The sequence below is a fragment of the Vulpes lagopus genome, chromosome 5, assembly GCF_018345385.1.
Source record: "Vulpes lagopus strain Blue_001 chromosome 5, ASM1834538v1, whole genome shotgun sequence".
Lineage (NCBI taxonomy): Eukaryota > Metazoa > Chordata > Mammalia > Carnivora > Canidae > Vulpes > Vulpes lagopus.
The window spans coordinates 70407107-70694482 of NC_054828.1; the positions used below are offsets into that span (position 1 = coordinate 70407107).

General features: G+C 51.0%; 1 protein-coding gene across 6 annotated transcripts; it reads right to left on the minus strand.

The window, feature by feature from the left end:
* Window positions 1-8341: 8341 nt before the first annotated feature.
* On the minus strand, window positions 8342-204954 carry KCND3 (potassium voltage-gated channel subfamily D member 3). Of its 6 annotated transcripts, none has more exons than XM_041755067.1 (9): window positions 204690-204954; window positions 196064-197241; window positions 19200-19362; window positions 13108-13209; window positions 12665-12754; window positions 11564-11668; window positions 11086-11142; window positions 9702-9949; window positions 8342-8997 (listed from the first exon to the last, which is right to left on the minus strand). In XM_041755067.1, the coding sequence occupies exons 2-9, from the start codon at window positions 197167-197169 to the stop codon at window positions 8796-8798; spliced, it is 2073 nt and encodes a 690-aa protein (XP_041611001.1). In that variant the 5' UTR covers window positions 197170-197241; window positions 204690-204954; the 3' UTR covers window positions 8342-8795. The 6 variants fall into 6 exon arrangements, with proteins under 6 accessions (XP_041611001.1, XP_041610999.1, XP_041611000.1 ...); XM_041755065.1 differs by lacking the exon at window positions 204690-204954 and adding an exon at window positions 203833-204058; XM_041755066.1 differs by lacking the exon at window positions 204690-204954 and adding an exon at window positions 203351-203620.
* Between the last annotated feature and the right edge of the window lie 82422 nt (window positions 204955-287376).

The window sequence follows — 287376 nt, forward strand, 5'->3', positions numbered from 1 at the left end:
TGGAACTCATTCTGTTCAAGCTGTTCCCACACGGTGTCCTAATCTTAGGTCTTCCGGAAATTTCCCCCTAGTTCTTATAATGCTTTCATTTTAAAATTTCCCCTAGTTTTTGCTTTTAATGACCCCTAGTGGGGAGCATCCCATTTTTCTTAGATGGGGCATCTATAAATTACAATTTAGAAAAAAAAAATGTAATTGAAATTACAGCAGTTCCCCCTTTATCTGAGATTTTACTTTCTATGATTTCAACTACCCCCCCCCCCCCGCCCTGCATCATCTGTGGTCCAGAAGCAGACCATCCATTTGATGTACCATCAGACCAGCAGTAGCTCACATCATCACAAGAAGAAAGGTGAGTGCAGTACAATAACATTTTGAAAGACCACATTTAGATAACTTATAACTTCTAGTATATTGTATTATTGCTACTCTCTTACTGTGCATGTATAGGAGAGAAACAGTACATACAGAGTTTGGTACCATCCGCAGCTTCCAGCATCCACGGGGCATCTTAGAACATACTCTCTGTGGGTAAGGGGGGACAACTATACACATTATTCGTTGCTTTTTTGTGGCAATCCTTTCAGGAGTATGCATTGGGTTCCCAAACCTTTTTGTGAACTGGATTTGTAGTGAGAGATTCCCCTCATAGAAATGTATTTACTTTTTAAAAGAAAAGCTCTTGGCAGCCTGGGTGGCTTAGTGGTTTAGTGTCGCCTTCAGCCCAAGGCCTGATCCTGGAGACCCGGGATCTCATCCCACGGTGGGCTTCCTCTGCCTCTCTCTCTCTCTCTCTGTGTCTCATGAAAGAAGTAAAATCTTAAGTAAAAAGGAAAGCTCTTCTTTCCTGTGTGCGTACTTATCTAGGTAGAGAAGTACAAACACTTATCCCAGGGCTGTCAGCAAACATGCACAGCCATTGTCATTTACTATCCAACACATGCCACCACCCTAAACTCCTGTTTAATTTGGATTGGTCATCTGAGTTGGGCATTGGTAGGCTTTGCTTACATGTGTCTATACTGTGCATGTATTGCCAAGTTAGAATAAATTAACACTGTAAATTTCTGTAAATAGAAAATCCATAATTAGGTCCAGCATGTCATTAAGAGGTAGAGACTTTAATTACACATTTCGATAAGATCCTGTCATTGCTAACTAATTGAACTTACCTCTTTTCTTCTACCCTTTCCCCCACAATACAGCCAAGTTCAGTCTGTCATTGCTAGGGGATTTTAATTAGGATACTGTTGCATCTTAATTAGAGATGAGGTTGCCCATTAGTCTTGAAATTAATCGGATTCTCTGAGGTTTGTCTTGTTTTGCTTTTTTTTTTTTTAATAGAAAAATAAGCTGGAGGTGAGAATACTCCTAACAGGAAAATAATGATTGCTTCATTTTCCATAAGCATTCACTTGGAAAATTTCAGCCATTCCCTTCCCAAAGGATGCTGTGTTAGTGGTGGCTGTGGAAGGAACCTACTGCTGTTTGTGCATGATTACATGGAAGACTTTAGAATTGGCAGTCAAGGTGCCTGCATGTCTCCACAGTCTGTTAGAAACCACAGGTTTTACATAAATTCACTTGTTTTGAATGCTTTGTGGTGTAGTGCAAAAGAGCATTCGTCCTAGTGGAGACTGTTGCCTCCTTCATCTTGCGCCTGTCATATGACCTTTTAGGGTCCAGTTTTCTCAGTTAAATGAGGGAGTTAAGACTAGAAGATTTTTAGGCTTCCTTTCAGTTTCTAAGATTTAATTAATACATGACTAATAAGAGAAAATACTAGTTAGGGAGAAGAATAATCATTTCATGAATACATAGAGCCTTTATAAATTCAGGTGATTTGGATAAAGGCTAGTGTGAATTGGTTTAATGTCTGAATTCCAGAGTACTAACTAATATGCTGACTACAACTATTCAAGTTAAGCTGTAACTTAAATCAGGCTAGCAGTATTAACATGTAGAGAAATCTTTAGGAAACCTCTGCTCAATGTCCACAATAGCCAAACTGTGGAAGGAGCCTCGGTGTCCATCGAAAGATGAATGGATAAAGAAGATGTGGTCTATGTATACAATGGAATATTCCTCAGCCATTAGAACACATACCCACCATTTGCTTCAACGTGGATCGAACTGGAGGGTATTATGCTGAGTGAAATGAGTCAATCGGAGAAGGACAAACATTATATGGTCTCATTCATTTGGGGAATATAAAATATAGTGAAAGGGAATAAAAGAGAAAGGAGAAAAAATGAGTGGGAAATATCAGTGAGGGTGACAGATCATGAGAGACTCCTAACTGGGAAAGGAACAAGGGGTAGTGGAAAGGGAGGTGGGCGGGGGGGTTGGTGTGACTGGGTGACGGGCACTGAGGGGGGCACTTGTCAGGATGAGCACTGGATGATATGCTATATTTTTGGAAATTGAACTCCAAAAAAAATACGGAAAAAATAAATGGGTTATTATATCCACGCACAAAAAAGAAAGAAAGAAAGAAAAAAAAAAGAAACCTGCTGCTGGTGGATAATTCTGACTTAGGAAAATTATTTGGGGGTAATAAAGTAACATTTTCTAAAGTAGTTCAAGTATTGGAGCCATACCTTTTAAAAACGAGGGTTTATACTAAACCCTCAAATACTAAAAATAATTGAGCAGGAATTACACTATTTGATATGCATTGCTCAGTGCACACCTGGTTTCCAGTTCCTGGGCTCTTGATTCTGTGAGCTATGGATCCCTAGTGACACCTAGTGGGTGATAAAGATTTGAGCATCTGAATTTCATAGGCCTCTGAGCTAGCCTTGGTGTTCCCCTTCTATTATGGTCTCCATTGATTAGATTGTGGTTTGAGGAGATTAAAAGGCTTTCCGTTGTTGTTGGGGTTATGTGTTGTTCACATTATGGTGGAATATGAAAATGCCTGTTACGCTACCTAAATCAGCATTACTAAGGTTAGAGCCAATCATCAAGATACCTACCTAATCCAGTACCCCCATTCTTGAGGGGAAATACACCAAAGGTGAGAGAAAAATACCTGATGAGAAGTCATGCAAATAAGCAACGGAACCTAAATGTGAGCCTCCATCATCTAATTCCAGAGCTCCCTGCTGTACTCCACACAGCCTTTTTTTCTTTTTAAGACCCCGGTTGAGATGAATTCTCAGCAGAACCTGGACTGATAACGTAACTGTAGCTTTCCTTTCAGCAACACAGGGCTGAGGTTCAAAACAGGGCTGTTGACAAAAGCAAGCCAGTACTTGCCAACTGAGATCCCTGACTAAAGCATACAAGCTGGTGAGAACAGTGCTCCAGGCTGGGGAAGAGCCATGAGGCCAGCCCAAGGCACCCTGCAGAAACACTGTGGGTTTTCTTCCATAAGACAGCCTGTCTGTGGACATCTCCCTTATTTTCTAGTGGATAGCAGGAGAAGTGGTAGGAAAATAAACATTCGTAATCACTTGTGGGTTTGTGGCACGTAGTCTGTTTAATCCAGATCGGATACATCAGGTACAGCAGTGGCACACGACTCGGTACTGTAAATGATAATACGTTTTAACATATGCACTACAGTTTTCAAAAGAAGACGACAGGAAACTCGAGTTTTTTTTTTTCCATAGAAAGTTTTCACATGTTTATATTCCTGCAGTATTTTTTTTTTTTACAGTATTTCTTCTTTGCCATTGAGATGTTGGTAAGCAAAGCCCACTTATATGAAAATAGAAAAGAACACACTTGATGTTTTTCACAATAACATTAACGGAGGGGGGTGACCTCTAAGGAAAACATTACATTGGAATGTCTGGTTATCAAAAATATACCATCCCTCCCACCTCCCAGGTTTGTAAAATAGTCTATTGGTCCAAGGAGCCCCCCAGGACTTGGGTCAGTGTCATACACTGGTTCAGAGTGACATCATCCAGTGTAGTTAAATAACCTGCTAAGATAAATGTCATTCCCACACTTGATGAGAAAAACATAGAACATTCTGAATAGAAAACAAGACTCAAAAAGAACCCCTTTAAAACTCTTCTTCTGATAGCCACTTTCTTTTCATGATGCTATTTGGGCTCCAAGGGTCATGGGTCATAAAAATGCTTTTCCTTCATCCAGTCATTTTAAAGGTTTGCAAATGATGAGATTTCATAAGGAAATCAGGGAAAATGAAAGTCTTTCAGGTTCCCATTTGTCATGGTTACCATGCCAACTAGTTTAGAAGGGAAACTAACATTGTCTTAGATTAACAGCATTGGGATCTTTCTGCCTTGTAGTTACCTGATGATTGTAGTGAGGGAGCCTGGACCTCCAGACTTCATCAATAACCTCAGAATCTAAGTTTAGCTCAATTTCAACCACTACCTCTGCAAAGTTAAGAAAATGACGAAAAACTCTAGGCACGTGTTTCAGTGTACACCTTTCCTACCTATATTCTGATAAGTGACATGATCCTGAACTGCAGAAATTGTAACTTGAAAGCTCCTCAGCACATCCACAGGGTGACTTGTTAATCGGAGATCGGCATTAACCGTCCACTTTAATTTCCATTCAAATTCTTTGTTTCTCTTAGTTTCACTTTTCTACTTGCTGACCTGAAACTCCTGTGTGATTGTGGGTTAATGTGTTCAAGTGTCATTGAGAATATCCAGTCTTTCAAACTGGATTCTGTGCAGGTTGTCCTGAACTCGACACATGAAGAGAATAGGGGATGAAGGCAAAATAGTACAGAGGCTGCTTCTGGAGGTCCTGGTTCATGGTGGTTCTGAATGGAATGCTTCCTCCCCCTAATCACCACCCTGGAAATCCAAGTATTAAAAATAGAGGCCAGCCCCAGAGTAGTGCAACGTGACTCGGAGGAGAAACATCTCAGGACAAGGTGTGTAAACCCTGGATTGCAATAATGCTTCTGCTGCTAACTTGCCATGTGAGTTTGGATAAGTCACTGAGCTTCTTGCCACCTGTTTTCCCTGTGAATTAAGGACTTAATCACTTGACCTCCTACCATCCTAGGTTGTAGCAAGGATCAAAGGAATCCTAGAAGTATGCTTGGAAGTGTTTTAGCTCTCTCTTCATGGGGAAGAGGTACCATTTGGCTGAATGAAAACTGTTCACTTGTTCACCCTTTTTTGGACAGACTTGATAGTCCATAGCTAGTTCTACCCAGGGAATGATGGTTTCAAAAGGATGGTTTGTGTTACCACAGTCAAATGGTTCCCCAGGGCTGTGTCCAAGTCATATTGACATTTACCTAAGACTATGTCTCCAGTTACAGCCCGTATTCTTTGATGGGTCTTCTCTGAGGCATCATTGCACTGAGAGGCAGCCAGTGCAGTGGAAAAAGCATTAGACTAACAGTCCCTAGCTGGTCCCAGCTAGGACATTAATGACTGCATGACCTTGAGCAACTCACTTGATTTCCCTGGGCCTCAACTTTCTACACTGTAAAGTCAATTAGATATTCCCTGATCCCTTCTAGTTCTGATATGCTCTTCATAGAATATTTTCTAAGTTTCCATTCATTTGAATGTAGCCTATAATGATTATTTTTTAAATGCTCTCTAGTGCTGAGTGGTATCAAATGGGATAAATGTTTTTGGGAATCTTCTGTTATGCTCGAGTGGTTCAGAAACTATGAAAGCTCAAGAGTCATTGCCCCAGAAAGCCATTACCTCTAGAAGACTCTGACATCCTGGTTCTTCCTGGTCACTGGCCAACAGGTTAGATTTATTAAGCTGATTCAGCACACTTAGGCCTTTTTGTTGACTTACAAAAGTTCTAGCAGTGTAGTCTTGCCGTATTCTGTTGCGTAGATGAACCATTTTCCGGGGCTGACATCTCTTGGACCAGAGGTGGGCTGGGCCTCTTATCCTTGGCTAAGGCTACATTGGGGGGATGGAGGTGAAGGGGATAGCCTAAGGTCTTAGGAACTGGCTTAATGTGGGATTTAGAAATGAAATTCAAGGAATACAAAGCGGGTCATTAGAGCCAAAAAATGAGAAATTTGGGACATGATTTTAAAAATCCGTTCATTAATTTTTGTGGAAAGCATAAATACGTTCCCTTGGTGCACAATTGGACGGATCCTGGGTTGGATGCTGTCATTATTCTAACCCTGTGATGGTCTGTCTTCAAACACCCACAGTTTGTATGTATACGTGACCACGTTCCTATTTCCCTCTTTACCCCTCACCTTCCTCAGTTTTTATGATGTAAACTTAGGTACTTCGAGACTCCTAACTTCATTCCATTACCATTCTTTCAAAGGAAATTCTGTTTCTAGTCCTTTGCCTCATCTCTGCAGGGGCCCCACCCGGTCTTTTGCCTTCCCTAAGGGGGCATGTGTACGAAGTGAAGGATTTAAGTACTTGTTCTCGGGTATGTTTTTAGATTGTTGTCTGGTGTGTGTGTGTGTGAGGGTGTGTGGGTATGAGTGTATGTGTGTGTGGTGTCTGTGTAGGGTGTGAGTGGGTGTGAGGGTGTGTGTGTGGTGTATGAGGGTGTGGGTATGTGGGGTGTGAGTGGGTATGAGGGTGTAGTGTGTGGGTAGGTGTGAGTGGGTGTGGATGTGTGAGGGTATGTGTGGTGTGTGTGTGGTGAGTGTGTAGGGTGTGAGTGTGTGTGAATGTGTGTGTGTGGTGTGAGGGTGGGTGTGTGGGTGTGTGAGTGGGTATGAGGGTGTGATGTGTGGGTGGGTGTAGGTGTGAGGGTGTGTGTGGTGTGTGAGTGGGTATGAGGCTGTGGTGGGTGTGAGTGGGTGTGAGGGTGTGAGTGTGTGTGAAGGTGTGGTGAGTGTGTGTGTGTGTGAGGGTGTGTATGGTGTGTGAGTGGGTGTGAGGGTGTGTGTGGTTGTGTACACATATATTCCTCTTCTCACGAACCCAGACCACCCAGTCCTCATGTTGGGGGAGTCCTTGAGGCCAGACCCAGAGGAAGGAGGCAGTGAGTGCTCAGCGAGGACAGCGTGAGATAGAGGTAAAGGCTCCGAGTCGTCTGCCCACCTGCCCACCTGCACGCCTTCTGGTTAGATGCCCGCAGGACCACTGACCTTCCCTGTCCACAGGTCAACACGGCCGGGCTCACAGGGAAGCCCACCGAAGGTATCTGCAGGCTCCTGACTAGGGAGACACATCTAGGCAGTTGTGTGGATGGAGGTTCGCAGCCTGCAGTGAGACTGCTAAGCCTCCAAACCACAGAATGGGTAAGGGGCTTGTGTACCTCAGAGCCCAAGCTGGGCGGACAGCCACGGGGAGCGTGGGAAGGGGCTCCTCACTAACCTCAGGCCTCCATAGCTTCTCCAGAAGGAACATTCCACTCCCTCCCTTGCATGGAGGTGATCAGGCTTCATTCTCCACTCCAGGAACCTTCAGGGCACTGGGCCTGAAGACTCTTCAGACCTCAAACACTTTTCAGATCAGGTAAAAATCATCTAGAATCGCTTACTTGCTTTCACGCTGTGGAGCGTCCTTCATGAAGCACACAAGCTGAATCTTCTGCAGCCTCTGGATGGGCATTACCTCTGTCATAAGGTGAGCCAGAAGCTTATCCTTTCTGCAGGAAGCTGCTTATGGGGCCTCTTGGCAGAGTTCTGGGTGGGTTTTGTGGTGGGTCCCGAAAGAAGGGTACATAGCAAGGTGCTCCAGGGCCAACTGCAGCCATGAGCCCGGTCCTTCTGCTCTCTCCTCACTGGCACACACAGACCCAACTGTGCCTCCTAGGGACTGGCCCCTCTCCCGTGTCAAGATCCCAGTGTGAAAAATCTAGTCCTTCCCTTTCCCCCCCAGAAACGGAAACTGCAAACACCACTGGTTCCAACCACAAGGGAAGCGCTCTGCTCGGTATAGTGGACTTCCCTCATCCCTAAACTTTATTCTTTCCTCTCCACAGCTGTGTTCACACAGATATAACTCCCAGGCACAAGCCTGCAGGTGCCTGGTACTGGAGGAGGCTCTACTAACTTGTCTCAGGATCACTGGGGTCCATGTGAAGACGGATGGCAGGACACAGAGAAAAACAGCCAGGGGGTGAAGCAGAGAGGTACAGAGACAAAGGACAGATGGAGGAAGTGTTGCCATGTGGTCAGATGGCAGCCCTGTGCAGGTCAGCTGGGCAGTGGGGGCCCAGGCTCACGTGACCTCACCCACCTGGGGGATGGAGAGAGAACTCAGCAATAACTGACTTCTTAGCTTAAAAGCTTCTTCTATAAAAGGAGGAAAAAAAACCTTCACAAAATGCATTGTTTTGGTTCAAAGGTATTGGGTCCATGGAGAAAAATATTTCACAAAAATCCGTTGGTGTTTTGTTTTCCACCTTTTCCCATGAATAAATATTATCCATTAAGAGCCTTGAAAAAGGTGCTTAAATACACAGTGTTATATTTTCTTCCTGTTTTGCATGTGACAACTTGGCCCCTGTGCTGCCCTTGATCTTGTATTTTCCTCACCAGGGTCTCCAAAAACAGCTGTTCTTGGGTCTGAGGCAACCCCCCTTCCAGGCCCTGCCCTGGCACGCTGCCTCCATATCGCCCACTGCCACCCCATCCCTTACTACCCTCCCTTCCTCTGGCCCCAGCGAGGTGGAGGATCACAGGGCCCGGCCGTTGTCCATGTCCCTGCCAGCAGCGGTGAACCTCAGGTGCCCCTTTGCCACCTCCTTTTTCCTTCCAGGCACAAGTTGTCAGTGCTAGGGGTGTGACAGGGCAGGCAGAAAGAGTGGGGAAGGTGGGGGAGTGGTGCCGGTGGCTGCCCACCTGCAGGCCAGCCCCCTTCACCCTCACTCCCTGCACTGGCCCTCTGTCCAATGGTTTACAAGGCAGAGACCTTGACAACATTGCTGGCTATGGAAGGAATGTTCGTGTTGGGGCCGGGGCTGGCGGGGGCTGGCCGACTTTCCCCCTCTGGGGTTAGAGCTGGGGGCGTGGGGATGCTGATGATGGCTGTAGTGATCTGGGATGTTTTGCAGTTTGGTCTCAGTCCGTCGTCTGCTTTCAAATTAAGGCTGGAGCGACTGGGATAAAAAAAGAGTGAGTTGGTGACGGTTCTTCCTGCCATTGTCTCAGCGCACCCTCGACCTCTGCAGGTCTAGCTCATGGCAACCAGGGCGAGCTCCTGCGGCCCTCTGTCTCTGCTTCTGCTAATCATCCTGGAGCTCTCCCTTCTAATTAGTAATTCTAACAATTGCAAAGGCAAGTTACACGGAGCTTTGGAATTCAGAGTATCCGTTTTTACCTTACTCATAGACTGTTTACCTATCATTTGTGGCATTTGACTTTTGTTTTCCCCTGAATTCCTTGCGACTCATTGGAGGTCGTGGGAAGTGGCCTAAGTATAAGTGGAGAAAGGAGGAAAAAGGTCAGTCTGTGGTCCAAAATCAGCCTGGGATAAGTCATGTCTAACACAACTGTGAAAACTGTTTCCTTGAGAAAACATCCATTCTATGCACCGGGACAGGTTTTCTTTGTTTCATTTTTTTTTTTCAGTTACTGTTTCTGGTCTCTAACCCTACCTTGGGCCTAAACCCGCTACAGCATCATCCCAAGCATAAGAAGGGCCTCTGGGTTAACTTGCAAGGATGGGAAGGAAGGTGGAGGAGGCTCATGCCTCAAATGAGTGGGGAGGGAGGGCTAGCAGTTCTCCCAAGGCTGAGGCTGTTCCCTTCTGGGACTGGCACGACTCAAGCCTTGGGGAACGATGGGGATAGAAGCCACCCACCTGGTCGTGAGGGAGGGCTGCTCACTGCCCTGGATGTGGATGGTGCTGAGCTCTTGCATGCTGCGCAGGCGAGTGGCTGGCAGGTTGGAGTTGGGCAGGTGTGTGGTCTTCTTGCTACGACGGGAGCAGCAGGTGGTCGTGAGGCCCGGGTGACTGGACAGCGAAGGACTTCTTGTGGATGGGTAGTTCTGCATCGAGCTCTCCATGCAGTTCTGCTCAAACATCTGCTCATCTATGAACTCGTGGTTCTGTGGGAAGCAGAAGGAGAAGGGGTAGGAAAAGGGTATGGCAAGGAGGGGGATGAGCCCCCGTGCTCTGTGTGGCTGCCTGTCTGTCTGGGCCTTGGGAGGAGGACACCCAGCTGCCTGGAGCACAGATAAGCATACAGGAGGGGCGATGTCCCACGGGCATCAAATGCAGAAAGAAAAAGATTCCTATCGGCAGCCCTGGCCATCCGGTTGAATGGTGGGGACTGTAGCCATTAAATCCTGATGGGATATACGCTCCAGCTGTGGCTTTGAGCTGATACAGAGGGCCTGGAGGCATTTAAGGGCTGCTTCCTCAGAACTAGAAGCCCACTCGACTGACTTTGCACAGGATCTCCTGGAGGTGGCAGCGTAAGGAGTGGCTGACTTGGGGGCGAGGGTACTCTATGTCTTCAGTGCTACGTTGGATTTAAGGGGTGAGATCCTTATGAATCTTGGGGAAGTGTGAAATCTAAGCTTTGAAAGGCACTGGATTAGTCACAGAAGTGAAAGAGCCCTGCTCTTGAAGGCTGGGGTCAGACTGATCATTGTGGTTTGTTTTCTCCCACCTGACCACAGGATATGGATCCTTAATATATCCAGAGGCACAGGAGTCCCCGAGTCAGATGTACACATAGGAAGGAATGCGGATGTCTCCTGGTACTTACTGAACCCAGAATAATGGAAAGATGGCTGTTTGGTCAAGGTGACTAAAAACCTATGGCATTAATGGTCTGGCTGAGGCCACCAGTGTGAAAAGAAAGTCCAGAGAGAAGTAGCATGAAAATAGAGGGGGGAGGGAGAGAGAGAGAGAGAGAGAGAGAGACCGACCAGCCCTGGCAGCCAGTACCAGGCGTCCCCGCAGGGCTGAGGAAGTGGCACATGGACACTCACGGGGCACCAAGGTGGGCACCTTGTTCCGCCGCCCTCTCCAAGCCCTTGGGGAGAAGCAGTTGGGTAGTTTAGCACAGAGCCCCCAAAGCCTGAGCTGCTACTGGGTGCAGCAGGAGAGGTAGGAAAAGCCCCAGAAGAACTGACAGCACATGCAGAGAACCAGACCCGGGGGTGAAAAGAGGAGAATCCACAGACTCAGGAGAATCAGAGAGGAAAACATCAATTGAATTTTTAAAAAGTTATACCTTGATGGTGGAGGTTCGTACAGATAACAGGGGATCATCCACAAGATAGGACAACCCCTACAGGACAACATGCCAACAGAAGATAAAAACACCATTGATTGTACATTCCAGCATTCCCAAGCTCCATTCTGACATTCAGTCCCCCCAGCCCAGCATTCCACCTAGAGTCCCACATTCTACCCCTTGCTTTCTGCATTCTCCCTCCTTTGTCCCGACATTCCACCCCTTGCTCCAACAGGACCCTGTTGAGACCCCACATTCACTCCTTCCATCCCAACATTCTCCTTCTCTGCCAACAACCCTTCCCTGAAACCCGGCATTCCATCTCTTGAATCCCAGCTCCCTGGCCCCACGGTCCAACATTCACTCCCTCAGTTCAGCATTCCTCCCTGTCAGTGCCAGCATTCCATCCCTCCATCCCCAACATCTCAGCTCTTCAAGGCCAATGTTCCAGACCTTCAAATCCACACATTTTTACCCGGATCCTTTCAGTTGACACATTGCACCCAGCACATGCAAGTTGGGAAGGGCAGTTGGGTCCAGGCCTATCCCGTTGGCAAGCTCTGGGTCTTGGAGAGAAGTTCTAGATGCACATGTACAGTTTTTGACAGTGAGACAGATTTGACAAATCTTGGCAACTAGGGTTTTGAGTACCTTCCCATTTTGGAAGCCCTCTTTGGGTCCAACCACCATATAGTGTCCACATTTGGCTCATATAAAGAATCATCTGCCATCTATCCCCCCTGCATTTAGAAGCCAAAATATGGGACATTCAGTAGAATGGGTGCTGAGCCTTGACCGTGGACTCTTTGGGGAGGGCAGGCCTAGAAAGGAACAAGGAACTGCACTTTGTCTCTCTTGGGTTGTCCACCTGATGTCTCCTCTTCCCTACTATCTCTCAAGATTTTTTTGCCAAGGGTCCAGAGTTGGCCCCACTGCCCTTCCTTTCTGTCTCTTTGTGGGGGCACAGGCAACATGCCACATTCCAGCTACAGCATCCTAAACCATGGCTCGATCTTAATAATATATCTTGCAGAATCTGGGCTCCCTTGGGCCCTAGGGTGAGTGAGAGAGACTGGAGTTGATCAGATCCCTGGTTATAGAAATACAGGCACCCCCTCCTTCACTCACTGTCTTCTGTCTAAGGAGTGATGATGTAGGAAGCAAAAGTGACCCACAAGTTGCCTTGGCCTAGCCCCAGGGAGAGGACCAGAAGCTCTGCGGCAATCTAGGATAAGTCCAGCCCAAGTTTTGAGGAGTAAGGCTCAACTGGACTGAAGAACTGAGAGGCAGAGCCCTCAGCTTGCAGTAGTGACTACGAAATGGGCTCGAGGGCCTGTGGAGGGGGCACCTGTGTTGGCCTCCTCCCCTGGTGACTGTGACCTCATCTGTGGGGCCTTCCTCCTGAGGCCTGATTGAGACCTCCTTCCTACTTTTTGTATTGGAGATGGAGACACTGACTTCTGCAGCCTGGGCCCAGGGTGAGGATGTGAGTGCAGAGTCCTCACTCTGTGGGCTCTGGCCCTCAGAGAGGAGGCGGGGGTCAGGGGTGAGAAGGGGCGCAGTGGTTGGGACTCACAGTGGTTTTCTCCAGGCAGTGTAGCAGATGGTGGTGCTGGCTCTCAATGAGCGAAGTGGTCTTGCCCATGTGCTCCTCCTCTGGGGTGCCCTAGTAGGAAAGGAAGAGGCTGGGGATAGTGCTGGTGGCTCTTCCTGTCTTCCCCCATGTCCTTCATTTCTCCACAGGAGGCAGGAGAGCACCAGAGGACTCATGGTGAGCCCAGTTTTAGGGTCACCGGAGAACACACCAGCTTTTGGGCTGGGAGCCCTGGGTCTTCAGTGGGGTCAGGTGTGATGGTGACAATCCAATGGGAGGGTCAGTGGAGGGCTGCCCCCCAGAGAAGGTCTGGACACGTGTCTTTCTTTGGGTTCACACTGGGCCTCTGAGGTGGTGGTGCCCCCAGGAAGAGGAGAGCAGCCTATCCCCCTCCATTCCCACTGCCAGGCCCTCCAGGTGCCTACCATCAGCTCCAGTGCCTCCGTGAGGAGTCCGTTGCGCTTGCTGTGCAGATAGGCATTGGAGCTGCCTGTCTTGGCCACGCGGATCCTGGCAAGGCGGGCCTTCTGTGATCGGCAGAGAAAAGAGCATGAGCGAGGCTGAGGGACCAGATGCATGTCTGGCAAAGCCAGCGGTGACAGCAGGCAGTCCCAGAGCAGCAGCATTCCCAGGTGATGCCTGTGAAGGGGACAAGGAGGCTTCTTCCCAGCCCCACGGACCTCTGTTTACGGACCCTGGGACTGGGTCTGAGCCTCTGTGGACCCACCTGGTGCAGCCTGGCCCTGCTCAGAGTTCCCGGGGGTTTCCACTCATGTCTCCAGCCTCGGTGCCATCCCAGCAGCAGAAATACCACCCATTAAAGCCCTCTTTCCTCCCAAAGCTTCATGACCTTTACCTATTCACTATTGCACTAGGGAATTTCTCGTCTCTAACCAAACCACCAGCTCTAGAAAGGAAAATGTGTTAACTGCTCTCCCGACACTCCCCAGGGCCCAGTGTAGTCCTGTATCCAGCAGGCGCCCAAACATCAGTTAATTAGAAAAGCAAGGAATGTGCATCTGTGCCCTTCAATATTCTTAAATTCTTTTTTTAAAAAGAAGATTTATTTGACAGAGAGAGAGAGTGAGAGAGAGTGCGCAAAACAGCAAGCACAAGCAGGGGGAGCTGCGGAGGGAGATGCAGACTCCCCACTGAGCAGGGAGCCCGATGTGGAACTTGAACCCAGGACCCGGGATCACGACATGAGTCGAAGGCAGATGCTCAACCCCTGAGCCCCCCAAGCATCCCACACTTCTTAACTTCTTCCCTTCTTTCCATTTTTCCCTTGATACTTACTTATCACTAAGGGAGTAAATGGTTTCAGGGTTCACCTTGCCACTGTGCCCTAGCACATAAACTCCTTGATGGGGGGAGTTTCAGCTTTGTTCATGGAAGTATCCCCAATGCCTTGTAATTTTTAAATCAATAAATGTATTTACAACTGCATGTCTGCTTTGGGGAGTGGATTCCAGCACGGATGGACCAATGCACGTATGTGCTCATCATGCGTGTCTATGGAATGAGAGCAGGTGCATGCATGTGTGACACGGTGGTGGTGGGGAGGTGTGTGTGGTGGGGGGAGTGTGGGACGCATTCTCATATACCCCTCCAGCTTTCACAAGGACGACTGAAAGCCCTCCCGGCTCCAGCCTGGGAAGCCTTGAGCTGACGCCCCGCGGAGGCCACACGGTAGCTCAGGGCCGGGGCAGTGTCTTGCTTGCAGAGGCAGGGGAGGCCGCACACAGTGTGCTGGCCGCTCTCCTCCACCTAACAGCCAGGGTCGGTGTCATGGTGACGGCAGCACAACCACAGAGGGAGGTCCAGGAGGAAAGAGTCTTTGCAGGAGACGGAGATGGATGGGCAGAGGGTTTCTGCTGGTTAAAAGAAAAATGCTGCCAGAATCTGGAGTCCTGCAGACCCAGAGGCAGCCTGAGGTCCTCGCCGCTGGGAGCAGAAGAGCCCACCCATCCTGGGGCACAGAGTCCTTCCTGCTGTGTCCGTGAAGGTCCCCGTAACTTCGGCACGGACCATGAGCAGGACGAGAGTCCTTGGCAAAGTGTGACGGTTCCCATCTCTTGCCTGCTTGTCCCCGGCATGGAAAGGGCCCTTCCAAGCAGCCTGCTGGGCTGGTTTGGGTGCTGAAAAGAGGCCAGGGAGTCAGATCCAGGCACGAAGGGTCCCCGCCGGGACAGCACCACTGCCTTTCCTGGCCTCCAAATACCGGCAGGAGGCCGGGGCGTGGGGTCGGCAGCTCCGTCTGCCTGTAGATCCGAGGAAGAGCCTTCTCTGGATGGTGAGAACGGAAGCGAGCATCGAGCAGGGAAAGACTGTGGACCAGCCCTGTCGGTCCTCCCCTCCCTCTGCCTGGACCCTCCATCTGAGCCTGGGACAGCGACCCCCTCCGCCCGCCACATGTCTACCTTCAAGCACATGGCTCCTCATTCAAGGACAGGACTGTTACTGCCTTGGGTGAGGACCGGGCGTTGAGAGCCACGGATGGAAATCCAATTGTGTCAAGCTCATTACAGCCTTATATAATTTGATTGCGCCACTTAGAGCCAGACCTCTCTCATATCTGGGGTCTGTCTTCATTGCTTTCTGGAGATGAAAGATTCTTCTGTTCTCCTTTGTGGCACTTATTTTAATCTTATCTCACCCTGGGCTCTATTACAGCAACAGAGTGTCATATCAAATGCACAACGCTGTTTAATCATTCCCCACACAGGATAAAGAGGTTTGCTATTGTTTTTACAGGACCATACTCAGTACATGAAGCTTGGTGAGGATTTCTTGTTTGGCTTTGAGCTCCTGAGAGCCAGAGTCTGGCTGACATGTCTTTTTATCTTCGGAGTCTGACACACAGCTGTGCACGGAGCAGGTGCTATGACAGGCTGGTGAGGAGCCAGGAAGGAGGATGAGCCTTCACTGCTGGTCAGAAATCCATTAATAAGGCCCTGGTCATGGGCTCATCGCCGTGTGGGCTGCTCGGCTTCTCCCTCTCCCACTGGCCATAAGCATGATGTGAGAGGTTAAGAGAGAATGTGGCCACCACCTAGGTTCTTCTCAAGACAAGAAAATGGAAGATACGAGGGGAAGTAGCTTCTCCAGGGCAAGGCAGTGGCCTGGACGGGCTTATGCTCAGCTCTCCCTATCTTCAGGCCAAATGCTGCCTCCTTAAGGCCCTCTCCCCCTTCCCTTAATTTCAGCGCCTGTCAGGCAAGTTTCTAAACTGGATGAGCGAGGCCCAGGCAGTTGCAACTTTAGCCAGGATGGCGATTCCAGGGTTGGAGGAGAAGTCTGGAAGGAGGATGCTGCTGCTCTGGCTACAGTTCCCGGCAGTCTGGGCTGTGAGCATTGGCCTCCCCTGTCCTGGGAGACGCAGAAGAAGGAAAAAGAGGGAGATGTGGAAAAGCCACAGGAGAACATGGACAATTGCACTCTTGGGCGTTTGTTCCAGAGAAATTAAGAGTCATGTTCACACAAGAGCCTATTTATGAATATTCACAGCAGCTTTACTTATAATAACCAAAAAAAGTAATTCTTATAGCCCCGTGGCGTGTGATACATCCATGTCCAGCAAGGAAAAGGAATGGACTATTGGCACACACAACCTGGTTGCATCTCCAAGAATTACATGAAATAAAAAAAAAAAAAAAAAAGCAAAAAACCAACCAGTCTCCAAAGGTTACCTAACATATGAAACCATTTATGTTACATTTTTGAAATGAAAACATTATGTAAACAGAGGATAGAAAAGTGGTTGCCAGGGGTTTGGGATGGGGTAGAGGTAGGGGGAGGGATCTTCATGGTGCTGCACAGTTCAGCCCTTTGGCCAAGGTGATGGATGCGTGAACCGGCATGGGTGATAAAGCTGTATCAGACTCACACACACTCACACATGCAAGTACAAGGAAACTGGGAAAGTCTGAACAGATTCATGGATCGTATCAACATCCACATACTGCTGGTGATGATCTTATAACTTCCATGTGAATTGATGCTTAGGTCAATAAAAATTACTAAAAAAGCCACCCACTCAAATGTTCCCCTTTGTGTCCACTGCCAGGCCTCCTAACTTTTTTTTTTTAAGATTTTATTTATTTATTTGACAGCACAAGCAGGGGAGCAGCAGGCTCCTCCATGAGCAGGGAGCCCAGTGTGGGGCTCGACCCCAGGGCCCCAGGAACATGACCTGAGTGAAGGCAGACACTTAATGGACTGGGCCACCAGGCTCCCTAGACCTCCTTACTTGATCTTCAGTTCACTTGGCTTTGAGAACCAAGTTTCCCAAGCAAGTGGCCATGGAGTTTTAGTAACACCCTCAAGGAAGCGAGTCATGACGGGAAAGGATGACAACTTTCATTTAGTTGAAGCATTTGCTTCACAGTTGAGGCAGGGAGCTTATCTGAGCATGTGGTCTGGGCTGAGAGCTCTCAGCTTCACTGACCTCCTGCCTGTCCTGTCTCGTCTCCACCACTGAGTCCCCTATACCTGCCTTCCTTGATTCTCAGTGACAGACTCAGTGTGGGAAGCAAGGCAGGATTCTTTTCTTTTTTTTGCCCCTTGTAAGAAGCCCAAGGTGAAAGAGACAGAGCCAGCAACCTTGAGGAGAAATGTATCCAGGGAGGTGCAAACACTGAACATTTACTCTGATTTCAAAGGGAGAGGGAAGGCGGTCGGGAGGGAGCCAGGAGGGAGCTGCATCCTTGACAGCCACAGGAGGGGTACAGCGGGGCTGATCCTTCCGCATGTAGTCACACAGGGTGAGCTTTGTAATGTCCTGTTGGAGATGACCACTCTCCCCACCTCTCTAGGGGATGAACAGCAGGGGCTGGGATGCTCTAGGAGGCAGGTAAGGGTGTGGGCACTGAGGGGAAAGTGGCTTGCAGGAGCTATTTAGCACCTGGCCGGCCTAGGCACAGCAGTGGGCTAGCCTGTGAGCTGGGATCCCGCTGGCCCTCACCCACTGGACCCAGACACCTGCACCAGGCCCACCCCTGGGAGGTGGGGGTGGGGTTGCTCTAGGACCCCTGGCCTTCACGATCCTTGATTGGGGATGCAGATCCCAGGCTCCCCCTGGCCCTTCCTTGAGGTGGTATAGTGAGGTTAGATAGTGTTTGTACCTGCCTGCTGGCCTGAACAGGGAGCAAGGTAAGACTCCTATTTCTGGGATGGCTAGCAGGGGGTGCGGGGCCGGGGGAGGCCTGCAGTTTGGGTGAAGAGGTAGGAAACAGATGTGGAAGGGGATGGAGAGGACAGAACATAGCCAGCAGATCAGCCCAAGGCAGGCTGGCAACATCCCAGGTCAAGGTGAGTCAAAGGGTGCATGGGTCCAGGCCAAGGGGGGGTGGGCCCCTGTGGATGGGGAACCACCTGAGCTCACTCTATGATTGCACACTATGTATTATCAAGTGTTATATATAATCGCCCATGTTTCAGAGCTGACCTTCATGAACTCTGTGACTTGGTTCCAGACAGCATATGCAGATATATTCTGAGATTCTGGATCCCTCTGATGCATCAAGGAAGCCCTGTTACTTGGTGTTTCCCCTGCAACTGGGGGACAGGGAGCAGGGCTCATGGGGCGGGGGGAACAAGCAGCTGCACGCACAGGGCCTGATGCGCTGTAGGTACAGGAAATATTTGTGGACTGAATGAACGAAAGAACAAAATAAGGACATGAATCTCAGGCCCCCATAAATGACTCTTTCAAGGAGGCTTCCACCACCATCCACTGTGCCCAGAAAGGCTCTACTGCACCCCCTGGAGGCTGAGCTGGTGCTGAAGGGGCACCGGTTTCAGCCCAGATCAAAAGAGAAATGGAAAACCTGATGGGTCCTCCCCTTGCCTGATGGGAATCCGGTAAAAGTCTCGACCCAAGAAGCTTCATGAGCCAGAGGCCCTAAAAAAAGCACCTGGGCCAACATTAGTCCTCACTCCATGGGCGAACGGGCGCATTCACCTGCCCTGCCTCCTTAAGTAGTGTTGGCCACCCTGAGGTGGCTGAAGCCCGTCCTGCCATTTGTCCTAGAACTCAGCGACCTCAGAATATCCTCCTTTCAGAGCACTCGCTTTTCTTCTCAGCCAATTCCTGTTTTGTCCATAGGTTCTGTGTAGGCTGGCATCGGGTACTGGAGAGCTATTCTGTGCCCCAGGAAGTTCCTGGCAGGGAGACCAAGGGTCCAGGACACCAAGTGTTGGTGGCTGAGATCTTGAAAGGGGAAGCTGGGGCTCAAGGAAATCGCATAGAACATCCAGGAGGGGGGCAGTCAGCTTATGGATGATTGAGGATTTGTTGCACATGGTGGCTGCCCAGGGCTCGGGGCTGGAGTGCAGGACATGGTGGGTAGGAAGGGACATGAAGCTGCCTTACCTTCCAAAGGAAGAGGTCATCTGTGTCGGGATCAGCCCGGGGAAGCCCAGGCCCAGCGACCTGACTGTCTCAGCAGCACAAGGCATAAAGCAGTGGGCCGGGCCCCTGTCTGTGCTGCCACCCAGACTCCCAGCTGAGGCTTACCTTCTGTGCCCTGCGTTTATCGGCTCTCTGATTCTGGTGGTAAATCCGGCTGAAGTTGGACACGATCACAGGGACTGGCAGGGCAATGACCAAGACGCCACTCAGGGAGCAGATGGAGCCAAAAATCTTCCCTGCAATTGTCTTGGGCACCATATCTCCATATCTGAGAGAGAGAGGGTGGGGAGAGAGAGAGAGAGAGAGAGAGGGAGAAGGGGGAGGTCACTTGGGAAACAAGCCAGGCTTCCCTGCCCATCACTCATTCATCCATCCATCCATCCATCCACCTACTCATCTATCCACCCATCCATCCACCCTTCCACTCAATCACCCATCCACCCACCCATTTACCCATCCATTCATCCATCCATCCAACAGTTGTTTCAAGTGCCTATTATGTGCCTACTGTGACCTGAGAGTGAACAAAACAGACAAGATCCCCATGTTCTCAGAGGCAACAACCTCCAAGGGGATGACCATAAATAAGAAGGGGAACACATCAAAACGTTCACTTGTCATTATGTCTAAAAAAGAAGAGATACAGGGGTTGTGCCAGGAGGAGGCAGTGTCGCTAGGGAGCTCTGAGGAGCCGACAGGTCAGCTGAGATCTAAAAGTCGTGCCACAGCTTGGGGAAGAGTGTGCTAGGCAGAGGGAACACAGACACAGAGGCCCTGAGGCTGGAGGGAGCATGGTCTGCTCTCGGAATGCCTACAGACCTGCTGGTGGGGGTGGAGGGTCATCATATAAGAGGAGGCCGAGGCCACCACACGGAGTGTGGATTGTGTGCTGCAATGAGCAGCCACGGATGAGTATTAGGAAGAAGAGCAGCATGATCGCATTTGTGTCCACAAACACAACCAAAAGGCCATGCTCTGTTCGCATGGGGATTTACTATGCATGAAGCACTTGTGCATGCTTACCTCCCACGAGCTCCACGAACCGTGTGGGCTGTGTCCTCCCCACCGTGCAGACGCAGAAAGAGAGGCACACAGCAGGTGGACTGCCCGTATTGGGGGACAGGCTGCGATTAAAACCCATTCCTCTTGCTTTTGTCAGTTTTATACCAACCTTACCATCTCAGAGGGCAACCAAGCACCCCCTGACTCAGCCCCTTAAGCCACAAAAGTGCTGGCACAGCTCTGGCTCTTCAGAGCTCCCAAGTACTTCACGCCCCGGTAGGTGCCCCCGGCTGGTGCTCAGTCCCGGGCAGGCAGGCCAGAGCCTTTCCTCCAGTCCATAGGGACTCTCCACAGCGGTTACATATTAGCCTCTTCATTATTAATAAATTAATAAATTAAAGCTCTAGGGCAAAGAACTGTGATGACTCCTTTGGCTGAAGCCAAAAACACCATGTGTGGAGCAGAAGCAGGTGGAGGAGGACCAGAAAGTGCTGCCACTGAGACAGCGAGACTCATCGTCACTTGTCCTGAGGGGACCCAGGTGTCCTGAGGATGCAGAGAAGAGTTGGAGGGGATAGGGCAAATCTTTTCCGGGGGCGGGGGGAGGGTGCCATCCTCATCTCCTAAGCACCTACAGGCCCTGTGGACGATATGCCAGCTGTTGACATGTGTCTGGTGAATGGATGAGTGACCTCCCTCACTGAGGCCTCCGAACACCCTGTGAATAGGCTCCTCTTTTGCAAATGCTCTTCCTTCTCCCTCAGTCTTGGCCCTCTGGCCCGGCTCACACCATCTCTACTGCACCACTGACACTAAACCTGAGTGAGGCAGCTCTTTGTGGGATTACTGGTGTTAGGTTCTCCTCTCTGCTGTGCTGCTCAGGAGGGGCCTCCAGTGGTGCTCTGGAGAGCCTGGCTTCTGCACTCCAGCAAATTGGCGTCAAGCCCCAACCAGCTCACCATCAAATCACTGCATGATCTTGGGGCAATGTGACTTTGGGCCTCAGCCTCCTTGTCTGTTAAATGGAGACAGAACGAGTAACCCAGACCATTATCCTACTGTGACGTGTGCAGGTCCATAAATAATACGCACAATTGCTTTGGCCCAGGGCATCCTGGACACCGTGGTCTCTGTTCCTGGGAAACTTTACAAACATAGCTGATGGTCCCACATTCAACTAATCCCAATGATGAAGAAAAGGAGGTTGTCCCTAGAGGAGAATCATAGTAGCTGGGACTTTCAAGGATATGACTGAAAGGTGGGCGTCGAGCTCATGGCCACGGTGGAAATGAAGTATGGCAGGCGTATGTAAGCACGGTGTCCAAAAGGCTACATGTTGAGGCGGTGGAGGCTGGTGAAAAATGCTAAGGACATGGCAAGGTGGCTTTACCCCTGGGAAAAAAGAGTGAGGAGTGGAGCTATGTGTGCTCCTGGTGCAAATGGTCTGCTGGTGACATATGACAGAGAGCAAGCAGGACAACTCAGCTCCTGAGCACTGCCTGGTTGAGAAGTCAGGACATGGCACAGAAATACTGAGACACTGGAGGCCGAAATGCTGTATTGATATTTTTGAAGACGAGGGAGAAGAAATCTAAGAAGCCACAGACCATCAGCTCTACCATCAAACTGCTGGCAGAATTTGAGAGCAGACATTAAGTGGACAGCTTGCGAACACTTGGAAAATAAGCCATCTTGCTCACCAGCCAGCCACCTTATTTTTTGTTTTAGAGGGTTCACTGGCTGGTGGTTTGGGAGACGGCTGCATGGTGATGTTAGCAAGCTGTGTTCCTGCCCCAGTTCCTCAAAGCCCCGACGGGGAGGAGGGATGGGTATGGATGACAGTGCAGTCAGTAGGGGAAGAACGAGACACCGGTCTCTCATCATCTCCTAAAGATGACCTGGGCAGTCCTGTGCCCGCGAAGGAAGCTCCTGGCTTCTGTGTGGGAAGGGTCTCCTTTTGGTGAGAGGGGAAATAAGTAATGAAATAAGGAATGGATTGCAAGCTCGGTCTCCAGGGTGTGTTCCAGAATTTGTCAAGAACTTACATGAAGCCAGAGGGAGGCAGCATGGCCTAATGATTGACAGGAGACTGAGACCGGGCCCAGTTTGATCCCTGGCCCCACATTACTTACTGGTTAAACGACCTTGGGAAAGTTATTTAAGGGGAGCCTCTACCAACATAAAATGGGTTTTATATACCTAACTCACAGGGTTGTTGTAATCATTCATGAGAGGATTCAGAAGAGGCACCAAATGTTGTCTCTGGGTAAATGTAAATTCTCTATAAATAGCCAGCATGGTGGGCACCTCTTGTTTTGTCCACTCCAGGCTCCTGTCCAGGAACTGTGCCCTCCCCACCACTAGGACATAACCTCCGTCCAGAGTAGCTGGTTCCCAGAGGAGCTGCTGTTTTCCTGCAAACGCTCTCCTATACCCCTGCTCCCACCGGGCACAGTTCCCAGGTTTCAGAACGAGGCATCTGACTCACACGAGGTCAGTGATCTCCTCTCTTGGGTTCATCTGTTAACAGCTTTACTGACATATAACTTATATATCATATAATTCATCCATTTAAATCCTACAATTCAGTATTTTGTTAAAAGATTTTACTTATTTATTTGAGAGAGAGAGGACACGAGTGAGGAGGTTGGGGCAGAGGGAGAGGGAGAATCAGGCTCCATGCTGAGCAGGGGGCCTGACACGGGCCTTGAACGCAGGGCTCCGGGATCATGACCTGAGCCAAAGGCAGACATGTAACTGACTGAGCCACCCAGGTGCCTTCCACTCAGTATTTTTTTAGTGTATTTACGGAGTTGTGCTGCTATCATGACAGTCTAATTTTAGACCATTTTTATCACCTCTTCCCTCCAAAAACCCCGTCATATCCAGTAGCAGTGGGGGATCATCCCACCCCCGCCCCTCAGCCCCAAGCCACTACCCAACTGCTCTCTGGGTAGATTTCCTTCTCTTGGACGTTCCACATGGATGGAATTGTAGAATACGTGGCCTTCTGTGTCTGCCTTCCTTCACTTAGCCTGATGTGCTGTGGCTTCAAGGTTCATCCCCGCCTTGGCAGGGTCACTAGTTCAGCCATTCTCATCACTGGACGATATCCCATTGTATGGACGTCCCACATTTTGCTTCTGCCCTCATCAGTTGATGAACATTTGGGTTGTTCCTGCTCTGGAGCTGTTATGAATCAGTTCTGCCCTGAAGATTTGTGTACAGGTTTTGGTGCGGAAGTGTGTTTTCACTTCTCTAGGAGTCATGTGGTAGCTGCATGTCTAACAGTGTGGGGGACTGTCAAACCGTTTTCTAAAGTGGCTGCACCACTTTACATTCCCACTAGCACTAAATTAAGGGCTCCACTTTCTCCATATGTTCACCAACACTTGCTACTATTTGTCTTTTCATTCTAGCCATCCTAGTGGGTGTGAAGTGGCATCTCACCGTGGCTTTGATTTGCATTTCTCCCTCTGGCTACTGATACCGGGCAACTTCTTCCTTTCCCTGGAGTCTCACCTTTGAGAGGAGACCAGTCTCTTCTAAGAGGGTTGACACTGTGACGAGTAAATCTCTGGAGTTGTTGGCAGCCAAGTGTCCTGCCGCAGGAATAAGCCAGGCTGTAGTCAGAGAAGGAGCAGGCTGACATAATGAAAGAGGTGAGAGGTGCCCGGGGGCTCAGGGGTGAGCGTCTGCCTTTGGCCCAGGGTCCGGGGATCGAGCCCCACATTGGGCTCCCCACAGGGAGCCTGCTTCTCCCTCTGCCTGTGTCTCTGCCTCTCTCTCTGGGTCTCTCATGAATAAATAAATAAGATCTTTTTTTTAAAAAAAAGGTGACAAAAGGGGAAGGGAGTCTGAGGGAGTCCAAATTCCTGCACTAATTCTGAGGACTGGCTTCACCTTCACCTTAGCCAATAAGTCCTTCTTTTTGACTCAGCACACCAACAAATTATTGCTTTTGTTTAGACCTTCTTCTACTCGGATCCCATGGTAATAATGACGACCATGATGGTGTTGATCAGGGGACTGCTGATTATTTTTATTTTAAAATTAAGTTCCTTCACTGAAGTACAGCTGACACACAATATCCTATAGTTTCAGGCATGTATCATAGAGATTCAGTATTTCTGTACATTACACAATGATCCCCATGATAAGTGTGGTTACCATCTGACACCGGACAAAGTTCTTATGATACTGACCATTCTCTATGCTGAACGTTACATCCCTGTGACTTATTTATTTCATAACTGGAAGTTTATGCATCTTAATCCCCTTTATCTATCCCACCTACTTCATCTGTTGGATATTCTGGTAATCAACAGTTAGTTTCCTTTATTTACGAGTCTGTTTCTGTTGTGTTTTGTTTGCTCATTTATTTTGTTTTTTAGATTCCACATTTCAGTGAAATCACGCAGTGTCTGCCTTTCTCTGTCTGCGGCTGATTATTTTTAAGCAAGCTCTTCAAATTTCCAAATGACAGCATGACTATGAATTGAGGTCTTTTGGAGTCAAAGGATTTTAACATGTTGTAATCACAGGTGAAACCAGCCAGATTAATTTTAACAAAGATGAATGACAACACCAGCACTTTGATTCAAATAACCAACGACTTGTATAGTTGATCAGAAAAAAACAGCTTAAAAGCCATCTGTGTTAAAAATCACCAGGGAAATTTACCTTCAACGCGGCCACCAGCGTAATGCAGCTGCTAAAAAGCTAACACCACCATAGGCCGGATTGATGGGAGAACAGTGTCCAGAAAGAGGGAGTAGGTGTTTGTACTTGCCCCTTGGGACACATCGCTTCTAGGTTGCTGTGTGCAGTTCTGGGCACTATACATTCAGGAGGACATTGATGAACTGGATCATGTCCAGAGAAGGGAAGTTGGGATGGTGAATTGCCTGGAAATCCTCTCATAGAAGAAACAGTCAAAGGATGGGGAACATTGGCCTGATGCAGAGGGATGGGGAATGGAAGGATGGGTGGGATAATGCACTGGAGCCTGTGCTGGGAACTTTCTCTGTACCTGTGGGTCTCACAGCAACCCCATTAGTCAATGCTCCTGAGGGATGTGGAGCCCATGTCCAGAGGAGACAGTGAAGTGTTCAAGGTCCTCAAGGACTAAGGGGCAGAACTTGTTGGACTCAAGCCCAGGGCAGTCTTTCCCCATTGTCCTGTTCTCTCCTTCACATCAGGCAATTCTCGGGGGGTGGGGGGAGCGGGTGGATGGGGCGAGGATATCATGGGGAAGGGCTCTGGGAGCCAGCCGGAGCCTATCCATTTCTCCAGCTCTGCTGCTGCAGCGGCAGTGGTTCCGAGTGGCCGTACCCACAGTAAATCCTGGTTCTGTCACCTGTTAGCTGGGTGACTTTGAGCACATCACTGAACTTCTTTACCACGGTTCCTGGGACTGATAAAATATCAGTACCTACACTTCACTGGGTTGTTGTGAAGGATTAGTGAGGTCCTATTTGGAACATGCTCAATTCTGGCACATAAGGAAGAATCTTATTGATGTTTATTAAACAAATCCAGGGCCTAGACCACGGGGGCTTCTAGAGCAGACATCAATAAAAACCTCCCAACTGGACTTCTCACTTCCACTCCTGTTCCCTTTTAATTTACAAAGAACCACATTCTTTTTTTTTTTTTTTTAAAGAACCACATTCTTAAAATGCACATCCAAGCACGTCCTTCCCCAGCTCAAACTTTAATAAATGTTGGTGGAATGTGTGAGTCAATGAATAAAACATACCTTGCGATGTTGCAAAGACTACCTGCTTGTTACACACTAAACACTCATTAAATGGCAGCTAATTATGATCACAGGGACAGTGATGGCCAGTGGCCTTGGCCCAGGGCCTCCTGGGTCCCACCTGGGTAGGGGCCCCGAGGTGCAGGAGCTGACAGGGATTCTCTAAGTTCTAATGGCATGTATGGCCTATTTTCCTTGTGGAATTTCAAGCCAAGAAAGGGGTGAGAAAACAACAAAAAAAAGAAAATGTCATGGCCTAGAAAAAAAAAATTTCAAGCCTTAGCCTTATTTCCTTTTTGTCTTCCTTGTCTCTTGCAAATAAGGACTCCCTTCCCCCAGCCCTCATCCTGGCTCTGAAAGTGGAGGAAGGGAAGGGACTAGGAAGCCCCTCCTGGAGGTGACCCCCGGGGACAGAGGAGCTAGGGCACTCACCCCAGACTTAGGACTGATACCCAGACCTCACCTGGGGCCACAGTGAGGCAGCTGCCTGCCTCTGACCCCATGGAGGGCGGGGTGGGGGCTCAGGGACCCGGTACCTCTCAGTAGTCTGCAGTGATGTCTGGGCTGCAGCAAGAGCAGGGGAGCTTACCCTCCTAATATGGGAGACTAATTAATTTGTATTAGGGTTTAGGGATAATTAAACTTTTTATCTGAACTTAAGCTGCACAAACCACCCACCTTGTACAATTAATTGCTGCCTCCACTTCCTCCTCCAGGTGCTGAGAGATAAGTGCGAGCCCAGCTCCTGCTCTGATTCTGCCTGCCTCTCAGGCAGGGGCGAGGCCATGTATCTGGTGGGGAGTCCCTTCGTTCCTGGAGGCCAGACACTGTCTACTCAGGGCCCAGCTTCTGGAGCTCCGTCAAGGAGACACGTCCTTGATGAGTTTCCACCAGGGGGACATCAGCACCTCAGCGCCACACCCACTCCTGCACCCACCTTATTCCTCTTCTGCTCTGGACCCCTGGGATTGGGGATGCCGATGGGGGATGAAAGCAGCCCTGGTGGGTGGGTTCAGGCTGGGGAAGGCCTCCTTGAGCAGGCTGGGCACCATGGCAAGTTCCAGAGACTTTCCTTGTTCAGAGCAAAGGACAATGGCAGACCACCCCGGAGCACACACACTAAAACCCCAGCTTGCCTGATGTGTTCATCCCTTGACAGACATCTGGTCAGCCTCTTTGCATGTCCAGGTCCCCTCCCATGGAGCAGAATTGCTGTCGGGTTTGTTTTTTTTTTTTTTTTTTTTGTCTTATATCATGTCAGGTACTGTGAAGACTTGACCTCATTTGCTCCCTCCAGCAACCCTAAGAAATAGATACGATTATTATCCTTATGTTCCTGGTGAGGAAACTGAAGCACAGAGTGACTAAGTAATACGCCTAAGGTCACTTGGCTTGTCAGTGGAGGAACCAGGTCTCTGACATTCCCAATCTCTGCACACAATGACTAGTCCTTATGGCCCAAAGCCATGGTCCCTGAGAAGCCATCATGGCAGGCGGAAGTCTGGTTAGAGAGCAAGGGCCTCCAGTGCTGACGGCATCCAGGGCAGCAGCCTAGCTGTAACCTACCAATGACTTTAGCTCTGTGCTGTCGATTCTTGAGGAGAGGGACTTGGAAAATACAATGAGAACCTCATAGCACTTTTCCTTTCTACTGCATGCCTCTCCATCCATCCCCAACCCCCCAAATCAACCCACGTCTCTGGTCGTGTCCCCGCAGCCAGGCACTCTCCTGAGTTCACCCGCAAGGTGGCCGCTGTGGTGAGCCAATAGCCAAAGGATGGGTTCGCATTTGGAACCTTAAGTTTCCTCTGAAAACTCCACGTGGGGTGGACCCACAGGGAGAACTGAGGCTCAGAGCAGGATGGCCTAACAACCACAGTAACAATTCACCAATAGTCTATTTTTATACATCCATGTGCACCATTCTATCTTCCTGACAACCTTACGAGGCATCGTTAGCCTCATTTTTGAGGAAAGTACAGCTGGGAGAGGCTGAGTAGCATGCACGGGGTCACTTGCTTGGCCAAGCCTGTGCTCCAAGTGAGTCTCATGTGGCTTCAGAGTATCCCTCTTTCTCTGTGTCCCACTACAGGAAGGGACAGAGGTGTGAAGAGACATGTTTCTGGCTTCCACCAGTGCAGAATCTGGGGAAAAGGGGATGCATGAGCCTTCCAGGCCAGTGGTGTGGTTGGCCTGTAGTGCAGGGTCACAGCTGGTCATGGCTGCAGGGTCTTGGCCCCTGGGAGTCTGTGGCAATGCTTTCCACGTCCTGTCCCTCCATAGCAGTTGTGCTGGGTAACAAAGCTATTCTCAACCACAGTTCCCCAAACTTGAACGTGCATCAGAATGACCTGGAAGGCTGGTTAGAACAGACTACTGGGCTCTCCCCTTAGCTTTCTGATTCTGTAGGTCTGGAGTGTGACCCCCGAACAGGTATTCTAACCATGTATCAGTGACACCCATGGTGGCCATCTGGGGAACACACTTAGAGAATCACTGCTCTAAACCATCCTCTCTGCACAGGTCACAGATCTGCAGATTCACAGAACATCAGAGCCACAGCAAGCAGCCTCAGAGCAGCCCTTGTACCTAGGAGGAAACTGAGACACCAAGATCGGATATCAGGTGGCAGAGCCTGTCTGAATGGCTCAGAGAAATACCTGGGCATTGTTTACACTGCACACAGCACCCTAACCTGGACGGGCCCACACATTTCCACCTCTGTCCCTCTGGATTGGTTGGATTAATCAAACACCCGCTGGGTGTTTCCCCTGTGTCCCTCACTTTGCTGGATGCCTGGGGATACAGAGTTAAACCGACAGGCATGTCCTGCCCACACGTGCCCTGAGCTTATAGTCTCAGAGAGGACAGACAAGTAAATCATGATGGAGCTTCCATGTCCTAATGCTACGAGAAGCATACACACAGGCTCCAGTGTGAGCAAGAAAGAAGTGGCTCTCAATCAGGCTGGGGAGGGGGCTGGAGGGTGGGTTGGCCAGAGGACCTCCTGGAGGTGGTGGCCCCAGCTGACTTCTTGAGCTGGGAAGCATAGGGCTTATGCAAGGAACCTGAGGCATTACTGGCTGCAGGAAGGGGCAGATGGGGGATGAGGCTAGAGGAGCAGTCGCAGAAGGTCCTTCTGCGTTGATCCAAGGACTCTGAGCTTTCTCCCGAAGGCCTTGGGAACCGGTGAGGGACGGTAAGTGGGGGACATGATGTGATCAAACGTTCATCTTTGGAAGATCACCCTGAAGGCAGATGGAGGAGGGGCTGGATGGAGATGACAGCAGAGGTGAGGGTGACCAGTTAAGAGGCTATGGAGCTGGTCCAGGCAGGGAGGGAGGGGACAGAGATGTAGCATTGAGGAATCATGACTTGCTGGACTTGGTCACTGGCCTCGGGGTGAGGGTGAATAGAGGGAAGAACCTGGGGGGCCTTGGGCCTGGGAGACAGGGCAAGCTGTGTGGGTCTCCAGCCAAGCTCTCACCATCCCTTCCTCCTGCCTTCTACCCTAGCCAGCGCCTCGGGCCCCTCTGTGACCACACGTCGTTCACCAAGCTCTTCCTGTTGCTGGAAAGGATCCTCTCTCTCCTTCCCCAGACAACAACTACTCATCTTCCTAGATGCCGTTCACATGTCACCTCCCTTAACAGCCCCCTCCCCAAAACAGAGCATCACTCACTCCTCTTTCCACCTCCACTTACTCTTCTCTGCAGAAACACCCCCCCCCGAAATGGCTGTGCCCCATTTCGACGAGTGCAGCCTGAGCATGGGGCTGTCCGTCTTTGCGTCCCTGGTGCCTGGCATGGTACATGATGCACAGTAGGGACGTGATAATTCAGAGTGAGTAGGAGAGAGAGTGGCTACTCTGGTGTGTGTCCCACAGACTGAAGATGGCCCTGGGGCTGGCTTCTTCTGGGATCAGACTAAAAGCTCCAGGAGGGGAGAGGCTGGATCCTCAGCACCTGGAACCAAGCCTGGCACAGGATGTGCACTCAGGATCTGTTGAACGAGTGAGCGAACCATAAACAGACTTAGCAATGGAACTGCTGACTCCAGCAGATGAGATGATCAGGGAACCCTTCTGCTGCAAAACATCCAAATTCTGAATAAAATACACCCTTTGATGAGCTACTGGGTTCACATGTGGCAGCGGAAATACATCTTACCCCCAATAAAAAGAGACAAACCACAGGGGATATCACAGTGGGGAGGAGGGAGCTGTCAGCAGAGGGAGGAACACTGCTGCTCTGAGGCCACTTGCCTACCGCAACTGCTCACCGGTGACCCGTCACTGCAAACTGACCCTTTGCACCAACAGCAGAAAGGGACTCTCAGAGTCTTCAAGAGAAGCCAGGCCCACACGTGGACTCAGATGCTCTCAACATGTTCGAGTCACCCGGCTTCTGGGAAAGCCAGATTTAAGACCTGACAGGGGGAAAACCCCCTTAACCCTGGCCTTCAGGGTTCTGACAGGTTAAGATCCTGTAGATATGAGTTTGCTTAAAACAACAACAACAACAACCACACGTGAAGAAACAAGCAACCATGAATGGAGAGTCAACAGGAAAAACCGACGATAGATTTGGAGACCATCCACCCACACGCCAAGAACTTGAGACACTGAAACCGATGGACATAGAAGAGTCATGTATGATATGGTTTTACCAAATAAAGGAGGGAATTGCAAAGACGAGCCTGCAAGAGGACACTACAGGAAATAAGTCATCAGGTACACGTGAAAAAGAACCACATGAGGTTTCTAGAAGTGAAAAGATTAAATGCTGAGTTTAATTATGACGGCAATGAACAGGCTGTCCTTTCTGGCTGAGGCCCTGGAGCAGACCTCCTCCTTGGAGATCGCCATGTGCTCATCTGGTCCCAAAGCCTCAGACCCATGTCCATCCATACTGGGCCAGGTAGCAGGTCCAGGAAGGCCATGAGCTGTCTGCAAGGGCCATGTCGTCAGAGGAGGCCACCACTGCAGTAACATGCCCAAGCTGAAAGCAGCCTGCTTCCCCCCACCCCCACAGAGCCTTTTGCTTTCATGGCCCCGGGAAGGACACTGGGTATGGGTGAGTACAGAGGGGAGAAGCAGGTGGCAAAATAAGGGGTGAACCAGAGCTATGATGGGACAGGGACCAGGCAGCCAGCCAGCCAGCCAGCCAGCTAGACCTCCTATACACCCCCCGGCTGGACCCTGGGCCCTAAACGGCATGCTCCAAGTGTGATCTCTGAGGCCATTCAGCCTTCAGAAGAAAGAAGGGGGAGGCCTGGGGCCCTGAGACCCCAAAGCCCTTCAGCCCTGAGTGGCCCGGCCCTGGGCCTGGGGTGCCTGTGGACCATGCGTCTCCCTGCAGCCAGTCTTGACTGGCGTGCTCTTCTGGGAAAGGAGTCTTGCTGAGCTGCTCTCTCCAGTGACAGCCCCTGGGACACTTGTCCCTGTTTACCCCCTCCACACTCTCAGAGCTACAGGTTGATGAGAGAGCCCCAAGGAGCAGCATACTTGTCTGCTCCTCGGAGGCCTTGTTCTGCGGGCCCGCACCATCTGTATCTCCTTGTCCATATGTCCCTTCCTGCAGCCCTGCTCCCCAGGGCAGCCCCTCGGCCTTCTGCTGCCTGGGCCTGCAAGCACTTCTGGGGCAGGAGGAGCCGTCTCCATCATGAGGCGGGCAGGGGCAGCCAGGCCAGGCCCTTGGTGAGGGCCAGGGAGGCCATAAACTGCAGGGGTCACGGCTGGGGGCTGGGGACACACGGAAGGGCCCGGAAGGTCTGGGAGGCGGAGGCAGGGGTGTGGCCAGGTGTCACAGCCAAAGCGAATGGAGCCTTGAGGCCGAAGCCCATGGAGGCCGGAGTCGGAGGCAGAAGCAAGGCCGGTGGGCAGTCAAGCAGATCCACCTGGCAGCCCAAGTCCTGAGTGTCTGCCCATGCACGTCCTTTGAAGGGCCCCCTGCCTCTTCTGGTATCCCTCTTCCTTGCGAGGCTTGGGCTGGGGTAGCGGAGGTCATGGCGGGCAGGAGGGGAAGTGGGCAAGGGACCAGAGCTGCAGGGCCAAGGGCAGTCTGGGTAGCAGGCCCCATGGGTTGAGGAGCTCTGAACTGCGGTCCGTGGGCCCCGTACATGGCCCCCAGGCATCCCCACTCAGCCTTGCGGGTCACTGCCTGGAGGGTAAACAAAGTCAGCTCCAGCGGCCCGTCCCTGCTACTGCACGCTCTCCGGTGCTGGCTGCTGGCCCACTGCCCGCACCCTCTCAGGACCGGGAGATGTTCTCCTTGTGACCTCTCGCTGTATCACAACTGCATTTGGTTCCCACGGCCACCGAGGCTCAAGGTGGTACCGGAGTCGTCCCCACGGCGGCCCCCCCACCCTCTGGGGACCTCCCTTGTCCAGGCTCTGGGTCAGACAGACATTTGCCTCAGTCCTTGCTCTTCCTACTGAGCTAAGACCTCAGGCAACCTCAAGCGGCCTCAGTTTACTCATCGAGAACCTGGCACAGCAAATGAGCTGCCTCACAGGGCTGTTAACAAGTCCCCCCTATTAAAGGTCTTTATAAACTGTGAGTGAGCTTTGTTATAACTAGGTTTTTTTAAAAAAATATTTTCTTTATTTATTCACGAGAGACACACAGAGAGAGAGAGGCAGAGGGAGAAGCAGGCTCTGTGTGGGGAGCCCGATGTGGGACTCAATCCCAGGATCCTGGGGTCACACCCTGAGCCAAAGGCAGATGCTCGAGCACTGAGCCACCCAGAGGCCCATTATAACTAGTTTCATACATGGTTTCTTGGCATCATGTATATGGAGACTCTACTAGACACCCACATAGAACTAGTTAGGATTATGTAACTCTAACAAGTCATGACCAGCTAGACCCAGGAGCTCAGTCGCCTTCTGCATCACACACCACAGGTCGTGGTTGGGCTCTTTGCATTGTCAGTTTACCCAAAACTTGTACCTGTAAGTCCCGGCTCGGCAGTGGGAGCCACAGATTGTGTTTCCCTCTGCTGGCAGACAGCCCTCCTTGAGCTCCCGGGTCATGCCGCGGCTCCCCAATTTATGCGGCCTGTGCTGGGGGTCACTGTCGCACACCTGCCTCGTGCTCCCTCCCTGGCAGGCCCAGGCATAGGAGAAGGTGCCGTCACACCGAGAACTTGGACTTGGCATTAGGAACCTGCTTCTCTCTGTGGCTGTGCAACCTGGGGCCAGTGACTGAGCCCCAGAGCTTCCCCCGCCCCCCCCCCCCCCCCCCCCCGCACCAGTTGTAAAAGCAAGAGAACATCTTCCTGCAGGAAATGGTCCCTTCAGCAGCATCATGGCCTTTGTCCTTGAGAGCAGGCCCGGTGCAGGGCCAGGCACAAGGAGGCGCCTTGTGACCCTGCTGTCACCACCTACCTTGCAGGGAGCTTCTTCAGAAGGATGCTGGGCCCAGAACACACAGCCCAGGCCACCCGGCCCCACCTGCCCTGCACGTCCACCATGGCCCCTCGAGGGCCACGCACACGGCTGCTGGGACAGATGACCTGATGCAGGCTGATGGTGCATCAGTGAAAGGGCAGAAGGCTTCTTGGCTACAAAGCAGAACTGAGTGGCACACGGAAAAGGACAGCCTAAATGACAGGCAGGGTTTATTTATGTGCTTTCTCTTTCATCAAAGGGCCCCTTTAAAAATGACTCCATTGACTATTAATCTTGATGAAACATCAGCCTCCACGGGGGAGGGGGGAAATCTTCCAGAGCCGGGCTTGGTCCCCGGGGCTCCTACATCTGCCCTGACTGGCTTCTGACTCCACCCTTCCTGTCCCCGGCTGCGGGGTCCCCACCGCACCCAGCCACACACCCTCTGTGTGTTAATGAGCCTCCTGGGTGGAGGGTGCAAAAATCCATCTTAGAAACATTACCAAGTGCAAAAGGAAAGGCCTCAAGGAGCATAAATTCACTGCCTTTGAAGAGCCTGGCTCAGCAGAGGTCCTTACACTTTAGGGAGAAAGCAAACTTACTTGAGAGCCAGCCTATAGCTGGGAGGGCAGGGATGCAGAGGGTCCACTGCTTGCTCGGCTTGGGGGTGCTGTTCTGAATTCCCCCTGCTGCAGACAGAAACACAGCAACTGGCTGGGTGGAAAGGGGGTCGGGGAGAGGGGGGACAGGGGGAGAAGCAATCATAGAATGTGTCTGTTGTTTCACAGGCCTGGGACTGAAGTGTTCTGGAAAGGCTGCTGGGTGACTTCCTGGCAGCAGGAGGAGTAGAAGGAGGCAAGGGAGGTGAGGGGGCAAGCACTGTGGAGTTCCCATCAGGCCTGATCTGAAATCCTCCCGCTGGCTTTCCTTCCAGGTCCTTCCACTGGGCAAGCCGCCCACCCCCCCCCCCCCACCCCGATTTGGCATTCTTTCTGGGAACACATCTGCTTCAACCTGGATGCTCACCTGCATGCTGTGCACTCTAGCTCTGTGGGGAGCAGCTGTCTCCCCAGGAACCGGATCACCGGAGGGGGCACAGGGAGCTCCACTCCAGTGAGGAGCACCTGCCATTTCCACTTGGGGATTTTTCTTCTGACAGAAGCTCTGCTCTGTGGATGCAGCTGCTCATGGAGCTCACTGCTGGCTCCCTGTTCCCTCTGAACCTCTCATGGACATTTTAAATAGTTTTCCTTTTCTTCTTTTCCATTCTCAAGTGTGAAGGAGTGGGGAAACTATGAGCCTAGGATGCACAACAACCTTTTATTTATTTATTTTAAAGATTTTATTTTTTCATTCATGAGAGACACAGAGAGAGAGGCAGAGACATAGGCAAGGGAGAAGCAGGTTCCCTGCAGTGAGTCTGATGCGGGACTTGATCCCAGACCCCGGGGTCATGTCCTGAGCCAAAGGCAGACGCTCCACCGTTGAGTCATCCAGGTGCCCCCAGAACAGTCTTGATTCAACTCTTGTGTCCTCCACTTGGGGACCACTTGACTTGGGCCATTTCCAATCCTCACTCTCTTATCTGTAAAGTGGGAATGTTCATACCTGCTCACCTCATCTGATCACCATAAAAAAGAATGAGAGAAGGGACATCTGTTTCCAGGAACAGAAATTTAAACAATTTGAACAAACTGTTCTGCTGGGGACAAATAAAAAAGCTGGATGAGATACAACAAACATCCCAGATCATCAATGAGGAAGCCCAGGGCCATAATCTCTAAGGCAGTGAGCATTTAGAGACATGAGCCCAGTACTTGACGCCACCCTTGTCTTTGAAAGACAAATGAATCCAGAAGTCACAGTGACAAAAATGAACTGCGGATTGTGCAGAGCCCCCTCTCCCTTCTCAGGTGGGAAGTCTGAATAAATACTCCCCCTCTCTTTCAAAGTTGGAGTCCTGCAGGGCTTCACCTTCAGGGTAAGGATAAACTGAAAATAGATATTCCCTCCCATGGACACGTGGCCTTGAATTTGGGTCCAGGAATTCAGATTAAGGTGGTCCTGGGCTAGCAGCACTCCCGAGTGTCTAGAAGAAGCAAACTAGAATCCTCTTTTCAGGACGAACACTCTCATCCTGAGCTACAGGTTATTCCTTCAAACGATGTTGAAACACACCATCTGCACAGAGTCAAAGAACGCAGAGGAAGGAGACACCATGAGGGAGAACCAGAAGAATAACAGATAGCAAAGAGATGCTCTTACCCTCGACATACTGGGATCATCACCCATAGACAGCTACATTTACACTTCAAAGAAATAAAAGCAAGCTGGAGAATTTCGCCAGGGCATGGAAGCTAAAAAGCAGATATAGCAATTTTGAAGGAATTGAAATAGAAATTGTAGAACTGAAAACCCCACAACAACCAAAACTAAGGACTTGATGGAGTTCAGTGTAGATATATGAAGCAGAGCTGAAGAGAAAATCATTGCTCTGCAAGCTGGAAGGAATCATCCAGAACACAGCATGCAGAACAAATGAGGAAGTACCTATTCTTTGTTCTGAGCCTGACATACAGATGTCGGAGCTTGATGATGTTCAGTTCTTTCCTTTTCTTCTTTCAAGTACTAAAAATGTTTCTTATTTCAGGAAATCTTTTTTTGATTCATCTGGCCTGACATCCATCACTCCATTATACTGAACTTCCTCAGCATCTTTGTACTTGCTCATTCATGTTGACAGGAATCATTTATTTCTTGGGATCAATGGATGCAAGAATCAGAGTCACACCCAAAGCTATGTCCGTTGGTCAACAGTTTCCTGGTCCACAAACCCCATCCTCCCCTTTGCCATGATGACATATGGATGCAAGGACTTCCTTCCTGCAGGTACTGTTCCAAGGAGGAGGAGTCTCATGGATTCCAGAACACAGTCTGCTCCCTGAATCCATTCCCCTATCAGCAACAGATTGAAGCAACATCCCCCAAGAAATGCTATGAATGCTTCCAGGTTCAGGGTCAACGAGGGACACGCACAGGCTCTCCTAAGTCCTGCTTTCCTCTTCCAGGATGTCTTCTGGTCTAAGGCCATTCCAGAGATTCTGATGAGCCACCCTGGTGAACGGGAGGGGCTATGGATCGTCATTAATGAGACCAATGAAATCGCCAACCTCGATGAGGACAATGTCAGCTCTGTGAGCAGTCCTTCTGTCCTGCAGCCCCCAGCTGTCCAGGGCCTTTTTTTTTTTTTTTTTAAGATTTTATTTATTCATGAGAGACACTCAGAGAGAGGCAGGGACACAGGCAGAGGGAGAAGTAGGCTCCCTGTGGGGACCCCGATGTGGACTCAATCCTGGGATCACGACCTGAGCCACCCAGGTGTCTCTGTCCAGGGCCTTTGAAATTTATAAGCTGGTCTTGCCAGAGATTCTTATTGGCCTTAGTGTCTGCTGTTCATTTCCAAATGCTGGAGCTAGAGAGATACGGGTGCCTGAACAGTCCTATCCTCCATCCCTGATCTGGGTCATGTCAGATCCCTGACCTCAAGGACAGAAGCAGACAGAACCAGGGCCAGTGGCTGTCTCCCCTTGCATGGGCTTGAAGTGCGAGGAGGAAGGGCTGGGACTGGCTCTGGAGGAGTAGGAGAAAGATGCTGGGCTGGGTTGCGTTTGGGGAAGGCTAGTGGGGAACCACGCAGGAGCTTGGGTGTGGGTGCCAGGCTGCCACAGCAGGTGGGGTGACGGCCAGGGAGGTGCTCTGTGGAGGCCACAAGGAGAGACATTGTGTTTGGATTAGTGAGAGCCCGAGGGGACCACAGAATCCAATGCCCTGGCCTCACCTATTGTGTTTCAATAGCTGAAAAATTTTTTTCCGGGCTTGGAATATATGGCATCACATTTCCTTTGTGGGCTGAGTGTGTGTATGTGTTCACACACCCACACGCACCCATCTAATCGTGGGGCCAAAGGTTTTCCAAGAACAGGGGCAGGCATCTCAGTTTAAACAATACAGGTTGATGGCCTTTGTGAATCGGGCACTGGGGAGAGCAGGGGACTCGCAATTGATCAAGACAGGGTCCCCAGCTGCCCCCCGGAAGTCCACAGCTCAGGGAAGACATGGGTCCTGGGAGGAGACCTTGCTGTGCCCTGCCGGCTCCCGGGCTCCCTGCATTCACTCACTGATATCTGGTTGGCCAGAATGGTTTCCCATAGCCCCTCCTGGGCTCCCACGGCAGCACCGGAAATTTCAAGTAAAAGCTGCTTCCATTGCCAGCGTGGACAGGAAATTACTGAGCCAGGGAGGGATGAGCGGCTGTCTGCCCCTCTGCCCCGATCGGCAGATAACCACGGGGTCTTTGTGGGAAGGGCTTTCTAAATCGATCTGTGGCTCTGTCTTTAATAAACAGGGGGTTGCTGTGTCTCTGGCTAAACCTCTCCTTCTCCCCTTCTTCTGGTTTGAGGCTGGGATCCTGGGCCAGGTCACTAGTTCATCTCTGTCTGAGAAAATGGCCCTTTATGTCGCTGGGGGAGGGTAGGTCCCTCATGCTGACTCCAAGTACCTTGAAGAGAGTAGCCCCCGGGTGCCTGGGACCCATGGGGGCAGAGGAAGGACCCACGCTCAACAGCCAATGATCCACGCCAGACACAGACTGACAGGTGCTGAACTTCTCCCCAGGCGTCCGTCTGGGCAGGAGAGAAGGCAGGAGCCTGAGGACCATCCCCTTCTCTTCCCAGTGATGAGGTACAGCCAATTAGCCGAGCCCAGGAAGGGAGAAAACGCTTCAATGGGGCCCCAGAGCGAACAGCAGAAGCAGTGTTTCTTGCAGACGTCTCTGTGAAGGGGGAGGGTGGGGTGACCTCCCAGTACCTCAGCAACTGGTGTGCGGCTGTCAGCCCAAGGCTTCAGTGACGGAAAAGGCAAAGCAACACTCCCCTAATCGGCTGAACGTGAGAGTAACACTGGGCTCGAGTCTGGGGCTCTTCTGGTGCGTGTGTGTGGACACTCCCTGGGGTTTAACAAATTGGGGCCTTCGCTCTGAAGGGTGGTGGCAGCAGTGAAAAGAGGCGAGCTGGGAGTTAACATAACTGGTCTCCCATGTACACGCCCTCTGGCCTCTGCCTGTCACCTTCTGGCTGCCTGGGCCCTCGGGGGCAGGCTCACCCTCCCCACGCCACGATCAAACTGACTAGTGTAAGCAGATTTTAACTGCGTAAGAGCTGGGCGAGGGAGCAGGGAGCTGGTGGTGCTACTCAGGAGGGCAGCTTGAGTCTGCAACTCTCCTGCAAGGGGAGTGTCTGCTTTACCCCCTCTTGGCTCCATCGTTGAGGTGACCCCTGTGTCACTAGCACACAGGAAGAAAGGAGGAGCCGAGCTCTCCGAGTGGGGCCACAGCACACCCAGTTGAGGCCGGGCGTTTACCACACACCCCGTTCTACTGACGGTGGCCTGGGGAGGCTCTCAAGGGGACAGAGGATGTCCAGGAATTCGGGCAAAGCCAGAAAAGGCTGTTTAATACAGGAGCTGGTATGTTTCCTGTTTGCTGCTCAAACCCGGGCTGCCCCGACAGTGCCTGGCATACAGCAGGTGCTCAAGTAATACCCTGAATGTGTGAACCTTAGGTGATCTGTCCGGTGTCACCCTTGCCCTACCTGGGCATGGGGCCCAGTGGAGGGTGGGAGATGAAAGTGGGAGGGCAAGCCAGTCTGTGGGGCTCCAACCTGTGTCTCTGGTCTTGTGTGGACGCTGCCTTGTGTGCCCTCCGGGCTGTCCCACCTCTGCAGAGATACTGATCACTGGGAATTGGTGAAGGCACTGGAATTCTCCTCTGAGACTCCGGGGCCTAGAGACTGGGGACTCCGATGTCCCTTCCCCTTTTTCCCCACTTGCCTGTGCCTCGGCCCAGCACAGTGTGATCCCAGCACAGGGGAGGTGGCACTGTGCGACGTGGGCATTGCCACCTGCAGGGTTACGTGAGGCAGTGTCTCTGACTTTCTTTCCTGAGACTGATGTTGATCCTGGGTGGGGAGATGCTCCTGCTGGGCTGGTGCCTGGTAAATTCTGGACAAGCGGCTGCTGTGCTGGGCGGGGAAGGCCCCACACCAATGACAGCAGGTTGGGGGTGGTGGAGGGAGAGCAGGACCAGCCTCCTGGCTCCCTGGGTGCTGGAGGGGCCGAGCTGGCTTTCCACCCTTAGGGGTGTGTCTTGCCCCTATGCAAGCTGCTCAGTGGGTTTTGGCCCCATGCCTAGTGGCCCCATGTACCCCCCTGCACTAGAGAGGACAGCACGGTCCCTGGGCACCCACCTCTGCCCAGGATGGAGCAGCCCAAGGGCTTCGGTGCTGAGGGTCAGTGTGAAGAGGCTATCAGACTGCATTGTGGCCTTCTCCCAGGGCCAGCCAGGGCAGGGGCCCTGCACCAAGCAGGCAACCAATAATAATAAGGGAACTGCACATGTATTAAGTGCTTACTGTATGCCATGTACTATGGAGCTCTTCCTTCACTTGGACCTTTTGAATTTTAATCTGCACAAGGGCTTGACCAAGCAGGTTCTCTGCTCACCCCCATTTCACAGATGGGGACACTAGGACTCATTTGTTTAATGACTTCATTGAAGTCACCAGCTTAAGAGCAGTAGAACCAGGCCTCAGACCCAGTCCTGCATCACCCAGTGTCTGCACCGAAGCACCATCGCACTGGCTGATGGTCACAGGCTGGCACACAGGCCTTCACCCTCCTGCCTTGGGTTTCTCTTGCTTGGCCACTGGGGGCTTCCAGAGAGGTGTTCCCCCAGCAGCCTCGCGAGGCTCATCCCCACCCGGACATGGTCAGCCCTAAGGCCTGGTGCCTGGGGCAGCTGGGTCAGCCTCCTTGGTGAAGGAAGCAGCACCTGCCATGTGGCTGAAGTAACCCTGGGCCCTGGGGAGCCTTCTGGGGAAGAGCGGTGTGCGGGGGAACTCAGCTGAAGGCCCCTGGGCAAGAGGCTTTTTGTGTGGGGTGGGGAAGAGCTCATGCAGGAGTCACAGGGTCCCAGATCACCCTCCAAACCCCACTGATGACTAGAGGCCAGCAGTTTTCACCCCAGCCCTAACAGACTACAGTCCCTCCAATGAATCCAATCCAATCCAATTTAATTTACCTTTAGAAAATTATGTATTTCACCCCAGCCCTAACAGACTACAGTCCCTCCAATGAATCCAATCCAATCCAATTTAATTTACCTTTAGAAAATTATGTATTTCTAAAAATTACATGAAGAGCCATGATAACGAGGAGGCTGAGCATCAGAGCCAAGGCCGAGCTTCCCTTTCTCCCTGGACTGGGGCATCGGGTCTCCCAGGTCGGACCTCCTGAGCGTATTCACATCATTGCTCCTGTGCAAGGTGCCATCTGTGTCCGGGACGCCAGGGTGAGAGGGGTGGCCGTCTGCGGCCAGTGGTGGGCAGCCTGAGGCTTTCACAATCCTAGGCCTTCCCGGCCATGGAGGCCTGGTACCTGCACCAGGGGTCAGAGGGGGTTTACGGTTTAGCTGACGCTAACTGAGATGCAGTAGGAGCCAGGCAGGCTTCGCCTACAAGAATCCTGTGCCTGCTGGGATTTCTCTCCCATTTTATGGGAGGCTCTGAAGCCTTCGGTGACCTGCTCCACAGAAACACTGAGTGCTCACCCCTTGCCAGGCAGCGCGCAGAATGCCTCCCACATGCCCTCTACCTCTGTTGTGGGGGTTCCACCCTGTCCGCTCACTGCCCCCCACCCCGTGAGCCTCTGATCTTTCACAGCTTTGCCGCAAGCACCTGTCACTCACCAAATGAAGAGCACTTACGAGGTGCTGGGCCCCAGAGTTGGTCTGACGCCGTGCAGAGATGAACAAAGGAGACAGGCCTGTCTTCCCGGGGCCCCGCGTTAGAGACACACGGGCAGGCACTTGCACAGATGTGCCACATGCCAGGTGCTGAATGGACCTCGGGGAGGTGCCAGCTGCAGAGGAGCCCGGTGTCTGGATCCGGGCAGCACGGCAAGGTTCATGGCAGAGGAGCCTGGCATACATCCCAAGCATCACAGCACGGCTCACGGCAGAGGAGCCTGACATACACCCAGAACAGCACAGCATGGCTCTAGAAGCACCACTGCCCAGGCAGCAATAAACTCCAACGGGACCTGGAGGGGTGCCCCGAGTCTCCTGGGAGGGCCCGGGAAGGTGCTACAGGCCCCTGCTGGGACAAGGGGACTCAGGCCCTGGGTGGCTGTCTCTCTGCCTGGGACACGGCGTGTCTCCAGGGCTGGAACCCTGTCTGACTTCAACCAGCATGAGTCCCACGCACGGCGGCTGCTGCACAAGGGGTTGGGTGAGCCATGAGGAAATGAGAGGGCTCTGTCACCTTCAGATTCTCTTATCACGCAGATTAATCTGGTTCAAGGAGCGCTTGCAGAGGACTGGTTACCGGAGAAGCCCCTGCTGCTGGGATACGCACCTGCTTTGGGGACTTGGAGGTTGGGGCAGGAGCCAGACGCTGACACAGCCCCAGTTTCTCTCCGGGGTCCTGCTGGTGGAGGGGACACGGCCTGGGGGGCCCAGATGGCGGCTGCCTCTCCCCTCAAGGTTATCTGCCTATCCTTGCTGTCTTAGGCACGTGCTTATTTATCTTATCTTACTCACGATGGGAGCTGAACATGCCAGGTAGAGAAGGGTCAACCCCAGACCTGGCGTGCCCTCAAGTACCCGAGGAAGAGGAGGTGGCTGCAGTGGAATCAGCTCAGACTTCTTATTTCAAGGAGAGAAGCCCACATGCCTCACACAGAGGTCCACTTAGTCCACATCTGCAGAACCTGAAGGGTGGGCCGGGCTCTTTGCTAGTGACAGGAGGGCACAGAAGGGGCTGGCATGGCTCCCGGGAGGCCACCCCCAAGCGGGTCTCCCTCAGTGAACACGCACCCTCTGTACACCCTGAACTGGAGGGAGACCAGGGGAGTCCATGGAGGGGCCTCTATTGCATCCTTGTTGCTTCATGTAAACCTCTCCATGACTCTGTCATCTGTTTTACAGATGATGAAACAAGGACCACAAAAGAGGAGAAGTAACTGACCCAAGTCACACAGCTACTCACTGGGTAACAGGGAAGCTGAGCCCGAAAGCTTCCAGAGCTCACTGTTTTCCTTCTTCACCTCCCTGTCTTCCACAGGAAAGTGAAAATAACCTCACATCACCACTACACACACCCACACCTACAAACGTACAAACAGGAACATCTGATCTCTGAGACGGTTGTGCAGGCTGCAAAACCTCTCTCTCTCTCTCTCACAGTACATTCCCATACCCTATGCAAACATTCATGTACAGATCAATGTTTTGTTCTGACTTCTGATGTCGTGAACATTGCTACTAGTCAGTACGCACGTGGAAAAACACCCAAACTCCATATAAATGAAAAAAACGTGAATTAGGCAGCAAGGATGTATCATCATTTTTAGCCCATCAAATTAGCAAAAATCGGAGGAAAAATGGGAGAAGAGTCCTGAAGAGGACGTGTTGTGATGGTGACCCTCACATACTGCCAGGGAAATGGACTTGGCAATATCCATCAGGAAGTTCAAGAGTGTCTGAGACCAGGCGCTCAGCCATTCCCCCTGAAGGCCACTCCATGACTTTCTTCAAGTACACATGTGAAAATGTCCCCACCACGCTGTTTATTACGGTGCATTCACGATACCGACTCCAATGACTTGCACTTGGGTGTCAGCCAATTAGATTAGACACAGAGGACATCCGGGGGTCAACATGAAAATGCAAACATGTGAATATGATTGGGTTTGAGTGGTCCAAAATCCCAGCTACTTTCTTTCTTCTCCCCTGTGCATTTTTTTTCTTCTGGTTATCTTTATTTTTCAATGAAAAAAGAGCATGCTTCCCGTTTCCCATAAAAGCGAACTTGATGAGACAAGCAGGGTGCAGATCACAACGCTACACGAATGACAGGAAGCAGAGTGTATGGATGCAAGGTTTTGGGTTATAATCAAATGACACCTACAATAAAAACCATGTCCCACATCAACGGTGAGCAAAAGAGCCGCCGCACACGCGTGTGATAGGAGGTGAGTAGTAAAGAGTGCTCGTAAAGGGCTGTGATGAAGTTGGCTCTTACACTGCAATCCGGTTTTTGTTTTTTCTCTTTGTAGTTCTTGAGCATCTGGTAACTGCATGGGGGCTGACAGATTAGCTTGATACCAGGTGTGAGCTGGTCCTCAGGGCATGTGCATGGGTGTGCATTTGTACATACGCACATGTAGTTATCAGCAATTGTCTTGCCAGCTGGTGTCCAGGGATGGGCCTCCTGAGCCTTTCTCTTGGGCTGGGGGCTTCCAGGCAGTGGAAGGTGCTACAGAAGAAGCAGTTGGGGTGGGGAGCTTTGGGGAGAGGTAGCCTCTGGGTGGAGGTGGGACAGGACCAGGGCTGGGAGGACCGAGGGGGACCGGAGACCTTGCCCTTCTTCCCTGCCAGGAGGGGAACAAATGCCCATTGGCTTGGGCCAAATGTGGCCTGAGGGGCCACATGACTAACGTCAGATGGGAGGCTGGAAGCAGGTGAGGGTCAGGCAGGAAGAGCTGCAGAGTGCCTGGTGGCAGGGAGGCCGAGGGGAGGCCAGGGAAGGGCAACCTGACATTTTACCAGGGAGGGATCTCCACCTTTCCCATGGCCTCTCCTCTTTCCTCTTATTGATCTATCAGTTATGCAATCACTGGGCCTTTTCATGTCCCTCAGAGACTGGGCTGAGCCCCCAGGGGGACAGGAGTAAGCGAGGGACCATGACTTTCTCCAAGCTTCCTGGGTGCAGGTTGTCACCTGTACCATCCCCTACATTTGCCTTCTTGCCCCCTACCCCGGGCGGGTAGTTCCAAGAAGCCTCCTCACGTTTTCTTCCAGGGCAACGGGGCAGGTCTGGGCTTTGCCGTCTGCAGGGCCCTCCTAGGCACATGTGGGCAGGAGTGTAAGCCTCAGGCCCGGTCCCACAGTGAGGCCACCCTGGAGAGGCCCCCAGGACACAAGGCCCAGAGGGGGCCCAGCGTCACACTGCTATTCGGTCTTATTTTTTGTCTCATCTCCGAGAGGCTCAGTGCAAGAGGAGAAGCAACTTCCAGCTCATGTTTGGACCCAGACAGGTCTTCTTTGCTTTCTGGAGGGCTCACACACATGCACACACAGCCTCTCACCTGCAGGTGCTCACATGTGCACACACAAGCACACACATGCCCCTCTCTACTTTCGTGTGCTTCGATTCCGCCCAGCTGCGAGTGCACCCAGTGCACCGCAGGCCTTCTCGCCCCAAGGAAGCAGGAGGGAGACAGTGCGGCACGGCTGGAATTGAGAGCAGAGATATGAAACAAAACAAAACAAAAAATCCCCGAGCTCAACTGGGAGAGAAAAAGCTCATTAATGTCTCTGTTCCCCTCTTCATTAAGCAAGAGCTCACTCATAAATATTCACAGAATTCTAAAGTAAGGTCAGGTGACAGTTCAGCTAATGCACAATAGTTAAGACTGCTCTGCACTCTTGAGCAGCCTCGGCTCTGCCTCCCAGGGCGGCGGGTGGGACACAGCTCTGGGCAAAGCCTCACTTGTCCACACCACCAGGTGCCCTCAGCTTAGGGGCCCTGATGCTGTCTTCAGACACTGAGCACACCCTCCTCGTGAAGGGCCTTGAAGCTCCCCTACTGCCCATCACTGGCCAGCCCTGTATTTTTTTTTTTTAATAATCTCACTTTATTGAGGTCCATTGACAAAATCGTTCATGTATTTAAAGTGTATACTGTGATGATTTGATATACCTGTGCACTAGTTAATTAACACATTTATCATCTCACTCACCTATTCATTCATTCATTCATCCATTCATTCGTTAGTGAGAACACTTAAGTCTGACCCTCTTAGCAAATTTCAACTGTACAATGCAGTGCAATTAACTATTGCCAGTCTCTGGCTCCAGTTGATTTGACTTAATGATTTTTTTGACTTTATGATAGTGGGAAAGCAACAGCATTCAGTAGAAACTGTACTCCCAGTGTTGAATTGGGATCCCTCCCCAGTGATACAGGATACGACCCTCTCGAGATGCCAGGTGTGGGCAGCTCCCAGGTAGCCTTGTGATCACCAGGGTAAACCATCGATAGACAACCATTCTGTACCCACACAGCCCTTGTGTTTCTCACTTCCGGTCCAGCAGCCAACAAACTGCATGAGATACGTGCCCCTTACTGTACAGTAGGCTGTGTTAGAGGATTCTGCCCCAGTGGATGCTCAAGTATGTGTTCCGAGCACATGAAGGTGCACTGGGCTAGGGTGTGATGTTCTGTGGGTTGCGGGTATTACATACCTTCTTGACTTACGATATTTTCAACTTGACGATGGCTTATTGGGATGTCAGCCCATCATGAGTTGAAGAAGGCCTGTAGAGTCACCGTGTGTTACATTAGATCCGCACATCTTATTCACCTTATAACAGCAAGTCTGTACCCCTTTACCAGCCTCTCCCTATTACCTTCATCCATCTCAGCCCCTGGCAACCACTTTCCTACTCTGTTTCCATAGTGTGACTTAAAGAAAATAGATTCCACGTAGAAGTGATACCATGCAGTATTCACTTTTCTTCGTCTGCCTTATTTCACCATGGGTCACCGTGACCAGAAAGGGTACCTGACTTGTCCAGTGTGGCCACACTAAGCCATGACTGGGGCCAGGGCACTTTGCACAAGCCGCCTTCAGCTGTTAGCCAGGATCAGGGAAGCTCTCACTTCCCACAGGGTCTCCCCTGGCTCCTCCCTGCTCCAGAGTGCTCTGATCCTGCACACTGCAGCCAGATTCATTTTCTTAAATGCCGGTTTAATCGTGTCACTCTTTCCAAAAAAACATTCATTGGCTCCCCATTGACTATGAATTAAGTGCAAACTCCTCATGTTCTGTGGTCCAAATGCTACTTTACAACCTTAATTACCATTACTCTTTATTCATTTCCCAATATTCCAGCCAAATGGAACTTGGAGCTCTTCTTCAAAATGCTTTATACTTTTCTGCTTCCAAGGCTTGTTTATGTAACTCACACTTTCTGAAATTCCCTCCCCTGCAGGTTCCACCTGTCAGAACCCTATCCATCTTTCCCAGGCCTGCTTCAAACATCCTCTCTTTCATTAAACTAGCACTGTTTCCCACAACCTGATGTCATCCCCTCCAGGGTTGCATACGTCTATGCAATTCAAATAATAACAGCAGAAGGATGACAATAGTTTTAAAAATGCTAGTTACCACTTCTGAGTGCCTACTACATGCCAGTTCTTTGCATATATCATACCTTACAAACTGGGTAGTTATCTTATTTTATAGTTGAGGACACTGGGTATGAAGAGGGTAAGACCAACCCAAACTGGCTCTAAAATTTTTGCTCATTCTCCTTTGCTACATTGATTCACTTTTACGTTTCAAAGCTTCTTGGGTTGAGTTGTGTCCCCTGGAAAGATCTATCAAACTCTGAACCCCCTGAAACTGTGAATGTGACATTATTGGGAATAGTCTTTATGTACTTCATTAAGATGGTGATACACTGCATTAGTGTGGCTCCTAACCCAATGACTGGAATCTTTTAAAAAGGAGAATTTTTTTTTTTTTAAAGTAGGCTCCATGCCCAGTGTGGAGCCCAATTCGGGGCCTGAATTCATTACCATGAGATCAAGAGTCAGACCCTTAACTGACTGAGCTACCCAGGTGCCCCAAAAAGGGGGGCGTGGAATTTGGACACAGACACACAGAGGGAAGGTGATGGAGATCGAAGTAACTGGCCTACAAGTGAAGGACTGATGGCAACCATCAGAAGCGGGACAGAGCCAGGGAGAGGGTTCTCCCTGAGAGTCTCTGAAGAGGAGTCCATCCTATAACCTTGATGGCTAACTTTGAGCCTCCAGAACCATAAGACAATGGATTCCTGTGGTTCTAAGCCACCCAGTTGGTGGTACTTTATTACCACAGGCCTAGGAAACTGTTTTTACACCTGTTTTTATCCTTCTCATTACCCCCCTCAGGCTGGAGCATGGTCTTCATGGGGCAGGTACCTAGGAAAGGCCTGAGCCATGGAATGGAGCTCTCCATTCTCTGCCTGCAGAGGTCCCAGGAGCTGGGAACAGACTTAACATTCTGTTGATGGGAGTTGTAGGCCCAGAGAGGGCAGTTAGCTTACAGCTGACTGGCAGTGTGAGGTTGGCCCGGCCCAGGCCCTTGAAAGCATGCGTGGGTTTCTCGGGGCACTCTCCTAAAGCCATTTACAACGTCTTGGGGCTGTGGTGGTGCGGCGCAGGGGGAGGACTCAGGTGATCTACCTGGCTACCTCCCTACTCAAGAAGCCCAGGGTGGCCAGCTCCAGTTGGTCCTGGGCCTTAGGGTTGCTCTGGGTTTCGGGTTTCCCAGAAGGCAGCTGGAAGTATGTGGGGCTCGGGACACTTTCTGAAAGCACCCAGAGGTGTGCCTTCCCTCCCCCTCTGGTGGCTGGAGGTCTGGCTGGCCTGTCCCACTGTAGTGCCAGCAGCCGGGTGCCTGCTCACCTTGTGCTCCGGTTCTCTCTGTCAGTGGGCAGTGGGCTCCTGCCACTCTTGGAAGGGGGGCTGGGGAGCTCTCCTTGGGAGCTGGGGCATCCTGCAGCCCCACTGCTGTTCGGAAGGACTATGGTGAGCACAGTTAGCTCTGAGGGCTGGGTGGGCGTGTGGACGCTGTACAGATTGAGAAGTGGGTTTCATTTCCTGTGCTGCTTATCCTGCCTCCCACAATGGAGTGGCAAGACTTCTTTTCAGGGATTATAAGCAATGCTTTGTCTGAGGTTTCCCTTAATGCCTGCTGGGTCTCTCTATGCCCTTGACAATGAGCCGTGATGGATTATATATATTTTTTGTTACATAAACGATTTTTTTTTTATTGTGGTAAAACATACACTACATAAAAATCTTCCGGTTTAGCCATTTTTAGGTGCACTGCTCAATGGGATAAGTACCTGAACAATGCTGTGCAACCATCATCACCATCCATCTCCAGGGCTGGTTTATCTTCCCAGATTGAAACTCTACCCATTGAACAACAGCCCCCCAGTCCCTGCTCGCCTCAGCCTTTAGCAACTGCGCTTCCACTTTCTGCCTCTGACATGACGATGTTGGTACCTCCCATAAGTGGGACCATATAATATTTGTCCTTTGTGTCTGTGAATGTCCCTTTGCACCAAGTCTTCACCATCCACCCGTGTCAGGCCACATACGAGGATTTCCTCCTCACGTGCAGCTGAATATGATTCCATTGCACAGATACACCATATTTTGTCTACACATTCATCTGTTGGTGGACATTTGTGTTGCTTTCACCTTTTGGCTGCTGTGAATATAGAGCTGCTCCAAATATGGGTGCTTAAACATCTGTTTGCATCCCTGCTTTCCATTCTTTTGAATATATACCCAGAAATGGAATTGCTGGATCACATGGGAGCCTCTGTCTCATTTTTGTGGAAGCAATCTTTTCATAATCAGACATGGAAATAGGAGAAGTGAAGAAAGGAAAAGAACTCACATCACTTGAACACACACTTTGTGCTAAGAATTTTATGTCATCCCATCTAAAAGGCACAGCAAGCCTGTGGGGGAGGCATTACTTCCATTGTAGAGCCAGGAAAGCCAAGACCTAGCCTCTCATGCAAGGCACATGGTTTGTAAATTGCAGCTGCCAATCGGCCCCAGAGGGAAGGTGGTGGGACCCAGCTAGGTGGCTGAGCTATGGATGACACCACAGAAGTGGTGGGAGGGGGGCGGGGGAGATGGAGAGCTCTCCTCAAAGATCCTGAGGAGTGTCTCAGGGGCTTGGCAGGGTGTGGAGTGGGGTGGAGAGATGTGTGGGACAAGTTGTGAGGTTTGCTTAATTCTGCTTAATGCTGCTTAATACACAGCAGGCAAGGCTGTGTATCCTGCCATCCTAAGGTGTTTTTTTTTTTGCTATTTTTTTAAAAAAGATTTTATTTATTTATTTGAGACAGAGACAGTGCAAGCATGAGCAAGGGGGGTGGGGGAAGGAAGGGCAGAGGCAGAGGGAGAAGCAGGCTCCCCACTGAGCAGGGAGCCAAACCGGGGACCCATCTCAGGACCCTGGGATCCTGTCCTGAGCTGAAGGCAGGAGCTTTAGTGGTAAAGAGGCAAAGCCTGGTGCCAGAGAGTGGCGTGGCCCCTGGGGAAGGCGGTAGAAGATGCTGGCTTTTCAGGAAAAGTGCAGAGACAAACTAAAGACATTTTTAGGTATGCTGAGCACGTGATCCCATGTCTTCCTCCAGGCACAAAAAAAAAAAAAAAAAAAAAAAAGCCTGACAACGAACAACAAAACCAGGTAAGAAAACAGCACTCACAGCAAAGAACAGAGCAGGGTAAACCCGCTGCTTAGAGGAAGGTGGAGGGATGCCCGTGTTGAGGAGGCGGCTCCAGGCAGGGTCCCCAGCCGAGGGAGACACGGGGCTTGCACAGCTGGGACACCGCCACTCCCGCCCCATCATGTTCTGGGGCCCGAGGTCCCGGAATCGGTGTTTGCCATGCTGCCCTCATGCCTCCTGCTCCAGCGATTCCGAGATGTCCACGTGCCCCCTGCACTATGAAATCACATCCAGATGCTGCTGCCCATGCGAGGCACCCAACCCGGAGCTTGCTCCCGCCCATCAGAAGGGAAAGCAGTCCAGCTTATCAGGGTGTCAGAGACCCTGGAGCGCCACACTAAGACTTCCTCCTTGGTACAGCTGGAAAGATCGAAGGAACCGAAAAACAAAGAACTTAAAAAACTTCCACGTGCGTGCACCACTCACATCGCATCAAGCTTCACTCAGCCTGGTTCTGAGGGTCACCGGAGGCCCAGGCCCCAAAGCTTGGGGAGCAGCGGGCAACACTGGGATCACCGGTGTCCCAGCCCCAGGGGCTCCGGTTGGTCCTCACTTGGATGCACCCCGGCTGCTGCACACAGGCGTTCCCGCCAACTCTGCATGGGCTTCCCGGGAGTGCACCTGCCCCATGAACACGACCATGAGGCCTGCTCCTCCTGAGGATGCAGCGTAGCCCACAGCCTGCCCCACACCCTGCTCTAAGGTCCCCAATCTCGGGCCACATGATCACCCTGGACTATCAGAGTTGGCTTCAACTATGTGAGGTCTCCAGCACTTTCACATAAAGTTTATTTTTTTCCATAATAAAAGTAATGGACACTCACTGCAGAAAACCTGACCGCTGAGCAGAAATACAGAAGGAGCTACATCTCCGTTGTTCCATCACCTGGAGATACCGCCGTTCGTACTCTGTATTCTTATTGGTCATTATTTTTTTAAATCATAGTTACTAACATATTAACCAGGTGATTTCGTCTCCTGCTTCTTCCCAGACTATCATGTACTCATCGTAAACACATAATGCTGTAGGTTGATTATATCTGACTCATCCTTGTACAAATAACATTATTAATAACAGTATTTCTGAACTAGTGCTAGTTCCTTAGGCTAGATCTAGTAAGAAGTGACTCTCTGCAGGTGAGTGCTATACCTCACCTGCAATGGGACCATATGCTGCACCTTTACCAGATTTATTCAGATTCATTAAAAATCAAAACAAAAACCAATTTTTGTAAATCGGCTTATTTACAAGGCAAGAGTAGTGATCTAGCCATTTGATTTTTTTGTTTCACTTACTAGTAATATTGAAGAATTTCCATCTTTTTGGAAAACTGGCTTTATTTTTCTTCAGGGAATTGTCGATCATATCCTTGGCTCATTTTCCCATTGTGCCTCAGGGGTTTTATTATTGATTTATACTAGCTCTTGATATGTTAAAGATATTAACAATTTATCCAATAGTTGCTGCAAATATATTTTTCCCAGTCTGTCTTTTAAAATCAGAGTTCATTAGATGTTTCCCAGGTAGCCACATTGATTTCTTTAGATGCCCCATTTTCTTCCTAGTTGAGATTATATGTGATTTTTTTATCGCTATAATTTCATTTTTAGAGTCACTTGTACCTTGTGAACTATGTCTTCTTCTGGAGTTTGCAACCATGGGACCATAAAAACTTTCTAACTTTAAAATCTAGGATATGCGTCTGCTGGCATGCAGCAAGCTCCAGTTTTGAGTGCAGCGTCCCCCCTGCGCTGCCTCTTATCCCCTTATCCTGGCCACATGGAGACATTCAGGCTTCAAGCCCTCAGGTGTGGTTCAGAGGCTTTTTACCTCTATCTTGTTAATGTTCGTTTGAGTCAGAAGGTCAGTCACAGGTGGTTTGTTATGCTAACGTGTTCATAAAGTCTGAAGAACTCACTCAGGGTTTCCCAGGACAGCGGCAACTCAGAACAGATCCCTCCTCGCAGGAGATGGGGACTCCCTAACACTGAACAATCACTCAGGATACACCCGTCAGCCACTGTTCTGACCGCCTCGCGGGCATCACCTGGTTTAATCTCCAACAACCCTGTGAAGCTGGCACTGTTATTACTGCCAGTGTTCAGATGAAAACACGAAGGCCCGGGCCGGGTAATCTGCCCCCTTGTGTTGAGAGCTGGGGGACATGCGCTCCATAGGGCATGCTGTTAAGAGAACAGACATGCGGGATCCCTGGGTGGCGCAGCGGTTTGGCGCCTGTCTTTGGCCCAGGGCGCGATCCTGGAGACCCGGGATCGAATCCCACATCGGGTTCCCGGTGCATGGAGCCTGCTTCTCCCTCTGCCTGTGTCTCTGCCCCTCTCTCTCTCTCTCTCTCTCTCTCTCTCTCTCTCTCTGTGACTATCATAAATAAAATAAAAAAATTAAAAAAAAAAAAAAAAAGAGAGAACAGACATGCAGGCAGGTGAGCAGGGGTTTCCGGGAGGGAGGGGGCAGGAAGTGGGGAGGTGCCCCAGGGGGAGAGGGGAGACCGAGTGGTGCCTCTGTGCCCCGTGACCCTCAGTGGGGTCACACAGCAGGAACCTACGTTGCACAGGAAGCAGGGCGCTACCCAGGGGCCCCTGGGACTCCCATGACACAGACTTCCAATACCTGCCTAAGCCGCGTGGTAGGCAGTAGGACGCGTGGGCCTATGGAGGGTGGGGACAGGACATCACAGGGACCTCAGCTACCCTGCAGTGAGCACACGGTCTGGCCAGGCACTGCCATTATTGTGCCCATTTTACCTGCGAGGAAACAGGCTCAGAGAGTTACTACCTTAGCTAGCAGAGCCTGCCGACCCCAGAGTCTCTCTCTGTTGTCCCTGCTGCCCCCTCCCCCAGGCGGGTGGTGTTGGCGTCATCTCTTTCCTCTCTTTCTTCTGCTCCAGGACACCCTCATGATTGGCCAGGGCTGCGCAGGGGAAGGGGACACGGGGCTCCAGAGGCTCCAGGGGCTCCAGGGGCCCAGCTGCCATCCTTTCTCCAGGGCCCTGGGACAGAGAGACAGAAGGAGAAACACCTGCAGTTTCCAGGTTGCTCTGTTCCATCTCCTTTTCATTAATGAGAACTGGGGCCTGCTGAGGGCTCCTGGAGGGGGCCTGCATCCTGCGCGGGGGCTGCCAGGGGCACGCGGGCCGGGTCCCCCTCAGCAGGGGCAGCTGGGCCGAGCCCATGGCAGGGACGGGACGTAGCGCTCTCTCCATCTCGGTGCAGCCACGTTCTCCGGCTCTGGGCTGCATTCTGTGCTGGTGGCAAGAGCTGGCCGAGCCCTCTTCCATCCCTCACAGGGCCTGGCACTCGTGTCGTGTCCCTGGGGCTTGTGAACAGAAATGGGGCCCAGCCTTTGCTTGCGTCTACCTGTAGCGGTCGTGCATCACAAGGGTCTCACTTGATGGCTTTTTGTCTCGGCTTTTAGCTCGGTACTGCTCTCGTCTGCATAGAAAAAGACCACCTTTCTAGTCTTCGGCTTCCTCTCCCTTTAGCAATGACGCTGACCCTGTCCTGGCTGCGAGGCTCCCTCACTGTCTGCCCAGAGTGAACCACCAGTGCTGTCTGTGCGCTGCTGCTGTGACAAGCCCTCGGCTTGGAAGGTCGCGAAGACATGGCCCTCGGTTCTCCCCAGAGAACGTCTGTTCCCTGTTGCCTGAGGGCAGCTCTGAGACCTGTCACCAGCTGCGGGCCATGTGCTGGGGCCTGGGGGGACCCCACCCACCAACCCTGCTCAGCTTTCTGTCCTCTGTCTGGGTGCTCGGCTTTGCTCATTGCTGCTGACACTGCCCTGGCCACCCAACCTCAGCTGGGGACTCTGTTGAACAAAGGAGGCATCTGAAAGTGAGGCCCTGCCTTCCGTCTGCCTTTGAACTTTGGGACCCTTGCAACCTAACTCACAGTGCAGCCCGGAGCGCCTCTAGCTCTGGTGTCGGGCAGACTGGTGTCCTCTGCTGTTGCTGGACAAGGCCACAGGAGTGAGCCATCGTCCTGCAGCATCACGTGTCAGGAGGCTGTCCGGGGGCAGAGCGGAGACGACCACCGCCTCTGATGGCACGTGGCTGCACGTGGCTGAAGGGGAGCCGCGAAGCCTGCAAGTGCACAGTTCTCTGGGTAGATGGGTTTTGGCGAGAATGGCAGGGGTGCCGCTAGGGGGCTTCCTTGCAAAACAGAGTGCAGCAGTGCAGATGGTCTGGGGCTGCGGAAGGCAAGGCAAGGAGAGCCGGACGGGCCCTGATCGCGGTAGTCAGCGAGTGCGGGGTGACATAGCACCTCCGGGTTGGCTGCGCTACAGTTCCTGCTTCAGGAGCTAAGGTGAAGGACGGTCCTTGGGGGAGAGACGACATAGCTGACATCTGGCATGGTGCATTCAGGGTAGATACAAATGGATGGGTGTGCGTGTCCCTGCGTGGACCTCCCTCTGCACTGTGCATGCTCCCTAGGGACGTCGTCCACTCAGCACCCCAAGAAGTGATGACTCCGATGTCTCCACCCCCGGTCCAGTCCTCCGTCCTGGAAACTGGACCCATCCAGTGCAGCCACTTGCTGGACACCCCCGCCCGAATGGCCCAGGCACCCCAAACCCAACATGTTGCTAACCGAGCTGACTGTTCTTCTGTGCCAAAGGCTTCTCCCTGTGGGTGTGCTGTGTCATGGGACACTGCCCCTGCCACCTGTCCGAGGTGGCAACCGGGCACCACCCCAGGCACCCCCCCACCCCCAGGAACTGGCCCACTGCATCCTTAATGTTGCTTTGGCCCTTCCCAAGCTTCCTCCTGGCTACCCCCCGGCCACCGGGTCACCATCAGACCCTAGACCGTCATTACCAGAGTGTGTACCCTCCTCCCTCAGCCTAAATCTCTGCCAGCCCAGTCTCTACTGCCAGCATGGTAGGTCCGTATGTTCTTTTTTCCTTATTTATTTAAGATTCTATTTATTTGAGAGAGAGCGAGCACAAGGTGGGGAGCAGAGGCAGAGGGAGAGGGAGAAGCAGGCGCCCTGCTGAGCAGAGTCTGAGATGGGGCTCAACCCCAGGATCCCAGGACCATGACCTAAACTGAAAGCAGATGCTTAACCAACTGAGCCACCCAGGTGCCCCTATTTATCTATTTTCTGCTTTTTACCAGAATTTATACTCCATGGAGGTTCCATGTAATCTCCACAAAGGCAGAAAATCTCTGTTCACTGTCATCCCCAGGGCTTGGGATGACAGGAGCCCCATAAATATCAGTTGGACAAAGGAATGAACTAATCTAAGGATCTAAATCTGGTCCCATCATTCCCTTGCTTAAGACGCTCCTTAAGCGAGGCTCCTCACAGCTTTCCAGATTAGGCCAGCTTCTTAGTGGAACAGGTCAGGTCTGGCCCCTGATATGTTGGCTTATTACCCTGTACCTCTGCCTCTGTTCCAGGGACGACAACCTCCTTTCAGTTTAGGCAGTTTCATAGGCCAGCAATTATCCAAGTATGGTCTGTGCAGCCCTCTGAGTCCTAAGACCCTTTCCAAGGGTCAGTGAATGTGGGTAAAAGATCCCTTCAAATTGCAAGAATGACCAATGGATTTTAATGCAAATATGACATAAAAAGTACATTGCTGTGGTTCCACAGTGAGACCAGCCCCCTGCTTGTCATATTTGGGGGCGATATCAAGAAACCTTATCCCTCCTTGCTTGATGAGGCCATTGAAGTGCTGATATCTGTGTTGCCCAGATAGTAGGACAAGCCAGGCTCCAGAACTCGGAAGCTGTGGAGGCCTCACTCTCAGGGCTGACTCTGTGCTGCCATGACCCTCTGAGAGGAGGCCACCCTAAGTTCTGTTTCGTGGATGCCCTGTTTGTCCCACCTGGGGCCTGGCCTTCTGTGTGGGTCTGGGTTTTCTTCATCTGCCTCCACTAAGGCTGCACATAACCACAGATTGAATGCAGATGCAGATATGAGAACCTGGCTGCCTTCTATTAAGCCAGAGCTGGAGAGATTTGCAAAAATGCAAAACCGTGCCACTCTTCTCATTAGTTTTATTTTGGAAAACATGGCCATTTTCCATGAAATTTATGTCAACATGCAATGGGTTTATTATCTTAACAGGAATGAATGGATACATGTTTTTAAATCCTCTAAAGACACCAACTTTAATTTCTAATGCTGTATGTACCCCATGTAATGTAAAGCTCTTTGGGGTCCTTGATGATTTTTCCGAGACCAGAAAGGTTGAAAAACTACTCTGTTAAACAAGAAGATGGGTGAAAACATGTTTTTTTGAAAAATATTTAAGCATGGTTTGCATGAATTTTATAATTAAGTAGGACTTCAGAGAAATTTGCAGTGGATGGACTCAGGCAGCACTCCTGCTGGCCTCGGAGGCTGGCTGTACTCACTCTGCTTTCATGTTTCTGTGCTAACCCCCTCTTTCATCCTCAGAGAAGATGGAAAGTAAAAGATGGAGGGAGGGACATGAGTTTCTCTCTTCAGGCAGTCTCAAGTCTCCTGCCCCAAAGGCCCCAAATCACTTCAACTTCTTCGTTTGCCTCTCCTAACCTTTCCCTGCCTGCCCCTTCTAATGTCCCCCTTGCTGTCCAACTGTCTCCCCAACTCCAGAAAGTCCCTGACCGCCCCAGACCTAGTTCTCCCAAGTGTAGGTCCACAGATGCTGCTGGGCTGGCTCCACGAGCATAGCCTTCAGGGCAGTGAAAATGCACCTGCTCTCCGAGTCCTGCCCATCTCCAGGGATTCTGAATCACAGGCTCTAGGAATATGTATTTTTAAAACTCTGTCTCTCTCTCTAGGAGACCCCTTGCAGTCAGGGGTGGGAAGTGCTGGGTGTGTGAGTGGCACTACCTTGGAGTTTTTTCTTCGACAAGGCTGTAACCTCCTGGAGCACAGGGTTTAGGATGTGTCCTTGCTTTATATTCCAGAACAAAGAATATAGATAGCACTGTGCACAGAATCCCACCGACCTGGGACTTTCGACACTGTGAAGACTCTCCTGTAACCTCACCTCCCATCCTGACACCCACAACACAGGTCTCCCCCTACTCAGAGGGTATCAGGGAGCCAAAGGCACAGATTCGGCAAGCTCTGCCTTCCATCACACAGGCTCTGTACCTCTCTGGCTAATGGTCAGTAAGCCAATGACAAGTTGGTCTTTCTTCCCTTCTTTCTTCTTCTTTTTAAGATTTTATTTATTTATTCATGAGAGGCATGGAGAGAGAGAGGCAGAGACACAGGCAGAGGGAGGAGCAGACTTCCTGTGGAGAGCCCAACACGGACGTGATCCTAGGAACCCCAGGGTCACGCCCGGAGCTGAAGGCAGACGCTCAACCAGGAGTCACCCAGGGGCCCCAAAAGGCGTCTTTAAAGGTGACCACACACATGCCTCGCCTGTTTGCACAGTCCCAAACATGCGTGTGCAAAGCACATGGACATAAAGAGGCTTTTAACTCTGCCACAAGTCCGGGATGGTGAGTGACACTTTGGACCAGATCTGGTGATTTTGTTGTTGTTGTTGTTCTCTTTCTGGAGACCTACTGAGTTCCACAGGAGCTTCCAAGGGAGGGTTTTGTCAATCAATAGCATCTTTAATAAACACGCAATTCTCCAATCATCTCTTCTATAATTTTGTATTTCTTCATTCTTGGAATCCCTGAACTCTTTTCTGAAAAATGCCTCCAACTTCACCCCCTTCCTCAAAGTGTAGGGTGGCTAAGGCTATTTCCAGGCCCAGCACAGGGAAGGCATCCCAGGCTCTGCTTTTTATTTAGACCTGTAACTTCTCCATCTCATATCTCAAGCTTCAATCCAGATAGAGGCCCCCCACCCACCTCTGCCGCCCAAACCCCCCGGAACCCAGTGGCAGAATGACAAATGTGGCACTGGAGATAACTAGGCCGCAGGGAGGTGTAGCTCTAATGGTATAAATACATCTTTGGTAAATCTTCCCACCAAGATGTCTTTTTAACTAAAAACAGCCAGTCTGTTCCCCATGGCTGCTGCGAAGGTTGATGGGCTTTTGTATTTCTAATGGATGCCACCTCTCCTCCCTCTTCCCGCTTGCCACCAGCAAACAGACATCATACTGGGTCCAGGACGTAATTACAGTTTCAGGGGCAGGTGGGAGGCAAGGGGGTAGGAGAGAGCCAGGAAAACAGGAGGACCACACGCAGGCAGTTTTGCCAACCTGGCCCTGGTCCCTGGTTCTTGGTGACAGCCAAGCATCTACATTCATTCGTTTTTAAGGAGATTGAGAAGAAATGGAGGCTTTGCTTTTTGCCAGTTTTGACACCTCTGTGCTTTGCACATTAACAGGCCCGCCGTTTGACACCACGTCTAATCCATCCACTACTCTGCAGAGGTGTCAAACAGACTTGCTAGAGGTATGAGGACCCAAGTTATGGTGCCTAGTTTACACTTGGATCTTGACAGATGCTGGAAACCTGGGATGATGAGTGCAGACCTTTCCCTTTCCTGCAAGCAGCTGGGAACTCTTGCACCTGTCTTGGCAGCACCTGATGTATCCTAAGGGAATGGCCTTTCCTAATGTGTCCCATAGGAGCATTGGTGGTTCCTGAGGCCCAGGAGAAAAGGCGACCTGCCTGAAATTATACTTCAAGCCTGTAACAAGTCCTCTGTTCCTTTGAATCATGCTCAAAATAAGAAATTCAGACAGGTCAAGGTAAGAGCAGCAAGCCAGGCAAAAGTTTTGGATGAAAGATGAAGAACAAATTAAGGGGAACACTGTCCAAATGACAGCAGGACTGATGCCTGGCACGGTCACACTGCCTTCTGCTGCCCATACACAGAGGCTAGGGAGTCTCTAGATACTGGTTTCTCTATCAATTTCTGAATTCGGGGCGGGGTGGGGGCAGCTCCCTAGATGTACAGCTGAGAATGGGGCACAGGTAGATGTGCAGGGAAGAGCATGCTGGGCAGCGATGGGTGAAACCTTTACAAGGACAGACTTATCAGGTGAAAGAAGCTGAAAAAGAAAGAGCAAAGACAGACCAACAAGAGGTGGCACTGACCAGGGCTTCTTTCAGGAGAGAAACAGACTGTCTAGGGTACAGGTGCAGGACCCAGGGTTCACAGGCTATGAGGATGAGGAGGATTGGTTACCCACAGGTATGGAGGCCTCTTTGATAAAGTGGAAGTAGGGCCCTGAGTCACTTGAGATGCCCCTTAGGTGGCCTGGTTCCATTTATCCATTCTGTCATTTCATATGGGACCAGATCAAGGCTTTGGATGTGGAGGGGGCTGAGCATATCCATCTGGCTCTTGCCTTGTTCCTGGGACCACCTTGAAGTTGGAAGAGAGGATAAGGCTCAAGGGATGGAAGTAGCCACTGATGCCTACCGGAGTTTGGAGAGAGTTTTCCATGGAGAGCAGGTGTCTTTAAACATTCAAACAGAAGCCAAATCTGGTCCTGTAGCTCAGACTCAGACTTTCTGCTCCTTCTGTTAAGAAGAGCTTGAAAAACAAACCATAAGAGCTTAAAACCAGAGCTCAAGACTTACTAAACTTGAGGATTTCCTCTCAGCCCTCCATATGAGTCTCAGCTCTTTCCAGCAAAGCCATGGTCCTCACTTTCTGCTCTGTCTGCTTACCGAGAACACGTGAACACATCCTCAGAGGTGTGGAAAGGGATTTAGAGATCTTCTCAGCCAATCCCCCATCCGAAGTGGAGCCCCTCAAGGGCAACCTTGACAAGTGGTATCCCAGTATTTGAACCCTTGCCATCATGAAGAAGGATTTCCTTTTCCTCACAATCAGATCGTCAGAGGCACCAATAAGGAGACAGTCTTCCTTGGGATCCAGCCAAAGTCTGCTTGTCCCCAGCCTGGATTTTAACTCTGCCTTCTGAGGATCCTTAGAGCAAGTTTATCCCATCTTTTTTTTTTTTTTTTTAAGATTTTTATTTATTTATTCATGAGAGACACAGAGAGAGGCAGAGACACAGGTAGAGGGAGAAGCAGGCTCCCTGTAGGAAGCCCGATGCGGGACTTGATCCCAGGACCCCGGAGTCACACCTTGAGCCAAAGGCAGACACTCAACCTCTGAGCCCCCAGGTGCCCCGTCCTATCTTTTCTATGACAACTCTGTAGGTATTTGAGACAAGCAGCAGGCTGCTGCTCTAGCAGGACATGGTCCAGGCCTCCAACACCCCAGGCCGCCCAACTGCAGACCTGCTTGGTTTGTCATTAGTTTTCCTTAAATGCGCGGCCCTGTTCTGAGCACAGATAAGCCCAGTCGTCTGCATCCAGTGGGGTTTTACCAACCTAGATGGACAGATAGCAGCTTGCATCCTGGTGGCTGAGAGGGTGCTGGGGCCACCTCAGGCGTAAGCTGGGAGCTGTTTCTCCAAGAAACTACAGACTCATCACCTACCAAAGCAGCCTGCTGAGGTGAAGGTTGTGCTAGCTGGGGGGCTGTGAAGGGGTCAGCCAAACCCTATAAGACTTTAACTCCTGACCTTCCCACACTCAGCACCCACGGAGCACTGGCTCTGTGGTTTGGTGGTGGTTAGGTGGTAGGAGGGGTGGTCCACTTCAGCTGTTGTTGATTTTATCAAAAGTATTCAGAGAATCAGCGTCTGTGTCATTTTGTGTAAATGCAAATCCATCTGTTACCATCTGTGGTACCTCCAGGCTCTGTAAAAATTGTTAATACAATTGTTGTTGTTTTTCTCCAAAGGCGTGTGGTAACCTCTTTGGAAATCTTTGGTGTAAGGAGATGTGGGCAGAACATGTGGCTTCATGCCCTGAGAGACGCTGACATTCACACGTGTGGATGCTGGTTGGAGACTTCTGGGCTTCTGAGATATGAGCCAGGTCCCCATGGGTCCTGAAGGACGAAATGGCTGTGTCCCATCATGGCACTGCCTCTGGGACCGGGCACTGCCAGTATGGGCCACCTGCCTTCTCCCCATGTTGCCTTCCGTGCCATAGTCACTGCCGCTGGGGAGTTTTGCAATGACCCCTCACCTTTCTCACGAACCCAGTTCCCCTCCTTCCCAGTTGTCTGATTTCCTCTGGACTCCAAGTTTTACCCAGAACTTCCTTGAGTGTTAGATCACCCTAAAAGGGGGTTTTATTTATTTATTCACGAGAGACACAGGGAGAGGCAGAGTCAGAGGCAGAGGGAGAAGCAGGCTCCCCACAAGGAGCCCGTTGTGGGACTTGATCCCAGGACCCTGGGGTCACGCCCTGGGCCGAAGACTCAACCGCTGAGCCCCGCAGGTGCCCCCAAAAGGTGGTTTTGAAGCATCTGGGATGACTTATTCTTCTCATTCTGCACCCCTCTGACACAGACCCTGTTCCTCATTCTCTATGCTGTCTCCCTGTGCTACGTGGTTCATCTCCATGGGGGCGGACTCTTCCCCACTGGCCCCAGAGCCCCAAGGGTAGTGACCACTCCACATGACAGGTCAGAGCAATGGGGTTCTCAGAACAGCACCACTTCCTCAGAGCAGAGGGGGCTGTAGATTACAGCCGCAGCCACCACCCACTGCAGCCCGACTGTGGGCCCACCCTGCATGCATGTAACCATGGCAGCCTTGTGGGGGTGACATGATCACCTCCATCTTACAGGGGAGGACAGCAGGTCCGCAGAAGTTGGGTCAGTGTCCAAGGCCTGTGCATTCACGGTCTCCAGCCCAGCCTCTACATCTTGGTGAGGTCACCAAACAAGATTCCAACCCCTAAGTGTTCTTGATGTGCCCCCCATGGCTTTGCAGTTAGAAAATTAAGCATTTCAAACAGCAGTGCCTTGGCCTCTTGACCCACCTCTGTCAATGGCACAATAAGAACTACACATTTAAGGTAGTTTTAACAAAATGTGTACTTACTAACAAGCAACAAGAGTTGCTTTACAATCAGGGCACTTCCTTGTTTACTAACTCATTTTATCCTCTCAGTCATCCTGCAAAATTGACCAAAAGACATCCTTCTCTGTACCTGGAAGATCCAGAAGCACAGACCCAGGCAGACTGAAAGACACGCTTCGGGTTTCAGTACATTAATCACCAAAACTGTGACTTCAATCTGCGGCTTCTACTCTGCATGGAAGCAATAGTTCCCCTGGTCTGGTGTTTCCTCCAAGGTAGATCCATGAGCTTCCCATAACTCCTTCATCTCGTGCTGTTCCCCGAGATACTGAATGCCCTTCTGAAATAAAGCATCCCCTAAAAAAATAAGGGGCAGGGCCTGCTCTGCCCTGGTTGGACCTCTGTTAACCGCAGAGATCCACTTACCGAGTAGCCATCACGGGCCAGGGGCTTTGCTCTGTCAATGGCTCTACGAGGTAGTTGCCATTATTTGCCCATTTGGCAGATGGGGAAACTGAGGGTCAGGAGGTGAAGTCAATCGATGAGGTAGGTTCCTGTAGCTAGAATGGAGTAGGGCCTGGGCTTGAACCCAGAAGTCTGGGCTCCGTGCCCAGAAGACTCCGTGGAGTCTTCTCCCTGGGTCTGGGGAGCAGGGCTCTGCCAGGCTGCCCAGTGTGTGTGTGTGTGTGTGGGGGGGGGGTTCTGAGGGCAGCAGCAGGTCCCGCTGCCTCTCACTGCCATGCTGCCCCACACCAGAGATGGAGATGTGGTTGCTTGAAAGTCTTAGATGCCTTTCTCATAAGCTACATTGAATTTGGACATCCCCCAAGAAACACTTAAAGTGTAAGTCATTTTTTTAATGTTAAAAGCAGGAGTTTACACTTACATCCATTATGTTTTTAAAATAAATGTTTTTTTAAAATTTCAGAATAGTTGGAGGTTTACAGAAAAACTGTGAAGATAGTACAGCAAGTTCCACACCAGGGTTCCCCTCTTACTAATGTCTTACATGCAAGTGTGCTACATTTTCCCATAATTAATGAACCACTCCTAATATGTTATTGTGCAAAGACCATACTGTATTCAGATTTCCTTCGTTTTTACCTAAGATCTCATCCAGGACCTCACCTTACACTGAGTTGTCATATCTCCTTAGGCTCCTCTAGTATCTTGGAACTTTTTTTGATGACCTAGACAATTCTGAAAAGCTCTCGCCAGGTATTTTATAGGATGTCCTCAATTGGAAATGGTCTAACATTTTTCTCATAATAAGATAGGGGTTATAGGTTTCAGGGAGGAGGACCAGTGAGACAAAGTGCCACGGTCAGCACGTCGTGTCAAGGTCTGATATCATGCCCTCAACATGACTCGTCCCTATTGGAGACAACCTCAATCACTGGGCTCAGGTGGGCTTGTCAGGTTCCTCGGCCGTGAGGTCATGGTGACCGACCCCACTCCTTGCCACATGGTACTACTTGGGAGGAAGTCACGAGGTACATTCTGCACTTAAGGGGTGAGGAGCTATCCCTGATGGCGGGATATCTTCAAAACCAGTTGCAATTCTTCCACACGTCTCCCTGACAGTGTTCAGAGTAAGCCCATTTTAAGCCAATTTTGGGGGCTGGGGACCCGTTTGTGTCCTGATACTGTGACCCTCTGGTACTTTAACTTTCCTGGGTGGGTGGTGTCTGTGTGCCTATGAGCACGACTTCTGTGTCACCTACACAAACACTGGACAGACCACTTTACAGAGATTCTCTTGACACTGGTGGGAACAACGGGTGTTCTGAGGGACATTGCTGAAGTCACATCACTGTACTCGTGTCCAGATCTCACTTCTCCATTCTACCCACAATATGATAAGGAGGCACTTCATTAAATGTTTTCCCCAAATCAAATCATGTTCTAATATCCTTGAAAAAAAATACCTAGTAAAAAAATCATTTTAATTTTGCAGGATTTATTTTCAGCCATCCTCTGCCAGCTTCTGGGTAGCCATCTATTTTCTCAGTGCACACCAACAATCTATTTACCACTGCATCTGTTTAGAACTTCATCAGTGTGATACCAGGCGGCTCAATCCAGAGCTTCCGGAATCTTGCTTTTTGAAAAGTGAGCTGGTTCCCGTCTTTGAGCATCTCCTCTGTTCCATGTTGTCTCTCAACATTTTTTTTTTTTTTAGCATTTTATTTTTTTTTAATTTTTATTTATTTATTTATTTATTTATTTATTTATTTATTTATGATAGTCACACACACACAGAGAGAGAGAGAGAGGCAGAGACACAGGCAGAGGGAGAAGCAGGCTCCATGCACCGGGAGCCTGACGTGGGATTCGATCCCGGGTCTCCAGGATCGCGCCCTGGGCCAAAGGCAGGCGCCCAACCGCTGCGCCACCCAGGGATCCCTGTCTCTCAACAATTACAAGCAATGTTTGTGCCACTGTATCTGCAAATTCTTTCAATCTTGGGCTGTCAGACATCTGGCTGTAGAGTCTTGACCTCATTTAAGATGATAGATATACTCTTCTTGACACGTCAGATCAAAAACGATTCCCTCTGTGACAAAATGGAAGCAAAACCAGGGGCAGGTGTTCTCCTTTCTCTGTCTTGTCCAGAGGCACAGTTCTCCACGTAGGCTCATGAGCTGTATTCCCTGCCTGCCCTTCAGCCACACCCTGAATCCCTTTGGTTAGCTGTGCCCTTTGAACAAAGTTAATATTACATCATCTTCCCCAAGGAGCAATCCTTTTTCTTGTTCATTTTCCTACTTCAGGCATTACTTAAAAATAACAAAACCACTAAAAGCTAACCTTTATGGAAGGGTTTGACAGAACAGGAGACAAGGGCATTACAGACAGAGAATAATGATAATAATACAGATGGTGAATATGTATTACATTAAATGTGCCAAGCACTAGGCCAAGCACTTGATGGGTATTATCAAGCGTATTATTCACAATAACACTTTGAGAATAGGCATCACTCCCATTTTACAGGTAATGAATCTGAGGCTCATTGTGGATGAAGAGCTGGCGTGCTGTCACGAAGCTGAGATTCGAACCAGGGTGGCAGGGGGTGGTGATGGTGATGGTGGTGTTTGATTCCCAAATCCTTGCTCTCAGCAACAGTAACTACAGAAATACCCCAAATGCCTTTTTGCTGTCTGGATTTTTTGAGAACATGTTTATTCTGGCCTTAGACTTTCAGACATAGTTCTTGCGGGCTGTGGTACCCTTGGGTACCCTCCTTGTTACAACACCATGGGCACCTTCCATTCTCTGATGTGCCCCATCCTTTCCAAGTGGGAACCCCTCAGAAGTATTCTCTGCACCCTTGCTCGTCCCTTTATGTCAGATCTCCTTAACATGACATCTCCAATCCCACCCAAATTATACACAAAATGTTGTAGAGATGTGTTTCCCACCCCCTTGCCTGAGAGAAAGGGTCTATAGTTTCATTAGATCCTCAGTGATTTATTACCCACCCCCTCACTCACACACCTCTGAGTCATTGTTTTGGATGCCTCCCTTTTTCTCTTGGAGATGCCTTCTGACTGTAACACAGATATTTCATTTGTATAATCCCCTGGCCCTCTGAGCAGTGTTCCCTTTTGGCCCTGGAACTAAACTAACTCACTGTTCCATTGAGCTTTTTTGAGTCTCCATTTATAAAACCTCACACACATGCCTGAAAATGCCAGGCTTGTCTTCCCTGGCTACCCATCGAGCTAAGCTGATGTGGCTCCTTCCGGGGTCTCATCCCTGTTCCCCCCCCCCTTTTTTTAAGATTTTATTTATTTATTCATGAGAGAGACAGAGAGAGAGATGGTGAGACACAGGCAGAGGGAGAAGCAGGCTCCATGCAGAGAGCCCAATGTGGGACTCGATCCTGGGTCTCCAGGATCATGTCCTGCGCTGACGGTGGTGCTAAACCACTGAGCAACCGGGCTGCCCTCATCCCTGTTCTTTTTACTCCCCAGGCGAGTGCTTATGCAACTATAGTGTGCTAGGTGCTGCCCTAGGCAGAGTGGTCGGCAGTGAACAAATCAGAGTCCCTGCCGCGGGCAGAACCAGCAGTTTAGCCTAGACTCAGGTCCCCTGTTTGCCTGTTCTACCTTTGAAGGAATGAAATTATTAGCGGGTCAAGTAAAAAATGTATCTGCTCTCCTGCTTTTAGCAGAATGATACTGCAGTTGTTTAATTAGCTAGTGGCCCTGTCACCGTTCCTTTCCTTCCTGTGCTTGCTGGGGCATCGTTCCCGGGCCTGTCTGAAAGGCAGCTCGTGACACATCCCCACTCAAATCCCTCACCTGGGCCGTCCCCTTGGGGTCACGGGCTTTGGACCTGTAGGCGCCTCCCCGGCATGGGGTGCTCCCTTGTCCCTATGCAGTCAGAGCCGTCCTGACTGCTGCACACGTGGGGCCGAGCTCTATTTGACAGGAGGAGGGCCCACGAGATGCCCGGTGGGCCTGTCCCCCACTCTGCTAGTGGGCAGGAAGCAGAGAGCCCACTGCTCTGGACTCGAGTGCCACTCCTCAGGCTTCCTGGCATCCTTTCCAGAAAAGTCCTTCTTTTCCTAGGGTTGGGGCGTTCAATGGACTCCCCACATGACTCTGGGCAAGTTCAGTTCTCTGGGGGTCTCTGCCTTTCTCTAACGGTGATGACAATACTCAGCTCGTGTGGCTGATGTGAAGCTTAAATGAGACAACGGTGTGTGGCTGCAGCGTCACTGGCAAGACTACACCCCTGGGCTGGCTCACCAACCCTCCTGATGTGTGGTACCTGTCCTCCCCCGGGTACCCACTCTTCTCACTTTACAGTCTTACATCAGTCTCTGCTTGTTTGGGGCCTTTTAGGAGAGAAGAAAAAGCAGAGAAGTTTGCTCTCAAATGGTGAGGGTGGCAGGGGGCTGTGCCCAGCGTGCCCTGGGGCTGGGTGATGGGTGCAGATGGCTCTCCCCAAGATGTGCCATTTCCAACAAGTCCTCTCAGCCCCTGCATCTAGGCTGGAGCACACCAGGCATGGCCACGTGGAAACACTCTGGAAGGAAGAAGGGCAGCTGGGAAGCAAAGCTCCTGGGAGCCATACAGGCAACGGCCTGGCTTCCAAGTGCCAGCCAGAGAGGGGCCTGGGTGTCCTGGAGTCAGGGTTGCTCTTGCTGAGCTGGTCATCCATGGGGGATGTGGGCTCCAGCAGAAGGAAGGCCAGGGTAATGGCGAGTCAGTGTGGAGCTCTGAATGTGCCTCAGCTATGTAGACGCTCCACCTGCCCTGAGGGGCTCCCCGGACCACACAACTGTCCCTTGGTCCAGTCACCTAGTCTGAGTGTTCCTCTCAGAGTAGCCTTGGGGGCAGCGAGGGCCTCCTCCAGATGCCCAAGCCCAAGAGTGGGGAGGCAGGTGCCACTGTCCATGGGGAGATCTAGCAAGGCTCCTACCAGGGAGGAAATGCCATTGAGAGGGATCCAGGCAGCCAAGGGCCCAGCTGAGTCTGTAAGGACTGGGGCCTGGGTAACTGGAGAGGAGGACAGGGAATGATTCCAGGGAGGATCCTCACTCAGCCCCTGATGGGCAGTGGCCACAGCAGGCTCCACGGAGCAGCCGGGTGATGCCAAGACTCTCTGCAGGGTAACACCCACTGTCAGCCATCTGGATGACTGTTGGTCTGACAGGTGCCCTCTCAGGTCAGTGGTGGGTACAGGCTGAGGGCGTGTGGTGGGTAGGATGAACCAGGGGGCCCTGCCAAGCACAGAAGAAGCCGGGAGGAACTGTAGCCCTGAGGATTCAGCTCAGGAAGAGGAGGCACCTCTGCCCGCCACACTGCTCTGCTCCTCCACTTCCAGCCCTGGGGTCCCGCAGTCCCGCTGACCAGCTGTGGGTGCATCTGGGGGGCCAAGACTGTGTTCTGTTCACTCCTAGCATCCTGAGCATGCGTACAGGCCTGAGCTCCCCCTTCACTGAGTGAATGAATACATGATGCTCTTCGTTACCTCGTCTGGGATGAGCTCAATGGGGAGCTTCTCCCATAACTCCCACTGCCCTTTGCCCTCTGAGTCATAGAGGAGCTCCTATGGGAGCTCAGGCTGAGCTCAGAAAAATGGTAGCTGGGGCCTGGGAAGGAGAACAGGCCCTGGAGGTTGGGGTTCCCGCAGCCGGACCCTCTGCAGGCCCTGCCTGAGCCAGAGGCCTGGGTGTGGGACTGACCACTGTAGTTCTAGAAGACTCTGGTCCCATTGGAGGCCCTAGTACACAGATTTCCTGGCCTGGAAAATTTGGATGTGCCGAGGGCTGTTCCCCTGGCTTTTCATCATGAGTGCAAGAGATAAGGCTTCCCAGCCTCTCCACTATGGCCAGATGGCATAGGCCCCAAGCTGTCCACTTTCAGAAATTGGGGCAGGGCTCAGGGGCCCACAGGGGAACTAAAAATAAAGCCCGTCTGTTCCCAATCCGTCGGTGGGAGCTGAAGTGGCCGCTGAGGACAGGGGGGGCCTTGCCTGGGTAGGCGTCTTGCTTCATTCTGCCTTTGGGAGCCAGCAGAGCACCTTCTGCCCTGCAGCCCAGGGTTGTCTCCTCAGGCCATGGGGGCCTGGCAAGGAGGTCAGGGAGCAAACAGTGACAGATGCAAAGTACGTCCAACAGAGAAACTATACCTGTGGTTGGAAAAAGCCTGTGCCCCTCAGTTTGGCCTGTTCCCCCATGGGATGGTGACCACTGCTCCTTTGGCTGCACATGGTGATGGCACCCAGAGCTACCACAACCCTGGTGCTTGTGCACTGTGCTGTGGTCACCCTACCTGGACATCAGCATAGGCTGTGCGTGTGGTGCTGGGAGGGTGGGCAGCTCTCCCATTCCCTGGGGCCTTGGGCTCTCTGGGGGAATGAGCACAGAAAACACCCTGTCTTGCCCCTTCTCTGCCTTCTGGGCCACCACACGGCTCCTGAGAAGAGAAGCAGCCCAACGCAGAGGCTGAGCCAGCCCTGCTGGGGGCGGGGGGGCACAGCAAGAAATGGGTATGGGTGCCAATGCCCCCAGAATGCGAGCAAGGCTCATTCTTCCGCTCCCTCTCAAGCAGCCAAAGTTGCTAAACGATTCATTAAATGTGCAGGTGGTGGGGGCCACAAGGCAAGGCCCTGACCGGATGGCGTCTGGGGCTCAGCACATCCTCACCGACCTCTCTGGGAGAAGATGCTCACTTTTTTAGGAGGCAGGGAGGCCTGTCCTTGACAGCTAAGGCCGCTTCAGAGTTACTTCTGTTGTCAAATTTTTAAAATGCCTCCTGCTTCTCTGAGGCTTAGCTAGACGCTGCTTCATCCTTCCGTCCGGTCCAGCGTTCATCAACTCCCTGCTAGCTGGAAACCACATCACTTCATCTCCCTCGGGCCCTGCCCCCTGCCCCCCCCGCCCCCATCACCCCAAGGGCCGCCCTGATGACAGCCCTTACCCCAGCCCCTCACTGCCTCATCCAGCCCTCCCCTGTCCCACTCTGCATTCCTTCCCTGCGTGGATCTTTAACACGTGCTCCCTTCCTCCAGCCGCCTCACCCCCGTGGCTCCCTGTGTTGCAAGTCTGGCCTCTGAGGTCCGAGACAGTGGTGCCAGCTGTGTGTTCTGCTCGGCACACCCCCCAGAGTTCCCTGTGTCCCCACTCATCCTTGTCTCCCCTCCCCGTCCCCACAGGAGCCAGCCTTCCTCGTGGCACCTAATGTGCCAACACCGCACCTCCCTGCGCCTCTGCCAGGACCACGTTCCATCAGCCCTGCCTTACCAGGCATCTTCAGCCTCTGGCTCTGCTGCTTCCCCAGGTCCGGGCTTCATTTCTTGAAGAGCACCACCCTGGCCGCACCCCTGCGGCCCATGCCGCCCCTCCCCTCCCCCTGCACCACCCACAGCACCCTGACCGAGGGTCTTTCTCTTTGCAGCTGATCTTCTTAAAAGGGGCTCGTAGGGCTCAGAGGTTGAGCATTTGCCTTGGCTCAGGGCGTGATCCTGGATCTAGGGATTGAGTCCCACATCGGGCTCCCTGCATGGAGCCTGACTTCTCCCTCTGCCTGTGTCTCTGCCTCTCTGTGTGTGTCTCTCATGAAAAAATAAATTAAAAAGTGGGGGGGGGGGATTCACAATCACTGCCTCTCCTCCTTGTCTTCCATCCCTACCATGGCCCCTGCCATCTACAGCAAGATGTGCCCACCAAGGCCACCGATGGCCTCCAGGCATTAATCAGAAAGCCACCGTTTGTCCCTGATTTGGCAGCCTTGCTGTGGGACGTGCCACTGCTGAAAACTGCCCCCGGGCTGAAATTCAGCTCTCCCCTGGCTTCTGGGAGACGATTCTTTCCTGGTTTTTCTTCTGCTTTTCTGATCATGCCTCCAATGCTTTCGTGGACTCCTCTGTGACCTGAAGCTCTTGCTCCCACAGGTTCCCAGTGTTTCTTCCCTGATCCATCCAGTAGGGGATGATGCCAGAGATGGAGCCTTCGGCCCTGGACCTGCCTTGGCACCCCTGACAGCCCACCAGGTATGTCCTGTCACCTCTGACACCTCAAATCCAGCATGTCCTGAATGGACCTTCCCTTCCTGGGTCTTCCCCCCTCACACCTCCTCTTGTTTCCAAGGACGGCTTCCATCTCAGGGACCTAAGCCAGGGACCGCGTCATCCCTGACCTGTCACTGCTCACAAATGCCTCATATGTAAAGTCTGTGTGATGCTCATAGCCACCCTGCCAGGGGGGTGCTGTCATTAGACCCTATTCAGAAGCAAAGAAACAGATGCAGAGAGAGGAAATGATGCACCCAAGGCCATCTAGTTAATAATCGGACCCTAGAGCCTGGCACCGGAGCCCATGCCCCGTGGATTCTTCTTCCTTAACAGTCCAGCATCATTGCCCCTGGACCACTGATCCTAAAGGTCCGCTGGCTTTAGCCTCGCTCCCTGTAATTCACCCCTCAGTGGGTCTCCATGACCTTCAGTGTAAAATCCGCGGCGTTGGTTGGGTGAGCAAAGCCCTGTTTTCACTCCCCCGGCACTAATATGCTACAGTAATGGTGACCACAGAATTTGTCGTCCTGACTGGGGTCGTCTGAGAGTGAACATGATGCTGTTTACAGCTTAGCCGGCCGACAGTGTGAACCAGGCCAGTCCCACGCAGACGGGGATATATGGCCACCCCAACCACCATCCGCTCAGACTGAGATTTTTGCTGTTCCTTGGATACACTGTGTTCCCTTCCCTCTGGGCCTCTGGACATGCAGTTGGCCCTCCCGCAAGAAGCCACTTGTCCTCTTTCAGGAGCTCTTCCCGGATTCATCCCTGGGTTACATAAGGTGCCTTCCCTCTGAGCGCCTGTGACACTCTGTGCTGCTGCTGAAAGGACGGGGGCCAGTGTCCGGGGCCAGCAGCACAGCAGGAAGCACCCAGATAAGGGAGCCAGGCACCTGGGGTCGAAGCTTTGCTTATAGGTGGCCTGTGGCCCGGGTGGCAAGTGGGCCTCCTCACACCTCCTGTCCCCCAAGGTCCCTCAAGAGGAACATGTAGGGCAGGACCTGGCACATAGCAGACATGCGTCCCGCACAGGCCAGGTGGCCGAGCACACACCCAGGGCCTTGTGTGCTGTCTGCCTGTGGCCACAGCTCTGCCACGCGGCTGCTACTTTCATCTTAGATTTTATGACTGGGGACACGGAATCACAGCAATGGTCTTCACCCTGGAGAACAAGGCAGCAGCATGGCCGGGCCTGTGCTTTCCCTTCTCCCTTGCCAGACTGCAGGGCACCTGCGGGCACATGTGGCCTCTCTGCACGGAGCTTTGGCCCCAGCCGGGAATGTGCATGCGTGTGCGTGCATGTGTGCATGTGTGTGCCTGTGCATGTACACATGTGTAGGGAGATCTAGGTGAGTGCTGGCCTATACGTCTCTATTCCTGAGAATGAGCAACAGCAAATTAACAAAAAATATTCCTACCAGGCCTCGCACTGCTGAAGAGTAAATATAATTATCCTTAATCAATACAGGCCCTTCAGTGCCAGCTAATGGCTGTCTTGGGCTTAATTGTTCGCAGTGGTTGGGGACGGAGGACAGAAGGAAGAGTCCTCTAGCTTCTGTCCAACAAGGCAGGGTCCCCGGGACGAGCAGAGGGGAAAGTTGGAGGTAAAGTTAGTCAAGGAGAAGCTCACACGATGCACCTAGACTGAGCCCCAAGGCCCCACTGTGCCTTTGAGAAAGTCCTTGCAGGGGCTTCCTCCCCCACGAACCTCCAGGCCCTGTGGGTGGGAGCACAGGGGCCAAGCTCCCTATACCATCCTATGCCTTTCAAGTGCCACATGTGTCCTGGGAGCACTGATGGGTTCTAGGCACCGAGGGCTACAGAGTCCAGAGCCAGGCACCCCTGGTTTCTGGTGGCCTGTGCAGAGCCCCTGCTTGGTGAGTCCATGTCCTGGCCTGGGGTGCTGTCAGCTGCAGGACAGGGGGCTGAGGGCACAGGTCCCGGGCACACAGACACTATCTGAGTCTCGGCCGGAGCTCTGTAGATTCCTCGGGTTCCTGCCCCAGGGTCCCCGGGTATCCCAGGAAGGGTGTAGTTACAGGTGGACAGGGTGAGGTGGGGTCTGTGACACTTTGTGTGCTCCAAGAAGCCCAGTCTGCCTGTGGCCACAGCTCTGTGCTGCCCCCTGCCCTCCTGCCCTCCTGCCCTCTTCTCCCTGGATGTGGCTCTGCCCAGGGGGACTCTCAGGGGCCTGTAGGTACAGCTGCAAAAGAGGGTCACAGGCACCCACACAGAGCCCGGAAGCCTCAGGAACGCTGGCTTCCGTTCCCTGAACACTTACAGGGCGGGGAGCCTCATGCAGACTGTTGTAGGGGCTGGGCTAGCAGGTGTGGCTCTGTCCCTGGCTGTGAGATGCGGGAGCCCCTCCCTGGGGAGCCCAGTGTGACAGTGAGTGACGGGAGCCAGGTAAGTGCACAAGGATGCTGGGTGTGCCGCAGGTGCTCCTACAGAAAGCACTGGCTGCACCCCCCTCAGAGGCTGCCAGGGTGTCCTTTAGCCTCCCGGCTCCTTTCCCCTGCGTCCCAGTTTCCAGTTCTGGTGTCCACTGCGTCCTCCGCCCCACTTCTCCTTTCCCTAAGCCTCTCCTGAAGGCAGTGGCCACCGCAGGCCACCAGGCACACCTGTGCTCCACCTTGTGTCCAGGTGCAGGTGGTGCTTGGAGCCCAGGGTCCAGGTGGTCTGGCCTGAACACCGTCTATGGGGGGGCAGACCTCCCGAAGGGGGCGCTTGCTGGGATATCACTGAAACACCTTCAAGGGCTCTCGGCATGGTTGCATGGCACGTACCTCCTCTCCCCTCCCCTCGGTGGGTTGAGCCTCCCGCCTTGTATTTGAAGCTGTGATCGGCCAGGCACTGGCCCTGCTGCTAGACCTGGAGGTGGCACCCAGCACCTGGCACCCCGGGCAGTGGAGGAGAAGGGCCGGCCCAGGACCTGGCTCAAGGTCTCCGCCCAGCTCTCTGCCTCCCTCCCTTCCAACGTGAGGGCCCCTGGAGTTCCTTGGCAGGAGCACCTGTAGATTCAGGTTTGGCCAGCCCTGGAATCTCTCCCCTGTGGGAGGTGTCATCTGTGTGGGCAGTCCAGGCCAAGCTTGGAAGCAATTTCTAGGCAGGAGGAAGTGGAGGAGTGCAAGGTCATCCACCTAGGAGCTCAGGCCCAAGGTCCTGGCTGTGGGGCTGTAGTCTGGGAGCTGTGTCAGGGGGAGAGCACCCTCTTTAATTCCCAGAAAGATGCCCTATAGCCCAGCTGGGACCGGCTCACCTAGCTCTCCTGGTTTGTGGGTTCTCTTGAGAACGTGGTGGCCCAGTCTCCTGCTTGAACCCCTTTCTTCTGTGATTTGGCTCCTCCCTGGTCCCTTTGGGTCGTTCCATCAGGAAGCAGGGTCCTATCCAGTGCTCTAGCCCCTTGTTATAGGATCCCTGGTCCCAGCCCCAGTCCCCTACTCCTGGGCTCTTGTGCTTCCAACACACCTGCCTCACAGCAGCCACTGAACCTTCAGCCTGACTCAGTTTGAGCCTTTCTGAAGGCAAAGGAGAGCCCGTGTTCTCTCCAGGGAACCATCCCAAGGACCTCAGAGCTATCTCATCACCCACATCACCGGGTTCCCTCCTGCTCTATCTTAGCAATTTCTCTTGCCCTCTCCTCTGCAGGGCTGGCAGATACCTGCTTCTCCTCCAACTCACTCTGACGGACAATATCATCTTTCCTGGTCCAGTCCTAACAGGTCTGCATAGAATTTCCAATCCCCTGGCACCCTCGGTTGGCCTATTCCTTACTCCCTGATTAGAGGAGCCCAAATTATGTCCACTCTCACCACTGCTATTCAACATAGTACTGGAAGTCCTAGCCTCAGCAATCAGACAACAGAAAGACATTAAAGGCATTCAAATTGGCAAAGAAGTCAAACTCTCCCTCTTTGCCGATGACATGATACTCTACATAGAAAACCCAAAAGCCTCCACCCCAAGGTTGCTAGAACTCATACAGCAATTTGGTAGCGTGGCAGGATACAAAATCAATGCCCAGAAATCAATGGCATTTCTATACACTAACAATGAGACTGAAGAAAGAGAAATTAAGGAGTCAATCCCCTTTACAATTGCACCCAAAAGCATAAGACACCTAGGAATAAACCTAACCAAAGAGGTAAAGGATCTATACCCTAAAAACTATACAACACTTCTGAAAGAAATTGAGGAAGACACAAAGAGATGGAAAAATATTCCATGCTCATGGATTGGCAGAATTAATATTGTGAAAATGTCAATGTTACCCAGGGCAATTTACACGTTTAATGCAATCCCTATCAAAATACCCTGGACTTTCTTCAGAGAGTTAGAACAAATTATTTTAAGATTTGTGTGGAATCAGAAAAGACCCCGAATGGCCAGGGGAATTTTAAAAAAGAAAACCATAGCTGGGGGCATCACAATGCCAGATTTCAGGTTGTACTACAAAGCTGTGGTCATCAAGACAGTGTGGTACTGGCACAAAAACAGACACATAGATCAATGGAACAGAATAGAGAACCCAGAAGTGGACCCTGAAATGTACGGTCATCTAATATTCGATAAAGGAGGAAAGACTATCCACTGGAAGAAAGACAGTCTCTTCAATAAATGGTGCTGGGGAAATTGGACATCCACATGCAGAAGAATGAAACTAGACCACTCTCTTTCACCATACACAAAGATAAACTCAAATGGATGAAAGATCTAAATGTGAGACAAGATTCCATCAAAATCCTAGAGGAGAACACAGGCAACACCTTTTTTGAACTTGGCCACAGTAACTTCTTCCAAGATACATCCACAAAGGCAAAAGAAACAAAAGCAAAAATGAACTATTGGGACTTCATCAAGATAAGAAGCTTTTGCACAGCAAAGGATACAGTCAACAAAACTCAAAGACAACCTACAGAATGGGAGAAGAGATTTGCAAATGACATATCAGATAAAGGGCTAGTTTCCAAGATCTATAAAGAACTTATTAAACTCAACAACAAAGAAACAAACAATCCAATCATGAAATGGGCAAAAGACATGAACAGAAATCTCACAGAGCGGGATCCCTGGGTGGCGCAGCGGTTTGGCGCCTGCCTTTGGCCCAGGGCGCGATCCTGGAGACCCGGGATCGAATCCCACATCAGGCTCCCGGTGCATGGAGCCTGCTTCTCCCTCTGCCTGTGTCTCTGCCTCTCTCTTTCTCTCTGTATGACTATCATAAAAAAAAAAATGCCATTGTCTCCACTCTATCTCAAAGATAAACTAGAAGAATTAAAAGAACTTTAAAAAAAAAAAAAAAGAAATCTCACAGAGGAAGACATGGACAGGGCCAACATGCACATGAGAAAATGCTCTGCATCACTTGCCATCAGGGAAATACAAATCAAAACCACAATGAGATCCCACCTCACACCAGTGAGAATGGGGAAAATTAACAAGGCAAGAAATAAAAAATGTTGGAGAGGATGCGGAGAAAGGGGAACCCTCTTACACTGTTGGTGGGAATGTGAACTGGTACAGCCACTCTGGAAAACTGTGTGGAGGTTCCTCAAAGAGTTAAAAATAGACCTGCCCTAGATCTATTTACCCCAATTAAGCAACTGCACTGTTGGGGATTTACCCCAAAGATACAGATGCAATGAAACGCTGGGACACCTGCGCCCCGATGTCTCTAGCAGCAATGTCCACAGTAGCCAAACTGTGGAAGGAGCCTCGGTGTCCATGGAAAGACGAATGGATAAAGAAGATGTGGTTTATGTATACAATGGAATATTCCTCAGCCATTAGAAATGACAAATACCCACCATTTGCTTCGACGTGGAACTGGAGGGTATTATGCTGAGTGAAATAAGTCCATCGGAGAAAGACAAACATTATATGTTCTCATTCATTTGGGGAATATAAATAATAGTGAAAGGGAATAGAAGGGAAGGGAGAAGAAATGTGTGGGAAATATCAGAAAGGGAGACAGAACATAAAGACTCCTAACTCTGGGAAACGAACTAGGGGTGGTGGAAGGGGAGGAGGGCGGGGCGTGGGAGTGACTGGGTGGGGGGCACTGAGGGGGGCACTTGACGGGAATAGCACTGGGTGTTATTCTGTATGTTGGCAAATTGAACACCAATAAAAAATAAATTTATTATAAAAAATAGAGGAGCCCAAATTGCCTGAGTACTAAGAATAACATCCTCATCAATGCCTAAGCACCTGACAGACAGCACCCTCACTTCCCCTGCCTAGTGTGTCTGGGGACACGGCTTCTGGGCCTCTGCCCCAGCGCAGGTGGGCTTCATGCCCCAGTCCCCTTTCTGCCTTTGTCCTGAGGACATTTGTGCCAATTCCTTGTCCTTCTTCCCCAGGACCTGGCCCGCCCTCTGCTTAACCCCAGCTCTCCAGGGGGATGCAGTGAGCACGACAGTATTCTTAGAATAATAGTAACAGCACCATGTGCTGAGCCTGGCACTTTGCACGTAGGATGGGCTCACCCTGCAGCGCTGGGAGGTGGGTGATGCTGTTAGCTCCACTTTCCAGGTGGGGACATTGAGGCCCAGGGAGGGAGATGACATGTGCAGGGCCCACCAGCCAGTGTGAGCTGAGAGCTTCTCAGGACGCAGATGGACCGGGATGCTGAAGCCCAGCATTGGCATCTCAGGCACGACATCCCACCTTTTTGAGTCATTTTATTTTTCCTCTCTGGAAAAGGTTGATAATAGGACCTACCTTCTGGGCTGTTCCGATGTGGGGATGAAAAGAAATCATGTGTGTGAAAGGAACAGGCAGGGAGCAGAGCCTCAGCCGAGGGTCTGCTGGGCAGAAGCGCAGAGTGGCTAGGGACCCTCTGTTGGAGTCAGAGCCTCTTTGGCCTCTCCCGCCCCACATTCTGTGCATCTGTGCTCCAGCGTCCTCGCGTCAGGGGCCTCCCCTGACTACCCTCAACTGTTTTTTTTTTTTTTTTTTTTTTTTTTTTTCCTCAACTGGTTTTTTAAAGTGATTTTTAAAAATTTCATTTAGATTCAATCTGCTAACATACAGTGTAACACCAGTGCTTGTCCCATCAACGTGCCCCCTTGGTGCCCATCACCCTGTCCCCCACCCGCTTCCCCTCTGCGGCCCTTTGTCTCCCAGAGTCAGGATCTCTCAGGGTTTGTCTCCTTCTCTGATTTCCCCACTGAGTTTCCCTCCTTTCCTTATGGTCCCCTCCCCTGCATCTTCCCCGTATTCGCATCTGGCTCACAAATGCCACCGGCACTCGGGAACCTGAGGCTCCATTTCCTTTTCCTTGGACTATGCTCTGTCTAGGCCTGTCTCCCTTCCCCCTGTCCCCGTTCCAGTGCAAACTCCACGAGGCAGGGATGCTTATCCATTTTGTTCACCGTTGTGCCCAGAACAGCACCCAGTGCCTACTAGGTACCCAATAAGTACTTGGTGACTGAATAAACAAGTGACTCAGTAAACCTCAGGGTCCCTCATCTGTAAACTTCCACCCTCTTTTGCGAGGATCATATGACACAGCTTCCAGAGTGCTTGACACAGGGACTAACGTGTGGTATTTGCTTCAAATGTGATGGTTATGGGAGAGGAGCCTGGGCTTGTTTGCTGCTCACCACTTAACTCCATGGCTCAGGAGAGTGACTAGTGGGTCCCTGGGGGGTGCTCAGCAGTGGAGCGCCTGCCTCAGGGCATGACCCCAGGGTCCCGGGATCCAGTCCCACATTGGGCTCCTCATAGGGAGCCTGCTTCTCCCTCTGCCTGTGTCTCTGCCTCTCTCTGTGTGTCTCTCAGGAGAAAATTAATACAATCTTTAAAAAAAGGTAAGATGTTGCTCAGTGTTCGCTGGGTGGATTAGTGTTTGAAGGCTCTTTGAGTGTGAAAGGTACAGGAGGGGTCTGTAGGAACAAGAGGCCCTCGGATGTTCCCTATATCAGAGGGCAGCTCACGGCTCTCAGAAGGTCACAGCTGACCATTGGTACCACTCAGAGCACAGCACTTGTCAGAGCAGACGTCAGGCAGCTGACTCTCTCTATGAGCCTCCTCAGCTTGGACTAGTGTTGCCAGATGAAATCCAGGACGCCCGATTAAGTTTGGATTTCAGATAAACATGATTGATTTTTTAGTATAAGTACGTCCATGCACTTGGGGGCACACTTATACTGAAAAACCATTATTCATTTCCCTCTGTTTTTATTCACTGAGTCTGGCATCCACAGCCAGATGTATTTTCAGGACACTCGAAGATGATGGAGACACTAAGAAGATGGCCTGGCCATATGCACCTCTCCTCCTTGGCCCTGGTGCTTAGGTAGGGCCTCTGTGAGCTCAGAGGCAGGAGAAGAGGGCACAAGGGCATGGAAAGGGTGAGGCCCTGACTGTTGCTACTGGGCAGAGGCTGGCTCTCTGGGCAGTGGTGTGAAGACTAAGAAGACAGACCTCCCCTTGTGACACAGGCATCTCTGCTTGTGGTTGCCATGGGCTATTACTATGCCTTCCCCCTTGGCACATGCCTTCATCCGTGTCAGGGTCAGGGCCACCTCTGCTGCAGAGATTCAGGAATTAGGGCCTGGAGGCACCCAAAGCACTGCCTGTATGACCTGGCTGGTCAGCAGCTCAGCTGGGGCTTGGGCCCTGGCTTCCTTCCCGTGGCTCCCAGGTACGCACCCTACACCTCCTCCTGTGGGCTCCTCACCGAACCGTAAATGAGCATCTGTGTGATGTCCTACAGTCCACAAAGCACCATGCGCACCCACCCCTCTGTGAACGTCTCCCAGCCGCTCCGCACTGTCCCCGTCACCAACGTCATCGCATTTTACAGATGCCATGCCCGGTAGTGGCGGTTGGGGGCTGTTGCACGCCCCGTGCCACCCCTGGGGGAGAGGCCAGGATGACCACAGGCTCAGGCCTGCACTGTCCTTCATCTGCTCACTGGGGGCATGAGGCCAGTTCTGCTGACCCCGGAGGTGGGGACACAGAAGAGTTCCTGCGCACACATCTTGTGGAGCTGTTCCTCCTCTCCTGGCTCAGCTCCTTGTGCCAGCAGTAGAACACAGAGTGGTAAATACTCATTACTTCTGGCGAGGGGGCCTTGCTGGCAGCCCTCGGTGGGAGGAACAGTGCAAACCGAGGCCTCTGACAGGTGCCACACTGGGCCCGGGGCTCCAGGGCGCCAGCTGCCTCTTCTCTGCTCCACGGTGGTGCCCGGAGCAGCCCCAAGCCCACCCCCATCTCAGTGCAAGGCCCCCAACTCTAGGGGGCTTACTGGTGCATACAGGCCTTCTCTGGGGGGCTCTCTCTGGCCACCTGCCTCAAGGGGTCTTTGTGACTCCCCACCTTCTTGCACGATTTTTCCTAATAGCATGTGTACATCCCCATGATCCATGATTCTCATTTCTCTACTGTCCGTCTCCCCCATTGGAATACAAGTTCCATGAAGGAAGTGTAAGAAACTATCCACTGAGTGTATAATGAATGAATGAATGATGCCGGGCCTTTGAGAAGGTTCTGCTCATATTTATGAGCACCTACTATGCACCACATACTCTTGTTTGGGTCACTTAAAAAAAAATCTTTTGATTCTTACAACGACGCCTTGTGGTAACTTTTGGGGATAAGAAACTGATGCTCAGAAGAGGTACATTCCTGCTCAAGATCACACATGGGCTGCCAGGTGCTCATCATATAGAAAGGTCCCATCAAACACATGCCTGCTGAGTTGGTGAACTGAGAGTCACACCTCCCTCATCTTCTCACCCCTCTCCATCCCACAGTGCACATGGACATGACCATCAATTCTTGTCAACTCCAGTGCTAGAATATTCTTGACTCCATCCAATCCCTTCTCCCTTGCCATTTTTAGGCCAACCCACTACCCTGCTTTACATTGACCCTTCATGGTCTCAGTTTTCTTTTCTGCAAATGGGGGTAAGTTCAACCAACCTGGAGCCAAGGGGCCTCCAAAGGCCTATCCAATAGGGTGACTATCGTGGTTTGCAGGGCTACATTGTGATTTCTGTGGGCCCTCTCTGCCTTCATAGTCTTCTTCCTCCATAAAAAAACTAAAAAGCAGGGACGCCCAGGGGGTCAATGGTTGAGCATCTGTTTTCAGCTCAGGGCGTGACCCAGGTCTGGGGATCTAGTCCTACATCAGGCTCCCTGCATGGAGCCTGCTTCTCCCTCTCCCAGTGTCTTTGTCTCTCTCTGTGTCTCTCATGAATAAATAAATAAATAATCTTTTTAAAAAAATTAAAGAGTCTACTTAACCATTGCATTAGTATAAAGATGAATAGAATCCAGGCTGGATTTATTATTCATTATTATCATATTCATTTTTTCTTCTGATTAAGAAAAAAATTAAAATGAAAACACACTCGTAGGCTCCTAAAAGTATTACGGGTCCCAAGCACGGGGTTGTTGTGATGGCTTGGTTGGTTCTGTTGATTTTAGCGCCGAGGGTCCCGCATCCTAGAACACCCCGTGGTCCTGTGCAGATTGGGGATGGTTGGTCAGTCCACTACCAGGACTTCCTTGGCCCCATCCCCCACTGCCTCTCTGATCTCAGTGTTGGCTCCCTTCCCCTGGCTGGTCCTGCTCCAGACACATTGGCTCCCTGGCCAGTCCTTCATCAAGCTAGGCATCTTCCTATTTTGGGGCCAGTGCTCCCACTCCTCCCTCTTGCCTGGCACAGACGCTCGGCTGACTTCATTCAGGTCTCTGCCCACATGTCACCTGGCCAGTGCTGCCTTCTGTGACAGCAGCCCAACACTGGTCTCCCTTCCTCCCTCCAGCAGCCAGAGTGACTCTCAAAGAAACCCAAATGGCTCCAGTCCATCTCCTGTTCACAAACGCTTCCTGGCTCTCTCAGCTTCTGGAAGATCCCATGTTCCTGGCACACCCCACGAGGTCCTGCTGAGCTGATGCCGCGCTGGAAATCTCTGAGGAGACACATTCTGGCAGCAGCTGTAGTGCTGATCTTTGGAGCCCCTCTTCTCCCCAGACTCTCCCCCACACAGCCTGCCCAGATCACCTTGTGAGCAGCTCAGTATTACCTTATCTAAGGAAAGCAGAGGCCTCAGGGCACCAGGGGATGGTTTGGGGTGCATGCTGACAGGAAGGAAGTGGATGGAGAGGATGACCCATGAGACCCTGCAGATGTGCGCTTCATCCTGTCCCTGAGCCCAGCTGGAACCTCTGGGGAGACCCTGAATGGCATTGGGCCCCCACTTGGCAAGGGAAAAAATGCCAGGAATTTGCTTGGAAATATTTGCCTCTTACCTCTGGGTATTGTATGAGGCCAGACAGTGATTTCCAGAAGCCGCAGAATAGAGCATTCACGTGAGCCAGTTAGGAAGGACTGCTCCGTGTCTACCCCACATTTGGCATGCTCCAATGTCACTCCTCAGTGGAAATGGAGAGCCAGGCAATCACCCCATCTCAGAGCCCTTTGCTTCCAAGGCGGGGCCCAGCTGACACAGTAGAGACTCATAGGTATCAAGGCTTCACCATGTGCCCACTCCCGTCCTTGGCGCTTCACAGGCATGAAGGCATTTAGGCCTCACAATGGTCCTGGGAGGCAGGTACTGCTTAATAAAACGAGAATTTGGAGTTTCCAACTCCCGGGCCCTCAGATCCCAGCCTTTCCCCACCCCAGTGCCTCTGGGGACGAAGCCTCTGCAGTTTCCAAGGGAGCCCCCCCGCCACTGCCACCCCTAAGGACAATCCGGGATGGTCCGGAGGAGACTCCTTGGTGCTGTCCTGCTAGCGCTACAGCAGGAGTTACCCTAAGTGCCGTGTCCTATGTCCTGCCGACAGCGGTTCCCTGGACAACGCCCAGAACACAGAGAGCCCCTAAGATGTATTTTGTGAATAAATAAACGCATCCATTTCGTTCCGAAGCTCTAAAAGATACTCTGCATACACTGTCTCACGTAAGCCACGCAGAAGCCTTCAGAAGTAGCTACTGTGAATTCTATTCAACAGAGGAAGAGACAGCAGCTCAGAGGAAATAAGCAGCTTAAGCAAGACCACACGACTAATAAATGTTGAAGCTGGCATTTGTCTCGCGTCTGACTCGCGTCTAATGGCTTAGGTGCTTGATTAATACTTGTTAGGTGGCTAATGAAAGCCGCGGACAGCTGCACCATGGATAAAAACAGCAATACGGCGCACCCAGCCCCTGGGGTGGAGAGGTGTTTGGGGTGGGGGAAGATTCTGGAGTGCAGCCTCAGCTTCTCAGTTTCCCACCCCACCTCCCTGGGGTGGGATCTAGCCCTATCCGCACTGCTAATGGGCACTCCTCGCTGCGACCCCCCTCCAGCCCTACCCACCTTTGAGTGCAGCTGTGAAATCATAGTGACAGATCCAGTTTACTTCCCAGGATGAGCCTGCGATTATGTCTGTCTCAGCAGGGAGATGACCCCTTCTCTGTCCTTGCCCTGTGACAGATGAACTAGCCTTCCTCATCCAGCTAGCTGTAAAATACCACCTCCTCCATCAAGCCTTCCTGGATTGATTGGGTGTCGGCTGTCAGCCCACCCAGAGAAAACTTTGGGCCAAGATCTCAGCCAGCGTCTGTCTCCATCTTCCTGGATTATTGACAGGACATGTCTGAGAAGATTCAGGCCCCAGTCATGGAGTTTCCCTTTTGCTCCCAAAGGGAGTCCTCTCTCATGCAGGAGCTGTCTGGCAGGGCCTGTGTCATCATGTTCCACTTCCAAAGGGGCCCACACGATGAACCCGGCAGCTCCTAGATGGTGGCGAGTAGAGGCTGCCTCTTGAAAGCCCAGAGGCAGAAGCAGGGGAGGAAGGGGAGAGTGAGAATGAGAGAGAATGAGAGGGGGTGGGGGAGAGAAGTAGGTAGCACAGAGGCACAGATAATAATTTGCGGGGGGGATGTCTTTTTTTAAAGATTTTATGTATTTATTCATGAGAGACACGGAGAGAGAGGCAGAGACACAGGCAGAGGGAGAAGCAGGTTCCCTGTGGGGACCCCAATGTGAGACTCGATCCCAGAACCCCGGGGTCATGCCCTGAGCCAAAGGCAGATGCGCAACCACTGAACCCCCCAGGTGCCCCAGGAAAAATGTCCTTTAAAAAGAGAAAGGGAGCATTTCTGAGGGGAGACTCTGCTGAGGGTCCTGGGACAAATGCCAAATAACTCGAGTCTACCCCCAGGATCTAACTTCAGGCTCAGATGTTTAGGCACATGGGGGCCCTCGATGTTCAGATTTGGGGATCCTTCAGACTTCAGCTGTGCAAACCCCTTCCTTCCCCTCCCTCGGGCAGTCTCATGAAAATGAACTAGTAAGATTCCTGATACCACTCTAGGAGCCTTCTCATTTTACAGGTAAGAAAACGGAGGCCCCAAGGCTTGTCGCAGGTCCATGGCAGAACTGCCCTTGCAGGCTTCAGGCAGCTCACATGACATTCCTCCTGTTCCTCCCCTGGCTTCTCCTTCCCCACTTCCCGAGGCAGCATTTCCAGGCTGGTGGAGCAGGGTGGGGTGCAGGGAGGGCTCTGCAGGGAAGAGGGACTTGCAGGGCTGGGGCAGACACCAGTGACAAGAGCAATTTATTTCCCAGGCACAGATTAGACGGCAACGGAGAAACTCTCCCTCTGCCATCCATCAGCTGCCCGCCTCCGGCAGCTTCCATGGGGGCAGAAGATTTGTCTTGACTGCACTGTTCTGCCACTTTTTTTGGGCTCTTGTGGCTCAGGTCCTGCCAGTGACCCCCTAACCAGCAGAAGGAATTAAATCTAAAGATGGTTTACAGACCAGCACCTTAGGAACAGGCCCCCCTGCTCTCCCCCTGAGCTGCAGACCCCCGGAGGAGATGATGCATTTCCCTGTGGCCCTGGCTGGGAAGGGAGTGGCTCCCGGAGACCCTGCAGGTGGCTGGGACCCTCAGGACTTTCCCAGCCTGCTTCAACCAGTGAGTGCTGGCTGAAAGTACTACTCATTGAAGGGGTTGGCAAACCTTTCTTATAAAAGGCCAGATAGTAAGTATTTTAGTCTTGCGAGCAACAAGGTCTCTGTCACAACCCCTCAGCTCTGTCACTGTGCTATGGAAGCAGCCATGGACAAAACATACATGAATGAGCGTAGCCACATTCCCATAGAACTTTATTTAGGGAAAAAAAAAACAAAACAGGTGACTGGCCCCTGGGCTGAATGCTAGTGCCCCAAACCCTTGAGAATTTGGAGAGCCTCCCCCTGCTTAACAAGATTTATCAGTTAAGGGTGCCTGGGTGGCCCAGTTGGTTAAGCATCTGACTCTTGGTTTCAGCTCCGGTCATGATCTTGGGGGCATGGTATTGAGTAGGGCTCTGTGCTCAGTATGGAGACTATTGAGATCCTTTCACCCTCCCTCTCCCCCCCGCCCTTTGCTTTTTGTGGACATGTGTGTGTGAACTTTCTCTCTCTCTCTCAAAAAAAAAAAAAACTTTAAAAAAAGAAAGAAACAATGTATCAATGAATGATCATGACAATTCTTCAATAGAAACTACAAACCAAAAAAAAAAATAAAAAAAAAAAAAAAAAGAAACTACAAACCTAGCAGTGGGGCCATTGGTGCTTGCCCTCAGTTCTCTTCCGGTGAGCCTGCAAGTTGTATCACCAAGTCTCAGAAGCCAAGGGATCTGCTCTTTCCTGGATCTGGGGCTGTTACCTCTCACAACGTCCTCAATCAGTGTTGGACAGAACTGTGTAGGAATTCAGAAAAGACTCTCTGAAGTCATAATACTTGAGTTCAGTCCTTACTCTACTACAGTTTACTTGCTAGATGACCCCAACCTCACTTGTCTCGGCTTCCTCATCTGTAGAACGGGTACAGTAACAGATCACCCTCAACAGGAGCACCGTGAAGTTGAATTATTACAGGTGAGGTCATGGAAGAGCACCTGGCTTAGGGTTGGTTCTCATGTGTAACTGTTAGTTAACCCTAACTAAACACTGACCAGGGGCTGCCTGGTCTTGGGTGACATGAGAGGTTGAGGTGTGAGACCACTGTTCCTACCAGATGAGCAGTAGGTAACTGACCCCTTCCAGGCACATTGGCATGAGGCCTTTGGGATTTCTCTTTTGCCTTACCTATTTTTATTGGAATTATGGCAAAGAGAAGAATGAAGAAGAAGTATATAGAAATTACATTTACTGAGTTGCTATACTGGGCTGGGAAGGGCTAGGTGCCTTGTATATTTTATTTCATAAAATTCATACAACTTTGCAAGGTAGGCATCACTATCTTCATTTTATAGACAAAGAAAATTAAGTCTCAGAAAGGTGATGTGATATGTTCAAGGTTACTCAGACGGCCTAATTATAAGCTCATTCTTTCATCAGATATCTCTTTTTCACCAATTATGGGTCAGACGCTGACTATCTTGTATTTGGAAAGCAGAAATAGATAAAACCAGCTCATGGTCTAGATGGAAGAAATGAGTTTAAATCAGTCATTAAGGTGGGGATACAAAGGCAAATTTGGGGAAGCAGGAGGTCTTCACCAAGGAATTGATGCTCAAACTGTGTCTTGAAGGATGAATGGAAGTCTACTGGGAGGATGAGGGGGAAGGACAGTCTAAGGAGAAGTAACATCAGATGCAAACAGATGGAGGTATTAAATACCATTGTGCTTCTAGAATGGTCATTTATTTGGAGGAGGGTTGCGAGGGCAAGTAGTGGGCAATGAAGTTAGAGAGGCAGGTCGCAGGGAGTTCAGGGAGGCCCCAGCATGTCATGATGAAGACCTTGAACTTGATTCTGCATGCAGTGAGGAGACATCTAACGGATTTTAAGTAGGGCAGCAACAGAATCAAATTGTGTGTTTGAAAAAAAAAGCAGGTTGGACTGGAAGGTGAATGAGGCAGGAAGCAGGGAGACCATCTGAAAGGCAACTGAAATAATCCAGGGGAGAAATGGTGAGCAGTTTCACTAAAAAGTGGTAGTGGTGATGGGCAGTGGAGATGGATCTGAGAGCTGTTAAGGAGGTAGGCATGAATGGACTTGATGATTGGAATTAGGGGTGGGTCAGGGAAAAAGAAAGGATTCTGGGGTGACGTGGAGCCTTGGTTGATGAGGTAAAACCTTGACTGACACAGGGATGGAAGAGGAGGAACAGGATTCTACAGAACAAGTACCATTTCGGAACTTGCTGAGAACATGCTGAGAATGGCTAGTGTGGGGGTCTGGTGTGGTAGAGTGTGTGGGTGTCTATATGGCCAGGACTGGGGAGAAGGAGAAGGACACACATCCTTATCTCAATCCCATGTGTCACTCAATGATAAGTGCTGAGAAATAGTACACTCATCAGGCTTAAATACCCAACTCTGGGGGAAGAGTGAGTACACCCCTAATATTTCTGTCTTGGGGTGGCTTCTGCCTTCTGCTCGGGGAAAGGATCTTGGAGTGAGGGAAACCACAAGTAGGAATCTTCCTTCCTTCCTTTTTCTTTCTTTCTTTTTTCTTTCTTTCTTTCTTTCTTTCTTTCTTTCTTTCTTTCTTTCTTTCTTTCTTTCTTTCTTTCTTCTTTCTTTCGATTTATTGATTGGTTGATTTTAGAGTAGGGGGAGAGACAAAAGGAGAAGGAGAGAGAATCCCATGCAGACTCCCTGTTTAGCATGGAGCCCAACAAGGGGTTTGATCTCAAGACCCTGAGATCATGACCTGAGCTGAAATAAAGAGTCTGACGGTTAACTGACTGAGCCACCCAGGTGCCCCAGAATCCTCCTTTCTTAAGAACAAAATTTAGGGGTGGGACACCTTCATTTATTTTTCATTTATTTTGTGTTTTGGTGAAGTGTAAATTCTGATGGTCATGTTAGGACACAGGATTCTTTAAGAGCTAAATAAAAATGAACAAATAAAGAGCTTCCTTGTACCCACCCAGTTGTCCTTCCCAGTAGCCTGAAAATATTTGTCTAATGTCCCCGTTCTCTCCAGACTACAACCATCCCATGACTGCTGCTGCATTTGCCTCCATGCCCTGGGAACAGTTCCTGGTACCTCGGAGGGTGTCTCAGGTGGACCTCCTGCCTCAGCAAGGTCAAGCAGCTCTCCAGACCGTGCCCTCCAAATGACTCACTGCAGTCCTCAGCCCTGACCTCAGAGAAGGAAGGAAGGGATTTTTCCAAGGAGTAATAGGATAGCGTGCATGTTTGTCTGTTTATGGGAGTGGAGGGGAGGAAGGGGAAGGGAAAGGGAGGGAAGCAAAAGCAGGGAGAGACATAGAAGATAAATACGATCAGAGGGAATGCTCACATACAAGAGAAGCGCAATGTGAAACTGCAGACAGATAAGGGGCAGTGGAAGTAGGAGGAAACAGGAGACAAGAACTGGGAGAAACAGGAGATAGACAGAGGGTGGTGATTGTGGTCTCTCGGGGCAGCCTGAACCCCACAGTTCATCCTGGTCTCTAAGTGTCCTTGGCTGTGGTGCTGAACTGCAAGGCACTGCAAGGTGGAGGTGGTGAGCCACTATGACCTCAACCTGTTACGTTTACCAAGACCCTTCCTTACTACAGTCGCCGAGTTCCTACTGTGATCCGGCATGGATCCTCTGCTACCTGCTTTCACACATATCATCTCATTTAATCATATAATAACTTCTAACGCAGTAACTAAAAAAACTGCCAATGTCTTACCTTCGGTTACTCAAACCAAACCAGGAACGGGTCTTGACTGAGCCTATCTTACTTTGTACTTAGAATCTTTTAACAAGTGCAAGAAAGGAGGGAGAGAACTGGTCTCTGGCTCCATTTAAATGACAGCCAAAGGAGAAGAGAAGAGAAGAGAAAAGAGAGGAGAAGAGAAAAGAAGAGAAAAGAAGAGAAAAGGAGCCAGTGTAGAATTTATTAGGGATGTGTCCTCCTAGGACAATGCATGTCTGGGCAAACAGGGTCAGGGTCCTGAAGAATTTGAGTGTTCCTATAAATTGGTGCCTTTAAAATATCACAGAAATGATGTGTCTAAAAGAGAATCCTTCATAATAGAGATTCTAGCCATTCTAACCCGAACCAGTTAAGTTGCTATTATTTAAAACACTCTTTTTTTTCAATTTCTTCAAAAAACACTTATATATATATGTTTTCAATTATAAAAATTCTTCATTTTGAGGGTATAAGTTATTTTTGAAATACAATATTTTTAACCATTTTATTTTAAAAATTCTTTTAATAGACATTTTTAGACCAGTTTTTGGTTCACAGCAAAATTGAGAGAATATCATTTTGTTTTTCTGTACTGTTTCTCGGATTTTGTTTTTTCTTAAAACACACACACACACACACACACACACACTGTAGCTGAGAAGCTGAGCAGCGCTATTTTGGGGCAAAATCAAGGTGTGACTCTAATATACTAAGGTTGACTTTACTATTTAATTCCTCAATGGGCTCTAATGGCTGTTTCCAGAGAGGCATTCTACAACCTATCAGCAACACCAGCACCATTGAATTAAGTATGCAGCCTCCTATGGAAGCCCTTTGAAGGACACTGCAATCTTTTAAATGCACATCATGGAAAGATTCCTATGTGCATTTATTTTTAAAAAAATAAAATTTTACTGCTTTAAAGTCTACTCAACTGTATGACTTTGGATAAGCTACTTAACTTCTCTGTGCTCTGTGCCCCTGTTCCTTCATCTGGAGCAAGGGGAGAGTAACAGTTGCTAATGGGTTGATACAAGTTAAAGATGCGAGAACAACGCTGGGCCCAGAGGAAGCATGCAGCTGATGGCTACTTCCAACCATCCTATCAAGCACCCTCTTGCTCTTCAACTTCTAGGCACACCTCTAGCCAGAAAATCTACTGAGTTAAGGCATGTTAGATAGCTTGGTCTAGAGTCTGGCATCAGGCAGGTGTTCAATACCTCTGTTGATTTGGATAGAACTAAATATAGCCCTTTTAGGAGCTGGAGGGCTTACATTAGGATTTACTAAAAACAGAAAACTGTCTTGGAGGGATTTCTAAGATCAACATGTTTTGGATATTATCTGAATATGCAAAGCATCCCCATCCTGCGTCATAACTGGGTGAGACCAAAACTGGAAGGGAAGTCTGCCTCAGGATCCTTTCTGAGCACCCCTTCCCCCATGGGAATATCTCTCACCACCATTCCCAAGCAGTGGGCTACAGGGAGGGATGGGGTCTGTGCGCTCAAAAGTATTAGATTAGAAAGTGGATCTTGCTGGGGCATCTGGGTGGCTCAGTGGTTGACTGTCTACCTTTGGCTTAGCTTATGATCCCAGGTTCCACATCGAGCTCCCCGCAGGGAGCCTGCTTCTCCCTCTGCCTGTTTGTCTGTAGGCTCTTTCTGTGTCTCTCATGAATAAATGGATAAAATCTTAAAAAAAAAAAAAAAAGTGGATTTTGCTAATGTGTTAGTTTTTGAGACTAAATCCCCCTGTCCTGGGGGTAATATGTGCTTCTGAGAGTGAGAATCTTTAAAAACTCTGATTCTCTGGTGAAAACATTGCAGGCACCTTGATAAAGGTATACAAGAGAACTGTGGACATTTTGTATGGAACTTTGAAGAAAACTCACCTGAAAATCCTAGCATTATGTAAGACACTGTTTTAGTGGGTGAGAGCATAGGCTATGGTATCAGATCTTGATTCCAATTCCAGCTCCAACATATACACAAACTGTGACCTTGAGGAAGCTGCTCACTGCCCCAAACCAGGCTCATCAGTCAAACAGGGAGAACCTTAGCTTCTAATTCAGTGGGCTGTTACATGGTATCAACGAAAGAAGGCCTGCAAAGCACTTGGCAGAGTGCCTGGCCCACGAAACTCTAAGTGGCCACTGTTACTATTTTTAAGTGGCCGATTATAACAATAGCTACCATTTATTGAGTGCTCACTGTATGCCAAATATTCTGCTCAAGTACAGCATACATGTTATTTCATTTAAACTCTGTAATATCCTTTGCTGTATCATTCTTATAGTATAGTTGAGGGGCCTGAGGCCAGGGAATTCAGACGGTTTTATCCTAGGGCCATACAAATGTTAAGTAGGGAGTCAGGATTTGAAGCCAAGACCAAAGCCACATGCTGGCCCCCTTCCATAAGCCACCCATTCTACCCATGGGCCCTCTCACCCCAGATACCAGCAGTACTGGACTAAAATCACAACACTTCTTTCCCTCTCCTTGTTATAGTATTTTCTCTCGAAAGTCTGCTTAACATTCATAGACTTCTGAGTCTTTAAAAGTGAGACTCAGGAATTTATAAGCTGCTAGAATTATCCAACAGAAACTGAATTCTATGAGCTTCCAGTCCTGGCCTCCAGGCCCCCAGGGGTGCTAGGTGAGGGCTTCCTCTCAACCTTTGTTCCCAGTGTGGCTACCAGCCTGAGCTCTCTCCTCCTCACTGCATGACCCTGTCCCTTGCTCCTCCCAGTGAGCTGGGGCTGTGGCCGCTTTACACACACCAGCCCACATATTCCTCCAGGGATCTTGTGGTCCCTGCTTACAGATTGAAAACAGAAATAGAAGCTAATACAGAAAGCGAACAAAGATCACTGGGTGGTCAAGAGGCAGAGATGGGACCAGAGCTTAAATGTGGCTAGGCCAAATTGTGTCCTGGGCTGCTCCTAGATCTCTCCTTATCCCTGCCCATAATGTATGCGACAGTCCTGGTGAGTGCCTATTTGCACATGGCATTGGGTGGCCTGGACAGCAAAAAGAGAGCTTGATGCTCAAAGCTCCAAGCAAAGCATGGCCCACTGTGCTCAGTCAGGAAGGGAGGAATGGAACCAACCTAGGCACTGTGTCCCAGACCCCAGGGCAGGCAGTTCCATGAGAATCATCTCCTTGAACAACACTGAAAGGAGGCAGTGTTAGCGTGTTTTTACAGATGAGGACATTGGGATTCATAGAGACTAACACATAGCCAGGAAGCAGTGGATCTAAGTTTGGAATTCACATCTGATAAACTTTATGTATGTGGGTGAACTGCCTCCCAAAAAAATGAACACACACACACACACACACACACACACACACACACACACAGTCAGGTGCTGAAATAAAGTGTGTATATAAAATCAGTATCAGGACACCTGAGTAGCTCAGCAGTTAAGCATCTGCCTCTGGCTTGGGTCTGACCCCAGTGTCCAGGATCAAGTCCTGCATCGGGCCCCCTGCATGGAGCCTGCTTCTCCCTCTGCCTGTGTCTCTGCCTCTCTCTGTGTGTCTCTCATGAATAAATAAATAAAATAAAATAAATCAATATTGAGGATAACTGTATTATACATAGTATTAGATGGGAGGCAAAGTGATTAACTGAGATACATGTAGGCAGAATAATAATGGGTAAGATTCCTGGAGCATTCACTATGTACCAAGCACTGCTCTACGAGCTCTCTAAGTGTTAGCTCATTTAAATGCCACATAAACCATATGAAGCAGGCATGATGGTTACTACCATTTTCCAGATGTGAAAACCGAGGCACAGAGAAGATAAGCCACTCGCCCAATGATGTGAAGCTTGCAAATAGTTGTGCAGGTGACTTATCTGTTGCTACAGCTCCATCCATTTTCTGTCCTTTCTCTAAGCTGAATCCATGGCTTCCTTGGTAATTGGCTGTCTTCAGGTTTTGCTGACAGCAGGCATCACAAGGAGATTGGAAAACAGGAGGAAGGAAGGAGGGGACTGCTTTTCTTTTCTTTTCTTTTTTTCCTGTTTCTGTCAATGTAGCTCTAACAGTGGCTCTCGGCTCCAGCTGCCAACTCTTCTGGGCATCCCAGAACCAGCCTCCCTGCACCCTTGAGGACCAGAGGCAGACAGGTGTCAGCATCTCCTCGGAGGCCTGAGTGCCAGCTCCTTGGAACTCCAGGTTCTCCTGTTCTCCAAGTGCCAGGGACGGTGGCTGTTTCTGCATTTAGGATCACTGGGTTACTCCAATGTTTCCCCTGCTTTTCCAGCTCTCCAACAGGTGTATAACTATCCCCTGTACTGAATCTCCACTGTTTGAAATACCTAGGGAGGCTTCTTCCTTCCTGATGGGACCCTGAACACTCAAATACCTGGATCTTGCCCCCTGAGCATCTTCTCTCAATTACTAGTGTCTTATAACTCTTCAGTATCTGTGGGAATTTCAAACTCTAACAGGCAAGTTCACAGAAGTCCCTTTTATTATTTCATCCCCACCCCCCAGACACTAAATTCACCCATCTCACAAATAACCATTTACAGTTTCCTAGCTGGCCATGGGCACAGGCTTCACTATGAGGATTCTCAGCTATGGGAATCCTGGTGGAGGCGCCCTGGGCATGGTGGACACTGAAAGGCACCAGTATGACTTTGAGTCCCTTTGTCCTGATGCTGGGCCCTAGAGTCATTCTGCCACAGAGTCAGACTGAAGCCAAATTAAGAGGATAGATGGTCACTTTGACACTAAAGGAAATTACTAGAGATAATAAAGGCTCATGGCCTTAATTAAAGGGCTGGCTGGTGTCAGGACCATTTTGAAGACATGAGCATCAGGCATTCAAGAGCTAGGGAGGGGAAAAGTGAGGGCAGACACAGCTCAGAGAGCTTTCAGCTGGGTTGCCTCTTTGAGAGGGCTTTGATCAGGGGAGGAGGAGCACTGACTCCAAGATCAGGGATGAGGGCCAGAGAGTACAGTGCTACAGAGTCATTGGTCTAAGATGCTCCATGAAATTGCACTTAGTGAAAGACAGAAAGAAAAAAAAAAAACACAAAAAGAGGAAAGAGGTGGCCTCCATCCAACCACCTATCCACCCATCCAATCAATCATCCATCCGTCAATTTATTCATTCATTTAACAAATATCTGTGGAGCTACTAAGCTGTGCAAAGTATGTGGGATGGGAAATACATGAGTCAGGCATGGATCTTGTCCTGAAGAAATGTGACCCCCAGTAGAGGAGAGTGGAAGAGAAACATGTAACCTGTAACGGGAGCAACTGTGGCTGAAAAAGTAGCAGTTGAGATGCCTGGGGGGGGGGGGGGGGGTTGGAGAACAGGACGTGAAGGGCATATGTGAGAGGCCTGGTGGGTTGCCGAGATGGCTTTGTGAGGGGCACTTATGAGGGTAAGATCAGAAAGATGGCTGATACTCTACTGTAAAGGAACCTGAGTCTCAACTTTGTTCTGTAGGTGGTAGGGAGCAATGGAGTGTTTCCAGCAGGATGGGGGATGCTGAGAATGGACTTTTAGAAGAGGATTCCAGAAGCACAGTGTCAAATGGCCTGTGTTTGAGGCATCGGTTAAGAAGTTGCTGTGATGGCCAAGGCAGTGAAAGAATGCCAAGGAGTGAATTACGGAAAAGGCAGAGAAAATGCAGACAAGAGTCTGCAGCCAGACAGTTAACATGAGTGGTAGGACCTGGCAAGAGGTAGGGGTGGGGTGGGGTGGGTGGTGTGGGGTGGGGGTGTCAAACTTGGTTGGCAGAGAGGACAAGTGTGTCACCAGGAGAAATGGGGAGCATGAAAGAAAGAGCAAAGTCCAAGGGGTCCAGCTGTGAGTGCAACTCTGGACAAAATGAGCTGGAAGGGCCATCAGAATGAAGGCTTGACAGGAGGACAGCACAGAGTTCAGGTCAGGAGAGAAGCTGGGGATGGGAGATGAGCACCACCTGCCTTCACCAAGGTTAGCAGAGGACACCTGGACATTGGATAGGGTTTCCTAAGCCAAGAATGTGGAAGAAGAGCCAGGAGAAGCCAAAGAACGGTTCTTGGGGAAGACCTCCATTCATTAAGTAGAGAAAATGAGGAAGCAGAAGACCAAAAAGCCTTTGGGGAGCAACAAGGGCAGGAGGAGAGAGGAGGCGAAGAGAAGACCAAGGAGTAAGGGTGAAGCATGAGGGAGTGGGAGACTGCACAGCAGATGTTGCCCAGAGGCCAATGGGAGAAAAACAAGAGATGCTGCTGGGTCTGGGGGCTGAGGAGTGACCAGTGACTGTCAGGGGGCGAGCTTGGGGCAGTGGTGAAGGCGGAACCAGAATTTAAAAAAGCCAGAAATAGGGAAGCCTGAGTGGCTTAGTGGTTGAGCATATGCCTTCAGCTCATAGTGTAATCTCAGGGTCCTGGGATCCAGTCCCACATTGGGCTCCCCATGGGGAGCCTGCTTCTCCCTCTGCCTGTGTCTCTGCCTCTCTCCGTGTCTCTCATGAATAAATAAATTTTAAAAAGCCAAAAATAATCATCACAAAGATAATAATTAAGAACAATAGAGCCATGTGTTTGATACTTACTGCCAGGCACTTTCTAAACACATTACCTGCACTAATTCATTTGATCTCTGTGATGACTCTCCAAGGTAAGTCCTATTCATGACCCTATTTTACAGATCAGGGACCCAGGGCAACGAGGAGAGTAAGAAGAAAGGGAAAGGCTAGATTTCCAGAGCAGGTTCAGCCGAACCCTAGTCCTTCAAGAAGGGCACAGGGAAGGACTCTGAGGTCAAGTAAACTTGGCATTTCCCCCTTTAGGAATGCAGATGAGACCCAGGAGGCCGGCACTGAAGAGACTTGTTTAATTTTGTTTAATTAAAGTTTTCAGAATTTATTGGCCCTGCAAGGCTGCCTACCATTATCATTCTATGGAATGATGTCCTACAAGGCACACGTCGGGAAATGCTGGTGTGCAGACTCTTCCAGAAAGACACGCACAGAAACACGAGGGCTGTGAGGAGTGCTGCTGCTTTTTTTTTTTTTTTTGAAGGGGGAAGGGTATTTTTTTATGATTAGGGAGCAAAATTTTAGGGTGAGCTAAAGGATATGAAGGTGGGAGACAATGGACATAAGGAATCCTCGTGTTGGGCGATCCACCATCGACTCATGTAGAGAGTGAACTCCGAGCTAGGATCCTTGTGACAGAGACAGCAAATCATTACCAGGTGCAGGTCAGGCTCTTAACATGGGACTCTGCAGCCCCATGTACCCACTGAACACACTCACCAAAGGCAGATGCCTCCATGCCACTATGAATCCTCTTCCCCTACCATTCACTTGTTTATTCCTTTGACAAACACAGCTGGGCCTTTCTCTGGGCCAGGTACAGTGTCAGCTCCTGGTTCTACAGCCCTGATTTTTTCCTGCCTCTGATCCTTTGGACCTGAAGGTGTGCCAGGTTTCCTCAGTGGGCTCTGGGTTTCCTCAGTGGGCTCTGGCTCATGCCTCCTTGGCTCCCAGGGCCTCAAGATGCTTCAGGTGAGAACGCTGGTCCAGTCCTGAACATCCACCACTGACACCATCGCCTCGCGCAGTGTCCCAGCCTGTCCTGCCTTGAAAGAACAGTGTCGTCTGCCGGGAGTTGTGTGTGTGCTGGGGCTGGAGTCGGGGTGCAAGGGGTGAGGGCCCCCAGGCAAGAACAGACATTGCCTCAAGGAGACACATCCGGCCAGGGCAGGTGGCACATGCTCTCCTCAGGCCTACAAGCCTGGCCACTGCTCGACTAGGTACCAGCGTGGCCTTGGGACATGACACATGTGGTGTGGCAGGTGGCGGTAATCACTGTGTGAAGACTTCACGAGGAAAGAGTCTTAACCCAGTAGCCCTGCATGGGGTCAGGGGCCTGTGGGCAGAATGGAATCTGGCTTGGAAATTCAACTTTATGAAGAAGAGACTGCCTGCTTGGGTCAGATCCATTCTACAGGGAACGAAATGCTGCTCCCTCCACCTGGAAAGACAGACTAAGTGTATGTTAATGTGCAGCTGCAGCCTCAGCCCAGGGCCCCAATCAGGCCCCGGGCATCTGGCTGGAGAGGGTCTCTTTTAAGCAGATGCTTATTATAGCCTTGTTTTGAGCACTTACCCATGCCTTCCCCTTCCCAGCTGCTAAATGCCTATTTCCAAGTTATTGAAATGCACCGGGAAGTATGGTTAATATGCGAATATAGATTAGTCCCCTTGCCACCAAGGCAAAGCTGCCTGCTTGGCAGCCTCTGGTACTCAAGATTCATGAAATATCTGGCATAAGCAGGGGAGAACGAAGAATGACTGGCCGGGGGCGGGGATGAGGGGGCAGGTTTAATTTTTGGGCTGCTAATGAATCCGATTGCAGCCAACACTCGATTATACCCAGGTGGATTACGCACTGGGTGAGCAGCCTGTAGAAAATATGAAATCCTATGAGATTTTCCCCATTGCTCCACATACCTACAGAGCTTCCAAGCAGTCTGACCCAGCCATTAATTGGTGTGCACTCGTAGCCAGCCAGCTCATTTCCATGCCGGTGGAAGCAAAACATAATTAGGTCGGCAAACATGCTGCAAGATACGTACAATATCTACATATCCTATCCCACATTTGAAGTCAAAAAACAGTGAGCTTTTTGGTTACCCACTGTTTTTGAATTAATCACCCCACTGCTCACCCCGTCAGAGTGAACCAATGAGAAGGCGATGCCAGCCATGAGGGTAAACACCCGAGAACACACACATATTCAGGTGTGTTGTTCTTTCAAAACAATCACCTCGGGACTGAGCTGCTGCTTTGCTGAAGACTCCTCTGGAAGTTCTTTTTTTGGGGGGAGAATTGCCTTTGGAGCTTCTTGCCCATTCTTTAAAGTGCCTGTCTTCTACCAAGGGGACAGAACTCCATCTGGGGAAAGGAGGATTGATTTTAAGGGAGAGCAGAAAACATTTCAGAATCAAGTGCTTTGAGTCAAGTGAGATCTTGTAGCTCTTACTCATAAAGAATTGTTGTCCCATTTCCTCCTCCTTTTCTTTTCTTTTTTTTTTCCAAGAAAGGATGAACTTTGCATTTATGAGCATTGCCCAAGCAAGGGTGAGCTCATCTGTGCTCCCCTGAACAAAATGAGCAAGAGAAAACTGATACCCCCAACAATGACACATGTACCTTTCCTTCTTCTGAGCGCACAGCTCTCTGCTTGGCAGACACTAAGAGTCACATGGGCACAATGACATCTAACTAGTCCCCAGGGCCTCTCCATTGTGAGCTGCTGAGACATTGCTTCAAACACCTTGCTCTGGGCCAGCTTCCCTTGCCACCCAAACAACTGCTCACACTCACCTCCAGGGCCCTTCATCAGCCTGTGCCAGGAAAGGCAACTTCATGTGGATGTCCATGTCCAAGAGAATCAGGAGGATGATATCATGACAACAGCCTCCAGAGCAGGAACCAAGTGTCCTGAGAGGACAGTCCAGTTCCAGAGGGGTAATGAGGGCTGTCGTGGCCTGGGATATGCTTCCAAAGGAAGGGCTTGGAAGCGGTGCTTAGGAGCTGGTGACAGCTACAATGTGTGGATCCCCAAGACAGCCTCTCAGGGGAGCTCAATCCAAATCCTAAATCCTCCTTGCAGTTAGGAGTTCTAATGTATTGGTTAAAAAAGAAACCAATGTTTTGTCTGTAGTCCAAGGGAGTATTGTGCCAGGTGAGAGGAGGCAGCAGCGTCGAGTGGCTGCATGCTGGGTGAGTCTGGTGCTAATTTATCAAGCAAGAAATAGACTAGACCCATTTCCAGGTCTCCAGGAAGACAGGTCAGCTATTGGGAAGATCCTGCAGGATTTCCCTAAATCAATCTCTTCCCTTTTGAAGTATCTACACTGTCGGTGCTCCTGTGGGGACTAGCTCTTGGGCGCAAGTAAGAGTGACACTGCCAAGAATGGAAATTCAGAAAGCCAGAGTCTAGAGGGAGGTGCTCTGCACACCACGGAGAAGTCCCCATGGAAGCCACAGTCGCTTCTGTATTCCCCCCAGGGACCCACAACCTCTGTGGGTCCAGTCCCTGGAGACATTCCCTGAGCTCAGGGGAGTGAGCTCTCAGCCTGCCCCTCGATCCTCCTCCCCCAGGGGTGCTCCAGGGTCAGCTCCAGCAATTTCCACATCTGCATTTCCCTGGACATGGAGACTTTGGATTCAGGGGAACTAGAATCCCATTCTTTCCTCTAAGGAGAACCATTAGACCTGCACTTAGCAACCAACAGGAGGGTATTTTTAGCTCTGGCAGGAGCATAATGTACAAAATGTAATAATCTCAGTCTTGAAGTTCCTCGCAGCCCTGTTCCACGTGAAACTGTGGCTGATAGATGTGCACGGAGAGAGCAGGAAAACAGGGCTGGTGAGCTTCCCTGCCTCCTCGGCTCAGATGTAGGCACTGGCCATGGCAGCAAAGATCGAAAACACACATACCAAGGAAGTGCACTGCTCGACCAGCTCCTGGTTTGCCTGCCTGCTGCTTTATCCTTTGGCCAGGTTGTCGGCCCACAGGTGAGATCCACCGAGCTGATGTTCTCGAGTGACCCATTGCCTGGATTCCTGCTCCTGACTTGTTTTGTGCCCAAGGGAAACAAAACCGGGCAGGTTCACTCTGCTCTAAAACTGGACTTCTTCTGAGGCCGGGGAAAAGTGGTTTGGGATTAGAGACTATTTTCAGACACCTGGAGGGTGGGGAAGAGAGAGATTTTGCTCTGCCTCTTTTGACCATGCAGTTCCCGAAGCAGACAAGATAAGGAAAGGGGAGGAAGAAGAGCAAAGGGAATTGTAGAGAAAGAGGAAGTAAGATGTGACTCTGTGTCTCATGCCCAGAAGTGAGGGAGGAGATAAAGTTGAGGAAACTCACTCCGTGGCTCAGCTCGTATGTAGAGCCAGGCCTCCCTGGAGGATCCTCACCATCCTTCTATCTCCGGGGAGGAAAGCTCCACATCCACCTGATCTGTAGGATCCTATTGTTCATTTGTCCCCTCAGTCATTCAGATGCACTGAGAAAAGTTCCGACTCTGTGCTGGACTCACCAGTTGTCTTCGTTTAATAAAGTTTAATTTATAAACTGGGCATGGTGAGAGATGAACAATAACAGGATGGAACAGGACAATTATAACAATGGACAATAAATTACATGAATGCAGTCTCTCTCTCAAAATATCTTATTGTCCTATAGTCACCCTTCACCTTGTGACAATGGGAGATGATAAAATACCTACGTGAGGAGAGGTGAGGTGAATGACAGGGGCATGGTGATGTAGGATGAGGCTAGTACTGACTTCTGAGGATGACGCATCAGAAGGATGCTCACTTGCCTCTGGACCATATCCCACCACAGGAAACTGAAACCCTGGAGAGCAAAACCACTGGAAAGGATCAGGGACTCCTGAACCCGTGATCTCCAGAGGGCAGGAGGTGAGGATCCTCTGGGTCTTAAATCTGCCTGCCTCCAAAACGTTTGAAACTCCATCAAACCAGGGCCCCCATACACTCAGTTCTTGGGTACCCATCTGGGTGCACACACTTTAAAGGTGGGGTGGGGCCTGGTGATGGGGGTGCAGAGACAAGACTCTGAGCTGCCTTAGGGAAGGAGAGGAGCCTTTGCTTTTGATGTGCTCCAAGGGGGTGAGGAAGACCCAAGGAAGACCGTGCCAAGGAGGGAGCACGGGATCAGGGGTTAGCGGATATGGTTCTACCTTGTGTACCAGGGATCCATAGCCATTTGCCAGTTATCTATGCTGGAGCTGTGTGATAACGGAGCGTGTCGTGCAGTACTCAGCAAACCACCAGGCTCATGGCCGTGGACCCTCCCAGTCTCACGACACGTCTTCAGGGCAGAGGGAAAGAATCATCCTTTTGATGATTCAAAGGGCCGTCCTCTTGAGTAAGCTCATTTCCCCAGAGCACACCTCATTTGGTGGTGGGGTGGGCGGGGGGTGGGGGGCAGCTGAGGATTGAAATTGGCTGTGTGTATTCCATGAGCAGAAAACTGCATCCCCAAATCTCAGGAAGCAAAAGGAGGCTGCTGGATATTAATAATTGCTAACATCCTGGGGAGGCCTTACCGTGTGCCAGGCATTTTGAAAAGCCATTTAAATACACACAAATACATCTAGTCTTCACAAGAACAATGCTATGGAGTAAGAATATGGAGTATTCTTCTCATTTTTTCAAACGAGGAAGCGAAGACATGGCCGGTTGAAAGGACTTGCCCTAGGTCACGCAGCTGGGAGAGGCACGATGAGGTGTGCCTGTGCCAGGAGCCCCCAGATGAACCTCATTGCCATCACGGGTTACTGGAAAGAGAAGTCAGTCTTATCTCCTCTGGCTTGCTGCCACCGCCAACCTTCAGCCTAGCAGGTGGAGATGCGTGTACAGGAAACCTCTTCCTGTCTCTTTCCTGAACCCAGAGTGTGAGTGCGCTTCCCTCCTGCCAGCCACAATATGGCCTTACGATGTCTAGTAAGACCCAGGCCTTCTAGTCAGCACAAGCTCAATCATGGAGCCAAGGGGAGGCATGGGGACTCTGCTTCAACTTTAGCTCCCTCTTGTCCAGGGTGTGCAGGGCTGACACCCCAGGCAGAACCCACATGTGGATGCTTCCCCCATCCCTGGCAACTCTGCTCCATTGATCCTGGTAGTGTGGTGTCTGGGAAGGAAGGGAAGGGGGTAAGAGGTGGAGAGAGGCACTCCCACAGTTACGGGCTGGAGCTTGAACCTGCACAGCTGGCTGCCAAACACAACAGAGGCAGGAAGCCAACTGAAAGAACAGTGTCATTAGGGGAGCCAATGGGATGCTCCAAGTGCTCCCCCCACATTCCTGCTTCCTAGAACATCAGTTGGACGGCAAGGGGTAGAGAATGAGGGACTGACTACACCCAGGCTGATTTTATGTGTCAACTTGACTGGGGCAGGAGGTGCCCAGACCCTTGGTCAAATGTTATTCTGGGTGGGTCTATGAAGGTATTTTTGGATGAGAGTCACCTCTGAATGGCAGACTGAGAAAGCAGATTGCACCACACACCCCCCACCCTCTGCCCAAGGTGATTGCCCTTACCCAATCAGTTAAGACTTGAATAGAATAAAAGGGCTACCCTCCTGGAAATTATAGGAAAACTCTTCCTGCCTATTTGAATTGGGCCTTCAGACTTGAACCAAAACATCGGCTCTTCTTGAGCTTACGGTTAACTCTCCTGAGCCTCAGGCCTTCAGACTCAGACTTCAGCTCTTCTGGGCCTTCAGCTTGAAGACTGCAGGTTTTGGGACTTGCAGCCTCCATAACTGTATGAGCCGACTCCTTATAAGATATCTATATATATATCCTATTGGTTTTGTGTCTCTGGAAAATCCTGAGTAAATATTCATTGGTGGGGACCTGGCTTGGAGCTTGGTGGGTCAGATTTCGGATTTTGGAGTGCAAAGGATGGTTTTGACTCAATGCATTTACATTCTTGCCTCTCAGCTTCTAGGGATTACCCTAATGGCCCCAGAAATGCAGCCTGGAGCAGAAAACTCAGCATGAAGGCACTTTTCCAGCCAAATATTCCTAGATATGGCCTGGTTTTCAAAGCTTGAAATTAAAGCCCGTGCTCAGAGCTCTTCATTCTTTCCCAGCTCTGTGTGTGCTGCAAGGGCTGAAAGGAACCATATGGTGTGAAAGTTTGGACATGCTTTATCTCAGCCTTGCAGAGAGAAGCCTGCTTTGGTGTCCAGTTGTAAGTAGAAGTCTGGAGAAGACAATGATTGCCTTCAACAGGGGCTGTCTTTGCTAGTTTTGTGCCACCAGGAGGAGGGGCTCTTATCCAGACACGTAGTCTCTGTAGCCCCTCAAAGTGTCAGAGGAAAGTATCACCACAGGCTTGACCACTCATTTATTCCAGTGTTGGCTCATCCAGAAGATCTCAAATACTTTCATTCTAAGGCAAGTCAATGTTTCTGCAATGAAGACTTGAGTAGGCGACTCCAGGGGTAGGCTGGAGAGGCAGCATGGTAGAGAGGCTCAGCACTGGGCTTGGGCTCGACCGTCTGGGGCTATCTGAGACTGACCACTTAGGAGATCTTGGGCAAGTTACTTAAGATCCTTATACCTCAGCTTTCCTCATCTAAGAAATAGGCTGATGATAGTGGTAACCACTCTTAGGGTTGTTGTGAGGATCAAATGAACTAATGTGTTTGTATGTGTGTGCATGTGGACAATGTTGCACAGTGGCTGTCCTGTAGTTGCGCTGTACACATTTTAGCCATTATGGCATATGTAGAGGTTGGTTGAATAGTTCACTCTTCTTCATATCCCCCTTTAAGCCTAGAACTTGCCTGGTATTCAAGGAATTTACACATATGCCAAAAATAGAGAGATGAGAAACATTCCGATTTCAGGCATTACCCACTGCTAGGATGGCAACCCAACCTGGACTCGGCAGGGACATACTAGACACGGTCTTGATCATCGAGGACTTATAAAGTGAGTTACAGAGGCTTATTTACTCTCACTGGATTATGAATTGGCAGCTTCTACACCAGGAGGTGTGACTGATGGGGTTCTGAGCAGAGTTCAGCCAGCCTGGGCGGCTGGCACCTCTAGGGCTCTAAGGTAATACCCCGTGGAATTGGGCTCACCAAGCTGGTGTCCTGGGTGGAGGGAAGGTGCCCATCGCCTCTGGATTAGGAGCATGGATTAGGAGAGGGGCACTCCGAATGGTAACCTAACATTTTGAAGTTTCCTGCTAGGATGTCTTTGCTAGTGCCACATAAGTACCGTGCAGGAGCACAACGCCTTAAGTAATAAGGAGGAGAAGGGAAAAAAATAATCCGGAGAGAAATCAACTTATGGCTCATTTAAACCTTATTGAAATTTCTACTGTGGAAACATTTAAATATCATAGTTACTGCCGTGTGTCTTCGCTCCTGCTATTCCCGGGTGGATGTTTCGCTGCACATTTGGTTGGGGAGCAGAACAATAAAGCTGCTTGGAAATTGCCTTCCCACTGCTAGGTAATTACAACAGGTTTTTACATTCCAAATGTAAAGAATGAACTGTTATTTTTTTAATAAAGGGAGCTCTCGGTTGGCCTCGGGCCTCGTCACCCCCAGCCTCTGGCTGCACTGGCCCTGTGCTCCCGGATCTTCTGCTCCATCTCCTAATGGGGCCCCTTTCCTTGCTTTTCCTCTAAGAGGCAGCTGCAAGCAGCTCTGTCTTCCAGCCCCAGAGCCCCATGTGTCACTGTTTAGACAGAGGAACGGCCCCTCCAGTTCTCTGTCAAGAACATTAAATAAATTAAATTTAGCCGGACTCCATCCAGGCCACCAAACACACTCCTGTCTCCCTTTCCTACCCAAAGTGACACATTTCCCCACCTCCATCTTTTTTTTTTTAATCCCAAGAGAGCAATCTGGGATTAACTTGGCATTTGTCAACTCTGTCTGGGCACGGGCGTGAGCTCATGGGCTCTCTCCCAGCATACTGAGCGGAGAAAGTGCCTCTAGTGTTCTTGGGTGCACAGTCCAGCCCAGCAACCAAGCGAGCTCCTGCCCAACGTGGCATTGCTCATGCTCCACCAGCCGCCTCCCTGTGGCTTTGCTCCTCCCACTTCTTAGGTGTGACTCTGGGGCGGTGTCTCCTATCACCTGACATGTGACCTTCTTTCCTAACCACACCCCTCCTCTCCCCCGACTCTGGCTACTGTGCGCAGGGGGCTGGGTGCGGGGAAACAAATTCTCTTTATGCCTTGTCACCTCCAAGGACACCAGGACGGAAAGGCTCTGGCAGCAGCACCTACACCTCATGCAACAGAGGGGCAGACCAGGGCAGCCTCTGGGGTGGGCAGGGCAGTGAGCCCAGTGATCGAGGCTGTGCGGTTCTGGGTGCCGCCTCCCCCTCTCTGGGCCTCCCCTTCCTTCTCTGTAAAAGAATGGGAGGTGCGCTCCCTATCTTTGCATTCCTTTAAACTACCTTACCCTGTAACTCCACATCTTAGTGATTCCCATCTGACCCATTGTCCTGTTTACCTTATCCATATCCACAAGTCCTTCCCTGAATCTTCACACACAGGGCTTGGGCCAGACAGCAGCACAATGCTGGCAGTACCATGCTGGCCTCGGCGTCACATAGCTCAGAAGGGGCTCCCGTCTGCTAAGTTTCAGACCATGTGGGCTTTATTCCAGGCAGAGGAGGAGAGCAAGGAGCGTAACTAGTGCCCCATGTCCTGAGGAGATATGAATGGAGACCCAGCAGCTCTGAATGGAGGAAGGCAGGTGGCCTCTCCAGGGTAGACAGCTGCTGCGTTTGGAACCGTCCCCTGCCCTCTGCTTCCATCTCTAACCTTAGGGGAAGCTACCTGTCTTCTTTGAGCTTTGCTTCTCTTCATCGGTTTAATGAGATGACATTACCTGTGCCCTCCACTGACAAGTATCCATGAATAAATGAAAAAAAGATTCTTTGGGAAGGAAAAGAAAAGCTGGAGGACGAATGGGGAAACTGAGGCAGGAGATGCCCTGCCTAAGCTTAGAAGCACTGACTAGCACTCCACACTGGAGTGATGCTGAGCCTTCTGCAACCAGTTTGTGCGTCTGCCAGGCAGGGTTGCTGGGCTCCTGGAGGTCAGTGTCAGCAAGGACAGATCGTGTCTTGCCAGTGTCTCCCCGTCCCGGCTCAGTACCCCTGCAAAGCACATCGCTTAGGGGTCCCGAGCCAACAAAGGGTCTGCAGGTGAAGCTCTGGTATCTGCTCTGGGTCTGGAGTACAGGGGGTGGCAGGCAGGACCCTTCCAAGCTGCCCAGAGGCTGGTGTCTGGGGTGCAGCCAGTGGAGTGGGGGATGGGAGGCGAGTGGCGGCTGTGCTGGGGGCGGACAAAGGGAGAAGACAAAGATTATTTTAAACCTGTATTAATCACTGCTCCAAACAGGGACGGGGGTGGGAGCCGCAGCTGTCATGGGGAGCTGGTGAGGGGGGTGGAAGAGTCCAGGGGGCGGACAGAGCTGCAAACTCCCCTCTGGGTCTGGGCCCAGGCCGGCAGTGGCCTGGGCCCCCTGAGTCTCTGTTGGCTGCCACAACGTCCGCAGCAAAGGAAGGATAAGACCTGAGCAGTAGCCCAGGTCTCTGGGCCAACAGGTCTCCTCGCTTCTAGGTGCCCTCCTCACCGTCCTCCCTCCACGCTTGCCAAGTGTTAGCCTGGAATAGTTTAGATCATGTCACTTCTCTCAAAAGCTGGTAATGGCTTCCTGTGCCCAGACAACTGGTCTGACGGCAGCGAGCCCACCTGACCTTCCAGCGCCAGGAAAGAGCCCAGCCGTGGGCCACCAGTGACTGCTCAGCCAGGTGCTCTCATGCACTATGTCCCCAAAGACTCGCCTCTGTTGGCAGACGAAGACCTGGAGGCTCAGAGACGCCACCCCTGCACCGATGTCCGTCTGATACCCAGAACTCCTGCTCTGAGTTCCTGGACACTTCCACCAACATTCGGGATTCCCTGCTTTCTTAGCTCTTGGTCCGTTTTTGCCCTTATGAACGCCTTCCTCACCCCTCAGGGCTGGGCTCAAATGCCACCTATTTCGAGAAGTCTCCCTGATTGAAGCTCCACCGCGGACTCTCAATAACCACGGACTTAATATCCTGCTCTCTGGGCAGGTCCTGTCATCTCTGTTTTAAAGGCAGGAACACAGAGGTCGACGGCGAGGCATGAAGCATCCGCAGCAATGCAGCTACTGAGTGACCAGGCAGGGACTGATTCCAAGCCCAGCCTGGCAACAACTCCAAGTTCACCGTTGTCCAAAAGTGCTTTGACTGTTTCAGTGACATTTCCTTTGTGTGTCCGCCGTCCTTCGTTTGTGCCTTTATTTGGTGCTTATCAGATTCCGTGTTGAAAATCTGCACAAGGATATCAGAGCACTGAGCGATAGCTACTGCATGGACCTCTCACCATGCTCAAGGGGTGTCTCATGAGCTCACTCTCACTTCGTGTGTCCACCCAGGAGCGTGCTTCGGCCATTCCCATTCTTACAGAGAAGTGGGTACTTCGGGCATTAATGATGTTGGGTTAGCACAACCTCACCATCTCCCTGGGATTCGGATGCTGATCTGTCCCAAGCTCACGCCTTCCCACCACATAGACTGCATCTTGCAAGCTCTTCCAGAGCTGGGTCCGCATTTCATTTATCCCTGAATGAAGAGGACCCTAATAGCATTTGGGATACACTGGGGGCTCAGTGAAGAGGGAGATGGACCATGCCTAGCTGGGAGCCCTGGTCACCACGGTCTTCTAGGGGAAGCCAGGGCTCTGGGCTCCACTGACACCAGCAGCTCCTTCTTTAAGGCTCCAGCTTAATTCTCTTTAGACAGATGTCTAACGTGATGTGGGATGTGCTTTTCTTCTCCTCCCATTTGTCCAGGACTTTGTGATGTCTATCTGAGGACACTGACACATCTCTCTGTGGGAAATGGGCACATATGAAGAGGGGAACTACTCTCCTGCATCTGTCCCTTGTAGGTGACATTTCTGTAAGACTCCCTCACTTTCTGGAGATTCTGAGCCATCCCTGGCCAGGGCGGGGTGGGGGGAGAGAGGGAGAGAGGCCAGAACTGAAGTCCTCTCCAGGAATGGGAGCAGACCCGGAAAAAGGAGAGAAAACCTTAGAAAGGTGTCTCCCACGCTGAGCTACCTCCATGGAGCAGGGCACCCCGGAGGAGCTTGTTTCCCCACAAGAGGAACATTTCCCAAATCCAGGGACCGGAGAGTCTAGATGATTTTTCATTCAGTCAGAGGATTCTCTCCTGCCAAAGAAAAGTTGTACGTTCATGTAACTTTTGAAAAATGGTGATTATTAGGAACCAACAAGATTAATTCAGCCCAGGTAGCACCAAGTTAATCTGTAAGAGTGTTTTCATTTTGGCAAGGTCCCACGTCAGGCTTTCTCCACCTTGGTATCGTTGACATGTACACCCGATGATTCTTTGTTGCCTGTGTGGGTGGAGACAGAGGGGCTTGCTGGTGGGGCAGGCTGTTTAGCTGCATCTCGTACCTTCGATCCTCTAGATGCCGGTGGTGGCACCCCCACTCTCAATACACTCAGGTATGACAATCGAGAATGTCTCTAGACGTGGCCAAATGTCCCCTCAGGGAAAATCTCTGGTTGAGAACCACTGCTGTAGACGGATAAATCAAGAAGCTCCTGCGTACCTGTCTCTTTAGTGAGGTATTTGACACACTGCACATTATCTCTAAGAAGGAGAAAAATGGGCTGAGAACCAGCCCATTTAGTGGCACAGAAACTGGTGGAATACTGTGCACGGCAGGGTTGGTTTAGGGATGGGCATGTCCACAGTGACAGGCCTCCGGGTGCCCCACGGTTCTATCAGCAACACAGATGAAGACCCTGACGACATGCTTACTTTGTGCATAAATATCATAAATCGGGTGGACATCAAGCTGTGTTGGATAAACAACAGGAGATTTGAAAGGGTCTCTCACATTCTTAGGTGAGAAAGGCAAAGCTTTTGGGCAACTGCCATTTGTGTAGGAAGCAGGTGATACACAAGACCCCACATAGGTGTTGGCTTGAACCTGTGTGGAGAAGCCCCAGAAGGGGACGTGAGACACTGGACCTTTGGTCACTACCCTGTGGGGAGAGTGGGGTCTTGGGGGGGGAGGTGGCCTGGGATCCCTTCACGGTTTACCTTGTTACATTATTTGACTTCTAAATATGGAAGCACATCAGCTCTTCAATTAGTGAAACCAAAGAGAGATTTTTGACCTACATTTGGGGCCAAAATAAATACAGTGCAACTAAACAGGCACATCCTTCCTGCCTTAGTTCAAAAGATTAGCTTGGCATGTATGACGGACTTGAGAGGTCTGTGTGAAAATCAGGAGTCTCTACTTGGTCACTGGCCACCAAATCAACCAATTAACAAACACCCGACAGACACAGATGAAGGCTTTGACCGTTGGCAGCATCCAGATGGAGGGCAAAAAGGTCCCATTTGTACCCTGGGCAACTCAGACCAGATTCGGAGCCAAGCCTTCGCTCCTCTAGGCTGTATTTTTGGAAATGCATTGCTAAGTGTGAACAAAGGACAGTGACCCAGATGGTGAGGGGCCTGCCGATCATGAAAAGTATAAGGAATAGGTGACGAAACCAGGGATACTTAAATTAGTTGAGAGATAATTTACAAGGGACAGGAAAGCTGCCCTCACACATCTGAAGAGTTGTCCTGTGCAGGAGGGATTAGGTACCCTTTGAATATATAGCTCCGGGCTGTGGAGGTAAGCCCTCTTCAACTTATTGGGAGGCCAATTTCCTTTCAGAACCATGCAAAGGCCGCCTTGTAGGAGAATAACAAAATAGCTAACACTCTCTGAGCACTTACAAAGCATCAGGCACTATGATAAGCACTTTCCCCGCATAATCTCCCTTACTTTTCACAACATTCTGAAAAGCTGTTTTTTTTTTTTTTTCATTTTCCTTTTAAGAAAAGGAAACATGGAAATTTCTCAAGGTTAAGGAAATGTGCCCGAAGTGACACAATCCGTACTTGGTGTCCCTGTGGAACTCCGATGTATATTCTCGACCAGCGAGCCTACCACCAAAAGGCAGCCATGGAAGTACTGCTTGCCCACAGCATGATGAGGGAACTCCCACAACATGCATGAGAGGCTTCTCACACCTAACAGTCCTCTAGGAAGATAAGCTCCGGGCGTGTGAGAAGGCCAGGGAGTGAGTAAGGCATACGGAAAGAGAGGCAAACAGGTTCCTGCTCATGTTTATCTGGGAGCAAAACCGGAGGTTTTGGTGAGGGTGGCGTCAGTCAGAAGCCAGAGGAGAGGGAGCATATGGGGAAGACTGCCAGGCCCTGGGGGAGCTGCCCGCCTGTCCGCGGAGGCCGTGACAGTGAGTGAGTCTGTCTCACAATTCAGGAAGCCCCTCCATGGACATGACCCCATGTGAGTGTGAACAAGCTTCCAGCAGATGCCCTCTGGCCAGTGGGACAATGGAAAGGATGTCTTTCCAAGGAGAAGGACAAGAATAGACAATCAAGCAGTGGTTGTACTAGAGAGAGAGGGTGGGGGAGAGGAGAGACGAAACCACCTAACCCTTTCTCGGCCTCACTTGGGGCCCCAGAAGGGCCTGCTCTCTGCCTTCGAGTCCTTAACAATATTTCCAAGCAAAACAAGCCCTGCAAAAGAAAGGACCCCTCGTTGTGTCCCACAGTTCATCTACTGTGGAGGAGCAGAGGTGAACACTGACTGGGTGGAAAAAGGAAGAGCTAACAAGTGCACCAGGTTTAAAACTGGCTGAACCAAGGCAAAGAAAGCACAGGCTGGTGCTCAGTTTTAAAAAGTTGTTGGAAAATGTTGGCTGGAAAAGAGAGAGGCAGGCAGGGCTTTCCATGAGAAGCAATCACTTCGGAGTATCCCGGAATAGAAAGTTCGGGCCCGAGGGAAGGAGCTACAGGGAGAATTTATAGTCCAGGGAAGACTTGCCCAGGGAACCTGTTCACACAGGGGCCTCAGAAAAGTAGCACAGGGTCACCCTGGTGAGAGCAGAAGAGTCCCAGGTCCTGTCAGAGACCGTGGGGCACCAGGCAAGCTGAGGCCGTGGGGCTGGGACAGGGTCCCCCCATGTGGCTGGACCAGAGAGCCAGCTCTAGGCTAACTGCTGGCTTTTACCAACCAGAATCGTCTCAGGTGGAAACCCGTGCCGGGGGCTGAGAGGGGAGAGATGGGGGACGCCCACTGGCCAGGCTGTGGCCTCTAAAGGCCAGAGGCCAAGAGAAGCAGCCAGACTGGGAGGACAGTGGTGGTTCCAGGCAAGGAAGGGGCAGATTCGGAGAGAGCAAAACGGACATGGGGAAAGGCGGAATGCAGGAGAAAACACAGAAGGTGACACAGAGACCCAGATACAGAGAAACCCAAAGACAGAAAGACGGAAAGCTCGGGGGTGGGGGGGCTCTGGGGAGAAAAGGGATGCAGCCTCGGGAAGAGGCAAGTGCACCTTGGAGAGAAGGGGGGTGACACCAGCCAGCAGGCAAGCAGGGAGCCCTGGGGTCAGGGTGATGGGCTGCAGGTGACAGGGATGCCCTCCAGCTGTCTCAAGTCCCGAAGCAATACCTACCCCCACCCCAGTTCCTCCCTGACAGCAGCCTTGCTGACTTGCTGACTCACGATTATTTCCTGCCATGGCTCCCCCAGCAGCAGGAGGCACGCAGAGCCGGGCTGCAAGTCCACCTCAACATCAGGGGCCCCTCTGGGTGGATGGAGGCAGTGTGGTGTGGCTGCTGGGCTCTGCTTGGAACCCTGCTGCTCAACCTGGCCAGGTCACCCAGGTCACCCCATGCATCACAGGAGGCTACCTGAAGTACGGAGGGGGAGATGCTGTAGCTCCATCAGTGGGGCCGTCCCATGGGCGGTATGAACAACCCAGGCCTCAACCTTCCCCCCCCCCCCCCACCTGCATTGCCCTCACTCACGTAAGCACTCAGTAGGCACCTACAAAGCACTGGTCTGTCAGGGTCTCTCTCAGTGTTTAGGATAACACTGCACACGGCATGGTAGAAGGTGAAAAGACCATGGAGGACAACACAGAGCATGGGGGAGTGGGAAGCCTGGCAGGTCAGGTTAGCCACCACCCGGAGCGTGACATCTGGAGGAGTCGGCCATGAGGCATCTGTGGGTGATGGTTCCAGGCAATGGGAAGAGCCAAGGGCAAAGTCCTAGGATGGGAGTATTCCTGGGGTATTGAGGCATGGACAGGAAGAGGCCAGGACTTCAGAGAGGCCCTAGGAGCCCGAACAGAGGACACCATGAAGACCTAGGCTTTGCCTCTGGACGAAAGAGACAGCCATCAGAGGGCCCTGATGGGAGAAAACCATGCAATAACCAAAGTTGTAACCGGGTCACGTTGGCTGCCGTTATGAGAGTAGATTAGAGATCAAGGAGGCAAGTGGGAGCCCCTCAGGAGGATGTTCCAGGAAGGCAGAGGGGATGATGGCTCACATCAGTGGTGGGAGTGGAGGTGTGAGGAATAGTCAGGTGCCACACGCGCTCCGAAGGGAGAGTTAGCAGGAGCCCTTGACCGATGGAAGGTGGGCTGGGAGGCAAGCAGAAGGGTTCAGGGCACCTCCAAGGCTTTGGGCTTGAGCACCCAAGAGGCACAAGGAATAGGGGTTAAGCAGGCTGGGGCCACACACAGTGGGGACAGGAACCAGTTCAGTTTGGACATGTTGGCTCTGGGATGCCTGTGGGGTTTGAAGCGGATGTGGGAAGAACTCAGATAGACACAGGTTGGAAGGAGGCCTGTGAGGGAAGGACAGATGTGGGAATGGGCATGCAGAGCATCAGAAGCCAGGAGAGCTGGCAAAAGGGCCAGGAAGCAGGTGCGGATGGAAGAAAGGCTGAAGGACCCAGCTCTGGGCTGTCCCCATCCCGGGGTGGGGAGGGAGAGGCCGGCAGAGAAGCCAGCAAAGGGGCTGGATGGAGAGGGAAAGGGAGGGTGGCAGAACCAGGTGGGTGCAGTGTCCCCCAGAGCCAGGGGACGAAGGCATGTGGAGGACGAGGGAGTGGCCGGCTATGCTAAGTGCTGCCCAGCTGGAGGGAAGGGGATGGGCAGGGGCTGGCATGGGGTCTGGCCATAGGGGAGCCATGGGTGAGCTCCTCTGGATTTTCCAGAGAAGCGGCCTTGGGCGTCAGGGAGTGTAGCCCGGAGAGGCTGAGCTGTGCAGTGATGGGAGTGAAGGTCTGGGTCCCCACCGGCCAGGGTTTACATCCTGCTTTGCTTTCCTAGCTGTGTGACTGTGGGCAAATTCTTTTACCTCTCTTTGCTTCCATTTTTTTAAAGGTTTTAAAAATTTATTTGTCAGAAAGAAAGAGAAAGAGAGAGAGAGAGAGAGAGAGAGAGAGAATGAGCACAGAAATAGGGGGAGCAGTAGAGGGAGAGGGGGAAGCAGGCTCCCTGCTGGGCAGGGGGCTGTTGTGGGTGGGGCTCCATCCAGGGACCGCGGGATCGACCTAAGCCCAAGGCAGATGCCCAGCCAGTGAGCCCCCCAGCACCCCCACTTTGCTTCCATCTTCAACTCTGAGGCCACCTCCATCATGGGGCCGTGAGGAGGGTTAGTCCATGAGTGCCTGGAAGGTGCCGGGCACGTGGGCAATATGGGCAGTGCCTGTCAGGTTAGAAAGGGCAGAGAAGAAAGGGGATGGGGACAGGTGCACCAGAACATTTCTTCAAGGAATTTTACGGCAAAGAAAAGCCAAGAAGGTCTGTTGGGCATCAGGCGGTGGTGGGGGAAGGAAGGACATCGGTCAGGGAAGAGGAAACAACGGAGTGTGTGAAGCTGATGGGAAGGGCCTCGGCTAGGAAGAGAGTCAGTGCTTGGAAGAGATGGGCAGACCTGCTGGAGTCCTGTACCCGGGCCCTCAGCCCCCATGGACACCACCATCCCGACTGCCCTGCTGATGTGGTGCCCCCAACACTCCCTCCCCTCTCAGCTTTGCCATCCCCATTACGCTGATCACCATCAGACACACCACTCTGCTCACATACCCTGTCTTGCCTGTCCCCCAACCAGGATGTGAGCTCCCGACATGCAGAGAGTTGTGTCTGTGCTGTTGATGGTTGTACCCAGAGCCCAGAACACTGCCTGCACAGGGCGAGACCTGCAAACAGGTGCCAAATAAATGAGTGACTTGGTCCCTGTACTTAAGGACCTCCCTGCCCATCAGGGAAAGTAACAAGCCCCCATCTTCATCTATTCTATACAAACTTTCTGAGCATCTACTGTGTTCCAGGAACTGTATTAGGTTCCAGGGAACTGAGGGTGAATCACACACCACCCTTCCCTTTATGTAGCCAACTTTGTGTGTGTATGTGCATGTGTGCGTGCATGTGTGTGTGTGCGTACATGCGCGGCAGGGTGGGAGAGGTCCTAAAAGACTACCCCAAAGCTGTGTGATGAATCTCATAAGAGATGGAAGTTCAGTCAGGGTCCCGCAGCCCAGAGCACGCGGGCTGGGAACAACCCTCCTGAAGGAGCGCCTGGAATTGAGAGAGCAAACAGTTGGTGACATGTCATGAAGAGGTGAGTATGGGCTTGTGGACAGCAAAGGCCTGGCTGGGGAGTGTCCGGAGCTTGCCCCTGTCCCCATGCCCTTCAGGAAGCCTGCCCTGCTGCTCAGCCCCCCCAACTCTCCTCTGATGCCGACAGCACCTATCCATCACCTACTGGCCACAGCCCTGGCCTGTGGGGCAGCTACCCAAGGCTCCGTGAGGTCTGCAGGCCTCAGGCAGACATCATGCTCTCTGAAGGGAAAGGCCACTGCTGATAGCAGTGATTCATATGCAGGAAAAGCTCAAGAGTCATTTGCTTGCAGCATGATCCCTAGGGCCCAGCACATGCCAGGCACTACCCCAGATACTCAGGAGGCAGTTGTGTGTGAGACAGGCCAGGCCAGGCCCTGCTTCCTGGAACCTGCACCGTACTGGGGAAGATTGTAAAATAAATAAATCCACACCCATATGAGTGAAAGTTGCTATAATGCAACTCAGACACCAACAGCAGGGGGGTTAGTGGGGGCCCTCGGCATGGCATTCAGGGACAGCATCTCTGACATTTCAGCCAAAACTCAACAGTAACTATCTACTGAGCCAATTAATGGACAAAAGAGAAGTAGGTCGGGAGATCTGCTGGAAACCACATTCTGGGGGGCATGGAACTGAAACAGGGAGACCACATGTGGAGGGGACGCAGCCAAGTATCCTTCCAAATTAGAGACATCCTGGAGGAGGTATGTTTTGCTCGAGGTTGATCCTGAACGGCGAGCAGCCTTAGGTTTGCAAATGTGGTTAGACCGCTCGGCCTTTATTTTATTTTATTTTATTTTTAATTAATTTATTAATTTTTTTTTATTGGAGTTCAATTTGCCAACATATAGCATAACACCAGTGCTCATCCCATCAAGTGCCCTGCTTGGCTTTTAGCTGAAGTGATGACTGAGAGGGAAGGTCCTCTGTCCATAGAAGTTGGCTGAGTAGCTGCTCTGGGCAGAGCACACACAGGATGATGGTGCAGGAGGACAGTCCCTGCCCTCTGGGGGCTCACAGTCCCACAGGGGAGACAGGCAGGCGAGTGGGTCATGACCACACAGCGAGGAGACCATGAGGCAGCTCTGGGCAGGGAGCCTGGATCCCCCGAGGCAGGAGGCTGAGGAGGGGGAGGTGGGGTCTGGGGATCCTTGGCAGAGACAGTAACATGTTGGTGCTTGAAGGAGGATGAGGCGTTTGCCAGGGACTGTGAGGAAAAGACCCCCAGGAGGTGTTCAGAGAGATGGGGGCAGGCAGCAGGGCTCAGAGGTGTGGCGAGGCCCCCACCAGAAGCTTGGGCCTTTAAGGTGGTGAGGCTGGAAAATAAGGCCTGTGTGTATGGGGTGGATGCATGGGTGATAGTGTTAACATTCCTAAGCTCTTAAGGAGGCTCCATGCATACAAAGTCCCTCCTAAAAGACAGGCACCTGGAACATTCGACAAGTGCTCCTCTTGCCCCAGCGTGCACCCCACCTGTGTTAGCCTCTCCATGGGTTCTGTCCCTTGTCTTGGGAACCCGTCCCTCATGCGTGAGCCATAGTTAGCAGTGTAGACCCTAAGCCAGATGAAAAAATTACCTGAAGAGACTCTGCCTCAGCAGCAGGGCCTGCACGGGCCGTGGTGGGCCTTGGACACCCCAGTTCAGGGACTGTGTGGAGCAGCAGGAGGAGGACAGGCAGGGTTGGGGTGGGAGATGGAGAGAAGGAGGAGGAAGGCAGAAGGGAGGAGGGGAGGAAGGGGGAGGAATCCGCGTCAGCCTGCCAGGGGTGGGGGTGGGGGTTGTCCCCTTGGCCTTTACGCTCAGGGCCAGGACAGGGAGGACAGGCAAGAGCCTTCCCTTGGCCTCTCACAACAAAGTGCCTACCGACAGGGAGGTGGAGGACGGGGTAATAAAAATTAAATTAAGAAAAAAATGTTAAGTTGGAAGAACAAATTATTTGGAGACGAAGCAAAAATATCTGTGACATACCAAGCACCGTTTTAATGACAGCCCGCGTGGGAGGACAGTTTAGTCATATTTCTCATTTTCCCTTCCCCGGGGAGCTGCGTTCCAGTGATCAGGCCCTGATAGCAAACTGGCACGTTCCCTAAAGCACTCACCTTCCCAGCTTACTGGTGGGTGGCGCGGTGAGTCAGGAGCTGCCAGTGACCTGGCTGCAGGGCCCCGGGGCGGCTGCGCCTCAACCCCGAGGGCCAAGGAGACAGCCAGTGCCCGCCTGTGCCACGGCAAGATGCAGATGCATTTCTTCCAAGAAGGCCTGGCTGGATGCCAGGAGGAAGTTGGGGAGCAGTGGTGCCACCGTGTAGGTGCAGGGGCTTCCGGGGCTGAGGGCACAAATATGGAGCCGGGGGCTCAGGGGGTCAGGGGTCGGCTGCGGGGCTCAGCTCGGGTCTCGGTCTCAGGGTGGGGACTGCAAGCCCCACACTGGGTGCCAAGCTGAATGTGGAGCCTACTTAAAATATGGATACAGGGCAGCTCCGGTGGCTCAGTGGTTTAGCGCGGCCTTCAGCCCAGGGTGTGATCCTAGAGACCCGGGATGGAGTCCCCCGACGGGCTCCCTGCATGAAGCCTGCTTCTCCCTCTGCTTCTCCCTCTGCTGGTGTCTCTGCCTCTGTGTGTGTGTGTGTGTCTCTCATGAATAAATAAATAAAATCTTTAAAAAAGAAAATAAGGAAAAAAATGGAGCCCCTGGGTGGCTCAGTGGTCAAGCGTCTGCCTTTGGCTCAGGTCATGACCACTCGGGGTCCCGGGATCTAGTCCTGCATTGGGCTCCCTGCATGGAGCCTGCTTCTCCCTCTCCCTGTGTCTCTGCCTCTCTCTGTGTTTCTCATGAATAAATAAATATAATCTTTAAAAATTTTTGAAAAAAAATATACAGTGCGGGTAATTTTCAGGGACCACCAGGAAGGTGCCCTTCCATTCCCTCCCCCACGGCCTGGTGAGCAGTCCCCGGGCAGCGGGCGGAGCAGAGGCTCAGAGAGGTGAAGTGACCGCCCTGGGAGTGCAGCTGCCGCTGGGCAGAGCTGAGGCTGACCTGACCAGCAGGCTCCAGGGTCCCCTGCCTCCCAGACTTCTGAGGTGAATGTGCTGAAACCATGACGGAGGCACCGGAGGGGCCTGCTCCTCGCTCTTCACCCAGCAGATCTCAACTGGCTTTACTTCCTGATTTACACACGACACCACGCTCCATACTCTGGGAGACCAGGAGGACAGGATAGGAGGGAGGTCTGGAGGGAGGACAGGAGGGAGACCAGGAGGGAGGACAGGCAGGGTTGTTTCTTGTTTTACAGATATGGAAACTGAGGCCCAGAAGGAGCCAGTGACTGGGCCTGGTATGGACAGAGGATGTGCAGTGCCATCCGACCTCACAGAGCTGGGCTAGAGTTGCAGTCTCTGGTCAGCTGTCAGTAAAGGATACACCAATGCATCTCCATTTCCCTCTGTGTAAAATGGGAGGAACTAGGACCAGGTCCGAGGCCATCTGGTGGGTTCAGGTGGGCTAAAGTGAGCATGCTTAAAGCATTCTGCAGACTCTCAGGACGGGAGGTAGCTTACCCTTCAGGAGCATGGGATCCCGGGCTGCCCAGTTTCACATCCTGGCTCCACCGTTTATCAGCTGTTAAGTGCTGGGCAAGTCACATAGTCTCCGTGTGCCTCGGTTTGACCTTCTGGAAAGTGGGGGAACTAGCAGTGCCTTCCTCATGGGGTCGCTACTGGGATTAGATGCATTAAGGTGTGTGTATGGTGCAGGAGGTTCCTGGCACACTGCAAAGCTCAGGAACTACTATTTTTAAAGCCTTTTTCTGTTTTGTTTTGTTTCAGAGAGAGGGTGTGTGTGGGTGCAGAGGGGCAGAGGGAGATGGAGAGAATCTTAAGCAGGCCACATACCCAGCTTGGAGCCCGATGTGGGGTTGATCTCATGGCCCTGAGATCATGACCTGAGCCAAAATCAAGAGTTGGATGCTTAACCGACTGAGCCACCTGGGTGCCCTTGTTAGTGACCGTTATTAAGACATCACTCCTATGAGCTGATGGTGGAACTCCTGAGGGTGTTGGGGTCTTTCTCAGGTGCTGTTGCTTCCCCAGCACTGAGCAAGCTGGCCGGCCAGAGCATACATGCCATGAAGCAAAGGTGTGCACGCTGGTGAGGGCCCCTGCTTAGCACTTACCTGGCCCAGGGTCTCCTCAGGTGTCTTAAATTCCTGCTAGCATTTGAGGTTTGTGGGGTTTCCTGGGGTTGCCAGCTCCTCAGCTGTGACAACAGGACAACTGCATGGCACTGAACTCCAAGCCTTGGGGCCTGGCTGCCCACTTCTTGGTGGTCCCCACAGCCTGGGGACATTGGGTGGCGGGGTCCTCCCTGCCTTCCATGGTTTGTTCCCTCATCTCCTGACTCCAGAAAACTGACCAAACTTCAGTCCAAGTGACCTCTCAGACTTTGCCTCTAGTTGTGTGTGTGGGACACAGTGGTGTCATGTGTGTGTCCACATGAAGGTAGGGGGAACCTGGGAGTACAGGGCGGGAGTGTGTGGAGCTGGGTACATGTATGCCAGTACATGCGGGACCATGGAGGCTGGGGCGGTGCGTTAGGGGAGGCGAGGGCACATCGGCCCACGTGTGGGTGTTTGGGTGCAGCAGGGGCTAGACCGTCCCAATGCAGGCGAGGGAGGTTGGGTGTAGGTGTGGCTGTGGGCTTAGGGGTGTAGACAGATGGGGAGGGAACAGCAATGTAAAGAACGTTTGGTCCCAGCCGCCAGAACCGGGTTGGAACAGAGGAATGCACTGAGCACCTTGTTTCCACAAGGAATCTGAAGGTGGATAAACACAGATCACTTGTAAAAGACAAAACACATTTCCAAACTTGCCTTTGATCCCCAAAGGCCCTGGGACCTCAGGGGTCACCCTGTCTCCAAATGTAGCCCTCCTTCCATAAAACATAACCTCTGTCCCTACCCAGCCTGGGCATCCTTCACTGGCCCTGGGTATCCTTAGGAGGTGAGCCGAGGAAGTGGCTCCTGACTGCGGGCTCCTGAGGAACAGGACTCCCTTCCTCCCTGGATCCCTGGGGTCTGGTACCAGGTAGGTGACTTGAGGTGAGTGCTCACTGTGGACAGCTTGAGTTGGAGGCACCGTTTTCACTCAGTTATTATTACTGAGTGTGGAGCTTTAACTGGAAACAGAGTCTGGGTCTTGCCCTCCAGGAGCTTGGAGTCCTGGGGGAGGGGATGGGGGACAGAAGAGCAGAAACCACAGTGTGGGGGTGGGGATGGCTTCCCTGGGGAGATGAGGTCTAAGCTGAGGTGACAGCCAGGAGCAGAGGTCAGAGCAGGGGCACAGGAGCCTCCCAGGAGCCACACGCCCCACATGGGGCTGCGGGACCACCAGAACTGACGTCGTGATCCCTCGACTCCTCTGCTTAAGGCCTGGTATGTGCCAGGGGCCCTGCCAGATCAGCTATTCCTTCCTCTGTGACCTGGGACACTGGCTGTGTCACTAGACCCAGAGGGGCAGCGGCACGATCCTGTCCCTCCCCCAGGGGTGGGGGTAAAGGGTCTCCCCCTCTTCCGAGCCTCCAACAGTAGGGTGCTCACAGCATCAGGGGCTCTGAGCCAGTGATGTGCGTGTGCCAGGGTCACTGTCCACCCTTTGCTCGGGTCCTCCCTGCGTTTGGCCCAACCCCTAGCTTATCACTGTTCCAACGAAACTGCCGTGACACTGCCGTCTCAGCTTGTGTCACCTGCAGAACAAGGATACCCACTGACCCTGTAGCTGGCTTCCTGAGGACTGGGCAAAGCCTGGGCTGAGGCCACAGGAGGCCCCTGCAAACGTTACCCTGCTCCCCTGCCATCCTCTGTCTCCCTCCCTTTTTACTGGTGAACTTCTGTCTAAAAAAGCTTTTATGTTCAGCTTCTGGGTCCAGGCTGGGCCTGCAGTGAGGGAGATTGGTGGCCCTGGGCCTGTGCCCCGGCTCCTGGTGACGGGAGCGATGTGTCTGCACAAAGGTCTACGAAGTTCCCCACAACTCTGCACCCTGACCCACTCCTGCAGCCTGCCTCTCCCTTGCCAACCACAGTGGGTCCATCCCAGTGGGAGTGTGAATCCCGTTCACCCTGTAGAGCTGATTTCCCCTCAGGATGTGTGTGAGCACACGTGTGTGCATGTGAGTGTGTGCACGTGTGTGTGTGAATGCAGGGTGTTGGCAAAGGGGGAGAGAGGACTGGAGTTGCGGGACACAACAGCCACCTGACTACATAGGGGTACATGTGGGCACAACCTGGGGGCAGAGAGGGAAGAGCGGATTGGGACTCATCGCTGGCCCCCAGGAGCCCCGGGGACCACCACACCCACACACGGTCTCCCAGAGACTCTGTCCGATGGGCCCAGAGCAGAGGACAATCAGGGCCGTTGGCGGGTCTGCTGGTTACCTCACTTGTAGGCCCCTGGGCCTCTCTCTGGAGACCCTCCCTCCCTCCTTTGCTCCCCTGGATCCCCTCTGGCAAGAAAGAAATCTTTACTTCCCCTGAAAGCCTAGGTGACTCACAGTCTGAGCAGTGCAGGCCCATGGCCCCAGTGCCTTCCCCCACTGTGCAGAGAGGACGTCCAGGACTGCTGGTGACTGTTTACCTGCAAACGCCCCAGTGCACGAGGTACTCCCAGTGTCCACAGGAGCCTAACACAACCTGCACCCTGAAGCCAGCTATGACCCTGAGCAGGCAGGGAGGGCACCATTTCCCTGATATAGTGAAGACAAGGAGATTTAGATGGAGCCTTGCCGCTTAGGGGCTTTGTGACCACTGGAAGTGACCCAGAGATGAGTCCATTTCCTCACCTGTAATGGCGGGAATAGAAGTGTCTACCTTGTATGCTACTGACAGCCCTGCCTCCCAAACAGGGAGTGCCCAACACCTGCCAGCTGCCCGGGTGGACGTGATTGTTCCCGTGTTAGAGGAGGTGACAGTCGCAAAGCAGTTTACTGCCACGGTGTCACATAGTCAGCATTCGACAGGAAGCATTATTGCTGTAGCTGTTTCACAGAAGCAGGACCTTAGCATTTAGTCTGACCAGTTCTCAGAACCGATACCAAGTCAGGTAATTACAACTGAATAGTGACGCGCCCGAAGGATCTGAGCACTTGCCCCTGGAGGCCAAACGGTGCTGTGTTGTGTTCCATTCCGAGTATTTTCACAAGTTCACACTGAGGACATCTTTATGGCTCGAATGGGTGAGCTCCTCCGCTAGATCCAGGAGAAGGGAGTCGAGCTGCCCACCTTCCTAACGGAGTTGCTGTCTCCTCAGAAAGGCTAGGCCAACGGTCGTTAGCAGAAATGCCATCTGGCTCAAGCCAGAGACTCACATGGGATTCCGGAGCCCAGTGCAAAACTGTCATCTAGGTCCTGAGCAAATCATCACAGCTCACCTGCTGTGCAGCGGCAGACCCCCAGCGAGGCACAGATAAACACCGTGAATTAGAGGAGTGGCTCTCAGGCCTGAGAGTGAGAACTCCTAAAAATGGGTCAGGACCATAAATGCTGAAACAGAGCACGGAATGCAGAGCCTACCTCTGTGTGGGGCGGGGAAGCTTGTCACCAATACTTCCTGGGGGAGCGGCTACAAAGAAGGCCTCCTCTTCCCTGGGGAGGTGCTTCTGAAGGCCCAGCAAAACCTCTCGCCCGGCCCCCAAGCCTGACCTCGCCCTGCTGCGTGACACTGGACAATCAGACTGTCCTGAGAGCAGCCTGTTCCCCCTGGCCTTACGTCCAGGTCCCCAGGAGCCCTGTGTCCCACAAGAATCCTACAGCACCGGTGCTGGAAGGGAACTGAAAGACCATCAAGTGAGGACAGAGCCCACAGCAGTGGACAGGGACCCCAGGCTGCTCCATCTCGCACTGGCAAGGCTGAGCAGGGTCTTGTGTATCCTGACGCTCAGGCCAGTGCTTGAGTTTCTAAAGCATGGAGCTGCTTGAGCCTGTTGGACACGGCAGGTGAATGAGGGGTGGTGCATCCCTGCTCCCAGTGCATGGCCCACAGGCCCCAGACAGCACAGGACACAGATCAGCGGTGTTGGGGAGGCTGGTCCCAGAGTGAGCCCAGGCTTCAGACCATCTACTAAGTGGGCACTTCGTCTACACGTCAAGGAATCTAAGGTTTAAGGATTAAAGGAATGGAGAAACAGCAGGTGGGAGCATGTGACCTCATGAAACACCTGCTCCCAGTAGCACCTGCCTTGCATGTCCACCAGACCCTGTAGCAACACACAGCGATTAGGTGGAAGAGAGGCACTGTGGGACACAGGCGAGGGTGGATGGGAGGCAGGAAGTGCAGCTGACACAGGCCCCTCCCGCATGCACCCCATGCCGAGGTGAGCCAGTTCTACTCCTACCTCTGTCTCCTCACCATTCCGTAAGCCTGAGGCATGTGGCACCAATGCCCCCAAGGAAAAGGCTACATGTGATTCATGGCTACGGCTTCCTCACTCTGAGGCCAAAAGGTCCTTTGCCTTCAAGTCTGAGCTATGCCAGCCCTGTCCCAGCAGTATGTCCCTGGACAAGTTTAACCTCTCTGATCCTTAGTTTTCCCATCTGCAAAATGGGCGTTAACGCTTCAAGGTTGTCATGGGACATAAATTCCATACACTGGTGTCAAGCACCTAACATGTCCCTGGGATCTACTAGTGCTCGGCAAATAAGATGATCATCTTCCTTTCTTTCTCTGTCCATTTCTAAAGTCAACACACTTTAGAGAGCAGCATAGTGCTTTGCTATTAATATATATTTTTAAAGAGATTATTTACACGTACAGACATACAAATACACAGTAAATATATTCACATGCCTGTATAAGTGCTAATGTATAGACATGAGCATAGGCTGAAAAATCTGAGAAACAGACCCTAATGGCCAGGAGAAATCTTTTACCCAGTATGTTCTGGAACAGGACCAGGCCGCCCAGACCGGGGGTGGGGGGAACTCGTGCTCATTGGCAGGGTCTGTGACACACACCCCGCCTGGCTCGCCGTCTCTGAGAGCCTGGTGACCATCAGGCCAGGGGGAACACAGGGCATGTGCCAGTTTCCTTGCCTGGCTATTTCCTTGGTGCCTACTTACTACTGCCAGGTAAGCAGGCAGAAAAGGCCATGCAGGGGGTGGGGGGAGGAGGAGGGTCCGACAACATGAATGCTGTGCGGGAGGGAGGAGGTTCCAGATGTCCCAGCCGCCATAAAGCCCAGCACCCTGGATGTACTGCCTGTTCGGTGGTTCCTGAGCCGGCCCCAGTGCAGGGAGGACCACTATTTTCCAAGGCCCAGAGTAACACTACAGAGCAGAGGCATCCATTCCTGGTCTTTTAACTTGCTCCTTGAGCATCAGGGTCATTTGCATCTATTGCCACAGTTGAGCAAAATTTGAACAATGACAATGAACTTGGTGCCTGGCTCTTCCCCTGGCACCACTGACATCCCCGAAGAGGGCCGGGCCTGCTGGATGGTGCCCCACACAGACTAGCTGGGGAGGGGGACAAAGCCTGAGCCGGGGGACCCCACCTTCACTTGGTGCCGCAAGTCCCCCTTGGCCCCCTCGCCCCCCACCCCGGCCAAGTTCATAGTAGGATCATTTGCAGAAGCCTCCCTGTGTCTGTCCCTGTGTCTTCTGTCCATGCCTGCATTCCTCGTGTCTCGGGCACCTCAATCTGTCCTGTGCTGGCCTATCCACAAGTCCAGGGCTGCGGGAGCTCAGTCTAGACCATGGGAGAGGCAAGGGGCTGGACAGTAGAGGCAAAGCGAAGGACATGCAATTACCTGGTGAATTCAAGCACGGAAACCATCTGTCAGTCCCCGGCTCCCCAGCTCCCTGGCATGCTGCTTCTCTCACATTTCTTTGAGGGCTTTGTGGGAAGGAGGCTGGAGGTGTGGAGCACATCCCAGGTCATCAGACCATTGACCTGGATTCCCAGTGACCCAAGTCCCTCCTGTGCCCACTTCCACATGTGGAGCCCAAGAGCATGGTCACAGTCTAGGACCCTGGGGCCAACACTCAGTGCCCCTGGAGACACTCCTGCTCTGGATGTGTCTCAGGGACCAAACTGCTCAATCCAGGGAGGCCAGGTCTCCGATGCTTCTGTTGCGCCTCCTGACGCCTGCCTGGGCAGCCCCCTCTGCTATCCTGGAGGCCCAGGGATGGGGGTATGGGTGGGTGAAAGTGCTGTGCAGGGGCACGTTCTCCTTATAGCCACAGATCAGCTTGGCTTCGTTGTTCTCCCTCACTTCCCTTTTTACCTATTTTTTTAACCTTCTCAATGGGTGAAACACTGCCTCTGGTGAGTGTGCCTAATTGAGGGATGTTAAGCCTTCCTGTGCTGGGCTGCAAGGTAGCCTCGTTCGAAGCTGTCCACTGGGATGTACCAGTGCAGGAGCTAAATATAGAAAGGGCTCCCTCCTCCCCCAGCCTGCCTCTCCTCTGGGCACGGGCAGAGGCGAGATCAATGCCATGCTTGGCGGCAGCGGTGGCCTGTGTGACAGCCGCCCCTGCTTAGAGACTCTCGTCTGCACCTGCCACAGATCAGCTCTGACAGAGCCCTGACATGGGGGGTGGGGGAGGGACAGGAAGTCACCATGGCGACCTCACATCATCCAGCGCGGGGAGGACAGGGGCTCTGCTGTGCGGACATACGCTCAGCCTGCCCTTATGGACCTGTGCCCGGCCCTGGCCGCCCCGGGCTTTGTGTCCAGGCCACCTGCGGAGGGCATGGCCCCGTGGGCAAAGAAGGGGGAGGCAGGCGGTGTTATTCATGCCGGAAGTCCATGGCGTTCTCGGGAACCTCTTCCACGTGCCTCCCTGAACGCCGAGAATGGATGAATCAGTCCCAGCTCATCAGAGCCTTTCATGCTCACCCAGCCCAAATGACTGATTTAGAAACTGCGTGGTCTTGTTCTTTCAGTGGATTTCTGAGGCACGCACCAGAACAGGCCCCGGTCCTCATTATCGCCATCCACACCCCTTGATCAGGCAATCTGTGAGCATGTAGCATGGGGTGCTGGGTGCTGCACCCCAAGAGGCACAGAGCAGGATGCCCTAATGTGGAAGTGTAGAGCCAGAACCCTCAGGCAGCAGGAAAATAACAGAAGCAGCAATACCATCTGTACCAGCCTTTCAGCTGATGGTCACAACCCTGGGGGCAGAGGCCAGAACTCTGCATCACAGGGAAGGGGGGAGAGGTTCCTGCCTTTCCCGAAGACCCCCAGTCAAGTGACAGATGGACACACCCAATATTCCTACTGTGATGGTGAGTGAGGGCACCCGATGGTACCCCCAGCTCTGGACTCTGAACCTGTGGCATCAGAGACCCCTGGGGGATTCTTCAGCGAAGGCTCCTGGGTCTCACTCTGACCTGGAGCCAGAAGCTGACTCTTCCAGGCCTCTTCATTGTACGAATGAGGACCCCCATGGCTCTGAGACGGGCATGAGTTGTTGGCAGGCATGTACCCAGCAGACTAGAGAACCGGAGGGAATCTAAGAGTCCTGCCTCTTTCAGAGCTCCCTCACTTCCAAGCTGGGTGTTTGTTATGGGGGCTGTGGGCCCAGAAGTACCCACGGGAGCGCTGTACTTGAATGGATGGTGCACGGAGAGGAGGCTGACTTTCCTTTCTTGGACTCCTAAATTTGAAGAGAGAGCTATCAGGCTAGGAAAGTGGGCAGAGAGAGACATAGGGAACTCCCTGCTCTGAGGGCATGTGGGGGTACGGAGCGCCCACCCTCTCAGTTCCTCTGACCCCTAGCCTCAGGGATGATGGCAGATACACCTGCCTGTGACACAGCACATTCCACCCAGGTGTAAGGTCTGTTTAGGACACCACCTTGTCTAGACTGCTCTGGAAACAAGCCTCATCCTCTCTGATCTTATGTGACCTTGTGTCAGGACCAGTTATTTGGCAGTTGGTCATCTATTCATGGCTTGTGATACCTGGTGTTATCACTATACTATTTAAAACTAAACAATCATAAATCTTTCTTGTCTCATTGAACCAAACTAGTGATTTGAATTTTGAATGTTGCCCTAGCCTTGGCCTGGTTCTCTCTTGGGACGCTGCTTCCTGCACCTTGCTTCTCTGCCCAACCCTGGCTCGGAAACAATCCCTCAGTCCTCGCTGTTGGAATTGGGGGATGAGGTTATGATTGTTCACGCCTTCCTTATTCTAGATCAACCTGTGAACAGAGAATCTATTTCTGAGTCCAGTCTGACCAGGCCATGGAGGTGGACCCAAAAGGAACTAGAGAAGCTGCTTCTGTCTTAACTGAGGTGCTGCCATGTCCAGGGCTTTTCACGCTCCTGACTCTCCCACACTCCTACAACCTTTCTCCCCCTGAACTACTTTCACTGTCCCGGCCAATTGTAACACCCACTCCCCACTGCCGGCTAACATCATGTCCTTCAGCAGGGGTTCAGAGTTCCCTCTATGAGATGACATCTCTGCCCTCATTCCCTCTCTGGTCTATACCTGCCCACACTGGGCTCCTGTCCCTGTGTTCAGCCACCCATCATGGTCTGCCACACTTTGAGTGCTCCATAAAGATGGATGAACTGAACTGATCACCACAAGGGAACAGTGGCTTGTGCATAGGAAATCCCAGGTGTTGTTCTCAGGCCCCGAAGACATAGAAGGCCACATTTGCTTTGTGCATGTGCAAAATAACCCAGCGGAAAGGACTCTGCATCCAATGCACTGTGGTTTTCCTTTTTGATTGGTGGTCTTGGGTGTGGGCTTCACTTAAAGACTTGCTTCTAACTATTAAAAAGAGGCAAAAGTGACAGGAATCTCACTTCCAAGACTATCAGAAGACTGGAGTGCCCATCCTGGGCTCTCTCTCTCTTATCTCTCTCTCTCTCTCTCTCTCTCTCTCTCTCTCAGGTCAGTTTCCTGGGGGAAGCCAGCTGCCATGTCAAGAGATAGGCCACACGGTGATGGACAGAGATGGGCCAATGACCTCAGGAGTCAAGTCTTCAGATGACTGAGCTCTGGGTGACATCTTAACTGCAATCACATGATAGTCCTTGAGCCAGAGGCATCCAACTGGGGAAGCCATCCTGGATTCTTGACCCACAGAATCTGTGAGATAGTAAATGTTTCTGGTTTTAAGTATGGGGGTACTTTGTTACACAGCAATAGCTAACTACCACATGCCCTTTGAAGTCCTCCTATGTGCATATCACTGTGGATAAGTGGCACCTAACAGGGCTGAAGGCAGGCCAGTGGACTGGGAGGGAGAGCTTTGGGTCCCTGCCGTCTGAGGACCAGGCACTGAGAAGCAGAGCCCCGATGAAGACAAGCAGGTGCAAGTGTTATATCAATACTCCAAAGGCCTGCTCACACGCCAACCCCTCTGCCCATCTGCATAACTATTCTAGCACCCAATGGACTCAGGCCCTCTATAAATAATGTTCCCAGCCCCAGTTGTAGCAACTCCTGGTCTTTCTACTTGACATTCATTCATTCATTCATTTATTCAACAAATATTCATAGAATACCTGTTATGGGCCCAACACAGTTAGGGTGCAAGAGATTCTGCAGTTCATTGTGTAGACATCATTGTTTTACCTGCTTTGTTTTCCCCTTGTCCTCCTGCAAAGCACTTTGGGACTTTGGGACTCTCCACAGCACCTAGCCAAGTTCAGCCCTCTGCAAATATTTGATGGTTAAGGAGGAGAAAATGAAGACTTGTCTGACAGGGCACTTTGAAGGTATGTTCTGTGTGGGTGGCACAGAAGAATGGATGGCTGAGAATCTTGGGATCCTCTCTACTTCCTTCTGCCTTTAGAGTAATAGGTTGAGATTTGAATGACATTTATTTAGCACTCACTGTATGTCTGGAAGGTGGCAGCTGGGCCCTCTCCTACACAGTAGCTTCTTTAATCCTCACAAATGTTTGCTTGTGAGGCCAACAGAATCCTCATTTCACTAGAGCGTAAATTGAGGCTCAGAGGGGTAAAGGAGCTTGTTCAAGGGGCACAGTAAAAATAACAGCTAATGCTTAGAGAACGTTCTGAGTTAGCTCATGTAATCCTCTGCCAGCCAGCCAGCGGCAAAGAAATGCTAGGTCGCTTGCCCACGCTTACACCTGTAAGTGTCAGGGCCAGGAACAGGAACAGACCCTGCTGTGAGTCTGACTAGAAGGCTTTCCCTCACTCATGTTGGGGTCACAGCACAACTGAGACTCAGGCCCTCTGGCTCTGAGGCTGGTGCTCCCTCCCTGCCGAGAGAGTCTCCATTCTGCCTCCTAAGCAGCTTTCCCAACATCCATCTGGTTTCACCCTGCTCCCATTTTCAGTGCTTTCCAATCTGACAATCGATTTGTTTGAATCTTTCTTTGGCTTAATTGAATGCCTTTTTATTTTTTATTTTTTATTTTTTTTTGCCTCAAAAATAAATCAGAGCTCCTCTCCTGGGTTATCCTGGAAATGCCACACATTGCTTTCCTCAACTTTTTAGAGGTTGTGCTGTTGTGTGTTGAAGGAAAGGAGAGGAAGGAAGGAAGACAGGAAAGAAAAAAAAATACTAGATTAACAAGGCCTCTCTCATCTCTGAGGTGAAGTTTTGGTTCAAACTGAGTCAAAAGCCTTGGTCCTGTGCCCTCTTATGTATTTATGTATTTATTTATTTAGGTAAGACTGTGTCAGGAGAAAATAATGTGACCTGGTGAGTATAAATAAAGTTTCCGTAGTCACTGGGTTGGGACTTCAAATTCGGAAGGCAGGCTCCTCAATTCTGAATTAATTTCCTTTCCTCTGGGCACAAGGAGGTCGATGTTTCTCTCATCCTCTCCCCAGCCCCACACAGCTCTCTCTGGCAAGTCAACATTCCTGCCCCACAATAGGTGCGATTGCTTCCAGTTACATTGTCATGGCAACGTCCACTGCCATCTGGGGGGAGGGGAGGTGGCCCGGGAAACCAACGGAGTGGCCAATCAGGCTTTCCAGGAAAGTCTCCTAATGACACACTGCTCAGTGCAAAGTGCCAGAGCCCGCAAAATGAAGGTCAGTGTGGGAGGACCCGATTCATGGGCAGGGTGGGGGTTCCCTGCCCCATCCAACTGAAGCACAGAGTCCACCTGCGTGTCTTTCTGCTGATTGACGGACTATTGATCAGCAGGAGGGGGCAGCTACGGCTAGCCAATGGAAACAGGGAAAGCAAAAGGCCTTTGAGTGTTGCAACCGCCACGTGGTTCCTCTGAAAGATCCACGGAGGCTAAAACTTTCAAACTCTGCCGAGATGTGGGGAAGAGGAGGAAACCTCAGTGTCGTTGTGGTCGCTGCCAACCCCTTGCCCAAACCCAGAAAGAAAAGGAAAAGTTCTACCGCCAAGACCTCAGAGGATAGGAGCAAGGGAAGGTCTGGCCCGGCAGCAGACTCATTGTGCTTTGAAGGGTCTTCCAGGTAGCAGTGCTCTGCCCCTCCCTGTTAACATCTCTCCACCCATTTTATCCTTTATGAGGTGGGGATCATGACACCTCACCCTTCTTCAGGCTGGTGTGTGGATTAAATGAAGTAATGCATCTGCCAGGTGCCTACATCATGCAAAGGACACAATGGATATTAGCCATCGGGAATGGGAGTAGTCATGCAGCTCTGCACTGTTGGAGATGGCACCATGGCAGTGTCTTCCCGTCTCTCTACCTTAGATGCTATGTTCTGGTGAACAACACAGTAAGGATGACTTTTCAGTGGCCCATGAGCCACAGCCATAGCCTTTCACCATAAGATACTCCCAAACCCTCTTTACCCCACTGTGGGAGACAGCCACTGCCACTCTCTTGGCAAGAGAGGAGGTTGACAGCTTGGCATTCCTCTTTCTAATGGCTTTTCACTTCAGATCACTATCAACTAGAGTTCCTTTAGCCTCACCTATGGAAGGTCTATGGCATAAAATGGATCTTGTCTTAAAAGTGAAGCCCAGCATCATCCAGGGGTGCCTCTGCAGGTGTTTGTGGGAAATCTCTCAAGGCTCAGATCAAAAAGTCCCCACTTCACACTCTTGTCCCGACACCCAGTGTCCGACATTGAGCCCCTGGGGCTTTCTGATCAAGCCTGGGGAAGACAGCCAGCCAGAGGAGGCAGCTGAGGTCGGCGAGAGCAATTAATCCTAAAGGTTACCAGAACCTGTCCTGCTGGGGAGCAGGAATTCAATTACCCACATTGACAGCAGCTTAGTCCCCAGAGAGACACTTGTCTGCAGGGCGGCCCAACAGCCTGTCTGCTTGAAACCTTCCTGACAAGCAGTCTCTGACTCCTCCACTTCCTCCACAGACCTCAGCTGGGCATGGACCTCAGCAGATGAAGATATCATCCAGGCCACAGTGCAGTGGGGTGTGGAGCAAAGGACTGAATTCTGGGAAGCTGGACCAGGATGAGCCCAGAAGTCTCCTCAAAAGAGCTCAATCTGTCCCATAGAAACAAGACCAGAAGAAATGGCCCATTTTTTCCAGGCTGAGCCAGACCTTTATGATCCATCCAAAGCAGGAGGGAAGAGACAGAGCAAGAGAATCCAAATGAGTTGATTTGGCCATTAAGTAAAAATGCAAAATTATGCAGATGTGAAAATAGGCATATAATTTTCAATCAATTGCTCTGCCATCATCTGAAACAGATCCATGGTTCTGGATAAGGGGACCACTGAGAGAATTTTGGCTTCCTTTCCTCCACCATCCCCCCAAAATGCAGGGTAGGAAACAGGGAGGTTTGGAGGGAGGTGTGCTGTGCCAGATGACTTGTTGTCTCCCCTGCCTTCTTTCTGTGTGGCACTGACTCAGATCAAGATGAGCTCCTACTTGTCCAGAACTTCCACGCTAGAAAAAAGTAAAAAAGAAGCCAAGTTTTTTGCATGGCTGCCACTGGGGAAAATTTTTTGACTTTTGTAATGCAAATTGGCTTCCTGGCTTGAAAGTGCATGATTAAAATGATATGTTTCAATGTGGGAGCCAGACAGCTGATTTGGTACTAGAAAGTGGCAGCTGCTGCTTGTACATAGGAATATCTTTGAGGTGTGTGCAGGGGTAGGTAAAGAAATATGTTGGGGCCTGGAGATCCCAGGACTTGCTAATCAGCATGGACCATTAAGGTGGATTGTATAAAACATGGGGGTGCATTATAAGAAAGGCTGAGTACCCTCTCTCTCCTTCCCAGAAGAGCTCTGTTTAATCCCAGATTGGTTAATCAATTATTTATTCAACAGTGTTTACTGAATACCAGTGCCAGGTAACAGATGCTGCCCTAGGTGCCGAGGATATAGCAGGGAACACGACAGGCAAACCTCAAGGAGCTGATAGTTAAGTGGAGACTGCTGACCAGAAGTCAAACCTGGACTCTGCCACCTAAGAATAATGTTTTCTGGGGCAAGCTGCTTAATCTCTGTGCCTCAGTTTCCTCATCTTTAAAATAAGCATAATGAAAGTATATATACTGCTGCTTCTGCTTTCAGCTATGACAGCTTCCAGCCATGACAGAGTGACTACATTTCTCCTCTTGTCTGAAACAACTGCAAAATCATATAAAATATATGAAACAAATAACTCCAGGGTTTGGACAACAGGAGGACAAGATTGTGTTCCTGAGAGAAAGGAATCAAATAAGGTATAGGGGGGCCCACGATTTGTCCACCTTACTGCCTAGACTCGTTTTCCAGGCTGCAGCACAGGGAAGGAGAACCCAGAGGCCACCCTTTTGGAGTTTAGGGAGACAGAATCAGCTAGGATGTTCTAGACAGAATATCAGAAAGAGCTCTGGGTATCTAAAAAGGATATCCTTTTTTTTTTTTTTTTAAAGATTTTTATTTATTTGAGAGAGAGACAGCACAAGATGGGGGAAAAGAGAGAGGGAGAAGCAGACACCCCGCTGAGTAGGGAGCCCGACATGGTGCTCAATCCCAGGACCCCGGGTCACGACCTGAGCCAAAGGCAGACATTCAGCCACTGAGCCACCCAGGTGCCCCTGAAAGGGATATCCTTAAGTCTTTGGCCGAATATGGATACAGACATACAAGGAATTAAACTCCATGAGGCTGGGGAAAGAACCACCACAAAGCAGCAGGCCAGACAATTTTCAGAGTTTTAATGGGGCTGGGAAGAGTTCATGTTCCCATAAGCCAGGGTGAATATATCCTATAATAAATGCATCAGGAAGTGTCCTCAGAAAGGGAGTATCTTAGTGGTGGTGCTGAAAGGCAGCTTCCAATTCACCCTAAGAAAGCAAAAAAGTAGGCACTGAAAGGATTAAACTGATCCCCAGTAACTATATGCCAAGACAAAGTCTAACACTTTTTAAGAAAAAAAAAAGTCACGCAACAAAGTAACAAAAACAAAACAAAACAAAACAAAAACAAAGACAAAAAACAACCACAGAAAAAAGTGACCAATGATGGAGAGAAAAATTAATCCTCAGAAAATGACTCAGATTGATAGAGATGACACAATTAGCATTCAAGAATATTGAAACTACTATAACAAATATACTGGATATGCTCAGGAATGTGAAAGAAAATATGAGTATAATGAGGCTGGAAATAGAAGATGTAAACATGACCCAAATGAAACTTCTAAGAATGAAAAAGAAATATAGTAACTAAAATGGAAAATATAATGAATGAGATTAGCAGGGGACCAGACATGACAGATGAAAGGTCAGTGAGTTTGGAGATATAGCAATAGAAAATATCCAAAATACAGAGAAGAGAGCAAAAGGACTGAAAAAACAAACATGTTAGTGAGCTGTAGGATGACATCAAGTAATCTAACATATGTATAATTGGAGGACACCCCCCCCCAAAGGGAGGACAGAAAACCATATCTGAAGAAATCATAATTTTTTCTTAAAAAACTGGCAAAACCTATAAACCTACTGATGCAAGAGGCTCACTGACACAAAGGCACATCTTAACCAAGTTTCTGAAAACCAGAAACCTTATGGGGCACCTGGATGGTTCAGTCAGTTAGGTGTCTGACTCTTGATTTTGGCTCAGGTTACAATGGCAGGGTCGTGAGAGTGAGCCCTGCATCAGGCTCTGCACTGGGTGTGGAGCCTGCTTGAGATTTTTTTCTCACCCTTTCCTCTGCCCCCCTTCAAAAGAGAGAGAGAGAGAGAAAGAGAGAGAGAGAGAAAAGAAGAGACATCTTAAAAACCTTAAAAACAGCCAGTGGAAAAAGGACATTGCTAAAGGACAAAGGCAAAGTGGCAGTCCTCTTATCATAAAATATGCAAACCAGAACACAGTGACAACCTTAACCACTGAGAGGAAAAACTGTCAACCTAGAATTCTATATCCAGCAAAAGTATCTTTCAAAATGAAAGCAGAATATTCCTTTTTCAAATTAAAGCTGAGCTAATTCATCACTGGCAGTCTTGCCTAAGAAAATGTTACAGGAAGTTCTCTAGATAAAAGAAAATGATGAAAATCTGGAACTGCACAAAGGAATGAAAAGCACTAGGAATAATAGCTATGTGGGTAAATTGAGACACATTTTTACTACTTTTGAAATCTCTTTAAAAATGTTTACTCTTTAGAGCAAAGTTTTTACTGTATTGTGGAGTTTAGAAAATGTGGAAATAAAATGCATGACAACTATATATAACAACGGAAAGGAGTCAGAAAATAGAATACACAGCCTAAGACTCTTTACACCACATATGAAGTAGTATAGTATTTTAAGATAAACTATGATGTATTAAAATCAGTAAAACATGTTTATGTTTACAATAAAATAGGTTAATCACTAAAAATATGAGAAGTATAGTTAATAAGCCAGCAATAGCAAGGAAATGGAATCACAAAAATAATTAATACATGATAAGGCAGAGGAAGAAAAAACAGGAATAAAGGACAAATGGAAGAATTATAAAAGCAACAGCAAGACAGTAGACTTAAACTCAACCATATCAATGATTACATTAAATATAAATGGTCCAAAAACTTTGACTAAAAGCTTTGACTAAAAAACTAAAAAACTTTGACTAAAAAGCACTGTCATATTTGATTTTAAAAAAATCAAGATCTAGCTATACACTGCCTCTAAAGACACATTATATATATATATATATATATATATATATATATATATATATATATATATATATATAAAGATTTATCCATTTATTTGGAAGAGAGAGAGAGAGATCACAAGCAAGGGGACAGACAAAGGGAGAGGGAGAGAAGCAGACTCCCCACTGAGTGTGGAGCAAACATAGGGCCTAATCCCATGACTCGGGATCATGACCCAAGCCAAAACCAAGAGTCGGGTGCTCAACTGACTGAGCCATACAGGTGCCTCATAACACACTTTAAATATGAAGACACAGATAGTTTTTTTTTTAAGATTTTATTTATTTATTTATTTATTTATTTATGAAAGACACAGAGAGAAAGAGAGGCAGAGAGACAGGCAGAGGGAGAAGCAGTCTCCACGCAGGGAGCCTGATGTGGGACTCGATCCTGGGTCTCCAGGATCACACCCTGGGCCGAAGGCAGGCACCAAACCGCTGAGCCACCCAGGGATCCCCAGACACAGAGAGATTAAAAGTAAAGGACTGGAAAAAAAGATAGACCAAGCAAACACTGATCAAAACAAAACTGGAGTTACTACATCAAAGTAGACTTCAAAATGAGGACTAATTACTAGGTTTAAGAGAGACATTTTATAATACAGGAATAAATTCAGCAAAAGGACATTTCAACCCTAAATGTATGTGAACCCATGAATAGAGCTTTAAAATACATGACATGATATAAGCAAAAACTAATGTAAGTGAAAGGACAAATAAATCCACAACTATAGTTGGAAATTTGAACATTCTTTTCTCAGTAATTGATAGAAAAGGCAGACTAAAAATCAGCAGGAATGTAAAAAACCCAAACAAACCCATCAACTTTTTTGATCAATTGACATAATTACAAAACTCCACCCAAAAAATTGTCTTCTGGTACATATAAGTCACTTACCAAGATAGATCATACTCTTGTCTTAATATATTGTAGTGGATTGAAATAATACAAAGTCTTCTGTTTGACCACAATAGTAATTAAACCAGAAAAGAAATTTAAAGATTTTATTTATTTATTCATGAGAGACACACAGAGAAAGGCAAAGACATGGGCAGAGGGAGAAGCAGGTTCCTTGTGGGGAACCTGATGTGAGACTCAATCCCAGGACCCCGGGATCACACCCTGAACCAAAGGCAGACACTCAACTGCTGAGCCACCCAGGTGCCCCTAAACTAAAATGTTTTTAAAAAGATATTGGAAATATCCTTAAATATTAGGAAATTAAACAGTGCAATTCTAAATAACCCATGGGTCAAAGAAAAAGTCACAAAGAAAATAAAAAGATATTCTGAACTGAAAACGAATAAACATGACATACCAAACTTAGCAGTATGTAATAGCTAAAACAATCCTTCAAGAGAAATTTATGGCATTAAATGTTTATACTAAAAAGTAGTATTAAGTCAATGATCTAAAGCTTCAACTGTAAGAGACTAGGGGAAAAGAATTAAAAGCAAAGTAAGCAAAAGGAAAGAAACAATAAAGAAAAGAACATAAATCAATGAAATAGAAAACAAAAGCAAAGAGACTCAATGAAACCAAAAGCTTGTTCTTTAAAAAAAAATGAGTATAATTGGAAAAGTCTCAGACAATCAGGAAAGAAAAAAAGACAAAATCACAAATAGGAGGCACGAAAGACTACACTTCACTGCAGACAACACCACAACTCAAAAAGAGAACGTTATAAACAAGGTACAAGTTTCACTGATAAATTCTACTAAACATTTAGGGAAGAAATAATTCTATATAAAATCTTCAGTGTAATTCATCACATTAACAGACCACAAAAGGGAAGTCCATATGATTATGTCAACAGATGTATAAAGAACTTTTAACAAGTATGATGCCCATTTATGATCAAGAAAAAACTCTCAGCAGACCTCCTCAACTGGATAGGGGCATCTATAAAAACCCTACAGGTAGCCTTGTGCTTAACTGAAGAAGACTCGCTGCTCCTGGACTGGTGACAAGACAAGGATGCCTGCTTTTCCTATTTCCATTCACCATGGCACTGGAGGCCCTGGCTCATGTAGTCAGGTAGGAAAGGAAGGCCATGCGTGAGTCCTCAGACCAGGAATGAAGACATAGCACTGTTATTCTCAGACCCCATGTTCATCTATGTAGAAGTCACAATGATTGAGTTAATTCCTGCAGACAGAATAGTTCTTGGCACATAATAAATGCTCACTAAGTGTTGACTATCGTTCTGAGCTCAGATGACTACAGAACAAGACTGAGGCTGTATAACAGAGGCCTGGCCTGGCTGGAGGAGGGGCTGTGGAAAACTGCAGGCTGGCCTTGGAGAAAGGCAGCAGCACAGAGCTAGTCTTGAGGTCTCCCGCCTGGACCACTGTGCTTACCACTGCCCCATCCCTCCTGTCCACCCACACATGGGGTGCCACCTCCCACCACCTATGCCCGGCCGTAGAGGGGAATCTGAACTTTGACGAATCTGGGTGAGGACGTTCTTGAGAAGGCTGGTCCAGAACACAAGTGAGCCATACCTCAGCATGGTGGGCCTTGGGGATTTCCGCCCTTGCTTTCAAGGGGTGGTTCCACCCCCATATTTGGTAGGTTCCCAGAAGACTGAGACATAAAATACCCAAATCCCATCACGGCATAGGCAGCCTGACAGGAGATGGGTTTGGGGAGGACATAGGGTCTCATCAGATAAGGTCTCGAAAGTCAGAGTGAAGGGTCTGGGTTTTGTTCTAAGTGCCTCATTTTGTCCTGTAACAAAGTGGTCATAATCCTGATACGACGCCGTCCCTGCAGCAGGCTGGACAAATCCACACAGTAACAAAAACAGAATCCTGTGGTTAAAGTTCTCCTGGGAAATCTGCGGTGGAGGCCCCTCAGCCTAAGGATTAATCAGCTGGTGCCCCCCGCCCCCCCGAGATGGCCTGTCTGGGCCTTGAGGACTTGACTGGGGACACGTGCCGCTAGTCTCCGGATGCCAGGTGGTGTCGGGATGAATGACACTGCTCTGGGGGGAGCCAGGCAGGATGAAGGGAAGGGGGGAATGTTCCAGCATTCTGACTGCTACTGCAGCCCCTCTTCTCCTCTTGACCTCTTGTTCCTCCTTGGGACCAGGGGCGAAGGAATCTCTGCCCCCGGGGGCCCTGGGGCAATGCTCACCTGATGCCTTGGGGACTGGGGGGGTGGGGTGGGTGGGTACGGCAGACGACACCATGGCCCTCCAGCTGGAGCTGCATGACACTTCCACCCAACCAAGGCTTCATCTGGGGAGGTCTCCCAGACACTGGCCTCACAGCTGACCAGGCCAGATGGCCCCAGTGGGGGAGGGGGGTGTAGCCGTGTGGCACACAGCACGTGAGCCCTGACCCTGGGGAACCCTGACCCAGGACAGCCCTGATCTGGGAGAGCCTTGACCCGGAGGAACCCTGACCTAGGGGCAGCCCTGACCCAGGGGGAGCCCTGACGTGGGGGAACCCTGACCCAGGACAGCCCTGACCCGGAGGAACCCTGGACCCAGGGGAGCCCTGACCCCGAGGGAGCCCTGACCCGGAAGGAGGCCTGACCCTGGGGAGCCCTGACCCGGGGGCAGCCCTGACCCAGGGGAACCCTGACCTGGAAGGAGACCTGACCCAGGTGAGCCCTGACCCGGGGGCAGCCCTGACCCGGGGGGAGCCCTGACCCAGGGGAACCCTGACCTGGAAGGAGACCTGACCCTGGGGAGCCCTGACCTGGGGGAGAGCCTTGACCTGGGGGAATCCTGACCCGGGGGCAGCCCTGAACTGGGGGAGCCTTGACCTGGGGGAACCCTAACCCGGGGGAGCCCTGACCCAGGGGAACCCTAACCCAGGGGAGCCCTGACCTGGGAGGAGAGGCCGCGCTCCCACAGCTGACCTCACAAAGTCCTCCCACATCTCTGTAAACAGCCGCACTCCCCCACACCGAGGAGACACAGTCAACAGATTCTGGTTTCCTAGATACGCCAGTGGCTTCTAAAAATAGCAGGGCAGTGACAAAGCAAAATGGCATGTGGACTGCATGTAAGGCTGGGACCTGAGCCTCCCGAGCTGGGCGCTTCCTCCTCGTCTCCCCTGTTTCTAAAGCAGTCTCTATTGCTGAACACCGCAGGCTGCTTGTGAGCTGCAGGGGCGGCCCCCATGGGCCCCCTCGGGCCTGATACATCCTGCAGGAGCGTCCCCTCTGCTTGGTCGGCCCCACACTCATGTTGAAGGTCCATCTCTCACACCACAGCGGCTGGGTGCGTGTGCGTGCGTCCTGGGGCCAGGTGGGGCCACCCTGGCATGTCTCACCCTGGACCCCCGTCCGTCGGGGGTAGCCACTGCCTGTGACCTAGGCCTTCTCCTGGCCCCAAGAGGGACGCTCTGCAAAGCATCCTCCTGTCTCAGCTCCCTCATCCCCAACCTTGTACGTCTGTGCTGGCTCCCATCAGGCCCTCTGTTGGCACACACAGCAGGGGGGAGTGTGGGAGACAGACAGACCCGGCCCCAGAGGAACAAGGCAAGCCACCACAATTAGGTTCCTACTAATGCCCTGCTGTTGTCTCATTTGTTTCTGGTTCAGCCTCCAGAATGACCCCATGGTGCGGGGATTCTTGTCTCTTACCATCTTCCTCTCTCTCTTCTTATTCTGAACTCTGTAAACCAATTGAGGAAAGAAACCCGGATGGGCTGAGTAACTTCCCGGAGGCTACAGCTGGAAAAGTTCCACCGGACTTGGCATAAAGGTCCTCCTACCTGCCACTGGACAACAACACCTCCTCCCAGAGCTTATTCTTTACAGGGCTGGGGTCAGGGTCGGGCAGCTAACAGGGCCTACCTCAGAAGGTCCAGAGGCTCCGATGGAAGGACCATTGGCCGAGGTGGGGCAGGACCCAGCGGGCCACTAAGGGATGCTCAGACACCTGGGGTCATGTGGTGGCCAGAGGCCGTCAGCAGCCCGTTGCTGAGGGGGCAGGAGAGGGACCCCCAAGAGCCTTAGTGAGGGGGCCAGTGCTGCCTGGCAGGAGTGCTCATCACAGAGCAGGGTCCGGGGCAGTGAGGAAGACGGGGAGGAAATACCCAGTCTCTCTCCTTCTCAGCCTCAGTTCTCCTGCTGGAGCCTCAACTGGGTGCCCAATGGCTGGAAAGCAACAGGGTGCAGCTCAGAGCCCGGAGCAGCTCCAGAAGGCCAAAGGCAGAAAGCAGGTCTCCAGGGAGACACAGAATGGCCTGCACAAGAGGGAAGGGAGGCACTGAGACAACTCAGGCCCAAAGCACCCTCCTTGCTCAGAGCTCACGAAGCCGGAGTCAAGATAAGGCAGAGAAGTTAGGGGCTGTGTGGATTGAAGGAGAGGATTGAAGAGAAAGAGAGGATTGAAGAGAAGGAGAAGTAGGAGCAGGGTGGCGGGGGGGTGGGGGGTGTGTGCATGTGAACTCCAGACTATGTCTCTTTAAGCGAAACCTTTAATCTTGCAACTAGTTTTAAAAACTATTTGACTCAAAAACTATGATCTAATCTGCAGTTTATGCCTGGGCCACATCATCTGCACAGGTTCACCCTGCAGAACTAGTGCCTTATCTGCTAGTTAGTTGTCTCTGTGGTTTGTGGAACGAGTGACAGGTCCCTTCTCACTTGGTCCTGAGAACACACTGTCTACCTGTGAGAAGCATGACACTCAACACACTCAGGCACTTTGAGCCAGTTACCCAGGAAAGGCTCAGAGGATACTCATAATGAAGAGTTCTTACGGTTCGGTGATGCTCACGCACATCAGGCCAGGAACCCGTGCCTCTTACCCCATATAATCCCCTCAATGACAAGAGGGTATAGGCAAGGTTACCACCCCATCTTACAGATGAAGAAGTTCAGACAAGAGAGACTGCTGGTCTCACACCTCTTGACACTGCACCCGAGCCTTCCACGTGCTACATTTCCTGGGTTCACACATCCACTAGCTTCCAGCAGGGTTCAGCCAATTGGAGGCATGGGTGGGGGCCTGGTGGGGGAGGCTCAGTGGCGCTTCCCTCCACACAAGCCATCAGGAGGCCCCTTCTGCTAACTGACACCAACAGACGGGCTCCTCTGATACGGCCTTCCCCCAGCAGCAGGAGCTTCCTGCTGACCCCCTGACTTCCCCACCCCCAGTCCAGCTTTTTCACTCTTTATCGCCTGGTCACTACATTCCTTCTCTGTTTCACCGCTTTGAACCCGGACTTTGGTGAGGGAAGCACAGAACACTGTCCACGGCCACACAGGTGGGAGATGGCACACTTAGAATGCAAGCCCTGGTTTCTGAGTAAAGTGCTCTTGAGTCCTCTCAGCTGCCACATCCTGATTCAGAAATCATCTTGGTCCTGACACCTCACTTGACCGAGGCCCAGAGAAGGCGAGTGGCCTGCCCCAGGTAAGGCAGCTTGGGAATAAAGGCAGAGTACAGGTGCAGAGTACAAATTCCCTGACTATTCCCGGTGACATTCCCGCCCCCACCCCGCCCGGCACAATCCACCCTGATTTGCCCCAGGCCTCGGAACAGAACAGTCACTACTTATTTTCAGACCTGACTTTCCTTCTCACATTTGAGCAGAAAAGGCATCCTGGCCTCCCCTCACCCAGAGCTGTTAGGAGGATCAACAGGCTAAGCCAGGGTGCTGCGATCCTGGGGGGATAACATGGGCGCCTAAATATAAGGCGCTATGGTGGAGATGATAGTGAGAGGGCCCGTGTGAGTAAAGCAATCATTGTTTAAAATACTTGAAGTCGCTGCAACAACCATGGGTGTTCTTTTCTCCAGGCGGCTGAAAATTTCACTCTGTGCACATTTCTGTCTTCACCTGTTTATTGCTGTGAAGCCCAAGAGCGCTTCCAGCAGGCCTGGCTTGTCCAAGATGAGCACAAAGGAGGTGATGCCATGACGAACCCGTGGCCACAGGCAGCACGCCTAGTTCATGACGGGCGGCAGTGGCAGCAGGAAGGGAAGGCAGATGGTCAGAGGAACTGCCCGAAGCTCTGCCTGGAATGTGAGGTAAAACTGAGACTCTAGCCAGTTCCAACACCGCTAAGTGGTTCCCAGTTTGTGTTTTGAGGAGAAGGTGACGTGGTCACGGTCGGCAGAGGAGGGACTCTTAGCACGCCACATACTAGGAATGTGCGTGAAGGCCCACCAGGAGCAGGTTCTGTTCATTCACTCAGCAACATCTACCACATGCATGTGGAATCGTATTAAGGGTGTGTTCTTCTGAGTCAGAAGGCTGAGGTGCCAATCCAGGCACAGCTCTCCACTGGTTGTGTGATTTTGGGAAACATACTTATGCCCTCTGTGCCTTTATTTATTTTTGTTTTAAGTTTTATTTATTTATTATGAGAGACACACACACAGAGAAAGAGAGAGAGACAGAGAGAGAGAGAGAGAGAGGCAGAGACATAGGCAGAGGGAGAAGCAGGTTCCATGCAGGGAGCCCGATGTGGGACTTGATCCCAGGACTCCAGGATCACGTGCTGGGCCAGAAGGCAGACACTTAACCGCTGAGCCACCCAGGCGTCCCTCTCCGTGCCTTTAAAAGGCATAATAATGGATTCATCTCCTAGGTTGTGAGAGGAGTTAACTTAGGAAGGGCCTGGATCACTGCCCCACACGCGGGGCATGGGCTGGAACCCTGCTGGGTGCCCTGGCTGTGAGGTCAGACCTGTTCCTAGCAGTTGGCAGCTATGCACCTTGAGGAGAGGTGCTTGACCTCTCTGGGTCATGGTGTCCACACTTGCAGAAGAATGGTTTGCTTCATAGGAGGATTCGATAAGGTAGCAAAGTAGAGTGTCCGATTGAGGTTTCCTAGGAGTCTCCTCTGTCAGTGAAGCAGATAAGATTCTGCTCTGGAGGCTCATGCTTGGGGTGACAAAGCTGCACGCATTAGGTGTGACCTTCCCCGACGGCCCTGAACACACACTGGACATGAGCTACAGGGCCTGCTTCTGCGCCAACTCTGCCCTCATTGCTGAGTAGCGATGCTCAAGCAGCTTGACCTCTAATACCCCCAAAATGAAGGGGTTGGACTACATGGCCACAAAGAGCCCTGTATGGCCCCGCCACCCCGAGGCATACCCTGCAGGACTCCTGGGCCCCCGGCCCAGTTGCAGCCCTGAGAACCAATCTGGTGGATGGAAGGGTGGGCTCACTGGGCTGGCTGGGGGTGCATGAGGCTCCACAGAGCCCAACACCTTGTAAACCCTCCATAGCGGCTTACAGGGGCTTCCCTAGTTTGGCAGGTCACTGCTGTCTGATTTTACCACATAGGGCTGGGTCTGAAACGCCGACAAGTGCCCCCAAAGCATCCCATACTCTTCCAGAATTCTTCCTGGGCCCCACATTCCCCCAAATCTCTTCCTCTGGTTCTCCAATGAGCGTCAGAGGCCTCTTCACTGAGGCTTCCAGGCCGAGACCGGAACAAGTGCATGTGTGTGCCCCCGGGCGCGTAACCTTTGCACTCTCGTCTCTGGGATCCTAATCTCCAGCGTCATAACACCAGGTCAACATCTTGGAAGTGAATTTCTGTGCCTCCAGCTCAGGAAGCAGCACATGTTTCTATGTCAGTGAAAAACCAGGAGGGGTCTTGCTACGTCCACAGAAGCTGTAAGCTCCTCAGCAGAGGGGCTGCAGCTCGTGGCCCAGGAGGTGAGGACCATGAGCAGAGCCCTAAGCAGGCCTCTCTCCTTGGCTCAGCAGTCATAGGAGACGCCCCACAGGCACCACCACCATGTTTCCCTCCCTCCCTTTGGTCACATCCCATCTACAACATGCAGCAGGCACCTGTGTCAGTCACTGAGTGAGGGTTTGCAGCCTAGAAAAGAAGGTTCTGGACTCATAAATAATGACAACAGCGTGTGCTATGTGCTATGATAAAGCAACAGACGTGATGTTCAGGAATCACGGAAGGTTCCAGGGAACCTCGGACCCTGCTGGACACTCAGTAAAGAGAGGGGGAGCCCAGGGTTCAAGCAGCCTGCCCTGATCATCCAAAGCGTTTCCAGGCGCACTCCAGGCACGGGAGTTCCTCTCTTCTGGCTGCTGACATGCGTAGGAGACAAGCCACCATGGGGAGCCCAGTCCTGGGGCCGCCTAGCAGAATGGCCCACCCAGTGGAGAGGTTAAGGGCCCCGTGAGCTGGGAAGACGCCTCCCTGCGAGGACTTTGCCAGTGTGGACAACCAGGATGAGGGTGCCCTCAGGCCACCTCAGTTTTAGGAAGAGCAAAGGCTGCTGCAGCTCCGGGCTATTTCAGGACAGGATGCACTTGCGAAGTAACAGCCTGACCTGTCTTCCCTCCAGACACGGGCTCCCTTGCACCTGACTCTTAAACTTCCCTGGAGGGGAAAACATACTGCTTCCCGCTGTGTCCCTGAGAGGGACAGGAGCATCCTCCTTCCTGACCGCTGTCTTGAGGGACATGAGCCAGACCCTGTGTGTCCGTGCGCTCAGCAAGTAGCACTTCTGAGGCAGGATCCCTGCAGCCAGGTCGGATTTCTTGGAACCAAGGCCTCCACTGCTTGTCTCCACATTTGGGCCACCCTATGAGTCCAGGGCCCAGTGTGCTGCTGCTCAGGCGTCACGTGATGCGTCAGACCTCACATCAGATGTCTCCTTGACCTCAATGGTCAACTGATTGGTGGGGAACTGGGTAGAGCAGGAAAGGGCCAGCCGGCCGGGCCCCCGCTCCCAGGGCTGCCCACACCCCTTGCCACTGGCAGAGGCTGTGTGAGCCATGTCCCCAGCACTGGCGTTCGGCAGCCCCAGCATGCGTGCCCAAGTCACGTCAGACACTGAGCTGGGTTAACCCAACTGCACACAGGCCTTGGCTCTGGCCGTGTTTATAGGTTTCCTTGGAGGTTGAGGTCATGTCTGCCTTCATAGTGAGTGGCCCACTTCAAGTCAGGGGTCTGAGTCAAACGCTCATGTGAGGAGGGACAGGCAAGAGGCTCCGGGCTCTATAGTGGGTGCTGCCGATCATAGTCCAGGGCCCACCCAGCTCTAGGTCCTGCCAGGCCACACTGGCCTTGCCCTGGCTCTGCACTGGCTCTAGCAGGTCAGGTAGATGAGCCACTGGCAGGGGGTCTGGGTGCAAGTCATGCCTACGTTCCGTGATAAGAGTAGCTTACACATAGGGTGCTTGTCTGTGCCAGGCAATGTGCTAATTGCTCATAAGGGTCAACTCAGTCACTCCATAAGGTCAGTACAGCAGATCACTGGTACTGTCCCCACTGCATGGATGAAGCACCAGAGGTTGTGAGGCCTGCTCACTCTCCCTTGGCTAGGAGTGCTGAGGCCAGGATCTAAACCCCAGGAATATGAATTCAGGGCCTGTACCCTCATCCATCCACTGCATTGCTCACTCAAATTCCTCATTTAACTTTGGAGACACCACGGTGGCTTCTTCTGACCAGCAATTTTATTGGTTAACAGGGCAGGCTCTGGAGTCAGACACAAAGCACACCTGAGTTCTAGCTGCGTGACTCTGGGAAGGTCATTTAATCTCTCTGGGCCTCAGTTTCTTCATCTACAAAATGGGATAGGAACACGTGCCTCAAAAGGAGTAAAAAACATATGATGGTGTCCTTAGGATGGCGTCTTTCACCAGGCAGCAACTCCCAAATGTTAGCTGTTGTCATTTAGAAATGTATCTGCCCAACACTTAGCAGATTATCAGTTATGTGACCTTGGGCAGGTCATTTCATTGTTTTCTTTCTGTCAAACACTGGACGGCATAGCACATTCCCAAATGCAACTCCCTGGGTGGGCAGTGGGAGCTGGCCTGGGATCTAGAACTTCATCCCAGAGGACACCTGGGTGTCTCAGCAGTTGAGCATCTGCCTTTAGTTTGGGGCATGGCCCCAGGGTCCTGGGATCGAGTCCCACATGGGGCTCCTTGCAGAGAGCCTGCTTCTCCCTCTGCCTGTGTCTCTGCCTCTCTCTTTCTCTCTCTCTCTCTCTGTCTCATGAATAAATAAGTAAAATGTTTAAAAAATAAAAATAAATAAATAAAAGTTCATTCCAGAAAAACCACAGGGTAAGCATCTACACACACACACTGAGATGCAAGAAGTCTGTGACCTTCCGACGGTCCCTGGGCCCCTGTGGGTCCCAAGCCCCTGTGGGTCCCCTGCCCCCGCCCTGGCTTTCTCCTCTGCCCTCTCTCCACATCACTGTTACCGCTGAGCACTAACATCACCAAATGCTTTATTCATGGTTACTAACCGCCCTCCCCCCCCCCCCCACATCACTGTACTGTAAGCTCCCTCGCAGGGGCCTTAACTATCCTACTCCTTGCCATGCCGCTGGCTCTCGGAACATAGCCCAGCACACTCAGAGCCTGGCAGGCATAAACGTGTGCCTGGTGAGTGGAGGGAGGACGGAGCAGCCCCTGAGCCCTGTCCTGGCTCCCCACTGGGGCTCTCTGGCCAGACCTGCCTCCTCCAGCTCCTGTTCTCTGCCCCCCACCCCCCGTGTGCTGCTAAGCTGCAGAGGAGCAAGTATGTAGGCTCCATGAGGCCCAGACACTCAACAGAAAGGGCCATGAAAATGCCTAATGAACAGCTTTACTGAGCGTGACCATGTGCTGCGCACTGAGCTAAGTGCCCTCCATGTACTCACCGTATGAACGCACTAATCCTTATTACAGTCTGTCTCTAACTCACAGGGTGGGAAACTGAGGCACAGAACAGCTCACTGCCTGGGAAGTCAAGCTCAGCCAGTCTGGTTTCAAAACAGTCCCAGCTGCTTGGTTCAAGGACCTCCAAAGGCCTGCTGAGTCCCCGGCCAGCACCCTTTCCTCTGCCCCTCAGATCTCCCTACCCTCCCACTGCTCCTCCGTGGCTAGCATCTCCTGCAGAGGCATGTGCCCCACGCAGGTGCTCACTCAGCAGGTGGAGGTCGAGGAAGCCCATGTGCCAGTGTCACTGTTTCAGGGGCTGACCATCCTGATAGCAACGAGGGTCCCTTCCCATCCTGAGCACGCGGAGATGCCCGGGACACGGTGGCAGGGGTGGGGGGCACATTCTTTCTTCTCTGGGACCTACAGCTGGAGACATGCCCTGCGGACCCGGGGCAGGGTGGCCCATGGGGTCTGGCCCTGACGTGACCTGGGAAAGGGCCAGGCCTCTCTTGTGGGGTGAGGAGGATGGGCCCCAGCATCCTTCCCCCTGCAGATCCTCTTCCCCCTGAGTCCCGGGTCCTCCCTCTTCCCTCCTCTCAGCTGACACAAAAATGCCTTCTTTGCCTAATTATTACATATACTAATTATTTTCATTTACATGCCTAGCTTACCATTTATGTCTAATTATTGTGCAGCTCAGAGACAATTATGCATACCATTACGAATGCACCAGGGTAAGTAACTCTGCCGTGAATTTTACTTAACTTCAATACCAAATGTTTTGGGTGTTATTAATCTGCATGGTGTGTGGCTCCCTAAACTGAGTTGGGGGCAGGAGCCACCAGGGTAGGTCACACTGCTCTGTGATGGCAGAGTAGCAGTAGGAGGACACACAGAGGCTACAGTTTATTGGGCAATGGTGTATGGACACCAGGCAGCAGTAAGCACTGCAAACACAGTGTACCCTTTAAACCTCAGGGCTGCCCTGCTATTAAAGTGGAGGCAGGTGACACTTCCAGGCTCACATAGCCAGGAAGGGCAGTTCTGGGGACCTGGTACAGATGTGTGCAGCCAGAGCCTGACCTCTCTGTTGCCTTAGAGGTCCTGCCCACAGAGAGACACAAGGGGAGCCCCAGGGGCACCTGGGAGGCCATGCAGTCCACCTGTCTCATTCTCCCAAAACAAGGAAACTGAGGCAGGAAGGGGAAGTGGCTTTCCTGGCCATACCAGGCCAGGCTGAGACAAGAGCCCACCATGTGGACCTCCCTCTGCTACTCTGGGAGGAAGCGGCCCTGGGAATAGAAGCAGCATCTTGGGACTCCAGCCTATTGCTTGAGACCGACACAGGCTACAAGGGACACCTCTCTGCCAGGTCATCGCTTTGGTCAGACACTCCATTTGTTCCCATCATTGGAAGCTGGCCTGCTCTAAGAAGTGCTCCCTCTGGGAGATGCCTGGTCTCTTTCTTCCACTTTGGTCCTTTCTTTCCCAACCCTGCAATTCCCCACCCCTTTCACTCCTTCACCTGTCTCCACCCACACAGTGTTAAACAGCATCTAGTGAGTGCTTATTACAGGCTGTTTCTTCTGCTAAGTGGTTACCATCCACTTCTCTTTGTGGTCCTCGTAGTCCTCGTGGGGTGGAGACAATCTGATATCATCATCTCCCCAGTTTCCAGCCAAGGGCTCTGAAGCCCAGAAAGGGAAAGTGATGTGTCTACAGCCATGCAGCTGGTGACATCAGTGCACAGATCCAGGGCCAGGCTGACTCTTTACTTGATGTAAAGCTCTTCTTCTTCTTCTTTTTTTTTAATTTTTATCCATTTACTCATGAGAGACCGAGAGAGAGAGAGGCAGAGACATAGGCAGAGGGAGAAGCAGGCTCCCTGCAGGGAACCCGATGTGGAACTCCATCCCAGGACCCCGGGAACATGACCTGAGGCAGACACTCCACCATTGGGCCATCTAGGCATCCTGTCTCTCTTTTTTCTTCTCGCTCAGTCTCCTTTCTTCCATTTATCCATCCCCCCATCCATCCATTCATCTGCCTGTCCACCTAACATTCCCCGCGCTCTTACTATATGCCAGGCACTGTGCTAGGCCCCAGAGCTGCAGCTGTCAGTGATACCCCTTGCCCTAGGGGAGCCAAAGTTCACCAGAAAAGCAAACAATGAACAAGAAATTACCGCACTGTGACTGTTAAGTGCTACAGGAGAAAGGCTGGGGCAAGAACACAGGGCCTGGCCCCTGGCAGTCTCCGAGGCTCTATGAGACCTAGTCCCTCGAACCCTCCTGACCTCATCCCTTCCCCCTGACCAGCCACACTGGCCTCCCTGGCATCCCTTGCGCGTCCTTGGCCTGCTCCCGCTTGTACCTCAGCTCCCACTGTCTGGAATGCTCCTCCTTCCAGACAACTGCTCGGCTCCCCTTGCTTCCTATGGTTGCTGTGTAACTGCCCAAGGGGCCTGCCCCGCCCACCCTGGAGAAAGCACCAGGCCACTGCCACTCCCCAGCCCCTTGATCTACTTCAGTGTGCCCACACGGCACTGGCAGGCTGTGCATGTGCATCTGCATTACCAAGCCCGGCTAGAACACACGCCGCCTGAAAGTAGGAGTCTCAGTCTACTTTTCACTGCCAAATCCCCGGGTGACCAGAATAGCAGCAGTCACATGGAGCCTGACAACTACTCGATTAAAGAGAGGGCCCAGAGCAGGTCAGGGTCGTGATGCATAGGAAAGGGCCCTGGGATGGGGCTCCCCTGCTCCCTGGAGCCCCAGCTGGCCGAGATGTCTGCTCTTTAAGATCTCCAAGAGAGCCCCCTCCAGGTGCCCCCTCTCCTCTGCACAGGAAACATGGCTGGTCAACACCCGATGACGCTCCATGGGGAGCAGGGAGGGAGAACCCAGACTATGGGGTTCACCCCTTTATGGCTTCAGAAGGCCCGGTACAAGTGGTCTGGGGACAGATCCACCACATAAGGAGGCAAGATGAGCTGTCACCCTCTGTATGTGGGGGGGGTGGGGGGCAAGGCAGGGTGGACAGTGGGTGGGGGTCAGCCAGGAGCGATGGTGCCGTCAGAACAGGGCCGAGTCTAGCTGGCAGGCGTCCCAGGTGCCCTGGCCTCAGAGCCTCAGACAGCTCCACATAGAGTGCGTAACGTTCCTTCTAATGTGCTTGCTGGGAGCTATGTCACTGTGGCAGGTGGGCCATGGGATGTGTGAGCCCCTCCTACCTCCAGCTCCCTGCCCTCCCGTGTGCGGGTGGATGACGGCAGCCTGGACTGGGACCTGGGGAGGAAATCCCTGCTCAGCAGTCAGGGACCTTTCCAAAGGAGCTACAACAAGCCTGCGAAGGCATCAGGATTAACAGAGGCCCCAGTCCATGTGGAATCTCAATGGTTCGAACAGCTGCACTAAAACCCAGTCTTTCCTGTGGATTTTTCTGATTAATGCAAATTTGTTTTGCTTTGCAAATTGGAAATCAGTTGCTAGCACCTGGTGTAAAAATTCCAGCAGGGAGTAGAGAGCCCCCAGGGCACCCTCATGCCAGCCAGCCCTCCTGGACCTTGCCCACCTCTGGTCCCTGCAGTCAGGCTTCCTCCTGGTTTGAGGCGGGCAGCACCCCCTCCCCTCAGCCCACATCTAGTAACCAGGTTCCCACTGAGCAAAACTGAATGTACCCAGCGGTTTCCAGGTGCTGGGATGCCCAGGCCTCCTTCTTTCCTGGTATAAAGGGTGACAGGCGCCATCAGGGAAGTCATTTTAGCCCTTTGGAAGAAGCCCACCTCGGTACCTCCAGATGGTTGGGGCTGGAGGTGGACATGATCATGGTTACGAGGGCGGCACCACTTCATCTTTCAGCATGGGGACACACAGGGTGCTGTGGAGATGCCCCCAGTTGAAATAATTCCTTTTCAACTGTCCTAGGCCTGTCCTGAACCCGGAGCTACTTCTCAGCTATAGTGAGCACCGCTGCCCACAAGCTCCAGAGGGCAGAGGGGTGGGCGGGGTCCCCGGGAGGCAAGATGAGGAGGAAGGCACTGCTGTAGCCCTCTGCTGCCCCTCCCCGCAGAGCTAGGCCCACCCTGCTGCTGCCTGCCCCCCATCCAGGCCCCAGAGCCAGGCTCTGTGTGCTCCAGGGCTCAGCGGAGCCTGAGCTGATGAACGAAGAACGGAGGACGGGGACACCCTTTCCTGCCTGCACCCTCCTCCAATGGCCTCGCACTGTTCATTCAGCTCTGAGATAAATTGGGAGGGAGGGCAGTTATGAACGGGCCCCAGTATGCTCCCCCCATCCTCTGCTACGCAATTTAAAATGTATTCCTGCAGCAATCTCACACCCAATTAAAGTAACCCAGGGCCTATTGTCCTTTGCTAAATTTAGAAAATGCTCAGGTGTGTCTGATCCGACTCTGCATAGATATTTTTAATACAGATTTAATCATATTTTGGGTTAGGAGAAGAAGCTAATTAGGTAGGCAGATTTAGAAAGGCTGCCGGAATGCGGGACAAAGCGACGTGATTTGATGCAATTCACTATTTTTTGGATTTTTTTTTTTTTAAACAGTAAGTTGTGTTGGGCCTGGTTTTTGGATTCACAGCGAATCAGCTTGAAACAGAGGTGGTGACACACAGGAAAGCTCCTCGTGTTAGCATCTAAAGAGCCCTGGGGCGGCAGGGGCCCCCAAAGATGGTCACGTTGTTCTCTGCCTCGTTCAACTGCTGAACTCAAACACTCCCAGGGGAAGGGGACTTCAGTGTCAAGAAGACCTATAAGCTGGCGTTCTTCATCCGGGGGATGGGAAAGCTATCTGCTGCAGGAAGGCAGGGTGCTGCTGTGTGGATCTTGGGACCACGGGTAACTGCAACGGCGGCGGAGCAAATAAGCCAAGGAGCCAGCCAGCCCGTCCACGGGTGAGGTGCTCTTGGGTCCCGTCCACCTGTGGGCTCTCCATTCTCCACAGAGCACCTGACTGCACCAGAGTGTAACAAAGAAAACTGGGCTCTTGGCTTGACTGCGCTGAATCATCACGTGACTGGGTAAAAACAACTTAAAAACCTTGTGTAGGGGGATCCCTGGGTGGCTCAGTGGTTTAGCGTTTAGCGTCTGCCTTTGTCCCAGGGCACGATCCTGGAGTCCTGGGATGGAGTCCCTTGTTGGGCTCCCGGCATAGAGCCTGCTTATTCCTCTGCCTGTGTCTCTGCCTCTCTCTCTCTCTCTCTCATAAATAAATAAATAAATAAATAAATAAATAAATAAATAAATAAATAAATCTTAAAAACAAAACAAAACAAAAAAAACCTTGTCTACCCTCCATTTCTCCTCCCAGCAACATGGGGATTCTGGTCTCTCTGCCCTATAAGGATGGCAAAGGTAGAGTGGGACCCAGTTGAGGCCATCTGGACATGTCGGAAAGGAGGCCCCTGAGGGCACAGACCCAGGCGGCACAGCTCCGTGGGCAGGACAGGTTGGGAGACCCCCCAGCTCATTTCACTTGCTTTTTTTTTCTCCGTTTAAAAAAAATATTTTTTTTACATTTGTTTTTATTTAAATTTGGTTTGCCAACAGAGTATAACACCCCATATTCTTCTCATCACATGCCCTCTTCAGTGTGCATCTCACTTTCAACTACAGGACGAGTGTATTACAGAGAGGGGGCTCTTGATCAGGGACACACCCCAGCTCCTGCCTCTGTGATGAAGGATGCTGAGCGCTTTCCAAGTTCCCCCTGAACAGACTGTAAGTTGTTGGGACCCTGTGTCCTAAAAGGCAGAGAGCCGAGTATGCACCGTACACCACTCGTCACCCAAGGAGGAAAGGAACAGAAGAAAGCACACAGGTGTCTTGCACCTTGTGAAAAAGGAATTGCAGGAGGGATAAGCTAGACCCTTAAGACACTAGGGTACGTGGAGAGGGGTGGAGGGAGCGGGGAGTGCAGGTGAGTGGGGAGGCACATGGCCCTGGGAATACCTAGAATACCTTTTTTTCCCCCAAAGATTGTATTTACTTATTCATGAGAGACACAGAGAGAGGCAGAGACATAGGCAGAGGGAGAAGCAGGCTCTTTGCGAGGAGCCCGATACGGAAATCGATCCCCGGATTCGGGGATCACAACCTGAACCGAAGGCAGACGCTCAACGGCTGAGTCACCCAGGTGCCCCTGGCCTGGAGATTTAACGAGAATGTGGTGCTGCATTGTGGCAGGACGGCGAGGACTGTGGGGTACGGGGCCGCCCTGGGGTCACAGGCACTGGGGTCCCATTCCACAGTGGCATACTCTGCACCGAGTTGGTCAAGGAGCCAAGGGAGGGTGGAGCCCAGAAGACGACTTGTTCCTAGGCTTCCTTGCAAGCTGCCCATTTAGAGCCACTGCAGGGCGCTGTGGACAGGAGCTCGGGATGCTGGCAGAGGGGGGGCTGCTGTGAGGACTTCTGGGGGGGAGTTGGAGAAGCCCCCCCAAGTCAAGAGTGGCAAGGGGGTCAAGGTTCACCTTTCAAAGCTGATGGGTGTTCCTGACCCTGCTTGTTCATCTCCTACATTTGAAGGCAGCTACAAAGATGAGTTTTTATTCAGAGCCACGTGCCCCTGGGTGTGTGGGGTCTGCCCAGGACCAGATCGGCTGCGGATCACCCTCCCGCGGCCATGGAGACCTGGCACTGTGTCTACTCGAGGGCCAAGGAGGGCCAAGGAGGAGAACCGAGGAGGGTGGAAGAGGGAAGAGGAGGGAAGAGGAGGGAGGAGCAGGTTCCAGACCCAGACTGCCCTGGCTGGTCCTGGGAGCCAGCTGGTAAGTCCTTAAGCTTGGGTGTGTGGAGAGACGGCTGGGGGCTCCTCAGGCTCCCCGCACACTGTGCCCCTGCCCACACACCGTGCCCATCTTCGCACACCTGCGGCCCTCCCTGTACACCCGCGCCCCTCCCCTGTGCACAGCGCCCCTCTCCGCACACCTGGAGACCAGCGGGTGGTGCCCTGGGTCTCGATGGTGCCGCCTTCTCCAGGTGGATGTCGTCTTTCCTACTGGCGAGAGCTTACCACAGTCACAGCTGCCTTCACGTAACCAGTGCTTTCCAGCCATGTAATCTGGCCACTGCTAGATGGCCAGGATGTGAAGGGCAGGGGAAGGAGGGCTATTTTCTGATGCCGCCCAAGTTCACCTGCTGCTGCCCAGCTCCCATACCCATTTCACCTCAGGCCTGGTGAGGGAAAGCTCGGTCGAAGGCACAGCCTGGTTGGGGGGGTGTGGCTCAGCCCAAGGACATGTTCCTTAGAACCCAGTGCCTGCCAAGGGATCAGGGTGACTTATGAGCATCAGGATCAGGGAAACCAGGGTGAGGAGCTGGGCCCTAGGCCTCGGAGGCCTAGACAGACCAGGTGAACACAGTCGTCCAACCCACCGGGAATCTGTGCGTTAATCCCAGGTCACCACCCTGCTGGCCTTGTGTGTGTTCTAGAAACGCCGGTATCAGTTTTAGAAAGAGAGCGGAACGTATATCTGCCCAGATGTGTGCACATCAACATGTGTGTGTAAACGCATTGGCACACGCATTATCATGTGTGTGTATGTGTGTGTTATGTGTCTGCCTGCGTGCACGCACCTGCCTCTTTGCCTGTGTGGACACCGCAGGCAGAGACAGAGTTGCATGCACAGCCTCTGAACTCTGGGTCTGTGTCCTAGGTTTGGTCACTTGCAGCTGTTGAACTTGGGCAGTTGCTTCAGCTCTCACATCCTCATCCACAGCATACAGACACCTAATCCATTGGGCAGTTGTGATTACTCAATGAGTTGACGCCCATGGGGCATCCAATGCTTGGTAGGCAATACGCACTCAGTAACTGCCAACAATTCTTATTTTTGTTTGTTTATCCAGGTCAATTGGCTGGTATGTGTCACCTCTTTTTTTTTTTTTTTTAATTTTTATTTATTTATGATAGTCACAGAGAGAGAGAGAGAGAGAGGCAGAGAGACATAGGCAGAGGGAGAAGCAGGCTCCATGCACTGGGAGCCTGATGTGGGATTCGATCCCGGGTCTCCAGGATCGCGCCCTGGGCCAAAGGCAAGCGCCAACCACTGCGCCACCCAGGGATCCCCGTGTCACCTCTTGACTTCACGAGGGAACCCCGTGGAGGGTCAGCGGACTCACTCAAAGCCAGATCCACCCACTCTCCACGTGTACGTAATACCGAGCATGTACCTCAACACAAGACTTGGACTTTTGAGTAGATTCTCAAATTCGCAAGAAGACCCTTCAGGGAAACGCCGTTCCTAGGGTCCACGCCAATGGGAGTCCTTTATACACTGAGTTGCCTCATAGCAACGTCCTTTAGATACTTCATCAGCCTGGTCCAAGCTGACCTACCTTGTGTTCTCTGGCGTGACTGCAGAGAGATTTCCAAGCTGACTGTAGAGCCCCTACCCTGGGCTTTCATGTTCCTGGTGCAACCACGTGCTCTCATTACTCCCAGATGATTGAACTGCCTGCTTTTACTCATTTATGTAGAGAGGTCTCTACACAAATGAGATCATTTTAATATCTTGTCTTTATTTGGTTGTAATTGCTCAGAGAGAAGACAAACACATCCTTGCCCCGTGGGAGATGCAGATCTTCAGCATAATGGATACGAGCAGAGAATTCTAAGTGATACAACTGGTGATAGTAGTAATGGAATACTAAGTCATGATTAAAACAGCGACAATACTAATGGGGACAACGAGGAGGATGGCAGTCACCTCCATCTCCTGCTGGCATTTACATGGCCAGGCACTGTGCGGTCCCTCACAGGGTTAGCAATCGGTTTTGGCAGAGGAACAGGACGGCCTCTTTGCTGCAAACTCAGCCCATGTAGGTGTGTGGAGGAGGGGCTGAGGGTCCAGCCACCCTGGCTGCGGATCCAGAGTGTGAGCATGTCCTCCTGGAATCCTGAACTCATTCTAGTCCCCAGGGAGGAACAGTACTCCCACCCTTGGCACAGGACACCCCCAAACCACTTTTCAGTTACACATACACACACGTGCCCCCAGTGTAATTATCCCAACAAATGTGCTAAAGGAAAATAAACTCTGCAAAACTGCCTTATAAAAATAGCAAAATGCGCAGCACAGGCCTGCTCTATATAATTCATGCAGAAAGCATGGAAACATCTCGCCCTGATAAATTGTGCTTTCCGTGCATTTGCTGATTGTACACACACACAGGCATGTACACTCACACGCATGCACAGACTGCCTCTGCACAGCTGGTGTTTTGATAAGGAGATGAGGGTACCCCAGGTCTGCAGAACGGCTGTGCCACGGGGGAGCTGCCAGTATGGGGACGGGAACCTGAGTGGCTGGGCTAGTGAGTACTTTCCAGAAGCCTGGGCATATCCTTTCAGTTCAGGCTGCTTGGGTTAATCATGGTGGGCAAGTCCCTGTTACACGCTAGTCCTTGGTAGGCAAGGGGGTCACTGGGAAGAGTGAGGGAGGAAGCAGATCCCTGAATGGATCAAAAGATGACTGGGTAGGTATGACTGTGATGCTGAACAGGAAGATCCAGTGGGCTTCCTGGAGGAGGGGTCTGAGTGTTGAAGAATGACTATGGTGGCTGGGGGAAGATGGCAGAGAAGCCACTGCAGGGAGGGAACAGCAAGAGCAAAGGCACAGGTGCCAGTTAGGTTAGCATCACCAGGCCAAGGCTGCGGCTGGTGAGCCTGGGGCAGCCAGATGGGAGGCATGGCCCCGGCTGCTTGGCCGCGGCTTGAGGCCCATGTGCCCTTCAGGGCCACCTTCAGTGTCACTCCAGGAGCACCCCTGCCCCTGCCTGCATAGACTGGAGTCCTTGCAAGGCCCTCTCGGACCTGCTGCTCCACACGGGGCTTCAATCACAGGATCGTCCGCATGGTTCAGGTCACTGTGTCCTCACTAGACTCCATGGGCCTTCTCACCCACCCAGTTCTGGGCAAGCTCCTGCTACGTGGGATCCCTCTGTGCGTGCTTGCGTCTCATCACTGATGGTTGCGCAGGGGCAGGGGCAGGGGCAGGGGCAGGGGCAGGGGTGGGGTGGGGTCTGCACACAGGAGGCTGCGGAAGGGAGGGAGCATGTTGGCCCCATGAGAAAGTGCAATGGCCAGTGGACGCTGAGGGGTCCAGGTGCAGGGGAGGCAGAGGGAGCTGCCTGGACGTCCCAGGAGGGCCCACTCCAGGGGCTGGGGGGCCATCGGCCCGGGTAAGGAGCCAGGGGATCAGGCACAGGTTTAGGGTGAGGAAATGAGCTGAGGGCGTGGCACATTTGAGTTCCCAGATACTTGGGACACTCCCGACCCAGGCACCGATGCTGTGACCCCCATGGCCACCCCCAACAGGCCCTCCAGGAACCGTTGACATTACCCCGGCACCAGCAGGCCGGTTACCCCCGTTACCAGACTCAGGACACCTGCAGGCCTGGCCCCTGAAGACTTACTGAGGAGGAGCGGGTCTTACTGAGAGGAGGAGCAGGATGCCTACTGCACAAACGGGATCCCCACAGCTCTCCACATAGGCTGCTGGCTGCCCACACCAGTGTCCGTTCCTCTCCGCACCTTTCTTTCTCAGGAGAGCATGTCTGTGCCCAGAGGCGGAAGGCAGGATGGGCAACGGAACATCTGAGGGCACAACAGGGTGAGGCAACCCCTGCAGCTCAGCTCCCAGGAACATTCAAGAAGAAGCAAGGGCTCCTGCCTCGGGGTCAGCCTCCAGCTGGAAATGGACCGGCCTGGTTGCCCCGCCCTGGGCAGGGCAGAGCTGTGATGAGGGGCTGCAGAGAGGACTGGGGCAACCCCCCGGCCCCACCCAGCCTGTGCCCCCTGGCCCGTGCCCCCCCATCCCCGCCAGCCTGTGCCCCCCCGGCCTGTGCCCCCCTGGCCTGTGCCCCCCCTGTACCCACCCAGGCTGTCCCCCCTCCCAGCCCCTGCCAGGCCTGTGCCCCCCTGGCCCCCACCCAGCCCAGCCTGTACCCCCTGGCCCCTGCCCTCCCTGTGCCCACCCAGCCTGTGCCCACCCCCCCCCCTGGCCCCTGCCTGGCCTGGCCCCCCACCCACTCTGTCTTTCCCAATCGATCCTGCAGAATCACTGTGTTGTACGCCTGACACAAACTACCACGCTGAGCCAACCATCACTGAACTAAAACACCAGGAACCATAGAAGTTGGGGCTGAAAGAAAGTGACCTGCTTCAGGCAGGTCGTAGCTGAGTCAGGGAGGGTGTTAGCTCTTTCATTTTTACTCAACACGGGTTCATTGGCTGTTTCCTGTCACATGTGATCCTAGTTGAAGTAAGAACAAGAAAGCTCCCCTTAATCCTTGACTTAACACATTCTTTTTAAAAATATTTTATTTATTTATTCATGAAAGATACACACACACACACACACACACACACACATACACATACACAGAGAGAGAGAGAGAGAGAGAGAGAGAGAAGCAGAGACACAGGCAAAGGAAGAAGCAGGCTCCCCACAGGGAGCCTGATGTGGGACTGGATCCTGGACCCTGGAGTTCATGCCTTGAACCAAAGGCAGATGCTCAACGCTCAACTGCTGAGCCCCTCAGGTGTCCCAACTTAACAAATTCTTTACTAAGCACATTCTTCGTGCCAGGCTGGGAGCCAAGATGCAACAGTAAACAAAACAGAGCAGTGCCCGCCCTCTTGGAGACTCAGAGAACCACCAAATCAATAAGACACACGTTGGACTGTGGCAAGGGCTGTGAAAACCAGTGCCGGGGAAGGGGAGAGGGGGTGGCTTTCACACTAAGGGAGGATCTCCCTGACAGGTGGGCATGTGGGCAGGACTGGGAAGAAGGCTGGGCCATGGAGAAGGCGCAGCCATCATGAAAGCCCTGAGGCAGGTGCACCTTCACGAGGTAGGAGGCTGAGGGGCAGGGAACACCAAGGACACCCAGAAGTGGGGACGGTGCAGCCAGTGGAGGGCTTTGGCATTACTCTGTGTGGGATGAGGACCTGGGTGATAGAGGGATATTGGTGCAGGGAGCCCCAGCAGCACTGGATGGGGCCGGTGGGTTCCCTGCTAGCTTCCCAAAGCAGGATGGGTAGGCGGTTAGGCAAGTGCGTATGTGCGTGTTTGTCCACATGTGCACACAGCATTTGTCAAGGGCTCACTATATGCCCAGAACCTTGCCGAGTATTAACTCATTTGATGCTTCATTTCCTCCCATTTTACAAACGAAGGAAATGAGGCTCTAAGAGATTCACTTGTTCCGGACTGTGCTGCCTGTAACGATAGAGGAGCAGCTGGGCCTGGACCCTGCCTTTCTAGCCATCACATGGAGCCACACGGGAAAGTGCCCCAGGCGGAAATGGGAGAGGCAAGGTGATGAAGCTGGCCAGGCAGCCCAGTCAGGAGGGCTCTGGCACTTCCCTGTGCTGCCAACAGTGTCCCGGAGTTAAGGAACAGGAGACGGGGCAGAGATGCTGCCTGTGGGAAGAGTGGGGGCCCCCTGTCCCAGTCCCAGGGGCCCAGAGCCTAAGGGTAGGGCCCAAAACCTGAGGGTGGGGCCCGTCCCAGCCCCAGGGGGGGCGGCCCAGAGCCTGAGGGTGGGGGCCTGCCCCCAGAGATCCCAGTGCCATTTCTATACCTCTTCTGTCCAGGTGATGCCATTCTTTACATTCTGGCTACTCAGAGTGTGGTCTGTAGAATAGTACAACTAACATCACAAGGGGGCTTATTAGAAAGCAGAAGTCAGGGGTCCCGAGCCTCAGTGGTGGAGTTTCTGTCTTCAGCTCAGGTCATGATCCTGGCGTCCATCAGACTCCCCTCAAGGAGATTGCTTCTCCCTCTGTCCTCCTCCACTTCCCCTCCCCATCCCACTCATGTTCTCTCCCTCCCTCTCTCTCTCAAATAAATAAATAACATATTGAAACAATAAAAAGGCAGAACCCCTGTCCTCTGACCTCCAGAATCATAATTTGCATCTAAGCAAGACCCTTGCATTAAATATGTCAGGCCAAGTAGGCCCTCCTCCAGGAATCCTTTCCTGACCGCCTGCCCCCACAAGGCCTCAACCATGACCTCCTTCTCTAAAGGCAGCTTCGAAAGCTTTGAATCCTCCTGCACAGCATTGCCCATGGGTCCTTCAATTTTTCGTACTCACCTGAGGAAGAGTAAGAAATCAGCGGGGGTGGGGGTGGGGGTGGTGGGTGTTGGTGATAGCCAGCTGCACGCCTCACCTAGGAGGTCAGTACCCAGATATTAGTTTCTGTTTTTACTTCCATCTCGGCCCCATCCACATGAACCCTGGGGTTAGCAATGTACAGTCCAGTTTCTAAGCCCTTGTGACCAAATGCTTTATATCCCCTTCTTCCAGTAAGTCCCATCATAGTAGGAACTGCGTTTGCCTATTTACTGTTGCTCTCTGCTTCTTGGAAGAGCGCCTGGCATGGAGTAGGTGCTCAATGAAAAATTTTCGCAGGAAAGCAGGAAGGTTGAAGGGGAGGGAGGAGGGAAGGTACCCTGTTCTGACCAGTGTAACTCAGAAGAGCTACATCTACAGCTATTTTATGGATGAAAGGAAGAGCAGGGTTGCTACTGACCTGCTAACCAACCTTGCTCATCACACCTGACACTTGTGCACCTCCTCTTGCTGACTCCAGGCACCCAGGAAGGCAAGCACCTGCTGCTGTGGGATCTGCCCTTCACCGGAGGGAGTAGTTAAGAATCAAAAATCTCAGTGTAGGGAAGAGAAGGGGCCTGGCACCTGCTGTCCGTGGGGACCCGTCTAGGCTCTCCTGCCCTAGCTGCCCCTACACAGAGTAGGGCTACCTGGTCCTCTGTGCCAAATGATGCAGCCCTACCTGAGCCCAAGCCCTTGGCCAGCTGAGGGGGCTGAGCGGGCCTGGCTCTAGATCGACTCCAGTTTTTTTAAAAGATTCTATTTATGAGAGAGAGACAGAGAGAGAGAGAGAGAGAGAGAGAGAGGCAGAGACACAGGCAGAGGGAGAAGCAGGCTCCCTGCGATGAGCCTGATGAGGGACTCAATCCCAGGACCCCGGGATCACACCCTGAGCAAAAGGCAGACGCTCAACTCCTGAGCAGTCCAGGGGCCCTGTCGACTCCAGTTTTTAATCATAGAAATAAATCAGGGCCTCGTTTGACCCCAGAGTACACACTACTTTTCCTCTCCCACTAAAATAAACTTTTCTCCCACTCCTTCTGGGGAGGTTCATTTAATACCGTGTGAAATGTCAACAAGAACGAGAACAAGTGGCGTCCTAATCCCCAACAGACAATAGGCATCCAGGGGCCAGCAGCCTCCAGTAGCCCCAAGATTCGGGGGGGCAGATCTGGGGACCCAAGCCCTGGCTCCAGGAAGAAGGGCCTGTGGGCAAACAGGCTCCCTGATTGCCACCGGAACAGTCTTTGAGCTTCCAATGGCAGAACAGAAATGCCTTCAACACAGGAGATGACTTTCCTCTGACACACAATAGCAAAGACAAGTGTTCCTGGGGCAGCACACAAGAGCCCCTCCGTCGGTCCGTCAGGGGGCATGTGTTTAGGGGGTGGTGTTCAGAGCAGAGTCTGGACCAACTGCTGATGAGCATCACCTCTCACTGTGCCTTGGCCCCTGCAGGTGTCAGCTCACCGCCCTTGGGACTCAGAGGTGCGGGAGAGAAACGCGGCTGCCCTCTGCCCACCCGGACCACAGAAGGCATCGCCATGTTCACTTAACTAGATCCTGGAAGTGGTGAGTCACTGGATGCTCACCATGATGGGCTTCTAGCTAAGATTTTACATGCATTATTCTTCTTCACCTGCTCATTCACCCTGACATGTATATACTGAGAATCTACTACACACCAGACACAGTTCTGGGCACAGCAGCGGTCATACAGGTACGGATCCACGAACTCAAGAAGCTTATGCGTGTGCAAGGTTGGGAGAGAAAGACAGATGGTAAGATGAATAAGAACAGCATTGAGTAGTGGGTCAAACCGTGCGGAAGACGGCGGGCCGCCCCCCCATCTCATTGGCACACTGCAGTGTGATGCCAGAGTCCACAATGGGTGCAGCCTTGGGTTGCTCTGCTTTGCTGTCTCAGGGTTTCCTCTGAAGCTGTGTGTGCGGGGGACGGGGTGGGCAGGGGACCTTCCGCATGCACAGAGGCACAGCCCAGAGGAGGCAGGTATCCAGTGCTCTGGGCTCCGGGCTCAGGGGCGGGGGGACAGCTCCGATGTCCCCGCATTGGACGGTCCCCATGGGCTGAGCTCACCAGCAGCACTTGCTGACCTTTCTCCATGTCTCGCTCACCCTCCAGCTAGGTCGCCACCTTCAGGGAGTGGCTCCCAAGTCTCTGTTTTCGCCCAAATTCAGGCATAAGGTGATGCCCACGAGGGAGAAACCAAGGCAGGAAAGGGAGCGGAGTGCTGAAGCCATGAAGGCACAGGGCAGACCACGTCCCCCAGGCCAGGGAAGGGGGGAGGAGAAGCCCAGGGGGAGGTTGCAGGAGGAGAGGTCTGAGCAGGGGAGGGGCCCTGAGAGGGGGCACCCAGGAGAGGCAGGGCCGTGGGGGCACAGGGATACGAGGAATCACGCCTCAGGCTGGCTGCAGGGGAGGCTGTTCTTTGGGAGGAGGGAGAGATGAGAAGCTGGGGCCCAGAGGAATCTCAGCTGCAGCAGAGGAGCCCGGCTGCACCCCAGTGAGAGCAGGCAGCAAACAGCAAGGGGGCCCCGCCTCTGTGTGGTTCCACGTGTCTCCTCCCAACGCACAGCACCGTGCCCAGCCTCCCTGCCCACAGGTACAACCCCAGGCTCCCCCAACGCAGCACAGTTCTACTCTCCTCTGCCCCTTGGACTGGAGGCAGGGAAGCATCCAGAATGCCCCCATTGCTCAGGGGCAGAGGCTGAGGCCCAGAGAGGGTGCACAGCTTGTCTGCAGTCACACATCAAGTAAGACAGGAGCAGAGCTGGGGCTGGAACCGCAGAGTCTAACACTCACTCTAGGATGGGTGATGCCTTTTCCCTTTGTCTCAGGAGGGGAGTTGTATCTGCACAGGGTGCCCCCTGCCCTTGCCTCCTGTGGGCCCTCAGATGGAACAGAGCCCTGAGGAAGAGGCTGGTGAGAGCGAGGGGCCATCGGAGCCTCCAGGACAGCCAGGGGCACACCAGGCTCAACAAGTGCTGTCATCCTGCTCTGCGACTTAGGCGGAATGGCACCACTCAGTCCAGGGTACAGGGAAGTTCAGCCCGCCCAAGAGCCACACAACGGGGGATGCAAATCCAGAAACTCTGACTCCAAGTTTCCTGCTCTTTTCAATGTTGCCCAGCTAAACCCAGCTGGGGCCTCACAGTGATTACCTTTCATTAGCTTCAGAAAAGCCTCTGCTTTGGCGAGTTTCATAAAGGACTAAATCTGTCAGGAAAACATAAAGACGGGGCCTCATCCATCTTCTAGACAACTATTTATTAGACTTATTATTATGTAAATATAAAGGAGGAGGGGGAACTGCATTAGAATCCAATCAGGGCTGCCTCTGCAGGCAGAGGGTAGATGGCAGGGGAAGCAGGGTGAGGCCTAGGTTCCTAGCTCCCTCCTGGAGACCCAGCAGGAGGCCTGGCTGTGGGGGGCCTGGGACCTGTGGGGGGCACAGACCAATGCCCACTCAGAGCCTCCAGTGGCTGCATGGCTCAGTCTGTGCCATCATCATTCCATCCTCAATTGATGAAAGGTTAGGACACAATCAAGAAGTCAATGGTGCCCTTAATCAGGGGCTGTGGGAGAGCAGTCTACTGGGCCCTGAGGAGGCCCTTCCTGGGGGCACCACACCCTCCATCTGTCGGTCCCCACAGGAGACCTCCTGGGGGTAGGACCAGCCTGTCCTGGTCCTGACACAAGGTGGCCCAGCTGCCACTCAGCCCCTTGGGCCTCCTGCAGCCTGCAGGAGGGTGCGTGCTGGGCTGCCCTGTGACGGATCTGCCCACATGCCTCGTCGCACCTCCACTGCAGCGATGCTGGCTCACGGGCCCCTGTGTGTCCCTTGTGGTGCCTGACACATACGAGGAGCTGGGTAGATGTTCCCTCTTGACCCTGTGAATCCACCCCTGAGGGGGACTACACTCCCAGAGGAGGGAAGTGGGAACAAATACGGGCATTGCAGCCACCACCCTTAGAGGAGGCCCCCGGAGGGCCCCCACAACATGAGCTTGCCCATTCTAGGCGTAGTGCTGAGAGACTCATGTCTGGGATCAGTCCCCCTTCCATCCTTACAACAATCTTGATTCACAGACAAGCCCACAGATGCTCAGACAAGGTTCAAAGTATCCCCACGTCCTGGCTTGGGGGTCCCAATGCTGGGTGTGGAGCCCGGGTGGAATGAGGAGCTTGGCACTGCCTGGCTGACCCGAGGAGACTGTGCAGAAATCACCCAGGCCTCAGCCAGGTCTCAACCTTGCCCCTCCTCACTTTCTCAGAACCTTGAGGCTCCAGGGGCCACATTTCAGTGGGTTTGGGTGGCCAAGGAGCCCAGCAGCTGCTTGTTTCTGCAGGGGGGCACCTGGAATCTCAAGATCCTGGACCATGAGCACTGATGGGAAATCATAAAGTGCCCTCCTGCACTGTTCGATGCCCACAGCAGGGAGGGAGCAGCAAGGCCACGGCATGCAGTCTTTCTCCACACTTGCAAGCAACCCAAGGAGCATGGACCCGGGTGTCAGAGAGGCTGGGCTCACGTCCTGGCTTCACCACTTTACTGCCTGGCCTGTGATCTCGGCCAAGTCTAGCTGCTCATCTGGGAAAAGGAGGGGAGCACCATGCAGCCCCTGGGGGTTGTGAGGATTAAACAGTGCTAACATGTGCACAGCCCTGGGCCCACGGCACACAGTAGATGCTCAATACATGGAAGCTGATACTCTTAACAAATCATCAGCTTGGCTGCCTCACAGTGTCATGGAAGTGCAACCAAGTGTTACGGGAAGTGCAGTGGGCCCTGCTCAGAGCAAAGGGGACACAAGGGAGAAAGGGACCGGTAGCATCCAGTGTGTGTGTGCGTGTGTGTGTGTGTGTGTGTGTGTGTGTGTGAGAGAGAGAGAGAGAGAGAGAGAGAGAGAGAGAGAGAGACGAAGCAGGAGCAGGGTGCACGGGGATGGTCAGGACGGGTTCCAAAACCCCAGGTTGGAGCCAGTGTTCAAGTGGAGGACTGAATAGAGTGGAATTGGAAGCCACCTGTGCACACACCCCGTGCCCTGCACACAAGTCTGGGAGCAGTTGGTGCCTCCGTAGTACTTGCTGAGGACACAAGATGGGGAGATGCTGTCTGGGTTTTCTCACCTTCCTGGAGGAAGGCAGCCAGATGTCTGTGCACAGGCCTCAGCCCAGGCCTGCAGCTCATTACCAAGCATCTCTGGGGCCCACTGGCTCCTTACCTAACCTCAGGGGACAGGGACCAGTGCCTCCTCCTATGATGCTCCTGCACAGGCTGGCACATGCTAAACACCGAGGGACTAGGTGCAGAAGGCCATGCTGCTCTCGTGTTTGCAGAGGGCTCGTCTGCATCTGTCACCCTGTGCTGTGTGTGTGCACTGCCTGGCAGGGGAAGCGAGCTGCCCAGGGGCCTGTACCAGGCCAGGCCAGAGGGTGGTGGTGACTGGCCAAGTCCCACACCCAGCGGCCCATCAACAAGCACGTAGGGAGGTTGCCTGAGTCAGGGACCGGTAGACCCTGCGATACGACAGCACATTGTGGATGTGTCACTTCCCCCCGAGGGCGGGTGGGCTGTGCCACAGATGCGTGAGGGATGTGCCTAGATTCTGTTTTCTGGACAGACCGAGTCACTCATCATTTGAGCGATCACAGTGTGTCACACGCATGGATCCAGGTGCTGGGGGCAGCGGTGCAAACCTGAGGCCCCTGCCCTCCCAGGGCTCCCCTGTTAGCAGGAGGGGTGAGCCACAGGAAGCAACAGACGTGCTCGGCACTTGGAGATCTAGAATACACTTTCTCGAATGTGGTCTCGATTCTCGTGTGAGTCCTGTGCTCCTTAGACCCTTGTTATTCTCTCTAAGTAGAGGAAGTTAAGACTCAGTTTAAGGGACTGGCCAGGAGTCCCACAGCGAGTCACCGGCAAGACTAGGACCCAAAACCCAGCTTCGGATGCATGACACCACGTGCTCCTGAGACAACGCTGGGTCAGCACTTGGGTGTTATTGGAAGGGGCGTCCCTGGGGCTTCCCCTCACGTGCCTGGGGCTGCAGGGGAGGGATGCCGGGGCAGGAAGGACGCCACACGAGCCTGGTCAGTGTGGTCAACAGATCATCTAAGGCACACCAGCTGTTGAAGAATGGCTGCAGGAGTCTGCGAAATCCTGGGCAGGAAAGACTTGGTATCTGATTGGTGTTGGATGTGTTTGCCTGTGTTACTGTGTTTTGCTTTGTCACACTCGTCTTGGGCATGCACACGTCCCTCCAGTGGTGCCAGGTAAACAGGCAGGGAGGGACAAAGCCTGGCCTCTGAGGAACCGTGTCGGGCCGCCACTCATTTCTCCCACAAATGCTGTGTGAGCTACCAGCATGCCCCGAGGACAGGGGCCACCAAGGCAAGCCCCGTCCATCTGTTGGGGGAGGTCGCTCCACCACGCCCCTGGACCATGGGATTACCTGAGCCCCTGGCTGTGCCCTGGCCTCCCAAGCTCCAGAGAACCCTCTGATTCAGGGCACTGGACTGGTGCCGGGCACGGGCTCCCCTGCCACAGATGAGTACTGTTCCCATCTGTAAACGGCTCTGGCTCCTGGAAAAGCAGCCACAGACAAGTGCTTAGTAGCAAACAGATCACTCCCTGCCGAGCCCGTGACTCACCAGGGCAGAGAGCCAGCCTCCCGAGGGTGGCAGCAGCCCTGGGAGGTGCCAGGGAGGGGCTCGGGGCTCAGGCCCATGCTTAAGGGCAGGATTTATCTCCTCCCCTCCCCACAGCATGCCGGGCTATTCTGCTAGTTCTTCTACTTATTGTATTTTCCTCTAGGGCTGGAGGAGAGTTTGCATCCTAGCTGTGCAGGGCATCTCCCCAGGGAGGCTGAAAAACCCTCAGACAAATTAGCCGATGTCTGGGGCCGGGGTCCCTTGGGTCTCCTTCCTCAGCAAGCAGGTACCTCTCCTCTGGACCTGGCCTCCCAGCTGCTGCTGCAGGAGCTGGGACAGGAGGGAGGATGCTGAGGGCGGGAGGAAGTGCAGGGAAGGGGCTTCTGGAAGGCTGCAGCGGGAGGAGCCAGCAGAAAGGAAGGTGAAAGCAGAAGGGCTTGGTATCTGGAGATCCCTTCCTTGGAGCCTGATGTCACCTTGCAGCCTGGGCAGGAAGGCACAGCAAGCACCCCTGGGTCTCACGCTGTGTGTCCAGTACTGGAGTGATGCACAAAGGGCCTCACCTTGGAAGGGACTGGGTGAAGGACCCTTATGAGCATCATACGTTCAAGGTCCAACATGATATAAACAAAACCACTTTTGTCTGCACGATGGAAAACCTGGTGATCGTTACAACTGGGTGAACCTGGGCCTGTCCTGGACCTCCCAGTGCCTCAGTTTCCCTTCTGCAAAATGGACATAATACGGCCCTTCTCGCCAACCCTGCATGGCCACTGGGACCCTCAAGGGAGACACCGTGGGTCAAAATGAACTGCAAATTCTTTTTTTTTTTTTTTTGAACTGTAAATTCTAAAACGCAACAGAAACACAGGAAGCAGAACCATCAAGGACTGGATCCTCAGGCTACTCAGTCTTGGAGGCTGGGCCAGGAAACACAGACAACCGGCTTCAGGGAAACAAGGAAGGGGCATCTTGGGGAAGGGACAGGACCCTCAGAGAACTGGCAGGGAGGTGGGCATACACTTGTTTTCTTTGTGAAGCAATTAGAAAGTAATTGTAGTTTTGTTCCTTTGCTCTCTGCTTCCTCCTCCCATCCCGGGGCACGTTCAGGTGATTTCCTCAACCTGGACCAGGCTCTGCTCTTTCTACCCTTCTGTTCGTGAGCTTCTATTAATATTTCATGTCTTTTGCAGATGTCATTATTTCCAAGAAGCTCTTCCTGATTCCCAAGGATGGACACTCCAGTATATCCAATGTTAGTGTTTTCTAAACATTTCTACTGTAACCCAAAATAGGAAATACATTTCACATAACACACCACACACACCCCAAAATTTATATGGAAATAAAAGTTTTAAGGAAACATTTTTCCCTTCTGATGAGTGTGATCCCATAATATCATTCTGTGTTATTTCTATTCTGCTCCATTTAATTTTTTTTTTTTTAATGCTGATCATGACCCACTAAGTTAATTTCATGACCCACTAATGGGCTGGTAACCCGCTGTTTGACAACACCACCCTCTGACCACCCCTGCCATCACACTTACTCCCTGTACTGGATCACTGGGCCCGTCTGCGCCCCCTCCTCCCCCTGCAAGCTGCCTCAGGACAGGTGCTTCATCAGGCTCGCCCCAGGACCCACCCCCCAGCACTGTGCCTGGTGCCCAGCAGGTGCTTTAAAAGTGCTAAGTGGATGAATTATTGACTGGAGGGATGTTGGGGGAGGCACAGAAGAGTGCAAAGCAGCAGGGGGAGAGAATGAGACTTGGAAAGCAGGTGGGGGGAAGGGGAGTCTTAAGGGAGCATATGACAGCAGCAGGGCCAAGACCGAGGCAGGAGAGAAGTCCCCAGCCTGGGCCACCGGCCTCAGCAGCTGTGAGGAAAGGCTCTTCTCTGAGACTGTGTGAGGGGATGGGTGACCCAGCTGGCTGGCAGGGAGCTCAGAGGCAGCAAGAGTAGGGGGCAAGGAGGACCCCAAGTCTCTGGCCTAGAGACAGGACAGCTTGAGATGGCTTTCCCGCCCAATCACCGCCACTCAGGGAAGACCCACAGTCATGATGGCGAGTGTTTATCGACCACCTACTATGCGCAGGTGCCACCCCAGATGCTGTGCACACATCCACTATTGACAACCATGGGCCCAAGGTCGCACAACTGCTGAGTGGCACAGATGGGACTCAAGTCAGCCGGTCGGAGTCTCGGGTCCACAACACTTTCCCCAGCGCTGCTCTGCCCACACTCCAGGCATCCCCCACTTACGATCCGCCAGCTTCTGCAATGGTACAGTCACGAGTACCAATGTCGTTAGATTTGGGAATCATTTATAATCGGGAGGGCAGTAGATACATGCATGACCGGGGCTGCATGGGTGGGTTGGATAAGATGGCGCTTGTTGACCACCCATAAGTGTGGGTGTGCCTGAGGGTTGAGGAGCAGGGCATTCATTCATTCATTCATATACTCATCGATTCATTCATTCAACAAACATGGCATGCCTTCCATGTGCCAGGCACTGGCCAAGGTGCTAAAGACACAATGGAGGACAAAACAAAGTCCCTGCCTTTGCAGAATTCACATTCCCAGAAATAAGGGGGCCAAATGTGCTCAAGTCTATAGACTCATGTTTTGGGATAATGAGTACCAGATGATTAATGAGGCAGGGCTGCAGTTAGGTTCCTGTGGGTAGGGTAGTCTGGAAGGTCCCTCAAGGATGGGATGCTCTTGAACAGGGACCTGGGGCAGAGCTCCACAGGAGCAGCCAAGGTTGTAGGTGGGGGAACCAGGCAGCAGCAGCAGCAGAGAGAGTTCAGAAAACCTCTTACAGGGGCACAAGCGCCTCCATAGAGCCAGCAGGCACTGGGCAGGTAAGAGGGAGTGTGTCAGGGCCTAGGAACAGCATGAAAGCCAGAAGGCACAGACGTCCCATAAGACACTGAGACTACTGACAAAACACTGCTGAGCAGGGGGGTACTGCAATCCTTGGGGGCGCAGCTTGGGAATCGGGGCGCCTCCCAAGAGCACACTCTGGACACTCCTGAGAGCAAATGAGGCATGGGCACTGGCTGGACCCCAGCTGGGGAGACAGCTGGGGCCAGGATGGGGAGCCCTTGGCCTCCTGCAGCCTCCTGGGAGGTCCTTGCCTGCTTCAGTGTGGCTGGGGCTATGCTTCAGTGGGGTCCTCCACCCTGCCCCTGGAAGCCCCTCTGCAAACCCACATGCCCTTGTCTCTCCCTCTCCAGCACAGGGACTGAGAAGAGAGGGAAAACCCATGGAGGGCTCAGGGGACTTCGGGGCCTGCTGCAGCCCCAACAGGGTGACACCCCCCCCCCCCCAGCCCACACCTCACTGTCTTGCCTCACAGCTTGCATCTCTTGGCATCCTGATACGGGGTAAGGAGTTTCTAGGCTTGGCTGCCATTCCTCTCTCAGCCAAGGTGGCTGGAAAAGCAGAGAACATCCCCGTTGAGTCTCCCATTCCCACGTGCAGGACGGGGAGGAAGCTCACTCCTTCCCAGAAGAGACACAGAGTGCTGGACGGAAGCCTGCCCAACATCAGACCCAACACTAAATAGGAGAAAACCCAGAAACCTCCATGCTTGCCTCCTCTGCTTGGCAAGGGGCCCAGTGCCTCCAAAGCTCCCTCACAAGGTGTGGGAGGCCAGCAGGAGAGAGGGGACGAAGGAGGAGGCTCTGTTGTTTCCTTCCCTCAGCTCCTCCTCTTGCTGGAGACCCTCTCTGCAAATCATTTCATAACCACACGAGAAAGAAAGTAAAAGCCCGCAACTACATTTTATTGAGCACTTACTATATTCCAGGCATCACCTAAAGGCTGTACAGGAGGAAACACACTACATCCTCATGAAACTTGATGAGGTACTGTCATCCCCACCGTCTAGAGGAGGAACTGAGGCACAGAGAAGCTAACTAACTTATTCAACATCACACAGCTGGAGAGTGGATGTCTTTACTCTCAGGTTCCGGCAAGGCTCCACCTCCATGGCTACCACACTCTCCAGTGAGCTGGAAGGCCTCGACATGGGACCTGGGCTGTCCACCTGACCATGCTCATCAGTGTTGAAGAGAAGGAGAGGGTGGTTGGAGCCTGGAAGAGCGTCCGGGAGGGGTCCCTGGTGTGAGGGGAGCTGTGAGTGCTGCTCCATCAGGTCAAGCCCAGAGCGAGGGGCTATGGGGAGACCTCTCAGAGGGCTTACCATCGGTCCCCTGGACCTGGAGACCTGAAAAACAGGTTTCTGGTCCTTGCCTGGATAGTATACAAGGAACAGGGTGAAGGAAAAGGGGCCTCACACTCCCAGGTTCTCGGGCAGATGCACCGGGGTGAACCGACGTGGGAAAAGCCTGCCTGGAGGGTGGGGGGCCTGCTGGGAATGGTGGGGGGGGCTGTCCAGTGCTCGGGGCAAGTTGCAGAATGCCCCCCAAGCTGGAAGAGTGCACCACACACATTGTAGTAACTGCTGGGGCTTCCCTGAAACGGGGTGGGCCAAGGGTCTGCAACGTGCCCTCTGGGGGAGAAGCAGCTCCCATGAAGCACATGTGTGCTTTTTGTTGTTTGTTTGTTTGAAACAAATTTATTCTGAGAATAATGCACAAAAGTAGAGGCTGAGGCTACCTTTGGGAGGCTTCCCCCTTCTTTTCCTCCCTGTCCTCTCTGCCTGCCAGGGAGAACACAGCTGAAGAAAACATGCAATCACAAACAATGATCAACTCTAAAGACAAAAGGTTTGGTCCAAACACCACACCTGCCCTCCTGGCCTCCCTTCCTCATCCAAGCTGGAGCAGAGGGAGACAGGCCCCAGGACATCCCTCTAGATGCACCATCTGCCCCTTCTTGGCCTCCATGCCCTCTGACAGAAGCCACCATGGACTTCCAAGCCTGGAGGATGGCCTCCTTCTGCTTCCCCTGCTAGGGGGTCTCTGCGGGCTGCTGTCCCCCTCTTCCAAAGACCAAAGCCCCTCCAGGGGCTCTTCCCAGATAGCTCCCTTCTCTTGCTTCTAGTAGCTTCTCCTTCCTCTGGTATGTGCAGGCCCTTGGGCTCTCTGCTCTCCTAGGCCTGCCGCCATCTTTGGAAATAGTCCTTTTATAGGACCCCCTTATCTTCCCAGCTGCTGACAGCCACTTGCAGGACCCTGTTGGGTACAGAAGGGAAAGAGAAAGAAGGCAACCATGCCCACCATGCTGTTTCTACCTGCGGCCATGGGGCCAGGGGACAGGAGATGTCTTCACTTTACATGGAGTTTAAAGCTGCAGTTACGTGGCCCCTGGAGGCTCAGTGGTTGAGCATCTGCCTTCAGCTCAGGTCATGATCCCGGAGTCCCGGGATCGAGTCCCACATCAGGCTCCCGGCATGGAGCCTGCTTCTCCCTCTGCCTGTGTCTCTGCCTCTCTCTCTCTCTGTGTGTCTCTCATGAATAAATAAATAAAATCTTAAAAAAAAAATAAAATAAAGCTGCAGTTATTGGACTGGGCTGGACACAGAAGTTATGGTTTTGAGGCTGACCCTAAAAATGACCTGAGAAGTCATGGGACTTGGCACCAGCAGAAGAGCTGGTGCCGCTGAACACATGCACAGGGACTGCGGAAGATGACAGTAAGGCTGCCCCCTCATCCTATGAGGACCTGCCCGCTCACCATCTAGCCATCCCCTGAAGTACCAGAGCTGGGGGGCCACCCAGGTTCCAGAGCCCAGGCTCTAACCATCCTCTGACACAGCTTTCTGCAGGGCAGGTCATCACCACGATGAGAATCTCTGTAATTTTCCATGTTTGTCACAAGTGGGAGGCCCGACTCCTCCCTCAGCTCTTTCCTTCAGAATTCCTCCATCATTTCTGGGCTTCTAGTCTAAACCCACCTTTTGAGCCATTTCCTTTGGTTTTTCCACAGAGGAAACAGGTCTTCCGAGGCCCATGACTGAGCTGAGGCACCTGCAGATGTTCTGTCCAGATTCTCCCGAGGGATTGGAGCACTAGCTTTCAGAGCTCCAGGCCTTACTGTGCACACACTCTTGCCTCCCCGCAGAAGCTCTCCTCTCCCTCCATGTCCTGCTGGGATCTTTCAGTTCTCCCTCTGAGTACCACCTGCTCCGAGAAGCCCCTGGGGCATTGCCTGGAGGATAAGTACCCCGCGTCTCTACCCCTGCAGGATCCGGGCCCTGTTCCCTGAGGAGCTCTCACACCTCTCTGGAATGAGCCGGCTCCATGGGTTCTCCCTCACCAGGCAACAGGCAGCTCAAGAGAGCTCGACTGTGTTTACTGCTTCCCCTCTCTTTGCTGCTGGGTCCAGGCCTGATACACGAGGGCTGAACCAAGGTTTGAGGAGGAAGTTAATGAAGGAATCAGTGAGTGTGTGAATTCCTTTAGCATTTGAATCAGGTGAGCTAAGTAGCCAACATTCATTAATCTCCTTGCCCTCTCCAGGGCTAGCACAGTGCTAATCACCAGGGAAGGTCACCTCTAGTCAAAGGTACAGGCTATTTCTGCCCTCGAGACACAGGATCTGGCCTGGAAGACAAAATGGTGGTGGTGGTGGTTGTGCTGGTGCTGCTGCTGGTGGTGGTGGTGGAGGTGGTGGTTGTGCTGCTGGTGGTTGTGCTGGTGGTGGTGGTGGAGGTGGTGGTGCTGGTGGTGGTGGAGGTGGTAAGAGCTCCTGGCACCCACTGGGTGCTCCACGTGCCAGGCTCCGTTCCAACTAAATCAGCAGGTGGTAACTCATCCTAATCCTCTGGAGGGGCCCTACTTCGACCTCCAGCGTACAGGTCAGGTAATTAGCACTGAAGCTCACCCAGCTGGAAGGTGGCTACGGAGTCCCAAACTGAGCATGGAAAATGCAGCAGGGATTTGCAAGTGCTGCCGGATCCCGGGAAGGGAGGGCATGCTCCTGGGCCAGGATGGTTGGAGAACGCTTTCAGGAGGAGCCCCTGCACCCTGACCCTTCCTCCTGCCTTGCTGGCATGGGGGCCCTCGCCCTCGGGTTCCCAGGGCCCCAGGAGAGCAGCACAGGCTGGCCCACAGTGTGGGGGTGCCAGTGTCACCGGCAGTGTCAGTGGCCACTGCCCAGTTCCTGCTGGAGCCCCCCTGTCCCGCAGCCTGAGGGGCAGGAGCCCACGGCAGCTGCTGATGAATTTCCACTGACAAGAGGTTGCGTCTTCAGCATGCATGGTATTAAATAGCTCCTTTTGATCATAATTAAGTTTCTCCCGGGCTGATGCTATAAATAGCCATGCCCTATTGATTGGAGGGTCTGGGCTCTGAGCTCAGCATCCTCCGGGAGCCTTTCCAGGCCTGGCCTGGGCTCTCGAGTCCCACTTTTCTCTTCCTGACACTCAGCATTCCTAATTTCAAGGACAGGTGCAGCCCAACAGCAGGCTGGGGGTCCGACTCATTTCCCTGCCCCCACTCCCCACCCCCCACAGCCCTGCCAGCAGAAGCCATGGTTGACTCACCGGGTCACTTGGCTTCCGTAGGGGAGACCAGAACGAGACCTCGGGAGGCAGGACCCCCAGGCTCTGAGCTCTCCCATCTCTGTGCAATGAGGGCACTGTCTGCCCTCCCTGTCTGGCCTGGACCCCTTCCTGTTACACCAGCAGTGAGGATCTGGCTAGGAGTCCCCAGAGGAGAAGCAGACTCACAACCAGTGTTTGGCCTTCTTCCTTCTCCTCTTAAAGAAGGCATAACCACTCTTGCCTTGCTGCATTCAGTGCTCTAGGAGAGGTTAGGGGAGGGGCCTGGGGCCTGAACTGCAGGGTCATAGTAAGGGGGTGGGGAGAGGGGAGGGGAGGAGAGGGTCTACAGAACAAAGCACACCGTGATTGCAAAGCTCCCTCTGCTCAACACATGACTGTGCTATGGAAAAAAGCACCAGGAGAAGTCCCTACTTCCCCCACTTGATGCCCATCGCACTTGCTTCCAAAAAAGCAACAAAGATCTTCCTCCAGGACTTGTTCCCAGAGTCACCAAACATATACACAATATTGCTGTTTGGCCCAGGCTGTGGCTCCTCAGTGCTCGGCTCGGCCCCATGTGAGAGACATGAAGGGCTGGGACCCGGCAGCGGGGTAGACAGGAAAGGTCTGGCCTCAAGTTGCCAGGCTCTGCACGATCCCTCCTCTGCTGCCAACGAGCAGCATGGACCCGGTCCAGTAGCTTACCTTCTCCCTGCCTTCGTCCTCTTCACCTTAAAAATAAGTGAGTGGAGCAGAATGCCCTTTTCAGCTCCAAGTTCGGCAAGGACCTGTATGATGCTAAGTAAAAAGTGGGTACGTGCGCGTAAGCACCAAGGAGGGAGCATGAAGAGCTGATGTTAAGTTTTCATTTTAAAGCAAGACGTTGATTGGGCTCCCAAAAAAGAGGTTGTCTGCAGAGGGCACACCCTGGGGCCAACCACTCTTTAGGAAACCCTGCTCCTGGAGCAGATCTGTCCCATCTTGTGTTTTCATAAATAAAAGTAGGACACAGCCAAGCTCGTTCATTTTCCTATTGTCTGTGGCTGCTTTTGCACTACAACAACAGAGGTGAGTAGTTGCAATAGAGAAGGGGTGACCCACAAAGCCTAAAACATCCACCCTTGGCCCATCATGAGATAGGCTTGCCATTCCCTGCTAGGGTGGGTCAGTGGGTGAACACAAGGAAGGAAATGACTCTCAACTGAGAGTCGCCTGGGTGGCTCAGTTGGTTGAATGTCTGGCTCTTGATTTTGGCTCAGGTTGTGATCTCAGGGTTGTGGGATGGAGCCCCGTGTAGGGCTCTGTGCTCAGCAGGGAGGCTGCCACAGGATTCTTTCTCCCACCGCCCCTCCCTCTGCTTGCACAAGTATGTGCTCTCTCTCTCTCTCTCTCTCTATCTCTCAAATAAATAAATAAATACTCTCAGTTGAGATCAGGAATACAGGCCCGGGACATCCTGGGCAGAGCAGGCTGCCTGTTTCCCATTCCAAATCAGGGTATAGCAGGATAAGGACCTGGTTAAGAACCCTTGAGTCCCTGGGAGCTCTGCCCAATGACCTAGCAACCCAGAGACAGACCATCCCCAAATCACCTGACATACATGCACAGAGACACATACACGGGCACAGGCAGTCAGGCTGAGGCGGAGAGATATTTTCATCCTAAGTGTGTGACACTGAGAGGTCCCAGATCCGGCTTCCAGAAAGGCATCCACCTGACCTGAGCAGGCTGTGCCCTCCCCTGCAGAGTCCCACGGTTCGCCCACTCCCCTATGGATCTCTGAGCTGAGATCAGGGTAGGAGAGAGCCTCAGGCCTAGGAGCCGGGCCATTCCCTGGGAAGAGTAGGGAAAGCTGGTTGCTGGCAAACACAGCCGACCAGGGGCCCTGCAAACTCCGCTTAGCAATCTGCTGTCTGCACAGCCATTGGGGGAGCAGGGGGCAGGAACAGGAGGCGGCTGGGGCTGCGTGAGGGAACGAGGAGACCAGGAGAATCAGCACGGGTGACATCAAAGCACCATTTAGCCTCTACTCCTTGTGTTCCTCACAGCCCCCTGAAGCTCCCCAGGCTTGGGCAGCTCAGCTAGGGACTTGGAGGGTGCTCCTGTGGCTCCCCGTCCTCCTGCAACCTCTGGAGTGGGCAGGCCCCCTCCGCTGGCCCCGGCTGGCAGTCAGCGGCATATCAGCCCTGAGCTGCAGCGTCCACCTGGTGGGTGGCGGGGGGCTCTGATGGCCTCTCCTTGCTCCCCATGAAGCCATCAATCTGGTTTTTCACAGGTGGTGCAGGAGGGGGGACACAGAGTCTTCTGATGAGTTTTCAGCCTGTGGCAGCCGCCCGAGGCTATGTGCCACGTTCCCCAGCTCTGCCATTATGCATCTTGTTGTAATTGCTTTAGAATGACACTCATCATGTTCTATTTTATCACCCAATGACAGATCCCTACAGATAGGGGAAGGAAACACACTCACACGCTCGCTCCCTCGCTTGCCGAGGCAGCCAGACTGCAGAGACAGTTAAGAAGAGTGATGGTGCAGGAGCTCCAGGAGCTGGACTCTGCCCACTTGCCCACACACAGAACGTGTGGTGCTCCTGGCCCCGGGTTCTGCAACTCTGCACATCAAGGGAGGCGGCCAGCAGGGGACGGCCTGCCTGCTCTCCAGAAGCCCCTTCATGTGCCCCCAGCTCCTGCAAACCCTCCGTGAAACCTCAGCCTTCTCCACTATAATTACTCAAGGGATGAAGGCTTCTTTTCAGGAGCAAAAGGCAGCTGTAAGCAGAGAAGCAGAGGTGGAGGTCTCACTCCGTGTTTCCGCGCTCCACCTCTCAAGAACCCTGGGGTGCACACTCCCCCCGCCCTGCCGCCACCCTGGGTCTGTCTGTTTGTTCCCTTGCTCCAGGTGCCTCACCCTACCCTCTACTTGCCACCTGCACCAAGCAAGGGCTCTCTCACTCCTAAAGGCCCAACAGGGCTTGGAAGCTTCCGGGGCCCCCATGACCCGAGTTGTAGGCACTTTCACTTTGCTCACTGGCTCCTGCTCTGGGTCCAGCAGGGGTGGGAACATCTATGTTTGTCCTGCCCGCTGCCAGGAAGTGGGGCAAACCCAAGAGATCAGCAAGCAGCAGCACACAAACAGAAGCCTCTTCTGTGCCGCTGCAGTGCCTGCCAGGTGTTCCACGGCCTGTAGTGAGTACCAAGTAGGGCACCAAGAAGGAGCTCCTTCCCCAGAGTGCCGACGGGCAGCTGCAGCTGGCTGTGCAAGAGCCCCGCGGTCAGAGGGCCCCTGAGCCCTGGCTGCTTCTGCCTCCCCCACCCAGGCCAAACTACCGCACACCCCACTACCAGCACCTGCCTCCTCCGCTAGAGCTGACGTCCCAAAAGGCCCCACACATCCACCAGGGTCCCACCTGTCCACAAACATTCAGGGCTTGATATCTGGGCCCGGAGAAAATACCCCAGAGCTCAAGATCCCTTTTTGGCTGAGGATGCTGATCCTCAGAGCATTTGATAAAGCCCCACTGAGCCACCGCTTGCAGCCCCCATCACCCTCCGCGTGGACAAACTGGGTCTGCCACTGAGCAGTGACACCACAGGAGACAGAGACCAGCTGGGACCACGTCCTCCCTCCCCTCCCCACAGGACTGGTCAAGTCCAAGAGGATCCCCAAAAGCATGGACACCCCTCTCCCAGAAAGTAGTCAGGGCCCAAATGCTGGAAGGTCCCTGGAGAAAGGTAGGGCTGAGGTGGGCTGGGGGGACACCCCTGTCAAAGCCCTAGGCAGAGGCAGGGGGAGAGGCTTGACTGGACAGACACAGCTAGGGATGTAGAGTGCCTAACTGCAGGGGAGAGGCTTTCTCTGAAACCCCCTCTTGCATTAAGATGGGAATGAGCATAGGTCCCCAGGCACAGGGGAGTGAATAGAACAGGCTGTTTCCAGAGCACCTTCTCATGGGCACTCATTTTTCTATTTCTTAATGAGGAGCCCAAAGGGAGCCTGGGGCCTAGGCTGGGGCGGGGGTAGCAAGTGACTGGGGGAACCCCATCCATATGCTGGCTTCCACACCAAGGAAGGCCCCTAGATTGTGCCCCACCTCCTCCTGCCCCTGCTAGAGCAGTGGAGCATCTGCCCAGGAGACCAGGCTCCCTCTTGTCCTCAGGAGGAAGGAGGTGATGCTGGTGGGGATGGGGGAGGCTCTCTCTGCCCAGGGACCTGAGCTATAGTCCGGCCTACTTTGCTGCTCCCTGGTCCTCCAGCCAGGAGCTGATGGCCAGGTTTCTGGCTGGCTGCTGAGGCCTGTCCCCCTGCATTCATCACATATGCAGTGGGCATCCTCGGCTGTCCCTCAGAAAGCAAACACTGATGCCAAGGAGGCCATTGTGCTCCAAGTGGCCTGGTCACGGCTCCCCCTCCCCCCCATCAGACCCAGTTGGCATGATATTTCCTGGTCTTTGTTGAATGTGTCCAATTTCCTGACCAAGTTCCTGATAAATACTTGTTTTCCTTATTCACTCCAGGCAGCTCTGAGCAAGAGGAGGGTGGAGGTTGGTTTGATGGAGATGGCTCTCTCTTTTGTCTCCTGTCTGAAAGCCAGGCCTGACCTCTGCTCAGTGCCTCTGCAAAGGCCTGTCTCCTTGGCAGCTGTCAGCAGTTACCAAGCTCCCTCCTCATGGCCACCCTTTGCCCTATGGTGCATCTCCTCTCCCCCTCCCCTGTGCTGCATCGAGGCATGGGAACCAGATAATAACCGAGGGAACTGGGTGTTTTAAGGGAGGCTGAAGGAAGACATTAGAAGATCTCATGGCATGGAGGGAAGAGCACTGGCAGGAAATAAAGCGATCTGGGCTCCAGTCTGACCTTGGCTGCTTGCTTGCCTGATATGGGGGCTGTCATCTCAGTTTTCTTGTTTCGAAGACACTGGGGGCTCAACCTCTTGGCCTGTGTGAGTGGTACCCACGGAGCTGAGCCCTGGCGCAGCTAGTGTCCCGCTTCCGTTCTCCCTGCCCTGAGTCTCCCTGGCCCGCGTTGTTGGCACACCATCTGGTATTCCTGGGCGAGCCAAGAGTTATTTACCAGTGACAGTGCTGTTCTTCTGGGTACCCTCACCCACGTGCAAGGGCAAAGGAGCCCTCCAAGCCCTCACACTGGGCATTCACGTGTCCAGGTGCTGGACTAGGCACTTCCTAAGCAGCATCGTTTCTAACCCTAACAGCAATCTTTATCTACCAAGAGAACTGTGGTCTTCAGACAGCCTGCTGTTTGGTCATGCAGTGAGAGAGTGGCAGAGAGTGGGATGGAACTCAGGTCTGTTTGTGGAGTCCATGCTCTTTTGAACTCGCTCTCCCCAGCAGGGGCCTCCTTGGAGGAGCCAGGCCTCACCTCCAGCAGCAATTCAGTTTTCAGGAATGAACAAGCCTATATGGCTTCCTTCCTTTGGGCTCAGGATGGGAGAAAGCTGGCATGTCACCAGAGAGGGAAACCTACCCTCTTCACTGCCTTCTTCAACCCCGATCAAAACAGCTGCACCACTCCATTACATCCCACAGTTAGGGACTTGAAGCCACGGCCCCTGTGTTGGTATCATGAAAACAACTTGGGCATTTGACAGGATAAGGTCCTTGTGGACCATCCTCCAGCCTGTCAATACATCTCAGTTTATCACCCACTATAAAGTTGTGTCCACATAGCCCACACTAATGACCCTGTGGCAGGTTGTAAACATGCCCACCAATTCTTCTCATCCTTTTGTATTCACATCCCTGTGTAATATGACATTGTGGTTCCTCCCATCAAAAGGCAGAATCGATTTCTCTACCCCTTGTATCTGGGCTTGCACATGTGATGTGCTTTGGTTGTCAGGACATTAGCAAATGTGACACAGCAGGGGGGAGGGTGAAAGATGCTTGTGTTTTGGGGTTGACCTCTCTTTTAGCTCTTGGGACCTCGGTAACCTGCCACCAGTTGAAGGATCCAGGCTAGTCCACTAGATGATAAGAGACAAGAGCCAGGTCATCCATCTCCATTGCTCCAGCCAGCCACCAGGTGTGCAAGGCCATCCTAGACCATCCATCCCCAGTTGAGCCACAGCTAACCAGAGAGGTCAGCTGAGCCAGCCCAGGCCCAGAGAACTGCTCAGCCAATCCACAGAGTCATGAGAAATAATCAATGTTTATGGTTTAAGCCTCTAGTTTTCTCGTGTGGTTGGTCATACAATATAAGGGAACTGATATGGAGTCCCACAAAGGAAGTGATGAAGATTATCATGAACACCACAGCGACAATCTAGTGTAGTGGTCAGTGGCAGTGGGAGCCAGAAGTCCTACTTTGCCACGGAATGAGTAACTTTGACGAGTGATTTAATCTCTCCGTGCCTCATCTATATAGGGAGGAGAATAATAACACCTACTTGACAGGGCTGTTGTGAAAACCCAGTTAATTAACTGCAGAGTGCTTAGAATACTGCCTGGCCTGCTACACAAAGGGCCTCCCATCATTATGATTAGAATAGACAGCCCTTCCAAGGTCCCAATTGTCAGAGTCATTCAGAGCAAAGGGGGCTGCTAGCTGACCTCCAGCTCCACGGAGGGCTAACGTGAGGTGGTGAATGGGCCCTATCACCAGGGACAGAGACTGGACCTCAGGTAAGCCTGCCTGACAGGGAACCTTGAGGATGCAAAGAAGGTTACAGGGAACCTGACAGCCAAATGGCCTTCTGGGGCTGAGAGGAACCCAGGCAGGCTGTACCGTCTCTCCTGCTACTGCACTGACACACACACATATACATAGGATTTGTTTTCTCTTTTGAAAGTTTTCCTGCCTAAGCAAATCCTCAGCTTCCTTTCAATCATCTGACTGCCCTCTTTCAGGCACTATCTCGGAGGTCAGGGGGCAATCAGTCCTGCACAAAAAGAGAGAAGAGGACTCATCCCTTACCTTACTCCTTAATCCCACCCCACAGACAGCATCTCTGAATTGCCTTCTGGTTATAACTCTATTGCAATTCAGCAGAAGGAGGGAAACAGGCACTTAGGTGCCATTATGGCTGCCTGGGCTCCTGGCCAGGGCTGGGCAGGGAGGCCGGAGAGGCCAAGACTCTGCCTGGACCACAGTACTGAACTTTAGGACTCTAAATTCTGCTGTCTTCCCTGGCTTGGCACATGGTGCTGGGCCACAGCAGACTGCCATCGAGGATGGCCCAGCTGGGACCTTGAGAGTGCCAGGTGGGTAGATGTAAAACCAAGGATTCTAGATTTTCCAATCTGTGGGCTATGGTGCACAGGTGGCCAAGAACTGGCTACAGGCCTGCGGAGAGGTACAGATCTCCTCAGCCCCAGGGTGGCAGGGTAGGTGGGCACGGCAGAGCCGCTGGGCAGGCCAGCCCCAAAGGAGCAAGGTCAAAGTCGTGGCCAGGTGACCAGACTGAGGAGCACAGATCTACCCAAAGGAAAAAGACCATCAAACTTGGAGCTGAGAAGGAAGCACAAATTCTTGGGGGAGAGACCCTTTTGGACAGAACTGAGAGGTTTATATTGGAATTTTAGCTGTTATGAGGAGGTTTACAAACAAGAATAGAAAGGAGAGAACGGACTCCTGCTCTTACGAGGCCTGGAAGCGGAGGTGCTAAGGTCCCCATCAGGCCTTTGCCACGCCCCCACTGGGGTGGAGCTAGCCCCGCCGGCCCTTGCCATGCCCGCCCCCCGGGGGGAGGGGAGCTAGCCGCAGAGAAGGGAATCCCTCGGTGCCAGGCCACCAGAGAGCGCTGCTCTCTTCACCTCGCCCGCATCACCCAAAGTGCAGAGTCCTTAACTCTGCCAAGGAGCCTAATTACAGGTGTCCTTGAAGTTCATCTGATTCCCTTTCTCTGCCTGGTGACCTCACCTTTTCATCACTTTAAGAGCAAGGCACACCTGGTCAGCAGGACAGCCGTGTTTGTTGAATGAATAAAGGAAACCCAACAATACTGGATTCAAATAGCCATCTGCAGTCAGAGGCTTCCGGTTTCCACCTCCACTCCCAACACATTTTTGTGTCGACAGGACTACAAATTCAAAGACTACTGAATCTTTCTGGTTTGGGTTTAATTTTAAACAAACTGGTCTCTGGTCTCTCTGGTTTAATTTTAAACAACACACACAAAAAAAGATTCTTAACTTTTTTTTTTTTTTTACAACAGAACACACATACCTTTTTATCTACACAAGCCGCCCACCCCCCCCCCCAACATTTAAAATAAAGTTGCTCTTATCCTATAACATGAGTTTCATTAAATAATCCTGCCACACCAATGAAAGGCACTCATGTCTGTGGGCAGAGGGGAGTTTTACAGATGCTGCCTGAAAGATGGCAGGATTTTTTTTCTTTGTATGTTTGATATATCTCATAATTTTTTAAAGTAAAAGATCTCACATCTTCATTTACATGAGGTCCCCATAGTAGTCAAATCCATAAAGACAAGATCCCCATCAAGTCTCTGAGTTCTCCAGGTATAGAGTTACTCTCTGGGAACAAAGGGTGGGTAGGTGAGGGGTCCATGTGAGTGCAGGAAGCCTGAGTCGTGGCTCAGGATGACGCTTCTGCCAGGGGAGAAGAGTCACCTCTCGTAAGCCAAGCTTCCAGGAATGGAGGCACTCCAGATGGCAGAAAGAGCACAAGACCGAGGGGTTGCCCAGGCCAGCAACAGCCTAGGGCTACACTGAGAACTGCCTCCCCACCCTTGCCAGGAGGCCTTCATATATACACACTCATCATGCACGCATCATGAGCAGGGTGCCTGTTTCTGAGCTCTCTTCCAACTTTTTCATTTTGTCTGGAACACTTTCCTTTTCCAGCTCTCCAAGCGAACTTCCTCGTGCAGCATACACACAGGTTCTATCTCTTCCGTGGCAGCTGTAGGTGGAATGGATCTGTTGATCTCTGTGGCCCTGCCCTATCTGGATAGGAAATGGCCCAGAACTATGTGCCTCACCCCAAATTGGGGCACATCTTCCCCCACCTCATGCTCTGGAATGCATAGACCTTGCACCTGGCTCATCATCCTGTCCTACTTGGTTTAAAGGTTTCTCTGTCATTTCCTTTGATGACAGGTGTGCAGGTGCTCCTCGCTGTGTCTGAAGTGACCAGGCAGGGCCTGACAAGTAAGGGATGGGCCACAACCTGACAACTGAGCCCCTTCTGCGTGCCAGGCACTCTGCTGGGAGCTGGGGTCTGGGACCATAGCGCCTGCCTTGGAGGAGCAAGGGCTACCTATGCAGATGGGACTGTTTACCAGGCTTTCAGATGGTGGTGACAGAAGGCACAGAGCACCCCCAGGAGAAGACTCACTAACCTGGCCCATTTCTGCCAAGCTTCCCCTTCACTGCCACCACCTGCTGCCCGCTTCTTAGTTCTTGCCTTCTCTTGCACATGGGAAAGAAAGCCCACAAGATGCTCACAGCCAGAGAGCCCACACGTTGCTCACCCTCTCCCCAGTCCTCTGTGATCATTAAATGGTTGGTTTCATTCAAATACCTCAAGGTAATGTAAGCCATGCTGCCCACACAAATGCTAATAGCAATATATAGATTTCCCTGTGTTCCCATGGGGAGCTCCTTAATAAAGTAATGGGAGTGGAGAAGGCAGGCTCATTTCCAGACCCACAGGATAATAGGGGAAGAAAAGCAAGCTAGAGATGGGGTGGGACGGGAGACAGTGGAAGGGGGGCTCCTCTGGCCCCAGAATCTACCCATCCATGCTGCACAGGCCCTTGGGGAGTACTCACTCCAAAGGGTCTGGTTTAGAGTTCTTTTCACCCATGAGGCTTCCATTCCTTGAAGGGCTTGGATCTGTCAGGGTTGAGCTTGGGTCACCCTGAGGCTCTGCCAGGACAGGTGTCCCAACGTCTTCTTGCCAACCATAATTATAATTGTCTTGCAGAACAGTTTTCTTAATAGAACCTTCTGGGTTGGGATCCCTGGGTGGCGCAGCGGTTTGGCGCCTGCCTTTGGCCCAGGGCGCGATCCTGGAGACCCGGGATCGAATCCCACATCAGGCTCCCGGCGCATGGAGCCTGCTTCTCCCTCTGCCTGTGTCTCTGCCTCTCTCTCTTTCTCTCTGTATGACTATCATAAATAAATAAAATTAAAAAAAAAAAAAGAACCTTCTGGGTTCTAAAAGCCCCCACCCTTCTGGGGCGTAGAGAAAGCAGGCTAGGTTTCAATACATAGAGAAGGGTGGTGATCACTGACTGTCTCCAAAATGGAATGAGCTGTAGTCAAAAGGGTAAACGTCTATCTCTGAAGGTTCAGGCAGACCTGTTGCCATGTGCCAGGGAAGCTGTTGAGGGGGTTCCAGCCCTGCAAGGGGATGGTAAGCTAGACTCTTTGTACACACAAGACTTGTACAGTTCAAGCAGCTGTCTGATGGTCCCACATCTTATGCCTTCCTCTCATTGGCCCGTGCAGAGAAGCCCTGGGGCCCAACTCACAATTCCCCCAGCTCTCTCCAAACACAGCACTGTGTGGCTGCGGGCTACAGACCTTGACCATGCACATCATCCTAACTCACCACCAGGCACCCTGGAGCTTTCTGGGGAAGTTTCCAACTGGAGCCTGGACCTCCCAGGCTCCACTGCAGACTTGCTTTTCTGGGGTCACTTTGGCCAGGAACTTTTTAAACTTACTCCTTTTTGGAGGTGAAGAAAGGGAAACAGGAAGGTCTCCAGGGCCCCCACCATCCACGCCAGACGGTGGCAGGGGTGGGGGGTGGGGTTCTCCAGGCTAACTGGAACTAAAGATCAGTTTTCCTTCTAAGAGTGAGAGGCATGCACCTTGTGGAACTGTCTAGGAGGTGAAAATGCACTAAAATTCAACGCCTCATCATTCAGAAGAAGATGCTGAGGACCAGAGGGAGAAAGTAGCTTGCCCAAAGTCACATAGCCTGCCCAAACCGGCCCCACGACCCACGTCCCCTGGCTCCTAATCCAGTGGTCCTTCCATTGTCCTAGGGAGGCCCCCTGCCCCAACCAAAGGATTTGGTCAACCCACTGGGCCAGCCCAGGCATCAAGCACCTAACTCTGAGCATGAACGCAGCAGCCTCTGCTCTTCAGATGAGAAGATGACCTTACATGGAAATATTAAGAAAGTCAAACACAGTGTGTGGGGTGGGGGGTGAGCATGACGCTTCATCATCTCAAAGCCCTGACCAAACTCTGAGCCTGGCAACTGGACTGCGGGAAAATGTTTTATTAATCGACACAATGCCCTTTTGCTAGTCCAGAGAGGAGTTTCTGCTGGAGAGGGGAGGGAAGAGGGGGAGACGAGGGGACTTTGGCTCCAAAGACACAAGCCCTCAAGATATAAAACTCCGGGGAGAACTTCTAGCAGCTTCTGCAGGCAGAAGAGAAACAGGCCAGGGAAGAAGGGAAAAAAGAAAAACGAATATCAGGTCACATATGGCAAACTACTCTTCTTCATGTGTCATGTGGAAATGGCATGAATAAGGCAGAAGGGGTCCAACACTGGCCATCAGGAGGCTGGCGGAGGGCAGGGTGAGCATCCCAGCTCATGAACACTTGCCACCCGCTGCTGTGATTCCCCATGGAACACGGGTGCGAGGAACTCCAGTGATGGGGGGGCCACCCTCAGGAGCCTCCTCGAGTGGCCCCCGCCCACCCCTTCCCCAGATCCTCAGGCCACACATCGCTGTGCGGGACGTGCCTGGCCTGGAGCCCAGGGACATGCAGGACGGTTGGCCTGTGCTCTGTTGCCGCGCTGTGTCCCCGGGCTCCCCAGCAAAGCTGCTTCCCAGGGTCCCCAGACTGTGTGCCTGCTCCCTGCTGTGTCTCCAGGGCACCAGGAGGAGCCGGTGACTGTGATGGGCTGTGATGCCCAGGCCTGCACACGAGGGGGCGGGGTGCCGCCAACACCCAGACCACCCAGAGGACACAGCACCTGGGACCAGAATCTCTCCAGAGGGGAAGACGGAGCGAGATTTTCAGACTTCATTCTAAAAGACATTTCCCTGTGACATTCATGTAGTATGTGCACATTTACCACTTCTGCACGTCCTCGTTTTTTTTTTTTTTTTTCTTGCACAGATTCTACTATTATACTGACATTCCCCATCTCTCCTTCCTGTTCACCATCACTGGGCCTGTTGGCGGCCCTGTCCCCGCCTGTCACCTGCAGTCATGTGTCTGTGATCCCCACTGGCCTGGTTCCCCCACCCCATCCCCAGTGACTCTGATCTGTCCTCCACCATCCTGTGTCTGCTCCTTACGCTCACGACCTCTGCCAACAGGCCCGAGCATCACCGGTCCAGGCACAGTCCACACTGGGGACGCTGTGTCTTCCTCCCTCCACCAGAGATGGAGGCTGTGGAAGGAGGCTTCTCCCCGTGGCCTCCCCGAGGGACATGTGGTTGTGAGGGAGACAGGCCCTGCAGATCGGACCAGTGCCCTTGGGAACCCTAGCTCCTTGGTGACTGAGGGGGGCTCAGAGCAGGCCTTGCGTCCCCTCAGCCTTAAGACACAGACAACAATCTACGTCTCCTATGGCTAACAGGGAGTTCAATGAAGAAATGCTATGAATAACTTCTATCTAGGGATGCCTGGGTGGCTCAGTGGTTGAGTGCCTGCCTTTGGCTCAGGTCATAATTCCGGGGTTCTGGGATTGAGTCCCAAATCAGGCTTCCCACATGAAGCCTGCTTCTCCCTGGGCCTCTGTCTCTGCCTCTCTCTCTCTCTCTGTGTCTCTCATGAATAAATAAATAAAATCTTTTAAAAAATAACTTATATCTTGCACAGTACCTGGGACATGGTCAAAGCTGGATTCTAGAAGCTAGTACTGTTATTGTTGTTATTGTTGTTGCTGGGGGGTGGGGTCAGTGGTCCCATGCACCCATGGTGAGCCTACCTCTCCTCCCCGGCTCCAGAGAGGACGGCAAATGGCCCCACCACCTGGTGGGCACAGCGACCCCAACGAGACTCAAGCACAGCTACTGGGTGATCGTTTCTGTCAGGCCTCTCCTGGCTCCTCACCAGGTGCAAGCGGCACCTCCACTCGAGAGAGGCCAAGGGACTGTTCCCCTGGGCCATGACTCCTCATGTCAACCCGGCGGCCCAATCCGCGCCCCCGCCTCCAGCCTTCTCTCTTTCTTCTCAGCTTTTACTTCAACCTCATACATTCATTTTGTGGTCCGCTGCCCCGGTGGCAATGCTGGCCCCAGAGGGCTTGTCCGGCGCAGCCTCCTCTGCCGCCAGCACGTGGTCCGGCACGTGCAGCACACCCACTATATTTGTTGAATGACCAACTGAAGGGGTCAGCATGTGGAACTCTTCCACTACAATATCTCAAGGGCCGGCTGAAATGCCACCCCCTCCTAGAAGCTGGCTCTGACTGCTGCTCCTCCAGCTTGCCCTCGCGCTACCCTCTGCTCATACCTCTCGCCTTGCTGAGTGCAGAACCTGAGCTCTGTGTACACAAAGCATCTCTGTCGCTGGGCCGATGCTCTGTGGGAAGCAGTAGACCCTGAAGAAGTCGGAAGACTTGGGGCTGAACCCAGTGACGCCAGTACAGGGGAGGAGATGGGACGAGGTCCCTATATGATCAGCACCTCAGTCTCCCCAGCTGTAGAATGGGACCCTAACACCCCCTCCCCGGGGTTTAAGTTCTCGCCCCGTTTTCTCTTCATCACCCCTAGGTCAACCAGGTCAGAGTCTTGCTGAGACTCAGGTCACCCCTCAGGTCAACCACAGTGCGCTGCACACCTGCTGAGTCACTGACCATCACCTCGCCTCAGGCCCAAGAGATGCCTCGAGAGGGGACAGGCCCAAGGAGGCTCCCGGCGACGCCAACAGCACTTCCAGCATTCCTCACAAAGGCCAAGATGAGAACGAGGGGCAGTGGCGGCACCTAAGTCCCCGGAGGCCCTGCTCAGGTGCCTGGTGCTGGAAGGACGGGGCTGTGCCACCACAAGTTAGCGCCACCCTAGGCGGGCACAGACGCCAGCCGCCCTGTGACCCTCAGGCCCAATCTATCTCACCCACAAGGCAATGTGAGGTTCTTTTATTATTATTATTATTTTTTTTTTTTTAAGCAAAGCTCATAAACCAATTCTGCCTTCTTGGGTCAGAGCTGCTTATTTAATTAGCATCGCAGGAGACTAAAAGGAAACCTCGTTTGACTCAGAAAGCCGATACAACCCTTTGGCCCAAGCAGAGATGTGGCATGACAGGGAATACCCACAGTGTGCCCACGAGGCTCATCATGGGGGCACCAGCGTCCTGGGAGGACACACAGTGCTGGAGACCTGGGCCTGTCCTGTTGCCTTCCCGAGGCTTTTCCTTGGTTATGCCCACTCCCTGCCTCAGCCCAGCCCAAAGCTGCCTCCCGAGCTCCATTCTCAGAGTCAAGCTCCACACCCACCCTCCTACCTCCCTGCTGGCTGCCTCAAGGCTACCTAGGGTCAGCTGCAAATACCCAGGGTCCAAGGCCAAGTTTATGGTCTCTTCCTTTCCCCCACCCTCCTACCAGACTATTCCTCCTCTGACATTGGCTGTCTCCCCAGCTCCCATCACCCAGGCTCATGATTCTAGAGCTTGTTTACACTTCTCTTCTCCCGGATGTCTTTCCATTCGACCTCTTCCTGTCCCTTGCCACCGTGACCATGACCGTCCTGCATCGGGCCTCCCTCGCCTCTTTCCCAGATGGGTCTGCTGGTGGTCCGCACCATGGGCAAGGGTCCTCTCTTAACATTCGTCCAGAGGACAGCTCCAAATAAGTCCTCCTAATCACTACAACGCTGGGACACCCTTGGTGGCTCCCTGACACCTACCAAACCAATGCCTTGGCCTAATACATAAGGTCCCCTGGCCTCCAGCAAGCCTTTTGTTCCTGCTTATCTCTAGCCCTTCCCCTCATATGCCCTAAACACCAGCCTTCTGGTTAAGCTCCCAAACACTGTGCCCTTTTGCAATTTACTTGGATTTCCCATTTCCACATCTCAAAATCCTACCCACTGTGGCCGGACGAGTTGAAATGTCACCTTTTCCGTGCAGCTGATCATTCATTCATCAGCAAATATTTATTAAGCGTTTATTCTGTGCCAAACACTTCCTGATCGCTCCAGAACATGCTCCATCCTCCCTCATCTGCTCATAAATACGCTCAAATCCCCCGCTGCATTGTCAACTTCTTGGGGATGGGATCAGGGGCTTATTTATTTCTATCTCCCCAGGACCAACTAACAGGGTGCATCACAAACACTAGGAATGATATTTGTTCAACTGAATCAAGATCTATGCCATCTGTGGTTTTAATATCATTCAGTTTTTAAAACTCCCCTATTTTTTTTCTTTCTCTGCTTAAGTATGCATGACCAGGAAAAAGTAAGAATAAACTAATGATATTTCTCAGCAGCTATAAGCCTGTAATCGTGGTGACCTCTAAGTTATCTGTAACATGGGAACCGTAACGCCAGAGAGAATCTCCCCACCGAAGTGTAAAAGCATCACTGCCATCAGTCTTGGACATGTACTATACAGCGTCGGGGAGCTGACTCGCCTTCGTGAGTCTATGTGGCCAATCAGGGTGGTATCTGTCCCTGCAGTCCTGATAGCTGGCTACGGACAAGGGCTGGAAGGAGACACAGAGAGGCCTTGCTTGTGTGTGTGGGGGGGGATCCAGTCCAGGATGGACCATCTGCCCTATGCGACCTCGGGGCGGAGATTGGATGGTCACGGCATCACGGTTACTTGGTATGCACAGCGGGGGCTTTGGCCCATGTCTCGCAGACAATTGCAAGGACAGAGACATCCCCCCCAACCCCAGCAGCTGGCTCAGTCTGGGGCTAGTCCCTGGGGCTGAAGAAGGTTCTGGGATGGACAAGGACTGTGCTTCCAATCTCACTGGCATTAGGATGGTGCTTCGCAGTGCCACCAGGAACTGCTGGATGCAAATCAAAGAAAATGAGATTTGCAATTCTGCACTGATGGCCAGATAATATAGGGGGGCAAGTTCCCCTCTTCCACTTCTGAGGCAACCAAATATCACATGGGGTGATTCCGCAGCTGCATTCGTTGGGGAAAATTGATGAACATTTCATGTGTCAGGGAGCTGAATCCCAGAGAATGGAGCCAACCTCCTAGAAAATGGTTTCTTTATATAGTTCCATCCATTTATTGTTTGATTGGACTTTCTGTATATTAAATTCAAGCTGTTCTGCTGCTCATGGGTATTATGATGCGTTGGCTCCGTGGGAAATAATGAAGGTGATGGGATTTTATGGCATCACATTACAAAGGAGGCGTCCCCAGCCTCATCCATCTCTCCATCAACTAGCTTGCGTGTGAGGTGGCAGTTATATTAAAACGATTTTTCTGATTCAGTTTAATGACACTCATTCCAGTCCTGACACCCAGAATATGATTACATGAGCTAGATGCAATCTCCCTCCACCCGGTCATGGTCAGCAAAGGCTGAGTTATCTCCCCTCCCAGGCCCCTACCTTCCCAATCACCCGATGTCTGCATGGCTCTGGGCAGAGGGAGGTGGGGGCCGGGGACGAGAAGCCTCAGTTCTGGCCTGAGAAACACAGGCTGGATGTGGGCATGAGTCCTGGACTCAGCCCAGAGGCTGCAGAATCCAAGCCTTCCGGCCAAGAACTTTGGGCACTCCCAGGCACCAAGGTAATGCCTTCCTTCCTGTCACAAACAAATCCCCATTAGAAGTTGGTCTGACGTACCGCAGAACATCCCTACCAAAGGAGCTGGTAGGGGGCTGGTCTCTACTTCCAAAAAAGCAAAACTGCTTGGATATCACCAGAGGACGAACATGTAAGATATGAGTACAGTATCAGCTTCTTGGAAGGAGCTGCTTGTGTTCAGGACCACCTGCCCAAGGACAGGCTGGGAGCCTCTCAGCAAAGTCTCTGCTCCTCTCTCTGCCCCAGAGAGATGGGAAGAGGAGGGGGAAGCTCCCAACCATGACCACATGGGGTCAGAGCCCTGTGTGGCCCAGGCAGGAGCTCCCTCCTGGACAGGAGAGGCACAAGGACTCTAGAAGTTCCTGAGGGGTTCCAGGCCTTCCCTGAGGAGAGAGAGGGCCAGGCCACGTTTATTTACTATTTTCAGGCAGAATAATTGCTGCTTCTCAGGAAGAATCATGTTTGTATTTACGGGTGTGTTTAAAGAGGGAAATCCACACAAAGCCAAACACAGAGAGAGAGAGAGAGTGTGTGTGTGTGTGTGAGAGAGAGAGAGAGAGAGAGAGACTGAGGTTGAGATTGAGATTGAGATTGATGATTTTGAGAGATTTGGGAGGAGAGCTGTAAAATGGGCACCAGCCAGAAAATCCTCTCCCAGAAATTGCAGCATTTTTACTTGCTGGCCTGGAAGACCAATCTAAAGTAATGGTTCCCGTGTGAAACACCCAACGTCTCCTACCCACCTATGTGCATCTCTCTCCCCAACCTGCAGCCCTGACACCCTGCCCAACCCTCTGTCTCAGCTGCTATCACAGACACTTGACTTTTCGAGTGGCCTCTGTCTCCCTTTCTGAGCCAAGACTGTGCCTTGTGCTGGTGAGCAGAGTGCCCAGCCCTTGGCAGGTGCCCGCTATATGCTGCCTGTGTTGAAAGGAAACCCCGGGGCACCTGGGTGGCTCAGCCAGTTAAGCTCTGACTCTCGGTTTCAGCTCAGGCCGTGATCTCAGGATCATGAGGTCGAGCCCCACGTCAGGCTCTGTGCTCAGTGTGGAGTCTGCTGGAGATTCTTTCCCTCTCCCTCTGTCCCCCCCCCCCCCCCAATTCACATGCAATAAATAAATACATACATACAAACATACTTTTAAAAAAGAAAGAAAGAAAACCCCAATTCAGGTACAGATGTTCCTGCTTAGGGGCAGCCCAACCAGGCTTTCAGTCATCCACTTTTCAATTTGTGCTCTGATGTCCGGCTCAATCCACGCTGGGGTCTCACTGCCCTAGGCCTTAGAGCCACCATCCTCTTGCAAGAGGCCTCTTCTTGTGAAACACTTCTCCCAGGGATGGAGGAGGTGTTTGGGACCATGTCATCCTGGGCCAGTCCTTGCTCTGGGAGCTGGTAAACACTCCAGTGCTGGCATGGGAGAAGCAAGACCAGCATGGCTTCCTGTTACCCCTGCCTTCAAATACATGCACAGTCTCTCAGTTCTCCCCTCCTCACTGCCAGCACCCTTGGCCCAGCGACCATCATCCATAGCCGAGACTGTGATGGTATCTCCTCCCTATGAAGCATTCACTACCCAGCAGCCAGAGTGAGCCTCTACAGACTTAAGTGAGACCAACTCGAAATTCTCCAGTGGCTTCCCATTTCAGGCACAGAAAAAGGCAAAGGGCCAAGTCTTTGATCACAAGAGCCCTGCATGAGCTGCTTTCCCCATTACCTCCTTTACCTGGTCCTTGCTTCTGCGGCTTGACCATTAGGACCTTGTAGCTATTCCAAGAATAGCTCACCAAGGCCTCCCTGCCTGATGGCCTTTGCATTTGTTGTTCTCTTGGCCTGGAATGCTCTTCCCTAAGCTACGAATATCCCTTCAGGTCTCTGCTCAAATACCACATGAGCTCCTGACATAAAATACCAGCTCTCCCCTGCACCACTACCTTCCCGCACTCAATGCTCCCTGCTTATCGCACCATGCACGATTTTTCTCTGTAGCATGAACTGCTGCCTCCTGGAATGTAAATACATTTGTTGATCTCTTTACTATCAGGGCTCCTCCACTAGAATGTAACCTCCACAAGATCAGAGATTATTTCCTTTGCTGCCATATTTCCAATGCCTGGTGGCTACTCGATAAATATCTGTCACATAAAAAAATTGAATGGGGGAAAATTTCATGGCCAGGGGTGCGTATCTCTGGCTCCCTTCCTGCTCCTCCCTGGCCCCAAAGTCTGCAGCAGGAAGGATGGCCAAGTAGCCAAAAATAGTGAAGGACAAGGGTTTAGACTTCTCATGCAAGAAAGGCCCCACCATGCTCAGGCTGAGGTCAGAACTAGAGAATGCCCTGCTTGGCCTCCCCCTCTCCAACCTGCCCACGAATGGATATTTGTCTGACATGGCCATACAGCTAGCATTTGTATGGCACTTCCATTGGTTCTTAAAATGGCCAGGAGATGATCAGCAAGAGAAAACTGAAGATAGGTAAACGGAGGCAGCAACACTATTTAGTCGGACAGATGTCTGACCCTGACTTAGACACAGATCATATAACAATCTCTGGGTTAGAGACCCACCCTTGAAGAGCTCACATCCTGGGAGAAAGACACATGAGCAGATCAAGTTAATAAAATATGGCAACTGACAAGACAGAGGTACATAAGGGCTGCAACAAGAAGCAAGAGGAGGGGCACTTAGTACACCCTGGTACCAGGGGTGGGCAGGAAGACCTCCTGGAGGAGGCGGTGTGGGGCTGAGTTGTGAAGGATGATGGGAGTTAGCCAGACACAGAGCAGTGTAAGGGATTGTCTCTGGCATGGCGGGAAGATTATGAGTAAGGCCTCTTTTTCTGACGCTTGGTTTACTGCTCTTCCCACCATCTCTTGTTTTGGTTCAAAGGAAGAAAAGTCAATCTCGTTCTATTCATTCTGTCTGGACTTCACACTGGGCTGATACGCAATCTGGGCACTTTGTTTTCACAGGGCCTGGTGCACAGTAGGCGCTGAATAAATGTTGAATGAATGCAAGCCTCCTTGTTGGGATGTGGGTCTATATCTTCTCTTAGAAGGTGCAACACCAGAGAACTGTTGGTTAAGAAGTGTCAAGTCAAGAGAAGACCTGGGGGTCTTTCATTCCCATAAGTGTGCCCCAGCCAGATCCCCATGAGCCAGGACACGGCACTATCCAAGCAGGCATGGTTGGCTGGTGTCCCACACCAAGGCATGTGGGAGTTGGGAGGAGGGCTGGTGGGCCCCAGAGGCAGTGAATGAAGGTACAGCCAGAATTTGGGGAATTGAAGGGTTAACCAGATCCCAGAGTGGCTCCACTTCGGGCCCCAGGGTTGGGGGTGGGGGGGCAACCTGACAAAATGCCCTACTCTGTGATGTGCCTGCATTGATTGTCCAGGCCTGGCTCTCAGGCTCTCAGAACGTCAGGCAGCCCCCTTCCAGGATTATGTTTGAAAGGGAAATGCAAATCACCTGGAGGCTGCTTCATGCTTGGAAGAAGTAGAAATCGATTCTGTTTTCATTAAAGTGATTTTTGGACACTGTCAAAAGCTCTCTCATCTCAGGGCATGAGGTGACAGATAGGCTGCCAATCTCAATTACATAAGCCAGCTGACCCAGCAGCAGCAGGCCATCTTACCAGAAGCAGTGCTGCTCTGTGCCCTTCCCCAGCCCCAATCCCCTTCCCCAAGTTGGTCAAGAGAGCCTCATCCTCTCCAGTCTTGGCATCAGCCCTCGATGGTTCTGGTGGGTGCTTGCTTGGGAGGCTCCCTTCTCCACGCTGCACCGGAGCCTCACCCACAGACTGACTCAGACAGTCTAAGCCAATCATTATGCCAGACAAAGTCAAACAAAATTAAGAAGGAAAATTTGCTTTGAAAAGTCTACGACCTAGAGCACCTTCACGACTAGGTATGTTGGTCTTTTCTAACCTTGGGAGCTCTGTGTTACCCCTTCCTCTGTTAACTGAGATAATGGAGGATGTTATTTACAGCAGCAATTATGAACAGGAGCTTGTGGGAGCTCCACAGTTGAGGGGACATAAGGGAAACACGGGCTGGCATGTGGGTCTTCCCCTCTAGCACAGGAGGTGGCATGGGTAAGCCATCCATGACCCAAGGAGGCAGTTGGGCCATTATTGTTCAGTGTGCTTAAGGTATTTTGAGATATTAAATAAACAGCAATCATTGGTGCCAGAAGATTCCTCCCTGGAGGACACCTGAGTAACTCATCTGTGAGTCCTAGGAAAGCAGGCAGCGATGGGAACCAAAGTGAGGTGGTATGAACACCGCCTGGCTTGTGGGCCCTCGGCCCGGCCCCACGACCTGTGAGTCAGCTCTCTGCTGCAGAGGAGCTGGAGACAGCTTCCTGCAGACTGAAACCAAGGCAGGCTCAGGGCAGGGAGGGTCTGCAGACAGGATAAACTAAGGGTCTGCTGGGAGCTGCTGGATGAAGCTGGACAGAACGTGGAAAGTGGCTGGAAAGTGGCCCTTGGCATCCTACAGCCACCTGAGGGCTCAGACGCCAGCGACAAGTCAGAGCAAGAAGCTCCGAGAATGGTTGAGGCCTACAACTGGCCTATGTGAGTATTTTTAGGACAGGAACCAGCCAGTGGACGGGGAGAAGTTTCCAGGGCTGAGTTGGGAAAGACTCCAGAGGAGGGCAAGAAGACTCCCACCATGGCCTCTGGAATAGATGCTGTAGAGTGTCTCAGGGGGTGGACCAGACACTGGCTGAAGGCTGACCTCCTCTGCCCCCTGGGGCCCGGGACTGGGACAGAGAATGGATCTCAGGTCCACCCTAGAAAGAGGACCTGAACACACTATCAGCCCTGGCAAATGGAAAAGGTGCCCATTCACACTGACAGATCCTTTAGAAAGCATTCAACCGCGCCCCTGCCATGCACAGCCATGCAATGAGCCTGCCATGGCTCCAGCCAACTCAGGTCAGGGTCAAAGTAGCCCCATCCAGCACTGGACCACACCAGCCAGGGTGGAGGGGAAGACTGAGCTACTGTCTCATGACTCATCTGAGGTTAAGGAAGACCCTGCCAGAAGAAGGCTCTTCTCTTGCTCATTCATTTCCCCTCCCAGAGGCTAGATGTTTTGCTGCCTGGGGAGGGGCAGGGCGAGGAGCCCATGGGGCCACCCGTAGTGGGAGGCAAGCCACTCTCCATGGAGGTGCCCTTTCCATCCTCTCCTGCAGAGCCCTCTTGCTCCCAGCCATCCCCCACTCACCCCTCATAAAGCAAGTACAAGGCTGAAACTGCCAGTCCCCTGATGCAGGCCTGGCCCGTTGACCTACAGGGTAACTGCTAAAGGAGATCAGTGGTCTCTGCAGCGACAGTGAAACAGTGGATTTCACCAGAAGTGCTGCCACTCACTTCAAAGGCAGCATTTAGACCAGCCTGGTAGAAGTGTTTTGTTCACAAACTCCCTGTGTGCCTAGGACAGTGACTGTAGCACCCACCCTGCTGATGCTAAGGAGCGATATGACTAGAATAAATCAACACCCCGAGGCTACAGTACAAAAGAAGTAACCCTGGAGGTCTGCTTTCTCCCCATGGCCCCAAGGGTATGGGGACCAGCGGGGTGGTGAAGGAACGGGGAAGGGGCACTGCAGACAGCCAGATGGGCACTGGAAAATCAGCTTACCTTACCAGCTGCGCGACCACAGAAATATCCTTGACCTCTCTGAGCCTTGCCATCTGCATCTGCAAGGTCGTATGGCATTTTTCCTACCTCACAGGGCTGTGGCGAAAACTTAGGTGGATAATATATGCAAAACGCCTGGCACATTGCTAACACATAGTAGACACAGGCATGCTCTTACGCTAATAATGAAAAGTAATAGGCAGCCCCTGGAATTTCCAGCAGTCTCCTCTGAAATGATCTCATTTGAACTCTGACATCCATCCGTCTATCCTGTTTTATCCACACTGCAGTCCTGAGGCATCGCTCTGGTGTCCTGAGTCCCATCAAAGGGCACGGGATAGTCACAGCCACATTGGAAGCATGGCCAGACGTCCTAGCCAGAGGGAGGTCCCCTTCAGGAAAGTGAAGGCATGGGCAGGGTCAGTCTCAAGGGGGCAAAGGTGATCCTTCTCCTCCTGACACGGTGGCCAGCTCCCAGACCCTTCTGTCCTTAAGTATCCCACTGTGCCAAGAGGCCCACATCTGCTGCCTACGTCCAGAGACAAGCCCAAATGACAAGACGTTCTCACCCACGCCGGGTGTGTGTGGCTATTCGGACAACTGTGTGTGTGTTGGAAAGACAGGAAGGGGCAGGATTGCCTGTGTCAGACAGCTCAAAGGCAAAGGGAACGCCCCCACCAAATGTGGCGGTGACACCCCTTGTTCCCCCCACCCCAATGTGGCACAATGACAAATGTAATCATCTTAAAAGGTCCCATCACCTGCTCAATCATCCCCAAGAAGCACACACAGCACTATGGAAAAACTGACACCAGCACCACAGGGTGTCAGCCAGGAAAAAAGTTGAATCACCAGGACACCACCAACCAAATTGTCAAAGACCAAATAAAAAGCCTCATGAATTCTCCATCAGCAATATAACGCTTCCTGGCCTAAGCAAATACAGACCCAGCACGTGAATTGTAAAGGGATTTTGCATTAGCCTCAATGACTTCCAACGGCCCAAGCAGAGGCCCCTGAGAAGTACGCGTCTCCACACAGCTGCCTTCGTGAGCCCTAATCCTGTTAGGGTGAAGATTGCAATCTGCTTCCTGGGCCCCTTCCTCTGATGGAAAGCTTCGCACACCAGCACCATAAATATATTTCTGTGACCTCAGCCAGAGAAGGGACCTCAGGGAAGGTGGAAGAGATGGAGTCACCTGTCGCCGCACCAAGGGCCTCCCCCTCCCTGCGAGGCCGCTGCTGCGTCTGTGTCTGACCACATGATGCATTCAGACCATCTCACGGTCACCCAGGTAGGCCAGGTCACTCAATCACAGAGGCAGGCCGGGAAAGCCAGGCTGCTCCTCCTCCAGCAAGAAAAAACAAGCCGGGTGGCCCGCTCTGCAGAAAACCCAAGTTCAGAGTCACTTAGAGAAAGTCTGCTCAAAGATACTGACCCCAAGAGCATGTGTGGCAGTGAAGAGAAGTCAAACAAAAGAGAAATAGCCTGCAGATACATTATGGACAAGAAACACAGGAAGGATCCACAGGGGGTGTTCTCGGTGTCTCCCGTTAATGGAAATGGGTCCCTTCCTGAGGACGCGCACTGAACTGCTCAGTATTTCTGCCCTCCCACCTGCTGCCTGGGCCCCTGTGCCACCTGGGGGCAGCCCTTCACAAGCACAGATGTGTACACGAAGGCAGTAGTCACCACTCACTGCACCCCACACACGCACAGAAGGCATGGCCGGAAAGACAAGTAGTGGCTTAATTTTCCATGTTTTATAAAATGCATGCCCCACCACCCCCTCCCCAAAGGAAAACTCAATTCAGGGCAAGCTACCGCCCCCAAACACATCCCTGGTGTACCTCCCTCTCTCTGATGAGGTGACTGCCCTTGCTCCTGCAGCTTGGACAGGCAACTCCATCCTCCTCTGCTGGATCCCAACCATCCCGAGTCTCCCTCCCACATGACCTCCGTCCTTCCATCCACCAGCACAGACTCACCCCAGGGTGGTCATGGTGACAATGGTGTACCAAAAAGAGGCAGGGATGCTGGTGAACTTGCTGGCGGAGGAGCCCTTCTCGGCATAAAACATCACAGTGGCAAAGATGATGATGGCCATGGTGAGGGAGAAGAGGAGGAAGCCAAGTTCGGAGGCACAGCTTTTGAGCGTGTAGCCCAGGATCCGCAAGCCCTGGGAGTGGCGTGAGAACTTGAAGATCCTGAAGACGCGGAAGACCCGGAGGGTGACAAAGGCGCCGGACACGTCTTCGTTGTTGGTCATGACCAGGCCGATGTAGTAGGGCATGATGGCCACCACGTCGATGATGCTCATGACACTGCGGATGAAGCGGTAGCGGCTGGGTGCTGCGAAGAGCCGGAGCAGGTACTCCACGGTGAAGATCATGACACAGGCTGTGTCTAGGCAGAAGAAGGCCACCGAGTAGCGCTCTCCACACGGCAGCTCCTTGCTCCCGGGCACTGTGCCACACGGCACCGTCTCCACCACGTTGGTGATGACTGACACGGCGATGAAGAAGCCCGTCACATAGTAGAAGACCAGGGCTAGCGTGCTGGTGTGCGGGTTCTCGAAGGCCCGCCACATGGTCTGGCGGAAGCTGAGTGAGGGCATGGACTCTTGGTTGTTCTCTGAGTCGTTGTCGTCCATGAGCCGTTCGGCGTTCTCCCTCTTGCGGTCCTTGTACTCCTCGTAGCAGCAGTCACCGATGATCTCGGGGAGGATGCCATAGAAGGCCAGCTCATCGTCGTAGGCCGAGATGCACTCGTAGCGAGGGTAGTGCAGCTTCCCTGTGCGGTAGAAGTTGAGGACGCAGCGGAACACCTCCGGGTCCCGGTCGAAGAAGTACTCCTTGGTGTCCTCGTTGAAGAAGAACTCCTTCTCCGTGCTGCCCAGCAGCGTGTCAGGGTAGCGCTCCAGCGTGGTCCGCCAGGTCTGGAACCTCCGGCCGCTCACGTTGAGGACGATCAGTTCATCCTGCCGTTTGCTCTTGTCAGCAGGGGCGAGGGGCATGGGGCAGTTGGCCACCGGCATCCACCCGATGGCCGCCGCCCGGGCGAAGGGCAGCCAGGCCGCCACTCCTGCTGCCATGCTGCCTCCCACTGCTGGGCCGGCTGCCACTTGAAGGCCTGGTGCACCGGCGTGGAGCTGGCTTCCGGACTCCTGGGAAGACAAAAGGGGAGAGTGGAGAACCCGGTGAGTCCCACGGCTGCTCCCACATAGGAAGCAGGATGAAGGGAAGGGCAGCCACGCAGCAACTCAGCAAGAGCCTTGACGGCTGGTGAACAAACCTGGGCCACGGCTGTGGGGAGGGACCTGACTCCCCGCTCCCAACACACCGGGCAGTACCAGTACGGCAGGGTGGCGTCACCAGGTGCTGTCGACAGCCCAGCAAACTGTCAGGTTCCACGAGGGCTCAGGAGCATTTGGAAGGAAGGACTTTTTCGGAGGAAGAGGTGGGAAGGTGCGGGCAATAATCAGCTCTCAAAGGTTATGGCGTTATTACGAATTTAAATCGGGAGAGGGTAAATGAGTTCTCATTAAATGAATTTAAAAGTGGGATAAACATGCTAATTTTTATTTCACTCTTCACCCACCAGAGTAATCAGGGATGGGGGGTGGGTGAGGGAGAGTGGGTAAACACAGTGTCTGCTCCTCACTGGTGAGCAGAGGCTGGGCCTGCCCCATCCGGGAGGTTCTCCGAGACAGCAGGTGAAGATGGTAGGCCCGGAGTCCTATTCCCCAAGTCCCAAGGGGGGGCCGTCCCTGGTAGGGTGACACTCTCCGGGACCCCTGGCAGCCTGGCACCCATTCGTGCCCCTCGGGGCCAGGACAAGAGGCTGTGACGCCAGGCAGGGTTCCTTGCCCGCCCTGGAAAGCAGGTCTTGGGCTACTGGTTCACCTGCCTCCCTGTGCTGTCCCTCTGCTTCCCAGAGGAAGCCGATCCACACTCTGCCATCTCCAGATTCCTCGCCTCCCGTCTCCATCTGCCCACCATCCATCGCTCCCTTGGGTTATGTAACGACGCTCCTTCCCTGCCAGCCCCTTTCACCCTGCCCCACTCCACCCCCTGGAGGTTCCTCCAGGCCCGGGGCCACCTTGTCCCTTCCCCTGACAGTCTCTGAACCACATCGTGGACACACCTCCCCGTCACCTGCATGTTTGGTGGGGAACAATGGCTCGGAGAATTATTTTGGGCTTTGAGAAACAGATTTACCTTCCCAAATCTGGCTTTTTAAGGATGATACTGAAATGACTCTGAATCCCCAAATGTGTTACCATCTGTGGGAAGACATGTGGTGACACAGAAACACACGTAACAGCACCAGGAAATTGTTTGGGGTTGACACACTCATTTTCACTAATCCTAAACTGGCACATGGAACCAATCCTAACTCAGAATCATTTGGACCCTCAGGAGTTCAGTTGGCTTGATGGTATGTTTAACTGAATGAGGCAGAGGTTTGTCTGGTAAATGGGATTTGATCTTCATCCTTCCCTATAAACCGGCTTCCTTCCTTTGCCTACCCACCCCTCGAGGCTTTCAGACCTCTACCTCATCTCGCTCCTGAGCTGCCACTGGACTTTCCCACCTGGATGCCTCTGAAGCCGGACAAGGTCAAACCGAACCCGCCTCCTTGCCCATCAGTCAACCTTTTGTTCACAGCTTCCCTCACCCCAGACCCGTCCCTTTGGCCATCTTCCTCATTGCTTCACCCAAGGAGTTGCCAAATAATGAGACGATAGCTCTGACTGCCCTCTTTCCCACCAGCCTGTTCACCTCACATCCCACCCATTGCTCCTGGTCCCCAGAAAGCCTTTCTGCTCAGGGCCATCTCCCTACAGCCCAGTGCTGCTTGTGCTCAGTCCCACAACCTACAGAATCAGGTCAGAGCTCTGTGGCCCGGCAGGCCAGCATTGCCACCAAAGGATCCTGGTGGACAGTTGCAGCCTGTGCCCATGCACCCCTACCAGCCTCAGCAGCAAGAGCAGAGTGGCTCATGAGGGGACCATGCAGGGCTCTGTTCCTGGACATGCTTCTTTCTGCAGGGAATCTCCTTCTCCTCCAGCCCTCCTGATCGCCCCCCACCTCTGTTACTCAGCGTCTCTGCAATGCCCCCTTTTCTCGTCACCTTGACATTCTCTCCTTCTTTGGGCTCTCGGCATTTTGCCCCCTTATCAGCACCTATCGCCCTCTGGGCTGGATCACAAGACACTTTCTACATGTCTAATAATCCCCGTCACTAACATTCATCGTGCGGTTCATCGTCACCAGGCACTACACGGTCTCCCACGGATCATGTCATGTCACCCTCACGGCAACCTAGGAGGAAGCCTAGGAGTTGGCAGTCTGAGGTCAGAAAGGGAGGGAATGGAGATCCCACCTCAGGCAGCCTGACCCCTCTACCTGTGCCCTGAAGTGTCCTGAAGCATATGCTTCCTGACTTTCCTAGGTCTTCCAGTCCACGGAGGGACAGCAGCTGGTGTCAACAGAGGGCTGACTGTGTGCCAGGCACCGTACCACAGGCGTCCATGGACCATCTCGGCCAACCCTGCTGGCAAGCCCAGGGGGTAGACACCACTGTCGTCCCCATTTTGCAGATGAAGAAGATTAACAAAGAGTTTGAACAACTGGCTGAAGGCAGAGAGATTTAAGCCCAGACCGTCTCTGTCTCCACGTGGAGGTGAAGGGTACAGCCCCGTTTCCCCCTCCCATAGTAAGTGCCTTAAGGGTAAAGGCCATGAGCCCTCAAGTTTTACATGACAGCCCAGGAAGCAGCACAGTATGCATAAGGAGGTTCTCAGACTGGGAACCCAGATTTTGTAGATGCCACTTGCATTCCACCGATTTTACTCCATGCCCCGCTAAGGGGGGTCTCAAGGGTAGACGACCTCTCTCCCAACAGTGAACCCCACAGACAGATCAGAATCAGAATCAGAAGAACCCAACCGAAGTGCCTCTCACTCACTGTGCTCCCAGTCGGGCTTTTGCACAGAGCCCACCTCTGCCTCAGTTTCCTAATCTGCATTCTAAGGAGAATACTCACAGGTGCCTCTGCTCCCTCATAAAGGGATGCCGCAAAAGACAACAGGAATGACAATGACATTCCCTATAAATGTCATCACTCAGAGAACAGAAATACAGCGCAAGCCTGATGAGCTCCTGATTATGGCACAAGAACAAGGGGATTGTTCATCCGCAGCAGTGGGTGATCCACATGCCACTGATGGATTTGGGAGCATATCCTGTGCATTTTATATCTTTTTCAAGAAATTTACCCTGATAACTCCCATACTTCCTTTGGGCCACCAGGAGGATTTGCAGTCCCTTAACACACTCTGAGCTGGGTTTCCCGAGGAGCAAGGGAAGTCTGGCAAGCAAGCCAGCAATGTAAGCATCGGTCACAGATAATTCCAATTCACATTCAGTTAACATTTACTGAGTGCTTGCAATGCTCTGGGCACTGTGTTAGGCACTTTTACAGCAACAATTTAATTTATCCCTACAGAAAACTCTATGACTTGGACATTTCTGCCTATAAGTTTCAGGGAGGGAGCAGGGACTCAGAAAGAGTCCTTCAAAGTGACGGAATCTCATGGACATAGGAGCTGATGATTTTCCAACAGACCTCTGACTGAGTCACTACCAAAAGGCTCTCCTGACCTATGTGTAGGTAGATATTTATATTCCTCATAGAAGAGAGCAGGATGCAGAGACTCCCCCTACGCCGGCCCAGGCAGTGAAAAGCATGAGGTCAGGAAGCCCTGCATTCCAGTTCCAACTCTTTCCTGAACTTGTGAGAGCAAGCCATCATTGGCCTCAGAATCCACCTCTGTAAAATGAGAGAGCTAGACAAGGAAGTGACAGGGAGCCCTTTGGCTCAAAGGATTCCATTAGGATCCAGGTCATCAAGGTTATGGCTTGGGTCTCACTGAGACCTCTTCCTAACATTTGCCCATGCAAAGCAGGAAGTATAGCATCTGGGTTTGCTGCTGTGGGGACAGACTTAGCCCAAGCCTCATCTCAACAAGAGGCAGTTCTGGGAATTCCTGATGAGGCTGGTGCCCAGAACAGGGTGTGCAGCCCGCACTGCTCAGAACTCAAAGCTGGCAGAGGCGGGGTCTGGGGTGAGGGAAGCTGTGAGAATCCCTGGCCTACTCCCTGCAGGGTAAAGGGGGCCAGGCTCCTGGACATGGGGCCCTGGACCTCTGACCCTTGACATCTTTGCTTTATCCCAGGTTGGAGTTCAGAGGGGCAGGACCTCGAGAGGGTTAGAGCAGCAAGGAGGAAGATCAGAGAGTGCTGAGCCCGGAGGTACCTTGTTAGCACCTGCTTAGGCTAGTTCCGCATCTCTGCACCCTGAGAGAGCAATGCCATTCCCCTTCCAATCTTCCAGGGCTGCTGTACCCTGACTCCCAAGCCTCAGTGGCTGGCCCAACCCCTGCCAAGCTGATTCCACCACTTTACCCTTTCCACCTCAGACCAAGCTCCTCTGCTCAAGGGCAATGAGTATTACAGATACTGCTTTTGGATGAATGATTGAGAGTCAGGGAAGGAAAAACAATCCTCTACCTACCTAAATGCTTCCAGTCCCAAGGCCAAACCAATCCAGGGCAGTCTTCCTAAAGAAGGCCAAGCAAAAGCCAGGCTGTCTCCAGAGGCTCAAGCCTGGTTCTCCTGGTAAAACATACCTCAAAAGGAACAATTGCCCCACTACTACTTTCTACTTTCTCTCTCTCTCTCTCTCTCTCTCTCTCTCTGTGTGTGTGTGTGTGTGTGTAGGAGGGGTGATAGGGTTTGAAAGGGGAAGAAAAGTTTCCCTGCCTGATACCATGCCCAAGGCCATAGCAGCCTGCACACAACCCTGCAGACGCGACCTGGCTTAAGCAGGGATTCTCCACAGCTCTCATGGCAGCGCTTGCCCCCGACAGGGATCAACATCTCCTGAAGCAGACCTGGGTATGAATTCCTGCAACAGGCACAAGAGTGTGGCCCCATTTCCAGCCAATGGCACTGCACACGCCTCAAATGCCAAGGTTTTACTAGGACGTGGACGCCTTACAAATGAAAAATCTGAAGCTATTTTTGCTTTTGGCAGAAGAGTTTGACAGTGGGAAAGATGGGGGTGGGGGGAGGCTGGGGAAGTGCCATTTAGAACAGGTGAGTGCTAAAATGACAAAGGCAAAAAACCCTAGAAGAGGAGGGAATGCATCTTCTCCTGCTGTAAGAAGTCAGCCCTATTAAATAAACAGCTTCAGTTTTGGAGGGAGAGGGCTGAGAGTGAGCAGAGTGACCAGAAGGCCTGTCCTGGGGGCTGACACCTAACCTGAGCCCAGGCACAGGGCATGATACTTATCATGTCACCAAGGTCTGACCTTCAACGACCTCAGCAGAGTGCTGGGTGTGGAGAGTCTCTGGAAACTTTTTCCTTCCACAATTGTGCTTAGCCCAGAATGGGGCTGGTCCCGGGGGAAGGGGAGGGTCCTGACAATGGGGAGGGGGTGAGGGGGCTTCTCAAATGCCCACAGGGTTTAGGTGGACAGACATGCAACTGACAGGATGCAAGGCTGGGGATCTCTGGGGTGCAGGCCTGGCACACACACACAGATCCTCTTCTCCCACAGTGCCACTCCTAGGCTGGCCAGGGCACTTTCCTGAACTCCAGCAAAGGAAACAAGCTGCTAATCCTTCTTTTCCTGGGGGTCCCTTTTGGACTTGCATTTTGTTGCCTTCAAGCAAGTAGCGACAGGGAAAAATAAGCACATCAATTGCCCTCTGTGTGCCCACATGTCCTCACAGGGAGATGTACAGTCGCTTGGCATTGAATTTCTGCACGTCCTTTCTACAGACATTAAATGTCCAGGTTTCCTTGAACTAAGGGTAAACACGGCATACATTTAACCATCCGGCACATTCATGCACAATACCCACATGCACCGTATAGGAATCCCAGCCCCATCTCACAAACAGGATTATAAGAAAGTTCGGGCAGTCTTTCTTCAGAAATACAACCGAGCCCTGTCTTGGCTTTAAGATCCCAGGTTCGGAACCTCAGCCTGTTGCTGACATATCCGGCTGTCCGGGGTAAAAGCAAAACCTCTTGGCCTTGATTCAAACGTCAACGCTAAGCAAGTGCAGGAATTTAGTCATTCCAGGTAACTCCTCGGCCCTGTCCCCTCGGCGCCCCACCCCCAGTGAAAACACCTCGCAAAAGCGACTCTCTGGGCGCCCCTCCCCAGGGCCTCCCCGGCCCAGGCTTCCCTGAGAGACCTTTCCCGGAGCTCCCGCGGCGGAAGGTGTGGGGCAGGGCCAGGTGCGCGGCCCCAGCCTCCAGGAGGCCCCGCGGCGCCGCGGGCCGAGAACTTTGCGGAGCGCCCCAACTGCTCCCGGCCTCCGCCCTCGGCCATCCCTCCTGCGCCCTCTCAGCGAGCGGGCTGCCCGCGGCACCCCGAGGCAGGCAGGCGCGGCGGGGAGGGCAGCGCTCACACCCCCACCCCCAGCCCGCGTCGCCGCGCGGCCCGGCCCGGCCCGGCCCGGAGGCGGCTGCGGCGCCAGCCCGAGGGAGCCGACGCCCCCGGGCCGGCTGCCTGCTCCCCCGCGGCGCCGGCCCCACCCCCGTCCTTCCGGCGCCCCAGCGCCCACCGCCCGGCGCAGGAGTGGGAGGGCGCCGCGGGGGCAGCCGGAGCAACAGGCGTGGGAGCCGCGCTCCTCGCGCTGGCTGGCTCCGGGCGGCTCGGCCGCGTCCCTCTTACCTTCGGCGGAGCGAGTGGCGGGCCCCGCGCCGCGCGCCAGGAACCAGGAAGCTCGGCCGGGAGCCGGGAGCCGGGAGCCGGGAGCCGGGAGCCGGGGCCGGGGCCGGGGCCGCGGAGGCGCCGGGCGCCAGCAGCGCGGGGAAGCGCCCAGCAGCCGCCGCTCGCCGGCGGAGTCTCGCTCGCTCGTGCGTCCCTCGGTCCGTGGGGCCCTCCCTCCCTCCCTCCCTCCGCCGCCGCAGCTCCGGCCCCGGCTCGGCGGCGCGTCCCCTCCCCGCCGCCCGGCTCGCGGGCTCGCGGGCTCGCGGGCTCCCTCGCTCGCGCCCTGCCCCCGCCGCCGGCGCCGCGCGGAGCGGAGCGGAGCCCGGCGGGCCACGGCTGCCTGGCGAGGTCCCTTCTCCCCGGGGAGAGGCGGCGGGGGCGCGGCGTGGGCGCGGCGGGGGCGGGGTGCGGAGGAGAGTCCGGGGGCGGCGGCGAGGCTGCGCCCTCCGCTCCCGGCCGATCCCCGCCGGCCGGGCGGGCGGCTCCAGGCCAGGCCCGAGAGCGCGGGCCGCCAGGCAGCGGGGGACAGGAGGAGGACCTGGAGGCCCGCCGCGGGAGAGTGCCCGGGGCGAGGGCGTGTGGCTCCCCGCGCGAGGGTGTGCGTGTGCGTGTGTGTGTGGAGGGGCGCGCGCGAGGGGGCGGGGAGGCGAGGCAGAGCCTGGTGCGTCTCCCCGGGCGAGCGGAGGAATCCTAGGGCGTGCCTGGAGGTGGCGGCGTGTGCGGCGCGGGCGGGCGCGGGGGTGAGCGTGGCAAGGTGAGCTCGGCTTGGGCGTGGGGGCGGAGCGCCGAGTGGGCACGCGTGTGCGCTGGGGGCGTACCTGCGGGGACCGGGCGCCGCGGCCCAGAGCGCCAGGGTGCGCGCGCGCTGGGGGCTGGTGCTGTGGAGCTCGCTGGGTGTCTTTTTCTCACCGACTGTCCAGGCGACACCATCTCGGCTTGCGGCCGAGCCCCGCCACCTGGCGAGGCGGAGCCCACTCCGCACAAGCTTCTCGGCTCCCGCGGCTCCCAGCGCCGCGTGCCTCCAGGTGCCGGGGCTGGAGACCCCACGGGGGCTCACACTACCCTTATCCCGCGTGAGAGACGCTGTCCTCCCGGGGCGCGAGGGGCGAGACCCAAAGGTAGGGATTCACCTTCCTGCCCCACCACGTGTCCCCAGCATCCAGGTCCGAGAGTCCGGGCTTGGGATGAACCCTCAGCCTGAGCCCGCCCCATCGGTCCTCGGTCCCTCCCCAAAGCCCACGGAGCCGCACCGCCCGGCGCTCCGGCCCAGGCTGGAGAGCAGGCGGTCGGCATGTGGCCACAGGACCCGGCGGGTGGGGCCCGGAGGAGCCCCGAGCGTCCCTGGGGAAAGTGGTGGGGGGCCCAGCCTCCCGCCCTCGGGCCGTGGCGCGCTGATCCCTCAGCCCGCACAGTCCGTGCACACGGGTGGCTCCGGCTCTCCCTGGTCTGCGGCCGCGGTACCAGGAATCCCGGGATCTCGGCCGCCACCCGGGAAGCCAGGCGGCTCCGTGCCTCAGCGGGCCCAGCACACGGGGCCCGAGCGATCGCAGTCCTGAGTGTGGAGAGGGTGTGCCGGAGACAGACGGCCAGGGAAAAGCAAAGTGCGCGGCGAAGGCGGGAGAGCCCCGCTGAAGCCGGCAGGGGGTTTCAGGCTTGCGAGAACCTCTAGCCCTGTTCCAGGGTAAGGGGTCAGGGCGGGCCAGTCGTTGCGGGCTCGGCCTCTGTGGGCCCCTGGAAGCTGGAGCCCCTCTTTCACTCCTTCCTCCCACTCTCCCCAAAGCCCCCCTCCGTGTGTCAGTCTGAAAGGTGTACAGTTGGCCCTTCAAGAGTGGGCGTGGGATCCCATCAGCATTTGCTGGGAGTCCCAGAGCCGGTGGGATTTGCATACAGTAATAATGATTAACAACACTGCCACTCCCTGGCAGACAGGGGAAGAATTCAGGGAAGGCCCTGGCACTGCTCCCACCATCCTCCTCCCTTCCCTCTAGGGAAGAGCTAATTTTCGCCAACTACAAGCCTCCTTGCTAGGACCCCTGGGAGGGCCCCAGACTCTGGGGGGAGGCGGTTCCAGGGAGGGGCATTTTCCTTCAGTCTTCCACCCTTTGGCCCACTGGGGAGAGTTAAAACCTCCTATTTTATTTCTGTCTGCGTCTGAATTCTTGTACATTCCCACCTTTGTTTTGCATCTGTCAGCCAGCTTTCAGGGCTGGGTCTGCCCCAAGCAGAGGCTTCCTGGAACCCTTAGCTGGGGGCATCCTTCCTCTTCCAGAGAGGTCAACTGATGGGACAGCTCCATGCTCTCCCACACCTTCTAAGTCCTATTTGAGGACAGGACACTGATTCATAGGCTCTCCTCCCACCTGCACCCCCCACACCCGGCCCTGTTCCTCCTAGGTTTCCAGCCCATCATTCAAGAGAAGTAGCTCTCTCCAGAGGATCTAGAGGGAAATATGAAAAGACTTGAATTTCTAGTCTAGGCCAGTATGGTTTTTATTTACCTGCCCTTCTCACAAGCAGGTGACCTGGAAAACATAAGAGAGCAAGAGATGGGCAGATGGGAAGCTCTGTGACTCCTGCAGCTGGAGGAGCCCCTGGAGATGCTGACCCACCCACCGGCTGCCACCCTCCTTCGCAACGTCCCAGCACTGCCTGGCCTCCCTTTTCCCCCTCTCTGCCTCTGGCCTGGCCTGGCCGGGATTTTCACTTGCTTTTCCCCCATGACACGGCCGCCTTTCTTTTAACTCTCAGCTTCTATTTAAAAAGCTAATTTGGGAGCTTGTCCATGCTCCCAATTCAGACATTTTAAATAGGAACTGAAAGTCAGGAGCTGCCAGGGCACTAGATTTCCTTCCCTTGCCACCAGCACAGCTAAGGCGTGTGTTCAGTCACTCTGCTGGCCCTCACCGTGTGTGTATGCGCACACGCACGCACGTGCGTGCATACATAGGTGTGTGTGTGAGAACGTGAGCTAGCTAGTGAGAGGGTGCACCGAGTGTCTTTCAAGCTATCTTTTCTATATGAAGACGATGCTCCCGTGAATGACTGTTCTCTGTGTCTGTGTGTCCTTCCTAAGCTGTGCACACAGGAAGATTCTTCTTGAGTCCCATGATTCTGGCCATGCATGCAGAGGTGCTGCCATGCACAAGCTTTTGGGCATCAACTGAGCTATTCTTTAGTAACTGAAGTGAAACCCAAATTGAGAGGTGGAAATCATGGCCATAAATAAACCCATTCTATCAATGGGAAAACTGAAGGCAGTTGATGCATAGGGACATATCCTAGGACACACACTTAGAGGGAAACTCTGAACCCTCCCTTTCTCCATTCCCCAGGGCTGCTGGTCATTTGCTCTTCTGAGAATAGAGTGGCCCCCTCAATCAGATAAGATCTGCCCTAAAAGGACACTCCTGACCTGGCTCTGTTGGCCTCTCCAGTGCTTGGCATCTCAGGCTGGGCATGGGGGCAAGTGTTCAGTGCATCCAGGCTGGAGTTGTACCCTCTGAGTCTTTTTCAGGGTGCAGTTAAGGAATTTCAAAGCTTGTGCTGCCTAGGCTTTCTTTCCTTTTCCAAGGTGAAGCAGGTGATGGCATTGTAAATGCTAAGGAGCTTTGCCCCAGGCCCAGAAGGTCAGGGGTTCACCTGCTGGGCATGAGTCCACATTGTTTGTCTGGGCCAGCCTGTGCTAGCCAACTTTGGTGGACCAGATGGCTGAACTCACAACCATCAGACGCCCCTGGTCCCTTCCTAAGGGAGTGAGGGAAACCGACACTTCCTGCAGCCCTAACCCCATTAGGGAGGCCAGTAGTTAGTTACCTGGGTGCCATTTCCTTAGTCAAAATACTTAGAGCGGTGGTGACAAATGAGAGGTCATCAAAATTGGTAGGCTCCAGTGGATCTTCCAAAAGTCAGGCTTTCCAGAACTTCACCAGCCTGACACCTGCTCCAATCCAGGCAGATCCTGGGGAGTCATAGCCATAGTAGGGGGGCTCGCTGCTCATCAAGCAAGAGTAAGAGACTGGGTGAAGGAAAGGGGAGAAGAGAAGAAGTGGGGGGAGGGAAGAGCAAGTCTGAGAAGCAAATATAGCCACTGGAAGGAAGGAAAACACCCAAATCATTTGCTCAGGTTCTTGGTGGAGCCCATTTGAATGAGGGCAGGGGAGGCTGAAGGTGCGGCCCCTGGGTGTGCTATAACTCTTTTCTTCTCTGGTGGTTCCGTTTGCTTGGAGACTGATGTTTCCTTGTTCTTGACTTCTCTGTCTGCCCTTTTCCCTAAGGAGTTGATGGAAGCCTCTGGTTTCAAGCTCGTTCGGGTGCTGATAATCCTCTCCACCCCCATCTCCTGGGCGTCTCTGTCTATGTACACCCTGTCATCTTGCCAGCCTCCTTCAACCTTCTACAATGGATCATTTCCTCTAAAATGCCCTCTTCTGACCATGACACCTCCCCTCATTTCCTTTCTGGTCTTCCCTCCTTCCACTCACACACCTCTCTTTCCGGCACATAGACCTTTCCTCTGTTACCACACCAAACCATGTCCTTTCACCCCCTCATGCCTTTGTACATGCTGTGCATTTGTACATTTCTGTCCTCCAGAAATGCCTTCCACAACTTCTTATTTCCTCCCATCTTGCTAGCAAACATCCACTCAGCCAGGTACCTTCAGTACGCAGCCCAAAGATCACCTAAGACTTACTGGTAAAGTACGCCCTGACACCCCAGGAGGAGCTAGTGGTTGCCCACTTGGGCAAACATGATCATTCCACATTTCCTTAGTTGTTTGCAAGACAGTGTCCTGCTCTAGCTTTAGGCCGTTTAAGGCAGGGACTATGTCTTCATCATCTCCGAATATGCTAGCTCAATGCTTGGCACATTGCAGAGACTCAATACATTTACATTAGGATTATTTTTACTTTCATTCATGTGGCTCCCTTGACTGTGTGTCACTGAGAATATGTGATCAATCTGTCAACTGGTCAGCCTCCAGGTCTTGATTGATCTTTAGCACTGGTGTGAGGACAGAGAGAGAGGTTCAGGGTATTCAATATTTGGCTGATCCTAGGTGAAAAGAGCCCCAAAGCCCCCCTTCTCCAGCCTTTTTGAATCTACAAAGTGAGCCTCGGTCAATGCTGCCTGCAGAGACTCGGCCAGTGTTCTCTTGAACCAGATTGGTTTTCAGAGAACTCTTTTCTTCTGTTCTGGAGGAATAGCACCTCCTTGGGAAGAGCCAGGCTGCTGCTGGAAGATGGGAATGGTATCTGGTTGTCTGCAGCTGTGATGAGACTCACTGTAAGAAGTGGCCTGGGGGCTTGTCAAACCCCATTAACCAAAACCCTGGCTTGGCTCAAGGAGAGGCCAAGACCAAAACTTACTGGGTTTTAATTAGAAAATTGTATGAAAACCTTATCAGCAAACCTGGAACAGTGAAGACTTAGTAATGAGGACATGGCCTCAGGACAGACCTGGCTTCAAATCTTGATTCTAATGAGCTGTGTGACTTTGGGCAAATCACTTTACTTCTCTGATCCTCGGTTCCCTCACCTATTAAATGGACCATAATGATGGTATCCACTCATAGGATTACCGAGGATTGACTTAAACAATGTATATAACATATCTCATGCAGTTACAAATAAAACTGTTGGCTGTTGCCATAATATTATATATAACTGAATTTACATGTGTTTAAAACTAGCTTTTAAGTCTTGGGCACAGCCGGGTACAGTGCTTGTTTGTGAGGATTAGACAGGTCACTCAAGTTCTTCCCATGTAGTTATTGTTCATACCGAGACCTTAGAAAATGTGTGGAATCAGAAAACTTTGTCCCCAGACCCTTTTATCTATTGGCTCCTCTGCAATCTGTGGCACCGCATTTGTGCAGCCCTGAGCTTCACATGCCTGTGTACCTCCATTCCCTCCTCCTCAGCAAAACCTGATAAAAACCATTTAAACTAAAGTGTGACTACCCTGCCCAGAGATACAGTATTCACTTTTTAATAGGATATAGCCTTAAATCAAGGCAATGAAAGAGAGTCAGTGGGATTTCAGATGTCCATTGGAATAATGAGGGATGCTTGTGGGGGGTGGTGGGGAGAAGGACAGGAGGTTCCTCCCAACTCCACAGACTCACTGTCCACTCATGATACCGGCCCTATTAATGCAACTGTAAACAACTCAGTATTTCTGTATTCTATCTCGGTATTCTGAAGCTAGAAAGTCAAGTTTCCAGACTTTGCAAAAGTGTTCTAATAAGGGGATTTGCGTACCAACTCTTTATATGAACCTTCTCTTGGTAAACAGACACAGCTCATGCATCCCAAGTCCCCTCCAGCTCTGCACATTTATGATACTCATACTCAAATGCATTTTTTCCTTCAGAGCTCAAGAGTGGAGTTGGGTATTTCTGCCTCACTGGGTTTATGGGAGACCCAGCTGCAAAATCATTCATTGCTTTGGTGAGAAAAATAAACGATGACAGTCCAGCTTTTGTCCCCATACCGCAATGTCATATGAAGTTTCTGGACTTCTCTGCAAATGTTGTTTAAAAAGGATCCTCATGGTCCTCAAAAAATTCTTTAGTGTGGAAATTTATAAACATATACAAGAAGAGACCATTGTGTGACATGCCCCCCCCATGAACCCATCACTTAGCTCTGACAAGTGCCAACTTAAAACCAATCGTGTTTTATCTATACCCCTATTCACCCTCACCCCCCAATAATTTTGAAGCAAATTTCACTTACAGATGAAATATAATTCTTCCTACCTTCCTACCTTCCTCCAAAGATGCCAAGAAGACTTGACCAATACCTGCATCTGTGCCCCAGGGTTAGTCTCCGAGTTAGGCAAGCTCAAGGGCTTAATAAATTCTGTCCAAAGTCTGTCCTGCTCCTTGGGGAGAAAGGGACATACATAGAATGGCATACAGAGGTGTTGCCATGCACAAGCTTTTGGGCATCAACTGAGCTACTCCTCAGTAACTGAAGTGAGACCCAAATTAAGAGGTGGTAATCATAGCCATAAATCCCAACTGACCTCAGCATTTTTCACAGGGGTTATTTTGTTTACTCTTTACTAATTCTCATCATCCATTTTACAGATAAGAAAATTAAGCCCAAGGTCACACAGCTAATAGACACCTGTGGCAGAACCTGATGAGATGCTAATCAAGCTTAGTTCCTCTTTCATGGGCATGGCTAGATTACATTTCCCAGGCTCCCCTGCAGTTAGGTTTGGCCATGTGACTGAGTTCTGGCCAAGGTAATATAAGCCAGTCCCCTAGAAAAATATCCAGGGCAATCCTACATGCTGTCTTTCTCTCTCCATATGCTGGCTAAATGGAGAAAATTTCGAGGAGCTAGCAGAGGATAGAGCCACAAGAAGGAAGGAGCCTGGATCACTATGAGGAGCAGAGACTTCCCCTCACCTTCAATGGACTATGAAATGAGTGAAAAAAAATCAACTTTTATTCTGTTAAGCCACTGAAATATGGGTGATGTGTGTTAAAGTAGTGAGCCTCGATAGGATTTAAACCCTACATCTGATGAAGCCAGTGTTCAAAGTCTTGCCCTACACCACACTGCCTCCAGGCACAAGAAATAAGAATATCCAACATGCTCAGCATTTGATAGAACTGTCTGCAAGGACCTCACATCTTTGATTGGTGCTCTCTGATATTTTGCAACTAACCATAGAGGGCTGTAAAAATTAAAATTTAAAAATCTGTTTCTTAATTACACTGGATACATTTTAGTATTCAGTAGCACCGTGTGACTAAATGCCCACCACATTGGATGGTACAGAGAGAGAACATTCCTGTCACCACAGAAAGTTTCGTTAGATAGTCTGTCTTATGTAGACCTGACATTTGCAATGTACCTCTCCCCAAACCCCCCAGAAAAGCTGGGAGTGCAGCTCATGAGAGGACAGAGGGTAGTCCTCAGGGATAAGAGGCCCTTCTCGCACAGCCAAGGGCAGGTCACCTAAAATGTACCACGTGTAATACTGATTATTTTGCATTGCTCTACTTGGGGAGCAGCCAACGTGAGGACACTCAGAACTTCTGCTGTCCCCCTAAAAGCAAGAAATAAACCTCACATATAAAAGCTACCCTCCCCGTACTCAGAGGTAAAAGGACATTTTTATCATCAGAGACAGGAACTTGAAAGGCAAGAAAGCTAGAGAAACCAATCTTGTGACTTTTTTACTAATCTACTACCTCAGTCCAAATTCCACTTAGAATTCCTTACTAATTAAGGCTCCCAAACATCTGTTTCCTTTATCTTGTCAATTAATTCCTCACAGATTTGTTGTCTCTGTCTGCAAAATAGACTGTCTGCCTTGGTCATTTCTTCAGGCTTCAAGTTTATTATTAATAAAACTTTGGGGCTTTTTCCTCCTGTAGTCTATTGCATGATTCCATTCCTAGTCCCCGCTGGAAAACCTTGACCATAGAGTAAGGATTTTTCCTTCCTTTACCTCTCACCCCGACTGGGGGTCTTTGTGCCTGCCTCCTCCCATTAACTCCCCAGCCAGGTGGCCCTCCTGGACTCAGGGCCACAGGCTTTGACACAACTTCCTCTGACAGAATGAGCCCTACCTGCTTCACTGGACCATGTCTCCTGAGAGCAGGAGCCACATCTCGTTCTCACCTCAGCACCTGGGCAGAGGACCTAGGGCTATGCTTCCTGGTCACAGCTACAGATAGGCAGGGAGTTTTCAAGAACTAGAAGTCCCACCAAGGAGGCCAAGCGCACCAGTCCATTTCCCATGGCCAGAGTCATCTTTTCAAAACACAAATCCAACCACATTGCCCTTCTGTAAATCCCCTAAATCCCCATCGCCCTCACAGTTAAGTAGACACATCTTACATGTCTCGTGTTGTTATCAAATCTTCACTTCTTCTGTTTTCCCACTTTTTTGCTCCTGGAGCCCTTAAATCTGGGTTTCTGCCATGTGGAAAGTGCTACAGTTCTCTGAATGCCCAGCTTTCTCTTACTCCTGAGTGTTCACTCAGGCTGTTCCTTCCACAAGAACTCTATCCCTCCTCCCCCTCTGCCTAGCTATGCCTACTTGTCCTTCTAAGCTTGGAAACTCTTCCCAGGGAGGCCTGACTGCCTCTCAGCCTGGGACTGTCCCCTCACTCCATCTGCTAGCTCCTGGCCCTGACTAGCAGCCATAGGACTTTCTGTACTTCCAGGTTTCCTCTGGGAATGGGAAGGAAGTGCTTCAGCTGCTTTAGGAATCAGTAGAGACTGTCCTGTAGAACTTCTTTCCAAGAGATTGACACTTCTGAATCCCTCTAAATTATGAAACTCCCTCCTGTCAACATGCACACACGTGCACGCGTGCGTGCACACACACACACACACACACACACACAAACATAAGCGCCTAAAGGTTTTCCATCCTTTTGATTCCTCTACAGAGTCACCAGGGAGACCAGTGGAGCCCTGTAAATCTCTCACAAGTGGCAATGCTGAGAGACCTCTGCTTATTGATCCCAACCAGCCACTCAGAAGAGATGCCACCAAATTCGTGGAACATGCTCCCCTCTCCCACCTGCCACAGTCTCATCCCCTAAAAGGGGGGCCTGATATGCAGACTGGGGTGTGGCAGTCACAGTCCAAGCCGGTGCCAAGATGCACCACCATGGGTCTTCACCTCACTGGATTATTTTTATGGGGATCAGAGCAGATGGAGGCAGCGGACTCCAACTCCAGAGGCCACATCACAATACATTGCCATGGTGACTCTTCTATGGTTTCTAACTAGTAAATCAAATCTATTGAACAATACATTTACTGAAAATTTAGGAAGCAGTTCTTCCACTTTTTTAAGTGTATGTGTTAAATCATGTCCAGGGTCATAAAGAACGGAGATGGCTAGGCTCAGCCGGGGAAGCAAGCACACCCTAAAAGAAGTCAGTAAATTTCACATTCTTGCTGATGAGAGTGAATACCCTCCCCAGGCTCTCTGGGGTGCTTCCCCACCCAGGTGGGCTGGCATCCTTGAAGTGGTAAGCACGGGCCATCCTAACTAATGCCTCAGTCAGTTTTGCAAATACAGGCTCCATGTTTGTGGCTCCCTCTTTGAATAGGGTTCCTGGGGTGCATGAGAGGAAACACAGCACAGCCTTCTCAGTGAGCTGCAGCGCTGCTTGTGGGAACGAGAGGCCTGGGGAGGGGGCAGTGATGGGTTGTTTTTCCCTAGAAAGATTCTTTTCACTTCCATCTCCTTAAATACTACTTTGAGTTGGATTGAAGTGTCTGCTCCAGGTACATCTTGTCTCATCTGCATCTTGGTCCCACCTGAATACTAACAGGGGCGCCCTAGCCCAGAGCTTGGCATTCAGTAAACATTGTAATTGAACTGATAGGTATTCATCCACTAACACTAGTTCAATAAGCCCTTATTAAACCATTCGTTCACTTAACACATACTTATTGAATGTGCACTAATTGCTGTGTTGGGCATATGGTGGTGAACAAGATAGACATGGGCCCTGCCTTCTTTAGAGCTCAGAGTTTCACGAGTAAGACAGACACTGGATGTGTGCTCTGCACTCATGTTTAGGCTTGCCAGACCTCTTCTGGGGGTCAGTAAAGCCCAAGCAGGGAAGGGAAGCTAGATTTACAAAGTCTCAAAACAATCTCATGAGGTAGATCTATTTTTAATCCCATTTCCGATGAAGAATTGGAGACGAGCATCACATAGCTACAGAGTGACGGAGCTAGGATGCCTGACAGGGCTGTGCCTGGAGAGCCAGAGGAGCACAAGGAGGAGGCACTTGGTCTAGCTGGTGGTGTCGGGGAAGATGTTCTGGGGGCGATAACACCTGAGCTGAGTCTAGAAAGAGGACAAGGAAGCAGCCAAATAACAGTGACTGAGGGGATGAAGGGCACATCAGGAGGCAGAGACATCAGGATAGGAATAAGCTCAGTGTGTGCCAGGGATGCAAGGCTGGAGTTATGGCACAGCAGGGGTTCGGGGGGAGAAGCCAGGTCTCGGAGCTGGACTCTGCCCCACAGACCACAAAGAGCCACCGGGAGGCTCTGGGCAGTTGCATGGTGCAGGCAGATCTATGTTAGAAAAACCTACTCTGTCCCAGTGGTGTGGAGGATGGATTTGAGGAGGACCAGATGGGAAGCAGGGAGACCAATTAGCAGGCTACTGTGGTATTCCAGGAGACAGATAAAAGCCTCTGCTAGGGCAGCAGGGGTGGATGGGCAAAAGGGAGCACAGAAGAAATAGGTTGGAGGGAAAAATCATCATGACTCTTGGCTGCTTGGGCATGGAACCACAGAAGAGGGTCCCAGGTCAGGCCATGCTGTCTGGCCATGGGGACATACGTATCTAGGGCTGGGGACTGCAAAGCCCACCCATCTGGGGGTGCAGGTGCAGCCCTGTGAGGAGGGAAGGCTGGTCACGGTTCTCTCCAGGGGCTCTTTCAAGACAGAGCTGTTTATGCTGGGCTGGAGGAAGCTGTCAGCTGGGGACATCCAAGACCGGTGAGCAATGCAAACCTTCAGAAACAGTCTGGCATTTCCTTAAAAGAAGCTCACAGTTCCTTTGGTTGTAGGGGAGTGAATTTTCAAAATAAGGCTGACGCCATCTCAGCATAGCAGGCCACAATAGCTCGAGGCTTCCAGAGCTACTGACATCTTGGGAGACAAGAGGAGAAATTGACTGTTGGGTCTCATCCCCCTGCCATGCTTGTCCCCATCCCCTTATTGTCCCCGACACTCAGGCACATTCAGGCACACACACGCAGGCGTGCATGCGCTTCAGCATCCCTAAACTTCTCACCTCCCCCAGACACACCAGACCCTTTCACAACTCCCTCTTTGCACCTGCTGTTCTCTCTGCCTGCAGAGTCCTTCCTCCTTCTCCACTGGGCAAAATGTGTTCCTTCTTCCAGCCCAGTACAGATGCTGGTCCTCTCTGACATGCAGCCCCACTGCCCCGAGCATCCTCACCACACTTCCCCCTGTCAAATGGCACCTCGTGGTATGTTGCTCTGAGCTCTTCCTTCACCTCCAAGCTCAACTCCTGAATATTATTCATCTCGGCTTCCCTGGCAGCTGCACAACATCTGACCATCACCAGTGTTCAAAAACTGTTTCTGGAAGGAATGAACACAGCCCCACAGCCCTTGCAGGTAAACCAGACCCACCATCTCCAGCCCAGGTCCTCTTCACATCCTTGAAGAGGATCACCTGTGCCCTCCATGTACTCATATGCTGCCTGAGAAGTGAAGCCCATACAGGCACACACACACACACACACACACACACACACACACACACACACAGGAGATGAGAGTAGCAAAGTCTGTGCTCCATTTGCCCTCAGTTCTACATGAGCTGGTCTATCATTGGAGCAGTTCTAATAAATCATCCTTTATTTTGATCCCCATTTTAGAGATGAATGTTCCCCCCTTAGGAAAAGCAAAAACTTTTGGGGGTGCTGAGGATCACAGATTTGTTTAACATCTTTGGGGCAAATAAGATTCTCCATGCTGACCCCAGTTGGCAGGTCCAGATGAAGTCCCCAGAAAGCAAGGCCTTCAGTCTTTTGCTGGGTGGCCTGTGCAATCCCCCTGGGTTTCTGATGGGCTTCTGGAGTAGGAGGGGACTGACTACCAAGACCCAGCTTGTCAGCCTCCTGGGAATCTTCTCTGCCTCCCCACTCAGGCTGGGCCCCTCTACCTGTCAAAGGTGGTGCTCATAGCAGAGAAATAGACAAGGGTCAGGGGGGCTGGAGTTGCCATCATCACCATCATCATCACCATTACCAACACCATCACCATCATCATCACCATCACCATCACCATCACCATCACCATCATCATCATCATGGAATTAATAATGAGAGCAGTGACACAGTGACAACGGACTCTTGCCTGGCATTTCGTATGTGCAGACTGTTGTGCTGAGGCCTTGTATCCATTCTTATTTTTAAGCCCTTATAGCACTCTAAGGAAACAGATCACCATCTATCAGATGAGAAAAACCAAGGCCCAGAAACATTCATCAACTTGCTCAAGATCAGTAGCAGAACTGGAATTTGAAACCAAACAGTCTGACCCCAGAGCTCCTGTTCTTAAACGCCACTCTGCAGAGAGGTTGCAGAAAGCAGACCAGTACCCTGCCGTCCATGGAAGGAAACAGAAAAGAATGAGAGGCCAGCAGCCCTTGCTCATTGCTTTAACTCCCACACCTTTTCTAGGCCTTTCCAGCTCTAGGAAGGGATGGGTATCTGCTCCTCGACAGGTTAGAGCCCTGGGAATCCCAGAAAGTACAGGTGAAGGGGGTTGGGGGTGTTGAGTACAGAGCACCTGCTGAGCAGAGGTGCGCCTCTTCCACCCCACACCCAGCCCCTAGTCTCAGAGTGATGGCCTTTGGATCACTGCCTCTCTTAGATGCCTGGATCACTGCTATCTGGAGCCTGATCTCCGTTCTGGTGGTTTTGGTTGCTATAGTAATTGAATTCACTTAAAGTTGTATCCATGCTATCTGTCTACCTCCCTTTGCCTGTAGTCTGGAAGGGCACAAGCCTAGGGCTGAGGGCAAGAAGGAGGAGGGCTCAGTGGACTGGGGAGCCAGCGTACTTTTCCTGATCCAGAGATCCTCTTCAGAAGCAGAGGAGAGAATCATGGAAAAATTGTTCCTTCCAAGACCCTCTCCATCTTCCTCTTTGCTGCCTGGCTTCTCTCTGCAGAGACTGAGTAGTTAGGCCATAAAGGCAAGGAGAGGCAACATGAGGCAAGTAGGGGCACTCTGAGAGGATCTTCTGTTCCTCAGCATTGTGTTATTCATTCAACAAACACCCACCAGGAGCCAACTATATTCTAGGCCCTGCTGCTTGTCTCTGGACACAGGGGTCTCTCTGGAAGCAGCTCAGAACCCAGGGCCACAGCACATGTCCATGTGGCTACCAGTATGAGATATCAGGAGAATGGCCAGCAGGTTAGCATTGTGGGAAATTCCTCTTTCCTTCTTTCTCTGTCAGAGGGAGTGTCATGAGGCTGAGCTGCAAGGGGAAGGGGACCATCCCCAGGCAGGACCCGCGGGGTACCTCGTGCTTGTTTTCTCCACCATGCTAATGCACAAGAGACATTGACATGTAAGGTGAATGCCAAGGGTGGAAGCCATCAGAGAGCTGCCTGAAGATTGTGTGGGAGTGATAGGCCCTCCTCCCTCAGACCACCAGCACTGGGCTTGGGTGGTAGGGGGTGAAGCAAAGAAGGTCACAGAAGATGATGGGTGATTGTATGTGTGCAGGGCTTGGTCTTTCAAGTAATAGCCAAGCAAAGTGAGCAAAAGGAGGGTGTATACAGCTCCTTCGGCGTGCTGGGAATCATACTCTGCCCTCTATACTGGGACAGCAATGGTGACCAAGGCACAGCAGAGACTTCTGAGGGGCTCCTGACCTAGGGGGCGTGACAAATGAACACTTCAAAGGGTACATCCTATAAAAGGGCAAGAGCAGTGCATTCTGGGAGCCCAGAGTGGGGAGGAGAAGAAGGGGCTGCTGGGAAGAGTGCACCCAAGGCAGGGGCACTGAATTGCATGTTCAAGACTGAGAAGGAATTCTCAAGACAGAAAGCCCTTCTGTGCAACGACAAGAGCGTGCGCAAGTTCACCGAAGTGTGAAATATGAGAATGAGCAGCAAGTGTAGTGGTGGGAGCAGCAGCCAAGCCAGGACGGCCACGAGAACCCCAGCAGGAAAGGCCAGATGACAGAAAGCCCAGCTGGGGTCCCATCCTGAAGGCCATGGGGGTCCGTCACAGCAAAAGCTATGTTTTAGCAAAAACCCTCTGGCAGCAGCGAGAAGAGAGGGTAGAAGGGGGAGATGGTGGGCGACAGTGGGGGTGCTGGACTAGGGTGCTGAGTTAGCAGTGACCACAGGCCAACCAAGAAGGGGGGCCCCCAGAATTTGTGGAGAAGGTTGTGCAGGAGGGAGGGACAGCAGCTGAAGGAAGCGGGTCAGAGGAGCCCCTTCCTTGAGCACAGAGGAGAGGCAGGGCGGGGACTGGTTGAAACAAGGAGCCCAGTGCAGCTGGATAGGGGAAAGCCAAGGCCAAAGGCTGCCACACAGAAGGAGGTATATTGCTAGCACCTGAGACGGAGCTGCCTGTTAGAAATGAGCATGTGCGGGTCGCCAGCACAGAGGTGACAGCTGACTTTGAGAACAAAGATGACATTGTCCAGGGAGAAGGCAAGGAGCAGAGACACGAGGGGAGGCCAACAGCACTCCTCGGGGAGTGGTCTGAGGCAGGGCAGCCAGTGTCCTCCGGGGAGGCCAGGGTGACCTGGAGTCCATGGATGGCAGGAGAAGGCAGTACACAGGTGGTGTGCACAGGGTGCTGCTGAGAGAAAGTTGTGGGACATCTGTCTAGAGCAGTGGCTCTCAAACCCACATGTGCAGTAGGCAGGCTCCTCAAAGCAAGATGCTGGGGCCACAGACCAGAGTTCTGACCCCCTAGGTAGGGGGCCGAGCCTGGGCACCGGCACCTCTAACAAGCTCCGCAGCACAGATTGCTGCTGCTGCTGGTCCAGGGACCGTCTTTTGAGAAGCACTGAATCTAAGGTCTAGATTGATAAGCCTCCACCTGAGGAGGTTCAGATGCAAATTCATCCACTCTCCAGCATGGCCCAAGTTGGACACAAAGAGAGAAAGCCAGGCTTTGGTGAAAGAGCAACAGGGCAGGTAAAGGTGGAGAAGATAAGACAGTTTCTTGGAAATAGGGTGGGTTCTACTCGGGACACAGGAAGGGGGAGAGGGAGCCTGAGGTCTGGCAAGAGATGGGCAGCCAAAGAGGGCTTGGAATTTGACGAGATGAGAGGAGTGTAGCCTGATTATTGTGACTATGGGTCACATGAAGGGATGAGGATGAGTTAGGCAGAGGGGAGTACGGGGCTAGAACTAGCCTCAGAACCCATTGGACTCCCAGCCAAAAGTCCAACCTCCCTCCTCGAGAGCCTCATACTTCTGCCCATCCTTCCCTCCTGAACTGGAGTCATTGCCAGCCACTGGGCCTCAGGCCTTCCCCCACCCCCTTCCCTGCACGGAAAAGGCAGCTGCCTTATAGCCCGGGGCATCTCTCACAGGAGCTGGTCTGCAGACAAGGAGACCAGGTGCTTTTTTCATTTTCCTTCCAAGATCTGAGATCACAGCCTCTGAGATAGTCTGCGGAGGCTCCTGACCTCAATACTAGACAACCCCAGCCCCATGTGGGCTGCCCACCCTGCCAGAGGAGGCTCAGAACTTGAGTCTTATTTTCTATCAGTGGAGCGAGTCCATAAAGAAAATCCAATTCATCGGTGTCCAAGAGAACATTACAAAGATAGACGAGACACCATGGGCAGTATTTAATTATGGACAGCAGAGCAAATAGGAGGGACGCAATAAAAATGCTAATCAGGGAGGAAAAAAAAACTGGCTTCATTTTCTTCTAGGATAGACTGCAGCTCCTCCTCCCTGCTCCACACCCAGACCCCAAATGAGTGCCATAGACCGACCTGGTTCTGATTGTGACCTGGTGACCAGCGAGTCTGTTTGAGTTGCAATCCCCAGCCTCTCCCTGACTCCATCCTTCTAGACTCCCCATTCCTAGAAGATACAACCTGGAGGGAGGGAGGCTGGCTTTCGCTTAACCTGGAGAACTCACAGGGAACTTAGAAAGGGAAGGAATTTATCATCCAGGGCTCCCTTCCTTGTCCGGGGGGGGGGGGGGGGGGGCACTTTCAGGAGGGAGGACATCCAGAAATGTGCTCGCGGAGGGAGCAAGCAGGAGAAGTGCCCCCCCCCCCCCCCCATGAACTCTGCTCTGTGCTGGGCTCTGTCTGTGGCCTGGACGTCACTTCCACTCAGAGCCACTTAGGAGGAGACCCGGGCACTCAGCTGGGCCCGAGGCCTCATGTTCCCAATTCCCTTTAACTTGGCTGAGTTCGACCTTGGAGCATGATGCAGGATTTGGGAGGCCATTTCTGTGTTGCTTCCCCATTTGGCTGACTCCTCAGGTGGCTGGATCCTTTGTCCTTCCTGGCAAGTTCACTCAACTGCCACAGTGCAGCCAAAGGCAAGATTGATTTCTCTTGTGTCCCTTGGTCTCTGGGTTGAGGGCCCCCAGGCCTCTTGTTACTTTCTTTGCAACTCCGAGGATCTTGACCCAGCCCAGAACTTTTCTTTATTGTGGCCTCTTCTTTGTTACTGGACCTACCAGTCACCATTGCTGGGGTCCCTTCCACTTATTGCTCTCTGGTCTCCTTAAGTCTTTTGTAGCCTTGAGATCTTCCTAGCGTTGCCAGGGCAGGAATTACCTGAGGATGGCCTAGGATGTCATCCTGGATCATTGTTCCTCCCTGCACACCACAGGCCCTCAACTCCTGGCTACTTGCTTCTTCTATAAAATGTATCAGTTAGGGAAAAAAGTGCCTATGTCAGCTCACTTAGCCACTGCGTGATCTTGGACAAGTTACTTAACATCTCTGTGCCTCAGTTTCCCCATCCAGCAAACAGAGATTAACATTACTTGCCGCACATGTGTTACAGGGACCCAACACAAATGCATACAGAGAGGTGAGAAGAGGGAACATGAGGGGTGCAGTCAGCTCAGGGGCCAACACTTAGTTTTGGCTCAAGTCACGGTCTCAGGGTCGTGGGATTGAGGCCTGGGTCGTCCGTGCTCTGCACTCAACGGGGAGTGTGCTCGAGATTCTCTCTCCCTCTGCCCCTCTCCCTGCTTGTTCTCTCTGTCTCTTCCTCCTCTAAAATAAATTTTAAAATCTTGAAAAAAAAAAACCCAAAAACAAAGAGATGAGAAGAGTACCCTTGCCACATGAGCAACACCCAGAAAGTGTTAGCCATCATCGTCATCATCGCTATGATATTTATTGTTAAGGTCAGTGATTGTCTTACTTGCCCATGTGCCCAGCTACTGGGTAGAGTTCATGCCTGGCATGAATAAACTCTCAATAATAAATCGAACCAATGAATGAATGTACTTCTAAGCTAATTTTCCCAATGATATTACCCTCGCCAGGAACATTTAAATTTAAAGAGAAGAGCTGCACGTTGATGACAATGTTTAATGCATAAGTGGCAAATGGTGATTCCAGGTGTCACTGGGGAAGGGATTTAGAGTCAGTGGTTGTTTTCATATCAAGTCAGTTAGTTAACTCGAAATAAAGTGAACCCTCATAATAGCTCAGAGTTATCTTCCCTAAGGTGGATTCTCCCTCCTGATGCCGAAACAGTGAAACCTTAGAAGCTAGTGTGCATATAAAGGAGACAAAGAAACTGCTTCAGCTCTGGGAACAATATTTCCTGTGTCCCCTGGGCTCCATGTCACCACAACCTGCATATATGGTGAAGCTGTAAGGCCCACATGGGTTTGCTCAGTATTAGAAGAAGGGTGAGTCCTGCAGGCTAGCTAACCACAAACCTTGGTGTGATGGGGCTTCAGTCTTCAGTCCTAGACTCTCCTGGAAGAGCCTTGCCCCTCTAGGCCTCAGCAGAGAGCTCTGGTGATGAAGAGTAGAAATATTTTATGTAAATATTTTATGTAAATAGCTATGCTGTGAATCTGCTATGGGTGACTGGGACAGGATCTTGGTTGGAAAACAGCTATCCACTTCAAGTTTAGAGACTAGGGGTGGCTGGGGGCCTAGGAACAGCGAGAGATCTCCCCCTTCCCCATGATATCACACCCTGCAGCTGACATCTACCTTCATAGACATTATCACATATGCTTCCCATAACAGAAGCATGAGTGGGTGGGAACTTTATTCATTTTTCTTTCTTTTTGCGTTCTTTTAAAATATTTATTTTTACATTGTTTGAGATTCAAATGGTCCTAAAGTCTGTGCAGTGGAAAGCCCCTCTTCTCCGCCCACAGCCATCCACATCTTCTCCCTTGGAGCAACCAAGAATCACTGGTTCCCTGAGAAACCTTCCAGAGATATTTTATGCAAATACAAGCAAATTGTATATAGTCTTTCCCTCCTTTACACAAATGGAAAGTCTGCTTTACGCACTGTTATGCATCTTGAATCCTTTCACCCAATAACATATTTTGGAGATTATTTGATATAAGTATATACAGACCTATATCATTCTTTCTGTGGCGACGTAGTATTCTGTGATATAAACTAGTTTATTCACCAAGCCCACATTAAGTCTTTCCAACCTTTAACTTTTAGGAGTAATGCTGTAGCAAATAACTTGTGGGCAAGTGTATCTGCAGGATATGCGAGTTTTCAGAAGATAAATTTCCAGAAGTGGAATTATCTGGTCAAAGGCTCTGTCCATTTGTAAATTTGATGGCTGTCGACTAATTGCTTTCCAGAGATAGCCCATTTTTTAGAGATGACAAATCTAGGGTTTAAAGAGGGTAAGTGACTTGGCCAAAATCATAGAGACTGTAAATAATGCAACTGGGATGAAAACTAAGGGGTTTTTCTGTTTTGTTTTGTTTTGTATTTTTGGTTCTCAGCCCAAGACCCTTGAGGCCCGTGGACCCAAAGAAATCGGGAATACCTAAGAAACATCACAATGACTTCTGAGCTATAATGAAATCTTCAGCTTCATATACTAAATGTGAAATACTGTGGATTCTACTTTGGGAAAGCTATAAAACGTATCCTTAGGGAACCTAGCCTAGAAGGAGAGACAAGTGAAGAAGTACTTTTGGTTTAGCATACAGGGTAAGGACAACATATAAGGGGATACCGTGAGAACATGGGAAGGACCCCTCATTAGTGTTGGCTTCCTGGAAGAGGAGGCATTTAAGGTGACATGAGATCATTTAAAAATGTCCTCTGTGACATTAGCTGTGACTTCCTTTTTCTTCAACCCCCATTATTTCCCATCCCAAACCTCAAAAAGTCGTTGATAAGTAGCAACGTGGATTGCTTTGTGAAAGCATGCTATGGTTGGAATAATTGTAGAGATGAACAAGAAGTGACGTGGCACTATGTGCCTGACTGTGCTTTCTGGCCCAGCCATTAACTAGGTGTGTGACCTGGAATACAGAACATCTCCCATGTGTGCATTAGTGCTCATGTCTCTAAACTAAATCAGATCATCAGATGACCCAGAGCTCTCCCACCCTTTCTCACATGCTATGTATGTCTCCTTATTGCACAAGTTTCTAAGACAACTGTAGCCCCTGCTAGGGGGTTCTGGAAAAGGAAGTGTCCAGGACTGGGGAATTAGGGAAAAGGAGTAAAAGGACTGATTAAGTCCTCAAACTGGCAAATTAGCCTCAGGAAATTCCACTGAGAGTGGAGGCACTACCCATGTCAGGGCAGTGCTAATAATGACAACACCTTGCTTCCATGCTGTTCCATGTATTCTTCATAACAAGGGTGGGAGGGAGGCAGTTGGGGATACTGGCCTCTTCTGGGGTTGGGGAACCTGAAGCCAGGCCAGAGTAGGCTGTTCCCTCAAATCCTGCAGCAGGGCAGCGGTGTGGTGGGGGCTGGAACCCCGGCCCTGTCCTGCCACCCAACTTGCTCTATTCGTGGGTTCTATAGGGAACGCAGCTTTCAGTTGGTGACCCCAGGCTCCCGTGACCTTCTGAAACTTGAATGAAATGGACTTTGAGTCCTGCCCCACACCTCCCTTTGTGTCCTGCCCCACACCTCCCTCACCTGCCTCCCAGAGCACATTACTCCTGACCTGGTTGCTGGAACCAGACTTCTATTTCCAGAGTATGAGTCTAACGGGTGATTTTGGTGACTTGGTACTGGCTGATCTGACTGTTCCCTGTTTGACTCAGCGGCAGGGGGACTTCAGCCTGGTTCTAGTGCCAGGCTCCACTCCCTTGGAACCCTGCCCACCCCCAGCTCCTCGGCGCCGGGGCCCTGCCTCACTCTCCTGGGTCCTTCCTCTCCGGAAGTCCCAATTCCAAGCTCAGTCCGAGTGACCCAGGGCTGTGGCTGTCAGGTTGTCTGCAGGCTCTACACTGTTTTGACAGTGACCGCCCCTCCCCCACCCACGATCAAAGCTGGACACTGATGAGCTGAGTTCCCTGGGGGCATTGCTATCTGACCCTTTCTGGGGGTCTGTTGGCCCATCTGTAAAAGTACCCCTTAGGTTCCCTTTCCTCGCAGATATGAATAAGAACACATACATTTGGGGCCCCTCGAGGGAAGGCTCTGTCTAAAAACAGACGTGATTACTATTTCCATCACCTTTATAATCCTTTAATCACACATTTACAGCAGGGAGTCTGGGCAGGGTGAGTCCATTTATATGAACAGCAGGAAAAATGAGGCTCTGTTCTATATGCCAACCATGACCAGTAGAAACGGCAGACCACTGGCCTTTCATGAACAGAAGAATGAATAATCCAGTTATTTATCCCCAAACAGCTCACATCTAAGCTGCTGGGACCTGTGCTCACATTATGAAAGCTTTGAGAGACGCATATCACCCCTCTGGGGCCAGTGGGGATGCTGGCCTGTGTGGCACAAAAAACCAGGACCTCCCGGCAGCTGACTGCTCCCTAAATGAGGAGTCTCCCATGTCTCTGGCCGTTGGCCCACGGAAGTATTCACATGGGAGCCTGTCCCGATCATGAATGCTATAAGGAGCCTAAGGTAGGTTCAAAAACCATTGTTTGAAGAGAGTCCCTAACAGATAGATGGTGGTGGTTTTGATTTTTTTTTCTTTTTTTTAGAGGCCAGGAGGATGAGAAAAGAGATGGGGAATGTCTCATCAGGGCTTTGCCATGTGAAATGGAGGCTTTCAACTGGTGGCCCAGGTGGCGGAGGCAGAGAGAGGCCTTGGTCCCTGGGCAGTGGCCCTCCACTCTAAGAAGGGCATACAACTGGGAAACCTACCCGACTCTTAATTTTAGATGATTTTTAGATAATTCCTCAGCCCTTCCCTCCAGAGGATTGGTCTACTTGTATACATGGATCTCTTTCCTGGTTGTAAATGGGCCATTACCAATTGCAATTGCTGCATACCATATCAGACCACTCCAATTTTGGATTCAGTGGTATACAGTAATAAGAACTTTTTGAGTTCATTGGTTTGTGGGTCACCTGTAACCAGCTGATCTTGGCCAGACTTGGCTGGACAGTCGGGATGCAGCTTTGCACCAGGTACCTCTCAGCCTCCTCCTGGGTCAGTGGAGAGGGTAGAGGCACCTGGAGGTGGGCAGACACACACAAGGCCTCTTAAAACCTAGGCTCAGAACTGTCACATTATCAAAAGACAAAGTTAACAAGTGGGGAAATACGCTGCACTCCCATGGGGAGGACTGCAAAATCACAAAGCATAGGGCATGGAGAGGAAGGGGTGACAAATCTGGGTTGGTGACACAAGCCTGCAGACAGCAGCCAAACCTTAGTATCAGGCTCCACCCCTGGAAGCTCTGCAGGAGAGCCCCTCTCCCCACCCCTAGTCTGCTCAAGCTGGGTTCAGAGCCTTCCGCCTGGAAGCCGAGCAGGCTTTGGGGGAAAACGGATGAGGTGATGGGGACTCTCTGACGAGGACCCTGTCAGCGTCAGCCCGGAGTAGCTTGGCCTTGTGACTGCCTCTCCATCTTCTCCTGGGTGGAAAGTGGTAGGTAAAGAATAGGAAGAATTTGCATGGAGCCAGATGATTACTTCAGTCTTGGTTGTGGTTAGGTTCTGATGAGTTAGAGTTTTCATGCTTGAAATCTTCCCGGGAAAATAAAGCGGCAGAAGAAATACACTGCAAGGAGTGGGAAACAGAGACCACTTCCATCTCCAGGTCAGGCACCACAGTGAGTGCTAAATGAGACGTGGGGACCACAGAGATGAGTGATGCTGTGCCAACCTGGTGCGGAGCACAAATGCTGTAAATGCTCCCAACAACGATTTTGCAGAATATTGATCAAAAAGCTTGGCTTTGCCAAGACCCTGGATTCTTCCAGCCAACAGGTCTGAAACACAGACTGTTTGGTTTCTGTCAGGACAGAGTGGCTGTGAGCTCAGCTCTGGAGACAGCAGCTCTCTGGTTTCCCAAAACTCTGTGCAAGCAACTTTCGCCTCTCAGCCCTGCACCCCTCCCCATCACCCAAGTTAGAGAAACCCTGTTGTTTTATTCCCCACCATAAAGCGTATTATTTCACGACCTCTCATTCACAAGAGGTTACCAAAAGAAAGCTAAATTGGGATTTTGTTCAGCTGCTGATGACTCTTCCCCATTACCCTAGCTCATTTTCAGTGGCATTTCAACACTTTGGTAATGAATTACCTCTATCACTTCTGGCACAGAGAAAAGGGTTTAAATTAATTTTCAGCAAGGGATACTATTGGTCCAGGCAACTTCCCTCCCACCATGTTAACGTCAATGTCTTGTCTCGTTAAATGCCGATAAACAAGTGTAGCTCTCTAGCAAGCCACAAATTGGCTTATTGACACCTCTGTCAGCTGTTCCCAGCTCCCAGAATCCCTGCCTTAGAGACACACGGCGGTTATACGAAATGGGGGCTCTAATGGGACATCAAAGGAGGAGACATTTTAGCATCTGGGCTCCCTCGCTGCTCATTTTTGCTGTGTCTGACTTTCTTCTAATAATAGATTGCATCAATTTGGTTTCTCCAGTCTCTGGGGTTCATTTGGAGCACTTGCTTTTGTGGCTTCTTCACAGAGGGATGGCCCACCTCCTCTTTTTAGTCCTCCCCAGCTTTCTCAAGGAATGGCCCCGTTGGCTGTTACACTGGGCAGTCCTCACCCTTCAGCAAATCACTAGGGATAAAATTGCCAGTGACCCTTTAATCTATCCACTTTGTGTGCTGCTGGAACCTGAGGACACTGGGGACAGGAGAGCAAGTAATGTCCTATATGATCTTCCACTGTGGACAGCCAGTGGGAGGATGACTGAATCGCTAGCCACCATTCGATAGGCTCTTTATATGAAATGACAAGACAAGAGAAATTGGCCTTAACCCATGGAAAGAACTGCATAAAAGTGAAGATGGCCAAGGCTATGGCCAATGGCTGGCATGGGGCAGAGGGTCAGGACCACCAGAACTTTCCGGCCTGACCTCTCTTTGAGATCCCAGGAGGAGAGTCCACAAAAACCTTGTCACCTGGGACAGGATCAGGTGTCCCCAGAGGCAGAAGCATGGATGAAATGACTCATTCCTTTGGTATGAGGGTCCTATGGTTTGTTTTTTTTGTTTGTTTGTTTTTCAAAAATCAAACACTGCTTTTCGAGTTTATATTGCTACAAACGTACATAGGAAATCTCTTCTCTCATTCATTCTCCCATGGGGTGGGCATTATCAGTGATCAGTAGAATCAACAATATGAAGGGAATTCCAAAATAACAGTGCAGGGTGCTGACCTTCGGGGACATAGCTTTCCTGGTCCCTGTCCCAACCTGTCCCTCCTGCAGCGAGGCTGGGGAAGATGGTCCACACTCTTCCAGCCCCTGTCAAAAGCATAGAGCACCGGGAGGCCCGCAATTATGTTAGTGTACATGAAAGTGTGCATGCGCACGTGTGTGTGTGCACACAGCAGGCACTGAGTGTGGAGGAGGCTACAGGGCAGGGGGATTGGGGAAAAGTTGGTAAAGAATAATACTGACTCTCTCAAGATAACTTTGAGCACAGCTTCCTCTTCAGGTTCTTCCTCAGTGTTGGAGGCCACCAGTGACCCCTCTCTTCTCCAACCTACCCTCACTCCATAGGTGACCTCATTTATTCTCCTGGCTCTAAATTTTGGACAACTCCTACATTACTCTTACCCCAGTTTTATTGGTGAATAATTGGTGTACATTACTGTGTCAGTTTAAGGCATGCAACATGGCAGTTGGACTCATGCAACACTGTGAAGCGATGACCACAGTAGGTTCAGCTACCATCCATCTTCTCCTACAGGTATGATAAAAAGGAAAGAAAGAGAAAAAGGAAAAAAGATGTCTTTCTTGTAAAGACAACTCTTAGGATTTAGTCTCTTAACTTTCCTTCCCACATTATTGGTGCCTCCTGCCGGGCCTCTTCTTGAACCTTCCCCTCTCCTCCCCTCTGGATGTCCATGGTGGGGGTGGGGGGGTCCCACACATAGCCTGTCCCCAAACAAACTCCTGATTTCTCCTGCTAAACCTGCTCCTCCTACCATTTGTCCCATCTGGGTAAGTGGAGACTCCATTTTGCCACTCAGATCAGAAACCTTGTTTTCCTCTTTGCTGTCTCTTGCTTTGATGCCCCACATCCAATCGATTGTAAGCAAATCTTACAGGTTCTACCTTCAAAATATATCCAGAATCCATGGCCTCGTCCCATCACTTGCTCACATTGCTTTGGCCCTCTGGTCTCCTTGCTTTTCCTCAAGGCTGTTAGGTGCACTCCCAGCTCAAGGCCTTTGCAAGTGCTGTTCTGTCTGCAGGGAATGTTTTTCCCCTGAGGATGACAAGATTCACCTCCGCCACTTTTCTAGATCTTTTCACTGAGGCCTTCCCTGACCTCCTTCTATATAACACCTCGCTCTCTACTTCCAGAGCAGACACACTTTATTTCTTCTCCATACCTATCACCATCGTATTTTACTTACACATTTGTCTGTCTTCTCCACTAGAATGTAAATTCCATTAAAGCAGATTCTTTTTGGAGAGGGTCTGCTTGTTCATTGCTGTTTCTTGGCACATAACAGGAACATAGTACCTGTATGTGAGTGAATGAATGAATGAACATATGAATGAATGCCCTTATCCCTCTAAATCCCAGTTGGAACCTGAGGTAAACACAGGGGCATGATGAGATGGCAGTCCAAGAGAGGGGTCCTATTCCGTCCTCCTCACACTGTTCGCACCATTCAGAACATTCTTTTCTCTCTTCATCTAACTCCAACTCATCCTTGAGGGTCATCTTAAATATCACTTCTCCAGCCTAGGGGACTAAATTAGGCAACTTACTAAATGCTTCTGTAGTTCCGGAATTTCTTTTTACAGCACTCTGCACGCTCAGAATCTTGGAATAAATTATTCATAGCTGTTGTTTAATGTCTGCTTCCCCCCATTGGACGGTGAGTATCACCAGGCAGGGATTGCATTAGTCTTTGCTCACAGCCGGGTCTTGGCATGCAGCACATGGCTTGGCACCTGTGTGTCAGCTGACAGCTGACAGTTGACAGAATATGGGACTTAAAATATGCCATCAAAGCTTGAAGACAGGGTGAGACCTCATGGTGTCCCAGGCCAGGTCTTCACCAACACTTATTGACTATTTAAATGGTGAGACATAAAACGTTCCAGGGAGGGGCAAAGGCCAAGCTCACCTGAGCTGTGATGCAGCCAGGGTCTGTGTTCGACTCCTTACCCATTTGAGTTGGGCCACTCACTGTCACATTGTGGGTTCAGTTTGCAAATCCAGCTCTCAGGGTGATGCCTTGTTTGCCCGTCGTCAGGATCTATGACCTGTAGATAAGGGATGCCTTGCTTAAGACTTGACCTCAGCTTTCACACTGTCAGGGAGCCCATTAGAGATGTTAATGAAGAAGAAAAAATGCATTCTCCACTCAATTAAGAATGCACTCAATTTTAGGGCCAGAGAAAACCATTTAATCTTGTCCGTTCATTTCACAGAAGAGAAAACTGAGGCTCAGAGAATTGAAATGACTTGCCTGAGGTTACACAGAGCACTGATGACAGAACAGAGCTAAAATTCCAGAAATCTGATTTCAACATTTATTCTTTTCCCTATGCCACAACCATGCTTTTTTCTCTTCCCTTGAGATAAAACTCCCTGTTTTTTAAAAAACTTTTGATAACATTAGGAAGTGATAGAGTGTCTTAAAAAGTAAACTTTAAAACTTTAAATTGTTACTTTGAAAAAGTACTAGTAAACTAAGTACAATATATTACCTTTATTAATGCTTAACTCTAAATTTTAATCTTACTGGATCTCTTTCCCTTAGGCTTGAATAAAAGGTCTCTTCCAGCTCACTCTGACTTCTTTTTCCCAGTTTACGACTTCACCTGGTTGAACACTGTCATTATTGAGGCCGAGGGCAGGCCGCCCCAAGATGAGCCACAGTGACATGTAGATTATTTTGAGCTGGAAACAACCAGGGCCCAAAAGACTCGGGAGAAAACTTTGACCTCTCCCTCAAGTGCCTAAAAAGAATTTAGGTAGAGGACTTGCATCAGGAAGAGAGCTATGAACCGAGATTCCATTTTACCTGAGAAGCCTATGTGCAAAACAGGGAAAATTTTGTCTTTAGAACGTCTCTCACAGTTCTGCTAATGGCCTTCCTCTTCTTCATATGCCTGGATTCCTGCTCCTCTTCTTAGCTCAGAGGGATCTACATCTCATTTTGCCTATCTTTGGATTTCCGTGTCTGTGTGGATTCCCCACACATACAAAATTAAATTTGATTTTCTTCTGTTAATCTGTCTCATGTCAATTCAATTGTCAGTTCAGCTAAGAAGAATCTTAGAAAGGCACAGGAAATTTCTTCCTCCCTGACACCATGTCGACACAACTTTTGGACGTAAGGCTTTTGTCAAGTGTGGGCAGAGTATTTCTTTACTGGGCTAAAGAAGCATAATACATGAACTGTGTTCTCTGCTCTCTTTCTCCCTCCTTCTTCTTCTTCTCTCTCCCCCCTCCCCTCCCTTCCCCTCCGGCCCCATTCCTCACTGAATTATACTTTTCTACTGAAAACCTGTGATGTCCTTTCTCCAAAGTTTTACCTGGTTCATTAACACTTCCATTGCAGATATATTTGTTTTTGCTTGAGATTTGTTGGTAATTTGAATGTAACCAAGAAGCTTTCTCTATGACTCCATTGAAGCTGCCCCTCAAACTTGATTTAGATGTCAACTGAATGACTAATAGTTATTACCAAGGGAAGGGACACAAAGATGTGGGAAGCCTCCTGTCTGCCTGTGAGGCAGTCACATTTGGAGATAGGACACACAGCCTTGGGGGCAGGTCTCTATGGTGATGCTTCCTGCCCCTCCACTGCCAGCCCCTGTCCTGAGACACCACCATTTCTTGCCTGAATTATTGCAATACCCTCCTCACTGGTCTTGTTCCTACTCCTGCCTCCCTCCCCTACAGTCTGTTCCCAGCATAGCAGCCAATGTGATCTACGTACAATGTACAGTGGAAATGTGGGCCTGTCACCCCTTAGCTCCAAGCCCTGTAGTGGCCTCCCATTCCTCAGGGTGAAAGCTCAAGTCCTCACAGCAGCCCAAAGGACTCCTTATCCCTTTGTGAAGTCTCTGATTTCCTTTCCTATTGATCATCATTCTGGCCCCATGCCCGGCACGCCAGCCCCATTGCTGTCCCTCAGACACACCAGCCCTCCCTGAAGGCTTTTCTACTGGCTTCTCACTCTAGTCAAGTGCCCCTACCTATGTGAGCCTCTGCTCAGCTCATGCCTTCTCAGTGAACACTGACTAGCAAGCACCTTATTCTATAAGGCCCCTGCCCCCACATTATCCTTCCAACCCCATTAACCTGGTCAATTTTATCTTTCCAACAGTGGTACTTACCTTTTTAGCGTTCAGCACAATCTACATATTTGTGATGTTTGCTGTTCCCTGTCTATCTTCCGAGCTAGGATGTAGGCTCTCTGAGGTTAGGGATCTAATTTGTTACCTGTTGTTCCCAAGCATCTGGGACAAGGCCTGGCATAGAGCAGACCCCCACTAAATGCCCACTGAACTAAGTGGCTCAATTGCTGGGGTACTCCAAGAACTTAGCAGCCAACACTTTTTGAGTGCTTATTCTGTGCCAGGCCCTGTTCTAAGCTGTGTAGATGGGACTCATATGATCGATAGTGAGTGCTGATGTATGACTGTTTTAATCCCCTCTAAGCTGTGCAGTGCTTTGTGGTTTTGCAAGTGATTCTCCCACAGGTGACACCTGTTGTCCTGGATGTGGGGGAAGGGGAGGATAAGGCAGTTGGAAACAATAGTTCAGTATACCAACCTTTTATAGTACAAATGATAGAAACAAGCTTTAAAATATTCTACTCTGCTAGCTGGATTAGGATGGGAGGAATAAACAGATGGAACAAGAAAGAATTACTATTGGCTTGAATGAGAAAGAGGTGCTAGAGCACAGCATTCATGATACAGGTAAACTGAAGCTCAAAGATCACAATCAGTTGGCAAGATACAACTGATGGTTTTTGTGTGATGCTCGGAATTAAAAGCCTATTTAAGTCACTAGAATGTGACTTTTAAAGATACATGTGTAACCTGAGCTTCCTGGGCCTTCCTAGCCCACAGATCCAAGTCTCGGTCACAGTGATAGCTCAGATTTCTTAGGTTGTCACCTTTACCTGCTCACCAGGGACCTCAGCCCACTGCGGAAACTTACTCTGTGGTATTGCTGGAGGCTCGGCCTCGTTGGCTTTTGTCTTGAGTGGGTCAGCATGGGAAGAGCCCTCACGTACTCACAATTACTCTGATCACCTAGGTGCTATTTCCATAAATCTATGCTGTCCAGAAGGTGGCTAGAGGGCACTTGGCATGCAGCTAGTCCAAACTGAGATGTGCTGCACTGTAAATACACAGTGGCTTTTGAAGCTTGAGTACAAAAAATGTAAAGTAGCACAGTCATATCTCTGTCATACTGATTACGTATTGAAATGCTGTTGTAGAGATAGTTAAATTCACTACAATTAAATTGTAAATTAATTATGAATTAATTCTACCTGGGTTTGGCATTGTTACTGTTTTACTTATTTTAACGTGGTTACTAGAAAATGTAAGATCACTTCCACTGTAGCTGGCATCCTACTTCTATCGGATTGCCGTGAATGCTGCCCTTTCTCATGGGCTCTCCTGGACTAGTGCACACCCCTCTGCCACCACACACAACTGCATACTGCTGGATACCACCATTACGTCTGCTGGGCAAGACCACCCAACTGCTGCCAGGTCCCCAGCTGCCACGCTGGTACTCACACCAGCGTCAGTCTTCAGTTCTGGAGATGCCCTGAGGCAAGATGGGAGAGCATCTCCCTTCCCCTTTTCTGTTTCTAGAATCAGGGAAGCAAGGTGCTTACACTCTCACTTCTTAGGGTGCACTGAAAGTTTCTTCTCTTTTCACAGGAAAACACGGAGGTGGGCCAGGATCAGATTTTTACATACTTCACACACTTATTTGACATATTTATATATGTTTATGTAAATAGGAGTATGTTTAAAATATGTACATATATTATTTGTTTTTAGTTTTGCTTTGTCTTCTACTTTTCAATCCAACTTCATTGAGATAAGATTTACATACAGTAAAATGTATCCACTTTAGGTAATATAGTCCAATAATCCAAGTCTTGACAAATGATGAATCTGTGTGACACCACCCTAATTGGGATATGAAGATTTTCCCACCAGTCCAAAAAATTCCCCTTGCACTGGAGGAAGATCTGAAGTCCACCTAAAAAGCTGTGTTCAGAAATTTACCTTCTTTTTTTAAAAAAAAAAAATTTAAATGTTTTATTTATTTATTTGGGGGGGGGGTTGCACACAAGAGTGAGAACCAGAGGGAAAGGGAGAGAGAGAATCTCAAGCAGACTCCCCACTGAGCATAGAGCCTTACATGGGGCTCCATCTCATGACCCTGAGACCAGGACCTGAGCTGAAATCAAAAGCCAGACACTTAACCAACTGTGCCACCCAGGCGCTCCTGGAGATTTACCTTCTTATACTGTTATCAAGCACCACCTGGCAGGCTCTCATTCCTATAGGATGGTTTTCCCAGGAGACTCCTGTGATCCTTATGTGTTCAGGGCATGAGTCTTCACCAGCTCCCCAGACTTTTCCAGTCTGGGCCCAGCACAAGCCTCTGCAACACACAGACTGAAGGATTTTTTTTTTTTGTCTTGTTAGTTTTTGGTTCTGTTTTTATTTTTTCTAAATAAAAACAAAACGCAACTTCATATTGATCAACCTAAGGAGGCTTCAAGGAAGTGGTGGTTGTGTTATTTTTTTCTTTAGCAGCACTGAATAAATAGCAATAGTTGGTAGATTTGGGGGAGAGCAGTGACCAGTGGGGGCCCTGCCTGTCTGGCCCCAGGTACCTTCAATCTTAGCTTGCACTGTTTTCACCTTCCTTCCAGCCACACTGGATCTTATCCTAGTTCTTCAACCACACTGACACTGCTGCTGCCTCAGGGCTTTTGCACAAGTCTTGCCCACTGGCTGGAAAGCTCTTCATCCTCTGTCTGCCTACCAGGTTCCCTTTCATCCTTCAGACCTCAGCTTCAACGCCACCACCTCACAGAAGACTTCTGGGCCACTAGATGTGATCCCTTGTGCTATTCATTTTCTTTATAATGCATGTCCCAGCTTATTCTATGCTAACTTTCTTCTTTGCATGGTTAATACCTGCCTCCCATGTTAGACTCTGAAACTTATGCAGGTGGAAACAGTTCTGTATTATGTTGTATTATGCATTCACAATTACTCCTTCTCCTGTACTTGCCGTGGCTTAATTAGAAGCAGAGGATTCTTCCCTCCTCACTAACTTCCATCTATCCTTCCAACCCCCTTAACCTGGTCAATTTTGTCTTTCCAACAGTGGTATTTACCTTTTTAGCGTTCAGCACAATCTACATATTTGTGATGTTTGCTGTTCCCTATCTTCCGAGCTAGGATGTAGGCTCTCTGAGGTTAGGGATCTAATTTGTTACCTGTTGTTCCCAAGCATCTGGGACAAGGCCTGGCATAGAGCAGACCCCCACTAAATGAGTGGCTTCCAACTAGCCTTTGTGACTTGCTTTGGCTACTGACATGAAGTACATACTACATCTGACCTGCACAGGTTGGCTTGATTTTTTGGAGCTGCTTCTTCCTGCCATGGGAAGAGTCTTTGTGCATAGCTCTTGTTTCTGCTTCCTGAGACCTAGAGTGAGGACCTGTGTAACAGATATGAACCCAGTCCTGAGCCCCGAAGAAGAGCTTTCTGAGCCAGTCTGCAGATCTGCAAGCAAGGAACACAAATGTTTGTCGTTGACAGCCACCCATACTGTAGGGTAGTTTCTTAGGTGGTGTTATTGTAGCAATAACCGACTGACTATTCCACAGACTGCTATGTAGAAGGCTCTCAGTAAATATTTGTCGAATGAATGAAAGAAACATTCTCCTTTGGAAAGCCAAAAGGTAAAGAGTGTAAAGACTATATTGGGGACTTCGGAAGCTCACAGCAAAGAAGGAAAGAAGGGGTGGGCCCAGACATAGGTGAAGAGAAGAACCCAAAGATTTTTTTTTTTTAAGATGAATCTCAAGAAAGAGCCTTGTAGCCTAGGGAAGAGCTTTGAATTTGCTTCCTAAAGCCACACGAGCATTTAAGGTGTCCTAACCAAAGCTGTTGACAGGGAAGATGTTTTTTGGAAGGTAGAATATTGGCTAGAAGCACCTAATCATTGAAAGCACAGCCCCATAACACGGAAGGGGAGACCCTACCACAGTAGACAGCAACTCTCCTACAATCATGTGTCTGGGGATGGAAGGGAGAAAATGTTCCGTGTCCCTTTTATCCCAGTGCCCTTCCCATGTTGAGTCTATCAAAGCTTGATGAAAAGAGGAAGGGGCGTACGTGGGTTGACACCTCAGTTCAAATGAAGAATAGGATGGAGGAACATTACCAGGTCTCAGTGCCCATGATGTCTTCATGGGAGGGCCAGGGCCAGCACACACGTGAGGCACTGGGGCAAGGGGTCCCCTGCGGTTTGAAATTTAAACTGCTTATAGAAACAAGGCAAGTTACTGAGCTCCTGAGGTCCCTCCAAAGACTCAAACTGCATTGACTCCCTCACAAACAGGGCCAGGTTTTCAGGAAAGCAAACCTCCTGCCCTTACATCCCATCCTGGCCATCCCCGCTTCCCTACCCCAACAAGCAACACTCAGGCTGGGCTCAGGGCATCTCAATAATGCAGCCTGGAGGCCTCTGTCTCTCTCCAGGGCCTGAGTCCTCCTCTGTGGGCACCTGGCACCCATGGAAGAGGAGGCTGTTCTATCAACTGTTATTGTCACTGTTCTCTTTAGCACCTTGCCAGCCTGCCTGGCTGCACACTGGATACGCTTGTTCACCAACAACTTTGTCAGATATTCCCAAGAAAGGCTGTGGCTGAGGGAAGTGAAAAACATAAATATTTTGTCACTTTCTTAGGCTTTGCAGATCCTGGGATCCCGAGGGGCCCAGCAGCGGCTTACAGTTAAACTCTTCTCATTTCCATCCTCCCTATTAACCTTGCCTCCTCCCTCAGCCCAACACATTCCTTTTGTCAGAGGCCTGCAGAGAGAACATGAGGCTTCCCACAAAAATGTCAGTAGGTTTTTACCCAACTTTTAGGCTTTTATCCAGAGAGTGTTCTGTGACTGAGAAGGTTCCATCCAGCACGAGAGGCCAAGACAGTGCCTAGATTGTGCTGTTGACCAGGAGCCCCTGTGGTCATGTCTTGGGACTTGGCCTAGGAACCGCAGATGGGAGCATGTAGAGCGGGTCGAAATCTAGAATCAGATCTGAGGTACGAAGACCTCAAAGGAACAACATCAAAAGCTTAATGTCCTCTCCAGGGGGCTGCATGCTGTTGTCCCCAGGAAGGTGGAGTCAGTTTAGGGAAATGGGTCTTACATGTCTCCACTCCCCCCAGGTCTGCATAGCTCATCCTGGATAGAGTTACATGCTGGACGCAGAACCCCCAGCAGGTAGATGGGCCTTCTCCATGCCGGGCCCTCTGCAGGGCCTGGAAGGAATGCCCCGTATGTCTCAGGGTCTGCTGATGGCATCAGAGATGGGGAGCAAGGTGGCCTTGACCAGGGGACAGCCCCGTCATAAGGGTCTGTTCTTTTCTGTGGTTGTGATAGGAATCTGGGGAAAGAGAAACACAGAGGGGAGAGGCTGGGAAGAAGTGGGAAGCAGTGGCCTAAGCTTTTGGGCACTCTGCCTACTGGCTGGCCATTGCCTGGGTGAGTGTGTGGACCTTGCCACACCTTGCCAAGGAGGCCATGTGCATCCCCCAAACCTGGGCAGATGATACGTCATCTGTCTCTGTCTCTCTTCTTATAGCTACTGGACTTTGGGCTGCGGGCAGGAGGGGGCTGCTTTTTGCAGCGTGTAGCCTCACTGCATACTGGCTGTAGTCAGATTTTTGGTTGGGGCTTCAGCTTTGGGCACTCAAGAAACTGAAAAAGAGCAGGCTAGAGGTGGAAAAACACCACAGCTTAGTACATTTTGAAGGACAGTGAAAAAAGACCTTGGCCCCAAATCAGATTGTTCCTGATCTAAAATTAAAAGCGACTTAAGCCTTAACATTCGAGAAGAGAGGCAGATAATAGTTGTGAGGGTGGAGAGATCGCTTTTCTTTTCACCTCATGGCTGGAAACAGACCTTTCCAAGATTTCTTTGGACAAGGTTTATTTACTGTCTTAAAAAAATTGCACGTTGTATGAAGATTTGCAAATGCCAGGCACACGGCATGCCAGGTGCCCAGCCAAACCTCTTGTGGTTAGCCTTGAAATGAGATCATTTCACAGTAAGAAGGAGGTCAGGTTGCAAAGAGGGGAATTCATTTGGCTGCATCAATATGTAGGCTGCAGCAAAACCACAGAACAAAATTTTGTTGCCCTGCCACAGCATCAAGTGCCAAACACAAGCCTGAGCTCCTCCAGGAGCTATTCCCATCCCCTGTAAGTCTCCCCTTATGTGCTTCTCTCCCCTTGCCAGGCTCTTCTCAGGATACAACTGGAATTCCATTTGGCAAGGCAGGTGGGTGATAAGAAACTCCCCAAGGTGTGTAATACACTCTACTGGACTCAGAATGTGTGCAGAGGAAAGGGCCACACCTGCTTCTCCTCAAGTATCCTGCTTGCCCAGCCAACATAAAAAATGAGGCATTTTCCTCCACCAAGCAAACTGTCGGAAGGGGAGCCGTGTCTGCTTCTGCCGCCCAGTTTGATTCACCTCAGGAGTTATCGAATCTCTACAATGTGCCCAGGACAGAACTGAGGGTCCCAGGAGCGTGAGAGCACAGAGGTGGGGCCAGTTCCCGGACCTACATGCATTTGGGTTCTTGTGGGAGAGGCAAACAGGTGTGCTGAGACCAGAGCACAGTGTGACAGAGCTCATGAGAATGGTTGGGAATCTAACTGAGCCAGTGTCCTAGTGGGGAGGAGACCCCTGAGAAAGGGCTCTGCAGGCCAGGGTCATCGAGGAGGTTCAGGGCAGAGGCAGAGCTTAGGCTGGGGTCACTTCCCTTCCATTTGTATCTGTGTGGATTTCTACTATGTGTCTGATAAAATTTGACCAAGTATTATGCCCCTGGATAAAAATGCCCAGGCCCTTGGTCCTCCATGAAAGCAAAGTTAGGGGGTGCTGCCTTGGCAGGCCAGAGAACTCAGCTCAGCCTAGCACCACACCCCGTAAAGGGGCTTTGCTAAGCACCTGACTGTCAGCTGCTACTTTATCTGGGAGTAACGGATTCCAGATATCTGAGCTTTACTCTCTCACATGTAAAATGGGGGACAAGAAGAGCACCTACATCCTAGGGTTGCTGTTAAACCGATTGAGTAGTTTATGTGCACAGGTAAAATGAGCACCTGACACACAGTAGGCACTCAACGGTATCTCGCTAGTATTATTCCTCTTCCTTTTGGAATTCTAGTATGTTAGTCTTTTTAGGAACAAAGTGTCCCAGTGTCCAAAATGTAAGTGACAACAGACAGACAGGATATCAAGAGCACATAGATTGTTGTTCACCTGTTGACGGTCGCTGCAGACCATTTGACTTCCCTTTCATGTGGTTCCTGCCTGGGGGATGAATTTCTGGCTCTTTGTCTAGAGAGAGTGAGGTCCAAGACCCCCTCCAGGCCTTTATCCCTACCTGTCAATTCTGGCCTCTTAATGGAAACTATACTGAAATAAACCACAAAGTATACTCTTCCTCCCTTTGGTTTGTTTGTTTGTTTGGAAGCAAAAAAGAAGAGACAAGTTTGGAGCACATTTCAGATCCATAAAAGACAAATTAATTATCCCCAAGCAGAAGCTGACCTTTAGCTGGCCTCAGCTCCCGCGCCCCAGCCACAGCTGCACCTGCTTTGAAGATGACAATATCCACTTGCTAAATACTAATAATTAGTCACCAAAGCGGGATAAAGAATGCAGAGCAAAATGAACCTGCAATTACTGTACTCGTGTGCATCCCCTTCGCCCTTGGAGGGCCAATTACCCCAGCACATTACCATAATTGGACTGACATGTTAACAGCGTCTGCCGTTCTTTGAAAGTGGCACTGTCCCCCTTTCCTGCCCCGCACACCCCCAAGCCTGTGGACGGTCTGCGCTGTGCCTTATGGCCAGGGCAAGCTGAAGAAGTCAAAGCTGTGCAGCACTTGCAAGGTGCAAGGGGTTTACCAGCTGGCCCATGTGCAGGCCAAGCGTATGCACAGAGGAGCCTCAAGTGAAGGTCACTGCTGCCTACCCACCCCCCCACCCCCAACTTCTCCCTCCCTCCGGTCCACCTCCAGGTCTCACAGAGGACAAAATACTCACGTGACTCCATTGACTAATGGTAAAATGCTCACCTCTCCCTCTGGGATTCCCACACTTCCTAGGGGCTGCTTGTGCCATGTAGACTGTTCTGCAGAGGCCTAAGCCTCAGGAGCGAGGGGGGGTGGCCCAACTATGGGGCCCCAGGCTGCACAAGGAAGGGAGCTCCCAAGTTCACAAATGTAAGCAAGTACAAGGACACCTGGGTGGCCCAATGACTGTCTGCCTTTGGCCCAGGATGTGACCCCAGGGTCCCAGGATTGAGTCCCACATCAGGTTCCCTGCAGGGGCCTGCTTCTCCCTCTGCCTGTGTCTCTGCCTCTCTCTCTCTGTGTCTTTCATAAATAAATAAATAAAATCTTAAAAAAAATAATCAAGGACAACTGTCCACAGAGCTGTGCCCCTGGAGATGAGGAGCGGGTGGTCTTTGGCTCCTACGGGCCAGTGGGTGGGCTGAGGCAGCATGGGGCTCAGCCGAGAGCAGATCCCTGGTGGGCTTAGAGCTAGTGGTGAACACTCCTCCTTCCGGCGCCACCCCTCCAAACCCACTGCCTCAACAGCATTTTATGAGGTGATCAGTGTTGTATGGATCACAAGAAGGCTGCTGAGCACTAGCACCAGCTTTGTGTTGGCAAGGAAGCAAGTTTTCACCGCTGACCTTTCCAAAGCAAAAAATCAGTTAAAAAAATTTTCCCCCTATTCCTCCTCCTTTCCATCTGATTTCTTTCCCCATTGAGCAGAAAGAGCCTTTTCTTTTTTCTTTTCTTTTCTTCTTTTTTCTTTTGTTTCCTTTCCTTTCCTTTTTTTTGTTTTTTTGTTTTGTTTTGTTTTGTTTTAATACAAGTCACTGCAACCCTCCAAAGGAAGAGGACTTGGTTTCTGGCTGTGCTCCCACACCCTGGGGAGCCACTCTCAGCCACTGGGAGTGTGTTGGGCCTTCTCCTGGCCCTGCCTCAGCTTAAAGCTACAGCAAAAGAAGGCCTGGGCTGGCAACACTGGCTCCAGGAGGATGACTGTGTCTGGTGTGAGTAGTGTCTCCTGGAATGCCATAGAAGACGCAGCAAGCAGTGCCTCTGGAGCTGGGCAATATGGTAGCCCTGATCATTATAACACACACGCACACTCATGTGCACACACACACAGTGCCTCTGTCCTCTCCTGAGGCTGCTCTGGCACTTACAGGCTCCAGGCCTTCCACATTTCATGCATGAAATGATCCACAGGGACAACCCCGATGATCACCACAGTATCCCCTTCTCAACCCCTTCGTAAGCAGACACACAAATGTACTCCCTGGCTACCTCTGCCCTCAAATACTATTCCTGGTGTTTACCGGGATCCCAGACTTGTGACGCTATGAAGTGTTAATGGATACTCTAGTGTAGATGTTACTACAGTACTACTATACTCCCTAGTGGAGGACGCTTCATTCCTGGATGGATTGACCTATACTCATGAACACAGAAAGACGTGTCACACCCAGCGGCCCACACTGCCTGTCCCTGCACACAGATATACCCATGGCACAGACAGACCCACAGAACGTCAGAGAGCACACATGTATGTCACACTAACATGCATTCAGATGTAAATCAACACACACAGTCAAAAGGGTAGCTTCAGAGACCTATCCATGGGCACAATGTTCCTGGTCTATAAGTGTGCCCTGAAATATGCCAGAATTAAGTCTACTCCATAGTTTTATGATCACAGTATTGAGGCTGAGCACTGTGGTAGACATTCCTTTCTGGATGGCTGACCCTTTATCGCTTGCAATATGCAGGACCGGTTGGATGCCTCTTGTAGGGTAATTTAAAGGACTTTGCCTGGCTCCCCCATAAGGATCTCTGTCCCTCTCTGCCCATCACATTCCTTTGAAGAAGTCAGGAGTTTCAGCATCTCCTTGCAAATGGCTGCACACAACCATAAGCTCCAGAGGCTGAGAGATTCTAGGCAGGATTTTCTTTTGCCCAGCGTGTGTGTTCTGGGCTACGCAGAAAGGAGCTGAGCCGAGGTGCTCTGATTCTTCTCCCGGATAAGGAGGGTAGGATTCAAGATTCCAGCTGCAGAAGGTAACTCTTTACAGCCAAAAGGGAGAAGTGCTCAGAACCGAGGCAATGATGGAGGGGAAAAGGCAGTCCGTGTGTCTCCAAGTGGGACCTGATGTCACTGAACCTAATTGCTGTCTTGAGCTTGCCCCTGAGTCAGCCTTAGCAGCAGGAGACTAGCTCCTCTTACGATGGGTCCTAAGAGCTACTGGAGGGCTGTGTGGATGTGACAAGGCCAGGGTAATGATGGGATCGGTGTGGCCTTGGTCAAGGGTTAGGGAGGAAGAAAAGGGGAGTTGAGGGGACAGATAGAGGGGTCCCACAGCTGTGGGGAACCCTGCACATAGCTGTGGTTACGCCCCAAGTGTTTAGTCTAAGGTGAAGAACAGCTAGGTTTTAGCATGGGCCCCGGCAAGGGGATGCTGAGGGGAGAAACAAAGGGAGACTTCTGGAGGGCTGGTTGACCAAGTGGAGGCCCAGGGATCCTTCCTCAGGACAGAGAGCGCATGCTATCTCCCCATATCCCCGACAGCCTCCTTCATACCAAAAGGCTGCAGCAGAGAGACAAATGATCTCCATTAATTCCATCAGGTAATGAGCCAGTTGGTGCCATCATTAATTATACCAATTAAAACATGCTGGCCTTTGATGTTGGCACACACTTCGTACCCTCCTCCCCGCCAACATTTCACCTCTCAGTGTCCCTGCCTGGGGTTACTGCTTGGCTAACACAGTCCTCCAAGACCCTGCTGGCCCCACCCACCAACTTAAACAGTGAACTTCTACCTCATTCATTCGTTAATGCATTCACTGAACGGGTGGTCTGCACTGGGGACATAAGAAATAAGACCTGGGACTTCCCATCAAATCAAACAGACAGCAGCTAACACAAAACATGAAGCAAACTCTCATATTGACATGCACTTCATAACGTAAAAGGTGTTGAACCTTAACTCATTGAATCTTCTTTTCTTAGTGTTGTCATTTATTCTTTTATATATTTTAATTAAGTATAGTTGACACGCAATGTTATGTCAGCTTTAGGTGTGCAACATAGTGAATCCACATTTTTCCATGATAGCAGTGCTCACCATGGTAAATGTGGTCACCATCTATCACCGTACAAAGTTATTATAGTATTATTGACTATATTCCCTGTGCTGTACTCTTCATCCCCGTGGCTTATTTATTTTATTACTGGAAGTTCCTACCTCTCAGTCCCCTTTGCCGATTTCATTCATCCTTCCCAACCCTCTCCCCCTCTGGCAACCACAAGTTTATACTCTGTATTTGAGTCTGTGTTCTGCTTCTTGTTTACTTTTTCATTTTGCTTTGTCTTGTAGAATCAAATAATCTAAAACTTTCAAACAACATGTGAGATTATATGGTATCTGTCTCTGGTGGGAATGTGAATCGGTGCAGTCACTATGGAAAACAGCATGGGAGTTCCTCCAAGAATTAAAAATAGTACTACCATGTGATTTAGTAATTGGAATTATTGGGTATTTGCCCAAGAAAAATGAAAGCACTAATTTGAAAAGAACATTTATTGCAGCCTCATTTACAATAGCCAACATGTGGAAGCAACCTAAGAGCCCCTCCATAGATGAATGGGTAAAGATGTGGTGTATAGGGTGGCCCGGGTGGCTCAGCAGTTTAGCACCACCTTCAGCCCAGGGCCTGATCCTGGAGACCCGGATCGAGTCCCACATCAGGCTTCCTGCATGGAGCCTGCTTCTCCCTCTGCCTGTATCTCTGCCTCTCTCTCTTTGTGTCTCTCATGAATAAATAAATAAAATCTTAAAAAAAAAGAGAGAGAGATGTGGTGTGTATATAGTGGAATACTACTCAGCCAGGAAAAGGATGATAATCTGCCATTTGCAACAGCATGGGTGGGCTCAGAGGGCATTATGCTAAATCCAATGAGTCATCAGTTCATCTACAACCCCTGCCAGGAAGTTGTTACCCTCTTTCCCATTTTGCAGATGAGAAAACCGAGGTTGAGAGCCATCACATGGCCTGCTGCCCAAAGAGAGTGGGGCTGAGACTTGAACCCATGCCTTTGACTCCAGGTTCTTCCCTCTACAGCCCAGGAGAGCAGAAGAAACTGCCTGTAGCTAATTCTGACAGGTGGTTTCAGGGAAGGCTTTCCCAGGGGATTACGTATGGGTGGAGCTTTCTTAGGTGAGCAGCTTGAATAGGTGGAGAGTGCCGGAGGCATCTGAGGATGCAGAAACATTGTAAGCAAGGCCCAGGATGCGGGTGCACGGAAGAGCCCAGGGTCAGCCTCATCTGGCCATGTCGTGGGATACACAGAGGCCAACAGGAAGTAAGTCTGAAAATCCTAGATTTCCAAAAGGCAAAAGAAGTGATTCTGGGTATTTCTGAGGCCAAATGGAGAGTCAGGGTGGGTTTAGAGGGGGCCAGATGGAAGTTTATCCTCCACATCTGTCATGCTGGCCGGGCGGCAGCGACAAAGGAAGGTTTCACCGTTCAGACCTCTTTTTCCATAGCCCACTCATCATTCTGCACTCCATTTTCCCCTAAGCTAAACATGCCATCTACTGTCTAAACATTTGGTTCCAGGCCCCTGTCTCTGCTGAGCGACCTGTCTGCTCCATCTCACTGTGTGGGGTTTTGGAGCTGCTCCACCTGTGTCGGTCCCTGCCTCGTCAGCTGCCCCCCAACGTGTGCCTTGCGGCCCCTTGAAACAAAAAAGGCCTCTTGCCTTGCTCAGCCGAAGACTGAGAGAGAGAGAAACAGAACAAGAGACAGTGACAGAGAGCAAGAGTGTGATGTTTGTGTGTGTGTGTGTGTGTGTGTGTGTGCATGTTTTGCAAGGTGACATTCAGTGTCTCAAGGGTAGCCCTTGTATGTGACTGTTGCCTCTAACTTCTGTGCCTACCCCTAGAGCACCTTTAGCACCTCCTTGCTTCTTGAGAGAGCCGGACACTTGGCCCATTCTACCCTCCTCACACTCACCCACAATTGTGTCTCACCCAGAGAGTAGAGCACATAGGAAGCTCAAGACAAGCTTATTGAATAAACAGACCCTCAGACACCAGGACACTGTAACGGGGCAGCCTCCATGACGGGCTGTGGTGCATGTATACTTGCCGGAGTGCTCATATTTAATGGTGCCTCAAAGCCTCCAGGAATCACTCCTTCCCACCCTCAGCCACCACTGCCACCAGATGCATGTCTGCTTAATTACAATTCATGAAGTGCTCGCCTATTAATAAAGCCTAATTAACCAGTCATGCCACCCTGTGACGCCAGCAGGGATGCTGGACCCACCGGCCGCCTCGGCCACAGCCCTGGGCAGAAAGGGGCCCAAGGGAAACTAGCCCCAGATCCGGCCTCCCCCGCCTGGGGGCTGTGAGGACAGCTCCTATTTGGAGCACCCAACACTCCGAGGCTGATGGCTTCCACACCTGGCTGGTACTTGGCACCATCCCCATCCCTGCATGCACTGTCTTGCAAGATTGTGCCCTATCTGCCTCCCCCAAGGAACTGGAAACTTCTTTGAGGACAGAGTTGTGCTTATTAATCTTTGCAACCATCCGCTCCCATTCCTGCCCCCAATCCCTAGGCGCAGCCTTCCTGTTTCTGCTTGTTGTGTGCAAAGGTGTACAAGGGGCCCTTGTGGAAATCACCCTCTGGCTTACTGTCCCAGGGATGTAGGGAGGGAACTAACTCTGAAGCCAGCTGGATCGCGCCTGCAGCCGCAGAACCTCGGTGCTGCGGCTGTCCAACCTTGTGCTTTGGACAAGCTCCTGAACCTTTGTTTTTTTTTTATAATAAATTTATTTTTTATTGGTGTTCAATTTGCCAACATACAGAATAACACCCAGTGCTCATCCCGTCAAGTGCCCCCCTCAGTGCCCGTCACCCATTCACCCCCACCCCCCGCCCTCCTCCCCTAGTTTGTTTTCCAGAGTTAGGAGTCTTTATGTTCTGTCTCCCTTTCTGATATTTCCCACACATTTCTGCTCCTGAACCTTTGTATGCCTCAAGGTCATCTCGGGGAAAGTGACAATAGCACCACATGCATTGCTTGTAGCAGCGAGTATTATATAAAGGAAGTTTAAAAAAATTATGTTGTTGTTGTTGTTGACTATATATATATAAAGTCTCATGTCCTAAGTGTCCAGTTGAATGAATTTTCATAAACTCAACACATTTCTGCAACTGGCCTTGGGAAGAAGAAACAAGCAATACTGGTGTCCTGAAGGTCTGGCTTGAGCTCTCTGTAAATAAAGAAACTTCTGTGAAAGATTTAGTAAAGCCCTCGGCACACCTGTCACAGACACTCAGTGATAACTGTGGCTGTTATTTCTCTGATGTTTCCAAATACCCTGGTTCTACCACCACCACCACTACCACCAGACTCACAGCAAGCAAAGCCACCAGCACCCGGTGGTAGGAGCCTTCAGAAATGCCCCCTCTGGTTACCTTGACCCTCCCAACCCCCCCGTGAGTCGATGCTATCGGATTGAGTGCTGCAGACGGTAGAACAAGGCCCAGGCCTCTGCCCAGGGGCCAGGCATTCTGTTGCTCCTCGGTGCTCTGGGTGGGTGGGGGGTTGGGGGGTGACTCACAGACTTCTAGAACTGGAGGAAACCTAGAGGTCATCACATCTGAGCTCCTGCTGATGTGTGAGGGACACTCTGAGGCTCTGCAACACAGGCCTCAAGTCTGACCTCTGCATACTCCCAGGATGCGCCAGGAATCCTAAAATGTTCAAGCGTAGAAAGCATCTCTGGGATCATTTGGTGACTGATTTAGTGACTCCGTGATTTTAAAGTTGAAAGACCTGAGAATCAGAGAGGGCAGAGACTTGTCCCAAATCACATAGTTTGGTAGTGAGAGAGAAAGAACAGAAGCCAGATCCCGGGACCCTAGGCTCATGCTCTTTCTTTTACATGATTATTGAGGAGCTTTGGAAGGGCATCACTCCAGCAAGGTGGCAGGCCTGCAGCTTGATGCCCTCAAGGCTGTGTGTGGCCCTGTTTCCCTGTTGGAAGAGGGATTTACAGCAGGAAGGGATTTAGCAGTGTGGATGGGGTAGGAGTCAGAGCGGGTATTCACCACTGTCCAGCACCATGCACAACAAAAGGGGGAGCCCTCCCACCAGTCACCTGCTAATCAGAGCCCAGTGGTAATTGGGCTATGATTGGAAGGGAGAACCATGAATTCCAGCAGGCAGCTGACATAGTGGCAATGGGAGCAGCATTTGTGGGGAACCAGACAACCTTGGGGGCAGATGCTTGGCTGTGGGGGGTCCCCTGGTCTCGCAGAGAAGGGATAGCTCCATGATCCCACTCAGCAGAACAGTGGATAGTCTACACAGGGTGAGGTGAGGAGTTCTTTGGTTCCTCTATCTTTTATCTGCAAAATAGTAAACCCGAAAGGGACTTGAGCCTGAAATCATACCAACAGAGTTGAGTCATTCTTTTAGATTCTATAGGTTTTTTTGTTCCTGAACCTTGGTTTCTTCATATATGAAAATGGAGGCAATTAACATCTGCCTGTGCAGGCCTGAGGACGGAAGGGGATGTGTTAACCCATAGCAGTTAGTTTCAATACGGCCCTTGTTTTTCTTCTCCCTTCTTTCCCATTGTTTCTCTCTTCCCCTTCTTCTGTAGACTGTTCTATGTCACCATACTTTTGGTAGTTGCTTACTTATTTATTCCCTGACTCCCCCCCTGCCGGTGAGCTGTCAGAGGATAGGGTTGCCCCAGCTGCCTGTACAAAGTGAACACTAGGTAAGCACGAGTTGAATGAACTGATGGATCAGCCTCCCAAGCTTCAGGAAGCCCAACACTACCCAGGCTGTCCTGTTGGCTGCTGGGCAGCTCTCCCCACCTCAATGCTGTGCCCCGGGACAAACAAAATCTGCCACTGTGTCTCCTCCTTCAATCCCAGGTCTTGCCCTTCCACTCCTTCTTCTCGAGCCCAGAGAACTGGTCTGTCTTCAGCTACACAAAAGAGCTCTTCCAAGTGCTCTCTCACTGATGGTCATCTCAGTTCTGCAAAGTCTTCTTCCCTCTGAGCAGATTTAGGCTGTCCCCTATCCCCACGCCTGCTTCTGCCTCTCCTTTACTGCTCATTTCCAGACCCCTAACCAGCAGGTGCCCACAGGCTTTCTTTGAATGCATGTGGTTATTGCCAAGGGCTTGGTCATTTCTTTAAAATGGCCTAGGTTTTAGCATTAAATCAATTTGCCACTCCCTCCCCATGACAAGAGCCACCAAGAGCAAAGTCTATTGTTGGCCCTGGTATATCTCCATTTTCAGAAGATTTTTTCCTTTGACCTTTCAAGCAGAAGGATCATGTCTGTGATCACGTTCAGACGGAAGGAGATGTGTGGAAGCTCTATGCAAATGGAAAAGGTTAATCTCAACATTTGGGCTGACATTTATGACTTCTGAGACATGCCAGGGGAGTGTGGGTTTTAGCTGTACTATGAAGAGGGAAGTTCTTAACACAACCCTCTGAATCAGGGCAGACTGCCTGGAGAAGGAGAAAATAATTGGGACAGAGACTGCCTGTCCCATATGAAGTGAGCTGTTTGAGTATCACAATAGCTAACGGTGTCCTGTGCTGAGGAAAGGCTTCTGTTTCATGCCAAGTGGTTAGAATTCACTTATTACTCAATAAATCCCATTGAAAGGCCTCACAAATTAATACAGTGATCATATTTCTGCCTTTTCCATATACATGAATTCAGTAATAACTGTAATTATTAGAAAGTTATAATAAAACATGATGTGTTACACTGTTAATTCAATGGCAGTAAGGATGAAGTATAGGGACTTGCCCATGTCTACATTCATCATTTTCCCTCTTAATTATGGAACGATTCCCTAGGCTGGAAAGCAGGAGGAAGAGGCCTCATTCTGTATTGATGGGGCTTCCTTCTCAGGGCCATTGCCTGGTTTAGGCAGTGGGCCAGGGGAGTGGGCAGGGCTCAGCAGAGGAGCTCAACCCGTTCTCACGGGTTTACTTAAAGAAGGAGAGGGGAGGTAGATTCCCTCCCCACCTCCTTGCCCTCCCCCTGCCAGCACTTCATCTGTTCTTTGAACCACCAGTCTTTTCCCTCCTAGGCCAGAGATGATTGGACTAGATGCGGGCATCTAAGCCCAAAGGCTGAAAGGGTTGGTGTTGGGGTTAGGAACTGGAGAGTCCTCAAGGGCAGAGCTGGGGCAGCCACTTACTGCTATGCAGTGCTGAACCAGACCACACAGGCCTGTGGAGAGAAGACATCACCCATCCCCCCAAAGCCTTGGAAACACCCTGGAGTCTGACTCTGCAGGTCCAAGTGTCAGTCGTGTTTTTTTTGTCCTCAGCTACCATAGGTTGTGCCTGCATCATTCCAGCAAATCCCTCTTTATTGTTTTGTCTAGTCTTTTTTTTTAAGATTTTTATTTATTTATTCATAAGAGACACAGAGAGAGGCAGAGACACAGGCAGAGGGAAAAGCAGGCTCCCTGCAGGGAGCCCAATGTGGGACTCGATCCCAGGACCCCGGGAACATGACCTGAGCCAAAGGCAGACGCTCAACCGCTGAGCCACCTGGATGTCCCTGTTTTATCTAGTCTTGAGTGAGTTTCTAATTTGCCTCAAAATAAGTCTCCAGACCTTACCAAGAGCTCCTTGTATCTTGCTCGTGGTTTTCCTAATATCCTGAATACAGAAGGTGCTCAGTAAAATTGTTAAGTGAACAAGTGATGAATGAGGGGATGGAAAACACCAGAACTTTAACTCAGTAAGTGATAATCTTCCCAAAGTGGGTCCAGTTTGTCCCAGTTGGACTTAGGCTGCTGCTCCTCATTGCAACCCAATAAAGAGCAAGCTCCTCGCAAATACTCCTTCCAAGAGCGTGTCCTCTGGGTCAAGGTGGAGAAGACACTCTAGACTGGTGACACAGAGTTTTACCCCAGGAGGCCCAGCCTCCAGAGCAGACCCTGTGTCTACAAAGCTTTTCTCAACCTGAGTGCAGCGGGTGGGGAAAGGACTGGCGGCTCCCCTAGTGAGCCCACCTGTTTCCAGGCAGCTCTGCCACTGACCGCACCATGATCCAAGAGACAGGGCTCCATTCATTTGTTCCGTGACGTGGGAAGGCATGAGCCCACTGCCAGGGACTAAGAGGTGAATGTGTCAGACATAGGCTCTGTCATCAGAGAGCTTAGAGTCTACTAGAGGAAAACCCAGACCTTCCTGTTTCCAAAATCTCTGGAACATGGAATTCCAGAGCTGGTCGTGTTTGCCCTTTCTGTCCACCTCAAGTCCTCCTCCACTTCTCAAAGGAGCATGGAGGCTGACAGAGGAGCCCAGTGCCAGCCTCTCCCTCCAGGAGCTCTGCCAGCCTCCACTGCTCTGGATACTGCAGCCTCCATGCTTTTGGCCTCCCTTCAGCAGGAGTGCTCTCGATTCATCAGCCTCCTGTGCTCTGCAGGATGGAACGAGAGAGTCGGTGTCAGCCAGATGGAGAAGGTGAGGGCCATCAAACATGGACATGTGTAAGCTCCCCTTGATGGGATGAGGGCAGGGAAGACACTGATTCTCCAGGTGACAGACTGACTCCAGGCTTCTGCAGGCATTACAAGGTGATGATGATCTTGCTCTCTCCTCGTGCTGCATAGTGCCCAGAAGAATCCTTTAACTGGATCCAAGTAATGTGTCAATTATCTTTATCAAAGAAAGTGGGGGGGAGCCCAGCAAATTGGTCCCATGTCTAAAGTGGAGAATAAGTACGGTCAGTGAAGAGTGGGAGAAAAGGCCCCAGTGGTCCTGACAGTAAGTCAAGCCTAGCTGACCTCTATCCTGCCTCCTGTACTCCCCAGACCTATTCTTTACCCTTTCCCTGATGCCGGGCATTGACTGCTCCCTATCTCCTCAGTCTACCCATCCCCCACCATGGTGTCTCCCCTCACCCCAGCCCTAGTAAGACCGTTTCATCTACCCTGTCACCAACCCATGTCCCTTGCCCACTTAGCCTTCCTGCCCTTTACCTACCAAGTCCCTCCAACTGTGAGACAATTGAATGGCAAGAGTTTTTCCACTTCTGCTCCCAGTCTTCTGAAAGCTCAGGAAAATCTCACATCCATGCTGACGAGCTCTGTCAGGAATTAAGGTTTTCCATCCTCAGTTGGCTGAGAGGGCTGGTTGATGGTACTTTGGCAGGGAGCATGCTGGCAGCTTTAAATCTGTGACACTCTTTCTTGAGGCCCTTTATTGCCATGTCCATCCTCCACCACTTTGACTCTAGCATCCTTCCTGGATTCAGAAACCCCCATACCCTGATCACCTCTGATTGGACCACAGGTGGTTACCTGTCCAAGGTTGAGAACCAGTTAGATCCCATCTTCTGAAAATTAGGACCTGGGACATAGAGGATCTGATCTGCCCACATTGGATGCCATGGTTCAGTAAATGCAGGCCCTCAGAGAGGGTCAGAGAGAGAGGCAGGTGCACAAACAGAAGTATAGATGGGACTTGGCATGGCCCTGGAGAGATGGAGAGCATCCCCAAAAGGCCCCACTGTTTTTCTTGGCCTATTCATCTGGGGATACTTGCTTGCCTCCCAAAAAATCCCCACTTGCACTTATGCTGCTCTGAATAGGTGTCTGTCCTGAACAAACACATTTGCTGGCTGGGACTCAGCAAGTGACCTCATCTCCTACCTCACTGCCGAGGCTGAGACCATCAAAGGCAAACTTCCCATGACTGCAGTCCTTTGGCCTCATGGCACATCTGCCTCTTCCTGTACATGCTCCCCTCACCTTCCACTTCAGATGAGGACCCCCTTGTCTAGGCTCATCCCCCACACTTGATACCATTCTCTTCTGCCTCTGGACCCATCAGTAGTAGTTCTCTGCTCTTTTATCACTATCTCTCTGAATCCTTCCCGAAAGCTTGTGTGTGTGTGTGTGAATTGCCCTCAATCAAAAAATTGGTTTCCTTTGTCATGCCCCATGCCATGGTTCTAGACTAGCTTTCACTGACTTCGCCTAGACCCTTGCTGGGCCCTCCAACTGGTCTCCCAGGTGCCAGTCTCTCCTCCTCACCAGTCACACCTCAGCACAGCTCTCTGCTTTCTTCTCAAAACACTCCCCACACCTCACCCACACACAGAGCTGGCCATCATGAACCCTGACGTCAATGTATCTTTCCACCCCCTTTCCCTGCCTTCCCACCAACCACTCTCGCCTTCCAGCCATAGTGGATTCTTCTCATTCTGTGCCTTTGCCTATGGTGTCCCTTGGACTAGGACAGTCCAAAGAGGGGGAACCTCTTTCATGCCTGGAAATAACTAATTCACCTTTAAGTCTCTTCTCGCAGGTCCTGCCTGCTCCAGGGCTCTCCATCACCCACCTGGTCCTTATTCTCACCTAGGGAGACACAAGCACATATCAGGCCCTTTGATGCTTGGAGTCTCTAACTGTCCCCTCTGCATGGAGAGCATGTGCTTCAGCTCTTCTCAAGACCAACTTCTCTGGTGTCAGCCTAGATGTCCACCCAGCCATCTCCCTTACAGCAGACCCCCAGCCCCACTCTGGCCCCCCCTTGCAGTCATTCTCCATCACACAGCCTGTTTACTTCCTTTCTTGCACTTATTACACATGTCCTGATGGTCTTCTGTGGCTGGGGAGGCTTTCTGGGAAGCAGACTCAAGAGGAGTTCAGCTTGTGGGATGCGTAATGAAGAGGGCCATTGGGATCAACACCATGGCAAGAGTAGGCAGAGGGAGAATTCAGTCCTTGGTCCATGCCCATGATAGCCTTGGCTGACCCTGAAGGGAGCTCTGGAGATGAGATGTCCTTCTCTGGGCTTCTCACTTCACCTTCATCAGTCATTGGCGAGGGATCACACTCCAGAGAGCATGACCTCGGGTGAGGTAGCTCCCTCCAGGTGGTGTTGAGGATTCCCCCACACACACTCCCATTTCTACAGAACCTTAACTCACTTCTGCATTTTGTACAAAACTTTTTTTTTGTTTTAATTTCCAGGACTAAGAATAGACATAAAAATACAAAGAAACCCCCTAATTTGGGGGATAATTAAAAATGGTTTCCTTTTTTCAGCAATTGTTTGAAGCTCTTGGCTCCAGGACTTTCTTTCAAGTGCCCCATCTCCACGAGTGTCCTCTCTGGCCTGTGGCCAAGACGGAGAGAAGACAAACAGGACCTGGGCATCCCTCCAACTCACCGCCCCTCCAGCCTGGCCCTGGAGCCTGACTCCCACTCCTTTTTCTCTCTCCCCACCCCACCTCCTTTCTAGCAGATGGAGTCAATAAGGATACTCAAACTCAATAAGGATACTCAATACTCAAACTCTGAGTGGTTCCAGGGCTTATTGGAGAAAGGAGGGTGAAAAAAAATCCTCTTTCCTTCCTCCCCACTTTCAAAGCTGATGGGAAATCACCGCAGCTGAGTCCAGGAGTTCTTAGCCATCTTCCTCCTCTCTGTGGCATGCTCTGTCTCTTTTTAAAAATATGTATTTGCAAGTGCTTCTGGACATCTTCCTGGTTAACTTCCAGGAAGGTAACCAAGGCAGCATCTCACCTTGAAACCTCCAGAAGAGTGTGTCAGATGCTGTCCCAAGGGGTGAGCTCATAGGCAGGTGACTTGCCCAAATCCTAGGTAGGATAGGATGGCACTCTGAGCCTAGGCAGGATCATGGCAGGGGGCAGGCTATGCTGCCAGCCTCACATGAGAAACCTCCTGGGCCTCCTCTGGCCACCCCGTTCATCTGTAGCTCTTGCAGGAGGCCAGTGTCAGCGGGTATTGCACCGCACACACACACAGACACACACACACACATCATACCTCCGAAAAACATTGATGGACAACTTAGTCTTTTCCCCCAGAGGTTTGTTGAGAGGCAGAGGGGATGACACTGGGCATCATATGCCAAAACTTCCCAGGCATCCCTTGTTACCATCTCTCTGCTCAGCCCCCCAATTCCCCTTCCCTGCAACAAAACTTCAACCCTCCTCTGCTGGCTTTCACCCCCTCAGGCTCCCTTCTCACAGTCCAGCAGCTTGGCTGAGACAGAGAATGCCCAAAGAGCCTGGTACATGACTGGAGATGAAACTTAGGCTGCCCCACAGGGAGGCAGGGTCTTGGCATTAGTGGGGCCCCAAGCCCTAGGTTCAGAGTCACTGCTCACCAAAGCCCCCACTTCTTCATGCTAGAAACATCTCTGGATTCAGAACCAGAGGCAGCACTTCAAGTCTCGGTTCTACCACCTTCTGGCCACAGGATCTGAGAACGGAAGGTAGGTGAGCACTTCACATTGTATTCTCACCGAGTGTGTCTTAGTAGCCGGTGAAGGACAAGCAATGACTCGAGATCCTTTGTGAATTGGGAGCCATCAGAATAGGTGTAGCTAGACAAAGCTTCCACCAAGGACTCCGCTGGGCAGTAGAGCAGGGTGGTGAAGGTGGGGTGTAATGGCAACAGGAAGGCCACTGGAGAGACAAGGGAGTGGAGTCACACCTGATTTCGGCCCATGCTACCTTTTGGGGAATCAGTCAGAGACGGGGGTTCTCTCTGGCAGCCCTGTCTGTGAGCAGGAGAGAGCTGGATCAGACCCGTCCCAGGCCTCAATACCAATGAGGGCAGGATGAAATCTCTCCTTCAAGTCTTTCCTAACCTGTGGCTCCCATACATGCTTGGGCCTGTCGTGAGCAAATTAGCCCAAGTATCTCAGGCTCTGCTGCCTATGCTATGTGCACCTGCATGTAAGGCACTTACTTCTAGCCGGCCCAAAGTTGCTCACTCTTGTGCAAGAGTTCTTCCTCTCCTATCAGATGGCAGCTCCTTGGGGATCCCTGGGTGGCTCAGCGGTTTAGTGCCTGCCTTTGGCCTGGGGTGTGATCCTGGAGACCCGGAATCGAGTCCCACATCAGGCTCCCTGCGTGGAGCCTGCTTCCCCCTCTGCCTGTATCTCTGTCTCTGTCTCTGTCTCTCTCTCTCCTTGTGTGTCTCTCATGAATAAATAATAAAATCTTAAAAAAAAAAAAAAGAAAACAGAAAACAGAAGCAGCTCCTGGGTGGCAAGATAGCTTCTCCCATCACCAGGAGACCCCAGACCACAGAGGGGAGGAGAGGTACTGAGTGGAGGGCAGCTCTGTGCTGGGTGCCTCTCCCTTAGCCCCCAGGCCTCATCTGTCTGGGGACATCCCTGGATCTACATGTTCTCTAGGACACTGACCCATATCATGGGGGGCTGCAAGAGGCTGGGGGAAACTCCCACTCTGGGAGTTTGGAAGAATTCTCAGTGGATGTTGCCTGCATCCTTTCCCCTTTCATGGTGTTATCTCTGCTTTCCCAGGCCCCAGGGCCCCTGGGTTCACCCCTCTCATCCTTTCCAAACCTGCTTCAAGTAACGATTCAAGTAAGGAAGACTTATAAGTCTTCACTGGGAAAATGAATGAAAGGCTATCATTTGCAAACGGTGTGAAGTTAATGTGTTTCTTATCCCAGGGATGTTTGCATCTGAGTCTGCTTTCTCACTATGGTGTGAAGGGCACAGTCCCAGTGAAAACAACCCCAGATTTCGGGGATAAGAAGGCAATGTAGGATTTTGATCAGGGGCATGTGTCATTCCTGGGCCCCACCTCAGGGTAGGTCCCTACACCAGCTATGCTGGCCTTGGTGGCAGATACACCCTGGAGATCAGCAGACAGTGCTGGGGAAGGGTGAGGAAGGGGGGAAGAAAGAGCACAGGATGGGGATAGTAGGCCTGATTACAAGCCTCTGCTGAGCCACTGTGTGATTCTTAATTTCTAATTTTTAAAAAGTAGACAGGAAGATATTTTAGCTTGTTTTTATACCTGATAGTCTATGGTAACATAAAAGGAAAGCTGAGGCCACCTGGAATGAGCAGGGATCTGGAGGGCTTGTTTAAGGATGTAGTAGGACCTCTCCCAGAACAGGACCCAGTGCACAGAGGACCAGGGATGGGCACCGTTTCAGAAACACCCCAGAGCCAGGCCAGTGTGGAGCAGGGAAATGCCAGACACAAAGTCCCTCTGCACTGAAGGCCTCCAAGAAAGGGCCAAGATGGTATGATTTAGCACGAGGAGGTCCACCAGGCCCCCCTCCTGTACATTTCTTCCTTTCCACAGCACCATGGCTGAGGAGCTAGAGATGCATCTGGGCATGATTTCATGGAGAGGAAATTCAAGGAAGGTGATGCAAATCAGAACAGGGGTCACCCAGTTAGTGAGGGAAGAGACCCTAAGGAGCCCGCTGGTATGCTAGAGATTCTATATCTTGATCTGGGCAGTGGTTTCATGGGTATGGACCTATATCAAAAGGCATTGAGCCATCCAGGAAGATTTGCATACTTCACTGTAGGTAAATTACACCTCAATTAAAAAAAAAAAAAAACAGTAACAGAAGAGACCAGAAAGGTCCAGATCAGGGTGAGCAGTGCCAGAGAGAGCAAAGTGGGGGAAGAGTGGGCAGTAGGCAAGATGGGCCCCTTAAGGCAGCAGGTGCTAGAGAGACAGAGAGACAGAGGAACCAGGAAAGCAGGACAGAAGACAGGGTGCAATAACCAGCATTGGCAGCATGGTTGGGAGCATGAGGTGTCAGCTGACCTGAAGATCCTTGAGACCACCTCTTCACCCTCCAGACAGTTCTGGTGGGTACTGGCATGTCCGGGGGATTAAATGAGACACATCACTGGTGTTTGCCAAGCTTTGGGTCTAATGTCTGTAGCTGCACAGGGTGACGGGGGTGGGGACAGGTTCTCAGATAGCCTTCCAAACAGATGGCCCTGAGACTCATCTTCTTGCTGAAATTCTGAGCTGAAGGCGCAGGGGCTTCTTGTTGAATTTTCCGGCTTCTGCTGCTGAGGAGGAACCAAGTTAACATTTAGAGTCTAACATTTAGAGTCTGCAGATGGCTGAAATGTGACATGCGCCGCTGAGAGCACGGCCGACATTGATGTAGAGTGTTAATATTAAGCTCTAAGTGGCTTCTGTATATTATCCAAATATGGGAAATAAAACCGAACAAATTCATTTCTTCTTTTTAAAAATAGGTGATTTTTAAAAATGATGATCCAGAGCTTGAAGTCATAGAACAGATCCAACACTATTGGCCTGAGCAGCCTTCTTACATTAGGGGCAAGCATGGTGAGTGTTTGTACTCATTCATCTTCAAACAGTCAGGGGGATGAAACACTGCAAGGTAGCTCCCTGGGGGCGCTGGGCAGTCTTCTGTACCCTCCTGCCCAGCGCAAGCACAGCCAAAGCTGGGCCTCCAGCCCAGCCCACCCCCATTTTCCATTTCACCCACTGTCTAAGAGCAAGGGCTATGGGCTCAGACTGCCTGAATTAGAATTCCCAGTTACTTACTTGCTGTGGAACCATAAAATGCCATGTCTCCCAAATGCCACCTCTGCCGTGAAGCTTTCCAAGAGCACCCTCCTCCATGCTGCCACAGGACTTACTAGTTCTATTTTTCTCCTGGTTAAAAATATGTCAGTTTTGGATATCATAGATCAATACCTTTTGAAATGTTTCCTCCATCCCTCCTTTGTCCTTAGTCCCAGCTGTCCATGTCTCTGTTCTGTTTTCCAATTTTTAAATTCATTCACTATTTATTGAGTGGAGACCACATGGGAAGTGATGATTAAGTCAGAGACAAGTCTCACCCTCTTCCACTCCAGTCTGGGAGGCTATTGGGGGTACAGAGGTGTCTCTCTGGGAGGTGAGAGTTGGATGACATGCTAGAGACATGAAGGAAGTGAATGATTAGCCATGTCAGTATCTGAAGAAAGAGTGTTCCAGGCAGGAGGGCCCAGGGAGAGAATGAGCTGGCATGTTAAAACAAACAAACAAACAAACAAACAAACAAACAAAAACAGCAGAAAACCAGTGTGGCAGAAAGGACTGGAAGAGAGGGAGTATATAGGAGAGGAGATGGGAGACATGGTCAGCCCCAGGTCATGAGAGAGGAGTGTGATGGCCTGATTTTCATTTTTAAACCTCACCTGGGGTGCTGAGTATTGAATAGACTCTAGGAGGTTGGGGATGGAATCAGAGGGATGACTAGGGAGACCAGGTGAGAAACAACAGAGCCTCGGACCAGCACAGAACTCACTCACAGTGCCAGACTCCAGGTGTTCTTTGAAAGAAGCCCAACCAGGGGCACCTGGGTGGCTCAGTGGTTGAGCATCTGCCTTTGGCTCAGGCCCTGATTCCAGGGTCCTGGGATGGAGTCCCACATCAGGCTCCCTGCAGGGAGCCTGCTCCTCCCTCTGTCTATGTCTCTGCCTGTCTCTCTCTGTGTCTCTCATGACTAAATAAAATAAATCTTAAAAAAAAGAAAAAGAAAGAAAGAAGCCCAACCAGACTTGCTCAGGAGTTGGTTGTGAAGAAGAGAGAAATCAAAGAATATCCTTACATTTCTTACTAGAATACTGATGCCGTTTATGGAGACGAGCAAGATGCAGAAGAAAGGGAGGAAAATGGTCACTAGAGTGAGAATTTCATTTCAGACACACAGAGCTGGAGATGCCCGTTAGACACCCAACAGGAAATGTCAGGAAGGCAGGAGGGCCCAGGGAGGGGATATATAAGTCTGGCTTTCAAAAAAGAGACCCAAGCTAAAATTGGTTGATTTCACTGATTAGGTATAAAAGTTTCAAATAAATACCAAGTCCTTATCATTCATTCAATAAACATTTATCAAGTACATACTGTGATGTTGAGACATATAAAATGTCATCCTCATATGTCAAAATTATCAAATATCAGCCAGTTTCATATAGTTTGAGCTAACATATCCAAAGTGCCACCCAAGCAAGGGCTGTGAAGAGTAAAGATGTATTAAGCACAATATCTGCTTTCCAGGATCACGATCCAGAATGGGAAATCAGTTTTATTTAAATCTATTTTTAGGGACGCCTGGGTGGCTTAGCAGTTTAGTGCCTCCCTTCAGCCCAGGGCAGGATCCTGGAGACCTGGGATCAAGTCCCATGTCGGGCTCCCAGCATGGAGCCTGCTTCTCCCTCTGCCTGTGTCTCTGCCTCTCTCTCTCTCTCTCTCTCTCTCTCTCTCTGTGTGTGTGTGTGTGTGTGTGTGTGTGTCTGATGAATAAATAAATAAAATCTTTTTTAAAAAGTTAAAAAAATAAATCTATTTTTAAAAGTTTTGTCGAGGTATAATTGATATGCAAAGAGCTGCACACATTTAATTTGTACAACTGTATGAGTTTGGACATATGCAAACTCCAATGACACCATCACAACAGTTAAGGGAAAAGACATATCTAATACCTTCTGATTTCCTTGTGTCCTTTTGGTTGCGTGTGTATGTGAAGAATACTTAACATGAGACCTATCCTCTTAAATTTTAAAGTGCACATTACCATATAGTCAACTATAGACACCACGTTATACAGCAGATTTCTAGAACTTCTTCATTTCGCACAACTGGAACTGCATACCCACTGAAAACATCTCGTTTTCACCTCACTCCAACTCCTGATGACCATGTTTATATTCTCTGACTCTATGAGTTTAGATACTTCATATTAGTGAAATCATGCAAGGTTTGTTCTTCTGTGATTAGCATATTTCACTTAGCATAATGCCTTCCAGGCATATGCATGTTGTTGCAAAAGTCAGGATTTCCTTCTATTTAAAGGCTGAATGGCACTCCATTGCATGTATATACCAAATTTTCTTTATCCATTTATCTATCAATGGACACTTGGGTTGTTTCCATATCTTGGCCATTGTGAATAATGCTGCAGTGAACATGAGAGTGCAGCTATCTCAAAGAAATTATCTGATTTCAATTCTTTTTAATGTATACCCTGAAGTGGGATTGCTGAATCATATGAACATGCCATTTTTAATTTCTTGTGAAATCTCCATACTGTTTTCCATGGCTGCTACACTCTTTACATTCTCATCAACATTATACAAGGGTTCCAATCTCTCCACAACCTCATCAACACTTGGCATCTTTTTCTTTAATATTAGCCATCAAATAGGTGTGAGATGGTATCTCATGGTAGTTTTGATTTGCATTTCCTTGATAATTGATGATATTGAGTATCTTTTCATATACGTGTTGCACTTACACATCTTCTTTGGAAAAAATGTCTAAGTCTTTTGCCCACTTTTTAGTTGGGTTATTTGTGTTTCTTTGTTTTGTCTTTGTTGTTGTTGTTGTTGCTATTGAGCTGTAGGAGCTCCTTGTATATTTTCGAAATTAACCCCTTATCAGATATATGGTTTGCAAATATTTTCTCCCATTCTGTAGGTTGCCTTTTTTAAGTTGTTTGCTTTGTTGTGTAGAGACTTTTTAGTGTTATATAGTACATTTGTCTATTTTTGTTTTGATATCTATGCTTTTAATATAAATGTAGTAATGATAACAAGCACTTATATAGCAGTTACAATGTCCAGGCACTTTAATAAGCACTTGCTATATTAAATCGTTTAATTACTGCAAGTTTATGAAGTAGATACTATTATTATTTCTGGAAAAGGGTAAAATGATTTGCTTAACAAAATTGTGATGGCTTAAAGATGGCTACAAATGCACTATAACTCACCCAAAGGAAAGGTGGGGTCTATTCCCCCACACCCACTCCTGTGAGTGGCGTTGACCTAAAGAATGAGATGCAATGGTAATACCTGAGTTTAGGCTTTAAGAGATCTGAGGCTTTCACTTTTGACCTCTTGGAGCATTCTCTCATGAAGCCAGCTGCCATGTTAGAATTCCAACCACCCAGAGACCACCATGCCGTGAAGAAGCTAAAACTCACCACCAGTAGAGAGAACTACCACTGGAAGAGCATTGAAGTGCCAGACATATGTGTGAAGCTTTTCAGTACCTTCTGACCCAGCCTAGCCAGTTGAATGACCCCAGTTAGCATCTCCTAGAACACAACCATCAAGCTGAGCTCCACCCAAATTCTGATTCATAGAATTATAAGCAAATAAAATAGCTGTCATTTGAAGTCATTAAGTTTTAGGGTAGTTTACTACACAGCAAGAGAACCACAGTCAGGAAGTAACTGAGCTGGGACTTGAACCCCGTCCATCTGGTTCCACAATTTATGCTCTTAACTACCACACTATACTACCCCTCCAAATTATGAGGTACATAAAAACACATTTGAGTGATTATACTGTAAAATCTAAAAGATCCTATTCCCAGAGCAACATTGACACATATCTGGGCAAATAAATTAGCATTCTCATCCTGCAGACACATTTGGAACATGTTTACTCAGCAGCATGTACACAAATCTATATAACCCCACCATTGAAACCATAAAGTATATAATTGCATCTTATCATGCACATCCAGAGAGAAGTGGCTAATGTATTCATTTTCTATCGCTCATAGCAAATTATACTACAAACTGGTATGTACCATAGAAATATAGAAAACATAGAGACTATTTATACCATATAGACATAGAAATGTTTATATAAATGCTCAGTTTCTCACAAGGCTGAAGTCAAGGTGGCAGCTGGGCTTCGTGCCTTTCTAAAGCATGGAATCCTTTTTCCACACTCACGTGAGAGATTTCAGTGCCTAGTAGATAAAAGACTGAAGTCCCTGCTTTCTTGCTGGCTCTCATCGGGGCTTGCTCTCAGCTCCTGGAAGCTGCCTATAGCTCCTGGCACATGATCTTCCCACAGCCTCACAGCATGGCAGCTTCCTTCCCCAAGGCTAGCGGGAGAGTCTATCACCCACGTCTGCTATGAGTGAGTTTTATATAATGCAATGATGTAATCATGGGAGTGACATCCCATCACCTTTGCCACATTATGTTGGCTAGAAGCAGATCATAGGTCTTGCTTACACTCAAGGGGAGGGGGGTGGACAGGTACACTGGGGTTCACCTCAGGGCACAACTGCTACACTTGGCTTTTCTTTTTCCCTTTCATGATTTCTCTGGTTACATCCATTACCTACCCTCAGTATTCTGTACAAACCACCAATGCCAAGATTGCCTGATAGGGGAAAAAAGCCAAATGAAACAGGCAATCCATACTGTGGAAGAGGTGACAAAGATAAGTTGATGCCATGTGCTCTAGGACTTGAGAGTATGTTATGTGTGATGGTCTCTCCTGTTATGTAGAATGAACTAGAGATTTTAGGTTTGGATTCAGCCATCTACAAATTGTGCACCATAGTCTGTTGAGATTTTTTTTTGTTTGTTTCCTCATCTATGAAATGGGATTAGGTGACATAATGTATACAAATGGGCTTTGTAAACAGTAAGATATACGAAGCTTGGCAAGCTCAAATATTAAGCAAGTTTAAAGGCACAATCAGCATTTCCCACTGTCCCTTCCCTTCCCCAAACAGAATAGTTAGAGGTAGGCCTAACACATGGTGATGTGTGATGGGGACAGAGGGACACCATGAAGAGGCACCTTCAGCAGAGTCCCCTCTGGCACACAAGGATATAAAGTAACTAGGAGTGGGCTAGGTGTAGTAGCAGGCAGAAGAGATGGAGCCCATCTTTAAATATGGGCTCCATCAAGTAAACAAGTAAACTGGTTGAGCATATAAGTACATTATATGTACCTTAAAGATAAGGAGGGGTGACTGGTTCAGTTAGTTAAGCATCTGACTGTGGATCTGGCTCAGATCCTGATCTCAGGGTTGTGAAATCCAGCCCCAAGCTCAGCATGGGGTCTGCTTACTATTGTCTCTCTTCCCTTCTCCCTCTGCCCCTCCCCCTGCTCATACTCTTTCTCTCTCTCTCAAATAAATCAATCTTTAAAAAAAAAAAAAAGATGAGGAGAACCAGATTGCTTTCTTTTGCAGAGGGCACTAACAAGCATGGAAAGGGAGGAGGCTAGAGTGAACTCTAAGGTTTGGATTGGAATCAGAGGAATCAGTATGAACTCATGCTTTTTATATACAAATAAACAAATAGTTACAGAGGGGTGTGCATATATGTACAGAGCATGTACATACGTGCTACTGAGCAGGCCCAGAAGTAATGCCAACACAGCAGCAATGAGCACACCACATGCTCAGATCTTGGTCTCTAAATGTCATCCACCACTAAAAAAGAACCAGTACTCCCTAGAGTAACAATTGATTCCAGGCCAAGACAGGGAAAGTACAAGATGATCCTGGAGCCTATTTTGTGCCAGAAAGTAGGGAGGTCCCCAAAGAGGGATCAAAACACATCAAAATGACGCAGGAGTCACCTTGAAGTTCTCACTGGCTACATCTGGGGCAGTTTTAGCATAAAGACAATTAATAATGGTGAGAGATACAATCTATTGAGCAAGATAGGATTGGTTAAGTTCATGCTGATATAAAAAATAATAAATCAACAAATAAATATGAGAGGAGGAAAAGCTCTTCTTTAGAGCATGATGTCAAATAAACGAGGGTGGGATAGGGGAAATAGAAAACTGCCATTTGGCAGCCATCATAGCGGTGTTTGATTCAGACTGGAGCCATCAATGGAGGTTCAGGCTGGTGGGCAGAGGTTATATGAGGAACAGGGTATTAGCATCATATATAATACCACTAAATTTCAAAGGGGAAAATGGTGACTTTATGGTGGAGAAGTTGGCGACATGACCAGAGAGTCAACCAGCATTGAGACAGATGGACACCAAGTGGTGTGATGCACTGAGGGAAGTGTGGGATCGCTTCTGCAGTATTCCTGCCAGGAAAGCCTGATCTAGCTCTACCAGGAAGAAACATCAGGCCACTTAGATTAAGGGACATCCTAGGGAATATAAAGCCCTTACTCTTCAGAATAGTCAAGGATGTAAAAGTTAGGAAGATTCAGAAACTACCTTAGATATAGTATACAAGTGAACACAGTGCCAGGTCTGTGTTGGCAACCTGCACCAGAGAGGAAGGAATTGTCGGGACAGCTGGTGGAATCTGAATGAAGTTTGTGGGTCAGATGATGATATTGTACACACGCAGATTTTCTGATTTGTAGGGTTGTATGATGGTTATGTGGAGAGCAACCTGGTTTGGGGGAAATACATGCTGGGGTATCTGGGAGCAATACAGTATCATGTCTGCAGCTTGGTTTCAAATGGTTCAGAAAAAAGACTAGTAATAATGGGTATACCAAACACAGATAGATAAATCAGCATACAAACACATAAATGGAGGAAAGAAAATGCAATGAAATATTAACAATGAGGGAATCTGGGTGAATGGATACGAAAGAAGAATCCTTTGTACTGTACTTACAACTTGGCAGCTAAGTTTGAAATAATCTCAAAGCAAGTTATTTTTTTCTTAATGCAGGAAAAAAAAAAGAGTAACCTAATTGGGTTCTGTGCCAAGGCTATTTCTGCTCCCTGTTCTACTCTTGTGGTCTTCCTTGGCACATTGTAGGCCACACAGGTAGTCTTTGCCACAGACCTGCTCTCCGGCAGGCTATACCGTGTGGATCCTGGCAGAGTGAAGCCCCCTCACTTTGCAAGTTTTCCTGGAGTAAACTGGATGTGACGTGATTGATAATTAGGGATCACAGTCGCCTTCACAAACTACTATTGGTTCCACCTTGATTGCAATCGGCAACAATCATCTCCAGTGAGGGCAGGAACCGGGGGTTGAGTGGTGCAGAAGCCCGTGGATGGTCTGTCTCAGCCTTCAGCTGGTCTACCAGCCTTGCAAGCATTTGCTGGCCATCTGTGGCCGAGAACCAGGCTGCCATTCACTTGGACCATCTAGATAGAATCTTGTTGCTTTGCGTTTGATTTTATGTATTGTTCTGGATTCAGTGACATTTAGCTTTGGTGTTGTCAGTTTTGATCAGCCAGTGTATTATTTTAGGTTTTAAGTTAACCAAATACACATTTAGAGCTATAACAGCACCTTTATTATTGAAATTTCTGAATAATAATTTTGTTATTCGAGTCTGAAATTCGCTGGCTTTTCATTGCTTTTGTTCCTTTGAAATAATTGTTTATGCAACACAGCTATTTGATGTTTCTTTTCTGAAGACTATAGTGCTGGGCTGGAATATTCTAGAACACAGACTCAGAGTGGGAAGGGGATTTAGAGGTTGTTGAGTGCATGGTGTCCAATCCAGACTGCAGAATGACTTCTATGCTATGGACCCACGGGATGCAGCTCAGGAGGAAAGAGTGGGCAGAGAGGGGTCTTAGGCCATAGGTGTCTGCTCAGCAGAAACAGGGCAGGAGCCAGCAGACACTTCTCTCACTCAGCTGCAGCCAGAGGTAGAAAGCACTGATCCACCCAAACCACCCAGCCCAGGCAGGGGTGCTACCAGCATGGTCATGATGAAGCCCCAGCCGCTGCATAAACCCCTCCAACCCTAGGGACCTCATGCAGCTCCTATTGGAGCTCTGTAATCTAATACCCGACAGAGGTCATGGTATTCGCTCCCTCTCTCCCCTCCTCACCCTGTATCTCACCCTGTCTTTTAATTCTTTGCAGACCCACCCAGAAGGGCCAGATCCAGAAGGCACATTTCTGAGGCAACTCAGTGGGCTGGGAGAGGCGCCCTGCTGCCCCCCAAGGGGTGCTGAGGCTGTCGCTTGCCTATAGTCTCTTTGATGGCTTTGTGCTCCGTGCTATAAATAAATGATTTTGAATGCTTATCTGCTTCCCTCTGTGTGCTTTTCAAGTTATTTTTGGGTGACAGGCCTCTTCTGTGTTAGGTGGGGGCCTGCATTATTGAAGACCATGCGTGCCTTGTCAGAGGGAAATAAGGTCAGCAAGCACGTGGTGGAGGCTGGGGTGGGTGGCCGGTGGCTGCGGGGCCTGTCTGAGATACAGAGCACCATTCGTGTCCTCTTTTTGGGGTGTCCCAGACAGACCACAGGGCCCCCAGTCCAGTCCAACCTTGAGCTCAGGCTCCAGCTCTGCTCATCTCATTAGCTCTGCATCCACAGGCTCTGGGCCCTTAAACCAAGCAACATGGAATATGCACAGGACCCAAGAGGAGTCAGCACCCTTGGGTCCTATCCAAGCTTCCCGGTTGGATGGCCTAGAGTGAGTCATGACTTCTCTGTGTCTCTTTTTTATGCAGGAAATGGTACTGCTGCTCCCTGTCCTGCCTGCTCAGAGGGCTGGAATGTGGGCTTTCACTTCCCTGCTATGGGCAGCTCTAGTTGCTGAGGCCCAAGCAACAGGGCCAGGGCTCCAACAGTCCCTGGCTCCCCTCCCTGGGAGGCCCCGGGAAGCCAGTGGCCAGGGCCTTAGGGACTTGTCTAGCATAGCCAGCTAAACTGTATTCTTTTGACCTCAAGTGTGCATGTAAGCAGCTCTAAAAGAGAAACCCCAACCTACCAGCATATCACTTAGGATCCAAATTCAGAGGAGGCAGGAGACAGAGCTGCCCTCCCCCAGCTGCCTGCTCCTCCATCCAGATCCCCTCAGGACTTCCCTCAGAGCTCGCCTTATCCCCCGGGAAACCTCAGTCCCTTCCTCCTTCTCACTGTCCTGCAGGCCAGCCCCTTGGCCCCCGGGGCCCTGAGAGCCTCCACTAGTGCATCTGCCCCTCAAATCCCTGCACCCCTTCCTCTGTGTTTCTAGGCCTCCAGCACCCGTAGGCAGAGTCCAACCTAAAGATGTTCAACCCTGAGTATTTGGTCTGAGGAACTGTTTGCACTGACTGGTTTTCTGGGTCTTAATGAGAGGGAACCTGTTCACCCACTCGAGTGGTTTTTGTAAAGCATGGGGGCACCAAGGTGTCTGAATGCTTCAGGAAAGCATCTATGGCTTTGAGAACCCTTCCTCCTTGTTTGCAGGAGTCTGTCCTACCTGTGTCTGTCCCTACTGGGTCATGGTCCCCATGGAATTTGGTTGGGCTCCTGCTCTGGGCCTTCTCAGCCTGAAAACACTTGGGTCTCGCCAGGATCCCCACTTCTGTGGCTCCCACAGCACAGTCCTTGGATCCCCTGTGGCAGGACTCCCTATCCCAGCCAGCCGTGGCTCATCATCCATCTATTGCCCACTGTTGCCCCACCTTACCGCCCCTCTGCCCCCAATCATTCCAGCCCAGTTCATTACCGGGACCATTCCTGCTTTTCACCCTCTACTGATTTGCAGCAGGTTCCAATTAGTAATTTAAATGGTCACCAATTTTCCCCAAGCCTCGGACAATAATGGAGATTTAAGTCTAAATTAAAATTTGCTAATTTAGAAACATTTGCCCACTAATTGCTGCTGAAGTGCTACGGCTTGGCAGGCCTGCAACTCAAAGCTGTCTCTTCCTGCCTTCCTGTTCCCATCTGTCTCCAGAGGGGTCAACCCAGTGCTTCTCAATCCTGGCGAATTTGCCCCTGGGGGGATATTAGGCAATGTCTGGACCACACTTTTGGTTGTCACTACTTGGGGAGGAGAGATGTTACTGGTATTCATAGGTAGAGGTCTGGGATACATCAAAACGTCCCACGATGCACAGGGAAGTCCCCAATGACACAGAGTTACCTGGCTCAAAATATCAATAATGCCAAGGCTAAGAAACCTGGATATAGAACATCCCCTGGCTTTGCCCCTAGAAACTTTCCTGGCACAGCCCAGCATTCCATAAAGCAGGCTTCAAAGGTTTTGTTTCTAGACATTTAGAAAGTTAGGAGTGCAGAATTATCTCCTTAGATGTTCTAGATCTATTTTCTTTGGTCTTGTAGGTTGTTTATTTTAATGGGCCCAGCATTCAAAATCAGAAGATTTTGCAAGAAAATCTGGATATATAGCTTGTCCTGAAAAAAAAAAAAAAAAGGAAGATCTTTTATTAGTAGTCTCCAGTTCCTAGGAGGCAGCATCCAGTGGGAACTGAGTAGCAGCTTCCCACAGCCCTTTACATGAGGTATTTACTTATCTGGGTGACCTCAGTCTCCACTGCTCCCTGTTGCTGTCCAATCTTTAGCTTCAGTTGCCCCTTAGTACTTGTCTTGGTATAGCAGAGAAAAATTTCTCAATCACAAGAGGGAAAACAGCAGATAGACTGGGTTGCACCCAGATCCTTGCCTTATTTTCTTCACCCTCTTTGTTTCAGGGCATCTGACCATGAAGCCCTGCTCCAGGCCCCTATGGGGCATCTTGGTAACCCTTTAGTCCTGTAGAGTCCCTGCTGGGCCCTGCTCCGCAGACTCACAAGGTGCCAGAGTGGTGGGTGCAAGGTCACTATTGGGTTCCTTTCCTGGTCTCAAGTTTTCTGCTGAGCACTGTGGATCCTGTGGATTGGGGTTCCCAGTGGATCCATATCAAACATTGCCCATGGAGCTATAAGAGAGAGCTGAGGAGCAAGCCTCCATCACTGAGCCTGAGGGAGCCCTATCCCCACCCCATCTCCTAACACAGCCCTGTAAAGTGGCTTGCAGCCTAAGGCAGACCTGCTGCCTGCTTTGTAAATAAAGTTTTATTGGTGGACATCATTCCCATTCATTTACATATCGCCTGTATGGCCCACGATGTCTAAGATATTTACTGTCTGGTTCTTCACAGAAAAAGTTTGCAGACCTCTGGGCTGACATAGAAGTCCCACCCATTTATATACATTTTGCAGTTTACAGAGCCCTCCTTTTGATTCTCATCACAATTTCATGATGTGGTCGGGATAAGGATCACAGAAAGTACCAACAAACATTTCTGAGTGGCTGCAGGGTGCCAGGTGCTGAGCTCTGGTCTCTCACATGCATTTCCTTGTAGCAGCCTTGGGGAGTACTTAACTTTACAGCAGCTCAGAGAGGTTAAGTGACCGGCCCAAGGTCACCATCAAGTCCCTCTGGCTCCCTGCCAGGTCTCTGTTCTCTAACTTGCTCTGATGCAGCATTCTTGACCCTTGGTTACATTGTGCTGGAGGTTTACCACCGTGGCACAACACAGACCCACCCCTGGCACAATTGCTAAGGCTATAGCCCTCCCTCCTACCCCACACCTCACACTGGTGAGTCCCCTAGGAGTACAGAAGTGTTGCACTAAGGGTCAGCCCACCCTACATCATTCTTGCCCTCTCTTCCTGAATTGCCCAAGATTGCATGTCCCATGGACTCCTGAGCAGATTCCCTTTGTACCTGATGGCTACCATCCAAACCAGCACTGCCGGGCCTGTGGGTGAGTGGATGGGGAACAGAGGCTGTGAATGCCAAGCCTAGCTCCTCCTGACCCTGACCACTGGAGATGCCAGGGTGAAAGAGCCAGGGACCTGGAGGTGGGGGGTGGTGGGGAGATTAGAAAGGAAGACAAAGTGAGGGGTTTCTGAACCGAGGAGACCATGGCCCAATGGCCACGATGGGGATGTGGGCCAAGGAATCAGGGCAAATGGAAAGCAACTGTGTGTTGCATTGCAAACTGCCTGATAGATGCGAAGTTTCAAGGAGTCAAAATCCAGTCCGAGAGGGCAGTCCACATGGAACCTCCACCCCTCTGTGGAGTCTATGCAGCATTAACTCTGGGCACTTGGGCCTCTGTGTGCAACCGTGTGTGTCTAGGCATCTGCGTTTTGTGTGAGCAAGCAGGGCGAGCCAAACCCACGGGACCAGTAGATGTTTTCATGTGTGGGAGATGGTGGGAGGTACCAGGAAAAAGTGCTGACCCTGAAACATCTGGACCTGTCACAAAGCCTGACGTCCTTCTATTTTAGATTCATGTCCTGCCCAGTCACTGGCACCCGACAGATGCTCAGTAACTGTTAACTTGGACCCATCCTTTCTGCTAGGTATGATAGTTTACGTAGCTGCCTGTATCTATATACATCTACATGCACACGTGTATGCAGATATACTATTGAATGTAAAATTCGGGACACATGTTATCTCTTTTTCTCATTATCATTTTCAACATATTCAATACAAATTGAGTACCTACAGCATTAACTGCTTTCCTTCACTCTCAAGAAGAGGCTAGTGTGAGAGGAGAGCAGTCAACAAGCCAGCTGCACACGCAACAGCCTCAAAGGTGTGACTATCGGAGGGGAAGGAGGGAGGTAGGGTGTGCAGGAGCCAGGCTGGGAGTTTGGACTTGTCCTCACAGGCATTCAGTAGGGACTGTGGCCTTGTAATCACAAGGACAAAAGTGGGGGTTTGGAAGGTCAGTCTGGCATTGGCATCAGGGAGTCTGCAAGCAGGGGATCTCGTTGGGAGGCAGGTGTTGCCAGGCAGACTCAAGGTCATTTCCTAAACAACTTGGTGGTCATGAGCGTTGGCCATTGGCCCCTGCACAGCATAGCTCACTATCTCACAGAATCCTCCTGGCAACCTGAGAGATCTATATGTCCCAGTTTCCTGATGATGAAGCAGAGGCTCAGGGCTACAGGGTTGCAGAGGTGCTGGGGTGCTACAGCATGCCTGGCCGGGTCCCATGGCAGGTTGTACAACCGACCAGGGGGACAGTGGCTACCTGAGGCTGCACAGCTCAAGGGCTTGGGAAGTGAGAGAGTGATGGGACCAGTTCCCAAAGTCTGGGCCTCGGGGGCCCCTCCTGGGGGACAGACAGGGTCACTTGCCTTCCCACAGTGCCTTCCACAATTGGGTCAGGATGTCTGAGGGGACCCTGCATCCAGGGAGGGTGTGATTCGATGAGAAAGCAAGTCACTTCCTTTCTTGCCAATTGGGAGCAAGGCCATGCGCTGCTCTTCACCTCGATGTTTTCCTTGAAGACTGTGTAAACCCACTCCTACCTTCCTTTCCCACCACAAATTTCTTACTAAAGATTTGTTTTTTAGGATTTTATTTATTTATTCATGAGAGACACAGGCAGAAACACAGGCAGAGGGAGAAGCAGGCTCCCTGTGAGGAGCCTGACAGATGGGGGACTCAATCCTAGGACCCTGGGTCATGACCTGAGCCAAAGGCAGATGCTCAACTGTTGAGCAACCCAGGGGCCCCTCTTGTCATAGATTCTCTACACCAGGATGACGAAGGCCAGGTGTGGGGAGAAGAAGCCTCAGTGCTTCCAGAGACCAATTCCCTTCTCTCTCTCTCTCTCTCTCTCTCTCTCTCTCACTCTCTGGCAAAATGCCAGCCCTTTACTCACTGGACCTGGGAAGCCCAATATGATATAAAACAAAATAAAATGAAACAATTTCATTATCTGCCAGAGAATGATGATTAAACTGGTCCACTTTGTGTCCTGATGGGCTGTCTCTGAGCTGTGTGTCCTTCAGTGCCTTCCGTCTGGATTAGGACAACAGTATGAACTGTCTCTGTGTTAATTGGTTTCTTAGAAAGTTTACTCATTTCTTCTTCTCCCCCTCTGTCAGCATAGACTGTTTCACCCTGAGTCAAAATGCTCAGCTTCTATTGTCTGTGGCCAGAACATAACACGCATCAACCAGACATCCTGTCACAGCCAATGAGCAGTTAGATGGCGTCCTTCCCCCTCCTTCTGAAGTCTTTCTGCTGACACTGTCAGAGGAGCCTCCACTGGGCCAGGCGTGGACCATTGCCCCTCAGTGGGCTGGTCTATGGCTTCCTCTTGGCTCCTGGGAGAGCCTAGCAAGAGTTGATAGTGAGCTTACCCTCCCTTTTCCTACTGCCATCCGTATCTAGCAGAGTTTTAGGGCTTAACAAGATGCCACACCCAGGAAGCCACCCTGAGTCAGTTGCACAATCATTCTGATCACAGAGTCAGTACAAACCCCCTTCCCTTGCCACAGTGCCAACCACAGCCTTCTTATACCTGACAGCTAAGGCTGGAGCTAGAGAAGAACATGCCTCTTTGCTTTCTGAGACCAGAGATGCTCATCTATGCATATCATTTTTTTTTTTTAATTTATGATAGTCACAGAGAGAGAAAGAGACATAGGCAGAGGGAGTAGCAGGCTCCATGCACCGGGAGCCCGACGTGGGATTCGATCCCGGGTCTCCAGGATCGCGCCCTGGGCCAAAGGCAGGCGCCAAACCGCTGCGCCACCCACGGATCCCCATATAATTTCTTTTGTTGGTTTGTTTGCTTTGACTTTAAGGTCATCCTCTTTCACTCTTCTTGAGCCATTTTGCAGGTGTGTTTTCCTGGCCCCTAACTGCGTCATCAATTCCTTTGAGGCAAGAGCCACACCTACTCATCTTCAGCTTCCACACCACATAACGGACCCTGCACACAGTTGAGCTGCATGTGTTCCTAGGAAGCTGGACAGTATCACGTAGAGGACCAAGGCACAGCTCTGGGGCAGGCTGCTGAGGGTAAATGTGGCCCCGTCAGCTAATTCCACCCCTTCATTGCCTCCCTTCACACACCTGTAAAATGGAAATTGTAACACCAACCTCACTGGGTCCTTGGGAGGATTAAGTACATGGTAGAGGGACTGACACACACACATGCTAAGAGAGGTCTTAAAATCCTCTGAGTACATAGCACCGTGCTCCCTGACCCCAGGCCTCTTGCTTCCTTCTGGACACCGCCCCTCTGGCTTGGCCAGTGCAGGACGAGGCTGGAGAGGACACAGAGCCAAGCAGTGTTCCCACTGTGGCTTGTATCCCTTTCAATCCCTTCCCAGTGCCAAGAGGGAAACTCACACAGCCCTGGAATAAGGCCTGGAGAGATCAGGGACCTTGGACCTGTCCCCAGATTCCCAGCTAAGCCTGGAAAGCTCCCACCTGATTGCTCGCGTTTCTGTTTCCATCGTTCCCTCCTCCCGGTGCTCCTGAAACCAATGTATTGTTCTCTGCAAACCCCATCCCCGCCGGCCCATGCAAGCTTCATTAATTGAAAAGAAAAGAACCATGACTCAGCAATGGTGGCCCTGGAACCTGACTGAAATTCCTGGCAGATATTTATGGCAAAAACATTTCTCTTTATATACAATTTAATCAGGCTGAGGTGTGACAAGCAGGGAGGCACCCATTAGGCCAGGCTGGTAAAGCAGCAGAGTCGTCTCCCGCTGATGGATGTGGCCCAGGCATGGCTGGTCGCTGGAAATTAAAGCGGAGCGGAAATGCATCTGCTGCCGGGCGGCCCGGAGCAGTTGTCACAGCTTAACACAGGCACCCCCGTGCACCGTGCACCGCCACTCGGCCCGCAGCCTCCCGCCCCTGCGACAGCTCTAATGCAGAAGTGGCATCACTGTCATTTGCTTGCGCCATGGCCACAGTCAATTGACCTTAGAGACTCTTCATTTTTCCTGGAGCCACAGTCAGAGGCAGCAGGAGAAAGCGAAGAGGTGGTGAGGAGAAGTGGCTGGTGGGGAAGATGGAGGCGAGCCTCTTCTGAGGATGAAAGAAAAGATTGTGCCTTTCAAAGGAAGGCAAGCCTTCCCACCCTCTGTGCTCGGGATGACTGTCCACTCCATATGGCACAGTGGCTTCCTCTCTTGAATCAAAGCCAGCCTGACACTCCGCGTCTGGGTGTTACTCATGTCATTGTTATCGTAAGGGCAAGGTGATGTCAGAAGAAGGAGAGGGACATGGCTCCACCGGACTTTGGGAGCAGGCACAGATAGTTCCAGAACTCAGCAGCACGGGCATAGCCAGGAGGGGAATGAGCCGGTCCAGCTCGAGGGCAGTGCCATGGTCTGTCCTGACAGATGCCTGTGCCGGGTATGAATGTAGGTTGCTGTGACTCAGGCTTCACTATATTCCCTGTCTCAAAAAAAATATAGCCACTGGCACAATGTCGAGTGCGTAGTGGGTGCCCAACAAAGCTTCACTTTGTGATTGAAGGAGTGAATAAATGAACCAAGCCGAATTTTCAGGGCTGGCTTCTTTTTCCTCCCAAAGATTCCTCTCTTCTAAGCATCATTCTCGGGTCCTCCCAAACACTCAGAGCCTCTAATACATACAAAATCCAATTTGACTGAATCTGCCCATCTCTCCCTCTGAACACAATCAGATTTATGTGTAACTTTTTAGGGCAGTCCTATTTCATTAAGTAGCAATGGGCTCTTGGAATCTCAACATTGAGAAGCACAGCCAGTGTGTCACCCATCCGCAGGTCCGGGTTACTGCAAGAGAGAGAGGGATTCCCTTTAGCCCTAAGGGCAAGGGTGCTGACTAGAAGGCAAAGTTTCTTTCCCACAAGTACCTGATGCCTGACTTCATCACTGAGCTTCCTGGGCTTTGGCACGGGGCCCAAGTGCCAGGAGCAAAAGTGAAAACAGACAGGGAAGGCTGTCAGCACCTGTCTCCCTGCTGGAGAATCAAACGTCCATCGTCAGACTCTTTTAGGACAGGATCCACTCATTAAACCAGATGCAACTCTATCATTCGCAAACAATTCATTAGTCTAAACAGATCTGAATGTCATACCCATCCAAGGATTCACCAGACAATTAATTACAACACAAAGCTGGAAGAATAAAAAATACAGCTCATGAGACCAAATAACATTCTCATTTGTGATAGTCAAGTTTCCTCTAGGTTTCTAAAATGCAAAATAGGGGGTCAATGGGAGCAATGTCAACCCAGAGACACACTAGGGGAGGTTTTGCAGTGGGTTTTGGCTTGCCCACCTGACTGTCTCTCTGCTGTGAGCTGCTCCAAAGGAGTCATGGTGCTGAGCCTTTGAGTGATGACTCTGCTACCAAGGATCTGAGAGCTGAATGTTGGAGAAAATCAGACACAAGAAAACCACAGCACCAAGAAGAGGTTGGCCCTTTTTGTGCAGCCCCAGGTAATGAGCTAGGGCGGCCTGCAGCACTTCAAGCCAAAGGTTCGGGGGACTCAGGGCAGATGGCTTTGAGCCAGGTGTTACCCACACATCTGTGGGCTGCTGCACACAGCACAGGAGCTGGGGACATGGCAGCTGGGGCTGCCAACTCTGTATCCAGACTCAAACCCCCAAAGCCCTGCCCTCCCTCCAAGAGCATCTCTGCCTTCCTTCCTGGAAGAGCTTGCCCCACACCCACATCAACCTCCTGACAGCTTCTAGGCTCAACCTGTTGGTTCTCTCTCTGAAAGGACCACAGCAGGAGGCCCCTTGGGGGTTCACGACTGGGAGTATGGAATTATTCTCAATTAATGCTTACATGACACCTTTATGGTAATTTTGACACACACACTCATCGAGTTATTTCATTTCCTAACATACTTTGTCTCACATCTTAAATGAGGTAACATAGGCCAAAATAGGTTTGCTTATGCTTTTCTTTGGACCCTTAGAGACTTGGGTGCTGTAGGAATTGACATTTCTAAACTGCTGAAACATCATTTATCAAAGGTAGGTGAGGTGTGGACATGCTAGAGAAACATCCTTCTACTTTGTTTTCTGGATGAGACCCCCTGCAAAGACTCTAGAAGATGTCACCTCCTCATTCACCCCGTTGGAGCCCTCCTCCAGGCCCAGCACTGCAGTGAGGCCAAGGTGTATTTAAAGAGGAGTGGGTTTAGACACAGCATTAACAGGGTACTGCTGGCCAACGGACACGTAGGGTGTTAGCCTGCATCACCCAAGGTTAAAGGCAAGGATTTTGTTAGGAAAAATGCCCATGTGAAAGAAAGCCATGGTGGAAGGAGGACGTGAATTGGGGAGGCAGGGAGACCTGTCAGATGGTAATGCAAATCTGACCTCAGAGAAGTAGAAGGGAGTTTCGGGGGACTGCCAAGTCTGGATGGTTTGGCAAAGCCCCAGGGAGATCCTTGAGCTAAAAGGAGCTGAAAGAGGAGTCACCTGGCCCCCAGGAATAGATCTGCCTCACCGTCTCCCCTGGGCTCAGCCACTGGGCTTGGCTGGGGGTGGGGGTGGCCTACAGGGAATATGCCTGGATGCAAAAATGGTTGTAGGTTTCAGAGGCAGAGGCTGTGCCCCCTAGGGGAGGAGCCTGGGAGCCATTTCAGGGCCCCCATGAGGTGGGAGGTAGGAGAGGAAGCAGGGCCCTCAGCAGCTCCCTTTCAAAAGGTAGGAAGTTCTCAACCCAGGACCCTCTCAGGAGACCTAGTGGCCCTCTGCCTCTCCTGCTCCAAAAGCCTCATTTGGTCTTCGGAGCCCATGCCAGCATTGACATGATCTTCGGATGACTAAAAGTGCCCTTGGGAGGGGTGGTTTCACATGCCCCCAACCTAGCATGCCTCCAGGAGGAAGAAGAAGAGATAACAGAATGGGTGGCTGTTTCCTTCCTCTTCTGAGCCCACAGTCCCTTGGCCCCCACTGCCAGTCAGGTCTGCAAGAGAAGGGAAGCTCAGACAGCAGATGCACCAATAAAGCCCGTGAGGCTCAAAGCCTGACGGCGGGAAAGCAAGGCGGCATGGATTGAGCATTTATTCTACACCACATTCTCCATATGTGTTTATTCATTTGACATTCAGTGCTAGCCTGTAGGGTGCTATTATTATCTGTTTTCTAATAGGCAACTCAAGCTCAAAGAGGTTTGCTCAAGACCACATGTGGCAAAATCAGGGTGCAAAAGCAGTTCAGTCTGAGTCTAAATATATTGCCATCCCAACTTCGGGCTGCGTCAGCCAGGCAGGGCTCTAGAGATTGAGAAATCCAAGCTTGCTCTGCTGGATGGTAGTGGGCAGGGGTGTGGGGCTGTCAGTAAAGCTGGAGAGCTCACATGGAGAAGCCAGACTTACCCTCTCAGGTGGCCTGCAGGAGAATAGTGTTTGGGGGTAGGAGGCTGCTCCCTGGACCCACATCTCTTCTATATTAAGGCTGATAGGGTGGGATGCAGGGGTCACCTCCAAACTAGGCTGATGCTTACTGGTTTAGCAGTAGGGGAGTCCTAAAAAGCCCCTTGGATCATTGTCACTTCAGGATCTAAATACCTTGAGTGGCTTCCCAGCATGAATGTTAATGTTAAAATGTATGAAATCTAACATTTTTAGCCTGGCCAACACGGCTTCCCTAGCCTGATCCCTTCCTACTATCCTGGCCTCCCCTCTCAGGATCCTCTGCCTCTCTCCCTGTGCTCCACCACATCGTCTTCTTGGCTACTGCATGTGCCACTCTAGCACATGCTGTTTCCCCACCAGACTGTAAGCTGTGTACAAACAGAGGCTGAATAGCAATGGTTTTCCGGTGCTTAACAAAAGGCTGAGCCCATAATAAGTGCTCAGGACATATTCATGTATGAATAAATGGGAGGTGAGATGTAGTGAGACATAAGGCTGGCTTTTTTTTTTTTTAAGATTTTATTTATTTATTCATGGGAGACACAGAGAGAGGCAGAGACACAGGCTGAAGGAGAAGCAGGCTCCCTATAGGGAGCCTGATGTGGGACTCAGTCTCGGGACTCCAGGATCATGACCCGAGCTGAAGGCAGACACTCAACTGCTGAGCCACCTAGGCGTTCCAAGGCTGGCACTTTAAATGAGGGCCAGACATCCCTCTCTTGCTTTCACCTCTAGCAGGACGATCTCCTGAAGAACTCCCAGTACAAACAACGTAAAAGCAGGATAAGTTCTATAAGAACACCTGCCTGTGTGAATTGCTAAAATAGTAGGAAACTGCAGATGTCAAAAATAAAGTGAAAGTCAACATCCTGGGAGGTAAGCAAGAGCCTAAGCCAGCATATCTGCCACGCCCTGGAGACTTAAAGCTTCTGTCTTAGTGACTGCTGAGGATTCAGGAATCAGGAGATACAGACTAGGGCTCACCCATCATGGGCAATCTAATGAAGAAGACTGCATGAAAGTGAGACTGCAAAGGGCTGGGAACCTCACTGAAAGAATGAATGAAAAATAAGACCCTCTGCAGCCTTCTTCCTCCAAACCCATAACTCCAGTCTAATTATGAGAAGAACATCAGACAAATCCCAGTAGAGGAACATTCTACAAAATACCTGATCAGTACTCTTCAAAATGGTTAAGGTTATCAAAAAGGAGTCTAAGAAACTGTCACAGCCAAGAGGAGACTAAGGACACATAATGATTAATACAATATATGGATAGGAACCTGGGACGGAAAGAGGAAATAAGGTAAAAACTAAAGACATATGAATGAAACATGGACTTTAGTACATAATAATCTATCAATATGGGTTCATTGATTTTGACAAATCTACCTATCATAAAATAGATCTTTACAATGGGGGAAACTGGGAACAGAGTACGTAAGAGCTTTGACTTATTTCTGAAACTTTTCTATAAATATAAAACTATTCGAAAATAAAAAATATTTTAAAAATAAAATAAACCCATTATGCAGAAGGGAAAAACAAGGAAACTTGTAAGTTTTCACTTGATTTGGGGAAGAGAGAGAAAGATTGTCCCTTGAGATTCATGACCTTTTATTTAAATTTGTAGTCCAAATTTTCAGACAGAAAATTCACTTTCAAATGGCACTGGGTAGGTAGAGCTCTCTAGTCCCTGGTAGACACCAACACAAATTTTCTCTGGAAGAATGCAATTTCACCTGAAGCCTCAGAATTTCTCCAGATGAGGAACATGAAATTATCATCAACAACTATAAAAGACACAAGGAAACAAAGTGCTATGAGTGAAATCCAGCAGAAATAATTGGTAATGGAATCAGAACTCTAAATACTTCAGGCATTAGCATTATCAGACATGGAATATAATACAAGTGTGTTTAAATGTTATATATGTTTCATATATTTAAAAAAAGATAATAAGCAAAAAAAAAAGAAGAAGAAGAAGAAGAAGAAAAGACTATAACAAATGACCAAGCATGTTTGAAATGGGAACAAAGAGAACTTCAATGAAAAATATAATTTAAATTAAAAACTTGATGGAGAGCTAAATAGTAGAGTCAACACAGCTGAAGGAGGAATTGGTGAACTGAAAGATAGATTTAGAATGTAGTCCTGGGAAACCAAGACATAAACAGTATGAAATAAAGGTTAGGGCAAGAGATTATAAATTTATGCAATAGACTGGAATAAAGAAACAAGGAAGAGGCAATGGTGAGAGAGTTAATGGCTAAGGGTTTTCCAGAACTGTTAAGGGATACCAAACCTCAGTTCCAGGAGTCCCAACAAACGCCAAACAGAATGTATAAAATGAAATTTTCATGTAGGCAAAGCAATGTGAGTCTGAAAAACACCAAAGAGAGGGAGCGAGAGCACAAAATCAGAAATAGACAAAACCAATCTGTGAAGACAGACAGCATAACAGCACTTACCTTTGGAGAAGTGGATAATGATCAAGGGAGGCTTCTAGAGGGCTTTTAAGGTTTTATTTTCATTTTACACATCCCAGTAATAATTACATGAGTGTATTCACTTTGTAAAAATTCAGCAGTCTGTACATTTATGATTCATGCACTTTAAAGTAAAAATATGCTATCCTTTAATTTTTAAAACTCACATTTAAAGGAATCATAATTAGACTGGGAGTTGACTTTTCAACAGCAACAGCGATGGCCAGAAAAAACTGAATATTACCTTCAATATTCTGAAAGAATGACTTGAATTCCACACCCAATGAAATAATATTTTGAAAATGAGAGCAAAATTCCACTAACAGGAATTCTAAAGCATGTACATCAGACAGGGGGAAAATGATACCAGATGGGATGTCTAGGATGAAGAAGAAATGATGAAATACTATTTTGGAAATATGTGGATCAATCCAAATAAACATGTGCCAAATACAGCAGGAGCAGTAATAATGTCTACATTGTGAAGTTACAGATAGCTACAACTCAAAATGCTAGGCAAAAATAGTGTATTAGCTGGAAAAAGAGAGATGAAAGGTGGAGCATTCTAAGGCTCTTACATTTGGGGAGAGGAAGATAAAGATACTGACTGATTTTAAACATTGTCAAATCTGCATGTTAAAGTATCTAGGGCAACCACTAAAGGAATAAATATATAAAACATATTTTCAAACTAGTAGAGGAAAAAATGGAAGAATGATAACATAAAAAAGGACTTCCATCAGTCCAAAAGACAGCAAGAAAGAACTAAAAATAAGAAACAGAGAACGTGGGACAAATATACACTACAAAGTAAAGTGGTAGAAATCTAAATATAATTGCAATCACAATAAATATAAATTGATAAACTCTCCAGTTAAAAGGAAAAGATTGGGCAGCCCTGGTGGCTCAGCAGTTTAGCGCCATCTTCAGCCCAGGGTGTGATCCTGGAGATCCGGGATAGAGTTCCACTTCAGGCTCCCTGCATGGAGCCTGCTTCTCCCTCTGCTTGTGTCTCTGCCTCTGTGTGTGTGTGTGTGTGTGTGTGTGTGTGTGTGTGTGTCATGAATAAATAAATAAAATCTTAAAAAAAATAAAAAATTAAAAGGAAAAGATTGCCATCCTAGATTTTTTAACCCAAGTAAAGTGTGATTATAAGGACACAAATACTGATAGTAAAAACATAAAAAAAGATACACCAAGCAAGTATTAACTATAAGAATGCAGAAGTGGTTATATTAATATCAAATTAAGTGAATTATAAAGCAAAGCATTAACTGGATATAAAGAAGATTGCTACACAGTGGTAGCTTGAAACCACTGGGAAAATATAAGAATTCTAAACTTGTTTACATTTGATAACATAACCTCAAAATCTAAGTAATGTTTAGGGTATCTCCTTAAAGAATGAACACATAAGACATAGTTTTCAAAGTCATAGAGGGAAAAATGGAAAAATAATAATATTAAAAGTGCTTCAATCTAATTAATGATGGACTCAGGTCACTATATGTTAGTCTAAACCCATACAAGGTACAACACCAAGAATGAACTGTTGTGTAAACTATGGACTTTGGGTGATTATATGCCAACATAGGTTCATCAGTTATAGCAAATGTACCACTCTGGTGGGGGATGTTGGTAATGGAGGAAGTTGAGCATGTATGGGGGCTGTGGGTTGATAGGAAACCTCTACCTTCCCCTCAGTTTTGCTGTGAACTTTAAATTGCTCTGAAAAAGGTAAAGTTTAAATAAGTAAATGATAAAAGACAAAAAAAATAGCACATGAACCTAAATAATCAGTGTAAAACACAAAATCCACAAGAATAGAATAGCAGGGAAAATAGCCACTGTAATCAATCCAAAAAATGGCAAGAAAGATGAAAAAATGAGAAACTGAAAAAGAGAAAACACAAAATAAAATGGTGGAAATAAATCTACATACATCAATAATCATAATAAATATAAGCTTGATGAAATTGCTAGCAGATATTGACAAATTCATCATAAAGTATGAGATTTTGGCATACTTCCTAAGGTAATTCATACATCCAGGAAACAAAATGATTAGTAAGGCTGAAACAGCACAATTAAAAGATTGATCTAATGGACACATACAGAATATTGCATCCACTAAATGGGGAATACATTCTTTTCAAGCACCTATGTATTATTTATAATAAAATTGATGAGTTTCTAGGCCATAAAGCAAGTCTCAAGAAATACTAGTTTTATAAGAACACATTATCTGACAGTTATGCAATTAAGTTGGAAATTACTGACAAAAAGGGAAACCACACATTTAAAAAATGTAAACACATTTCTAAGCAATTAATCAGTCAAATAAAAATCATAATAATAATACAATTTTAGAGTTGATTGATAACAAGAATACTGCATATCAAAACTTTTAGGATGCAGCTAACATAGCCATCAGAGTGGCGTTTATAGCTTTGAAACTTATGTTAGAGCAGAAAAAAATGTTGAAAATAAATTATCTATGCCTCTAACTTCAGATAGGAGAAAAGAACATTAGAACGAACACATGCACACACACAATAGAAGGGAAATCATGATCTACAAATATTTTTCCAAACTAGAGAATTGGCATTTCATGAATCAACTTAAAGTCACCAATTTCCTCTTCAAAAGCTTGTCTTGAGAGTTTGATCCTCCACACCAATGCAGTACAGATTGTGTGGCTCCTGCAGGATGCCAAGCACATTCAGAACTATTGACTCTGCAAAGGGCAGATGTTAAGTGCCTTGAGAGGGAGGTGCCTGGTGCACCCCCAGGTCTCTCTGACCTTGGCTGGTAACGTGGTTACAGGTGTGGCAGTTGACCAACGAACAGACCTTCTTCTGTGGCTGCACTAGCCTGGCTGGTCATCTGTGTTCCAGAAGTATTTAATACGCCCTTTAGCATTTAAACCAAAGCAAGAAGAAACAGCATTTCTTGAGTCTCTTCACTCTCAGGGTTTTGTTGTTGTTGTTGTTTTTGATGTTTTTGTTTGTAAAACAAAACAAAACAAAACAATCAGCAAAAAAAACCCTCCGTACCAGGAAAAGCAAGGAGAATGAGGAAGAAGTCACTGTCACCATCCAAAATGAGTGTGAATGTAGACATTAAACAGAGAGCCTCTTTGGAAGTCCAAAGTCAATAATGACCCATTTGAATTCTCTTGAGAAGATCATTTGTCAGAAGGGGAAGTAATTTCCCCCAAATAGAAAGAAAATGGAAATCCAAATCCCAAGGCCAAGAGTCTTACAGTTCATATTGACTAGAGAGAGGAAAACAGTTCTCTCCAGAGGTAGGTCCAGCAGGTGGCATCCTGGGCAGAACCAGAGATATGCCCTCCGCTCCATCTCCTCCATGCAGGGAGACACTGCCCTGCACCCTTGCACTCCTTCCAGTGACAAACCCCTGCAGAATTAATTAAAGTATTTTAAAACCAGTGGAGAAAACCTAGTCCATATGTTTGGACAAACCATGCATGCACAACCAAGAAATAAATAAATTAAATTAAATTAGGGGGGAGGAAAGAACAAAACAACAAAATTAACTAAGCTTTGAGGGAGTGTCTAATAAACTTGACATTTTTAACAGGCATGTTGAAATTTCCCCCATGTGCTGGTGACAATGATAATAATTGACTGCATAAGAGATAAAAATCTATTAAAAGTAGTGACAGCAACGAAAGCTGTTGAGAGTTTTAAAATTCGGATTTCTGAATTTAAATTCAAGGTCTGTGGCCTCTCCTCACTTAGCTCAATTGGTGAGGCTGCAGAGGGAGCCCTGGCCCCTTGAGGGGAACAGCCCACCAAATCCTCCAGCTAGGGGCCATGGGGCCCATAGGTGTCAAGACTCCTTAGACAGACCCTTCTAATTTTAGGGTGCTCTTTCTGTAGGAAAATCCATCCATTCATGAGGCCCAGAGCTTTCTGGTTATGGCCTGGTGGATGCACTCCCTTCTCCTACCTTCCACCCCACTCCAGGACTTGAAGGAAATAAAAGTCCTTTTTTTTATAGAGGTAAAATTCACTTAAAATTTACCATTTTAAAGTGGATGCTTCAGTGGCAGTCAGTACATTCACAATGTTGTGCAATCACCTTCTATATCAAGTTCCAAAATGTCTTTTATCACCCAAAAGAAAACCCTGTAACCACTAAACAACCACTTCCCATTGTCCCCTCCCATCAGCCCCTGGCAATCATCAATCTGCATCTATCTCTATGGATTTACCTATTCTGGATATTTCATATAAACAGAGTGGTACAATATATGATCTTTTGTGTCTTATTTCACTTAGTATAATGCCTTTGAGATTCATTGTTATTGTAGCACACGTCAGTACTCCATTCAAGTAATATTCCATAATATGGACACATCACATTTGGTTATTCATCCACCCTTTTATGGAGAGAAGGTCCTTTTGGAAACTTCCCTGGGCTCATACTGAGTAAGTGGCCAGGAGATTATGAATGTAAGTTAGTGCCAGTTATAAAACAACCATCTAATCTTGGTTCAGGGTACATTAGATCTCTAGCTCTTTAAGTTTAGGAGAGGATTGTTGGATGGTGGATGGATGGATGGATGGATGGATGGATGGATGGTAGATGGATGGATGGATAGGTGAGTGGGTGGATGCATTTATTAAATGTATCTGAACTTAAAGTTCAGAAATCCAGACTCCAGATCCATCTTTGCCACAGGAAAGTTCTTCAAAATACAAATCACTTTATCTGTGTGGGCCTTCATTTCCTCACATGGAAAACACCAGATAGTTTCTTGTGATCCCAGGAAATTCCCATCCTCAGTACTCTCTCAGGATAGAGGGGAATCTGGCTGGCTATGCGGAGTTACAGGTAATATCACACAGAGGCAGGAAACAGATAAGCTGATTTAGAGATGGACTTACCGGACCTGGGTGTTCTATTAGTGCTTCCCAGTTTGAGCTGGGTTCATCAAGAGCTTTCTTTTTGATCTCATTGAGTATCCCAGCCTCTCATACCTACTCCCCACCAGACCTCAGCACTTCTCAGCTCATTCTTATACTATATCCTTTAGTTATTCTGCCCCAGTTGTCTCTACTATCCCTGCATTTCCCCAAATTTATGATTTTCCTCCTCTGGCAAAGTGATTGAACTTATAAGGCTATTCCTGAGCCCAGGGCCTAACTTTCTAAAAGCCTGCCTTACCCAACTGGCCTGCACAGCTCCCAGTGGAGCCACTCCCCCCACCCAATTACCACCAACATTATGCACTTGTGGGTTATTTTCTCAATAAACTTGTGTGCAGCAGGTTGCCATGGAAATCAGAAAAAGTGATTTGTTGGTATTGGAGTCCTGAAAATAAAGTGAGAGCCAAGCTGAAAAATACCAGAGGTAGAGGAGGGGTAAGGCTATCAAGAGAAATAGAAAGATTTTTTTCACAAAAGGTGAGGAGGAGGCTTCTTGCACTAACCCAGGAGAAAAGTCCAAGTGGCACCAGAGAGGGAGATGGCAGCCACCAGGCACCAGATTTGGCCCTGCCGAGGTTGATGTTCATTTCCTGGTGTGTGGACAAGAATCCCTGAGGGCCTGTCCACTGCCTTCTCTCCAGTAATAAAGATTAAAAACACAATTAAGTTAGACCTGGTAATCTGACCCATTAGTACGCATCTTCCCTAGATTGGAGGGCAGTTATGTTGGACCTAAGCTGGCTTCATGAATCACCACGACAGAAGCAAGCTGGGCATAGGAACTGCTTGTGCTTCAGAGGATTTGCTTAGCAGGGCTCCTCTCAGGGGACTTGAAGGATAGTCACCGGGACGGTTCCCAGAGGGACGTCCCCAAGATGGGGCAGCTCTGCTCGGCCAGCACACCACCCACGGAGTGTGATGTGCAGTCACTTTGGTCAAAAAAGCAGTCCTTTTGCTCAATGGTCAGAGCTGCCGGGATTGACCGGGTGTGTGTCCACCAGCTCAAGTGTATGTACCATTCTGAAGCTGGGGCTGCTCACCCATTCATGGCGATCATCTCTTCCATCCTCTGTGGTTGAAAAACCGCATAAAAGCAGCTGCCATAATGGATACAAGCAGATATTTAACAAAGGTGTTTTTTCCTTGGGCTCCTGGGGTGCTCAGTGGTTGAGCATCTGCCCTCGGCTCAGGTCGTGATGCTGGGGTCCTGGGATCAAGTCCTGCATCGGGCTCCCCACAGGGAGCCTGCTTCTCCCTCTTCCTCTCTCTGTGTGTCTCTCATGAATAAATAAATACAGTCTTTAAAAAAAAAAAAAAAGGTGTTTTTCCTCATGGTTCATTGCAAATCCAGAAATCTCTTCCTAGAGAAGTGACCTCTGTGAAGTAACCAGACATCTCCCAGTCCCCAAGTCAGGAGCCAAAGGTGGGGATAGGACACAGAGCAGTGACTCTACCTGGGGAGGCAGGAAGAGAGAACACTGCAGGCCTAGAGTGTGCAGTAGAGACACAGTGGGAGAGAAGCGTCCTACCTCCTCTGCACCACCAACGTGCTTACCTGCCACTTCCTAAGGAATTGGTGTGTGATCTCCTACCAGTCATTCATCCCTTTGAGTGGCTTCAGGTCAGGGCGGTTCTCCTTGTCCCAGAAAACTTGCCTTTCTCTCATCATGGTTATCACAAGCTTGGCATTGTGTTAGAGGATGTTCAGGCTTTGTGGAAAATCAGGTATGGAGTAAGGGGTCCTTCCCTGAGCCTCAGGTGCCAGGCCAAGGAAGTGGCTTCCTGCTGCACCAGCCAGCTTGGCATGTGGGCTCCCTTATTGGGGTCACAGCCAGCCCAGCATGTGGGCTCCCTTAGGGGGGTTAGCAAGCAGACCTGAGAAACAAGCATTCAGCCACACAGCTAGGCTCTCTCTGCCTGGTGCAGCAAGGGCTTCAGCTCCTCACCTGCCCTAACCGGATAACCTAGCTTGACTGTAGAACTGATCCAGGCTTTCCACAAAGGGGAAGATGCACAGATCTCCAAAAATGCCTCAGGAACCATCAGACATCAGGGTCTCGACCTCGGCAATGGTTTGCCTGGTGTGTGAAAAGAGAATCCAACCAGGCCTATCGAGACCTAAGCTGACAAGCTGGGTGACTTTGGGCTCATCACTTTTCCTCTCTGGGTGGCTTACTCATCCCTAAAATGAGAGAATTGGTTTGAGCAATCTTTGAGGTGTCTTGTAAATCCAGAGAATCTATAACTCTACTTTCGGAGTGTTTTTCCTTAGAAATAGCAATATCCTGCACAACTTTCTCAAGCCATACAGATCAGTTACTGTCACCACCAGGCAATCATAGTTAGTGGGAGACAGGTCCCAGAGTTAGGAAGTTCATCTATTCATTCAGCAATTACGTACTGAGCCGCTACTATATGCCAGACACTATTCTGAATGAAACCAAAAAGGTGAAATCCTTGCCCATGCAGAGCTTACAGTCTCGTAGGGAAGACTGCAAATTAGTAAATAAACAAGTAGAAATATGATATGTCTGGTGAAAAAAGTGCCATGGAGAAACCTGCAGCAGGATAAAGGGACAGAGATCCTTGGAGGGGGCAGGGTGCAGGGAGCAGGAGAGGCTCTTTTGTGTGCAAGTCGTGGAAGAGCTCTCTAATAAGGAAATGTTGGAGCAGAGACCTGAAGGAAAGAGGGGGCAGATTTTTTTTTTTAAGATTTTATTTATTTATTCATGAGAGACACAGAGAGAGAGGCAGAGACACAGGCAGAGGAAGAAGCTGGCTCCATGTGGGCAGCCCAACATGGGACTCAATCCCAGGACTCCAGGATAACGCCCTGGGCCAAAGTCAGACGCTCAACCACTGAGCCACCCAGGGGCCCCAAGGGGGCAGATTTATAGAAAGAGACTAGATAGGGAATGAGGATAGAAAGGAGAGCCTGGATCACCTTGGCAAGCTGCACCTTAGGCAAGAAGCTTCTCCGTCTTTAGAAGGCAAAGCAAGTGTTAGAT

Bases quoted from the DNA above. Each gene is read 5' to 3' on its own strand.
- KCND3 (XM_041755067.1), bottom strand. From the start codon at position 197,169: ATGGCAGCAGGAGTGGCGGCCTGGCTGCCCTTCGCCCGGGCGGCGGCC. The intron at 12,755-13,107 runs GTAGGCACCTGG...CTTTCCTACTAG, and splicing joins CGGAGGCACTGGAGCTGATG to GGCACCCCAGAGGAGGAGCA. The intron at 11,143-11,563 runs GTAAAAATGTGT...GTTGTCCTGTAG, and splicing joins TGTCAACTGAAAGGATCCGG to GGGTTGTCCTATCTTGTGGA.